Source organism: Artemia franciscana, chromosome 6, assembly GCF_032884065.1.
Source record: "Artemia franciscana chromosome 6, ASM3288406v1, whole genome shotgun sequence".
NCBI lineage: Eukaryota > Metazoa > Arthropoda > Branchiopoda > Anostraca > Artemiidae > Artemia > Artemia franciscana.
In genome coordinates this window covers 10395457-10639726 of record NC_088868.1, presented here as the reverse complement: position 1 = coordinate 10639726, position 244270 = coordinate 10395457, and the positions used below count along the sequence as shown (strand labels likewise).

Here is a 244270-nt window from a genome sequence, read left to right as displayed (position 1 = left end):
TCTGGGCATTTTGAGTGTTAGCCTCCTTAACAACATATGTTACACATTAACGTGATGCATTACACATTTCATTTATTTATGATTTTAACAAAAGCTGGCACAAGCTCTTTCTGAACCACTCAATTGATTAATAGGATTTAAAACTTAGATTGTTTTTGTGCTTTGGATCAGGATAAACGGGGCTGGGAGTATACATTGAAAGCTTGCTTTACAACGCAGATTATTTCCGAAATTGGTACAAAGAGTAACACGTCGGGCTGCCAAGGTAGGGAGGCGGAATTCTTGATGAGGAGAATGTAAGGCACTTTGCCCTGACCGTGAATAATTCTCAGAGCTCTCTTCTGGCTAATTTCTAGTTTATCAGACTGATCCACTGTAAGACCAAAATACCACACGGGGCAAACATACTGAAGCTGTGGATGGATAAAATAATAGAGCAAATGTAAGCCTCCCATTTCAAATCGCTAGTCAGTGTGACCCCTAAGAGTTTAGTTTTGTTACAATTATCTCATTAGGTATTGAAGTTATAAATGATGGCTTTAATTTAAGAAAACTAAATGTCTTTCTGTGAGATTCTTGGGAGTTCACTTTCAAGTTTGATTGGGCTGCTTCACTTGCAAGCAATTCACTTGCTCTTAATATTTCTTCTGCACTTTTCGAGCAATGACATGTCATCCACAGACTCCCATCGATTGGCTGATTCATTAGCAAGATTGTGTGTATTTGGGGGAGAAGGGGGTAGTTGCCCTCCGATCACTTTGACTCTTAAAAAGGGCACTAGAGCTCTTGATCACGAATCCTGTGAGCCCCTTCCGATGTTTGTATGTACACGCTTTCTATAAAAAATCTTATATGCCCCAGGGCATAAATTATAATCCTTGTCCTGGGCTGTGTGTGTATGTAGGGGGGGGGGGGTGTCATCTTTGAAGATATAATTTCCAGACTTTTCTACTAAGTTGAACAAAATGGCTATATAAAAATTTTGTCCCGCGGTTTTGTCCATTCTGTATGATTTTTTTCAGAAAATTCACTATTTTTGTAAATGCGATGCACCTATTTTTTAAACTTGTGATGCGTTTTGATTCAAAAGGGAATAGAAGTCAGCCAGTCATGGTTTGGAACTATATTTTTCGTAGATCACTAAAGCTATACCCCAGCCGGTGGTGTAATTCCGTCAAAATCCTGGGGGAAGGGGGTTAAGCCAATTTTCCCAAACCAAGTGAAAATGACGGAGAAAACTGAAAACTGGTTTGCGATTGCTGAGGATCTGGAAGATGCGGCTAGACGGCATAATAGTAAAATATTATACTGGCATGTTAATAAATTGAAAGGGAGAAGCCAATCCGGACTAGTCCCAGTTAAAGATTGGAATGAGGCCACAATTAGTGATAAGGAAAAAGTTAAAGAAAGATGGGTGGAACATTTTGAGAATGTGCTAAACTGAGATACAGTTGCAGGAAAAGATATAGATGAAAATGAAAAAGTTTGTGATACCTTGGATGTGAAGGAAGATTTGTTTAGTGAGGAAGAATTAGCGACAGTACTAAAAGGATTAAAAATTAATAAGGCCCCAGGTGCTGATAGAATGATTAATGAGTTTCTTAAATATGGTGGCTCTGAGGTTAGGAATAAGCTACTGAAGATTATGAACATGATTTTTGAAAAAGGGGAAGTACCCAATGATTTTAGGAAAACCTTACTTAAACCACTCTATAAGAAAGGTGACAAGAGTGAGTGTCGTAATTATCGAGATAATAGTCTGGTCTCTGTAGGTAGCAAATTACTGAGTAATATGATACTTTTTAGACTGAGACATGCTGTAGACAAAGTTTTAAGGGAAGAACAATGCGGTTTTAGAAAAGGTAGAGGATGTGTCGACCATGTTTTCACTCTTAGGTTAATAATTGAGAAGTCCCTTCGTTGTCAAACACCTTTGGTCCTCAGTTTTATCGATTATGAGCAAGCTTTCGATTCTGTTGATAGAAGAGCGTTAACAAAGGTCTTATCGTTATATGGTATACCAGAAAAATACATTAAAGTGATTTGTGCTATGTACGAGAATAATACTGCTGCGGTTAAAGTAGGAAATGAGGTTAGCAACTGGTTTTGTATTAAATCAGGAGTTAAGCAGAGTTGTGTTCTATCCACCTTTATATGGATCATTTTGATGGACTTTAATTAGGAGCAAGGAGCACAGGAAAGGTAATTGGAGACCATGGAATCAAATGGGGAGGAAGAACGCTCCTGGACTTAGATTATGCTGATTGATCAGGACTTAGATTGATCAGGTTAGGAGCTTCAGTTACCTTGGTAGTATTATTAGTAAAGATGGTGAGAGCAGTGAAGATGTTAAAAGTAGAATAGCTAAGGCTCAGGGTGTTTTTTCATAGTTAAAAAAAAGTTCGGAAGAATAGAAAGATAAGTCTACAAACCAAGATTAGAATATTGGAAGCTACAGTGATGACAGTGGTCAAATATGGCTCCGAAACATGGGCTCTCCGAAAAGCAGATGAAAATTTACTAAATGTTTTCCAGAGAAATTGCCTACGGATTGTTCTGGGTACCCGGCTGACTGACCGTATTTCAAACAGTAGGTTGTAGGAAAAGTGTGGTTCAATCCCGCTTTCTGGGGCTATAATGAAAGAAAGGTTGAGATGGCTAGGCCACGTTCTACGGATAAAGGATGACAGATTACCGAAGGTTGTCCTTTTTGCCAACCGTCTGGGGCTACACGGAAAGCGGGTCGTCCTTGTCTGGGTTGGGAAGATGTAATAAATAAAGATTTAAAGGAAATGGGAACTTCCTGGGAGGGTGTAAAGAGGGAGGCTTTAAATAAATTAGGTTGGAGGAGGAGCGTGCGTAGCTGTGTTGGCCTCAGGCGGCTTGGTGCTGCAGTGAGTTATTAGTAGTAGTACTAATCATTAATCCTAATGAAATATACCAAAGAAAAAAGAAAATATTCCAAATATAATGAAAAAATAATACTTTATTAACAAAATTAAGGAAACTACGACAAAGAATTTTGGAAAATGGGCCGCTTAGAAGGCACTATATTAAATACGTAATCTAAACTAAAAAAAAAAACTAACCAAAATATCAACTAAACACTTACTTAAAAGATACCTATATCTTAGTTGTTTACTAAGCCAGAGCTAAGACAGCAAACCGGTTCTTCGCAAATTCAACTTATCTTACAGAGCGTAATTCTTGAGTGTATTTCGTTTAATTATCAAGCACCAAATTAAGTAATATTTCGCTGGTGGAATGTTTACAAACTATAAAATTAAGACCATAGCCAAGAATGGTTCCCTTCCAAATACACCTTTCGTGTAAGTGATTCTAAAGATCTAGTGACGCCTTCATTGTCCCCATAATGAGCCAAACTTATCCTAGATGATAAAATTGAATGGTTACAACGTTACTTTCTACTCCTGACCAAGCTCAGTAAGATACAATTTTTAGCAAAAGTCTCAAGGGCTATTAATTATTTACCCTTTATCCCCTACCCTCAAAGGCCAGACGGATCATGGCTCCCTGAAACAATAAACTAGAACTGTTATACCTCTAATCAGATTCTTTCTAGAGTTGAAGAAATTTTACTAGTGAGTGTCACGACGACAATAATTTACAGGGCCTCTTCCCTTCAGTAATCGTATTGTAACTACAAGAACAGCACATGCTTTTTCCACCGCATTCTGTTGAAACCCAAACTTTTTTTTTATAGAAGATCTGATCACAAGGACAAATCAACCCCTTTCTTCTCTTATCCCTGTTCCAGAGGGGTGCAATCGATTTTGAATCCCTAACAGACACAAATAGGGTACTAGCTTTTCCAGCTCCTAAGGGTTTATTTATATCCGGAAATCCAAACTGACGCTATTTTGGTGATAAGAAAAAGTAGCACAAACATTGGGAAATATGCCAACTCTAGAATGTAACACTAAGATGGTTAGCCAACTGAATATATGGCTGTTTTGCTAAAATTGTCATCAAACCTAGCACAGGTCTCTATTTGCTGGCTTGCCAACAACATTTTTAGCTCATAACATATTAAAAATTGTTGTTAATTTATTCAGACTGAAAATAGCACCTTAAAAAACAAATTTGATTGCATTAAAAAGCTATGAAAAAAAAGAAAATGTTTTTTTTCGTTCGATCCCCCTTATAATGGCTCCCTGAAACATGGCGGTTCTCTGATATGACTATGGTGGAAGATTCCACCAACATTTTAGGTTTCAGTGTGCACCTTACTACTGAAGTTGTCAACCCCTTGAAACTTTCAAACTGGTATATCTCATGAAGGAATTTTTCTACAAAAAAATGGACGTCATACTTGATCAGCTCATCAAGAGCTATGGACTGCCGCCGAAAAAAAAATCTATCTGTCTTAGTTCAAAAGTTGCCTTTTTTGTCGTAGGATTTTCTACCGCAATCCCAAGTGCCAAAAACCGAATGATAAACTCAGCTGAAATCATGAACAGAAATGGGTAGAAATAATAGATTTTTGGCCCCAGACAAGAGTTCTACGATGCTTTCCAAAATGCACATATTCATCAATCCAGCCTAAGGTCCAAATTTTCCGTAAAAGCCGCAGTTTAGACCCTTGCCACTTTCTAGGAATAAGCTGAAAGGGGTGCTATAAAAAAACAAAAAAAAAAGAATTGCTCTCGCAATACAATTACAGAAAAACTAACTGGAATGTTCTTAGTAAGGTTATTTTAAATGAAATAGATAGTTTATATTCCCCCCCTACTACGGATGCTGAAGCAATAGATAAAGGTGTAGATGTTTTAACAGCCTTAACACAACAAGAGCTAAGAGCTCATATGGCACTTGTGACGAGGCAAGAAGAGCTAAGAGCCAAGAGATCATATGGTATGAGCTCTAACAAAATTCTATGAATCAATAGATTGATTTAAAAGGAAAATAAGAGGCTTAATGCCGGTCAGGATTTAAAATAAGAGCTCTGAGTCACGATATCCTTCTAAATATCAAAATTCATTAAGATCCCATCATCCACTCGTAAGTTATAAATACCTAATTTTTCTTCTCCCCTTCGCACCCCAGAGGTTCAAATCTGAGAAAACAACATTATCGTCAATTTGTGCAGGTCCCTGACACACCTACCGATTTTTATCGTCCTAGCACGTCCAGAAGCACCTGACTCGCCAAATCACTGAACCCCTGCCCCCAACTCCCCCAAAGAAAGCGAATCCAGTACGGTTCCGTCAATCGCGTATCAAGGACATTTGCCTATTCTATCCACCAAGCTTCATCCAGTTTCCTCCAGTCCAAGTGTTTTCCAAGATTTCCCCCTCCAACTCCCCCCAATGTCAAAGATCTGGTCGGGATTTGAAATAAGAGCTCTGAGACATGAATTCCTTCTAAATATCAAATTTCATTAAGATCTGATGACCTATTCGCAAGATAAAAATACCCCAATTTTCCCGTTTTCCAAGAATTCCGGTTCCCACTCCAACCCCCCCCCCCCCAATGTCACATATCCTATTTGGATTTCTGCATTGAAAAAAAAAAACAAAAAAAAAAACAAAAAAAAACATTCAGCAAATGCTACAGTCGGCATAAATATCTTCTATGATCATAATTTCCAGACCCTTTAACACAGCTCAAACACATATGGTACCGCTCTCAGAGGAGTGCTTCCAATGGATTTCAGAGCATTGGAATTTGAAGTATATTAAGATACGGAAAAAAGTCGACCTCAAAATTGGCCGAGGGTTTTGAGTCCTACATTGAATTTAATGAGCTATTCGGCACGTCATAGTTATTATACCGACCAAATTATTGCAAATTTGTTGGGTCCTTCTTTTTATGACGTTAGTGCATCTCAGCCCTTTCATATAGACCGTAAATTTTTAAATGAGTTTTTGCGTGCTAAATGGTTTGATGAATTTAAAAATTCTTCAAGCACATGACCTTATCTCTGCATCAACATTCCACCCAAATCGCAGATTAACACAGCTTATTACAGGGCATAGCAGATTGCTTCATTTTTTAAATAGGATTGGGAAAGCTGACTCTCCATTGTGCTTGTGCAGTCTAATGGAAACAGTTAGTCATCTTCTATTTGATTGCCCTGTTTATTGTAGAGCACGTATAGTAATGGAGTTCGGATTAAGTGAATATGAAATAAGTTTATCAGTCATCCTCCCTTTCTATAAGAAAGGAGACAAAACCGAATACAAAAATTACCGCGGAATAAGTCTCATAGACATTGCCGTCAAAATATTCGGGATCATACTCTTGAACCGCTTCAAAGGGGCAAGGGAGGAAAGAACTCGAGGAAATCAAGCCGGCTTTCGACCAGGTAGAGGCTGTACTGATAATATTTTCGCATTTCGCCTCATTATCCAGCAGTTAAAAGGTACAACCTACCCCTGATCTTGATGTTCCTGGACTTCATTGCCGCCTTCGACTCTGTCACTCGCCAGAAACTTTGGAAGATCCTAGAGAATGACGGAATGCCGCTGAACTATGAAGGCATACTATGACGCTTCAGTGAGCCAAGTTAGAATCTATGGCGAAGAAACCGAAGAATTTCTGGTTGAGTTCGGAGTAAAAAAGGATGTGTCCTCTCTGCGACTCTGTTCAATTATTGCATCGATTGGGTGCTTGAAAATGCTCTTTCGTCTTATCCAGGAGCGCAGGTTGGACAGAATATCTCACTGACTGACCTCGATTGTGCGGATGATGTTGGCCTCCTGTCAGACCTTGTAGAAGCCCAAAACATGCTTGACAGCGTTGTGGCCTGGGCAGACCTGATCGGCTTGAAAGTCAGCAAAGAGAAAACGAGACCATTCCCACTAACTGTCAACCAAGTTCAGCTGGAAAAAGTCAAATGTTTCACATACCTAGAATCCCAGCTTTGTACTGACGGATCTTCCGACGCTGATATCCAACAGAGAATACAGAAAGCGCAGACAATATTTGCCTCCCTTCGGGAACCCTTATGGAATCGCCGTGAAATCAGTGTCCAAACGAAAGTATGAATTTACATGGCACTAGTCCGCACCGTTCTCCTTTACGGGTGCAAAACATGGTCGGCAATACTACAACAAGAGAATACACTTAAGGTGTTTGAGCATACTTGTCTACGAAGAATTCTCAGAGTACAGCTACGTGACCGTATCTCCAAAGTGAATATACGTCGAATGTGCAATATTCAGAGAGATGTTGTGTTCACTATTAAAGAACGCCGTTTGAAATGGTTGGCCATGTATTACGGAAACCGCCAGAGTACCTGCCTCGCCAAATACTTCTAGTTGAGCCTATTAGCTACTGGAAGAAACGCCAAGGAGGACAGAGGAAGAACTGGTGGAACCTGGCCAAGTCAGACCTTGAACCAATCGGGGGTTTCAGAAAATTCGGTCACATATGGTCAACACAGTCGCTCACCTTTGCAGAGCAGCTGGCACAAGATCGATCAACATGGTCCAAGAAGGTCTCTAAGATCATCGATGCCGGGCGAGGTGGAAACGCCTGATTCCCACCACAAGTACTGAAACCTAAAATTTATCCAATTCTGGGCATTTTGAGTGTTAGCCTCCTTAACAACATATGTTACACATTAACGTGATGCATTACACATTTCATTTATTTATGATTTTAACAAAAGCTGGCACAAGCTCTTTCTGAACCGCTCAATTGATTAATAGGATTTAAACTTAGATTGTTTTTGTGCTTTGGATCGGGATAAACGGGGCTGGGAGTATACATTGAAAGCTTGCTTTGCAACGCAGATTATTTCCGAAATTGGTACAAAGAGTAACACGTCGGGCTGCCAAGGTAGGGAGGCGGAATTCTTGATGAGGAGAATGTAAGGCACTTTGCCCTGACCGTGAATAATTCTCAGGGCTCTCTTCCGGCTAATTTCTAGTTTATCAGACTGATCCACTGTAAGACCAAAATACCACACGGGGCAAACATACTGAAGCTGTGGATGGATAAAATAATAGAGCAAATGTAAGCATCCCATTTCAAATCGCTAGTCAGTGAGACCCCTAAGAGTTTAGTTTTGTTACAATTATCTCATTAGGTATTGAAGTTATAAATGATGGCTTTAATTTAAGAAAACTAAATGTCTTTCCGTGAGATTCTTGGGAGTTCACTTTCAAGTTTGATTGGGCTGCTTCACTTGCAAGCAATTTACTTGCTCTTAATATTTCTTCTGCACTTTTCGAGCAATGACATGTCATCCACAGACTCCCATCGATTGGCTGATTCATTAGCAAGATTGTGTGTATTTGGGGGAGAAGGGGGTAGTTGCCCTCCGATCACTTTGACTCTTAAAAAGGGCACTAGAGCTCTTGATCACGAATCCTGTGAGCCCCTTCCGATGTTTGTATGTACACGCTTTCTATAAAAAATCTTATATGCCCCAGGGCATAAATTATAATCCTTGTCCTGGGCTGTGTGTGTATGTAGGGGGGGGGGGGTGTCATCTTTGAAGATATAATTTCCAGACTTTTCTACTAAATTGAACAAAATGGCTATATAAAAATTTTGTCCCGCGGTTTTGTCCCTTCTGTATGATTTTTTTTCAGAAAATTCACTATTTTTGTAAATGCGATGCACCTATTCTTTAAACTTGTGATGCGTTTTGATTCAAAAGGGAATAGAAGTCAGCCAGTCATGGTTTGGAACTATATTTTTCGTAGATCACTAAAGCTATACCCCAGCCGGTGGTGTAATTCCGTCAAAATCCTGGGGGAAGGGGGGTAAGCCAATTTTCTCAAACCAAGTGAAAATGACGGAGAAAACTGAAAACTGGTTTGCGATTGCTGAGGATCTGGAAGATGTGGCTAGATGGCATAATAGTAAAATATTATACTGGCATGTTAATAAATTGAAAGGGAGAAGCCAATCCGGACTAGTCCCAGTTAAAGATTGGAATGAGGCCACAATTAGTGATAAGGAAAAAGTTAAAGAAAGATGGGTGGAACATTTTGAGAATGTGCTAAACTGAGATACAGTTGCAGGAAAAGATATAGATGAAAATGAAAAAGTTTGTGATACCTTGGATGTGAAGGAAGATTTGTTTAGTGAGGAAGAATTAGCGACAGTACTAAAAGGATTAAAAATTAATAAGGCCCCAGGTGCTGATAGAATGATTAATGAGTTTCTTAAATATGGTGGCTCTGAGGTTAGGAATAAGCTACTGAAGATTATGAACATGATTTTTGAAAAAGGGGAAGTACCCAATGATTTTAGGAAAACCTTACTTAAACCACTCTATAAGAAAGGTGACAAGAGTGAGTGTCGTAATTATCGAGATAATAGTCTGGTCTCTGTAGGTAGCAAATTACTGAGTAATATGATACTTTTTAGACTGAGACATGCTGTAGACAAAGTTTTAAGGGAAGAACAATGCGGTTTTAGAAAAGGTAGAGGATGTGTCGACCATGTTTTCACTCTTAGGTTGATAATTGAGAAGTCCCTTCGTTGTCAAACACCTTTGGTCCTCAGTTTTATCGATTATGAGCAAGCTTTCGATTCTGCTGATAGAAGAGCGTTAACAAAGGTCTTATCGTTATATGGTATACCAGAAAAATACATTAAAGTGATTTGTGCTATGTACGAGAATAATACTGCTGCGGTTAAGGTAGGAAATGAGGTTAGCAACTGGTTTTGTATTAAATCAGGAGTTAAGCAGAGTTGTGTTCTATCCCCCTTTATATGGATCATTTTGATGGACTTTAATTAGGAGCAAGGAGCACAGGAAAGGCAATTGGAGACCATGGAATCAAATGGGGAGGAAGAACGCTCCTGGACTTAGATTATGCTGATTGATCAGGACTTAGATTGATCAGGTTAGGAGCTTTAGTTACCTTGGTAGTATTATTAGTAAAGATGGTGAGAGCAGTGAAGATGTTAAAAGTAGAATAGCTAAGGCTCAGGGTGTTTTTTCATAGTTAAAAAAAAGTTCGGAAGAATAGAAAGATAAGTCTACAAACCAAGATTAGAATATTGGAAGCTACAGAGATGACAGTGGTCAAATATGGCTCCGAAACATGGGCTCTCCGAAAAGCAGATGAAAATTTACTAAATGTTTTCCAGAGAAATTGCCTACGGATTGTTCTGGGTACCCGGCTGACTGACCGTATTTCAAACAGTAGGTTGTAGGAAAAGTGTGGTTCAATCCCGCTTTCTTGGGCTATAATGAAAGAAAGGTTGAGATGGCTAGGCCACGTTCTACGGATAAAGGATGACAGATTACCGAAGGTTGTCCTTTTTGACCAACCGTCTGGGGCTACACGGAAAGCAGCTCGTCCTTGTCTGGGTTAGGAAGATGTAATAAACAAAGATTTAAAGGAAATGGGAACTTCCTGGGAGGGTGTAAAGAGGGAGGCTTTAAATAAATTAGGTTGGAGGAGGAGCGTGCGTAGCTGTGTTGGCCTCAGGCGGCTTGGTGCTGCAGTGAGTTATTAGTAGTAGTAGTAATCATTAATCCTAATGAAATATACCAAAGAAAAAAGAAAATATTCCAAATATAATGAAAAAATAATACTTTATTAACAAAATTAAGGAAACTACGACAAAGAATTTTGGAAAATGGGCCGCTTAGAAGGCACTATATTAAATACGTAATCTAAACTAAAAAAAAAACTAACCAAAATATCAACTAAACACTTACTTAAAAGATACCTATATCTTAGTTGTTTACTAAGCCAGAGCTAAGACAGCAAACCGGTTCTTCGCAAATTCAACTTATCTTACAGAGCGTAATTCTTGAGTGTATTTCGTTTAATTATCAAGTACCAAATTAAGTAATATTTCGCTGGTGGAATGTTTACAAACTATAAAATTAAGACCATAGCCAAGAATGGTTCCCTTCCAAATACACCTTTCGTGTAAGTGATTCTAAAGATCTAGTGACGCCTTCATTGTCCCCATAATGAGCCAAACCTATCCTAGATGATAAAATTGAATGGTTACAACGTTACTTTCTACTCCTGACCAAGCTCAGTAAGATACAATTTTTAGTAAAAGTCTCAAGGGCTATTAATTATTTACCCTTTATCCCCTACCCTCAAAGGCCAGACGGATCATGGCTCCCTGAAACAATAAACTAGAACTGTTATACCTCTAATCAGATTCTTTCTAGAGTTGAAGAAATTTTACTAGTGAGTGTCACGACGACAATAATTTACAGGGCCTCTTCCCTTCAGTAATCGTATTGTAACTACAAGAACAGCACATGCTTTTTTCACCGCATTCTGTTGAAACCCAAACTTTTTTTTTTTTTTATAGAAGATCTGATCACAAGGACAAATCAACCCCTTTCTTCTCTTATCCCTGTTCCAGAGGGGTGCAATCGATTTTGAATCCCTAACAGACACAAATAGGGTACTAGCTTTTCCAGCCCCTAAGGGTTTATTTATATCCGGAAATCCAAACTGACGCTATTTTGGTGATAAGAAAAAATAGCACAAACATTGGGAAATATGCCAACTCTAGAATGGTAACACTAAGATGGTTAGCCAACTGAATATATGGCTGTTTTGCTAAAATTGTCATCAAACCTAACACAGGTCTCTATTTGCTGGCTTGCCAACAACATTTTTAGCTCATAACATATTAAAAATTGTTGTTAATTTATTCAGACTGAAAATAGCACCTTAAAAACAAATTTGATTGCATTAAAAAGCTATGAAAAAAAAGAAAATGTTTTTTTTTCGTTCGATCCCCCTTATAATGGCTCCCTGAAACATGGTGGTTCTCTGATATGACTATGGTGGAAGATTCCACCAACATTTTAGGTTTCAGTGTGCACCTTACTACTGAAGTTGTCAACCCCTTGAAACTTTCAAACTGGTATATTTCATGAAGGAATTTTTCTACAAAAAAATGGACGTCATACTTGATCAGCTCATCAAGAGCTATGGACTGCCGCCGAAAAAAAAAATCTATCTGTCTTAGTTCAAAAGTTGCCTTTTTTGTCGTAGGATTTTCTACCGCAATCCCAAGTGCCAAAAACCGAATGATAAACTCAGCTGAAATCATGAACAGAAATGGGTAGAAATAATAGATTTTTGGCCCCAGACAAGAGTTCTACGATGCTTTCCAAAATGCACATATTCATCAATCCAGCCTAAGGTCCAAATTTTCCGTAAAAGCCGCAGTTTAGACCCTTACCACTTTCTAGGAATAAGCTGAAAGGGGTGCTATAAAAAAAAAAAAGAATTGCTCTCGCAATACAATTACAGAAAAACTAACTGGAATGTTTTTAGTAAGGTTATTTTAAATGAAATAGATAGTTTATATTCCTCCCCTACTACGGATGCTGAAGAAATAGATAAAGGTGTAGATGTTTTAACAGCCTTAACACAACAAGAGCTAAGAGCTCATATGGCACTTGTGACGAGGCAAGAAGAGCTAAGAGCCAAGAGATCATATGGTATGAGCTCTAACAAAATTCTATGAATCAATAGATTGATTTAAAAGGAAAATAAGAGGCTTAATGCCGGTCAGGATTTAAAATAAGACCTCTGAGTCACGATATCCTTCTAAATATCAAAATTCATTAAGATCCCATCATCCACTCGTAAGTGATAAATACCTAATTTTTCTTCTCCCCTTCGCACCCCAGAGGTTCAAATCTGAGAAAACAACATTATCTTCAATTTGTGCAGGTCCCTGACACACCTACCGATTTTTATCGTCCTAGCACGTCCAGAAGCACCTGACTCGCCAAATCACTGAACCCCTGCCCCCAACTCCCCCAAAGAAAGCGAATCCAGTACGGTTCCTTCAATCGCGTATCAAGGACATTTGCCTATTCTGTCCACCAAGCTTCATCCAGTTTCCTCCAGTCTAAGTGTTTTCCAAGATTTCCCCCTCCAACTCCCCCCAATGTCAAAGATCTGGTCGGGATTTGAAATAAGAGCTCTGAGACATGAATTCCTTCTAAATATCAAATTTCATTAAGATATGATGACCTATTCGCAAGATAAAAATACCCCAATTTTCCCGTTTTCCAAGAATTCCGGTTCCCACTCCAACCCCCCCCCCCCCCAATGTCACATATCCTATTTGGATTTCTGCATTGAAAAAAAACAAAAAAACATTCAGCAAATGCTACAGTCGGCATAAATATCTTCTATGATCATAATTTCTAGACCCTTTAACACAGCCCAAACACATATGGTACCACTCTCAGAGGGGTGCTTCCAATGGATTTCAGAGCATTGGAATTTGAAGTATATTAAGATGCGGAAAAAAAGTCGACCTCAAAATTGGCCGAGGGTTTTGAGTCCTACATTGAATTTAATGAGCTATTCGGCACGTCATAGTTATTATACCGACCAAATTATTGCAAATTTGTTGGGTCCTTCTTTTTATGACGTTAGTGCATCTCAGCCCTTTCATATAGACCGTAAATTTTTAAATGAGTTTTTGCGTGTTAAATGGTTTGATGAATTTAAAAATTCTTCAAGCACATGACCTTATCTCTGCATCAACATTCCACCCAAATCGCAGATTAACACAGCTTATTACAGGGCATAGCAGATTGCTTCATTTTTTAAATAGGATTGGGAAAGCTGACTCTCCATTGTGCTTGTGCAGTCTAATGGAAACAGTTAGTCATCTTCTATTTGATTGCCCTGTTTATTGTAGAGCACGTATAGTAATGGAGTTCGGATTAAGTGAATATGAAATAAGTTTGCTATTTTCTTTATTGTTGATAATTAGAAATTATAGAATTCGGACTATCATAAACAGAATTTTATCCCGAACGAAGATACTTGACTTTTAGTTAGTGTTTATGTTTTGTTTTCGATAGTGTATTCTTTTTTCTCTTTTTTTTGTAGTGAGTACTTGTTTTTTTTTTTCTGTGAAATACCTATTTTTGGTTTAATCTCGAAATAAACTATCTCTCTATATATAGATCCAGATTTCAATATAGGTTTTTTCATATATTCATATGCTCTCCAGTGGGAATTCTTTGCTGTATAGATAAGAAAATGCTGTTTGAACAATCTCATACATGTATCACCCTTGGAAAGGTTTAACCTCTGTAGGCTATAAATTCTTTTGAGTTTAGATAAATTTGGACTAGAAGCAAAGCTTATTTCACATACTTGCCAATCAAAATATTCCTTCACATCCAAGCTAACATTTCACCCAAACAATATCATTGTTTTTTTTCCTCAATGTGAGTTCTTTGGTGAACAGTTAAAGAAGACCTTTGGCTGAACTTTTTCATACATATATCACATTTGTAAGGTTTTTCCCCTGAATGGGTTCTTTGATGCTTAGATAATTCAGGGCTGGAAATGAAGCACTTTTCACATATTTGACACTTGAAAGGTTTCTCCCCAGTGTGAATCCTTCGATGTATTGTTAAGTTAGAATTTATGCTAAACAATTTCATACATATGTCACACTTGAAAGGTTTCTCTCCGGTGTGAATTCTTTGGTGTGTAGTTAAGGAGGAAATTCGACTGAACTTTTTCATACAAATATCACACTGGTAAGGTTTTTCCCCTGAATGGATTCTTTGATGCTTAGATAATTCAGGGCTAGAAATGAAGCACTTTTCACATACTTGACACTTGAAAGGTTTCTCCCCGGTGTGAATCCGTCGATGAATTGTTAAATAAGAACTTTGACCGAACTGTTTCAAACATATATCACACTTGAAAGGTTTCCCCTTGGAATGACTTCTTTGGTGTTGTGTCAAATTATCACTAGAAGCAAAGCTCTTTTCGCATATTCCACACTTGTAAGGTTTTTCCCCAGTGTGAATTATTCTGTGTCTAGACAGACAAGAACTACTACTGAACTTTTTCCTACAAATATCACACATGTAAGGTTTTTCACCTGAATGGATTCTTTGATGCTTAGATAATTCAGGGCTAGAAATGAAGCACTTTTCACATACTTGACATTTGAAAGGTTTCTCCCCGGTGTGAATCCGTCGATGTTTTGTTAAGTTAGAATTTGTGCTAAACAATTTCATACATATGTCACACTTGAAAGGTTTTTCTCCAGTGTGAATTCTTTGGTGTGTAGTTAAGGAGGAAATTCGACTGAACTTTTTCATACAAATATCACACTCAAAAGGCTTTTCTCCAGAATGACTTCCTTTATAATCAGATATATCATGTAGCACTTGATTGAAATCTGATGCCTCATGTTGAAAATCTGAATCTATTTCTTGTTTTAGATATATAGTGATTAAGCCAGGCATACTAGATATTCCATTTACATGGTCGGGTAGATCATTCTCAACCAAAGATGTGACAGAGATGTCTAAAAAAAGTCAAACTAAATTATTGCTTTTGAGATTTGTTTATCAACAATATATTGAAACTTGATTTGCAACAGCAAATTAAAAATCAGCGACCAGAAATTTTCATGACTCTGCCTCAAGTAATTAACACATAACGTAGGTAACTTCGAAGACCACACTGGCTTTCCATGGCGAAAGTAAAACAGTTCAAAACAGGGATGAAACCTTTTAATTCGCAGAGAACACATATTAATTTTTTAACTGGATATTTCGAACACATATAGGTGTTCGAAATATCCAGTTAAAAAATTTTATATCTCTTCACTGTCAATTAAAAGGTTTCATCCCTATTTGAACTGTTTTACTAAAACATAACGTATAATCTGACAATATTCTTTTTATAGTTTTCCCTTACTGATATCAGTTTTTTAGAGCCTAGAACAATTTTTAAAACTTGAGGTATTTCAAGATTCGTTTTAATGAGATTACACGCAAAAATATACTGTTTTTAAACGAGCAATATTTGTGGATGTAAGTATGTATGTACATATGTGTTTTTTTTCGAAAACGACGCCATATTTTTGCAGGAAAATTAGAATCCTGGTATATTCTGGCCTAAACAAACAATTTAGATGGGTCAGAAGTTTGCAAAAGTTCGTTCAGAGTCTTAATTTTAGAAAAAAATATTTATGCGAGAGACGTCATTTTTATATACATCAGTGTTGCAATGACGTCACACTTGGAAAAATTGAAGATTTTCAGGTAAGGAGAAGTTTATATAGACTTCAGTATGAAAAGACATTAAGGCGCGTAAAGAGCAAAAACTGGTAATTGCAAAAATATTTGTATATATCAAACAGTTCGTGGTAACTAACTGTAGTAAGGAGCGACCAATAGTAACCAAAACTCTAAAAAATGGAATTTTGATACCAATAGCTACATCAAAAGAATCGTATTTTAATGGAAAATTTTAAATATATAAGTTTCATCAAGTTTAGTTTTACCCATCAAAAGTTACGAGCCTGAGAAAATTTGCGTTATTACAGAAAATAGGGGAAACAAACCTTAAAAGTCATAGAATCTAAACGAAAGTCACACCATCAGATTTAGCATATCAGAGAACCCTACTTTAGAAGCTCCTATCTACAAAAATGTGGAATTTTGTATTTTTTGCTAGACGGCAGATCATGGACGCGTGTTTATTTGTTTGTCTGTTTTTGTTTTTTTCCCAGGGGTGATCGTATCGACCCAGTTGTCCTAGAATGTTGCGAGAGGGCTCATTCTAACGGAAATGAAAATTTCTAGTGCCCTTTTTAAGTGACCAAAAAACTGGAGGGCACCTAGGCCCCCTCACACGCTAATTATTTTTCCAAAGTCAACGGATCAAAATTCCGAGATAGCCATTTAATTCAGCGTAGACGAAAAACCTCATAACTATGTCTTTGGGGACGACTTACTCCCCCACAGTCCCCATGGGAGGGGCTACAAGTTATAAACTTTGACCAGTGCTTACATATAGTAATGGTTATTGGGAAGTGTACAGGCGTTTTCAGGAGGATTTTTTGGTTGGGGGAAGGGGTTGAGAAGAGGGGGATATGTTGGTAGAACTTTCCATCGAAGAATTTTTCATGGGGGAAGAAAATTTTCATGAAGGGAGCGCAGTATTTACTAGCATTACTTAAAAAAAAACAATAAAAAAATTACGAACAGAAATTATTACCCATATGAGGGGCTCACCTCCTCCTAATACCTCGATCTTTATGCTAAAGTATTTTTAGTAATTTCAACTATTTATTCTACGACTTTTGTGATTCAGGTGTCATTCTTAATGAATTGGGACAAAACTTGAGCTTTAGTGTAAAGAGAGAGGTACTGACGAGGGGGCGAACCCCCTCATATATGTAATAAAAACATGAGATTACAAAAGTTCTTTACGTAAGCTAATTTATAAGTTACGTATATCTTTTACTAATAAAAAGATTAGTAAAAGATTAAAAGTTCTAGTTGCCTTTTTAATTAACCGAAAATCAGAGGGCAACTAGGCTTCCTCTCTCGCTCTTTTTTCTCAAAATCATTCGATCGAAATTATGAGAAACCCATTTAGCCAAAAAAAAAATAAGTAAATTTCGTTTTAATTATTCTTCTGCGGAGAGCCAAAATTAAAACATGCATTGATTCAAAAACTTTCAGAAATTAAATTAAAAAAAAAACAAGTTTTTTAACTAAAAGTAAGGAGCGACATTAAAATTAAAACGGACAGTAATTACTTCGTATATGAAAGGGGCTGCTTCCTCATCAACGCCTTGCACTTTAGACTAAAGTTTTTAATGTCTTAAAAAGAAGAGTTGAGAGAAAGAGTCAAACCTTAGCGTAAAGAGCGGGGCGTTGATGAGGAAGCAGCCCCTTTCATATACGGAGTAATTTCTGTTCGTTTTAAGTTTTAATGTGGCTCCTTACTTTCAGTTGAAAAAACTTGTTTTTTTATTTAATTTTAACAATGGATTGCAACAATTCAAGAACCTTAAAAAAGAAAACTAAACTTGAAGCTTAGTTTAAATTGTTGTTACAAAAACATCGCTACCAAATTTCTTTTCTTATAAGTATAAGAAATGTAAGACACGAAAAAGCTTGAAATTTTTTTTCAAGTTCGTTCACAATCACTAAAGTTATTATGTAAACTATAAAAAAAGTTATTATGTAAACTATAAAAAGCTATAAAAATATTTAGTGCCAGTGCAATAATTTTAACTGCGTAGTTTTTCGAACTATGTTTTATTTTAAACTTCCATAGAGATTTTAGAGGTAGACCTTTAGAGGTAGACCGACATTTTACGATGGTCTTGTGATAACAAAAGTATTAAAATCCAAATGGATGTATTAGCTTTAAGACGATGGTCTTGTGATAACAAAAGTATTAAAATCCACATGGATGTATTAGCTTTAAGACGATTTTAAGCAGCTCCCTAAGATGTTCTAGTGCTCTTTAAGCAGTGGAGAAAGAAAATAGACAGAATATGAAGTTATGAGCGCCTTCAACACTTTCTAAGATTTTCCAATTTGTTTCCACAATTAAATTTTACTATCAACAAGAATTTGAATAATATCCGCCATTCCTGAATCAGCATTAACGGTTAAATTTTCTTAAACATATATTTAAATTTGTGGCAAGTATGAGTCCTGATTTTCTTTGTCTTAGATTTTAACTACTTATGAGATTCAAGTGTGTTCCGGCCCTGGACATGATGATTTTCGCTAGCTTTAAATAAGTAAGACACAAGGATAGTTGTTGTTAGAGGAGAGAAAAGAAATAAAGTTTGGCATTTAAATAGCACAAAAAAAAACATTTACACAAGAATAAACCAATGAATAACATCACCCACTCGTAAGTTAAAAATACCTCAATTTTTCTAATTATTCCTCTCCCTTCAGCCCCCCAGATGATCGAATCGGGGAAAACGACTTTATCAAATCAATTTGTGCAGCTCCCTGATACGCCTACATTTTCATTGTCCTAGCACGTCCAGAAGCACCAAACTCGCCAAAGCACTGAACCCCATCCCCTAACTCCCCCAAAGAGAGCGGATCCAGTTCGGTTTCGTCAATCACGTATCTACGACGTTTTGTAAGCGTTTTCCAAGATTTCCGGTTCCCCCCTCCGGGAGAAATAAGGGCTCTGAGGCATGAGTTCCTCCTAAATATCAAATTTCATTCAGATCCGGTCACCCGTTCTAAACTTAAAATACCTCAATTTTTTTCAAATTAACAACCCCAGCTCCCCTAAAGAGAAGGGATCCGCTCAATTGTCAATCATGTATCTATAACTTGTGCTTATTCTTCCCAGCAAGTTTCATCCCGATCTCTCCACTCTAAGCGTTTTCCAAGATTTCCGGTTCCCCCTCCAGCTCCCCCCAAGGTCACCGGATCTGGTCAGGATTTAAAATTAGAGTTTTAAAGCACAAGATCCTTCTAAAGATTAAATTTCATTAAAATCTGATCTCCCGTTCGTAAGTTAAAAATCGAATTACTCCCCCCAACTCCACCAAAGAGAGCGGACCCGGTCCGGTCATTTCCGTCAAATATCTTGGACTTGTGCTTATTCTTCCCACTAAGTTTCATCCTGATCTCTCCGCTTTAAGCGTTTTCCAAGATTTCCGGTCCTCGCCCCAATGACACTGGATCCAGTCGGGATTTAAAATAAGAGATCTGAGTTACGAGGTCCTTCTAAATATGAGGTTTCATTAAGATCCGATCACTCCTTCGCAAGTTTAAAATATCTCATTTTTTTCTAATTTTTCAGAAGTAACACCCCCCCCCCAACTCCCCCAAAAAGAGCGGATCCGTTCTGGTTATGTCAATCACGTATCTAGAACTTGTGATTATTTTTCCTACCAAGTTTCTTTTTTTTGCATGAGGATGAGTTAAATGAGGGTTGCATATCATGGGGGTTGAATTAGTTAGAAGTTGAATTGCACAGCAGGGTTCAGTGAAAAGGGGATTCAGTAAAACAGAGAGTACAAAACGAGGTCAGTTAAATGGATCCAGATGCGTGGAAGTTAATTAAAATGACTGTTGAGTTGTATAGGATTGAGGTGAATGGGGGTTCAGTTAAATAGGGATTGAATTACAAGAGGGTTCAGTTATACAAGTTCAATTTCAGGGAACCTTTTCTCCTATGTGTTTAGATCCATCAGTAAAAGCAATAAAGCTTTATTTTGTATTACTTCGTATTACTTTATTTCGTATTCGTATTTTATTCGTATTATTTTATTTCGTATTCGCATTTTATTCGTATTACTCTATTTCGTATTCGTATTACTTTATTTCGTATTCGTATTTTATTCGTATTACCTTACTTCGTATTACTTACTATTGAAAAATTTGTCCCTAGGATGAATTGAGTGGCGTCTAGTCAAAAAAGAAGCAAAAGTCAAAACTTTTCCCATATCTTGGAATCAAATAGTTTTTCCTAGCTTGATTTCTAAGGTGTTTAGAATTCCAGATCAACAAGTAATTTTTTTTGCATACTCTACGCTATAATAGTTTGTCTCCCTTATGAAACTTCCAGTCTACTGATAAATTTGAACTATGATTGGACATTTCATTAAGAAATCAAACTCGAGAAGTCTTGTTCTAGTTTGAAGTCTTTTTCTAGTCTTTTTCTAGTTTGAAGTCTTGGCTGTTTGGGTAAACGTTAACAGTGGAAATTCATTTTCAATACTCAAAACATTTTTCGAACATAGACATAAAGTGGGAGACTATCAACAATGACAGTCTCCAGACTAAAAAAAAAGTCGAAATAAATATTACCTTTAAAGTTATCTTTACCTTCATATTATATTACCAGCAATATAATATTTTATATAATATTATTATTATTACTATATAGTATGTAAATATCACCTTTTACCAGCAATATATTTTGACATTTAATTCCACTTCCATCGTATATAACAAATTTACAAGAAAAGAAATTGTGATTCTCTAACTTGGAATGTGAAGCTTTTAGCGCTAATTAATTTCTTGGACCTTATGAGCAAGGCTCTTTTAAAAAGCTAAACAAAAACTGGCTTATTAATAGTTTCTTTCAGTTTTTGCTAGAAATATTAAAGTCAATAGATATATTTTAACAATAATTTAGCATGTTGAGACTTATTTTCACAAGATCTCAGACAAAATTACCTAGATTTATTTCATACGGAAGATATCTATTAATAGATTCTAAATTTTAGCTTTCTGATAGGAAAGGGCAGTAGACTGAAGATACCTGAGCTTCAAACATTAAACTCATCCAGTTGGGAGAAAAACTAAGGGCGAAAAAGTAAACGTTCCATTCAAAACATGTCCGTGACAACAAGCTTACTGATTTCTCATAAGATTCAATATTTCTGATTTCTTCAAGACCAATTGCGTAAAAAAAAATTTCTAAAGCGGTATAAAACTGTCAATAAATACTAAAAAGATCTTTACTGACAAGTGAAAACTATCAAAAATTAAATAAACTAACTCAAATTATCGCTTATTCAATCATAATAGCACTAGCCGACAATAAAACGTACATAATATTATTGCAAAACATATAAAATCTTAAATTCTTAAAATATTAAATATATAAATATCAAAAATTGGGCTCCTTCTGTTGTTTTTCTTTCATTTTCCTATTCTTAGTCAAAAAGAGTAGAATTGTTTGGAAAATGGTTGTTTTACTAAATATCCCATTTCCTGAATAGATTATTGGGAAAAACAGGCACTTGAAAAAAAAAAATCCAAAACATATCTACAAACCAAGAGTAAAACTATCCAGGAGACGGCTGCAACCTGAAAATCCTCCGAAATTCTTTCCTTTGAAAGAATTTCGAAATTTCACAGGTCTCATTAACACAAAAAAAAAAAAAAAAAAAAAAAATCATGCACAATATTCAGAAGAAATTTTAAATTCTAGTTTTACACAACATCAAAAAAAAAGTCAAGACTTAACAACAGTCAATGTTCTCTATTATTTCAAATTCGCAGCAGAGGCGAAATTCAAACCGTTTAAAGTTGCAAAATCTGCAATCAAAACATAAATCTTAAAATAAGTTTTAATAAATAAATCTTTAGATTTTTAAATAAATGATTTAAATCTTTTAAATCATTTAATTTATCAAACAGTTCGTGGTAACGAACTGTAGTAAGGAGCGACCTGGCTCAATAGTAACCAAAACTCTAAAAAATTGAATTTTGATATCAATAGCTACATCAAAAGAATTGCATTTTAATGCTGATTTTAAATATATAAGTTTCATCAAGTTTAGTCTTACCCATCAAAAGTTACGAGCCTGAGAAAATTTGCCTTATTTAAGAAAATAGGGAGAAACACCCCCTAAAAGTCGTAGGATCTTAACGAAAATGACACCATCAGATTCAGCGTATCAGAGAACCCTACTATAGAAGTTTCAAGCTCCTATCTACAAAAATGTGGAATTTTGTATTTTTTGCCAGAAGACAAATCACGGGTGCGTGTTTATTTGTTTGTTTTGTTTTTTTTTCTTTTCCCCAGGGGTCATCGTATCGACCAAGTGGTCCTAGAATGTCGCAAGAGGGCTCATTCTAACGGAAATGAAAAGTTCTAGTGCCCTTTTTAAGTGCCAAAAAAATTGGAGGGCATCTAGGCCCCCTCCCACGCTCATTTTTTTTCCCAAAGTCAACGGATCAAAATTTTGAGATAGCCATTTTGTTCAGCATAGTCGAAAACCATAGTAACTATGTCCTTGGGGATGACTTACTCCCCCACCAATCCCTGGGGGAGGGGCTGCAAGTTACAAACTTTGACCAGTGTTTACATATAGTAATGGTTATTGGGAAGTGTACAGACGTTTTCAGGGGGGTTTTATTTTGTTTGGGGGTGGGGCTGAGGAGAGGGGGCTATGTTGGAGGATCTTTTCTTGGAGGAATCTGTCATGGGGGAAGAAAAATTCACTGAAAAGGGCGCAGGGTTCTCTAGCATTACTATAAGAAAACAATGAAAAATAAACATGAAAACGTTTTTTCAAATGAAAGGAAGAAGTAGCATTGAAACTTAAAACGAACAGAGATAATTACGCATATGAGGGGTTCTAAAAATACTTTAGCATAAAGAGCGAGGTATTTAGGAGGAGATAAATACCTTGCTCTTTATGCTAAAGTATTTTTAGTAATTTCAACTATTTATTCTACGGCCTTTCTGATTCAGGGGTCATTCTTAAAGAATTGGGACAAAACTTACGATTTAGTGTAAAGAGCGAGGTATTAACGAGGGTACAAACCCCCCTCGTATACATAATAAAAATATAAGGTTATGAAAGTTTGTTACGTAAGTTAATTCTTAAGTTACGTGTATTTTTTTTACTAATAAAAACGTTCATTAAAAATTAAGGAGCGACATTAAAACTTAAAACGAACAGAAATTACTCCGTATATGAAATGGGTTGTCCCCTCCGCAATCCCTCGCTCTTTACGCTGAAGTTTGACTCTTTGCCACAATTCTACTTTTTAAAACAATTAAAAGCTTTAGCGTAAAGAGCGAGGGATTGCGGAGGGGACAACCCATTACATATACGGAGTAATTTCTCTTCGTTTTAAGTTTTAATGTCGCTCCTTACTTTCAGCTAAAAAAATTAGTTTTTTTTTATTTAATTTAAATATAAGATAAATCTTATATCTTTAATATAAATTGTAATATTTGTAAATTTATTATTAAAAAATTAATATTTGTAATATAATTTAATCTTTAATATAAGATTTATTTAAATCTTTTAAATAAAAGATTTTTAAATAAATCTTAAAAGTTTTTATGACTTTTGTGTCTTCAAAAATATTGAATTGGCTCAACCATACCGACTAGAATGATATTTTTTTATTGCTGATCTCCATTTTATTGCAAAAAATATATTGCATAGTTACATTTTATTTAGCTATGGGTATTTCCAACTTCTTATGCAGTGAATACATTTCTATTAATATAAGCAATAGAGAAAATACCAAAGAAAAATTTATTTACCCAATTCAGCTGTTGTAAGAGAGAGAAGGCAAGAGCATGAGGTTAATAGCTATAGTGATTTTTTGTTAAAAGACACAATTAGAAGACAACATTTTATGTCCTATCCTCCTGATTCCGAATTTTACAGTAAATATTTCTTTCTAAATAAGAGAGGGACATGAAAGTAAACATGAAAGAAAGTTCAAGGAATCTTTCATTTCTTTCGAAATGCCTAGGGATAATTATCCCAGTTTGGATACGCAAATGGACACAGTAAAGCTTGATATGTTTGAAAACATACCTTTAACAATGCTTGTATCTAACTCAGGTTTGACAGGATCAGATTCAGGCTCGATTTTTGCAGTAATATCTTGAGAAACATAAAAAGTATGGTCTACCTGATCAGTCACTAAAATAGAAGGCTTCCATCCGAGAGTATTCATGCTATCACCTGATCTGTCTTCAGGTTCTGGAAATATTACAAGTAAAATCACATAAGAATCCTCACAAGAAACCAAGGGGGCTCCTTTTACAATAGTTTAGCATCTAACACAACTTTTATATTGCACTTTGAGATGAAGAAAGAAGCTAAAATCAAAAGATACTTAAAAGAAACAAATATATTTAAAAGAAATTAAATAAAAATCAAATCTTCAACTATTAAAAAAAAATCAAATGATCTAAAAAATTTTTTAAATATCTTTAAAAAAACTAAATTACCTTAGAAACATTAAAAAATTAATAACAATCAAAAGTTTGCCATAATAACAAGCGTAAAAGAACTGTCCTTCCAGATAATTTCAACAATCTTGTACTTTTTACACAGTAACAATGAATAGAGTTACATCAGTTACTATACTTTCAGGCGAAATTATCTGATTTTTATTTAGACAAAAGGGCCTTTAGTTTCTTCAATTATGTATTAATAGACAAATCTGACTCATTTACTAACAGGTCAACTTCTATTATTAATTTTCAAATGTCATAAAATATAATGATCCATTCTCTTCAAGAGGGTTTTCTCTCCCCAAAAAAGAAAGAAAAAAGATCAAAAAGAATAGAGCTAAAGACATTCCCACCATAGGTCTTGCCATAGATTCTAACCATATACTTGGGAAGAGAATATTCATAATAACGACTATCAGTAAAAGACAAAAATTCCCCACCAGGCAAGCATACGCAAGCTGTGGATGAATAAAAGATAAATAAAGGCGAAGTATATATTATACTATTTATAATCATGAAACGGAAATTAAACTACAGCGGACAGTTTTCCCTATCCCCTCTTTAAACACACCAAAGGAAAAAAATAACTTGTACAGAAACAATAATAGTAACACTAATACCAACTGCTAAAAAACGTCCTCTAGCTTCCTTGAGTATTTTTCAATCAAGAATAAGATATATGGATAAGTATTATCTTTTTATAATTGTAACGAATCAATTACCTTCCTTAACAACTGTATGATAAGAGAGGTTAGTTTGGTCCATTATTCATCAATCAAGTCAAATTCACAACTGGCTTTCTTGATTGAATTTACTCTTCCTGGTCATCCAATTCTTCAGACACTTAGAGACATTCGGGCCACCTACCTTTAAAAGCAAGAAATCTTTACTTGTTGGCAAAACTTTAAAAATCATTTACAACATTTCAAATGAAAAAAAAAAGATTGTAATTGAAAATACTTTGAATATCATTCATTACCAAGAACTGCAATACCTCTGGATTCAAGAAAACTACATGTTATTGTCAGATTTTAGGCCTAATTTGCAGAAATATTCAGTTTTATTTATATTATAATAGCAAACCTAAATAAATTACAAAACATCTTCAATAAAAAGTGTATATGTTGATGTGTACCGAAATCTACAAAACAAAAGATGAAGTTCATTAAAAAATATGCTCATCCAAGAACAAAATGAATTGGAAAGGTGTAGAAGGAACAATTTTTGAAACCAAGACACAATGAAGAATGGATGTAAGGAAAACCGGTGACGAAAAAACTTGGATCATTGTAGATTTATTTTGCAATGACAAATTTCGCCTGATGCCAAGGAAAAAACATGCTTATATATCTGATTGATAGTGGGTCTTGACGTTGGGAGGGCTGGGTCAGAGCCCATTCACATACTATGTCAAAAACTCTGGTACCACTTAAAAAAAAACAATATACAACACGCCTAATTTACGTTAAAAAGAGGGCAAGGAGGACTAGGCTAAATTCTCCATCAAACTACAACATAGCTCATTGCTGCGCCAGGTTCAGATTTTGCTTGACCTTTACCAAGTTCCCGTTTAAAAAATAGCATATTTGGTATACGCTCCAGCTGAATTTTTTTTTAAATAAGGTAGCTAGTGGGGGGGAGGGATATGATTGAGGGGAAATGAATTAAATTCTTATCTTAATATTACTCCGTAAAAAACAATCAGGTAATGGCATAGTAGTATTTTTCATCTCCATCTTTACAGCTATAGTGTATCTGTGAGAAAAACACAGTTGCAATTTCTGAAACCTTTTTCTAGAGACTTGATTGTCCTATTCTCCTTTGGGATATATTTTTCTGACCTTTTGATTATTCAGAGTGAAAGGGCTATTCTAAGAAAATAATTAAAGACTACAAGAGGTTAATGGAGTAACCAGCACATAACAGCAACATGAAAAGGGAGCTGAATACCCTCCATTTACATTTAAGCACTTAATTAGAGCACACAAGCTTTTAGCTTTCTGATCAAAGGACTTCCATCCCCATTTTGGCCACCACCCATCTATACTGAGTACAAAAGGGAAATATGACTAATTGTTGAGTCAATGAGAGAGTTAGAGCTCCTCTACTTCCTCAGATTTAAGAGTCTTGATATTTTTCCTCAGTGAATAAACCCATACTGATTTTATGCATTTCTGACTGTCTTTTCAGCTATACTAACAACCCCAACCAAGTCTTTGGGGAAGTCTGGCTGTATATAACTATTCAGATCATATCTAAGTGACAATTCTGAAATCTTTAACTATTGTATGGTGTAAAAAACAGAAAGCACGGGACTTTTCCCTCCCCTGATCCCACAGTGTAGGCAGAGCTTCAACTTGTGAACTGTTTAAATAGCAGAAATGCCAGTGTCACTGAAGACATTAGTGTTACCTCTAGCAAAAAAACTATCATCAAAAATTAGTGAAAAGTCACTGAAAAGCAAAGAAACCACAACACCATCAACTCAAAACCACCAACAATCACTTTATATGAGACAAATGAAGAAACAGGTCAGCAAACAGGTCCAATGACCAGAGTGAGCAGCATCAAATGAGCAATTCCAGATATTTCTGCTATGATTCGAGACTTCTGAGCTTTCCCATGAATAAAATTAGTTAAAATATTTGATTTATTTTAAGAATTAAATAAAAAAAACAAGTTTTTTTAACTGAAAGTAAGGAGCAACATCAAAACTTAAAACAAACAGAAATTACTTTGTATATGAAAGGGGCTGCTCCCTCCTCAACGCCCCGCTCTTTACGCTAAAGTTTGACACTTTCTCTCAACTCTGCTTTTTAAAACAGTAAAACTTTTTAAGACAGTAGCAACAATGTTACATAAAACAGCTATGAATTACACAAGGAACTACTAAAAATTGGTGTCACCAGCTTCTTGAACACCATATGGAAAGAGAGATATACTTATATACCTGTACTATTAAAAATAAGGAGAAGCACAAATCAACTCACAGTGTTTTCACAGTCTGGATCTGTGGCAGACTGTCAATCAACCAACTAGATACAAAATTTTTCCAAAGACTCTGAAGGATTTAGTCTTACTATAGGATAAAGATCAGCTTCTGAATATAAATTATTTACCCCCAGGGTTGTTACAAGCCAATATGCAATTAATTTGCTCCACAATGCAAAGTACCAGTAACAAGGTAAGTGTTTTGGGGGAGAGGGGACAAAAGATTTTACCGACTGGCTGGTCATTTTACTGATTGTTTTTTGTCAATAATTAACATAATGTCTGTTTCAAATACAATACATAATATCACTACAGGAGTTGATAAAACCACTGCATTTACTGATCAAGATTAAGATTTTGGTATATGTCACATGTTACTATTTTAATGCTCTTTGTTTAGCCAAATAGAAAATTGTGGCACAGTCTGTAAACTCATGGCAGGAGTCAGTAAAACTGTGTCATTTACCAACCAAGTTTGAACTTTATGTAGATGACATGTCAGTATTTTTGTGGTCTTTATATATCCAAACAAAGAGTTTTAGGGGCATCAGAGAAGTCATGATGCTTCATTTCAAGATTTTACCAACTTAATATTTTTACAGAGTGACAAAAACATTGGGGGAGGGGCGTCCCTTCCCCCTTTTTTCTCAATACATGACAGCCCTGCTTACCCCAGTGGGAAAGAGCAATTAATTGATCCTTGAAGTGAATTTTTTATACTAAAAAATGATCACATAAAGAGAACTTCTGGGAATTACAGTACAATCAGTTAAGAGCAGGAATGCATAGCTTGCTCACTTCTAGTTCAAGATTGCTCATTGGGCTAACCTAAATAGCAAACTAAACCACAATGAGATGACCTAAATGTGAGCTACTTACACTTTAGAAAAATTGAATGTCATTCAAACTCAAGTTAAAGCCCTAAACCTTCCCTTTCATAGCCCAAAGATGCAAGGAAAGAAATAAACAAGCACTTGAAAAAATGCAATAAAGGAAGGAAAAGGCAGAGGCTCAAAACAAACTAAGAAACTTAACTAAGTGCCTTTATGAAAGTTAAAGAGTACAAGATAGAGATACGGCAGTTTAAGCTAGCTTATGACAGTAAGAAAAACCAAAAGAAGCTCTGGAAATATAGAGCCAGTATCAGTCATAGTCAAGAGATAAGTTTTATAATATAATGTGAAATGAAGAAAAATCCTTCCTTGTGATTTGAAAAAAAAATGTTCTTTCGTAATTAAATCATACAAAACGACAGGTGAAATTTTTCAACATGTACTGTTTTCAATTGATTCATATCAAATAAAGACACATGTATTCTTGAAAAAAAAACTATGCAAAGAGCAATGATGCAAAATATTATGCATTTGACAAGCTGAACAACTCAAAAACATCACAAATAATACTACAAGATAACTATTTTATTGAACACCATGAACACTTGGTATTTTACCTAATTTAAGTAATTTACCTATTTTATAGAATGTAGCCTAAATATTTTACTGGTATCTTACCATATCTTACTGATATATTTTATGATGCCTTGCAATTTTTACAACACCAAAGTGCAAAGAGGCTGGCAGAAACAAGTTTGGACAAGATTTTGTTTTGTGCATAGCTGTATCCCTTGGTCTGACTTACCCAAACAATAAAGTATATTATAGTACAGATAATTATAGTTTTAAAATAGTGAAATATGAGCTGAATTAACATTATATTAGTTCTGTAAGCTGTTAAAGACAATAAAAGGCTACAATCATTATTGAAATATAACAAACAAAGAAAATAATAAGAATTTTATTGAAAAATGAAAGAATATTCACCTATTAGATTGAGCAAGAATTCCCAGCTTATCAATTGACTTAGGTTGTCTAATGGCCTAATTTTCATTAAAAGTGTGGTCAGATCTGGCACATACGCAGGGGGGGGGGGCTCCGGGCCCGGGCCCCACCAAAATTTTGTGAAATGCTTAATTCCCCTTGTTTTCTTGGGATTTCTGGCAAAAGTAGGACATTCATTAAGAATCTAGATACATGTGTGAAGCTTTTTTGGGGGGATTTTACAGCATGCAATTATCCGGTCAAGTCACTGCCCAATTATTAACCCATTTTCTGTCTAACTTTTTACCCTCTTTGAAGTAATTAGCAATTGTACTGTTATTTTTTTTTTTTTTTGTAAAGAAAGCTTGCTTTCCACAGCAAAATAGAGTTATCCTTGATATTAGGGCATTTATCCCCCCTTTTTGGGATAAAGTACAGCTTTTAATGGATCAATAATAGAAACTATCATTTTTCATTAAAATCCATGTTTTTGCAACAAAAGAACCACCCCCACAGCACCCATATAGCACTGTTATCCCTAAAATTTCCCTTTCAGTGGGATATGATAGATTCATCACTGGTTCTAAATCAGTGGTTCTAAACTGAAAACAAATGTTATTTGAATCCTTTAATTTGAAATTGTTGTAGATTGGGTTGATAGGAATATCTCTAGTATTTATATTTAGAAAAGGGTCTGTGTTATTAGATGTGTTTAATTTCAGTTCCTTTCCACAAAGAATATGGGAAGCCATTTGCTTCAGATATAAAATTTGTCTCAGCAAAAGTACTAAAAGATCTAAGTGTTGAACAATGTAGCAGACCAAAGCAGAATCAATATCTTCAGTTTTACTTTAAAAATTTCACATCATAGAGAAACCTGCGTTTATGCTGTTTCCCTAGGACCCAGCATCCACCCTTGATTTCCTCCTTGATAATTCCAGATCTTCATTAAAAGGAAAACTGAAATTCACACTCTCCTGTTTAAGTCATAAGCAAACATACAGCATTCCCTAGAGTGAAGACGCAAAAGGATTCAATGCATAAATGTTTACTCATTTTTTTTCTAGAGGCACTTCATGTGGAAGGGGTGATCAAATAAACTTCGGAGGGAACTCAGTCAATTATAAATTGAAAGTTCCACTGCTGTTTTCAAAGATTTAGTCTGCTTTTAAACCAATTGCTGCTGAAAGAGTTGTTGTGACAAAAGCCTCTATAAGGAATTCTTATTTTAGTTTAATGACCCTTGTGTTTCAGCACTTTCTTTTAAAAGAATCTGCAGATAAATATAGAATTGGTTCTGAGGAAGAAACAAGCAGAGGACTTATTCAGGACTTTTGTTCAGGGTGGGTGGCTTTAGAACAGGCACCATCACCTAAATGAGAGTCTGAAGAAAAGGAGCTAGATTTGCCTGCAGATCCTGTTGAAGATGGTCTTAATGACAGTGAATGTGGCTGAATGATCTACTATTATGATCCAGTTCTTAGTTAATCAAAGTGTTACAGACCAATTTTTAATTTGTATTTGGTTGCTTTTATAAATAAATGAAAAATAACATATAGATGATATTACTGAACATAGCTATTTAATTTAAAAGGATGATAGGTTTTTTAAGTAAAATGGTTAATTTTTTAGTTTTAAACGTAGAAAAAAATCTGCTAATATGATTTTACCCAAAATAATGGTAAATTTTTTACTTTTTTTTTCTTTTTACAAAATAGATGCCAAAAATCAGGCACTGTCCAAGTGCTAAGGTATTTCCCTAAGTACAAGATTACCAAAAGGATAAACAAGACTGTTAATTAAATTGATGAAACTCTAGATGAAGGATCATTCCTTTTTTAGCCCAGGAAAATGAGAATCACTAAAGATTTCAATAAAAACTCAGAGATATTTTATTTGACATGTTCAATCCTACAACATCACTACACATTTTTATAGCTTTTACCAGATAGTGTTCTTGCAAGTGGCCTCCTCTAATAAATAACAAGACATATTTTACCTTTTCACTTCACCCTTCCAGTCATCCAAAAATGACCTAAAGCACAAGAGTTCAACAAGTCTGTTAGTATTGAGAAATTATATTCAAGACTGCTAAATGAGATTACCTAAAAATTACACTTCCACTATGTAAGACATTTAAACTGTTGCTTCAGCTGAGAAAAATAGCCTTATACTAGACAAGCTGACCCCATGTTACACCAATATTTCAGAAAGGGGACAATACCAAAAAGGTGCCTACAGACCCACTAGTTTTACCTCAGTGGGGTGACTACAGCCCTTGAGCAGGATATGAGTTCTGAAATTCTGACAGAATCTGTCACTAATGATACAGGCTACATCAATAATATGGTAAATAGAATAGCATAGGAAACAAAATGTACTTTCAATGATGACAACTACAAGCTATTTGGACCCATAAACCACCAAGGCCTACACTGTGACCTTCTTAAATTCAAACACAAGCACATGATTAGAAACCTGAGTTCCACATAAAGAAATACAGTGTCCTTTACTTTGGTGGTACTATCCTCTGTCCCCATTACAACATATTTGATTCCAATTCACTGCCAAAAACAGTGCTTAAGACAAGTCCCAAAGAAAGGGATTTAGAGTGCTGATAGACAAAAAACCAAAGTTCTAAAGCCAATGGCATCAAGTAGTATCAAAAGAAAATAGTCTTTGAGTACACAAACCCCTGGTGATCAAATATATCCCTCTTTACTCAACATTCTATGCAGCAATGTACAAGGGGCAGTTCAAATAAACTGTCAAAATATCCTGTAGATAGGCCTACTCAAACACAAAATATTCTAAGAACTCATTACATTTGTAAAAGTACTTCATTTTTCTTTACCCCCTCGCCCTAACATTCAAAAATATAGCCCAAATTACAACTCTCTATCAGTTTTCTGAACAAGGCTAATAAAATTTGCCTTCTTAGACTTCCTGTTTACAAACCAAGTAGAGAAATTTACATTTCATATATAACCTAGCCTATATGAATTCAGAAAAATTAATTAAAAAATTCTACAACAACTGCTTATATTATTCTTAAAAGCATTTCTATTTACTTTTCTCTAACCCCTTCCCATTTCAAGCACAAATATGTGGCAAACATTACAAATTCTCCTTGAACTTTCTTTAGCATACAAAAGAAAAAAATGTAGCTATACTAGTAGCATATCCTTAAATCTGTATTTTATGCTATGTCTCCTCCTTTTTGATAACACTTCAAATAATTACTAGATCCACACTTCTATTGTCCTCACTCATGCAGCTAAAATTTTGTGTGGCTAGTCTGCCCCTCAAATCTGCAAAAGGAACAATGATAGCTATATCACAAGATTTAGGACAAAATAGAAGAAAAGCGCCCAGTACTCTGACACTTTGCCATTTTTTGACATTCAATCTACTATAATTACTCTATTATACTAACTAAAAACATTAATTATTCACATATTTTCTAGTTGTTGTTGTTGTTATGCTCTCCTCTGTGCTTTATGCACCTTGAGAGCCTTATCTCTTGGTTGTCATCCATGATTAAATAGCAGAAGCATTAAACATCTAATGCTCTACCAATGTCACTGAAGAACTGTACTAAGATGCGGGCGATCTCTACATTTTCAGGAACTGATTTAAATCCTACAAGTACTAACTGCATTGAAGGGGCTACATTCTTTTTTATAAAGAAGCCAAATATATTTGAGCAATAACCATTGTAACTCAGGCATTTAAAAATAATATGCTCTAAGTCTTCTTCCACATCAACACAATTGGCACACAATGGGGATTCACCATATATTTTGGCTTTGTAAGTTCCAAAGCCAGCATGGTTTGATCTTAATCTAAATAGTATTCTCCCTTGTTTTCTAGTTAAAGAGCTGTATACATTAATTCCACCCTCTTGATCCACATAAGGTCTAAAATGCTGTTTGTTCAGAGTCTTTGCACCATCTGCAACCTTTTTCATGATTTTATCTATTTTCCTTTGGTTTTCTGAATGGTCCCATTCATCAAGTTGGATTCCTTGTGATGTTGCCTCCTTTGCTAACTTATCTACTAATTCATTGCCAGATATACCAGAGTGTGATGGCACCCATTGAAGATGTATATCATTACTTTTACTTGCTTGTATATAAGCAAGATGACACTCCATTACTTCCCTTTTGTTTGAAAATGGATCATAATTTGCAACAGCCTGGATTGAGCTTTTAGAATCGATACATGTGACTATTTTGTAATTTCTAAGATTATTTGCTACATATTGAAGAGTCTTATGTAGGGCTATAACCTCTGCTTGAAATATTGAGAAATATTCTGGTAGTTTAAATAATTGTGAGACACTCAATGAAGGTATGACAAACGCTGCTCCTACCCCCCTACCATTTTCAAACTTAGAGCCATCTGTATAGATAAATAGGCCTACTCAAACACAAAATATTCTAAGAACTCATTACAGTTGTAAAAGTACTTCATTTTTCTTTACCCCCTTGCTCTAGTATTCAAAAATAAAGCCTAAATTACAACTGTCTATCAGTTTTCTGGACAAGGCTAATAAAATTTGATTTCTTAGACTTCCTGTTTACAAACCAAGTAGAGAAATTTACATTTCATATATAACCTAGCCTAAATGAATTCAGAAAAATTAATTAAAAAATTCTACAACAACTGCTTATATTATTCTTAAAAGCATTTCTATTTACTTTTCTCTAACCCCTTCCCAGTTCAAGCACAAATATGTGGCTAACATTACAAATTCTCCTTGAACTTTCTTTAGCATACGAAAGAAAAAAATGTAGCTATACTAGTAGCCTATCATTAAATCTGTATTTTATGCTATTTTACCTCCTTTTTGGACAACACTTCAAATAATTACTAAATCCAAACTTCTATTGTCCTCACTCATGCAGAATTAAATTTTGTGTGGCTAGTCTGCCCCTCAAATCTGCAAAAGGAACAATGATATATCACAAGATCTAGGACAAAATAGAAGAAAAGCGCTCGGTACTCGGACACTTTAACCACTTGGCCATTTTTTTACATTCAATCTAAATTACTCTATTATACTACCTAAAAACATTAGTTATTCACATATTTTCTGGACAAGTAGCCCTAAATTAATTTAAATAATTTCGCCGTAGGCTATGCGGCACTACCGCTTTCAAATTTACCGATAGCTAGCAGTTTAGCTAAAACTCTGACATAGAATTTTTTCAGTGACATGGTTATTTCGCAATAAAACAAATACCCGAACACCAATGTTCTATGCTCGGACATCACTAACTTTCGGAATGCGAATACCCAGAAACTAACACTCTATTCTAGGAGGCCACTAATTTTCGGATTTATTATCTGGTCGATGAAACATATTCATTTTTAAAAGTTTAATATTTTGGGATAAAGTTCGCTAAGTTTGTAGGAGCCACAATCACCCTATCAAAGAAGGCTTACCCCAGGGAGCCATCCTTAGTCCTCTACTGTTTAATCTATATATATCTGAGTTTCAATTAAAACATGCATCATTTGGGCTCTATGCAGATGACCTAGTAATCTGGAAATCGGGTAGAAACGTCACTGATTTGGTCAAAGATATTCAACAAGATATCCCCTTAATCTCTTGCTTCTCAGAAGCTTTAGGTTTGTCTATCTCCACTTCCAAAACCAAATCAATCCTATTTACCAGACAAAGACATTCAATAACTTTACTATAGACTATGAATCTTCAGTGAAGTTATTGGGAATTGTTTTTTATTCCAAACTAAGATGGCATGATCACATCAAATCACTCAAGAAGAATATAATCCAGAAGCTGGACCTACTGAAACGACTTGCTAATTCTAAATGGGGTTCATCACCAAAAACAATGATAGATTTTTATAAAGTTTATATAAGAGCAAAAATGGAATATGGTATTCAATTTTTTGTTAATAACTCGCCACAGATTTTTAACATGCTGGAGTCATTGCAAAATTTTGCAGTCCGTATTGCTATAGGATTTCATAAGAATACTCCAATAATTAAAATGAGAAACCTGTCAGGGATTACCTCTTTGTAAGAAAGAACTTTGCTTCAGAGAAAAAGATATTTCACGAGAATACAGGCATATGGTAATCAACATTATGTACACCAGAAAATCTTCCATAACCCACCCTCTATGATTTTGGTATCATCTTCCTGGAATCTTTTTGTAAAGGAGTTTCCAGAGTGGTCTTCTCAGTGGATGGATACTTTTCCCTTTGTGGATTCCCCACCATGGGAGATGGCCCATATTGAGTGTCACATGAGTATACTAAAAAAGAATAAATCCTGCTATTCAACCAAGGAAGTCGAGATAATTTTTAAAATTATGCGAATACCCATTTTCTCAATTATATGCATGTTTACACTGATCGTTCTCTTAAAGATTCTAAAGCTGGGGCAGCTGGCTGTATCCCTGATCTAAAATTAAATATTTTTTCCTCCCTTCCAATTAATTCATCAGTACTTTCGACTGAATTATTTGCAGTCCGATTTGCATTAGATGCTTTAAGTGAGCTTGGGACTTCTTCAAGAAATGTCTTGTTCCTGTCAGATTCCCTTTCATCAATTCATCTTCTCAACAAGATAAATTATCAAGCTAATGATTATGACCGGAAAAATATACGCCAAAAGATTGGATATCTGTTTTTCAATGGGGTGTGGTATGGCATTCCTTCACATTCCTAGTCATAAAGAAATCAAATATAATGAAATGGCAGATAATTTGGCAAATAAGGCTGCTGAGATCCCTCCGGCAAGAAATTTGAGAACAAAGAATTACAGAGAAGTTATTAGAGCCAGAACAAATATTACTTACCAACGATTTTTGTACCCTCCTTTCAAGTCTAAGGATTTTAATATTATCTACTTTAAGTTAAAAACTGGAACGATTTTACTTAACGCTGACCTTTTTAAATGGGGAATCCACCACACCCCACTACGTAGAAAATGCTGTCAGAAAGTGGAAAACGCTCAACATGTGCTATTTGATTGCATACCAGGAGATAATGATTCCAGGAGACTGAGGAATTACTGCAATCAATTAAAGATCCCTTTAACTTTTGATGCTCTCATCAATTGCTCCCTGTCACATGAATTTGAAGCTATTATTTATAGGTTGATGATATCAATCCTGAAAAGACGCCATTATTACTAGCAGCACATTGCTTGTTGTCAACCCGCAGATTTTTTTCTAGGAATATTGCCAGAAGCTTTCAATAATCAGTGAAGGTATACCTGTAATGCCTAAGAGGTGAATGAACATCATACTGATCCACAGACCTCATAAACATAAGAAGAAGAAATTTAAGAAATACGCTATTTTGAATTTTATTTTCGAAACGACGATCATTGTTCAGATTCGAAAATCTAGATGTCATTTGAAGAATAGGCTGCTTTGTGGTGGAGGTGCTTGTACGAATGAATTTCAGACGCTTAAAAACTGGAAACTTTAGCAGCTCTGTCACATCATTATTAGTTATTTTGTAATTTTGTACAAGTGAAATGCCACCAAAACGCATCATCTAACGTCTAAAACAGATAGTGTTGTTGTTTTTTTCTTGACACTAAAATCAATTTCTTGTGAGTAATCCTTTCTCTTTGGTAAGAACTCGGACTGGAATCGAAGGAAAAAATTACGAATTGTAATCTTAAAAATACAAATCTGCATGCCTTCCTATAAAATACTACAAAATTTTCAGCCCTGCTTTATTTCCAGGTGTGTTGGTCCATATTTGTATCCCATGAGGAAAAGGGTATTTCAAGCAATAAAAGATTTGTGTAGTGTTTAAATATTTATTACAAAGTTGATATCTGTTTTACGACAATACTAGATAAGAAAACCGGGCACATTTAGTCCTGTATTATTTTTAAATTATTCTTGCCACCCCTTCAGACAAGTTTTTTTACTGCTTGGGGTGGCTGTTGATGCTAATGCTGCAAAACCTTACAAAAAGTGCGGGGTGTTGAGGCAGCGATAGCCCCTTTTATATACCGAATAATTTAGGTTTGTTTTAAATTTTACTGTCGCTACTTACATTCAGTTAATTCCGCTACTTAATTTCAGCCTTTCAACTATGCTGAACAAAACACTACTACTACTACTACCAACTCATTACAACACAAAGCCGCCTGAGGCCGACACGGCTACTCAAACTCCTCCTTCATCCCAATCTATTCAAAGCCTCTCTGTTTACACCCTCTCAGGAAGTTCCCATTTCCTTGAAAACTTTCTGCATGACATCTTCCTACCCCAACCACAGACAACCTGCTTTCTGTTTAGCCCTAGACTGTTGGCAATCTTCGGTAAAATCTTTGGCAATCCGTCATCCTTCTTCCGCAAAGCCCTAGCCATCTCAACCTTTCTCTTATTACAGCCCTAGAAAGTGGGGTGCTGTCTAAAAATTTGGATTAGACAATTTTGAAAAAAATTCTAGTTGTGAACTTCCTCAAGATTTTTTTCTTGCATATGCTACGATTCCATCTCAAAAATAGCCTACTACTTAGCATAATTTCATTTGAAGGAAATTGTTTTTTAGCTTAAGTGCAGATCCTTTTTAACATTAAATAAAAAAAAAATCAAGTTTTTTTAACTGAAAGTAAGGAGCGACATTAAAAGGAACAGAAATATTTCCGTATATGAAAGGGGCTGTCTCCTCCTCAGCAACCCGCTCTTTGCGCCAAAGTTTGACTCTTTCTCAATCCACTATCAAAAATTAGGGACACGCCAAACTCAGTAACAAAGAGAATCAAAATCACCCAAAGATTTCGCTAGGTATTTTAAGATAATTCTTTCGATATATATTTAAAAGTTCATTATAATGAAAATCAAATTTTTTAAATTGCCAAATTAATTTATTTGCAGAAAAACCTCTTAAAATAACTTATACGTAACTTACAAATTAACTTTCGCAATAAACACCTATATTTGTAAATTTTTATTACGCATATGAGGGGGTTTGCCCCTTCGTCAATAATGAATTACAAAGGCCGTTTAATTAGAATAAATAGCTTTTTTGAAATTACTAAAAATACTTTAGCTTAAAGAGCAAGTTATTGAGGTGGGGACGAATCCCCTCATATACATGATAATTTCTCTTTGTTTTAAGTTTTAATGTTATTCCTTACTTTCAGTTGAAAAAACTGTTTTTTTTAATTTAATTTCTCATTTTTTTTCAGGTTAATGCTGGAGAATCTAGCGTCCCTTCATGGGAATTCTCTTCCCCCATGGAAAGATCCTCTCATGTAACCTCCTCCCCACCACCAGAAAAAATACTCCCTGAAAGCGTCTGTATACTTTCCAATAACCAATATTATATGTAAATAATGGGCAAAGTTCATAACTTGCAGCTTTTTTTTTTATTAAGTCATCCTCAAAGACATAGATATTAGATTTTTTGACTAAGCTGAACAAAATGGCTGTCTTGAAATTTTGATCCGATGACTTTGGGAAAAAACGACCGTGGCAGGGGGCCTTGTTGCCCGCCAATTTTCTTGGTCCCTTAAAAAGAGCAATATAAATTTTAATTTTCGTTAGAATGAGCCCTCTCACGACATTGTAGGACCATTGGAATGATACGATCATCCTTGAAAAAAAACATAAGCAAATAAACAAGTATCTGTGATCATTCATCCCGCAAAAATTACAAAATTCCACATGCTTGCAGATAGAAGCTTGAAACTTTAACAGTAGGGTTCTCTGATATGCTGAATCTGATAATGTGATTATCATTAAGGTTCTATGACATTTAGGGGGTGTTTACCACTTTTTTAGAAAATAATGTAAATTTTCTCAGGCTCGTAACTTTCGATGGGTAAGACCAAATTTGATAAAACTTACACATATAAAATCAGCGTAGAAATCTGATTCATTTGATGTATATTTGTATAAAAATTCAGTTTTTTAGAGTTTCGGTTACTATTGAGCCGGCTCACTCCTTACATTTCCTTGGAATACCCCCAATGAAAAATTTCTCCCACAAAAAATTTCACCATTGAGTCGAGATTCTTTTTCAAGTCGGCACATACAAATTTTTTTTTATATAGCTAAGGCACAAACTTCTTTATTTGTTTCCCACTTAAGAAAAAATAAGTTTTTCGCAGAAAGTTGTAGTTCTTTTGTCGAAAGTGATAGGAGACGAATTGATTGTTTAAACACTTTTAAAAAAGCTTAGTAATATTAGTTAATTCATAATAAGGGAGCAATATGGAGCAGCCCCCCTCACTCATTAGGCTAATTTATGTTCGCTTTAATTTTAGTGTTTTTCTTTACTTTCTATTGAATTTTTTTTTGTCCGCCCTCCAATTCAAATTTTAAGTTTAAATTTCCCAGGCTAAAAATTTAATTAATTAATTAGACAACACTAAAATTGAACAAACTTACTTTCAGTTGCTAGCCAGCAAAACAAATGAATTTAGAATGAGATCCGTAAGCCAAAATGATTACGGGAAACGACAACAAGAGATTATTATTTTGTTTCATTTCAAAAACTATACTCCGTCTAGGCTACTGGATCACGAATGAATTTATAATGAACCCGTTGATAAAATATTCTGAAAACAGAAGATTTTTTAAATTTATTCTTTAAAACAGTCTCATAGGAATTGTTTTCCTTATATTGAGCAACTAGCTATGTAAGCTATTGAATGTTACATTGTTGTAAATAAGTAATTTAGGGTAGGCTGCTGCTCCAAGACGCACAAAAAAAAACCTGAAGAGGTGCAGGATAGGCTAGTCAGGGTTGAATCACTTGCCTCCACCCAAAAAGCAACAACGCAAATTAGAGAAAAAAAAATATTATCCGTCCCCCTGACTCTATGGATGTAGACCCTTCTTACCACCCGCCCTAATGAAAAGCTAGAGCTAAGCCCCAGTTAGGCTTACCCAGACCAACCACGCTGGCCAGGATTACAATAAACTCAATCAGCAAAACATTAATTTTCAAGAGGTTTAATCGGCTGGAATAACATTAGGTTACTGCAAGTTTAACTCAACCCCCCCCCCCTGAAAAAAGACCCAGGAGAAAGGTATTTAAGTTATAAAATGTAATCCATTACTAACATAAAGTAATTGTTATTTGGGAGTATGTCTTAATTTTTCACGTGAGTGGAAAATTTTGGGTATTAGGCTAATTTGAAAATCAATCAGCCATAGGGCTGTATCCAGGATTTTTTATGGGGAGGGGTTTAAAAAAGGAATTTTTCAGGGAGGTTATAGAAAACAAATAACTATTTTTTATCTATTCATTTTCGTTACGTCCTAAAACATTTCAGTTGGAAATACATTTTTTCACCTCTGTGATGGGATGGAAAGTTGCCCCATGGAGAATTTCTACCTTTAATAACTCTCTCCCTTACAGAAAATTCCCCAAAGAAGACATTATAAGAGATTAACTTGAAGAAAAGCATGGTAAGTTAAGTTTTAATCTATAGAATAAGACTGGTTGTATAGGCTATTCTCTAAATTGTATACATTCGTCACCAATAAAAGTTATGTGGATCTCCGAGTTATCGTCAACCTTATTGGTCATTTTGGGATTAACATAAAAATTATAGGCTATCAATAATAACAGGACCGAATCCAGGGAGTAGAATGAGGGGATTGCCCCCCCCCCCTCCCCGCCACCCCCAAAAAAATGTTTTCCCAACACAAAAATATGTATTATAAATGCATAAACACAGTTTTGATATATTTCTTTAGTTTTTTTTTGCATCCCCTCCCCCAAACAAGCCTTAAATGCTAGCAAAATTAAACTAAATAAACCCAAGTTTTTGTATGTACTCAGAGACCAATGTTTGTACACGTTAAGCCAATTAACATATGTAAAGCGCTTACACTGAAAATTGAAATAACGAGTTGAAAATAGAATTTTAAGTTTTAATTTGACAACCGATGTCATGGTTATGGTGATAAATTGATAAGTTTAATGGACCGGAAAGATAAGAACCAAATTTCGCTTCTTATCTATCCACTGTGTGTTAACGGATTAAAATTGAATATGTATTTTAATGGGTTTTTCTTTTTGTTTCATGAATTAATTATACCTATTGTGATTTGAGAGCCCAAGGGATTGGTTACGCCTTATTACTGATGATCATATCCAGATATTTTTTGTGGGGGGGGGGAGGGGACAAAAGGATTTAGTAATTTCAGTCGTTTCGTCTAAGTGATTTGAAATTTTGATCTTTCTTCAATTCTTGCAATAAAAAAAAAGTACTAGATCTTCCAAATTCCGTTCAAATGAGCCCTTTCATGATATTCTAGGATTATTTGTTCAATACGATAACCCATGGAAAAAAAAAAAAAACAAACAAACGCGCATCTGTGATCTTTCTCTTTCAAAAACTACGAAATTGCCCATTTTTACAGATGAGAGGATGATACTTCTTCAACAGGGTTCTCAGATACGTTGAAACTGATAGTATGATTTTCATTAAGATCCCTTGACCTTTAGAGTATGTTTCTCCCTTTTTTTTCGAAAATCAGGCAAATTTTCTCAGGCACGTAAGATTTGGCGGGTAACATTGAACTTGATGAATTTTAAATATCTGGAATCCGCATAACAAGTCGATTCTTTTGACAGTTCGTTACCAAGAACTGTTTGATCAGCAGAGTCTAATGTCGGACATAGATTTTTAAGATTTATATAGTTAGGATATTATGCAATAATTTCAATACCCGGTCGCTATGGCTTTCATCTCGGACACTTGGCTACTAATTTTTGGAATTATCAATGTCGTCCAATTATTTACAAAACTTGGCCACAACATATACAATTGAACTTGAGGGATTACCTATAACAGACAGCAACTACGGAGATTAGTCTTGTTAACCTCCAGGGCCGTCGTTTGGAGTGGCGCGTAGGAGGGGGGGGGGTACCTGCCCCCCAATAATTTGCAAAAATATATTATATGGCCCCAGGGCTGTATGGATATTTGTTTGGGGGGAGTATAAAACGTTTTTAGGGGGCACAAAAAAATTAAACATCAAAAATTGTATATTATTCATTTTTGCTACGTTTTTTACGAGTCGGACAAATATTCGGGAGGGAGCTTAAAATCCCCAACCCACTTTTTACTTATTTTGTCTAAATTGTCTTCCGAATATTCCCATCAACCCATATTCGGATTAGCTGACATGAATAGAATAGAAATACTATATTATCAGGCAAACTCTCACAACATGAAACTGTCGAACTTGTTGCCTTTAACCAGCTAGCCTACATTGTATACACACACAAAAATTAAGCGCATAAGTGAAATATTAAAACATTGCCTACTGCGATATAATGAGTACAATGAATAAAATGAAAAAAATAATGGGACATAAGTAAAAACATAAGAACATTATAAAAAACATACACTGATGAATCCAACTGGCCTGTCAGATAAAAATGAAACGACAATACTTAACGGATGGTTGCCAAAATCACCACGATCTTTTTGCCCACGAAAAATCGCAACAGCTCAAAATGCACCCACCCGGCACACGCTGTACATGGGTTTGGGATGTGAGCAACCTCTCGTCTCATCCCCAATAAAGTACTGAAACCTAAAATTTATCCAATCGTGGGCGTTTTGAGTTATTGGCATTTTGAGTGTTAGCCTACTTAAGAATATATATTACACATTAACGTGATGCATTACACATTTCATTTATTTATGATTTTAACAAAAGTTGGCACAAAGCTCTTTCTGTACCGCTCAATTAATTAATAGGAATTAAAACTTAGATTTTTTGTGCTTTTTATCGGGGTAAACGGGGCTTTGGAGGGCAAAAAGGGGCTGGGAGTATACATTGAAAGCTTGGTTTACAACGCAGATTATTTCCGAAATTGGTACAAAGAGTAACACGTCGGGCTGCCAAGGTAGGGAGGCGGAATTCCTTGAGGAGGAGAATGTAAGGCACTTTGCCCTGACCGTAAATAATTCTCAGGGCTCTCTTCTGGATAATTTCTAGTTTATCAGACTGATCCACCGTAAGACCAAAATGCCACACTGTGCAAACATACTGAAGCTGTGGGTGGATAAAATAATAGAGCAAATGTAAGCCTTCCATTTTAAATCGCTAGTCAGTGTGACCCCTAAGAGTTTAGTTTTTGTTACAATTATCTGATTAGGTTTTGGAGTTATAAATGATGGCTTTAATTTAAGAAAACTAAATGTCTTTCTATGAGGTTTTTGGGAATTCACTTTCAAGTTTGATTGGGCTGCTTCACTTGCAACGTCTTTGAGAGTTTCCATTGCACTGCTCTTAATATTTCTTCTGCAGTTTTCGAGCAATGACATGTCACCCATAGACTCCCATCGATTGGTTGATTCATTAGCAAGATTATGTGTGTATGTAGAGGAGAGGGCGGTAGTTGCCCTCCGATAACTTTGACTCTTAAAAAGGGCACTAGAGCTCTTGATCACCAATCCAATGAGGCCCTTCCGATGTTTGTATGAACACGCTTTCTATGAAAAATCTTATATGTCCCAGGGCATAAATTACAACCCTTGTCCTGGGTTATGTGTGTATGTAGGGGGGTGTCATCTTTGAAGATATAATTTCCAGACTTTTCAACTAAGTTGAACAAAATGGCTATATAAAAATTTTGATCACAAGTGTTTGGAGAAATAATGGGCGTGGGACGGGAACGGACATTCGTCCTCCGATTACGTTTGACTATAAAATAGGAAAATAGTAATTTCAATTTCCAATCGAATGAGCCCTTTTTGAATTTTCTACGACAACGCTTTCTATTAAAAGCTTATATGACCACAGGGCATAACTTACAACCTCCACCCCGAGGGCTATGGGGAGTCGTCATCCTCAAAGACCTAATTTCCAGACCTTTCAATTATATTGAAGAAAATGACCATCTAAAAATGTTGATTGAATGTGTTGGGGGGGGGGAAGTGTGGGCGCGGGAGGAGGGTTAGTTGCCCTTCAATCACTTTCGACTATTAAAAGACATTAGCATTCATTCAATGCAGTCGCATTTCGCTAGCTCTGATAATTAGTGACGTGTGATTATTGGCACGAGTATTTTGGATGCTGGGATATTCGGATATTTTTTAAGAATACGGTGAAGAAATCAATTATCAGGCCCTGTGTTTCACTGGGCCTCCTGTCAAACGGTGTTTGCCACTGCTGAGGTGGGCCTACCCCACTAACACGTACGAGTTTTTTGGCAACTGTTGTAAATTACTTTTGATAAATTTGAGCTACAGATAATTGCTAAATTTAGTATTCGTGACCTGGCTCTAGCGAAGTTTCGAGGATTCCCCGATTGGCCAGTTCGTATTATTGAGGTTTTGGATCCAAAGACTGCGAACCCAAAGTCAAAAATTTTAAGTTTCTGTTTTTTTGCTATGGGTAACATGACACCCAGTTTGTTCTCGAGTCACAGCTTATGCAGTTTGAGGCAAATAAGGGTGAAGCTAGGAAATCTATTAGCAAGGGTGTAAAGGGAGCATTTTAGGATTTTATTCATCAACCGAACATTTATATAGAACTTTACAAAGAGAAGCTAAAAACTCAAATTCCAATTCCTGGGCAACAAACTATAGCGGGATCGTCGGCTATTATTACTCGCATTTCCGCGACAGAACAGGAAATCCAAAGTGTGATGGAAAATCTTGCTAAAACAAATAGTTACGAGCCTGAGAAAATTTGCCTTATTTGGGAAAATAGGCGGAAACAGCCCCTAAAAGTCATAGAGTAGTTATAGAAAATAACACCATCGCATTCGGCGTATCAGAGAACCCTATAGCAAAAATTTCAAGCTCCTATGTACAAAAACGGGGAATTTCGTAGTTTTTGCCAGAAGACAAATCACAGGTGCGTGTTTGTTTGTTTTTTTCCCCAGGGGTCATCGTATCGACCAAGTGGTCCTAGAATGTCGCAAGAGGGCTCATTCTAACGGAAATGAAAAGTTCTAGTGCCCTTTTTAAGTGACCAAAAAATTGGAGGGCACCTCGGCCCCATCCCACGCTCATTTCTTTCCCAAAGTCCACGGATCAAAATTTTGAGATAGCCATTTTGTTCCGCATAGTCGAAAACCATAATAACTATGTCTTTAGGAATGACTTACTCCCCCATAATCCCTGAGGGAGGGGCTGCAAGTTACAAACTTTGACCAGTGTTTACATACAGTAATGGTTATTGGGAAGTGTACAGACGTTTTCAGAGGTTTTCTTTTGGTTTGGGGGGTGGGGTTGAGGGGAAGCGGCTACGTGGGAGGATCTTTCCTTCGAGGAATCTGTCATGGGGGAAGAAAAATTCAATGAAAAGGGAGCAGGATTTTCTAAAATTACTATAAAAAAACAATGAAAAATAAACATGAAAACGTTTTTTCAATTGAAAGTAAGGAGTAGCATTGAAACTTAAAACGAACAGAGATTATTACGCATATGAGGAGTTCTAAAAATACTTTAGCATATAGAGCGAGGTATTTAGGAGGAGATATATACCTCGCTCTTTATGCTAAATTATTTTTAGTAATTTCAACTATTTATTCTACGGTCTTTCTAATTCAGGGATCATTCTTAAAGAATTGGGACAAATTTATGATTCAGTGTAAAGAGGGAGGTATTAACGAGGGTACAAACATCCTCGTATACATAATAAAAATATAAAAGTGTGTTACGTAAGTTGATTCTTAAGTTATGTATATTTTTTACTAATAAAAACTTTCGTTAAAAATTAAAAGTTCTAGTTGTCTTTCTAAGTAACCAAAAAATAGGAGGGGAACTAGGCCTCCTTCCCCACCCCTTATTTCTCAAAATCGTCTGATCAAAACTAAGAGAAAGCCATTTAGCCAAAAAACGAATTAATATACAAATTTCATTTTAATAATTTATGTGCGGAGAGCCAAAATCAAACATGCATTAATTCAAAAACGTTCAGAAGTCAAATAAAAAAAACTATTTTTTTTAACTGAAAGTAAGGAGCGACATTAAAACTTAAAACGAACAGAAATTACTCCGTATATAAAATGGGTTGTCCCCTCCGCAATCCCTCGCTCTTTACCCGAAAGTTTGACTCTTTGCCACAATTCTACTTTTTAAAACAATTAAAAGCTTTAGCGTAATTACCTTATCTCTGCATCAAAATTCCACCCAATAGCAGATTAACACAGCTTATTACAGGGCATAGCAGATTGCTTCATTTTTTAAATAGGATTTTAAAATAGGTTTTAAATTTAATTTATAGCTACTTTTCAGATAGAGTTGTTACATATAAGGGTGAATACTCATGCATTTTAGAGCGATCATGTCCTCAAGGTGGAATATCATCCCCCTTGTTATGGTCGGTTAATATAAATGATCTTCTAGAACTAAATATTTCTAATGTAAAAATTCAGGCATATGCTGATGATGTTTGTGCGATTATCACATCAAGTAAAATAGCAACTTTAGAATGTTATCAAGAGTACTTTCAAATTTGGTCAGTACATAATAAGCTTGTGTAGGACAAATCCAAGACAGAAGCAATTTTATTCTCAAGAAAGCATCAGCTTCCGACTGTAAAGCTAATGTATGATGGAATTGAGATACCTGTTAAAAATAAGGTTAAATATTTGGGTGTTATTCTTGATAGAAAATTATTATGGACTAGCCATGTTAGACATCAAATTAACTCTGCAAAACAATATTCTGCTTGTCTTTTAACGGTTGCCAAGAGTAATTGGAGCCTGAATATACATACATTGATGATGCTATATAGATCAGTAATCGAAAGCCATATTTTATACGCGTGTCCTATTTGGATGTCTGCATTGAGAAAAAAAACATTCAGCAAATGCTACAGTCGGCACAAATATCTTCTATGATCATAATTTATAAACCCTTTAACACAGCTCAAACGCATATGGTACCGCTCTCAGAGGAGTGCTTCCAAAGGATTTCAGAGCATTGGAATTTGAAGTATATTAAGATACGGAAAAAAAAAGTCGACCTTAAAATTGGCCGAGGGTTTTGAGTCCTACTTTGAATTGAATGAGCTATTCGGCACATCATAGTCGTTATACCGACCAAATTATTGCAAATTTTTTTGGTCCTTCCTTTTATGACTAGTGTATTTCATATAGATCGTAAATCTTTAAATGAGTTTTTTTGTGCTAAATAGTTTGATGAGTTTAAAAATTCTGTTAGCACATGGCCGGCTAACTTTTTTTGAAAATAAAGATGACCTTATCTCTGCATCAAAATTCCAACCAATAGCAGATTAACACAGCTTATTACAGGGCATAGCAGATTGCTTCATTTTTAAAATAGGATTGGCGAAGCTGAATCTCCATTGTGCTTGTGCAGTCTATGGAAACAGGTTGTCATCTTCTGTTTGATTGCCCTGTTTATTGTAGAGCACGTATACTAATGGAGTTCGAATTAAGTGAATATGAAATGAGTGTGCTATTTCCTTTATCGCTGATAATTAGAAATAATAGAATTCGGACTATCATAAACAGATTTTTATCCCGAACGAAGAAATTTGACTTTTAGTTAGTGTTTATGTTTTGTTTTCGATAGTGTGTATTCTTTTTTCTCTTTTTTTGTAGTGTGTACATGTTTTTTTTTTTCGTGAAATACCTATTTTTGTTTAATCATGAAATAAACTATCTCTCTATATATAGATACAGATTTCAATATAGATTTTTTCATATATTCATGTGCTCTCCAACGGGAATTCTTTGCTGTATAGATAAGAAAATACTGTTTGAACAATCTCATACATATATCACCCTTGGAAAGGTTTAACCTCTGTAGGCTATAAATTCTTTTGAGTTTAGATAAATTTGGACTAGAAGCAAAGCTTATTTCAGATATATGCCAATCAAAATATTTCCTCACATCCAAGCTAACATTTCACCCAAACAATATCATTGGTTTTTTCCTCAATGTGAGTTCTTTGGTGAACAGCTAAAGAAGACCTTTGACTGAACTTTTTCATACATATATCACATTGGTAAGGTTTTTCCCCTGAATGGCTTCTTTGATGCTTAGATAATTCAGGGCTAGAAATGAAGCACTAGCCCTAACTAGCCCTAGTAATGGAGTTCGAATTAAGTAAATATGAAATAAGTGCACCGTTTCCTTTATCCCTGATAATTAGACATAATAAAGTTTGGACTATTGTAAACAGATTTTTATCCCGCACCAAGAGACTTGACATTTAGTTAGTGTTTATGTTTTGTTTTCGATATTGTGTTCTTTTTATCGTTTTTTTTTGTACTGTGTACGTATATTTCAGTTTTTTGTTAATTTTCCTGTGAATTGCCTATTTTTGGTTTAATCACGAAATAAACTATCTATCTATATATAGATACAGATTTCATTATAGATTTTTTCATACATTCATATGCTCTACAGTGTGAATTCTTTGCTGTATAGATAAGAAAATGTTGTTTGAACTTTCTCATACGTATGAAAGGTTTAATCTCTGTATAAATTCTTTTGAGTTCGGATCTTAATTAATTTTAATATTTAGAAGGACCTTGTGACTCAGAGCTCTTATTTTAAATCCCGACCGGCATTAAGCCCCTGATTTTCCTTTTAAAGCAATCTATTGATTCTTAGAATTTTGCAAGAGCTCATACCAAATGAGCTCTTGGACATGGCTCTTCCGACCTCATCACAAGTGCCATATGAGCTCTTAGCTCTTGTTATTCATTGTACTCATTTCATTTGACAGGCCAGCTGGGTTCAATGTTTTAGGCTCTGTTTTCCCTGTTTTCTGTTCTCCCTGTTTTCTCTGTTTTCCTCTGTTCTCCCCGGTGTGAATCCGTCGATGTTTTGTTAAGTTAGAACTATCACTGAACTTTTTCATGCATATACCACACTTGAAAGGTTTCTCCCCAGTATGAATTATTTGGTGTCTCGATAGATGAGAACTACGGCTGAACTTTTTCATACAAATATCACACTGGTAAGGTTCTTCTCCTGAATGGATTCTTTGATGCTTAGATAATTCAGGGCTAGAAATGAAGCACTTTTCACATACTTGACATTTGAAAGGTTTCTCCTCGGTGTGAATCCGTCGATGAATTGTTAAATAAGAACTTTGCCGGAACTGTTTCAAACATATATCACACTTGAAAGGTTTCCCCTTGGAATGACTTCTTTGGTGTTGTGTCAAATTATCACTAGAAGCAAAGCTCTTTTCGCATATTTCACACTTGTAAGGTTTTTCCCCAGTGTGAATTATTCTGTGTCTAGACCGACAAGAACTACTAATGAACTTTTTCCTACAAATATCACACATGTAAGGTTTTTCACCTGAATGAATTCTTTTATGTCTAGATAACTCAGAGCTAGAGCCAAAGCTTTTTTCACATACTTGGCACTTGAAAGGTTTCTCCCAAGTGTGAATTCTTTGGTGTGTAGTTAAGCAAGAACTATTACTGAACTTTTTCATGCATATATCACACTTGAAAGGTTTCTCCCCAGTATGAATTATTCGGTGTCTCGATAGATGAGAATTACGGCTGAACTTTTTCCTACATATATCACACTCAAAAGGTTTTTCTCCAGAGTGACTTCCTTTATAATCCGATATATCATGTATCACTTGATTGAAATCTGAAGCCCCATGTTGAAAATCTGAATCTATTTCTTGTTTTAGATATATAGTGATTAAGCCAGGCATACTAGATATCCCATTTACATGGTCGGGTAGATCATTCTCAACCAAAGATGTGACAGAGATGTCTAAAAAAAAGTCAAACTAAATTATTGCTTTTGAGATTTGTTTATCAACAATATATTTGAAACTTGATTTGCAACAGTAAATTAAAAATGAGCGAACAGAAATTTTCATGACTCTACCTCAAGTAATTAACACATAGCGTAGATAACTTCGAAGACCACACTGGCTTTCCATAGTGAAAGTAAAACAGTTCAAAACAGGGATGAAACCTTTTAATTCACAGAAAACACATATTAATCTTTCAACTGGATATTTCGAACACATATATGTGTTCGAAATATCCAGTCAAAAATTGTTATATCTCTTCACTGTCAATTAAAAGGTTTCATCCCTATTTTGAACTGTTTTACTAAAACATAACGTATAATCTGACAATATTCTTTTTATAGTTTTCCCTTACTGATATCAGTTTTTTAGAGCCTAGAACAATTTTTAAAACTTGAGGTATTTCAAGACTCGTTTTAATGAGATTACACGCAAAAATATACTGTTTTTAAACGAGCAATATTTGTGGATGTAAGTATGTATGTATATATGTGTTTTTTTTTTCGAAAACGACCCCATATTTTTACAGGAAAATTAGCATCCTGGTATCTAAACAAACAATTTAGATGGATCAGAAGTTTGCAAAAGTTGGTTCAGAGTCTTAATTTTAGAAAAAAATATTTATGCGAGAGACGTCATTTTTATATACATCAGTGTTGCAATGACGTCACACTTGGACAAATTGAAGATTTTCAGGTAAGGAGAAGTTTATATAGACTTCAGTATGAAAAGACATTAAGGCGCGTAAAGAGCAAAAACTGGTAATTGTAAAAATAGTTGTATATATCAAACAGTTCGTGGTAACCAACTGTAGTAAGGAGCGACCAATAGTAACCAAAACTCTAAAAAATGGAATTTTGATACCAATAGCTTCATCAAAAGATTCGTATTTTAATGAAAATTTTAAATACATAAGTTTCATCAAGTTTAGTTTTACCCATCAAAAGTTACGAGCCTGAGAAAATTTATGTTATTACAGAAAAAAGGGGAAACAAACACTAAAAGTCATAGAATCTTAACGAAAATCACACCATCAGATTCAGCATATCAGAGAACCCTACTTTAGAAGCTCCTATCTACAAAATGTGGAATTTTGTATTTTTTGCCAGACGGCAGATCACGGATGCGTGTTTGTTTGTTTTTGTTTTTTTCCCAGGGGTGATCGTATCGACCCAGTCGTTCTAGAATGTTGCGAGAGGGCTCATTCTAACGGAAATAAAAAGTTCTAGTGCCCAATTTAATTGACCAAAAAACTGGAGGGCACCTAGGCCCCCTCCCACGCTAATTATTTTCCCAAAGTCAACGGATCAAAATTCTGAGAGCCATTTTATTCAGCGTAGACGAAAAACCTCATAACCATGTCTTTGGGGACGACTTACTCCCCCACAGTCCCCGTGGGAGGGGCTACAAGTTACAAACTTTGACCAGTGCTTGTACAGGCGTTTTCAGGAGGATTTTTCGGTTGGGGGAAGGGGTTGAGAAGAGGGGGATATGTTGGGAGAACTTTCCATCGAGGAATTTTTCATGGGGGAAGAAAATTTCCATGAAGGGAGCGCAGTATTTACTAGCATTACTTAAAAAAAAAACAATAAAAAATTACGAACAGAAATTATTACCCATATATTATCACCTCCTCCTAATACCACGCTCTTTATGCTAAAGTATTTTTAGTAATTTCAACTATTTATTCTACGGCTTTTGTGATTCAGGGGTCATTCTTAATGAATTGGGACAAAACTTGAGCTTTAGTGTAAAGAGAGGTACTGACGAGGGGGCGAACCCCCTCATATATGTAATAAAAACATGAGAATACAAAAGTTCTTTACGTAAGCTAATTTATAAGTTACGTATATCTTTTACTAATAAAAAGATTAAAAGTTCTAGTTGCCTTTTTAATTAACCGAAAATCAGAGGGCAACTAGGCTTCTTCCCCCGCTCTTTTTTCTCAAAATCATTCGATCGAAATTATGAGAAAGCCATTTAGCCAAAAAAAAAAATGTAGATTTCGTTTTAATTATTCTTCTGCGGAGAGCCAAAATTAAAACATGCATTGATTCAAAAACTTTCAGAAATTAAATATAAAAAAAAACAAGTTTTTTAACTGAAAGTAAGGAGCGACACTAAAATTAAAACGAACAGTAATTACTTCGTATATGAAAGGGGCTGCTTCCTCATCAACGCCCCGTTCTTTAGACTAAAGTTTTTAATGTCTTAAAAAGAAGAGTTGAGAGAAAGAGTCAAACCTTAGCGTAAAGAGCGGGGCGTTGATGAGGAAGCAGCCGCTTTCATATACGGAGTAATTTCTGTTCGTTTTAAGTTTTAATGTGGCTCCTTACTTTCAGTTAAAAAAACTTGTTTTTTTATTTAATTTTAACAATGGATTGCAACAATTCAAGAACCTTAAAAAAGAAAACTAAACTTGAAGCTTAGTTTAAATTGTTGTTACAAAAACATCGCTACCAAATTTCTTTTCTTATAAGTATAAGAAATGTAAGACACGAAAAAGCTTGAAAATTTTTTTCAAGTTCCGTTCACAATCACTAAAGTTATTATTTATGCTATAAAAATATTTACAGTGCCTGTGCAATAATTTTAACTGCGTAGTTTTTCGAAACTATGTTTTATTTTAAACTTGTAAACGGGACTTGGATGGGGAGTATTCACGAGTAAAATTTTGAACACCAGTTTAAGGGTTTTCTTCCATAGAGATTTTAGAGGTAGACCTTATATCTTTTCAAGGCTTACACTCCAGAAATGACACTAAAATCACACTTTGGTACCATAAGACATTTTACGATGGTCTTGTGATAACAAAAGTATTAAAATCCACATGGATGTATTAGCTTTAAGACGATTTTAAGCAGCTCCCTAAGATGTTCTAGTGCTCTTTAAGCAGTGGAGAAAGAAAATAGACAGAATATGAAGTTATGAGCGCCTTCAACACTTTCTAAGATTTTCCAATTTGTTTCCACAATTAACTTTTACTATCAACAAGAATTTGAATAATATCCGCCCTTCCTGAATCAGCATTAACGGTTAAATTTTCTTAAACATATATTTAAATTTGTGGCAAGTATGGGTTCTGATTTTCTTTGTCTTAGATTTTAACTAGTTATGAGATTCAAGTGTGTTCCGGCCCTGGACATGATGATTTTCGCTAGCTTTAAATAAGTAAGACACAAGGATAGTTGTTTTTAGAGGAGGGAAAAGAAATAAAGTTTGGCATTTAAATAGCACTAAAAAAACATTTACACAAGAATAAACCAATGAATAACATCACCCATTCGTAAGTTAAAAATACCTCAATTTTTCTAATTTTTCCTCTCCCTTCAGTACTAAACCCCATCCCCTAAGTCCCCCAAAGAGAGCGGATCCAGTTCGGTTACGTCAATCACGTATCTACGACATTTTGCAAGCGTTTTCCAAGATTTCCGGTTTCCCCCTCCGGGGGAGATAAGAGCTCTGAGGCATGAGTTCCTCCTAAATATCAAATTTCATTCAGATCCAGTCACCCGTTCTTAAGTTAAAATACCTCAATTTTTCTAATTTTTTTCAAATTAACAACCCCAAGCTCCCCTAAAGAGAACGGATCCGCTCAATTGTCAATCACGTATCTATAACTTGTGCTTATTCTTCCCAGCAAGTTTCATCCCGATCTCTCCACTCTAAGCGTTTTCCAAGATTTCTGGTTCCCCCTCCAGCTCCCCCCAAGGTCACCGGATCTGGTAAGGATTTAAAATTAGAGTTTTAAAGCACAAGATCCTTCTAAAGATTAAATTTCATTAAAATCTGATCTCCCGTTCGTAAGTTAAAAATCGAATTACTCCCCCCAACTCCACCAAAGAGAGCGGATCCGGTCCGGTCATTTCCGTCAAATATCTTGGACTTGTGCTTATTCTTTCCACCAAGTTTCATCCTGATCTCTCCGCTTTAAGCGTTTTCCAAGATTTCCGGTCCTCGCCCCAATGACACTGGATCCAGTCGGGATTTAAAATAAGAGATCTGAGTTACGAGGTCCTTCTAAATATGAGATTTCATTAAGATCCGATCACTCCTTCGCAAGTTCGAAAAAAAACCTTATTTTTTCTAATTTTTTAGAGTTAACCCCCCCCCCCAACTCCTCCAAAGAGAACGGATACGTTCCGGTTATGCCAATCACATATTTAGGACTTGTGCTTATTTTCCCAACAAGTTTCATCCCAATTCCTCCACTCTAAGTGTTTTCTAAGATTTTAGGTCCCTCCCAACTTCCCCCAATGTCACCGGATTCGGTCAGGATTTAAAATAAGACCTCTTAGACACGATATCTATCCAGAAATCAAATTTCATTTAGATCCGATAACTCCTTCGCAAGTTTAAAATATCTCATTTTTTTCTAATTTTTCAGAATTAACACCACCCCAACTCCCCCAAAAAGAGCGGATCCGTTCTGGTTATGTCAATCACGTATCTAGAACTTGTGATTATTTTTCCCACCAATTGTTTTATTTTTTTTTTTTTTTGCATGAGGATTGAGTTAAATGAGGGTTGCATATCATGGGGGTTGAATTAGTTAGAAGTTGAGTTGCACAGCAGGGTTCAGTGAAAAGGGGATTCAGTAAAACAGAGAGAACAAAGCGAGGTCAGTTAAATGGATCCAGATACGTGGAAGTTAATTAAATTGACTGTTGAGTTGTATAGGGTTGAGGTGAATGGGGGTTCAGTTAAATAGGGATTGAATTACAAGAGGGTTCAGTTATACAAGTTCAATTTCAGGGAACCTTTTCTCCTATGTGTTTAGATCCATCAGTACAAGCAATCAAGCTTTATTTCGTATTACTTCGTATAACTTTATTTCGTATTCGTATTTTATTCGTATTACTTTATTTCGTATTCGTATTTTATTCGTATTACTTTACTTCGTATTACTGACTATTGAAAAATTTGTCCCTAGGATGAATTGAGTGGCGTCTAGTCAAAAAAGAAGCAAAAGTCAAAACTTTTCCCATATCTTGGAATCAAATAGTTTTTCCCAGCTTGATTTCTAAGGTGTTTAGAATTCCAGATCAACAAGTAAATTTTTTTGCATACTTTACGCTATAATAGTTTGTCTCCCTTATGAAACTTCCAGTGTACTGATAAATTTGAACTATGATTGGACTTTTCATTAAGATATCAAACTCGAGAAGTCTTTTTCTAGTTTGGAGTCTTTTTCTAGTTTTTTTCTAGTCTTTTCCTAGTTTGAAGTCTTTTTTTAGTTTTTTTCTAGTCTTTTTCTAGTTTGAAGTCTTTTTCTAGTTTTTTTCTAGTTTGAAGTCTTGGCTGTTTGGGTAAACGTTAACAGTGGAAATTCATTTTCAATACTCAAAACATTTTTCAAACATAGACATAAAGTGGGAGACTATCAACAATGACACTCTCCAGACTAAAAAAAAGGTCGAAATAAAGATTACCTTTAAAGTTATCGTTACCTTCATATTATATTACCAGCAATATAATATATTATATAATATTATTATATTTACTATATAGTATTTTATATAAATATCACCTTTTACCAGCAATATATTTTGACATTTAATTCCACTTCCATCGTATATAACAAATTTACAAGAAAAGAAATCGTGATTCTCTAACTTGGAATGTCAAGCTTTTAGCGCTAATTAATTTCTTGGACCTTATGAGCAAGGCTCTTTTAAAAAGCTAAACAAAAACTGGCTTATTAATAGTTTCTTTCAGTTTTTGCTAGAAATATTAAAGTCAATACATATTTTAACAATAATTTAGGATGTTGAGATTTATTTTCACAAGATCTCAGACAAAATTACCTAGATTTATTTCATACGGAAGATATCTATTAATAGATTCTAAATTTTAGCTTTCTGATAGGAAAAGGCAGTAGACTGAAGATACCTGAGCTTCAAACATTAAACTCATCCAGTTTGGAGAAAAACTAAGGGCGAAAAAGTAAAGGTGCCATTCCAAACATGTCCGTGACAACAAGCTTACTGATTTCTCATAAGATTCAAGATTTCTGATTTCTTTAAGACCAATTTCGTAAAAAAAATTTCTAAAGCGGTATAAAACTGTCAATAAATACTAAAAAGATCTTAAGTGACAAGTGAAAACTATCAACAATTAAATAAACTAACTCAAATTATCGCTTATTCAATCATAATAGCAATAGCCGACAATAAAACGTACATAATATTATTGCAAAACATAAAAAATCTTAAATTCTTAAAATATTAAATATATAAATATCAAAAATTGGGCTCCTTCTGTTCTTTTTCTTTCATTTTCCTATTCTTTGTCAAAAAGAATAGAATTGTTTGGAAAATGGTTGTTTTACTAAATATCCCTTTCCTGAATAGTTTATTGGGAAAAACAGGCACTTGCTACAAACCAAGAGTAAAACTATCCAGGAGACAGCTGCAACCTGAAAATCCTCCGAAATTCTTTCCTTTGAAAGAATTTCGAAATTTCACAGGTCTTCTTTAACAAAAAAAAAAAAAAAAAAAAAAAAAAATTATGCACAATATTCAGAAGAAATTTGAAATTCTAGTTTTACACAACATCAAATGCTAAAAGATGACTGGTTTTAGGGAAGTTTACTGGTGATAACTTTGACCAATGCAATTAGACATTGTTTTAAATAATGTTCAAGCTAGACTCCTGATGACACAAGGTCACAACTGGTGAGGCAAAAGTCAAGACTTAACAAAAGTCAATGTTCTCTATTATTTCAAATTCGCAGCAGAGGCGAAATTCAAACCGTTTAAAGTTGCAAAATCTGCAATCAAAGCATAAATCTTAAAATAAATTTTAATAAATAAATCTTTAGATTTTTAAATAAATGATTTAAATCTTTTAAATCATTTAATTTATTTAAATATAAGATAAATCTTATATCTTTAATATAGATTGTAATATTTGTAAATTTATTATTAATAAATTAATATTTATAATATAATTTAATCTTTAATATAAGATTTATTTAAATCTTTTAAATAAAAGATTTTTAAATAAATCTTAAAAGTTTTTATGACTTTTGTGTCTTCAAAATTATTGAATTGGCTCAACCATACCGACTAGAATGATATTTTTTGATTGCTGATCTCCATTTTATTGCAAAAAATATATTGCATAGTTACATTTTATTTAGCTATGGGTATTTCAAACTTCTTATGCAGTGAATACATTTCTATTAATATAAGCAATAGAGAAAATACCATAGAAAAATTCATTTACCCAATTCAGCTGTTGTAAGAGAGAGAAGGCAAGAGCATGAGGTTAATAGCTATAGTGATTTTTTGTTCAAAGACACAATTAGATGACAATATTTTATGTCCTATCCTCCTGATTCCGAATTTTACAGTAAAAATTTCTTTCTAAATAAGAGAGGGACACAAAAGTAAACATGAAAGAAAGTTCAAGGAATCTTTCATTTCTTTCGAAATGCCTAGGGATAATTATCCCAGATTGGATATGCAAATGGATACAGTAAAGCTTGATATGTTTGAAAACATACCTTTAACAATGCTTGTATCTAACTCACGTTTGACAGGATCAGATTCAGGCTCGATTTTTGCAGTAATATCTTGAGAATTATAAAAAGTATGGTCTACCTGATCAGTCACTAAAATAGAAGGCTTCCATCCGAGAGTATTCATGCTATCACCTGATCTGTCTTCAGGTTCTGGAAATATTACAAGTAAAATCACATAAGAATCCTCACAAGAAACCAAGGGGGCTCCTTTTACAATAGTTTAGCATCTAACACAACTTTTATATTGCACTTTGAGATGAAGAAAGAAGCTAAAATCAAAAGATACTTAAAAGAAACAAATATATTTAAAAGAAATTAAATAACAATCAAATCTTCAACTATTAAAAAAAAAATCAAATGATCTTAAAATTTTTTTAAATATCTTAAAAAAAACTAAATTACCTTAGAAACATTCAAAAATTAATAACAATCAATAGTTTGCCATAATAACAAGTGTAAAAGAACTGTCCTTCCAGATAATTTCAACAATCTTGTACTTTTTACACAGTAACAATGAATAGAGTTACATCAGTTACTATACTTTCAGGCGAAATTATCTGATTTTTTTTAGACAAAAGGGCCTTTAGTTTCTTCAATTATGTATTAATAGACAAATCTGACTCATTTACTAACAGGTCAACTTCTATTATTAATTTTCAAATGTTATAAAATATAATGATCCATTCTCTTCAAGAGGGTTTTCTCTCCCCAAAAAAGAAAGAAAAAATATCAAAAAGAAGAGAGCTAAAGACATTCCCACCATAGGTCTTGCCATAGATTCTAACCATATACTTGGGAAGAGAATATTCATAATAACGACTATCAGTAAAAGACCAAAATTCCCCACCAGGCAAGCATACGCAAGCTGTGGATGAATAAAAGATAAATAAAGGCGAAGTATATATTATACTATTTATAATCATGAAACGGAAATTAAACTACAGCGGACAGTTTCCCTATCCCCTCTTTAAACACACCAAAGGAAAAAAATAACTTGTACAGAAACAATAATAGTAACACTAATACCATCTGCTAAAAAACGTCCTCTAGCTTCCTTGAGTATTTTTCAATCAAGAATAAGATATATGGATAGGTATTATCTTTTTACAATTGTAACGAATCAATTACCTTCCTTAACAACTGTACGATAAGAGAGGTTAGTTTGGTCCATTATTCATCAATCAAGTCAAATTCACAACTGGCTTTCTTGATTGAATTTACTCTTCCTGGTCATCCAATTCTTCAGACACTTAGAGACATTCGGGCCAAGTACCTTTAAAAGCAAGAAATCTTTACTTGTTGGCAAAGCTTTAAAAATCATTTACAACATTTCAAATGAAAAAAAAAAGATTGTAATTGAAAATACTTTGAATATCATTCATTACCAAGAACTACAATACCTCTGGATTCAAGAAAACTACATGTTATTGTCAGATTTTAGGCCTAATTTGCAGAAATATTCAGTTTTATTTATATTATAATAGCAAACCTAAATAAATTACAAAAGATCTTCAATAAAAAGTGTATATGTTGATGTGTACCAAAATCTACAAAACAAAAGATGAAATTCATTAAAAAAGAGGCTCATCCAAGAACAAAATGAATTGGAAAGGTGTAGAAGGAACAATTTTTGAAAACTTAGACACAATTAAGAATGGATGTAAGGAAAACCGGTGACGAAAAAACTTGGATCATTGTGGATTTATTTTGCAATGACAAATTTCGCCTGATGCCAAGGAAAAAACATGCTTATATATATGATTGATAGTGGGTCTTGACGTAGGGAGGGCTGGATCAGAGCCCATTCACATACTATGTCAAAACTCTGGTACCACTTAAAAAAAAACAATATACAACACGCCTAATTTACGTTAAAAAGAGGGCAAGGAGGTATAGGCTAGATTCTCCATCAAACTACAACATAGCTCATTGCTGCGCCAGGTTCAGATTTTGCTTGACCTTTACCAAGTTCCCGTTAAAAAAATAGCATATTTGGTATACGTTCCAGCTGAATTTTTTTTTTAAATAAGGTAGCTAGTGGGGGGGAGGGATATGGTTGAGGGGATATGAATTAAATTCTTATCTTAATATTACTCCATAAAAAAAATCAGGTAATGGCATAGTAGTATTTTTCATCTCCATCTTTACAGCTATGTTGTATCTGTGAGGAAAAACCAGTTGCAATTTCTGAAACCTTTTTCCTAGAGACTTGATTGTCCTATTCTCCTTTGGGATATATTTTTCGGACCTTTTGATTATTCACAGTGAAAGGGCTATTCTAAGAAAATAATTAAAGAACTGCAAGAGGTTAATGGAGTAACCAGCACATAACAGCAGCATGAAAAGGGAGCTGAATACCCTCCATTTACTTTTAAGCACTTAATAAGGACTCACAAGCTTTTAGCTTTCTGATCAAAGGACTTCCATCCCCATTTTTGGCCACCACCCATCTATACTGAGTAAAAAAGGGAAATATGACTAATTGTTGAGTCAATGAGAGAGTTAGAGCTCCTCTACTTCCTCAGATTTAAGAGTCTTGATATTTTTCCTCAGTGAATAAACCCATACTGATTTTATGCATTTCTGACTGTCTTTTCAGCTATACTAACAACCCCAACCAAGTCTTTGGGGAAGTATGGCTGTATAGAACTATTCAGATCATATCTAATTGACAATTCTGAAATCTTTAACTATTGTATGGTGTAAAAAAAGAAAGCGCAGGACTTTCCCTCCCCTGATCCCACAGCGTAGGCAGAGCTTCAACTTGTGAACTGTTTAAATAGCAGAAATGCCAGAGTCACTGAAGACATTAGTGTTACCTCTAGCAAAAAACTATCATAAAAAATTAGTGAAAAGTCACTGAAAAGCACAGAAACTACGAGCGATTCCAGATATTTCTGCTCTGATTCGAGACTTATGAGATTTCCCATGAATAAAAGTAGTTAAAATCTTTGATTTATTTTAAGAATTAAATAAAAAAAACAAGTTTTTTTAACTGAAAGTAAGGAGCAACATTAAAACTTAAAACAAACAGAAATTACTTTGTATATGAAAGGCGCTGCTCCCTCCTCAACGCCCCGCTCTTTACGCTAAAGTTTGACACTTTCTCTCAAATCTGCTTTTTAAAACAGTAAAACTTTTTAAGACAGTAGCAACAATGTTACATAAAACAGCTATGAATTACACAGGGAACTACTAAAAATTGGTGTCACCAACTTCTTGAACATCATATGGAAAGAGAGATATACTTATATACCTGTACTATTAAAAATAAGTAGAAGCACAAATCAACTCACAGTGTTTTCACAGTCTGGATCTGTGGCAGACTGTCAATCAACCAACTAGATACAAAATTTTTCCAAAGACTCTGAAGGATTTAGTCTTACTACAGGATAAAGATCAGCTTCTGAATATAAATTATTTACCCCCAGGGTTGTTACAAGCCAATATGAAACTAATTTGCTCCACAGTGCAAAGTACCGGTAATCAAGGTAAGTGTTTGGGGGGAGAGGGGACAAAAGATTTTACCGACTGGCTGGTCATTTTACTGATTGTTTTTTGTCAATAATTACAATAATGTCTGTTTCAAATACAATACATAAAATCACAACAGGAGTTGATAAAACCACTGCATTTACTGATCAAGATTCAGATTTTGGTACCAAGGAACAATTTTTGGCCACGGAACAATTCACCAAGGAACAATTTTGGCCACCAGCCATCTATACTGAGTACAAAAGGGAAATATGACTAATTGTTGAGTCAATGAGAGAGTTAGAGCTCCTCTACTTCCTCAGATTTAAGAGTCTTGATATTTTTCCTCAGTGAATAAACCCATACTGATTTTATGCATTTCCGACTGTCTTTTCAGCTATACTAACAACCCCAACAAAGTCTTTGGGCAATTCTGGCTGTATAAAAACTATTCAGATCATATCTAAGTGACAATTCTGAAATCTTTAACTATTGTATGGTGTAAAAAACAGAAAGCACGGGACTTTTCCCTCCCCTGATCCCACAGTGTAGGCAGAGCTTCAACTTGTGAACTGTTTAAATAGCAGAAATGCCAGTGTCACTGAAGACATTAGTGTTACCTCTAGCAAAAAACTATCATCAAAAATTAGTGAAAAGTCACTGAAAAGCAAAGAAACTACAACACCATCAACTCAAAACCACCAACAGTCACTTTATATGAGACAAATGAAGAAACAGGTCAGCAAACACGTCCAATGACCAGAGTGAGCAGCATCAAATAAGCAATTCCAGATATTTCTGCTATGATTCGAGACTTATGAGCTTTCCCATGAATAAAATTAGTTAAAATATTTGATTTATTTTAAGAATTAAATAAAAAAAACAAGTTTTTTTAACTGAAAGTAAGGAGCAATATTAAAACTTAAAACAAACAGAAATTACTTTGTATATGAAAGGGGCTGCTCTCTCCTCAACGCCCCACTCTTTACGCTAAAGTTTGACACTTTCTCTCAACTCTGCTTTTTAAAACAGTAAAACTTTTTAAGACAGTAGCAACAATATTACATAAAACAGCTATGAATTACACAGGAAACTACTAAAAATTGGTGTCACCAGCTTCTTGAACATCATATGGAAAGAGAGATATACTTATATACCTGTACTATTAAAAACAAGTAGAAGCACAAATCAACTCACAGTGTTTTCACAGTCTGGATCTGTGGCAGACTGTCAATCAACCAACTAGATATAAAATTTTTCCAAAGACTCTGAAGGATTTAGTCTTACTACAGGATAACGATCAGCTTCTGAATATAAATTATTTACCCCCAGGGTTGTTACAAGCCAATATGCAACTAATTTGCTCCACAGTGCAAAGTACCGATAACAAGGTAAGTGTTTGGGGGGAGAGGGGACAAAAGATTTTACCGACTGGCTGGTCATTTTACTGATTGTTTTTTGTCAATAATTAACATAATGTCTGTTTCAAATACAATACATAAAATCACAACAGGAGTTGATAAAACCACTGCATTTACTGATCAAGATTCAGATTTTGGTATATGTCACATGTTACTATTTTAATGCTCTTTGTTTAGCCAAATAGAAAATTGTGGCACAGTCTGTAAACTCATGGCAGGAGTCAGTAAAACTGTGTCATTTACCAACCAAGTTTGAACTTTATGTAGATGACATGTCAGTATTTTTGTGGTCTTTATATATCCAAACAAAGGATTTTAGCGGCATCAGAGAAGTCATGGTGCTTCATTTCAAGATTTTACCAACTAAATATTTTTACAGTGACAAAAAAATTGGGGGAGGGGCGTCCCTTCACCCCCTTCCCTCAATACACGACAGCCCTGCTTACCCCGGTGGGAAAGAGCAATTAATTGATCCTTGAAGTGAATTTTTTATACTAAAAAATGATCACATAAAGAGAACTTCTGAGAATTACAGTACAATCAGTTAAGAGCAGGAATGCATAGCCTGCTCACTTCTAGTTCAAGATTGCTCATTTGGGCTAACCTAAATAGCAAACTAAACCACCATGAGATGACCTAAATGTGAGCTACTTACACTTTAGAAAAATTGAATGTCATTCAAACTCAAGTTAAAGCCCTAAACCTTCCCTTTCATAGCCCAAAGATGCAAGGAAAGAAATAAACAAGCACTTGAAAAAATGCAATAAAGGAAGGAAAAGGCAGAGGCTCAAAACAAACTAAGAAACTTAACTAAGTGCCTTTATGAAAGTTAAAGAGTACAAGATAGAGATACGGCAGTTTAAGCTAGCTTATGACAGTAAGAAAAACCAAAAGAAGCTCTGGAAATATAGATCCAGTATCAGTCATAGTCAAGAGATAAGTTTTATAATATAATGTGAAATGAAGAAAAATCCTTCCTTGTGATTTCAAAAAAAAAATGTTCTTTCGTAATTAAATCATACAAAACGACAAGTGAAATTTTTCAAGATGTACTGTTTTCGATTGATTCATATCAAATAAAGACACATGTATTCTTGAAAAAAAAACTATGCAAAGAGCAATGATGCAAAATATTATGCATTTGACAAGCTGAACAACTCAAAAACATCACAAATGATACTACAAGATAACTATTTTAATGAACACCATGAACACTTGGTATTTTACCTAATTTAAATAATTACCTATTTGATAGAATGTAGCCTAAATATTTTACTGGTATCTTACCATATCTTACTGATATATTTTATGATGCCTTGCAATTTTTACAACACCAAAGTGCAAAGAGGCTGGCAAAAACAAGTTTGGACAAGATTCTGTTTTGTGCATAGCTGTATCCCTTGGTCTGACTTACCCAAACAATAAAGTATATTATAGTACAGATAATTATAGTTTTAAAATAGTGAAATATTAGCTGAATTAACATTATATTAGTTCTGTAAGCTGTTAAAGACAATAAAAGGCTACAATCATTATTGAAATATAACAAACAAAGAAAATAATAAGAATATTATTGAAAAATGAAAGAATATTCACCTATTAGATTGAGCAAGAATTCCCAGCTTATGAATTGACTTAGGTTGTCTAATGGCCTAATTTTCATTAAAAGTGTGGTCAGATCTGGCACGTACGCAGGGGGGGGGGCCTTCGGGTCGGGGCCCCACCAAAATTTTGTGAAATGCTTAATTTCCTTTGTTTTCTTGGGATTTCTGGCAAAAGTAGGACATTCATTAAGAATCTAGATGCATGTGTGAAGCCTTTTTTGGGGGATTTTACAGCATGCAATTATCCGGTCAAGTCACTGCCCAATTATTAACCCATTTTCTGTCTAACTTTTTACCCTCTTTGAAGTAATTAGCAATTGTACTGTTATTTTTTTTTGTAAAAAAAAGCTTGCTTTCCACAGCAAAATAGAATTATCCTTGATATTAGGGCGTTTATCTCCCCCTTTTTGGGATAAAGTACAGCTTTTAATGGATCAATTATAGAAACTATCATTTTTCATTAAAATCTATGTTTTTGCAACAAAAGAACTACCCCCCACAGCACCCATATAGCACTGTTAACCCTAAAATTTTCCTTTAAGTGGGATATAATAGATTCATCACTGGTTCTAAACTGAAAACAAATGTTATTTGAATCCTTTAATTTGAAATTATTGTAGATTGGGTTGATAGGAATATCTCTAGTATTTCTATTTAGAAAAGGGTCTGTGTTATTAGATGTGTTTAATTTCGTTCCTTTCCAAAAAGAATATGGGAAGCCATTTGCTTCAGATATAAAAGTTGTCTCAGCAAAAGTACTAAAAGATCTAAGTGTTGAACAATGTAGCAGACCAAAGCAGAATCAATATCTTCAGTTTTACTTCAAAATTTTCACATCATAGAGAAACCTGCGTTTATGCTGTTTCCCTAAGACCCAGCATCCACCCTTGATTTCCTCCTTGATAATTCCAGATCTTCATTAAAAGGAAAACTGAAATTCACACTCTCCTGTTTAAGTCATAAGCAAACATACAGGATTCCCTAGAGTGAAGACGCAAAAGGATTCAATGCATAAATGTTTACTCATTTTTTTTCTAGAGGCACATCATGTGGATGGGGTGATCAAATAAACTTTGGAGGGGACTCAGTCAATTATAAATTGAAAGTTCCACTGCTGTTTTCAAAGATTTAGTCTGCTTTTAAACCAATTGCTGCTGAAAGAGTTGTTGTGACAAAAGCCTCTATAATAAATTCTTATTTTAGTTTAATGACCCTTGTGTTTCAGCACTTTCTTTTAAAAGAATCTGCAGATAAATACAGAATTGGTTCTGAGGAAGAGAAAAGCAGAGGACAGATGTAGAAATTGTTATGTAATTTTCAGGGCTTATTCAGGACTTTTGTTCAGGGTGGGTGGCTTTAGAACAGGCACCACCACCTAAATTAGAGTCTGAAGAAAAGGAGCTAGATTTGCCTGCAGAATCTGTTGAAGATGGTCTTAATGACAGTGAATGTAGCTGAATGATCTACTATTGTGATCCAGTTCTTAGTTAATCAAAGTGTTACAGACCAATTTTTTATTTGTATTTGGTTGCTTTTATAAATAAATGAAAAATAACATATAGATGATATGACTGAACATAGCTATTTAATTTAAAAGGATGATAGGTTTCTTAAGTAAAATGGTTAATTTTTTAGTTTTAAATGTAGAAAAAAATCTGCTAATATGATTTTACCCAAAATAATGGTAAATTTTTTACTTTTTACAAAATAGATGCCAAAAATCAGGCACTGTCCAAGTGCTAAGGTATTTCCCTAAGTACAAGATTACCAAAGGGATAAACAAGACTGTTAATTAAATTGATGAAACTCTAGATGAAGGATCATTCCTTTTTTAGCCCAGGAAAATGAGAATCACTAAAGATTTCAATAAAAACTCAGAGATATTTTATTTGACATGTTCAATCCTACAACATCACTACACATTTTTATAGCTTTTACCAGATAGTGTTCTTGCAAGTGGCCTCCTCTAATAAATAACAAGACATATTTTACCTTTTCACTTCTCCCTTCCAGTCATCCAAAAATGACCTAAAGCACAAGATTTCAACAAGTCTGTTAGTATTGAGAAATTATATTCAAGACTGCTAAATGAGATTACCTAAAAATTACACTTCCACTATGTAAGACATTTAAACTGTTGCTTCAGCTGAGAAAAATAACCTTATACTAGACAAGCTGACCCCGTGTTACACCAATATTTCAGAAAGGGGAAAATACCAAAAAGGTGCCTACAGACCCACTAGTTTTACCTCAGTGGGGTGACTACAGCCCTTGAGCAGGATATGAGTTCTGAAATTCTGACAGAATCTGTCACTAATGATACAGGCTACATCAATAATATGGTAAATAGAATAGCATAGGAAACAAAATGTACTTTCAATGATGACAACTACAAGCTATTTGGACCCATAAACCACCAAGGCCTACACTGTGACCTTCTGAAATTCAAACACAAGCACATGATTAGAAACCTGAGTTCCACATAAAGAAATACAGTGTCCTTTACTTTGGCGGTACTATCCTCTGTCCCCATTACAACATATTTGATTCCAATTCACTGCCAAAAACAGTGCTTAAGACAAGTCCCAAAGAAAGGGATTTAGAGTGCTGATAGACAAAAAACCGAAGTTCTAAAGCCAATGGCATCAAGTAGTATCAAAAGAAAATAGTCTTTGAGTACACAAACCCCTGGTGATCAAATATATCCCTCTTTACTCAACATTCTATGCAGCAATATACAAGGGGCAGTTCAAATAAGCTGTCCAAATATCCTGTAGATAGGCCTACTCAAACACAAAATATTCTAAGAACTCATTACATTTGTAAAAGTACTTCATTTTTCTTTACCCCCTTGCCATAACATTCAAAAATATAGCCTAAATTACAACTCTCTATCAGTTTTCTGAACAAGGCTAATAAAATTTGCCTTCTCAGACTTCCTGTTTACAAACCAAGTAGAGAAATTTACATTTCATATATAACCTAGCCTATATGAATTCAGAAAAATTAATTAAAAAATTCTACAACAACTGCTTACATTATTCTTAAAAGCATTTCTATTTACTTTTCTCTAACCCCTTCCCATTTCAAGCACAAATATGTGGCAAACATTACAAATTCTCCTTGAACTTTCTTTAGCATACAAAAGAAAAAAATATAGCTATACTAGTAGCATATCCTTAAATCTGTATTTTATGCTATGTCTCCTCCTTTTTGATAACACTTCAAATAATTACTAAATCCACACTTCTATTGTCCTCACTCATGCAGCTAAAATTTTATGTGGCTAGTCTGCCCCTCAAATCTGCAAAAGGAACAATGATAGCTATATCACAAGATCTAGGACAAAATAGAAGAAAAGCGCCCGGTACTCTGACACTTTGCCATTTTTTGACATTCAATCTACTATAATTACTCTATTATACTACCTAAAAACATTAATTATTCACATATTTTCTAGTTGTTGTTGTCGTTATGCTCTCCTCTGTGCTTTATGCACCTTGAGAGCCTTATCTCTTGGTTGTCATCCATGATTAAATAGCAGAAGCATTAAACATCTAATGCTCTACCAATGTCACTGAAGAACTGTACTAAGATGCGGGGCGATCTCTACATTTTTAGGAACTGATTTAAATCCTCCAAATACTAACTGCATTGAAGGGGCTATATTCTTTTTTATAAAGAAGCCAAATATATTTGAGTGATAACCATTGTAACTCAGGCATTTAAAAATAATATGCTCTAAGTCTTCTTCCACATCAACACAATTGGCACACAATGGGGATTCACCATATATTTTGGCTTTGTAAGTTCCAAAGCCAGCATGGTTTGATCTTAATCTAAATAGTATTCTCCCTTGTTTTCTAGTTAAAGAGCTGTATACATTAATTCCACCCTCTTGATCCACATAAGGTCTAAAATGCTGTTTGTTCAGAGTCTTTGCACTATCTGCAACCTTTTTCATGATTTTATCTATTTTCCTTTGGTTTTCTGAATGGTCCCATTCATCAAGTTGGATTCCTCGTGATGTTGCCTCCTTTGCTAACTTATCTGCTAATTCATTGCCAGATATACCAGAGTGTGATGGCACCCATTGAAGATGTATATCATTACTTTTACTTGCTTGTATATAAGCAAGATGACACTCCATTACTTCCCTTTTGTTTGAAAATGGATCATAATTTGCAACAGCCTGGATTGAGCTTTTAGAATCAATACATATGACTATTTTGTAATTTCTAAGATTATTTGCTACATATTGAAGAGTCTTATGTAGGGCTATAACCTCTGCTTGAAATATTGAGAAATATTCTGGTAGTTTAAATAATTGTGAGACACTCAATGAAGGTATGACAAACGCTGCTCCTACCCCCCTACCATTTTCAAACTTAGAGCCATCTGTATAGATAAATAGGCCTACTCAAACACAAAATATTCTAAGAACTCATTACAGTTGTAAAAGTACTTAATTTTTCTTTATCCCCTTGCTCTAGTATTCAAAAATAAAGCCTAAATTACAACTCTCTATCAGTTTTCTGGACAAGGCTAATAAAATTTGCCTTCTTAGACTTCCTGTTTACAAACCAAGTAGAGAAATTTACATTTCATATATAACCTAGCCTAAATGAATTCAGAAAAATTAATTAAAAAATTCTACAACAACTGCTTATATTATTCTTAAAAGCATTTCTATTTACTTTTCTCTAACCCCTTCCCAGTTCAAGCACAAATATGTGGCTAACATTACAAATTCTCCTTGAACTTTCTTTAGCATACGAAAGAAAAAAATGTAGCTATACTAGTAGCCTATCATTAAATCTGTATTTTATGCTATTTTACCTCCTTTTTTGATACCACTTCAAATAATTACTAAATCCACACTTCTATTGTCCTCACTCATGCAGAATTAAATTTTGTGTGGCTAGTCTGCCCCTCAAATCTGCAAAAGGAACAATGATATATCACAAGATCTAGGACAAAATAGAAGAAAAGCGCTCAGTACTCGGACACTTTAACCACTTGGCCATTTTTTTACATTCAATCTAAATTACTCTATTATACTACCTAAAAACATTAGTTATTCACATATTTTCTGGACAAGTAGCCCTAAATTAATTTAAATAACTTCGCCGTAGGCTATGCGGCACTACCGCTTTCAAATTTACCGATAGCTAGCAGTTTAGCTAAAACTCTGACATAGAATTTTTTCAGTGACATGGTTATTTCGCAATGAGCGTGTCCGAAAGCTCAAGTATGCAGAATTAATTTCGCATCCGTCTGGGATTCTTCAAAGAATTCTCAGTCCGGACTAGAATTTCATCTGTAATTATCGCAGGGTTATGACGTCAAAAACCCCACGAAAAAATTCTACGAAATTGCAGCATTTATCTGAGGTTTTTCAGAAGAAACCAAAGAAAGATAGTGGCGATCCATATCTAAAGCATAAGGAAGACCAGAGCATAAGGAAGAAAGGTCTGTTTCCAGAGAGATTTCAAATTCCAGAAATGTGTGATAAAAAAAAACTTCCAATGTAAGTGGCTAAGAATATTTAAGTTTAAAAAAAATCATTTTTGATCAGCAGCTTTTAGATGATTATCATTAAGGATGTAGATCTTCACCTTGCTCAGTGATCATAGAGCTTTAATTGTATGATAACTGTTAAATACAATGACCATTGACTTCTTGTTCTGTTATTCTTGAAGCAAAAAAATTAAGCTGGGTAAAATTCTAATCCATTGACTTTTTGCTATCTTGGAAAGTTGTTGGGCTAGAGAATTGAAACTTTCAGGGATGTGTCTACAGGCTAAAGTATATCCCGGGAAGTTATTTTGAGATCCCTAACTATACCCCTTCCCCCTCCTCTATATAACGCAGTTTTTTTGTGCATTACAGCTTATATTTTGGTCAAATTTGATCCTATTTTACTACTAAAAGTGTAAATCCTTGCTTACCTTAGAAAAATTCAACTTTTCACTGTTTTTTAAGCTACTATATTCCATAATTACTCATAATTACTTCACCTGCATTGAAAAAACAATTATCACCTTTTATGGTATAGTTCAGTCTGGAATGCGGTCTTTAAACCGGTAAACAAGTATCTTTAAAAGGCCTTTGACAGGAGTAACACTGATAAGACTTTGAACTTGTAAGGGGCTTCTCACTCAAAATTATGATTCGTTTCTACAATTGGGTAAGGTTATGTATATTGGGTGTATATGGATGTATATTCTGGATGTATATTGGGTAAGGATGTATTTGTAACTTACAAATGGGTGATCAGATCTTAATGAATATTGTGTCTCAAAGCTCTTATTTTAAATCCCGACTGGATCTGGTGACATTGGGGGGACCTAAAATGATGGAAAACGCTTAGATTGGAGGGGTTGGGATGAAAGTTGGTGGGACAAATAAGCAGAAGTCTTACCGATCTCTCTCTCTCTCTCTCTCTCGCTCTCTCTCTCTCTCTCTCTCTCTCTCTCTCTCTCTCTCTCTCTCTCTCTCTCTCTCTCTCTCTCTCTCTCTCTCTCTCTCTCTCTCTCTCTCTCTCTCTCTCTCTCCTCTCTCTCTCTCTCTCTCTCTCTCTCTCTCTCTCTCTCTCTCTCTCTCTCTCTCTCTCTCTCTCTCTTGTAGCGAACTTCAATATTCGTATGTTTTTATTGCGTATATGAGGGGGCTCACCCATCGTCGATACCTCGATCTTGATATTAAAGCTTAAATTTTTCCCAATTCCTTAAGAATGACCCCTGAATCACAAAGGCCGTAGAATAAATAGTTGAAATTACTAAAAATGCTTTAGCGTAAAGAGCGAGGTATTACGAGGAGGTAGACCCCTCAGATGCGTAATGATTTCTGTTCGTTTTAAGTTTTAATGCTGCTTCTTACTTTCAGTAGAAAAAAACTTTTCATGTTTATTTTTTCATTGTTTTTTTTAAACAACGCTAGAAAATCCTGCGCCCCCTCCATTGAAAGTCTCTTCCCCCATGAGAAGTTCGTCCATGGAAAAATCCTCTCCGGTAACCCTCCCCCTCAAATATACCCATCCCCCCCAAACCAAAAAAAATCCCCCTGAAAACGTCTGTACACTTCTTAGTAACCATTACTATATGTGCACACAGAAAAAATATACCGAACTTACGAATTAAATTACGTAGCGAACTTCAATATTCATATGTTTTTATTGCGTATATGAGGGGGCTCACCCATCGTCGATACCTCGCTCTTGATATTAAAGCTTAACTTTTTCCCAATTCCTTAAGAATGACCCCTGAATCACAAAGGCCGTAGAATAAATAGTTGAAATTACTAAAAATGCTTTAGCGTAAAGAGCAAGGTATTACGAGGAGGTAGACCCCTCAGATGCGTAATAATTTCTGTTCGTTTTAAGTTTTAATGCTGCTTCTTACTTTCAGTAGAAAAAAAAACTTTTCATGTTCATTTTTTCATTGTTTTTTTTTAAACAACGCTGGAAAATCCTGCGCCCCCTCCATTGAAAGTCTCTTCCCCCATGAGAAGTTCGTCCATGGAAAAACCCTCCCCGGTAACCCTCCCCCTCAAATATCCCCCCCCCCAAACCAAAAAAATCCCCCTGAAAACGTCTGGTCAAAGATTGTAACTTGCAGCTCCTCCCACGGGGGCTGCGGGGGAATAAGTCGTCCTCAAAGACATAGTTATTGGGGTTTTCGACTGTGGTGAATAAAATGGCTATCTCAGAATTTTGATCCGGTGAATTTGGGGGAAAATGTCCGTGGGAGGGGGCCTAGGTGCCCTCGAATTTTTGGTCACTTAAACAGGGTATTAGAAATTATAATTTCCGTTAGAATGAGCCCTTTCGCGACATTATGGGACCACTGAGTCAATACGATCACCCCTGGAAAAAAAAACAAATAAACACGAATCTGTGATTTGTCTTCTGGCAAAAAATGCGAAATTCCATGTTTTTATAGATTGGGGATTGAAACTTCCACAACAAGGTTCTCTGATACGCTGAATCTGATGTGTGATTTTTGTTAAGATGTTTCCCCAGTTTTTCTAAAATGAGGCAAGTTTTTTCAGGCTTGTAACTTTTGATGGGTAAAACTAATCTTGATAAAACTTATATATTTAAAATCAGCATTAAAATGCCATTCTTTTGGTATAACTTTTGGTATCAAAATTCCATTTTTTTAGAGTTTTGGTTACTATTGAGCCTGGTCGCTCCTTACTACAGCTCGTTACCACGAACTGTTTAAAAATGTGGAATTTTGTGTTTTTTGTCAGAAGGCAGATCACGGATTCGTGTTTATTTGTTTTTTTTTGTTTTGTTTTTTCAGGGGTGATCGTATCGACCCAGTGGTCCTATAAGAGGGGTTCACCTCCTCCTTATACCTCGCTCTTTACGAAACGCATATTTTTACTAATATCATTTACTAATTACTGAAAACATTCGTAAGAAATTAAAAGTGCTAGTTGCATTTTTAAGTAACCAAAACATTGAAGGGCAACTAGGCCTGCTCCCCCGTTCGTTTTTTCTCAAAATCATTGGATCAAAGCTACGAGAAAGCCATTTAGCCAAAGAAATAAATATACAAATTTCGTTTTAATTATTCATTCACTGAGAGCCAAAATCAAAACATGCATTGATTCAAAAACTTTCAGAAATTCAATAAAAAAAGTTTTTTTTTAACTGAAAGTAAGGAGCGACATTGAAACTTAAAACGAACAGAAATTAATTTGTACATGAAAGGGGCTGCTCCCTCCTCAACGCCCCACTCTTTACGCTAAAGTTTGACTCTTTCTCTCAACTCTTATTAGTTTTTTTGTCTCTTCAGAAATAAGAAGAATAAAAAGCTTGTTGTAAAGAATAGACAAAAAATATCAGTTTAATTGAAGCACTTTTAGACGAAAATATAACTTTCTTCTGAGATTTTGAACATATCTCCTACTCAAGGAAACAAACCAAAATTTTGTTTTCAGAATATTAATTCATTTTTCTATCAAACAGTTTGTGGTAACGAACTATAGTAAGGAGCGACCCGGCTCAATAGTAACCAAAACTCTAAAAAAATGAATTTTGATATCAATAGCTACATCAAAAGAATCGCATTTTAATGCTGATTTTAAATATATAAGTTTCATCAAGTTTAGTCTTACTCATCAAAAGTTACGAGCCTGAGAAAATTTGCCTTATTTAGGAAAATAGGGGGAAACACCCCCTAAAAGTCGTAGGATCTTAGCAAAAATGACACCATCAGATTCAGCGTATCAAAGGACCTTACAGTAGAAGTTTCAAGCTCCTATCAACAAAAATGTAGAATTTTGCATTTTTTGCCACAAGACAGATCACTGATGCGTGTTTATTTGTTGTTTTTTTTTGTTTGTTTGTTTTTTCCCCAAGGGTGATCGTATCGACCCAGTGCTCCTAAAATGTCGTGAGAGGGCTCATCCTAACGGAAATTGAAAGTTTTAGTGCCCTTTTTAAGTGATCAAAAAATTGGACCCCTCCCTCGCTCATTTTTCTCCCAGTTCAAATCCGGATCAAAATTCTGAGATAGCCATTTTATTCAGCATAGTCGAAAAATCTAATAACTATGTCTTTGGGGACGACTTACTCCCCGACAGTCCCCGTGGGAGTGGCTGCAAGTTAAAAACCTTGATCAGTGTTTACATATAGTAATGGTTATTGGGAAGTGTATAGACACTTTCAGGGGGATGTTTTTGGCTGGGGGAGGGGTTGAGGGGATGAGGTTGTTATGCGGGGGGAGGTTTCCATGGAGGAATCTCTCTCTCTCTCTCTGTAGAGAGAGAGAGAGAGAGAGAGAGAGAGAGAGAGAGATCGGTAAGACTTCTGCTTATTTGTCCCACCAACTTTCATCCCAACCCCTCCAATCTAAGCGTTTTCCATGATTTTAGGTCCGCCCAATGTCACCAGATCCAGTCGGGATTTAAAATAAGAGCTTTGAGACACAATATCCTTCTAAATATCAAACTTCATTAAGATCTGATCACCCATTTGTAAGTTACAAATACATCCTTACCCAATATACATCCAGAATATACATCCATATACACCCAATATACATAACCTTACCCAATTGTAGAAACGAATCATAATTTTGAGTGAGAAGCCCCTTACAAGTTCAAAGTCTTATCAGTGTTACTCCTGTCAAAGGACTTTTAAAGATACTTGTTTACCGGTTTAAAGACCGCATTCCAGTCTGAACTATACCATAAAAGGTGATGATTGTTTTTTCAATGCAGGTGAAGTAATTATGAGTAATTATGGAATATAGTAGCTTAAAAAACAGTGAAAAGTTGAATTTTTCTAAGGTAAGCAAGGATTTACACTTTTAGTAGTAATATAGGATCAAATTTGACCAAAATATAAGCTGTAATGCACAAAAAAACTGCGTTATATAGAGGAGGGGGAAGGGGTATAGTTAGGGATCTCAAAATAACTTCCCGGGATATACTTTAGCCTGTAGACACATCCCTGAAAGTTTCAATTCTCTAGCCCAACAACTTTCCAAGATAGCAAAAAGTCAATGGATTAGAATTTTACCATTAAGCTGTGTTAAACAAAGAGAAAACACAAAATTTGTCATGCCCTACTAAAAGATTATCTCTAAGCAGAGTGATAGCTGATCAGTAGTTTTTTGATAGTTGTTTAATAGAGTGATTGTTAATATTCTAGTTGACTGACTTCTTGTTATCTCAGAAAGGGGTAAGGTTACAAAAATGAAATTTTCAGGGGTGGATCTACAGTTTAAAGTATATCCTGGGAAGGAATTCTAGAGTACCCACCTCAACTCCTTCTCCCTCTAGAGAGCCCCAAAATTTGCCTACACGATACCTTTGACAAGTTTAATAGGTTTGTCAAAATTGAAAATTTGACAAAACAACATTTTATCTTAAGTTTTAGTTATCAGCTGCTTTTTCTCTGCCTTTAGTTCTGAAAATGCAATTCCTGTTATGAGTAGAATTCTGATCCATATCAATGTTTTTTTTTCAAAATTTAGGAAATGTATTGGCATATCTTTAAAACCCTATAAATTTTGATTGAGCAAAGTTGTGAAGCTGAAAACGATTTTGTTGTTCTTCATTCAACAGAAGATCTATTTTGCAAAATTTCACTTTTATAACACATATTTTGAAAGTCATCAAAGGTCAGGGGCCTCTAGAGGGAGAAGGAGTAGAGGTAGGTACCTCAAAGTACCTTCCCAGGACATACTTTAGCCTGTAGATGCATCCCTGAAAGTTTCATTTTCCTAACATAACCCCTTTCTGAGATAGCAAGAAGTCAATCAACTAGAATTTTACCAAATGATTTTCTTTCAAATAAAATTGATCTACCCGAAATAGGGTGATAATCCTGTCTTCAAGCCATCATCACATTAAAGTTGCAAACCCATTGTTAACATCACAATGCAAATAAGCTGAAATAGCAGTATAATTGACTAAGTATCAGTGCAGGATTAGCATTTTAACCATGGTCTGGCTCCTTTAGAATTATGTTTGAGTAACCTGATGTGAGCTACCTCTTCTAATCAGTATAGGGCTTTAAAATAATTTCCCAGGGATCAAAAATATGGTAGCTTTTCCTTTAACTACATATCTTTAACTATATTGTGTATCAGACACACATTTATTTTTAAGCTTTTTGATCTAAAGGATTGTTTTTTTTAAACTTGGTCAACTATCAGAGACAGCACCTTACTTATTCTTGAAATTATACTAAACAAATCTGATAAATTCTAGTAGGATCCAATTTGGTGATATTTTGCTATGTACATTTATTCTATCTTTCATTTAAATTTGATACTCCTTTCACTAACTTCAGCAAATCAACAAAAAATTCTACTTTTTGTGTATAGAACCTCCTCTTCTTCCCTGTTTGACCCAAGGTCAATGAAAAAAAAACTTTAAAAGCCTTAGCCTTTTTGACATAGGGTCATAGTCTCAGAATCTCAATCAAACAGATGGATGGACAAATAGATATTGCAATGTCTGTGTTATCTATAGTTAACACATTTGATCCCAGAAAAGATTCAACAAATTTTATCATTGTCATATCAAATTTAGCATGCTGATGAACCTGATATTTGCTTTGTAGTGTACTTTTTCAAACACTGTTTATCAAAAATAAAAAGTCTTTTATTTTTGCTGTTTATGATTTTACAGAATGTTATATTTGAGTGTGGGTGTGTGCTAGGATTAACAATGCTTATGACAGCAAAGGTCCTTCCATTTGTGGCTCCACAGAGTATTGAATCTCCGAACCTGAACTCCTGAGTCAACTGTCATATTTGAGATATGTGAAAAAATGTATTTAATTTTTTTTGGCTCCTAAAGGTGTGGTTGAAAATAGTCAGAGCTTTGGGGTGTGAATCCCCTTATTTATCCTGTTGGAAGGAGGCTAGTACTGTACTTGTAATTTTCATAGTTTCTTGTTAATCTTATAATCTGAATTTTCTGGTTTCTTTACCACTTCAATGGTATTCTATGAACCTGTTCTTGTTCTTTGTAATATGCCTTTACCATATTTGGGATATACCTGTAGGCTTCTCTTTTATACTCTACAACAGCATCCTTATTTGGATCAGGTTGCATCTAGCTTTTTCTAAATGTTGTCAAGTCTCTTAAGTCACTTATACCTGATGCTTTCCCTACTTTTTTTAGTTGGTCAAAAAAGTCCAAAGAAAGTTCCCATTGATAAGAGCCCAAAAGTGAGATTGAATTTGGCAAAGCTTGGAGGTTTGCCCCTTCAGTCTGTTGAAAGAAAACAGATTCTTAATTGAAGCTTTGTTCATTTCAATCTTAAGAGTGACCTACATTTGTGACAATTCATTAAAGGGTTGTAAAGTGATACTTTTATTTATTCATTTGTCTTGTTTGAATTCTAAATGATTGTTTTTTAATCTTCAAATTGATATACATTCCTTACAAATTAATTAGTTGCACCACAGTTCCATTTGCAAGTTTTGAACTACTTTGTAACCCTTGGTCTCAAAATCGCATATAAATTTATTGAAGCTAGGGAACATAGAACTTCTGTCTGTTTGAAGAAAATGGATGGATGTAAGTTGGTTTAATTACACTTAAGTCCTAGGGCCATTGCAATTAAAACAAAACAACAAAGGTTAACTATAACAACAAAGGTTTAGGATCTACCACCTTATATCACTGGCAAATGCGATTTAAGGTAATTTTAAGGTAAAAAAATACTTGACATTACATAAGTATAGCAGTCACAAAGAAAAACCATTCACAAAATTTTACTTTTGTGCTCAGTTGCCAACCTGAACAATTGCCCTAAATTTTTAAAACCTGCAAAACATTCACCAGCCATCTCTCATGACCCACACTCTTGTCTATAAATCAACAATTCATTGAAAAGGAACAACTACCCTACTGGTATTTCTTCATTTGTACTTATGTTTGATATGTTTAAAAGAAAGCTTGTATGGCAAAGTCAGTAGGCCAGTAAAGGACCAGGTGGTCCTTTAGCCAGGAAGTACAATAGGAAGCTAGGGGCCAGCCATCCTATGCTTTTGGATGCCCTTTCTGCTCCAAATTTCTTTAGGTAACCTTTTAAAGTTGGGCCAATTCTAGCTGAGCTAACAGAGTCACATCACTGATCCCTGTCACAAAACCAAATAAACTGGTAATGCCAATAATTAAACCTGTGCCCTTTGGACAAAGGATTCTCAAGCTAGAGAGCAAGCCACATAGGAAGGAACACAAATGTGACCACAGAAAATTGTTTGAAAAAAGAAAATATTGAAAAAAAAACTCAAGTCATAGTTGCTGCCCATAAACAATATGCATTTTATTTAGACAAATTAAATTTAAGACAGGTATCAACAAAACTCCATCAGGAATTGTATTTACTTAAGATACAATAAGCAATATGAAAGCTTAGTTTTGTGATAATCTAGTCTTGAAATAATACAATATAAGAAAAATTATATTTTCTATTTTTTTTTCACAAGCTCATTTGAGACTGCAATATGCCCATGGTGCACTTATAATCTCTAAAATGCTTTAAACAGAAGGAATTGTAAAGATGATTGTTCTGATCAGTAAGAAAAATATTAACATAGCTCTCTAAACTTAGCACATTTTAAGCATTCTATTTGTTTTCCACAAGCTCATTTGAGACTGCAATATGCCCATGGTGCACTTATAATCTTTCTAAAATGCTTTAAACAGAAGGAATTGTAAAGACAATTGTTCTGATCTGCAAGAAAAATATTAACATAACTCTCTAAACTTGGCACTTTTTAGCAAAGCAAATGTAAAACAAAAGAATTCAGCTAAAAGGTGGTAAAATATATGACAAAGCTAATTGGTCTAAATAATCAAGGCTTATGAACACAACTGCCTTCTAATCTCAATTATTTGTGTTTCTGATTCTTAGCAGGAGCTTGGTAATGGAAAATATCAGTTCTATTAGCCTACTAGATATGGTCTAGATGGTTCTGGAGAAATTTACATTTTATTTTCACTAGAGATATATTTAATGCATAAGTGGATATGCACTATGTTACAAATCTAATGATCACCCAATTTGTATGACCACTAGATTTCAAGGGCCAGAGAAAATTCAATCCTTGAATCTAGTGATGACCTTTGATCTTGATTGCCATCATAAGAAAGTCATGGGCCTTACTTATTATTAGGCATAGGCCTACCAAAGACTATGGTGAATGCTAGATATACCCAGTGTCTGACCTAAGCTATCCAAAATCAAAGTCTTGACAATTGTGCATGCATTATCTGTAAGAGAAAAAATTGCTCCTCCATCAGACAGAGCAAAAGAATGTACAGTACTTTAATTTGCAGTAGTAGCAAAGTGATCAGGAGCTACATGGAAGCTGTTTTCAATCTGATGGTTGATTTCTGTTTCTTCCCCTACTACTGAAGTTGCTGTTGAGTAGGGATTTGACTTCAAAGAACAAATGACGAAAACAGCTTTCGGACTGAGTATTTAGAATTAACCCTGCATCTGGATGCAGCATTCTTTGTGAAATAAGCTTTCGGACACGGTCAATAAAACCAATACCCGAACACCAATGTTCTATGCTCGGACATCACTAACTTTCGGAATGCGAATACCCAGAAACTAATACTCTATTCTTGGAGGCCACTAATTTTCGGATTTATTATCTGGTCGATGAAACATATTGATTTTTAAAAGTTTAATATTTTGGGATAAAGTTCGCTAAGTTTGTAGGAGCCACAATCACCCTATTAAAGAAGGCTTACCCCAGGGAGCCATCCTTATTCCTCTACTGTTTAATCTATATATATCTGAGTTTCAATTAAAACATGCATCATTTGGGCTCTATGCAGATGACCTAGTGATCTGGAAATCAGGCAGAAACGTCACTGATTTAGTCAAAGATCTTACAGAATATCCACATAATCTCTTGCTTCTCAGAAGCCTTAGGTTTGTCTATCTCCACTTCCAAAACCAAATCAATCCTATTTACCACACAAAGACATTCAACCATACCAAATATAGTTGTTAATAACTCTACTATAGACTATGAATCTTCAGTGACGTTATTGGGAATTGTTTTTGATTCCAAACTAAGATGGCATGATCACGTCAAATCACTCAAGAAGAATATAATCCGGAAACTGGCCCTACTTAAACGACTTGCTAATTCTAAATGGGGTTCATCACCTAAAACAATGATAGATTTTTATAAAGTTTATATAAGAACAAAAATGGAATATGGTATTCAATTTTTTGTTAATAGCTCGCCACAGATTTTTAACATGCTGGAGTCATTGCAAAATTTTGCAGTCCATATTGCTATGGGATTTCATAAGAATACTCCAATAATTAAAATGAGAAACCTGTCAGGGATTACCTCTTTGTAAGAAAGAGCTTTGCTTCAGAGAAAAAGATATTTCACGAGAATACAAGCATATGGTAATCAACATTATGTATACCAGAAAATCTTCCATAACCCACCCTCTATGATTTTGGTATCATCTTCCTGGAATCTTTTTGTAAAGGAGTTTCCAGAGTGGTCTTCTCAGTAGATTGGATACTTTTCCCTTTGTGGATTCCCCACCATGGGAGGTGGCCCATATTGAGTGTCACATGAGTATACTAAAAAAGAATAAATCCTGCTATTCAACCAAGGAAGTCGAGATAATTTTTAAAATTATGCGAATACCCATTTTCCCAATTATATGCATGTTTACACTGATCGTTCTGTTAAAGATTCTAAAGCTGGGGCAGCTGCCTGTATCCCTGATCTAAAACTAAATATTTTTGCCTCCCTTCCAATAAATTCATCAGTACTTTCGACTGAATTATTTGCAGTCCGACTTGCATTAGATGCTTTAAGTGAGCTTGGGGCTTCTTCAAGAAACGTCTTGTTCCTGTCAGATTCCCTTTCATCAATTCATCTTCTCAACAAGATAAATTATCAAGCTGATGATTATGACCGGAAAAATATACGCCAAAAGATTGGATATCTGTTCTCAATGGGGTGTGGTACGGCATTCCTTCACATTCCTAGTTATAAAGAAATCAAATATAATGAAATGGCAGATAATTTGGCAAATAAGGCTGCTGAGATCCCTCCGGCAAGAAATTGACAACAAAGAATTACAGAGAAGTTGTTAGAGCCAGAACAAATATTACTTACCAACGATTTTTGTACCCTCCTTTCAAGTCTAAGGATTTTAATATGATCTACTTTCAGTTAAAAACTGGAACGATTTTACTTAACGCTGACCTTTTTAAATGGGGAATCCACCACACCCCACTACGTAGAAAATGCTGTCAGAAGGTGGAAAACGCTCAACATGTGCTATTTGACTGCATACCAGGAGATAATGATTCCAGGAGACTGAGGAATTACTGTAATCAATTAAAGATCCCCTTAAGTTTTGATGCTCTTAACAATTGCTCCCTGTCACACGAATTTGAAGCTATTATAGATGATATCAATCCTGAAAAGACACCATTATTACTACCAGCACGTTGCTTGTTGTCAACCCGCAGATTTTTTTCTATGAATATTGCCAGAAGCTTTCAATAATCAGTGAAGGTATTCCTGTAATGCTTAAGAGGTGAATGGACATCATACTGATCCACAGACCTCATAAACATAAGAAGAAGAAATTTAAGAAATACGCTATTTTGAATTTTATTTTCGAAACGACGATCATTATTCAGATTCGAAGATCTAGATGTCATTTGAAGAATAGGCTGCTTTGTGGTGGAGGTGCTTGTACGAATGAATCTCAGACGCTTAAAAACTGGAAACTTTAGCAGCTCTGTCACATCATTATTAGTTATTTTGTAATTTTGTACAAGTGAAATGCCACCAAAACGCATCATCTAACGTCTAAAACAGAGAGTGTTGTTGTTTTTTTCTTGACACTAAAACCAATTTCTTGTGAGTAATCCTTTCCCTTTGGTAAGAATTCGGACTGGAATCGAAGAAAAAAATCACGAATTGTAAGCTTAAAAATACAAATCTGCATGCCTTCCTATAAAATACTACAAAATTTTCAGCCCCGCTTTATTTTCAGGTGTGTTTTTCCGTATTTGTATCCCATGAGGAAAAGGGTATTTCAAGCAATAAAAGATTTGTGTAGTGTTTAAATATTTATTACAAAGTTGATATCTGTTATACGACAATAGTAGATAAGAAAACCGGGCACATTTAGTCCTGTATTGTTTTTAAATTATTCTTGCCACCCCTTCAGACAAGTTTTTTACTGCTTGGGGTGGCTGTTGATGCTAATGCTGCAAAACCTTACACAAAAGTGCAGGGTGTTGAGGCGGCGATAGCCTCTTTTATATACCGAATAATTTAGGTTTGTTTTAAATTTTGCTGTCGCTACTTACTTTCAGTTAATTCCGCTACTTAATTTCAGCCTTTCAACTATGCTGAACAAAATACTACTACTACTACAAACAACTCATTACAGCACAAAGCTGCATGAGGCCGACACGGCTACTCACACTCCTCCTTCATACCAATCTACTCAAAGCCTGTCTGTTTACACCCTCTCAGGAGGTTCCCATTTCCTTGAAAACTTTCTGCATGACATCTTCCTACCCCAACCACAGACAACCTGCTTTCTGTTTAGCCCTAGACTGTTGGCAATCTTCGGTAAAATCTTTGGCAATCCGTCATCCTTCTTCCGCAAAGCCCTAGCCATCTCAACCTTTCTCTTATTACAGCCCTAGAAAGTGGGATGCTGTCTAAAAATTTGGATTAGACAATTTTGAAAAAAATTCTAGTTGTGAATTCCCTCAAGATTTTTTTCTTGCATATGCTACGATTCCATCTCAAAAATAGCCTACTCCTTAGCATAATTTCATTTGAAGGAAATTGTTTTTTAGCTTAAGTGCAGATCCTTTTTAAAAATTAAATAAAAAAAATCAAGTGTTTTTAACTGAAAGTAAGGAGCGACATTAAAAGGAACAGAAATATTTCCGTATATGAAAGGGACTGTCTCCTTCTCAGCGACCCGCTCTTTGCGCCAAAGTTTGACTCTTTCTCAATCCACTGTCGAAAATTAGGGACACGCCAAACTCAGTAACAAAGAGAATCAAAATCAACCAAAGATTTCGCTATGTATTTTAAAATAATTCTTTCGATATTTATTTAAAAGTTCATTATAATGAAAACCAAATTTTTGAAATTGCCAAGTTAATTTATTTGCAGAAAAACCTCTTAAAATAACTTATACGTAACTTACAAATTAACTTTCGCAATAAACACCTATATTTGTAAATTTTAATTACGCATATGAGGGAGTTTGCCCCTTCGTCAATAATGAATTACAAAGGCCGTTTAATTAGAATAAATAGCTCTTTTGAAACTACTAAAAATACTTTAGATTAAAGAGCAAGTTATTGAGGTGGGGACGAATCCCCTCATATACATGATAATTTCTCTTTGTTTTAAGTTTTAATGTTATTCCTTACTTTCAGTTGAAAAAATTGGTTTTTTTAATTTAATTTCTCATTTTTTTCAGATTAATGCTGGAGAATCTAGCGCCCCTTCATGGGAATTCTCTTCCCCCATGGAAAGATCCTCTCATGTAACCTCCTCCCCACCACCAGAAAAAATACTCCCTGAAGGCGTCTGTATACTTTCCAATACCCAATATTATATGTAAATAATGGGCAAAGTTCATAACTTGCAGCTTTTTTTCTTAAATTAAGTCATCCTCAAAGACATAGATATTAGATTTTTTGACTAAGCTGAACAAAATGGCTATCTTGAAATTTTGATCCGATGACTTTGGGAAAAAACGACCGTGGCAGGGGGCCTCGTTGCCCGCCAATTTCCTTGGTCCCTTAAAAAGAGCAATATAAATTTTAATTTTCGTTAGAATGAGCCCTCTCACAACATTGTAGGACCATTGGAATGATACGATCATCCTTGGAAAAGAAACATAAGCAAATAAACAAGTATCTGTGATCATTCATCCGGCAAAAATTACAAAATTCCCCTTGTTTGCAGATAGAAGCTTGAAACTTTAACAGTAGGGTTCTCTGATATGCTGAATCTGATAATGTGATTATCATTAAGGTTGTATGACATTTAGGGGGGGTTTACCACTTTTTTAGAAAATAATGTAAATTTTCTCAGGCTCGTAACTTTCGATGGGTAAGACCAAATTTGATAAAACGTACACATTTAAAATCAGCGTAGAAATCTGATTCATTTGATGTATATTTGTATAAAAATTCAGTTTTTTAGAGTTTCGGTTACTATTGAGCCGGCTCACTCCTTACATTTCCTGGGAATACCCCCAATGAAAAATTTCTCCCACAGAAAATTTCTCCATTGAGTTGAGATTCTTTTTCAAGTTGGCACATACAACTTTTTTTTTATATAGCTAACGCACAAACTTCTTTATTTGTTTCCCACTTATGAAAAAATAAGTTTTTCGCAGAAAGTCGTAGTCCTTTTGTCGAAAGTGATAGGAGACGAATTGATTGTTTAAACACTTTAAAAAAAGCTTAGTCCTATTAGTTAATTAAATAAAAAAAACTAATTTTTTTAGCTGAAAGTAAGGAGCGACATTAAAACTTAAAACGAACAGAAATTACTCCGTATATAAAATGGGTTGTCTCCTCCGCAATCCCTCGCTCTTTACGCTAAATGCTTTTAATTGTTTTAAAAAGAAGAATTGTGGCAAAGAGTCAAACTTTAGCGTAAAGAGCGAGGGATTGCGGAGGAGACAGCCCATTTTATATACGGAGTAATTTCTGTTCGTTTTAAGTTTTAATGTCGCTCCTTACTTTCAGCTAAAAAAAATTAGCTTTTTTTTAATTAATTTCTGAACGTTTTTGAATTAATGCATGTTTGGTTTTGGCTCTCCCCACATAAATTATTAAAATGAAATTTGTATATTAATTCTTTTTTTGGATAAATGGCTTTCTCTTAGTTTTGATCAGACGATTTTGAGAAATAAGGGGTGGAGAAGGAGGCCTAGTTGCCCTCCAAATTTTCGGTTGCTTAAAAAGGCAACTAGAACTTTTAATTTTTAACGAACGTTTTTATTAGTAAAAAATATACGTAACTTATAAATTAGCAACTTACGTAACAAACTCTCATAATCTTATATGTTTATTATGTATAAAAAGGGGTTTGTATCCTCGTTAATACCTCGCTCTTTACACTCAATCTTAAGTTTTGTCCCAGTTCTTTAAAAATGACCCCTTAATCGGAAAGGCCGTAGAATAAATAGTTGAAATTACTAAAAATACTTTAGCATAAAGGGCGAGGTATTTATCTCCTCCTAAATACCTCGCTCTTTATGCTAAAGTATTTTTAGAGCCCCTCATATGCGTAATAATCTCTGTTCGTTTTAAGTTTCAATGCTACTCCTACCTTTCATTTGAAAAAACGTTTTCATGTTTATTTTTCATTATTTTCTTATAGTAATGCTAGAAAATCATGCGCCCTTTTCCTTGAATTTTTCTTCCCCCATGACAGATTCCTCCACGGAAAGATCCTCCAACATAGCCCCCTCCCCTCAGCCCCACCCCCCAGACAAAATAAAATCCCCCTGAAAACGTCTGTACACTTCCCAATAACCATTACTATATCATGTAAACACTGGTCAAAGTTTTTAACTTGCAGCCCCTCCCCCAGGGATTGTAGGGGAGTAAATCATCCCCAAATACATAGTTATTATGGTTTTCGACTATGCTGAACAAAATGGCTATCTCAAAATTTTGATCCGTTGACTTTGGGAAAAAAATGAGCGTGGGAGGGGGCCTAGATGCCCTCCAATTTTTTGGTCACTTAAAAAGGGCACTAGAACTTTTCATTTCCGTTATAATGAGCCCTCTTGCGACATTCTAGGACCACTTGGTCGATACGATGACCCCTGAGAAAAAAACACAAACAAACAAACAAATAAACACGCACCCGTGATTTGTCTTCTGGCAAAAAATACAAAATTCCACATTTTTGTAGATAGGAGCTTGAAACTTCTACAGTAGGGTTCTCTGATACGCTGAATCTGATGGTGTGACTTTTGTTAAGATTCTATCACTTTTAGGGGGTGTTTCCCCCTATTTTCTAAAATAAGGCAAATTTTCTCAGGCTCGTAACTTTTGATGGGTAAGACTAAACTTGATGAAACTTATATATCTAAAATCAGCATTAAAATGCAATTCTTTTGATGTAGCTATTGATATCAAAGTTCAATTTTTTAGAGTTTTGGTTACTATTGAGCCGGGTCGCTCCTTACTACAGTTCGTTACCACGAACTGTTTGATTCATAATAAGGGAGCAATATGGAGCAGCCCCCCTCACTCATTAGGCTAATTTATGTTCGCTTTAATTTTAGTGTTTTTCTTTACTTTCTATTGAAATTTTTTTTTGTCTGCCCTCCAATTCAAATTTTAAGTTTAAATTTCCCAGGCTAAAAATTTAATTAATTAATTAGACAACACTAAAATTGAACAAACTTATTTTCAGTTGCTAGCCAGCAAAACCAATGGATTTATAATGAGATCTGTAAGCCAAAATGATTACAGGAAACGACAACAAGAGATTATTATTTTGTTTTATTTCAAAAACTATACTCCGTCTAGGCTACTGGATCACGAATGAATTTATAATGAACCCATGGATAAAATATTCTGAAAACAGAAGATTTGTTTAAATTTATTCTTTAAAACAGTCTAATAGGAATTGTTTTCCTTATATTGAGCAACTAGCTATGTAAGCTATTGAATGTTACATTGTTGTAAATAAGATATTTAGGGTAGGCTGCTGCTCCAAGACGCGCAAAAAAAAAACCTGAAGAGGTGCAGGATAGGCTAGTCAGGGTTGAATCACTTGCCTCCACCCAAAAAGCAACAACGCATATTAGAGAAAAAAAAAATATTATCCGTCCCCCTGACTCTATGGATGTAGACCCTTCTTACCACCCGCCCTAATGAAAAGCTAGAGCTAAGCCCCAGTTAGGCTTCCCCAGACCAACCACGCTGGCCAGGATTATAATAAACTCAATCAGCAAAACATTAATTTTCAAGAGGTTTAATCGGCTGGAATAACATTAGGTTACTGCAAGTTTGACTCAATCCCCCCCCCCTAAAAAGACCCATGAGAAAGGTATTTAAGTTATAAAATGTAATCCATTACTAACATAAAGTAATTGTTATTTGGGAGTATGCCTGAATTTTTCACGTGAGTGGAAAATTTAGGGTATTAGGCTAATTTGAAAATCAATCAGCCATAGGGCTGTATCCAGGATTTTTTATGGGGAGGGGTTTAAAAAAGGAATTTTTCAGGGAGGTTATAGAAAACAAATAACTATTTTTTATCTATTCATTTTCGTTACGTCCGAAAAACATTTCAATGGGAAATACATTTTATCACCTCTGTGATGGGATGGAAAGTTGCCCCATGGAGAATTTCTACCTTTGAAAACTCTTCCCCTTACAGAAAATTCCCCAAAGAAGACATTATAAGAGATTAACTTGAAGAAAAGCATGATCAGTTAAGTTTTAATCTATAGAATAAGACTGGTTGTATAGACTATTCTTTAAATTGTATACATTCGTCACTAATAAAAGTTGTGTGGATCTCCGAATTTTCTTCAACCTTATTGGTCATTTTGGGATTAACATAAAAATTACAGGCTATCAATAATAACAAGACCGAATCAAGGGAGTAGAATGAGGGGATTGCCCCCCCCCCCGCCACCCCCCAAAAAATGTCTTCCCAACACAAAAATATGTATTAAAAATGCATAAACACAATTTTGATATATTTCTTTAGTTTTTTCTTTTGCATCCCCTCCCCCAAACAAGCCTTAAATGCTAGTAAAATTGAACTAAATAAACCCAAGTTTTTGTATGTACTCAGAGACAAATGTTTGTACACCTTAAGCCAATTAACATATGTAAAGCGCATACACTGGAAATTGAAATAACCAGTTAAAAATAGAATTTTAAGTTTTAATTTGACAACCGATGTCATGGTTATGGTGATAAATTGATAAGTTTAATGGACCGGAAAGATAAGAACCAAATTTCGCTTATTATCTATGCACTACCTATTGTGATTTGAGAGCTCAAGGCATTGGTTACGCCTTATTACTGATGATCATATCCAGATTTTTTTTGGGGGGGGACAAAAGGATTAGTAATTTCAGTCGTTTCGTCCAATTGATTTGAAATTTTGATCTTTCTTCAATTCTTGCAATAAAAAAAGTACTAGATCTTCCAAATTCCGTTCAAATGAGCCCTTTCATGATATTCTAGGATTATTTGTTCAATACGATAACCCTTGGAAAAAAAAAAAAACAAACGCGCATCTGTGATCTTTCTCTTTCAAAAACTACGAAATTGCCCATTTTTACAGATGAGAGCGTGATACTTCTTCAACAGGGTTCTCAGATACGTTGAAACTGATAGTATGATTTTCATTAAGATCCCTTGACTTTTAGATTTTCTCAGGCACGTAAGTTTTGGTGGGTAACATTGAACTTGATGAATTTTAAATATCTGGAATCAGCATAACAAGTCGATTCTTTTGACAGTTCGTTACCAAGAACTGTTTGATCAGCAGAGTCTAAAGTCGGACATAGATTTTTAAAATTTATATAGTTAGGATATTATGCAATAATTTCAATACCCGGTCGCTATGGCTTTCATCTCGGACACTAGGCTACTAATTTTTGGAATTATCAATGTCGTCCAATTATTAACAAAACTTGGCCACAACATATACAATTGAACTTGAGGCATTACCTATAACAGACAGCAACTACGGAGATTAGTATTGTTAACCTCCAGGGCCGTCGTTTGGATAGGCGCGTAGGGGGGGGGGGGTACCTGCCCCCCAATAATTTGCAAACATATATTATATGGCCCCAGGGCTGTATGGATATTTGTTTGGGGGGAGTATAAAACGTTTTTAGGGGGCACAAAAAAAATTAAACATCAAAAATTGTATATTATTCATTTTGCTACTTTTTTTACGAGTCGGACAAATATTCGGGAGGGAGCTTAAAATCCTCAACCCACTTTTTACTTATTTTGTCTAAATTGTCTTCCGAATATTCCCATCAACCCATATTCGGATTAGCTGACATGAATAGAATAGAAATACTATATTATCAGGCAAACTCTCACAACATAAAACTGTCGAACTTGTTGCCTTTAACCAGCTAGCCTACATTGTATATACACACAAAAATTAAGCGCATAAGTGAATTATTAAAACATTACCTACTGCGATATAATGAGTACAATGAATAAAATGAAAAAAATAATGGGGCATAAGTAAAAACATAAGAACATCATAAAAAACATACACTGATGAATCCAACTGGCCTGTCAGATAAAAATGAAACGACAATACTTAACGGATGGTTGCCAAAATCACCACGATCTTTTTGCCCACGAAAAGTCGCAACAGCTCAAAATGCATCCACCCGGCACCGGCACACGCTGTACATGGGTTTGGGATATGAGCAACCCCTCGTCTCTTCCCCAATAAAGTACTGAAACCTAAAATTTATCCAATCGTGGGCGTTTTGAGTTATTGGCATTTTGAGTGTTAGCCTACTTAAGAATATATATTACATATTAACGGGATGCATTACACATTTCATTTATTTATGTTTTTAACAAAAGTTGGCACAAAGCTCTTTCTGTACCGCTCAATTAATTAATAGGATTTAAAACTTAGATTTTTTGTGCTTTTGATCGGGGTAAACGGGGCTTTGGAGGGCAAAAAGGGGCTGGGAGTATACATTGAAAGCTTGGTTTACAACGCAGATTATTTTCGAAATTGGTACAAAGAGTGACACGTCGGGCTGCCAAGGTAGGGAGGCGGAATTCCTTGAGGAGGAGAATGTAAGGCACTTTGCCCTGACCGTAAATAATTCTCAGGGCTCTCTTCTGGATAATTTCTAGTTTATCAGACTGATCCACCGTAAGACCAAAATGCCACACTGTGCAAACATACTGAAGCTGTGGGTGGATAAAATAATAGAGCAAATGTAAGCCTTCCATTTTAAATCGCTAGTCAGTGTGACCCCTAAGAGTTTAGTTTTTGTTACAATTATCTGATTAGGTTTTGGAGTTATAAATGATGGCTTTAATTTAAGAAAACTAAATGTCTTTCTATGAGGTTTTTGGGAATTCACTTTCAAGTTTGATTGGGCTGCTTCACTTGCAACGTCTTTGAGAGTTTCCATTGCACTGCTCTTAATATTTCTTCTGCAGTTTTCGAGCAATGACATGTCACCCATAGACTCCCATCGATTGGTTGATTCATTAGCAAGATTATGTGTGTATGTAGAGGAGAGGGCGGTAGTTGCCCTCCGATAACTTTGACTCTTAAAAAGGGCACTAGAGCTCTTGATCACCAATCCAATGAGGCCCTTCCGATGTTTGTATGAACACGCTTTCTATGAAAAATCTTATATGTCCCAGGGCATAAATTACAACCCTTGTCCTGGGTTATGTGTGTATGTAGGGGGGTGTCATCTTTGAAGATATAATTTCCAGACTTTTCAACTAAGTTGAACAAAATGGCTATATAAAAATTTTGATCACAAGTGTTTGGAGAAATAATGGGCGTGGGACGGGAACGGACATTCGTCCTCCGATTACGTTTGACTATAAAATAGGAAAATAGTAATTTCAATTTCCAATCGAATGAGCCCTTTTTGAATTTTCTACGACAACGCTTTCTATTAAAAGCTTATATGACCACAGGGCATAACTTACAACCTCCACCCCGAGGGCTATGGGGAGTCGTCATCCTCAAAGACCTAATTTCCAGACCTTTCAATTATATTGAAGAAAATGACCATCTAAAAATGTTGATTGAATGTGTTGGGGGGGGGGGGAAGTGTGGGCGCGGGAGGAGGGTTAGTTGCCCTTCAATCACTTTCGACTATTAAAAGACATTAGCATTCATTCAATGCAGTCGCATTTCGCTAGCTCTGATAATTAGTGACGTGTGATTATTGGCACGAGTATTTTGGATGCTGGGATATTCGGATATTTTTTAAGAATACGGTGAAGAAATCAATTATCAGGCCCTGTGTTTCACTGGGCCTCCTGTCAAACGGTGTTTGCCACTGCTGAGGTGGGCCTACCCCACTAACACGTACGAGTTTTTTGGCAACTGTTGTAAATTACTTTTGATAAATTTGAGCTACAGATAATTGCTAAATTTAGTATTCGTAACCTGGCTCTAGCGAAGTTTCGAGGATTCCCCGATTGGCCAGTTCGTATTATTGAGGTTTTGGATCCAAAGACTGCGAACCCAAAGTCAAAAATTTTAAGTTTCTGTTTTTTTGCTATGGGTAACATGACACCCAGTTTGTTCTCGAGTCACAGCTTATGCAGTTTGAGGCAAATAAGGGTGAAGCTAGGAAATCTATTAGCAAGGGTGTAAAGGGAGCATTTTAGGATTTTATTCATCAACCGAACATTTATATAGAACTTTACAAAGAGAAGCTAAAAACTCAAATTCCAATTCCTGGGCAACAAACTATAGCGGGATCGTCGGCTATTATTACTCGCATTTCCGCGACAGAACAGGAAATCCAAAGTGTGATGGAAAATCTTGCTAAAACAAATAGTTACGAGCCTGAGAAAATTTGCCTTATTTGGGAAAATAGGCGGAAACAGCCCCTAAAAGTCATAGAGTAGTTATAGAAAATAACACCATCGCATTCGGCGTATCAGAGAACCCTATAGCAAAAATTTCAAGCTCCTATGTACAAAAACGGGGAATTTCGTAGTTTTTGCCAGAAGACAAATCACAGGTGCGTGTTTGTTTGTTTTTTTCCCCAGGGGTCATCGTATCGACCAAGTGGTCCTAGAATGTCGCAAGAGGGCTCATTCTAACGGAAATGAAAAGTTCTAGTGCCCTTTTTAAGTGACCAAAAAATTGGAGGGCACCTCGGCCCCATCCCACGCTCATTTCTTTCCCAAAGTCCACGGATCAAAATTTTGAGATAGCCATTTTGTTCCGCATAGTCGAAAACCATAATAACTATGTCTTTAGGAATGACTTACTCCCCCATAATCCCTGAGGGAGGGGCTGCAAGTTACAAACTTTGACCAGTGTTTACATACAGTAATGGTTATTGGGAAGTGTACAGACGTTTTCAGAGGTTTTCTTTTGGTTTGGGGGGTGGGGTTGAGGGGAAGCGGCTACGTGGGAGGATCTTTCCTTCGAGGAATATGTCATGGGGGAAGAAAAATTCAATGAAAAGGGAGCAGGATTTTCTAAAATTACTATAAAAAACAATGAAAAATAAACATGAAAACGTTTTTTCAATTGAAAGTAAGGAGTAGCATTGAAACTTAAAACGAACAGAGATTATTACGCATATGAGGGGTTCTAAAAATACTTTAGCATATAGAGCGAGGTATTTAGGAGGAGATATATACCTCGCTCTTTATGCTAAATTATTTTTAGTAATTTCAACTATTTATTCTACGGTCTTTCTAATTCAGGGATCATTCTTAAAGAATTGGGACAAATTTACGATTCAGTGTAAAGAGGGAGGTATTAACGAGGGTACAAACATCCTCGTATACATAATAAAAATATAAAAGTGTGTTACGTAAGTTGATTCTTAAGTTATGTATATTTTTTACTAATAAAAACTTTCGTTAAAAATTAAAAGTTCTAGTTGTCTTTCTAAGTAACCAAAAAATAGGAGGGGAACTAGGCCTCCTTCCCCACCCCTTATTTCTCAAAATCGTCTGATCAAAACTAAGAGAAAGCCATTTAGCCAAAAAAAGAATTAATATACAAATTTCATTTTAATAATTTATGTGCGGAGAGCCAAAATCAAACATGCATTAATTCAAAAACGTTCAGAAGTCAAATAAAAAAAACTATTTTTTTTAACTGAAAGTAAGGAGCGACATTAAAACTTAAAACGAACAGAAATTACTCCGTATATAAAATGGGTTGTCCCCTCCGCAATCCCTCGCTCTTTACCCGAAAGTTTGACTCTTTGCCACAATTCTACTTTTTAAAACAATTAAAAGCTTTAGCGTAATTACCTTATCTCTGCATCAAAATTCCACCCAATAGCAGATTAACACAGCTTATTACAGGGCATAGCAGATTGCTTCATTTTTTAAATAGGATTTTAAAATAGGTTTTAAATTTAATTTATAGCTACTTTTCAGATAGAGTTGTTACATATAAGGGTGAATACTCATGCATTTTAGAGCGATCATGTCCTCAAGGTGGAATATCATCCCCCTTGTAAGGGTCGGTTAATATAAATGATCTTCGAGAACTAAATATTCCTAATATAAAAATTCAGGCATATGCTGATGATGTTTGTGCGATTATCACATCAAGTAAAATAGCAACTTTAGAATGTTATCAAGAGTACTTTCAAATTTGGTCAGTACATAATAAGCTTGTGTAGGACAAATCCAAGACAGAAGCAATTTTATTCTCAAGAAAGCATCAGCTTCCGACTGTAAAGCTAATGTATGATGGAATTGAGATACCTGTTAAAAATAAGGTTAAATATTTGGGTGTTATTCTTGATAGAAAATTATTATGAACTAGCCATGTTAGACATCAAATTAACTCTGCAAAACAATATTCTGCTTGTCTTTTAACGGTTGCCAAGAGTAATTGGAGCCTGAATATACATACATTGATGATGCTATATAGATCAGTAATCGAAAGCCATATTTTATACGCGTGTCCTATTTGGATGTCTGCATTGAGAAAAAAAACATTCAGCAAATGCTACAGTCGGCACAAATATCTTCTATGATCATAATTTATAAACCCTTTAACACAGCTCAAACGCATATGGTACCGCTCTCAGAGGAGTGCTTCCAAAGGATTTCAGAGCATTGGAATTTGAAGTATATTAAGATACGGAAAAAAAAAGTCGACCTTAAAATTGGCCGAGGGTTTTGAGTCCTACTTTGAATTGAATGAGCTATTCGGCACATCATAGTCGTTATACCGACCAAATTATTGCAAATTTTTTTGGTCCTTCCTTTTATGACTAGTGTATTTCATATAGATCGTAAATCTTTAAATGAGTTTTTTTGTGCTAAATAGTTTGATGAGTTTAAAAATTCTGTTAGCACATGGCCGGCTAACTTTTTTTGAAAATAAAGATGACCTTATCTCTGCATCAAAATTCCAACCAATAGCAGATTAACACAGCTTATTACAGGGCATAGCAGATTGCTTCATTTTTAAAATAGGATTGGCGAAGCTGAATCTCCATTGTGCTTGTGCAGTCTATGGAAACAGGTTGTCATCTTCTGTTTGATTGCCCTGTTTATTGTAGAGCACGTATACTAATGGAGTTCGAATTAAGTGAATATGAAATGAGTGTGCTATTTCCTTTATCGCTGATAATTAGAAATAATAGAATTCGGACTATCATAAACAGATATTTATCCCTAACGAAGAAATTTGACTTTTAGTTAGTGTTTATGTTTTGTTTTCGATAGTGTGTATTCTTTTTTCTCTTTTTTTTTGTAGTGTGTACATGTTTTTTTTTCTTTTGTGAAATACTTATTTTTGGTTTAATCATGAAATAAACTATCTCTCTATATATAGATACAGATTTCAATATAGATTTTTTCATTTATTCATGTGCTCTCCAATGTGAATTCTTTGCTGTATAGATAAGAAAATACTGTTTGAACAATCTCATACATATATCACCCTTGGAAAGGTTTAACCTCTGTAGGCTATAAATTCTTTTGAGTTTAGATAAATTTGGACTAGAAGCAAAGCTTATTTCAGATATATGCCAGTCAAAATATTTCCTCACATCCAAGCTAACATTTCACCCAAACAATATCATTGGTTTTTTCCTCAATGTGAGTTCTTTGGTGAACAGCTAAAGAAGACCTTTGACTGAACTTTTTCATACATATATCACATTGGTAAGGTTTTTCCCCTGAATGGCTTCTTTGATGCTTAGATAATTCAGGGCTAGAAATGAAGCACTAGCCCTAACTAGCCCTAGTAATGGAGTTCGAATTAAGTAAATATGAAATAAGTGCACCGTTTCCTTTATCCCTGATAATTAGACATAATAAAGTTTGGACTATTGTAAACAGATTTTTATCCCGCACCAAGAGACTTGACATTTAGTTAGTGTTTATGTTTTGTTTTCGATATTGTGTTCTTTTTATCGTTTTTTTTTGTACTGTGTACGTATATTTCAGTTTTTTGTTAATTTTCCTGTGAATTGCCTATTTTTTGTTTAATCACGAAATAAACTATCTTTCTATATATAGATACAGATTTCATTATAGATTTTTTCATACATTCATATGCTCTACAGTGTGAATTCTTTGCTGTATAGATAAGAAAATGTTGTTTGAACTTTCTCATACGTATGAAAGGTTTAATCTCTGTATAAATTCTTTTGAGTTCGGATCTTAATTAATTTTAATATTTAGAAGGACCTTGTGACTCAGAGCTCTTATTTTAAATCCCGACCGGCATTAAGCCCCTGATTTTCCTTTTAAAGCAATCTATTGATTCTTAGAATTTTGCAAGAGCTCATACCATATGAGCTCTTGGACATGGCTCTTCCGACCTCATCACAAGTGCCATATGAGCTCTTAGCTCTTGTTATTCATTGTACTCATTTCATTTGACAGGCCAGCTGGGTTCAATGTTTTAGGCTCTGTTTTCCCTGTTTTCTGTTTTCCCTGTTTTCTCTGTTTTCCTCTGTTCTCCCCGGTGTGAATCCGTCGATGTTTTGTTAAGTTAGAACTATCACTGAACTTTTTCATGCATATACCACACTTGAAAGGTTTCTCCCCAGTATGAATTATTTGGTGTCTCGATAGATGAGAACTACGGCTGAACTTTTTCATACAAATATCACACTGGTAAGGTTCTTCTCCTGAATGGATTCTTTGATGCTTAGATAATTCAGGGCTAGAAATGAAGCACTTTTCACATACTTGACACTTGAAAGGTTTCTCCTCGGTGTGAATCCGTCGATGAATTGTTAAATATGAACTTTGACGGAACTGTTTCAAACATATATCACACTTGAAAGGTTTCCCCTTGGAATGACTTCTTTGGTGTTGTGTCAAATTATCACTAGAAGCAAAGCTCTTTTCGCATATTTCACACTTGTAAGGTTTTTCCCCAGTGTGAATTATTCTGTGTCTAGACCGACAAGAACTACTAATGAACTTTTTCCTACAAATATCACACATGTAAGGTTTTTCACCTGAATGAATTCTTTTATGTCTAGATAACTCAGAGCTAGAGCCAAAGCTTTTTTCACATACTTGGCACTTGAAAGGTTTCTCCCAAGTGTGAATTCTTTGGTGTGTAGTTAAGCAAGAACTATTACTGAACTTTTTCATACAAATATCACACTTGAAAGGTTTCACCCCAGTATGAATTATTCGGTGTCTCGATAGATGAGAATTACGGCTGAACTTTTTCCTACATATATCACACTCAAAAGGCTTTTCTCCAGAATGACTTCCTTTATAATCCGATATATCATGTATCACTTGATTGAAATCTGAAGCCCCATGTTGAAAATCTGAATCTATTTCTTGTTTTAGATATATAGTGATTAAGCCAGGCATACTAGATATCCCATTTACATGGTCGGGTAGATCATTCTCAACCAAAGATGTGACAGAGATGTCTAAAAAAAAGTCAAACTAAATTATTGCTTTTGAGATTTGTTTATCAACAATATATTTGAAACTTGATTTGCAACAGTAAATTAAAAATGAGCGAACAGAAATTTTCATGACTCTACCTCAAGTAATTAACACATAGCGTAGATAACTTCGAAGACCACACTGGCTTTCCATAGTGAAAGTAAAACAGTTCAAAACAGGGATGAAACCTTTTAATTCACAGAAAACACATATTAATCTTTCAACTGGATATTTCGAACACATATATGTGTTCGAAATATCCAGTTAAAAAATTTTATATTTCTTCACTGTCAATTAAAAGGTTTCATCCCTATTTTGAACTGTTTTACTAAAACATAACGTATAATCTGACAATATTCTTTTTATAGTTTTCCCTTACTGATATCAGTTTTTTAGAGCCTAGAACAATTTTTAAAACTTGAGGTATTTCAAGACTCGTTTTAATGAGATTACACGCAAAAATATACTGTTTTTAAACGAGCAATATTTGTGGATGTAAGTATGTATGTATATATGTGTTTTTTTTTTCGAAAACGACCCCATATTTTTACAGGAAAATTAGCATCCTGGTATCTAAACAAACAATTTAGATGGATCAGAAGTTTGCAAAAGTTGGTTCAGAGTCTTAATTTTAGAAAAAAATATTTATGCGAGAGACGTCATTTTTACATACATCAGTGTTGCAATGACGTCACACTTGGACAAATTGAAGATTTTCAGGTAAGGAGAAGTTTATATAGACTTCAGTATGAAAAGACATTAAGGCGCGTAAAGAGCAAAAACTGGTAATTGTAAAAATAGTTGTATATATCAAACAGTTCGTGGTAACCAACTGTAGTAAGGAGCGACCAATAGTAACCAAAACTCTAAAAAATGGAATTTTGATACCAATAGCTTCATCAAAAGATTCGTATTTTAATGAAAATTTTAAATACATAAGTTTCATCAAGTTTAGTTTTACCCATCAAAAGTTACGAGCCTGAGAAAATTTATGTTATTACAGAAAAAAGGGGAAACAAACACTAAAAGTCATAGAATCTTAACGAAAATCACACCATCAGATTCAGCATATCAGAGAACCCTACTTTAGAAGCTCCTATCTACAAAATGTGGAATTTTGTATTTTTTGCCGGACGGCAGATCACGGATGCGTGTTTGTTTGTTTTTGTTTTTTTCCCAGGGGTGATCGTATCGACCCAGTCGTTCTAGAATGTTGCGAGAGGGCTCATTCTAACGGAAATAAAAAGTTCTAGTGCCCAATTTAATTGACCAAAAAACTGGAGGGCACCTAGGCCCCCTCCCACGCTAATTATTTTCCCAAAGTCAACGGATCAAAATTCTGAGAGCCATTTTATTCAGCGTAGACGAAAAACCTCATAACCATGTCTTTGGGGACGACTTACTCCCCCACAGTCCCCGTGGGAGGGGCTACAAGTTACAAACTTTGACCAGTGCTTGTACAGGCGTTTTCAGGAGGATTTTTCGGTTGGGGGAAGGGGTTGAGAAGAGGGGGATATGTTGGGAGAACTTTCCATCGAGGAATTTTTCATGGGGGAAGAAAATTTCCATGAAGGGAGCGCAGTATTTACTAGCATTACTTAAAAAAAAAAACAATAAAAAATTACGAACAGAAATTATTACCCATATGAGGGACTCACCTCCTCCTAATACCACGCTCTTTATGCTAAAGTATTTTTAGTAATTTCAACTATTTATTCTACGGCTTTTGTGATTCAGGGGTCATTCTTAATGAATTGGGACAAAACTTGAGCTTTAGTGTAAAGAGAGGTACTGACGAGGGGGCGAACCCCCTCATATATGTAATAAAAACATGAGAATACAAAAGTTCTTTACGTAAGCTAATTTATAAGTTACGTATATCTTTTACTAATAAAAAGATTAAAAGTTCTAGTTGCCTTTTTAATTAACCGAAAATCAGAGGGCAACTAGGCTTCTTCCCCCGCTCTTTTTTCTCAAAATCATTCGATCGAAATTATGAGAAAGCCATTTAGCAAAAAAAAAAATGTAGATTTCGTTTTAATTATTCTTCTGCGGAGAGCCAAAATTAAAACATGCATTGATTCAAAAACTTTCAGAAATTAAATATAAAAAAAAACAAGTTTTTTAACTGAAAGTAAGGAGCGACACTAAAATTAAAACGAACAGTAATTACTTCGTATATGAAAGGGGCTGCTTCCTCATCAACGCCCCGCTCTTTAGACTAAAGTTTTTAATGTCTTAAAAAGAAGAGTTGAGAGAAAGAGTCAAACCTTAGCGTAAAGAGCGGGGCGTTGATGAGGAAGCAGCCCCTTGCATATACGGAGTAATTTCTGTTCGTTTTAAGTTTTAATGTGGCTCCTTACTTTCAGTTAAAAAAACTTGTTTTTTTATTTAATTTTAACAATGGATTGCAACAATTCAAGAACCTTAAAAAAGAAAACTAAACTTGAAGCTTAGTTTAAATTGTTGTTACAAAAACATCGCTACCAAATTTCTTTTCTTATAAGTATAAGAAATGTAAGACACGAAAAAGCTTGAAAATTTTTTTCAAGTTCCGTTCACAATCACTAAAGTTATTATTTATGCTATAAAAATATTTATAGTGCCTGTGCAATAATTTTAACTGCGTAGTTTTTCGAAACTATGTTTTATTTTAAACTTGTAAACGGGACTTGGATGGGGAGTATTCACGAGGAAAATTTTGAACACCAGTTTAAGGGTTTTCTTCCATAGAGATTTTAGAGGTAGACCTTATATCTTTTCAAGGCTTACACTCCAGAAATGACACTAAAATCACACTTTGGTACCATAAGACATTTTACGATGGTCTTGTGATAACAAAAGTATTAAAATCCACATGGATGTATTAGCTTTAAGACGATTTTAAGCAGCTCCCTAAGATGTTCTAGTGCTCTTTAAGCAGTGGAGAAAGAAAATAGACAGAATATGAAGTTATGAGCGCCTTCAACACTTTCTAAGATTTTCCAATTTGTTTCCACAATTAACTTTTACTATCAACAAGAATTTGAATAATATCCGCCCTTCCCGAATCAGCATTAACGGTTAAATTTTCTTAAACATATATTTAAATTTGTGGCAAGTATGGGTTCTGATTTTCTTTGTCTTAGATTTTAACTAGTTATGAGATTCAAGTGTGTTCCGGCCCTGGACATGATGATTTTCGCTAGCTTTAAATAAGTAAGACACAAGGATAGTTGTTTTTAGAGGAGGGAAAAGAAATAAAATTTGGCATTTAAATAGCACAAAAAAAAAACATTTACACAAGAATAAACCAATGAATAACATCACCCATTCGTAAGTTAAAAATACCTCAATTTTTCTAATTTTTCCTCTCCCTTCAGTACTAAACCCCATCCCCTAAGTCCCCCAAAGAGAGCGGATCCAGTTCGGTTACGTCAATCACGTATCTACGACATTTTGTAAGCGTTTTCCAAGATTTCCGGTTTCCCCCTCCGGGGGAAATAAGAGCTCTGAGGCATGAGTTCCTCCTAAATATCAAATTTCATTCAGATCCAGTCACCCGTTCTTAAGTTAAAATACCTCAATTTTTCTATTATTTTTTTCAAATTAACAACCCCAAGCTCCCATAAAGAGAACGGATCCGCTCAATTGTCAATCACGTATCTATAACTTGTGCTTATTCTTCCCAGCAAGTTTCATCCCGATCTCTCCACTCTAAGCGTTTTCCAAGATTTCTGGTTCCCCTTCCAGCTCCCCCCAAGGTCACCGGATCTGGTAGGGATTTAAAATTAGAGTTTTAAAGCACAAGATCCTTCTAAAGATTAAATTTCATTAAAATCTGATCTCCCGTTCGTAAGTTAAAAATCGAATTACTCCCCCCAACTCCACCAAAGAGAGCGGATCCGGTCTGGTTATTTCCGTAATATATCTTGGACTTGTGCTTATTCTTTCCACCAAGTTTCATCCTGATCTCTCCGCTTTAAGCATTTTCCAAGATTTCCGGTCCTCGCCCCAATGACACTGGATCCAGTCGGGATTTAAAATAAGAGATCTGAGTTACGAGGTCCTTCTAAATATGAGATTTCATTAAGATCCGATCACTCCTTCGCAAGTTCGGAAAAAAACCTTATTTTTTCTAATTTTTTAGAGTTAACCCCCCCCCCCCCCCAACTCCTCCGAAGAGAACGGATACGTTCCGGTTATGCCAATCACATATTCAGGACTTGTGCTTATTTTCCCACCAAGTTTCATCCCAATCCCTCCACTCTAAGTGTTTTCTAAGATTTTAGGTCCCTCCCAACTTCCCCCAATGTCACCGGATTCGGTCAGGATTTAAAATAAGACCTCTTAGACACGATATCTATCCAGAAATCAAACTTCATTTAGATCCGATAACTCCTTCGCAAGTTTAAAATATCTCATTTTTTTCTAATTTTTCAGAATTAACACCACCCCAACTCCCCCAAAAAGAGCGGATCTGTTCTGGTTATGTCAATCACGTATCTAGAACTTGTGATTATTTTTCCCACCAAGTTTTTTTTTTGCATGAGGATTGAGTTAAATGAGGGTTGCATATCATGGGGGGTTGAATTAGTTAGAAGTTGAGTTGCACAGCAGGGTTCAGTGAAAAGGGGATTCAGTAAAACAGAGAGTACAAAGCGAGGTCAGTTAAATGGATCCAGATACGTGGAAGTTAATTAAATTGACTGTTGAGTTGTATAGGGTTGAGGTGAATGGAGGTTCAGTTAAATAGGGATTGAATTACAAGAGGGTTCAGTTATACAAGTTCAATTTCAGGGAACCTTTTCTCCTATGTGTTTAGATCCATCAGTACAAGCAATCAAGCTTTATTTCGTATTACTTCGTATAACTTTATTTCGTATTCGTATTTTATTCGTATTACTTTATTTCGTATTCGTATTTTATTCGTATTACTTTACTTCGTATTACTGACTATTGAAAAATTTGTCCCTAGGATGAATTGAGTGGCGTCTAGTCAAAAAAGAAGCAAAAGTCAAAACTTTTCCCATATCTTGGAATCAAATAGTTTTTCCCAGCTTGATTTCTAAGGTGTTTAGAATTCCAGATCAACAAATAAATTTTTTTGCATACTTTACGCTATAATAGTTTGTCTCCCTTATGAAACTTCCAGTGTACTGATAAATTTGAACTATGATTGGACTTTTCATTAAGAAATCAAACTCGAGAAGTCTTTTTCTAGTTTGGAGTCTTTTTCTAGTTTTTTTCTAGTCTTTTCCTAGTTTGAAGTCTTTTTTTAGTTTTTTTCTAGTCTTTTTCTAGTTTGAAGTCTTTTTCTAGTTTTTTTCTAGTTTGAAGTCTTGGCTGTTTGGGTAAACGTTAACAGTGGAAATTCATTTTCAATACTCAAAACATTTTTCAAACATAGACATAAAGTGGGAGACTATCAACAATGACACTCTCCAGACTAAAAAAAAAGTCGAAATAAATATTACCTTTAAAGTTATCTTTACCTTCATATTATATTATCAGCAATATAATATTTTATATAATATTATTATATTTACTATATAGTATTTTATATAAATATCACCTTTTACCAGCAATATATTTTGACATTTAATTCCACTTCCATCGTATATAACAAATTTACAAGAAAAGAAATCGTGATTCTCTAACTTGGAATGTCAAGCTTTTAGCGCTAATTAATTTCTTGGACCTTATGAGCAAGGCTCTTTTAAAAAGCTAAACAAAAACTGGCTTATTAATAGTTTCTTTCAGTTTTTGCTAGAAATATTAAAGTCAATACATATTTTAACAATAATTTAGGATGTTGAGATTTATTTTCACAAGATCTCAGACAAAATTACCTAGATTTATTTCATACGGAAGATATCTATTAATAGATTCTAAATTTTAGCTTTCTGATAGGAAAAGGCAGTAGACTGAAGATACCTGAGCTTCAAACATTAAACTCATCCAGTTTGGAGAAAAACTAAGGGCGAAAAAGTAAAGGTGCCATTCCAAACATGTCCAAAAAAAAAAAAAAAAAAAAAAAAAAATTATGCAAAATATTCAGAAGAAATTTGAAATTCTAGTTTTACACAACATCAAATGCTAAAAGAGGACTGATTTTAGGGACGTTTACTGGTGATAACTTTGACCTATGCAATTAGATATTGTTTTAAATAATGTTCAAGCTAGACTCCTGATGACACAAGGTCACAACTGGTGAGGCAAAAGTCAAGACTTAACAACAGTCAATGTTCTCTATTATTTCAAATTCGCAGTAGAGGCGAAATTCAAACCGTTTAAAGTTGCAAAATCTGCAATCAAAGCATAAATCTTAAAATAAATTTTAATAAATAAATCTTTAGATTTTTAAATAAATGATTTAAATCTTTTAAATCATTTAATTTATTTAAATATAAGATAAATCTTATATCTTTAATATAGATTGTAATATTTGTAAATTTATTATTAATAAATTAATATTTATAATATAATTTAATCTTTAACATAAGATTTATTTAAATCTTTTAAATAAAAGATTTTTAAATGAATCTTAAAAGTTTTTATGACTTTTGTGTCTTCAAAAATATTGAATTGGCTCAACCATACCGACTAGAATGATATTTTTTGATTGCTGATCTCCATTTTATTGCAAAAAATATATTGCATAGTTACATTTTACTTAGCTATGGGTATTTCAAACTTCTTATGCAGTGAATACATTTCTATTAATATAAGCAATAGAGAAAATACCATAGAAAAATTCATTTACCCAATTCAGCTGTTGTAAGAGAGAGAAGGCAAGAGCATGAGGTTAATAGCTATAGTGATTTTTTGTTCAAAGACACAATTAGAAGACAACATTTTATGTCCTATCCTCCTGATTCCGAATTTTACAGTAAATATTTCTTTCTAAATAAGAGAGGGACACAAAAGTAAACATGAAAGAAAGTTCAAGGAATCTTTCATTTCTTTCGAAATGCCTAGGGATAATTATCCCAGATTGGATACGCAAATGGATACAGTAAAGCTTGATATGTTTGAAAACATACCTTTAACAATGCTTGTATCTAACTCACGTTTGACAGGATCAGATTCAGGCTCGATTTTTGCAGTAATATCTTGAGAAATATAAAAAGTATGGTCTACCTGATCAGTCACTAAAATAGAAGGCTTCCATCCGAGAGTATTCATGCTATCACCTGATCTGTCTTCAGGTTCTGGAAATATTACAAGTAAAATCACATAAGAATCCTCACAAGAAACCAAGGGGGCTCCTTTTACAATAGTTTAGCATCTAACACAACTTTTATATTGCACTTTGAGATGAAGAAAGAAGCTAAAATCAAAAGATACTTAAAAGAAACAAATATATTTAAAAGAAATTAAATAACAATCAAATCTTCAACTATTAAAAAAAAAATCAAATGATCTTAAAATTTTTTTAAATATCTTAAAAAAAACTAAATTACCTTAGAAACATTCAAAAATTAATAACAATCAATAGTTTGCCATAATAACAAGTGTAAAAGAACTGTCCTTCCAGATAATTTCAACAATCTTGTACTTTTTACACAGTAACAATGAATAGAGTTACATCAGTTACTATACTTTCAGGCGAAATTATCTGATTTTTATTTAGACAAAAGGGCCTTTAGTTTCTTCAATTATGTATTAATAGACAAATCTGACTCATTTACTAACAGGTCAACTTCTATTATTAATTTTCAAATGTCATAAAATATAATGATCCATTCTCTTCAAGAGGGTTTTCTCTCCCCAAAAAAGAAAGAAAAAATATCAAAAAGAAGAGAGCTAAAGACATTCCCACCATAGGTCTTGCCATAGATTCTAAGCATATACTTGGGAAGAGAATATTCATAATAACGACTATCAGTAAAAGACCAAAATTCCCCACCAGGCAAGCATACGCAAGCTGTGGATGAATAAAAGATAAATAAAGGCGAAGTATATATTATACTATTTATAATCATGAAACGGAAATTAAACTACAGCGGACAGTTTCCCTATCCCCTCTTTAAGCACACCAAAGGAAAAAAATAACTTGTACAGAAACAATAATAGTAACACTAATACCAACTGCTAAAAAACGTCCTCTAGCTTCCTTGAGTATTTTTCAATCAAGAATAAGATATATGGATAGGTATTATCTTTTTATAATTGTAACGAATCAATTACCTTCCTTAACAACTGTACGATAAGAGAGGTTAGTTTGGTCCATTATTCATCAATCAAGTCAAAGTCACAGCTGGCTTTCTTGATTGAATTTACTCTTCCTGGTCATCCAATTCTTCAGACACTTAGAGACATTCGGGCCATCTACCTTTAAAAGCAAGAAATCTTTACTTGTTGGCAAAGCTTTAAAAATTTACAACATTTCAAATGAAAAAAAAAAGATTGTAATTGAAAATACTTTGAATATCATTCATTACCAAGAACTACAATACCTCTGGATTCAAGAAAACTACATGCTATTGTCAGATTTTAGGCCTCATTTGCAGAAATATTCATTTTTATTTTTATTATAATAGCAAACCTAAATAAATTACAAAACATCTTCAATAAAAAGTGTATATGTTGATGTATACCGAAATCTACAAAACAAAAGATGAAGTTCATTAAAAAATAGGCTTATCCAAGAACAAAATGAATTGGAAAGGTGTAGAAGGAACAATTTTTGAAACCTTAGACACAATTAAGAATGGATACAAGGAAAACCGTTGACGAAAAAACTTGGATCATTGTAGATTTATTTTGCAATGACAAATTTCGCCTGATGCCAAGGAAAAAACATGCTTATATATCAGATTCATAGTGGGTCTTGACGTTGGGAGGGCTGGGTCAGAGCCCATTCACATACTATGTCAAAACTCTGGTACCACTTAAAAAAAAACAATATACAACACGCCTAATTTACGTTAAAAAGAGGGCAAGGAGGACTAGGCTAAATTCTCCATCAAACTACAACATAGCTCATTGCTGCGCCAGGTTCAGATTTTGCTTGACCTTTACCAAGTTCCCGTTTAAAAAATAGCATATTTGGTATAAGCTCCAGCTGAATTTTTTTTAAATAAGGTAGCTAGTGGGGGGGGGAGGGATATGATTGAGGGGAAATGAATTAAATTCTTATCTTAATATTACTCCGTAAAAAAAATCAGGTAATGGCATAGTAGTATTTTTCATCTCCATCTTTACAGCTATAGTGTATCTGTGAGAAAAAACCAGTTGCAATTTCTGAAACCTTTTTCCTAGAGACTTGATTGTCCTATTCTCCTTTGGGATATATTTTTCTGACCTTTTGATTATTCACAGTGAAAGGGCTATTCTAACAAAGTAATTAAAGAACTGCAAGAGGTTAATGGAGTAACCAGCACATAACAGCAACATGAAAAGGGAGCTGAATACCCTCCATTTACTTTTAAGTACTTAATAAGAGCACACAAGCTTTTATCTTTCTGATCAAAGGACTTCCATCCCCATTTTTGGCCATCACCCATCTATACTGAGTAAAAAAGGGAAATATGACTAATTATTGAGTCAATGAGAGAGTTAGAGCTCCTCCACTTCCTCAGATTTAAGAGTCTTGATATTTTTCATCAGTGAATAAACCCATACTGATTTTATGCATTTCTGACTGTCTTTTCAGCTATACTAACAACCCCAACCAAGTCTTTGGGGAAGTCTGGCTGTATAGAACTATTCAGATCATATCTAAGTGACAATTCTGAAATCTTTAACTATTGTATGGTGTAAAAAACAGAAAGCACAGGACTTTTCCCTCCCCTGATCCCACAGTGTAGGCAGAGCTTCAACTTGTGAACTGTTTAAATGGCAGTGTCACTGAAGACATTAGTGCTACCTCTAGCAAAAAACTATCATCAAAAATTAGTGAAAAGTCACTGAAAAGCAAAGAAACTACAACACCATCAACTCAAAACCACCAACAATCACTTTATATGAGACAAATGAAGAAACAGGTAAGCAAACAGGACCAATGACCAGAGTGAGCAGCATCAAATGAGCAATTCCAGATATTTCTGCTATGATTCGAGACTTATGAGCTTTCCCATGAATAAAATTAGTTAAAATATTTGATTTATTTTAAGAATTAAATAAAAAAAACAAGTTTTTTTTAACTGAAAGTAAGGAGCAACATTAAAACTTAAAACAAACAGAAATTACTTTGTATATAAAAGGGGCTGTTCCCTCCTCAACACCCCGCTCTTTACGCTAAAGTTTGACACTTTCTATCAACTCTGCTTTTTAAAACAGTAAAACTTTTTAAGACAGTAGCAATAATGTCTGTTTCAAATACAATACATAAAATCACTAAAGGAGTTGATAAAACTACTGCATTTACTGATCAAGATTCAAAATTTGGTATAGGTCACATGTTACTATTTTAATGCTCTTTGTTTAGCCAAATAGAAAATTGTGGCACAGTCTGTAAACTCATGGAAGGAGTCAGTAAAACTGTGTCATTTACCAACCAAGTTTGAACTTTATGTAGATGACATGTCAGTATTTTTGTGGTCTTTATATATCCAAACAAAGAATTTTAGGGACATCAGAGAAGTCAAGGTGCTTCATTTCAAGATTTTACCAGCTTAATATTTTTACAGTGACAAAAACATTGGGGGAGGGGCGTCCCTTCACCCCCTCCCAGCCCTGCTTACCCCAGTGGGAAAGAGCAATTAATTGATCCTTAAAGTGAATTTTTTATACTAAAAAATGATCACATAAAGAGAACTTCTGGGAATTACAGTACAATCAGTTAAGAGCAGGAATGCATAGGTTGCTCACTTCTAGTTCAAGATTGCTCATTTGGGCTAACCTAAATAGCAAACTAAACCACCATGAGATGACCTAAATGTGAGCTACTTACACTTTAGAAAAATTGAATGTCATTCAAACCCAAGTTAAAGCCCTAAACCTTCCCTTTCATAGCCCAAAGATGCAAGGAAAGAAATAAAAAAGCACTTGAAAAAATGCAATAAAGGAAGGAAAAGGCAGAGGCTCAAAACAAACTAAGAAACTTAACTAAGCGCCTTTATGAAAGTTAAAGAGTACAAGATAGAGATACTGCAGTTTAAGCTAGCTTATGACAGTAAGAAAAACCAAAAGAAGCTCTGGAAATATAGATCCAGTATCAGTCATAGTCAAGAGATAAGTTTTATAATATAATGTGAAATGAAGAAAAATCCTTCCTTGTGATTTGAACAAAAAAAAATGTTCTTTCGTAATTAAATCATACAAAACGACAGGTGAAATTTTTCAACATGAACTGTTTTCAATTGATTCATATCAAATAAAGACACATGTATTCTTGAAACAAACTATGCAAAGAGCAATGATGCAACTTATTATGCATTTGACAAGCTGAACAACTCAAAAACATCACAAATAATACTACAAGATAACTATTTTATTGAACACCATGAACACTTGGTATTTTACCTAATTTAAATAATTTACCTATTTTATAGAATGTAGCCTAAATATTTTACTGGTATCTTACCATATCTTACTGATATATTTTATGATGCCTTGCAATTTTTACAACACCAAAGTGCAAAGAGGCTGGCAGAAACAAGTTTGGACAAGATTTTGTTTTGTGCATAGCTGTATCCCTTGGTCTGACTTACCCAAACAATAAAGTATATTATAGTACAGATAATTATAGTTTTAAAATAGTGAAATATTAGCTGAATTAACATTATATTAGTTCTGTAAGCTGTTAAAGACAATAAAAGGCTACAATCATTATTGAAATATAACAAACAAAGAAAATAATAAGAATATTATTGAAAAATGAAAGAATATTCACCTATTAGATTGAGCAAGAAATCCCAGCTTATCAATTGACTTGGGTTGTCTAATGGCCTAATTTTCATTAAAAGTGTGGTCAGATCTGGCACTTACGCAGGGGGGGAGGCTTCGGGCCCGGGCCCCACCAAAATTTTGTGAAATGCTTAATTCCCCTTGTTTTCTTGGGATTTCTGGCAAAAGTAGGACATTCATTAAGAATCTAGATACATGTGTGAAGCCTTTTTGGGGGGATTTTACAGCATGCAATTATCTGGTCAAGTCACTGCCCAATTATTAACCCATTTTCTGTCTAACTTTTTACCGTTTTTGAAGTAATTAGCAATTGTACTGTTATTTTTTTTTTTTTTTTTTTTTTTTGTAAAGAAAGCTTGCTTTCCACAGCAAAATAGAATATTCCTTGATATTAGGGCGTTTATCCCCCCTTTTTGGGATAAAGTACAGCTTTTAATGGATCAATTATAGAAACTATCATTTTTCATTAAAATCCATGTTTTTGCAACAAAAGAACCACCCCCCACAGCACCCATATAGCACTGTTAACCCTAAAATTTTCCTTTCAGTGGGATATAATAGATTCATCACTGGTTCTAAATCGGTGGTTCTAAACTGAAAACAAATGTTATTTGAATCCTTTAATTTGAAATTATTGTAGATTGGGTTGATAGGAATATCTCTAGTATTTCTATTTAGAAAAGGGTCTGTGTTATTAGATGTGTTTAATTTCAGTTCCTTTCCAAAAAGAATATGGGAAGCCATTTGCTTCAGATATAAAAGTTGTCTCAGCAAAAGTACTAAAAGATCTAACTGTTGAACAATGTAGCAGACCAAAGCAGAATCAATATCTTCAGTTTTACTTAAAAAATTTCACATGATAGAGAAACCTGCGTTTATGCTGTTTCCCTAGGACCCAGCTTCCACCCTTGATTTCCTCCTTGATAATTCCAGATCTTCATTAAAAGGAAAACTGAAATTCACACTCTCCTGTTTAAGTCATAAGCAAACATACAGCATTCCCTAGAGTGAAGACGCAAAAGGATTCAATGCATAAATGTTTACTCTTTTTTTTTTTTAGAGGCACTTCATGTGGAAGGGGTGATCAAATAAACTTTGGAGGGGACTCAGTCAATTATAAATTGAAATTTCCACTGCTGTTTTCAAAGATTTAGTCTGCTTTTAAACCATTTGCTGCTGAAAGAGTTGTTGTGACAAAAGCCTCTATAAGAAATTCTTATTTTAGTTTAATGACCCTTGTGTTTCAGCACTTTCTTTTAAAAAAATCTGCAGATAAATACAGAATTGGTTCTGAGGAAGAGACAAGCAGAGGACAGATGTAGAAATTGTTATGTAATTTTCAGGGCTTATTCAGGACTTTTGTTCAGGGTTGGGTGGCTTTAGAACAGGCACCATCACCTAAATGAGAGTCTGAAGAAAAGGAGCTAGATTTGCCTGCAGATCCTGTCGAAGATGGTCTTAATGACAGTGAATTTGGCTGAATGAGCTACTATTATGATCCAGTTCTTAGTTAATCAAAGTGTTACAGACCAATTTTTTACTTGTATTTGGTTGCTTTTATAAATAAATGAAAAATAACATATAGATGATATTACTGAACATAGCTATTTAATTTAAAAGGATGATAGGTTTTTTAAGTAAAATGGTTAATTTTTTAGTTTTAAACGTAGAAAAAAATCTGCTAATATGATTTTACCACAAATAATGGTAAATTTTTTACTTCTTTTTTCATTTTACAAAATAGATGCCAAAAATCAGGCACTGTCTAAGTGCTAAGGTATTTCCCTAAGTACAAGATTACCAAAGGAATAAACAAGACTGTTAATTAAATCGATGAAACTCTAGATGAAGGATCATTCCTTTTTTAGCCCAGGAAAATGAGAATCACTCAAGATTTCATTAAAAACTCAGAGATATTTTATTTGACATGTTAAATCCTACAACATCACTACACATTTCTATAGCTTTTACCAGATAGTGTTCTTCCAAGTGGCCTCCTCTAATAAATAACAAAGCATATTCTACCTTTTCACTTCTCCCTTCCAGTCATCCAAAAATGACCTGAAGCACAAGATTTCAACAAGTCTGCTAGTATTGAGAAATTATATTCAAGACTGCTAAATGAGATTACCTAAAAATTACACTTCCACTATGTAAGACATTTAAACTGTTGCTTCAGTTGAGAAAAATAACCTTATACTAGACAAGCTGACCCCATGTTACACCAATATTTCAGAAACGGGACAATACCAAAAAAGGTGCCTACAGACCCACTAGTTTTACCTCAGTGGGGTGACTACAACCCTTGAGCAGGTTATGAGTCCTGAAATTCTGACAGAATCTGTCACTAATGATATAGGCTACATCAATAATATGGTAAATAGAATAGCATAGGAAACAAAATGTACTTTCAATGATGACAACTACAAGCTATTTGGACCCATAAACCACCAAGGCCTACACTGTGACCTTCTTAAATTCAAACACTAGCACATGATTAGAAACCTGAGTTCCACATAAAGAAATACAGTTACCTTTACTTTGGTGGTACTATCCTCTGTCCCAATTACAACATATTTGATCCCAATTCACTGCCAAAAACAGTGCTTAAGACAAGTCCCAAAGAAAGGGATTTAGAGTGCTGATAGACAAAAAAACGAAGTTCTAAAGCCAATGGCAGCAAGTAGTATCAAAAGAAAATAGTCTTTGAGTAGGCTACACAAACCCCTGGTGATCAAATAAACCCCTCTTTACCCAACATTCAATGCAGCAATATACAAGGGGCAGTTCAGATAAGCTGTCAAAATATCCTGTAAATAGGCCTACTCAAACATAAAATATTCTAAGAACTCATTACATTTGTAAAAGTACTTCATTTTTCTTTACCCCCTTGCTCTAACATTCAAAAATATAGCCTAAATTACAACTCTCTATCAGTTTTCTGAACAAGGCTAATAAAATTTGCCTTCTTAGACTTCCTGTTTACAAACCAAGTAGAGAAATTTACATTTCATATAAAACCTAGCCTAAATGAGTTCAGAAAAATTAATTAAAAAATTCTACAACAACTGCTTATATTATTCTTAAAAGCATTTCAATTTACTTTTCTCTAACCCCTTCCCACTTCAAGCACAAATATGTGGCAAAAATTACAAATTCTCCTTGAACTTTCTTTAGCATACAAAAGAAAAAAAAATGTAGCTATACTAGTAGCCTATCATTAAATCTGTATTTTATGCTATGTTTCCTCCTTTTTTGATAACACTTCAAATAATTACTAAATCCACACTTCTATTGTCCTCACTCATGCAGAATTAAATTTTGTGTGGCTAGTCTGCCCCTCAAATCTGCAAAAGGAACAATGATAGCTATATCACAAGATCTAGGACAAAATAGAAGAAAAGCACCCGGTACTCGGACACTTTAACCACTTTGCCATTTTTTGACATTCAATCTACTATAATTACTCTATTATACTACCTAAAAACATTAATTATTCACATATTTTCTGGTCTGATCCGAGAGATTTGAGTCTCCTCTTGACAGCAATGCCAGTTGAGACTTCTTTCAATATGACTAATTTCCTTTCTTTTTGGCACTTCACCATTAGCTACAGCTACTTTCAATATAGCAATTATTATTTCATCTCAGCTTCAAACTAAAAAGAACAAATAATCTTCCTTTATAGCAGGTTTTTTTTTGTTTTGTTTTTTTTAATCACTCATCAAGTGCCTAGATCAATATTAAACACTCAGTCAAATAGAGTCCACATACAAATCAATCCCTATTACATCACTGTCAATATAGCATTTACAATATTATCAAAATCAGATTAAATTCTTTTCTCTACCACTTTCACAAATAAACTTAATAAACAAGTCTATAATCCTATACTTCAAAGATTCGTCATCAATCACAATTCCTAGTGCAAGCCCCACTGAAAGCTCTCCTAGATTTTCCTCTTTACACAACATTCTCATTTCTTTTCTTAAATTTTCATATTTTTTACAATCAACAACATAATGGAAAATACTCTCTATCTCACTACAATTATCACACTGAGGACTATCAGCTTTGCCTATGATAAACAGCCTATGCTTAATGCCTACATGGGTTGACCGAAAACGGAACATTAAGCAACCGTATTTTCTTTTCAATCTACCGTAATTTTTCAAATCAAAACCAGGTTTCTTTTTCTGGGTTAGAGCTATGTTACTACTATCATCCCTCATTTCCTCAAAATTTTTTTGGTAAATACTTTTAACCATCTCTCTAACCTGTTTATATGGTTCTGTAGGAGGTGTATGAAGCAACTTTTGTGCTGCCTTTTTGGCATATTTATCTGCTCTTTCATTACCCACCACCCCCACATGGGCTGGACACCACAAAAATTGTATTGTTACTCCTTTCTCACAAATCTTCAGAATAGAGCTATAACACTTATGGACCTCATCCTTTGGTTTATTTGGAAAATTCTTAAGGGATTGGAGGGCTGATTTTGAGTCGCTGCATATGAGGAACTTATTTTGGTTTTGATCACTTTCACTAATTTTTTCAATTACCCATTCTAGTGCACTTTCAATTGCTTTTATTTCTGCCTCAAAAACAGTTGATTCTTTGCTAAGTGGCTTTGTTATCTCTGTATTGAATTCGGGAACCACTGTTGAGCAGCCCACTCCTAAGCCATTTGTTTTTGAACCATCTGTATATATTTTCACATATTCTTCATACTTGCTATTCAATACTGAGAGGAATTTTTGTTTCATTAATAGGGGGTTGTTTTCTGTTTTTTCCATGTAGTCAATCTCACACTCAATCTCAACCCAATCCCAAGGGGGAATTTTTGGTGGTTTTTCATAACGTAGCATTTGGGTAATAGGTACTTCTATACCTTCCTGAGTAAGTAGTTCTTCAAATTTTTCAAAAGGATTCAGATGCCTCCTTTTCCTAAGGTGATTTCTAGTGTGGGTCAGTCCAGGTTTAATTATCAGTTTCTTAACTGGGTGATTGAGATCTGTTTTCCATAGATGGTTCATGTACATTATAAGCATTTTTTCCCTTCTTGTGTTGAGTTTCTCCACACCAGACTCACTCAGGAGAAAAGAAATTGGGGTACTCTGGTGAGCTCCAAATGCTAATCTTAGAGCAGTATTCTGTATTGAATCAAGTTTTCTGAGAGTGGAATCTGGGGCAATGCTGTATATCAAACTCCCATAGTCAATTTTAGGTCTAATGTATTTGATATAGAATTGTCTTGCTGTAACTATGTTGACACCATGCTTCCCACACGAAAGCATCTTCATCAAGTTCAGTCGCTTTGACAGGATTCTTTTAGATATTTGATATGTTGGCTGAATTGAAGTTTATCATCAATGTATATTCCAAGGACTTTATGACAATTGGTTACTAGCAGTTCCTCTCCAAATAGAGTAAGTTGGGGAGGCCTAATATTCCTCTTGGGTGTGAACAACATAACTTTAGCTTTGGATGGTTCAAAATCAAGATCTATTCCTAGGGACCATAACTCTATTTGAGCCAATGTTTCTTGGACTGCTTTTTCTGCTTCTTCTACTGTGTTTTGGAGTGTCCAAATATTATTATCATCTGCAAAGATTCCTCCTTTGCAGTTATTGTCTTCTAGGGGGATATCAAATTCTCCAACATTATAATAGTCTGGCCCAAGAACACTACCTTGTGGAACACCTCTTTCCACCCCTATTTCTTCTGATCTTTCCTGTCCTACGGTCACAACAATTTTCCTATCTGACAGGTAGCTCAGTGTAAATTTCATCAGATTTCCACTAATTTTTGCTTTAGACAGACCTTCTAGTATCTGTCTGTGAACCAGATTATCAAAAGCTCCTTTAACATCCAAGAACACTGCAATCATCACTTTACCATTATTGAGTGCATGAATGATGTCTCTCTGCATTCTGATCAGGTTATCCACTGTATTTCTTTCCCTGCGAAAACCTGTCTGTATATCCTGCAGCAGGTTAGCTTCCTCTGTGGCAAATCTCACTAGTCTTTCATATATCTTACCTCCAACTGGAAGGAGAGTTATAAAACGATGGTTTTCTACTTTGTTTGGTTTATTTGGTTTTGGGATCATGATAGCTGTGCCATTCTTCCAAATTGTAGGGAAATTGCCCTCCTGCCACAACTTGTTGCTAAGTTGTAGTAAAATAACCTTCCATTTATCAGTCAACCTTTTAAAGAAAACTGGGTGTATGTTGTCACAGCCGGGTGAAGTTTCTGGTAGTTTCTTTAGGACAAATTCAAACTCTGCTTTTGAGAAAGGTTTATTGTAATTTGATTGTTCTATAGAAAGTTTTCTTGCTTTAATGAAAGTTGTTGAGGATAGACTGGTTCCTTCAAATGGATCTTTCTTACCTATTGTCTGGTGGAGATGACTTGCTCCTGCTTCAGCTTTTGTTTTGCTATCAGCAATCACTTGTCCTTGGAAGGTTGTTGGCCCCTGTGGATGATGGTAAAATTCTCTCCTATTCATCTTTCTAATGAAGCTGTACACTTTTCCAAATGGATCTCTGAAGCTGAGATTCTCAACAAATTGCTTCCAAGATTCTTCTTTAGCTTCTTTTATTGTTTTTCTAAATTCTGCCTGGGCCAATATTTTATTTCTATAATTTTCGATTGTCAGAATCTTGTTGTATTTGTTAGAAGCTTGGTTGAGTTTCTTTTTACTTAGGCTGCACACTTCATTCCACCATACTGGTTCATTTCTAGTCTTGTTGCCCAGTGTCTTGAAAGGGATAGGGGTTCAGAAGTTAAGCTAATATTTAGTTGATTGATTATTGCTACTGCTGAGAATGCCAGATCGATGGTAGAGTATACTCCTGTAATTGGATTTCTTCTTGTTTGGAGTCCAAGTGGGGTCACTAGGCCAATATCATCATTTTTATCCAGAGCATTTAGGATACCTATACCACTACGATTATTAGATCCACATAAACACCAGGCATCTGAATGGGCATTAAAGTCACCAGCAATTATAAAAGGCTCTTTGTCTTTAATCTCTTTTTTCACTTTATTAAATATGTCCTCTGTTTGTGGTTCATTTCCATCAGGGTTATATACCTTAACAATAACTACTGTATCCTTCTTGCCCAGGAATACTCGGCAAGCTACCATCTCAATTTTAGAACTTGCAGTTTCTTCAATATATAGTTTTTGAAACATTAAAGGCTTTTTAATACAAATCAATATTCCTCCTCTTGACTTTCCTGCTCTATCTTTTCTTATTACTTCATAATTTCTAACTCTACATGAATGCTGGGGCTGTAGCCATGTTTCTTGAAAGCACCCAACATCAATTTTTTCTTTTTCTAAATAGCAATCTAGTAAATCCTTTTTCCCTTTCAGAATAGATTGGATGTTAAAAGACAGCACTTTCATTCTGATTTATTTGCTAGATTCCAAACTTCTTCAACATTGATATCAACTTTGAACAGTGAGTGCATAAGATGACATAACTTCACAATCCTATCTTTCATTTCTAATTCCTTGATTTCTATCACTTCTGGCACTTTGGATACAAATAACACTAGCTGTTGAAGGGTCTTTTTAGGTTCGAGGAGGGCTTGCTCTTTCACAGTCTTCTTATTCAGTGCATCTGCATAACTTTGGTAGGCCTTGGCTGCTCTGTTCATTGGTAAATTTTGGGCAACTGAAATTTTTATGATTTCACGGTTTTGTTGGCGGGCTGGGCAGCTACCAGATGTTGTTGAATGGTTTTTCCCACAGTTAGCACAGACATACTTTTTGTATTTTCCAGACTCTTTTGTTTCTAATTTTAAGGGACATTCTTTAGAAGCATGTTTGTTTGCACATCTCAAGCGCAATTTTTAACTGACATTTTTATGATTTCACAGTTTTGTTGGCGGGCTGGGCAGCTACCAGATGTTGTTGAATGGTTTTTCGCACAGTTAGCACAGACATACTTTTTGTATTTTCCAGACTCTTTTGTTTCTAATTTTAAGGGACATTCTTTTGAAGCATGTTTGTTTGCACATCTCAAGCGCACCGCATGTGGTGACCTACATTTTTCATGAGTATGGCCATACTTTTGACACTTAAAGCACTGTATTATTGGTCGGTTGTACCTCTCAATATTCCTTCTTCTTCCATAAAGCCAAATGCTCTGAGGTAGAGAGTTGCTCTCAAATGCAACACAAATACTCAGGCTATCCTCTAATTTTTTGGTCTCTCGATTGTATCTTTTCAACCTCTTTAGTTCCTTAATCTCAATATTAGTTTCTGCCCTGAGGTCTGTTATCAGTTCTTCCTTTGTGTAATCTAGTGCTATTTGCTTGATTACACCATAGCTGACCTGTCTTTTCTCTTCAGGTGCTACTTCAACATTGTCAAACTTCTTTATTTTCATTAAAGTATCCAATGCAGTTTGTGATTGGACATATACATTTAGCCTATTCCTATCATAGTTTGAGTAAAAGTCAAACTTTTCTGTTTGAAGAATTTTCTTTAGCTCTAGAGTGATTGCTCTGTCTGATGGAAGTTTTACCTGTGAGGTGAAAACCACTGTGAGATTAGCCACTGATTCACTGCTTACAAAATCAGTAGTTGACTCTATTCTATTATTCCTTGTATTGGATTTCTGTAAAAATCTTTCCACTATAGGAGGTTTAACAGTTTTAGAGGTTTCTTGCTCAAGAGGTGATCCACTTCTCTTACCATTTCTTTTTAGTACTTCACTAATCCCTTCAGCCTCCATGGGATTTATGACATTTGTGATGTCCTCCTCTTCTTCTTGGGGGAGGGGAGGATAATCAACTGATAACCCTGAAAATCTATTATGGACACTCACTGAAGGTACAAATTGTAAATTCTGGGTTTGGGGGGTATGATATAAATGACCTTGATGGCTTGTATATGGCAGGGGTGCATAGTAAACTGTGTGTGGCCCTTGTGTTTCCTGATATGTTGACTGAGGGTATTGTAAGTGAAAATTTTTAGGTGGGTGATGGGGCTGTCCAGAGTATACTGGAAATGTCTGGGTGTGAGGTGGTGAGTATGCTATGTGTGGAGGTGAGAATGATGTTTGTGGAGATGAGAATCCTATTTGTGCTGGTGTTGACCCTGTTTCGGTTATATGGTTTGTCTGTTGTGGATGGCTAGTACCCAATGTGCTACTTCCCCCAGGGGGAACCCCCATTAAAGGGTGGGAATTCATTAATAGCCTCTAATCCAATTATTCTAAATGCTCTTACCCAGATTAAAGTTTTTACTACCAATAAATCTGAAAATAATCCTGGGCAAAATTTTATTTTTCAATTTTACCACGTTGGTCCGTTTTCGTCCCATATTTTCTGGATAAGTAGCCCTAAATTAATTTAAATAATTTCGCCGTAGGCTATGCGGCACTACCGCTTTCAAATTTACCGATAGCTAGCAGTTTAGCTAACACTCTGACATAGAATTTTTTCAGTGACATGGTTATTTCGCAATAAAACGAATACCCGAACACCAATGTTCTATGCTCGGACATCACTAACTTTCGGAATGCGAATACCCAGAAACTAATACTCTATTCTTGGAGGCCACTAATTTTCAGATTTATTATCTGGTCGATGAAACATATTGATTTTTAAAAGTTTAAAATTTTGGGATAAAGTTTGCTAGGTATGTAGGAGCCACAATCACCCTATTAAAGAAGGCTTACCCCAGGGAGCAATCCTTAGTCCTCTACTGTTTAATCTATATATATCTGAGTTTCAATTAAAATATGCATCATTTGAGCTCTAAGCAGATGACCTAGTGATCTGGAAATCAGGCAGAAACGTCACTGATTTAGTCAAAGATCTTCAACAAGATATCCACATAATCTCTTGCTTCTCAGAAGCCTTAGGTTTGTCTATCTCCACTTCCGAAACCAAATCAATCCTACTTACCACACAAAGACACTCAACCATACTAAATATAGTTGTGAATAACTCTACTATAGACTATGAATCTTCAGTGAAGTTATTGGGAATTGTTTTTGATTCCAAACTAAGATGGCATGATCACATCAAATCACTCAAGAAGAATATAATCCAGAAACTGGCCCTACTTAAACAACTTGCTAATTCTAAATGGGTTTCATCACCTAAAACAATGATAGATTTTTATAAAGTTTATATAAGAGCAAAAATGGAATATAGTATTCAATTTTTTGTTAATAGCTCGCCACAGATTTTTAACATGCTGGAGTCATTGCAAAATTTTGCAGTCCGTATTGCTATAAGATTTCATAAGAATACTCCAATAATTAAAATGAGAAACCTGTCAGGGATTACCTCTTTGTAAGAAAGAGCTTTGCTTCAGAGAAAAAGATATTTCACGAGAATACAGGCATATGGTAATCAACATTATGTATACCAGAAAATCTTCCATAACCTACCCTCTATGATTTTGGTATCATCTTCCTGGAATCTTTTTGTAAAGGAGTTTCCAGAGATGTCTTCTCAGTGGATGGATACTTTTCCCTTTGTGGATTCCCCACCATGGGAGATGGCCCATATTGAGTGTCACATGAGTATACTAAAAAAGAATAAATCCTGCTATTCAACCAAGGAAGTCGAGATAATTTTTAAAATTATGCGAATACCCATTTTTTCAATTATATGCATGTTTACACTGATCGTTCTGTTAAAGATTCTAAAGCTGGGGCAGCTGCCTGTATCCCTGATCTAAAACTAAATATTTTTGCCTCCCTTCCAATTAATTCATCAGTACTTTCGGCTGAATTATTTGCAGTCCGACTTGCATTAGATGCTTTAAGTGAGCTTGGGACTTCTTCAAGAAATGTCTTGTTCCTGTCAGATTCCCTTTCATCAATTCATCTTCTCAACAAGATAAATTATCAAGCTGATGATTATGACCGGAAAAATATTCGCCAAAAGATTGGATATCTGTTCTCAATGGGGTGTGGTATGGCATTCCTTCACATTCCTAATCATAAAGAAATCAAATATAATGAAATGGCAGATAATTTGGCAAATAAGGCTGCTGAGATCCCTCCGGCAAGAAATTTGAGAACAAAGAATTACAGAGAAGTTGTTAGAGCCAGAACAAATATTACTTACCAACGATTTTTGTACCCTCCTTTCAAGTCTAAGGATTTTAATATGATCTACTTTAAGTTAAAAACTGGAACGATTTTACTTAACGCTGACCTTTTTAAATGGGGAATCCACCACACCCCACTACGTAGAAAATGCTGTCAGAAGGTGGAAAACGCTCAACATGTGCTATTTGATTGCATACCAGGAGATAATGATTCCAGGAGACTGAGGAATTACTGCAATCAATTAAAGATCCCCTTTACTTTTGATGCTATCATCAATTACTCCCTGTCACATGAATTTGAAGCTATTATTTATAGGTTGATGATATCAATCCTGAAAAGACGCCATTATTACTAGCAGCACGTTGCTTGTTGTCAACCGGCAGATTTTTTTCTAGGAATATTGCCAGAAGCTTTCAATAATCAGTGAAGGTATTCCTGTAATGCCTAAGAGGTGAATGGACATCATACTGATCCACAGACCTCATAAACATAAGAAGAAGAAATTTAAGAAATACACTATTTTGAATTTTATTTTCGAAACGACGATCATTATTCAGATTCGAAGATCTAGATGTCATTTGAAGAATAGGCTGCTTTGTGGTGGAGGTGCTTGTAAGAATGAATCTCAGACGCTTAAAAACTGGAAACTTTAGCAGCTCTGTCACATCATTATTAGTTATTTTGTCATTTTGTACAAGTGAAATGCCTTAAAAACGCATCATCTAACGTCTAAAACAGATAGTGTTGTTGTTTTTTTCTTGACACTAAAACCAATTTCTTGTGAGTAATCCTTTCTCTTTGGTAAGAACTCGGACTGAAATCGAAGGAAAAAATTACGAATTGTAAGCTTAAAAATACAAATCTGCATGCCTTCCTATAAAATACTACAAAATTTTCAGCCCTGCTTTATTTTCAGGTGTGTTTTTCCGTAATTGTATCCCATGAGGAAAAGGGTATTTCAAGCAATAAAAGATTTGTGTAGTGTTTAAATATTTATTACAAAGTTGATATCTGTTTTACGACAATACTAGATAAGAAAACCGGGCACATTTAGTCCTGTATTATTTTTAAATTATTCTTGCCACCCCTTCAGACAAGTTTTTTTACTGCTTGGGGTGGCTGTTGATGCTAATGCTGCAAAACCTTACAAAAAAGTGCAGGGTGTTGAGGCGGCGATAGCCCCTTTTATATACCGAATAATTTAGGTTTGTTTTAAATTTTACTGTCGCTACTTACTTTCAGTTAATTCCGCTACTTAATTTCAGCCTTTCAACTATGGTGAACAAAATACTACTACTACTACTAACAACTCATTACAACACAAAGCCGCATGAGGCCGACACGGCTACTCACACTCCTCCTTCATCCCAATCTATTCAAAGCCTCTCTGTTTACACCCTCTCAGGAAGTTCCCATTTCCTTGAAAACTTTCTGCATGACATCTTCCTACCCCAACCACAGACAACCTGCTTTCTGTTTAGCCCTAGACTGTTGGCAATCTTCGGTAAAATCTTTGGCAATCCGTCATCCTTCTTCCGCAAAGCCCTAGCCATCTCAACCTTTCTCTTATTACAGCCCTAGAAAGTGGGATGCTGTCTAAAAATTTGGATTAGACGCTTTTGAAAAAAATTCTAGTTCTGAATTTCCTCAAGATTTTTTTCTTGCATATGCTACGATTCCATCTCAAAAATAGCCTACTCCTTAGCATAATTTCATTTGAAGGAAATTTATTTTTTAGCTTAAGTGCAGATCCTTTTTAAGATTAAATAAAAAAAAATCAAGTTTTTTTAAACTGAAAGTAAGGAGTGACATTAAAAGGAACAGAAATATATCCGTATATGAAAGGGGCTGTCTCCTCCTCAGCAACCCGCTATTTGCGCCAAAGTTTGACTCTTTCTCAATCCACTGTCAAAAATTAGGGACACGCCAAACTCAGTAGCAAAGAGAATCAAAATCAGCCAAAGATTTCGCTAGGTATTTTAAGATAATTCTTTCGATATTTATTTAAAAGTTCATTATAATGAAAACCAAATTTTTTAAATTGCCAAGTTAATTTATTTGCAGAAAAACCTCTTAAAATAACTTATACGTAACTTACAAATTAACTTTCGCAATAAACACCTATATTTGTAAATTTTTATTACGCATATGAGGGGGTTTGCCCCTTCGTCAATAATGAATTATAAAGGTTGTTTAATTAGAATAAATAGCTCTAAATACTTTAGCTTAAAGAGCAAGTTATTGAGGTGGGGACGAATCCCCTCATATACATGACAATTTGTCTTTGTTTTAAGTTTTAATGTTATTCCTTACTTTCAGTTGAAAAAACTGGTTTTTTTAATTTAATTTCTCATTTTTTTCAGATTAATGCTGGAGAATCTAGCGCCCCTTCATGGGAATTCTCTTCCCCCATGGAAAGATCCTCTCATGTAACCTCCTCCCCACCACCAGAAAAAATACTCCCTGAAAGCGTCTGTATACTTTCCAATAACCAATATTATATGTAAATAATGGGCAAAGTTCATTACTTGCAGCTTTTTTTTTAAATTAAGTCATCCTCAAAGACATGGATATTCGATTTTTTGACTAAGCTGAACAAAATGGCTATCTTGAAATTTTGATCCGATGACTTTGGGAAAAAACGACCATGGCAGGGGGCCTCGTTGCCCGCCAATTTTCTTTGTCCCTTAAAAAGAGCAATATAAATTTTAATTTTCGTTAGAATGAGCCCTCTCACGACATTGTAGGACCATTGGAATGATACGATCATCCTTGAAAAAAAACATGAGCAAAAAACCAGTATCTGTGATCATTCATCCGGCAAAAATTACAAAATTCCACATGCTTGCAGATAGAAGCTTGAAACTTTAACAGTAGGGTTCTCTGATATGCTGAATCTGATAATGTGATTATCATTAAGGTTCTATGACATTTAGAACCTTAAAAACGACCCCCTGCCATGGTCGTTTTTTCCCAAAGTCATCGGGGTGTTTACCACTTTTTTAGAAAATAATTTAAATTTTCTCAGGCTAGTAACTTTCGATGGGTAAGACCAAATTTGATAAAACTTACACATTTAAAATCAGCGTAGAAATCTGATTCATTTGATGTATATTTGGATAAAAATTCAGTTTTTTAGAGTTTCGGTTACTATTGAGCCGGCTCACTCCTTACATTTCCTGGGAATACCCCCAATGAAAAATTTCTCCCACAGAAAATTTCTCCATTGAGTCGAGATTCTTTTTCAAGTCGGCACATACAACTTTTTTTTTATATAGCTAACGCACAAACTTCTTTATTTGTTTCCCACTTAAGAAAAAATAAGTTTTTCGCAGAAAGTTGTAGTCCTTTTCTCGAAAGTGATAGGAGACGAATTGATTGTTTAAACACTTTTAAAAAAGCTTAGTCCTATTAGTTAATTCAAAATAAGGGAGCAATATGGAGCAGCCCCCCTCACTCATTAGGCTAATTTATGTTCGCTTTAATTTTAGTGTTTTTCTTTACTTTCTATTGAATTTTTTTTGTCCGCCCTCCAATTCAAATTTTAAGTTTAAATTTCCCAGGCCAAAAATTTAATTAATTAATTAGACAACACTAAAATTGAACAAACTTATTTTCAGTTGCTAGCCAGCAAAACAAATGAATTTATAATGAGATCCGTAAGCCAAAATGATTACAGGACACGACAACAAGAGATTATTATTTTGTTTCATTTCAAAAACTATACTCCGTCTAGGCTACTGGATCACGAATGAATTTATAGTGAACCCATGGATAAAATATTCTGAAAACAGAAGATTTGTTTAAATTTATTCTTTAAAACAGTCTTATAGGAATTGTTTTCCTTATATTGAACAACTAGCTATGTAAGCTATTGAATGTTACATTGTTGTAAATAAGTAATTTAGGGTAGGCTGCTGCTCCAAGACGCGCAAAAAAAACCTGAAGAGGTGCAGGATAGGCTAGGACACCCTAATGAAAAGCTAGAGGTAAGCCCCAGTTAGGCTTACCCAGACCAACCACGCTGGCCAGGATTACAATAAACTCAATCAGCAAAACATTAATTTTCAAGAGGTTTAATCGGCTGGAATAACATTAGGACTGCAAGTTTAACTCAATCCCCCCCCTAAAAAAGACCCAGGAGAAAGGTATTTAAGTTATGAAATGTAATCCATTACTAATATAAAGTAATTGTTATTTGGGAGTATGCCTGAATTTTTCACGTGAGTGGAAAATTTTGGGTATTAGGCTAATTTGAAAATCAATCAGCCATAGGGCTGTATCCAGGATTTTTTATGGGGAGGGGTTTAAAAAAGGAATTTTTCAGGGAGGTTATAGAAAACAAATAACTATTTTTTATCTATTCATTTTCGTTACGTCCGAAAAACATTTCAGTGGGAAATACATTTTTTTCACCTCTGTGATGGGATGGAAAGTTGCCCCGTGGAGAATTTCTACCTTTGAAAACTCTCCCCCTTACAGAAAATTCCCCAAAGAAGACATTATAAGAGATTAACTTGAAGAAAAGCATGGTAAGTTAAGTTTTAATCTATAGAATAAGACTGGTTGTATAGGCTATTCTCTAAATTGTATACATTCGTCACCAATAAAAGTTATGTGGATCTCCGAGTTTTCTTCAACCTTATTGGTCATTTTGGGATTAACATAAAAATTACAGGCTATCTTTAATAACAAGACCGAATCCAGGGAGTAGAATGAGGGGATTGCCAAAAAAATGTTTTCCCAACACAAAAATATGTATTAAAAATGTATAAACACAGTTTTGATATATTTCTTTAGTTTTTTTTTGCATCCCCTCCCCCAAACAAGCCTTAAATGCTAGTAAAATTAAACTAAATAAACCCAAGTTTTTGTATGTACTCAGAGACCAATGTTTGTACACCTTAAGCCAATTAACATATGTAAAGCGCTTACACTGAAAATTGAAATAACGAGTTGAAAATAGAATTTTAAGTTTTAATTTGACAACCGATGTCATGGTTATGGTGATAAATTGATAAGTTTAATGGACCGGAAAGATAAGAACAAAATTTCGCTTCTTATCTATCCACTGTGTGTTAACGGATTAAAATTGAATATGCATTTTAATGGGTTTTTCTTTTTGTTTCATGAATTAATTATACCTATTGTGATTTGAGAGCTCAAGGCATTGGTTACGCCTTATTACTGATGATCATATCCAGATTTTTTTTTTGGGGGGGGGGGACAAAAGGATTTAGTAATTTCAGTCGTTTCGTCCAAGTGATTTGAAATTTTGATCTTTCTTCAATTCTTGCAATAAAAAAAAGTACTAGATCTTCCAAATTCCGTTCAAATGAGCCCTTTCATGATATTCTAGGATTATTTGTTCAATACGATAACCCATGGAAAAAAAACCAACAAACAAACGCGCATCTGTGATCTTTCTCTTTCAAAAACTACGAAATTGCCCATTTTTACAGATGAGAGGGTGATACTTCTTCAACAGGGTTCTCAGATACGTTGAAACTGATAGTATGATTTTCATTAAGATCCCTTGACTTTTAGAGTATGTTTCTCCCTTTTTTTCGAAAATCAGGCAAATTTTCTCAGGCACGTAAGTTTTGGTGGGTAACATTGAACTTGATGAATTTTAAATATCTGGAATCAGCATAACAAGTCGATTCTTTTGAGAGTTCGTTACCAAGAACTGTTTGATCGATCGGACATAGATTTTTAAGATTTATATAGTTAGGATATTATGCAATAATTTCAATACCCGGTCGCTATGGCTTTCATCTCGGACACTATGCTACTAATTTTTGGAATTATCAATGTCGTCCAATTATTTACAAAACTTGGCCACAACATATACAATTGAACTTGAGGCATTACCTATAACAGACAGCAACTACGGAGATTAGTCTTGTTAACCTCCAGGGCCGTCGTTTGGAGTGGCGCCTAGGGGAGGGGGGTACCTGCCCCCCCAATAATTTGCAAAAATATATTATATGGCCCCAGGGCTGTATGGATATTTGTTTGGGGGGAGTATAAAACGTTTTTAGGGGGCACAAAAAAATTAAACATCAAAAATTGTATATTATTCATTTTTGCTACGTTTTTTACGAGTCGGACAAATATTCGGGAGGGAGCTTAAAATCCCCAACCCACTTTTTACTTATTTTGTCTAAATTGTCTTCCGAATATTCCCATCAACCCATATTCGCATTAGCTGACATGAATAGAATAGAAATACTATATTATCAGGCAAACTCTCACAACATAAAACTGTCGAACTTGTTGCCTTTAACCAGCTAGCCTACATTGTATACACACACAAAAATTAAGCGCATAAGTGAAATATTAAAACATTGCCTACTGCGATATAATGAGTACAATGAATAAAATGAAAAAAATAATGGGACATAAGTAAAAACATAAGAACATTATAAAAAACATACACTGATGAATCCAACTGGCCTGTCAGATAAAAATGAAACGACAATACTTAACGGATGGTTGCCAAAATCACCACGATCTTTTTGCCCACGAAAAATCGCAACAGCTCAAAATGCACCCACCCGGCACCGGCACACGCTGTACATGGGTTTGGGATGTGAGCAACCTCTCGTCTCATCCCCAATAAAGTACTGAAACCTAAAATTTATCCAATCGTGGGCGTTTTGAGTTATTGGCATTTTGAGTGTTAGCCTACTTAAGAATATATATTACACATTAACGGGATGCATTACACATTTCATTTATTTATGTTTTTAACAAAAGTTGGCACAAAGCTCTTTCTGTACCGCTCAATTAATTAATAGGATTTAAAACTTAGATTTTTTGTGCTTTTGATCGGGGTAAACGGGGCTTTGGAGGGCAAAAAGGGGCTGGGAGTATACATTGAAAGCTTGGTTTACAACGCAGATTATTTCCGAAATTGGTACAAAGAGTAACACGTCGGGCTGCCAAGGTAGGGAGGCGGAATTCCTTGAGGAGGAGAATGTAAGGCACTTTGCCCTGACCGTAAATAATTCTCAGGGCTCTCTTCTGGATAATTTCTAGTTTATCAGACTGATCCACCGTAAGACCAAAATGCCACACTGTGCAAACATACTGAAGCTGTGGATGGATAAAATAATAGAGCAAATGTAAGCCTCCCATTTTAAATCGCTAGTCAGTGTGACCCCCTAAGAGTTTAGTTTTTGTTACAATTATCTCATTAGGTATTGGAGTTATAAATGATGGCTTTAATTTAAGAAAACTAAATGTCTTTCTATGAGATTTTTGGGAGTTCACTTTCAAGTTTGATTGGGCTGCTTCACTTGCAACGTCTTTGAGAGTTTCCATTGCACTGCTCTTAATATTTCTTCTGCAGTTTTCGAGCAATGAGATGTCATCCATGGACTCCCATCGATTGGCTGATTCATTAGCAAGATTGTGTGTGTATGTAGAGGAGAGGGGGGTAGTTGCCCTCCGATCACTTTGACTCTTAAAAAGGGCACTAGAGCTCTTGATCAAGAATCCAGTGAGCCCCTTCCGTTGTTTATATGTACACGCTTTCTATAAAAAATCTTATATGCCCCAGGGCATAAATTACAATCCTTGTCCTGGGCTGTCTGTGTATGTAGGGGGGGGGGGGTGTCATCTTTGAAGATATAATTTCCAGACTTTTCTACTAAGTTGAACAAAATGGTTATATAAAAATTTTGTCCCGCGGTTTTGTCTCTTCTGTATGATTTTTTTTCAGAAAATTCACTATTTTTGTAAATGCGATGCACCTATTTTTTAAACTTGTGAAGCGTTTTGATTCAAAAGGGAATAGAAGTCAGCCAGTCATGGTTTGGAACTATATTCTTTGTAGATCACTAAAGCTATACCCCAGCCGGTGGTGTAATTCCGTCAAAATCCTGGGGGAAGGGGGGTAAGCCAATTTTCCCAAACCAAGTGAAAATGACGGAGAAAACTGAAAACTGGTTTGCGATTGCTGAGGATGTGGGAGATGCGGCTAGACGGCATAATAGTAAAATATTATACTGGCATGTTAATAAATTGAAAGGGAGAAGCCAATCCGGACTAGTCCCAGTTAAAGATTGGAATGGGGCCACAATTAGTGATAAGGAAAAAGTTAAAGAAAGATGGGTGGAACATTCTGAGAATGTGCTAAACTGAGATACAGTTGCAGGAAAAGATATAGATGAAAATGAAAAAGTTTGTGATACCTTGGATGTGAAGGAAGATTTGTTCAGTGAGGAAAAAATTGTGACAGTACTAAAAGGATTGAAAAATAATAAGGCCCCAGGTGCTGATAGTATGATTAATGAGTTTCTTAAATATGGTGGCTCTGAGGTTAGGAATAAGCTACTGAAGATTATGAACATGATTTTTGAAAAAGGGGAAGTACCCAATGATTTTAGGAAAACCTTAATTAAACCACTCTATGAGAAAGGTGACAAGAGTGAGTGTCGTAATTATCGAGGTATTAGTCTGGTCTCTGTAGGTAGCAAATTACTGAGTAATATGATACTTTTTAGACTGAGACATGCTGTAGACAAAGTTTTAAGGGAAGAACAATGCGGTTTTAGAAAAGGTAGAGGATGTGTCGACCATGTTTTCACTCTTAGGTTAATAATTGAGAAGTCCCTTCGTTGTCAAACACCTTTGGTCCTCAGTTCTATCGATTATGAGCAAGCTTTCGATTCTGTTGATAGAAGAGCGTTAACAAAGGTCTTATCGTTATATGGTATACCAGAAAAATACATTAAAGTGATTAGCGCTATGTACGAGAATAATACTGCTGCGGTTAAGGTAGGAAATGAGGTTAGCAACTGGTTTTGTATTAAATCAGGAGTTAAGCAGAGTTGTGTTCTATCCCCCTTTATATGGATCATTTTGATGGACTTCGTCAAAGGAGCACAGGAAAGGCAATTGGAGACCATGGAATCAAATGGGGAGGAAGAACGCTCCTGGACTTAGATTATGCTGATGATTTAAGCATATTAGATGAGATTGTGAGCAAAATGAATGAATTTTTAGAGGTTTTACGAGTTCAGGGTGCTAAAATAGGCTTGAAAATCAATGTTAAGAAGACTAAGTCACTAAGGCTAGTAATAAGTGAAGATGAACAGGTGACATTAGGTAACGAAAAGATTGATCAGGTTAGGAGCTTCAGTTACCTTGGTAGTATTATTAGTAAAGATGGTGGGAGCAGTGAAGATGTTAAAAGTAGAATAGCTAAGGCTCAGGTTGTTTTTTCACAGTTAAAATAAGTTTGGAATAATAGAAAGATAAGTCTACAAACCAAGATTAGAATATTGGAAGCTGCAGTGATGACAGTGGTCAAATATGGCTCTGAAACATGGGCACTCCGAAAAGCAGATGAAAATTTACTAAATGTTTTCCAGAGAAATTGCCTATGGATTGTTCTGGGTACCCAGTTGACTGACCGTATTTCAAACAGTAGGTTGTACGAAAAGTGTGGTTCAATCCCGCTTTCTGGGGCTATAATGAAAGAAAGGTTGAGATGGCTAGGCCACGTTCTACGGATGAAGGATGACAGATTACCGAAGGTTGTCCTTTTTGACCAACCGACTGGGGCTACACGGAAAGTAGGTCGTCCTTGTCTGGGTTAGGAGGATGTAATAAATAAAGATTTAAAGGAAATGGGAACTTCCTGGGAGGGTGTAAAGAGGGATACTTTAAATAGATTAGGTTGGAGGAGGAGCGTGCGTCGCTGTGTTGGCCTCAGGCGGCTTGGTGCTGCAGCGAGTTATTAGTAGTAGTAGTAGTAGTAATCATTAATCCTAATGAAATATACCCAAGAGAAAAGAAAATATTCCAAATATAATGAAAAAAAAAATACTTTATTAACAAAATTAAGGAAACTACGACAAAGAATTTTGGAAAATGGGCCGCCCAGAACGCACTATATTAAATACGTAATCTAAACTAAAAAAAGAACTAAACAAAATACCAACTAAATACTTACTTAAAAGATTCCTACATCTTAGTTGTTTACTAAGCCAAAGCTAAGACAGCAAACCGGTTCTTCGCAAATTCAATTTATCTTACAGAGCGTAATTCTTGAGTGTATTTCGTTTAATTATCAAGCACCAAATTAAGTAATATTTCGCTGGTGGAATGTTTAAAAACTATAAAATTAAGACCATAGCCAAGAATGAGTCCCTTCCAAAAACACCCTTTGTGTAAATGATTCCAAAGATCTAGTGACGCCTTCATTGTCCCCATAATGAGCCAAACCTATCCTAGATGATAAAATTGAATGGTTACACCGTCACTTTCTACTCCTGACCAAGCTCAGTAAGATACAATTTTTAGTAAAAGTCTGAAGGGCTATTCATTATTTACCCTTTATCCCCTACCCTCAAAGGCCAGACGGATCATGGCTCCCTGAAACAATAAACTAGAACATAAGTTGTTACCTCTAATCAGATTCTTTCTGGAGTTGAAGAAATTTTACTAGTGAGTGTTACGACGACAACAATTTACAGGGCCTCTTCCTTACAGTAATCGTATTGTAACTACAAGAACAGCACATCCTTTTATCACCGCACTCTGATGAAACCCAAAGTTCCTTTTTGATTGAAGATCTGATCAGAAGGACAAATCCACCCCTTTCTTCTCTTATCCCTGTTCCAGAGGAGTACAATCGATTTTGAACCCCAAACACGCACAAATAAGGTACTAGCTTTTCCAGCCCCTAAAGGTTTATTTATATCCGGAAATCCACACGGAAGCTGTTTTGGTGATTAAAATGGATAGTAAAAATATTGGAAAATGTGTGCTCTAGAATGGGAACACTGAGATGGTTAGCCTACTGAATACATGGCTGTTTTGCTAAAATAGTCATCAAACCTAATACAGGCCCTATTTGCTGGCTTGCCAACAAGATTTTTAGCTCACAAAAGATTAAAAATTATTGTTAATTTATTCAGACTGAAAATAGCACCTTAAAAAAACAAATTTGGTTGCATTAAAAAGCTATAAAAAAAATCACTTTCTTTTCTCATGCTGGTTTTAACCTTAATGAGACCAATTAACCATAAATTGGATCTCAACAAATATAACATTTTATAATGAAATTTGCATTCATTAAAGACATCCGACATTTTTTGGACCCAACAATATAGAACTCTTTTGAAAATAGGAAGAACATTACTCTTTACTCAGTCAATGATAATGAGTATGATTAACTTGATAGATACTTACTGATGGAATGACTTGGCTCGGTCATCTAGTAGATATTTAAGTCCTATAAAATAAACTTTCTTGAACTCTGGGCGCTCGAATAACTATTCACCCAAGCCATATTTCAGTATACAGATAAATGAATACTTTCCCCAGAAGATTTACATACATGTTCGTATATCGCGTTTGTATGACCTTGTAAGCCACTACACGCAACAAAAGATGGCGGCAGCAAGACTAGCTCTGTGACGGAAGCCCGGGAGGTATTACTAAATAGTATTGTATTGTATCAGATTAACGACGCTTCTTGACTATTAAGGTCCCTGCGTCGGCCCTGCAGTGCATTGCTGCAGCATGATTCGATCTCTGGGTCCCGTATTACCAAGCTAAGGTCAAACCCACTGCGCCACCACAGGACGAATTACTAAATAGTAGTTATTAAAGGATGAACATTCAATTCATAGTAATTAGGTGAAGTCATAGCAGTACCTGTCCTTGCTCCTAGTCTGGTAAAGTCAGTGAGTAGCCGCTTAAAAATTTCCTATTTCCCGAAAAGTTGGAAAAATGCAAAAATAATGTTTAAAAAAAATGGTAAAAAGAATGATGGCAATCCAGCTTCTTACCGTCCGATTAGCCTACTCTCAAATCTTGGTAAAATATACAAGCGTGCCATTGCAAATAGAATGATTGCGATTAGCAGTGAAAATAGTTGGCTGTCCCTGCAGTTTGGCTTCCGCAGTGGGAAAAGTACTATTGATGCAATTGATAGGAAAACATTGGTGGAGGAAAACATGCAGAAAAACATCTTTACTTTATGAATATGTTTTGATATAAAAGGCGCATTTGACGCCGCTTGGCATCCTAGAATACTGAAAAAGTTAAAGGCTAAATTGTGCCCTGATGGGGTTTTAAATTTAATTTATAGCTAACTTTCAGATAGAGTTGTTATATGGGTGAATATTCTTGCATTTTAGAGCGATCATGTCCTCAAGGTTAGCCATGTTAGACATCAAATTAACTCGGCAAAACAATATTCTGCTCGTCTTTTAACGGTTGCAAAGAGTAATTGTAACCTGAATCTACATACATTGATGATGCTGTATAAATCAATAATTGAAAGCCATATTTTATACGCGTGTCCTATTTAGATCTCTGCATTGAAAAAAAAAATCAGTAAATGCTACGGTTGGCACAAATATCTTCTATGATCATAATTTCTAAATCCTTTAACACAGCTCAAACACATGTGGTACCGCTCTCAGAGGAGTGCTTCTAATGGATTTCAGAGGATTGGAATTTGAAGTATATTAAGATACGGATATAGATAAAAAATGCTGTTTGAACAATCTCATACATATATCACCCTTGGAAAGGTTTAACCTCTGTAGGCTATAAATTCTTTTGAGTTTATATAAATTTGGACTAGAAGCAAAGCTTATTTCACATACTTGCCAATCAAAATATTCCTTCACATCCAAGCTAACATTTCACCCAAACAATATCATTGGTTTTTTTCCTCAATGTGAGTTCTTTGGTGAACAGTTAAAGAAGACCTTTGACTGAACTTTTTCATACAAACATCACACTTGAAAAGTTTCTCCCCAGTATGAATTATTTGGTGTCTTGATAGATGGGAATTACGGCTGAACTTTTTCATACAATATCACACTGGTAAGGTTCTTCCCCTGAATGGATTCTTTGATGCCTAGATAACTCAGACCTAGAGCCAAAGCTTTTTTCACATACTTGGCACTTGAAAGGTTTCTCCCCAGTATGAATCCTTCGATGTTTTGTTAAATTAGAATTTATGCTGAAGCATTTCATACATATATCACACATGTAAGGTTTTTCCCCTGAATGGATTCTTTGATGCTTAGATAATTCAGGGCTAGAAACGAAGCACTTTTCACATACTTGACATTTGAAAGGTTTCTCCTCGGTGTGAATCCGTCGATGAATTGTTAAATAAGAACTTTGCCGGAACTGTTTCAAACATATATCACACTTGAAAGGTTTCCCCTTGGAATGACTTCTTTGGTGTTGTGTCAAATTATCACTAGAAGCAAAGCTCTTTTCGCATATTCCACACTTGTAAGGTTTTTCCCCAGTGTGAATTATTCTGTGTCTAGACAGACAAGAACTACTACTGAACTTTTTCCTACAAATATCACACATGTAAGGTTTTTCACCTGAATGGATTCTTTGATGCTTAGATAATTCAGGGCTAGAAATGAAGCACTTTTCACATACTTGACATTTGAAAGGTTTTTCCCCGGTGTGAATCCGTCGATGTTTTGTTAAGTTAAAATTTGTGCTAAGCAGTTTCATACATATGTCACACTTGAAAGGTTTCTCTCCAGTGTGAATTCTTTGGTGTGTAGTTAAGGAGGAAATTCGACTGAATTTTTTCATACAAATATCACACTGGTATGGTTTTTCCCCTGAATGGATTCTTTCATGCTTAGATAAGTCAGGGCTAGAAATGAAGCACTTTTCACATACTTGACATTTGAAAGGTTTCTCCCCGGTGTGAATCCGTCGATGAATTGTTAAGCTAGAATTTGTGCTGAACAATTTCATACATATGTCACACTTGAAAGGTTTCTCCCCGGTGTGAATTCTTTGGTGTGTAGTTAAGGAAGAAATTCGACTGAACTTTTTCATACAAATATCACACGTGTAAGGTTTCTCCCCAGTATGAATTCTTTGATGCCTAGATAGATGAGAATTACGGCTGAACTTTTTCCTACATATATCACACTCAAAAGGCTTTTCTCCACAATGACTTCCTTTATAATCAGATATATCATGTATCACTTGATTGAAATCTGATGCCTCATGTTGAAAATCTGAATCTATTTCTTGTTTTAGATATATAGTGATTAAGCCAGGCATACTAGATATTCCATTTACATGGTCGGGTAGATCATTCTCAACCAAAGATGTGACAGAGATGTCTAAAAAAAGTCAAACTAAATTATTTTTTGTGAGATTTGTTTATCAACAATATATTTAAAATTTGATCTGCAACAGTAAATTAAAAATCAGCGAACAGAAATTTGCATGACTCTGCCTCAAGTAATTAAAACATAACGTATAATCTGACACTTTTCTTTTTATAGTTTTCCCTTACTGATATCAGTTTTTAGAGCCTAAAACTATTTTTAAAACTTGAGGTATTTCAAGACTCGTTTTAATGAGATTACACGCTAAAATATACTATGTTTTTAAACGAGCAATATTTGTGGATGTAATTATGTATGTATGTATGTGATTTTTTTCGAAAATGGATCCATACTTTTGCAGGAAAATTGGCATCCTGGTATATTCTGGCATAAACAAACAATTTAGATAGGTCAGAAGTTTGAAAAAGTTCGTTCAGAGTCTTAATTTTAGAAAACGTATTTATGCGAGGGACGTCATTTTTATATACATCAGTATTGCAATGACGTCACACTTGAAAAAATTGAAAAATTTTTAGGTAAGGAGAAGTTTATATAGTATGAAAAGACATTAAGGCGCGTAAAGAGGAAAAACTGATAATTGCAAAAATATTTGTATATATTTTAACAAAGGATTGCAACAATTCAAGAACCTTAAAAAAGAAAACTAAAATTTGAAGCTTAATTTAAATTGTTGTTACAAAAACATCGCTACCAAATTTTTTTTCTTATAAGTATAAGAAATGTAAGACAACAAAAAACTTGGAAATTTTTTTCAAGTTCCGTTCACAATCACTAAAGTTATTATGTATGCTATAAAAATATTTACAGTGCCTGTGTAATAATTTTAACTGCGTAGTTTTTATCAGATTAACGACGCTTCTTGACTACTAAGGTCCCTGCGTCGGCCCTGCAGTGCATTCCTACAGCATGATTCGATCTCTGGGTCGCGTATTACCAAGCTAAGGTCAAATCCACTGCGCTACCACAGGACTTTAACTGGGTAGTTTTTCGAACAATGTTTTATTTTAAACTTGTAAACGGGACTTGGGTGGGGAGCATTCATGAGTAAAATTTTGAATACCAGTTTAAGGGTTTTCTTCCATAGAGATTTTTGAGGTAGACCTTATACCGTTTCAAGGCTTAAACTCCAGAAATGACACTAAAATCACACTTTGGTACCATAAGACATTTTACGATGGTCTTGTGATGCCAAAAGTATTAAAATCCACGTGGATGTATTAGCTTTAAGACAATTTTAAGCAGCTCCCTAAGATGTTCTAGTGCTCTTTGAGGAGTGGAGAAAGAAAATAGACAGAAGATGAAGTTATGATCGCCTTCAACACTTTCTAAGATTTTCCAATTTGTTTCCACAATTAACTTTTACAATCAACACGAATCTGAATAATATCCGCCATTCCTGAATCAGCATTAACGGTTAAATTTTCTTAAACATATATTTAAACCTGTGGCAAGTATGGGTTCTGATTTTCTATGTCTTAGATTTCAACTAATTATGAGATTCAAGTGTGTTCCGGCCCTGGACATGATGATTTTTGCTAGCTTAAAATAAGGTAATGAGAAGTTTATATAGACTTCAATATCAAAAGACTTTAAGGCGCGTAAAGTGCAAAAACTGGTAATTGCAAAAATATTTGTATATATTTTAGCAAAGGATTGCAACAATTCAAGAACCTATAAAGAGAAAACTAAAATTTGAAGCTTAGTTTAAAAACATCGTTTGTTTTTAAACTAAATTTTTATCGTTTAATAGTTTTTAATCGTTTGTTTTTTAAAACTTGTTACAAAAACATCGCTACCAAATTTCTTTTCTTATAAGCATAAAAGTGTAAGACAAGAAAAAGGTTGAAATTTTTTTTTAAGTTCTGTTCACAATCACTAAAGGATAGTTGTTTTTAGAGGAGAGAAAAGAAATAAAGTTTGGCATTTAAGTAGCATAAGAAAAAAATATTTACACAAGAATAAACCAATGATTAAAAACTGTTTCATTCGCGTCAGCTTTTATCACTTTCAATATAACGGGCCGAACGGTATATTTGTCGATTTCAGGAGAGCTGAACTGACTGGGGAATGATTCAAACAGGTTGGGTCAAAATGATATTTTTTTGCATGAGGATTGAGTTAAATGAGGGTTGAATTACATGGGAGTTGAGTTAATTAGAAGTTGAGTTGCACAGCAGGGTTGAGTGAAAAAGGGATTCAGTAAAACGGGGAGTTGCAAGCGAGTTCACTTAAATGGATCCAGATACGTGGAGGTTAATTAAAATACCTGTTGAGTTGCATAGGGTTGAGGTGAATCGGGGCTCAGTTAAATAGGGATTGAGTTAACTAGGGATTAAATTACAAGAGGGTTCAGTTATATAAGTTCAGTTGCAGGAAACCTTTTTTCCTATGTAGAGTTCCTTGGTGTTTAGATCCATCAGTAATAGCAATCAAGCTTTATTTCGTATTACTGACTACTGAAAAATTTGTCCCTAGGATGAATTGAATGGAGTCTATTAGAAAAAGAAGTAAAAGTCAAAACTTTTCCCATATATTGGACTCAAATGGTTTTTCCCAGCATGATTTCTAAGGTGTTTCGATACTCCAGATGAAGAAGCAAATTTTTTTGCATACTTTACGCTATAATAGTTTGTCTCCCTTATGAAACCTCAAGTGTACTGATAAATTTGAACTATGGTTGGACTCTTCATTAATAAATTAAACTCAAGAAGTCTTTTTCTAGTTTGATGTCTTGTCTGTTTAGATAAACACTAACAGTGGAAATTCATTTTCATACTCAACACTCAAAAAAATTTTCCCCAACACAGACATGTTTGTCCGCATAGACGTCATTATAAGTATATACGGCTTTGTATATGACGTCATTATGAGTATATAAGGAGGCGATTCAAAAAGAAATTTCAGTATAAATCCTACAATGGCAGAAGAAACAGCCGAGGAAGCTGCTCAAAGAGTTAATTCAAAGAGAAATTTTAGTATAAATCCTACAATGGCAGAAGAAACAGCCGAGGAAGCTGCTCAAAGAGTTAATGCCAAAAGGCTTGCGGCTAATAGATAAAGTAAGAAAAGAAGCGTGCCGAAGAATCACATGAACAGCGTGAAAACAGGCCTGCGTCTCAAAGAGAAAATGACGACCGGGACACAGGGAATATAAATGACGACTGGGACACAGGGACATAACTACAACGGGGACGCCGGGGGGAGGGAAAAGGGGGAATATATAAATGACGACGGGGACACAGGGAATATTCGATTAGCAATCACCATCAACAAAGCACAAGGGCAATCATTAGAAAAATGCGGTACAGATCTGAATACGGATTGTTTTTCCCATGGACAATTATATGTTGCATGTTCAAGTGTCGGTAAACCTGACAATCTATTCATATGCACAGACCATGGGACAGCGAAGAATGTTTTATATTTGTAAGTTTTACGTAGTTAAAAACATTTATATATATCTACCTATATTCACAGCTGGGACACAGGGACACAACTACAATGGCGCGTAACTAATATGGCACGTAACGACTTACGCGCGCGGGGGGGCTTGGGGGGAGCACAAAGTGCCCCCACCAACTAGGTGTTGGTGTGGCGCGAAGCGCTACACCAACAGCTAGTATTTTATATAGATTACTAGCTGTTGGTACGGCGCTTCGCGCCACACCAACACCTAGTTGGTGTGGCGCTTTCGCGCCCAGTTCCCCCCCGCGCGTAAGTCGTTACGCGCCATTGTAGTTGTGTCCCTGTGTCCCACCTGTGAATATAAATAGATATATATATTTTTAACTACGTAAAACTGGTGATAAACTTTTACTGGTGATAAACTTGACCTATGCAATCAGATTTTTTTTTTAAATAATGTTCAAGCTAGACTCCTGATGACACAAGGTCACAACTGATGAGACAAAAGTCAAGATTTAACAATAGTCAATGTTCTCTATTATTTCAAATTCTCAGCAGAGGCGAAATTCAAACCATTTAAAGTTGCAAAATCTGCAATCAAAACACAATTCTTAAAAGTTTTTGTGACTTTTGTGCCTTCAAAAATATTGAATTGGCTCAACCATACCGACTAGAATGACCCTATGCAATTTATTGCATAGGGTCTATAAGGTAAATATAAGGTATAAAATAAGGTAATGAGAAGTTTATATAGACTTCAATATCAAAAGACTTTAAGGCGCGTAAAGAGCAAAAACTGGTAATTGCAAAAATATTTGTATATATTTTATCAAAGGATTGCAACAATTCAAGAACCTATAAAGAGAAAACTAAAATTTGAAGCTTAGTTTAAATTTTTGTTACAAAAACATCGCTACCAAATTTCTTTTCTTATAAGCATAAAAATGTAAGACAAGAAAAAGGTTGAAATTTTTTTTTAAGTTCTGTTCACAATCACTAAAGGATAGTTGTTTTTAGAGGAGAGAAAAGAAATAAAGTTTGGCATTTAAGTAGCATAAGAAAAGAATATTTACACAAGAATAAACCAATGATTAAAAACTGTTTCATTCGCGTCAGTTTTTATCACTTTCAATATAACGGGCCGAACGGTATATTTGTCGATTTCAGGAGAGCTGAACTGACTGGGGAATGATTCAAACAGGTTTAGTCAAAATGATAGTTTTTTGCATGAGGATTGAGTTAAATGAGGGTTGAATTACATGGGAGTTGAGTTAATTAGAAGTTGAGTTGCACAGCAGGGTTGAGTGAAAAAGGGATTCAGTAAAACGGGGAGTTGCAAGCGAGTTCACTTAAATGGATCCAGATACGTGGGGGTTAATTAAAATACCTGTTGAGTTGCATAGGGTTGAGGAAATATATTTGTTGAGTTGCATTTTATTGCAAAAAAAAAAACATATTGCATAGTTACATTTTATTTAGCTATGGGTATTTCAAACTTCTTATGCAGTGAATATATTTCTACTAATATGAGCAGTAAAGAAAATACCATAAGGAAATTAATTTCCCAAATTCAATTGTTGTAAAAGAGCGAAAGCAAGAGCATGAGGTTAATAGCTATAGTGATTTTTTGTTCAAAGACACAATTAGAACACAAGATTTTATGTCCTATCCTCCTGATCCTGAATTTTACAGTAAATATTTCTTTCTAAATAAGAGAGGAGCGTAAAAGTAAACATGAAAGAAAGTTCAAGGAATCTTTCATTTCTTTCGAAATGCCTAGGGATAATTATCCCAGTTTGGATACGCAAATGGATACAGTAAAGCTTGTGATATATTTAAAAACATACCTTTAACAATGCTTGTATCTAACTCAGGTTTGACAGGATCAGATTCAGGCTCGAGTTTTGCAGTAATATCTTGAGAAACATAAAAAGTATGGTCTACCTGATCAGTCACCAAAATAGAAGGCTTCCATCCGAGAGTATTCATGCTATCACCTGATCTGTCTTCAGGTTCTGGAAATATTACAAGTAAAATCACATAAGAATCCTCACAAGAAACCAAGGGGGCACCTTTTACAATAGTTTAGCATCTAACACAACTTTTATATTGCACTTCGAGAGGTGAAGGAAAAAGCTAATACTTAAAAGAAATAAAGATGTTTTGACGAAAAATTAAATAATATTCAAACCTTCAGCTATTTAAAAAAAAATAGCTTATCTTAAAAACTTATAATATCTTAAAAACGAATAAATTATCTTAAAAATATTAAAAAAATAACAATCAAAACTAAACTATCCAACGTTTCTCGCAATAATAAGCATAAAATACTTGTCCATCCAGACAATTTCAAGAAATATTCTAATTTTTACACAGTACAAATACAAGAGAAGTTTTGACTCATGCAACGTTCAAACGTGGTGAAGCCTATCCGGCTGTACGACTTGCTTGAAGGTCATCCAAGGGCTCAACGCCGGGTTCACTAAGTCCCACTGGGTCTAGAACAGAGTCTGTGACTTTGACCTAGCGAAAATCATGCGAAAAAGTACTTACACAAGACCATTTGTGCTAAGGTGCATTTACATTTCAACTATTTTTTCTTATTTTCACTAGTCTTCGTAGTTTGTTAATTTCTGAGCAGTTTGTAACAAATTCATTTGTAATTTATGATTCGACAGCTCTTGTGCTCTCTGTCATGACCAAAGTTATTTGTGCGAAACTGGGGCATCGACGACGAATATGAAAATGAAATTAGTAAAATAAGAATATTGAATCGCTAGAATCTGTACAGTACTATGTTGTGTCTAATAATTTAAAAGGTAGCTATTTTTTTCAAGGTGGATCTCTATTACAAATATAATGTTCAATGCCCTATCCAGGGGGCGTTACGGGGTTTGCTCCCCCCCCCTCCCTGAAATGTTTTTCTGACTCATAAAACTTCATATTCATATAAAGAAATTTTGGTAATTGTATGATATACGCCCTACCTAGTGTTTTTTCTAATATACTTCTCTGACGCTCAATCCTAATAAATATGCCAAAGTAACATAAGAATAACATTACAAATTTATTTGGGCTATATATTTGCACATTAGGGGTGTAAAGTATTGCGGGTCTCCATGCCTAATGTGTTAGGTACAATTATTCTGCATTTTATGTAGTAAGAATTGTTTTCTAACTTAACACTGTCGAAATACTTCAAATACACTGTCCAAATACGGGTAACGAATCAATTACCTTCCTTAACAACTGTTTGATAAGAGAGGTTAGTTTGGTCCATTATTCATCAATCAAGTCAAATTCACAACTGGCTTTCTTGATTGAATTTACTCTTCCTGGTCAACCAATTCTTCAGACACTTAGAGACATTCGGGACAACTACCTTTAAAAGCAAGAAATCTTTACTTGTTGGCAAAGCTTTAAAAATCATTTACAACATTTCAAATGAAAAAAAAAAACATTGTAATTGAAAATACTTAAATATCATTCATCAACAAGAACTAAAATACCTCAGGACGAGATCTTACTGTCAAGAGATTTTAGGCCTAATTTACAGATATATTCAGTTTTAATTATACTATAGTAACAAACATAAACAAATTACAAAACATGTTTAATAGATCGAGTGTATTTCTTGATGTGCGCCTAAATCTACAAAACAAAAGGTGAAGTTCATTCAAAAAAAAAGATTCATCCAAAACAAAAATGAATTGAAAAGGTGTAAATGGAACAATTCTTGAAACCTCAGACATATTTAAGAACGGATGTAAGGAAAACCACTGATGGACAAACTTGGATCATCATAGATTTATTGTACAATGACAAATTTCGCCTAATGCCAAGGAAAAAACATGCTTATCTACTTGATTGATAGTGGGTCATGACGTTGGGAAGGCTGGATCAGAGCCCATTCGCATACTATGACACAACTCTGGTACCACTTCAAACGAAACAACATACAACACGCCTAATTTACGTTAAAAAGAGGGCAAAGAGCACTAGGCTAGATTTTCCATCAAACTACAACACAGCTCAATTTTGCGCCAGGTTCAGGTTTTGCTTGACCTTTGCCAAGTTCCTGTTTAAAAATAATATATTTGGTCTTCCCTCGGGCTGAAATTTTTTTTTTTATCATAATCTTACTCCATAAAAGAAAATCTAGTCTTAGTAGTATTTTTCATCTCCATCTTTACAGCTATAAGGTATCTGTGAAAAAAAAAATCAGATGCAATTTTTCAAACCTTTTTCCTAGAGACTTGATTGTCCTATTCTCCTTTGGGAAATATTTTTCTGACCTTTTGATTATTCACAGTGAAAGGGCTATTCTAAGAAAATAATTAAAGAACAGCAAGAGGTTAATGGAGTAACCAACACATAACAGCAACATGAAAAGGGAGCTGAATACCTTCCATTTACTTTTAAGCGCTTAATAAGGGCACAAAAGCTTTTAACTTTCTGATGAAAGGATTTTCATCCCCATTTTTGGCCCCCACCCATCTATACTGAGTTAAAAAGGGAAATATGAGTAATTTTTGAGTCAATGAGAGAGGTAGAGCTCCTCTAATTCCTCAGATTTAAGATTCTCAATATTTTTCCTGAGTGAATAAACCCATACTGATTTTATGCATTTCCTACTGTCTTTTCAGCCATGCTAACAACCCCAACCAAGTCCTCAGGCAAGTCTGGCTGTATAGAACTATTCAGATCATATCTAAGTGACAATTCTGAAATCCTTAATTATTGTATGGCGTAAAAAACAGAAAGCACAGGTTTTCCCTCCCCTAATCCCACAGTGTAGGCAGAGCTTCAACTTGTGAACTGTATAAACAGCATAAATGCCAGTGTCACTGAAGACATTAGTGCTATCTCTAGCAAAAAACTATCATCAACAACTAGTGACAAGTCACTGGAAAGCAAAACAACCTACTACACTGTCAACTCAAAAGCACCAGCAACCACTTTAAATGGGACAGATGGAGACACAGGTCAGCAACCAGGACCAGTGACAAGAGTCAGCAGCATCAAATGAGCAAGTCTAGATTTTTCTGCAATAATTCGAAATTTATGATTTTTCCCATGAATTAAATAAGTAATAATGAATAATGATTATTCATTATAATGATTTTTCCCATGAATTAAATGAGTAATAAATGAATAATATAACTGGTGACTTTAACTTACTGGACCTCATATGGGAAGAGATATATCCTAATTTATGTGATCCCACAAACAGAAGTACAAACGCAATTTTATTTACAGAGTTTTTTTCACAATCTAAAGCTCTACCCGATTTTCAATCAACCAAATAGATACAGTTTTCCAGAGACTGAATCTACTGCATTTGTTGTTCCTACAAGATAAAGATCAGTTGAGCAAACTTGAGCTAACTTATATGGTGAGCTCACCCACCATGAGCTGGCCCAAATGGTGAACTACTTACCCTGCAGAAAAATCAAATGTCAGTCAAACTCATGCCAAAGGCATGATGTGCCATGAATGAAGTAGGAGAGCACTAAAGTACAATAAAGGCGGGAAAGAGCAGAAGCTCAAAACAAACTAAGAAACTTAACTAGACACCTTCATGGAAGCTTAAGAATCAAAGATAGAGATAGAGTCCAAGCTAGCTGATGACAGTAAGACAAACCCTAAGAATTTCTGGAAGTATGAATTCAGTAACAACCAAAGCAGACAGTCAATAAAAACACTCTGTACAGATGAAGGTAGGGAGGTGAATAGCTTGAAGAATATTTCCAAATTTCTCAAAAATCCGTTTTCTGTAATATAATATGAAATTAAGAAAAATTCTTGACTTCCTTGTGATTTAAAAGAAAATTTTTTTTATAAAAAATTAAATCATATAAAGCAAAAGTTGATATTATGTTTTCCAACAAGAGCTGCAAAACGAGTCTTGCAAAAGCAGTCCCCACAAACAATCTTCTCAGAAATTTAGAAAGTACTTAAGATCAAAATAATACAAATAAACAATATGTACTCTTTAAATAAACTATGCAAAGAGCATTGTTGCAACTTACTTTGCAACTTGAGAAGCTAAGTAGCTCAGCATCATAATTGAATATTACAAGATAACTATCTCATTGAACATCATGAACACTAAAAAAAAAAACTCATAAATATGCCTGCCTTCTTATACCAACTAAAACTTTCCGATTCGGTAAAATGAAACTTTTATGATACAAATAAATATATCAAAACGTGCTAACTGTCTTTTGAATAAAAGTAAAGGCAATTTTGATGCTCCTTTTCACCTACAAAAGCTTATTATTTTAAGAATGGGCATGACAAGACAACTGCTATCCTGTAGAAATTATCAAAAAACCTTATTTGTAAAATGCAAACCTTTAAAAGTATATATGACAAAGTATAAGCCCAGGACCACTATTCATAGGAAAGTGCAAATACAAAAGGTGCAACTGATTTTGCAGCAGTCTATAATTAGATTTCCAATGAAGTACAGTGTTCATCTGATATTGTATTTCAATATTGAATCTGGCTACTCATGCAAGCAATCAATAGAAATATTCTCCTTGCACTTGACATTGTTTGTATTTATGTACTGTCACAAGTAATAGACAGCAGCTCCCAGAGTAACAACAAAACAATACATTGTATGGACAGTAAGATTACCTTACATTGTTAAGGTTTCTTACAGTGAATCTAGATGCAAGCTAGATTTACAGCTAGTAAACAGACAACCCTGTCTGTAATAGAGATCCTTAGCTTAATCTAAAGGCAAACATTATGACAAAGAAGTAAACAAAACTTCATCAGTTACTCTTTCTAAATAAGCAAACAAGACAACTGAATACTTTTTTTTGACATGTTCAACCCTATAATATAGTATCACATTTCAATGGTGAGCATGAATAGTAGTACTTTGTTAAGAAGCAAAGTCTCACAACATAAAAAACTGCCGAACTTGTTGCTTTCTGTCAGCTAGCCTCCATTGTATATAAAAAAAAATATAAGCACAAAAGTACAATATATACACATAGTCCACAGCAATGAGCCCAACTGGCTTGCCAAATAAAAATGAGCAGTGAGCAAGATGATCCTCTTCCTATTAGCCTCCCCTAGAACATCCCTAAACCAATTCTACCTTTTCAAATCTCCCCTCCAGTCATCCAAAAATGACCTGAAGCACAGATAACAACAAGTCTGCTGGTACTGAGAACTGAAAATCAAGACTGCTGAAGCAGATCACATAAAAAATTACCCGTCTACTCTGAAATATATCAAAACTGTTTCTTGACTTAAGAAAAGTAACTATATACTGAGAGGTTATGCATTCTACTCCAATATCTGAGAAAGGTGACCATACCAAAAAAAGAAACTTACAGACCCTCAAGTCTTATTTCAATGGTGACTAAAACCCCTTAGCAATTGTGAATGCTGAAATTCTGACAGAACCCCTCTCCAATAATATACTTTTCCCCACAAGCATAGCTTTCAGCCAAAGAAACTTGCTGAGACTAATGGCCTTAAGACATGCAGCCTTGTAGCTGTTCACTTGGAATAAGCAATATTGGCGGACTTGATTTAATTAGACATGGGTATAGCATTCAACAAGGTGCTGTACAACTACCTCAGATTGAAGCTTACAGCAGCGGCTACCCACACTGACATGGGTAAGTGGATCATGGACTTTTCTTACTGGTCAGAATTAGCAGGTTTAAATTTTCACCACAAACAGCTGCAAGTTTTTCTCCAAACAATGTGATGTGTAAGTGCCATCAGTCAAGACATTTTTTGGGAGTCCTACCAGGGTGAGCAACATGCTAGTCTAAAAGTATGATACTCCTCACAATTCAATAAACCCCTCTGTACCCGAAATTCAAGAGGTAAATCAAATAAAGTGTCAAAACATTGTGCAAATATACAAATATGTCATTATTTCTTCTCTAAGCAAGCTGTCAAGATATAGAGCAGTCTTCAAGCTGAACATTGATTGTGCTTTCACTTGCATTGTTGAAGTCCAGACTTGATAAGGATTTGCAGCTTTGAAATGATAAGTTGTTGTTTTTGTAGAGAAAACACGCTCAGTTTTCACTCTCTGCATCACCAAACAAATATAAAACAATTATCAAAGATTCGCATAATATAAATCAAAGAAATTAAAATATAAAAAGAATAAAAATATAATATAAATCAAATTATCTTCTCTTCTCACCACCATCTTGTGACTGGTAAAAAGCAAGCAACCTAACAATACTAATAAAGCTACAACCAGTTGAAAACAATTGTTGAAGAGACGAAAACTCCCAATACCTCTAATATTTCTATCTCTTTATCCTTATTAACATGGGCAAAGCCTAAAACGAGAGAAGTAGACATCTTTAGGCCCAAAAATTCAATTTTTTTTTATTAGAATATATCTCTCAATTGTGAAACGAGGACATTCTGAGAGAATGTGATCAATTGTTTAACCGATATTTACACACAGGGCACGACTTGCTATCTGTAAGATGATATAATGCTTGACAAGATCTGGTCATTGCATGCGCAGTTCTCAAACAAAAGATACAGTTTAGAATTTTCTATTTGGGTGGATAAAGTGATGTGAAGACAATGTCCTGCAAAAGACAAAACATATATATCAGTAGCTGCAACATGGGTTTAATTAATTCTAAGAGAATTTGCAGCAGAAGTTATTAACTTTGAGGTTTCATTTACAGTGAGAGCAACCTTCCAAGTAATTGGGTGGTGAATAGTCTGTTTTGCAATACTGTCAGCATTTTCATTTCCCTTAATCATTATGTGAGAAGGAACCCAGATCCTTTTCAGTTGAAGAGCCTGAGAAAACATTATTTTCTGAATCTTTTCCTGTAGATGAACAATGATTGGGATAACTTTTCCTTGCCTCTTTTTCAGATTAGAAAGAACACTTTTAGAATCAGAGAAGATAACAAAAGAACCTGATCCAGCTTCCAGCATAGCTGTCCAGAGCTTTTTGGGGAGCAATGCATTCAACATGGGAAATAGAAGTTCCATCTGAGACTCTAATGACAAAAAAAATTGCCTATATCACTCCAGATCAGAGATATTTATATCTATGGCATTATCTATGCTATTAGAAGGATTTTAGGAAATCTCAGTCTGGCAAAAAAAATATTAGATTTTCAGGAACACCAATACCATTCAACAAGGAAGTCAACTTGACAATGGCTAGACTACTATATGGCTTCCAGTTTTCATAGGAAAATGTGTGATTTGAGAGACACTCCTTGAAAGCATGGAGGTTTTGATTAGTATTAACTTTCATAAAGTAGTTAGAGGAAATTTTCAAGAGCCTTTCTTATAAAGAAGGGATATTAGCCTCATTGAACAGTGCTGCAATGGATGTAATTTTTAGTGCACCTGTGATTAGTCTCAGGTGTGCTATTGATGCTATTTTAGAAATTAAATTTTCTGAAGCTGAGTGATACTCAGGGAGACAATATCCAATCTTTCCATATATCATGGATACGAATAGTTTTTGAAGTCCATCTTGGCGAGCACCCCACTTTTGCCGAGCAACAGCATGCATAAAATTCATCGGTTTTTCAATTGCATCTGTCAGATAAGCAATTTAAACATTCCAATTTAACTAATTATCAAGCCAAGGACCAAGAAACTTTATATTCCTGTCAAAATGAATGTACTGGTTATAGCGAGTCAGATTGATTGAGAGACATTATGCCTACAATCAATTTTCCTAGAAAAGACCCTGCCAGTGGTTTTTGAGAAAAAAAAAATTTAAGCCATATTGACATTTCATCAATTGCTACCTAGAGCTTGGGTTTACAAGTTACAGGAGAAGGGCCTTCAGTCCAAAAAGCCAATTCATCAGCATATAAGGGAAATCTTATTGAGGGTACATCAACCAAAATAATATCATTAATCACTATGTTGAAAAGAAGAGGGCTCTAAAATACTCCTTGAGGAACACCTAATGAAACCAATTTAGTAGTGGAACTTTCTGATCCAACTCTAGTTTTAATAGATCCATTAAAAAGAAATGCCCTGCACCTATTCCTAAAGCTTTCTCCAAAAATAAATTTACAAACCTGCCTAAAGATTGCAAAGGGGTCCAAACTATCATAGGCTTTCTTTATGTCAAAGAAACCTGCATATACAACTTGCTTTCTTGTAAAAGCTTTCTTAATATAACACTTGAGTTGAATTAGGTCATCAAGAGTGGATCTACCTTTCCAACAAGAGCTAAGAGCTCATATGCCACTTTTGACGAGGTTGGAAGAGCTGAGAGCTCATATGGTATAAGCTCTGGCAAAATTCTAAGAATCATTAGATTGCTTTAAAAGGAAAATCAAAAGCTTAATGCCGGTAGGGATTTAAAATAAGAGCTCTGAGTCATGGTCCTTCTAAATATCAAAATTCATTAAGATCCAATCACCCACTCGTAAGTTCAAAATACCTCAATTTTTCTAATTTTTCCTCTCCCTTCAGCCCCTCAGATTGTCGAATCGGGGAAAACGACTTTATCAAGTCAATTTGTGCAGCTCCCTGACAAACCTACCAATTTTCATCTTCTAGCACGTCCAGAAGCACCAAACTCGCCAAAGCACAGAACCTCACCCCCTAACTCCCCCAAAGAAAGTGGATCCAGTCCAGTTACGTCAATCACGTATCTACGACATTTATAGACGTTTTCCAAGATTTCCGGTTTCCCCCTCCAACTCCCTCCAATCTCGACAGATCTGGTCGGGATTTGAAATAAGAGCTCTGAGACATGAGGTTCTTCAAAATATTAATCTTGTTCTTAAATTAATACCTCAATTTTTCTAATTTTTCCAAATTAACAACCCCCAGCTCCCTTAAAGAGAACGAATCGGTTCCGGTTAAGTCAATCACGTATCTAGGACTTGTGTTTATTTTTCTCACCAAGTTTCATCCCAATCCCTCCACTCTAAGCGTTTTCCAAGATTTTAGGCCCCCCCCCAACTACCTACAATGTCACCAGATCCAGTCGGGATTTAAAACAAGAGCTCTGAAACACGATATTCTTCCAAACATAAAATTTCATTAAGATCCAATCACTCCTTCATAAGCTAAAAATACCTGATTTTTTCTAATTCTTTAGAATTAACCCTCCGCCCCCAACTCCCCCAAAGAGAGCGAATCCGTTCCGGGTATGTCAATCACGTATCTAGGAAATGTGATTTTTTTTCCACCAAGTTTCATCCCAATCCCTCCACTCTAAGCGTTTTCCAAGATTTTAGGTTCCCACCCCCAACTCCCCCCAGTGTCGCCAGATCCAGTCGGAACTAAAAATAAGAGCTCTGAGACACGATATCCTTCCAAATATCAAATTTCATTAAAATCTGATCACTCCTTCATAAGTTAAAAATACCCCATTTTTTCTAATTTTTCAGAATTAACCCTCCCCACCCCCAGCTCCCCCAAAGAGAGCAGATCCATTCCGGTTATGTCAATCACGTATCTAGAGATTGTTATTATTTTTCCCACCAAGTTTCATCCAGATTCCTCCACTCTGAGCGTTTTTCACTATTTTAGCCCCCCCCAACTCCCCCCAATGTCACCAGATCCAGTCGGGACTCAAAACAAGAGCTCTGAGACACAATATACTTCCAAATATCAAATTTCATTAAGATCTGATCACTCCTTCATAAGTTAAAAATACCTCATTTTTCTAATTTTTCAGAATTAACCCTCCCCCAAAGAGAGCGGATCCGTTCCGGTTATGTCAATCACGTATCTAGAGCTTGTTATTATTTTTCCCACCAAGTTTCATCCCGATTCCTCCACTGTCAGCGTTTTCCAAGATTTTAGCCCCCCCCCCAACTCCCCATAATGTCACCGGATACAGTCGGGATTTAAAATTAGAGCTCTGTAACACGATATCCTTCCAAACATCAACTTTCATTAAGATCCGATCACTCCTTCATAAGTTAAAAATACCTGATTTTCTCTAATTTTTCAGAATTACCCCCCCCCAACTCCCCCAAAGAGAGCGGATCCGTTCCGGGTATTTCAATCACGTATCTAGGACTTGTGATTTTTTTCCCACGAAGTTTCATCCCAATCTCTCCACTCTAAGTGTTTTCCAAGATTTTGGGTTCCCCGCCCCCAACTCCCCCCAATGTCACCAGATCCAGTCGGGATTCAAAATAAGAACTCTCAGACACAATATCCTTCCAAATATCAAATTTCATTAAGATCCGGTCACTCCTTCATAAGTCAAAAATAGCTCATTTTTCTCTATTTTTTCAAAATTCCAAACATCAAATTTAACGAAGATCCGATCACTCCTTTGTAAGTAAAAATACCTCATTTTTTCTAATTTTTCTGAATTGACCCTCCCCCCAACTCCCCCAAAGAGAGCGGATACATTCCACTTATGTCAATCATGTATCTAGGAAATGTGATTTTTCCCACCAAGTTTCATCCCAATCCCTCCACTCTAAGCGTTTTCCAAGATTTTAGGCCTCCCCCCAATGTCACCAGATCCGGTCGGGATTTAAAATAAGAGCTCTGAGACACAATATCCTTCCAAACATCAAATTTCATTAAGATCCGATCACCTGTTTGTAAGTTAAAAATACCTCATCTTTCCAATTTAACCATCCCCCCTCCCCTCCCCCCAGATGGTCAAATCGGGGAAACGACAATTTCTAATTTAATCTGGTCTGGTTCCTGATACGCCTGCCAAATTTCATTGTCCTAGCTTACCTGGAAGTGTCTAAAGTAGCAAAACCAGGACAGACAGACCAACAGAATTCGCAATTGCTACATGTCACAAGGTAGATATCAAGTGCCATAAAAACCTGCTTGTTCAGCAATAAGTAGATTATCAATAAGGGATTCAAACCTGAGTTTAATCAGTTTCTCAAAGAGTTTAGCTATGCATGAAGTTAAGGCAATTGGACAGTATGATGAAGGATCAGAACAAACTCCTTTACCTTTATATATTGGGACTAAAATTGAAGACTTCCAAGCTATTGGAACAGAACCAGAATCCCAACATCTATTAAACAAGTAAAGAGGAGGGACCAAGAAAGTTAATAGAAGAGCTCTAACCATTTTGTTGCAGACCAATCCTTACCCACTGCTGAGTCATGTAGAAGTTAACTCATCCATATCAATAGCTTTATCAAGATTTGAGACAGACCCTGGGGGAAACTGAGCTTCCATAAATAAAGAGTTATTGTTTATGCAATTATTTGAAGATTGACTTGTAAAATGACTATTCAAAGTCACTGAAACCTCAGATGGCTTGAACTTAAGTGTTCTATCATTAGACTTTAACCCTCGAATAGACTGCCTTCAATGCTGATATACTGCAATTTTTTTTTCTGAAAGGTTTTAGTAGTTGACTGATTAAATCGATTTTCAAAAATATCTTTCAAGCTACTTTTCTTTCAGCATAGACATGTTTCATAAAGACAAGATTCAGCCTTTCTCTTCAATTTTTTCATAAATTTTCCTTTAATCTGAAAGCCAGATTTTTCTGGTATTACATGAATTTTGTTTTAGTGATTCTAATTTATTGTTCCAAAAATGTATATTTTTACTAATTGTGCTTGGAGTTTGAAAACAATATTTGAAGCATCCATGATGCTTTTAGTGATATTGTCAGTTAAATCAACAATATCATTTTTGATGTCAGAGACAATACTTTGTAATTTAACTGCCCATGGCTTCCAATTATCCTCATTGAAAATCCATCTAGGTGCAATATTGAATTTAGAGAGAAATGGTCTTTTAGACAATTCTGCATTAATTGAATAGAGCTGACTGCCAAGATTATCAGGGAACCTGGACACCTTACTATAATTAGAAATTCTACTACCAACAGAACAAATGTCAATGGTAGGATTTTTACGATTGAAGGAATGTACATTAGTTCCTAAATTCTTACGTGTAATTAGCATGTGGAGATTCTGACTGATAGAGAAGTAATCCAATAACAACAATGATTAAGGGTCTTCAGGGTGGGTTAAATTCCACAGAGGATGGGGAAGATTGAAATCACCAAGTATTAGTTGGTTTGAGGAAAGGTCTAACAGTTTCTTGAAGGTAGGATTATTGAAAGAAGAGGGTTTATTTACATAAATGTTAACAACTGATACTAAAGTCTGATTATCCATCTCAACCTTTGTAACTAATACTTCCATAGATAATACTTTCCATAGATCAAAGAATTTCTCACAAGTGTTAAAAGGTCTCTAGCTATTTGAGAAGAGAGATTAAGCACCCTATCTTTTTTTTATGTATTGTGCAATTTTAAATATTAAATTTTCTACCAGAGGACAAATGAGATTCTTGGATGTAAACTATTTCTGGGGATTCAACATCCAAAATACTTTTCAACTCAATCAGACAATCAAGGGGCAAACCTGTTGTGTTAAATTGAACTATTTTCATTCTAAACTGTTTACTGTCTTTAATACTAAGGGTTGTTTCTGTTTGCTTTAAGTTTTGAAATATCTGAAAGTGCACTTGCATTTCTTTCAAGGAATTGATTTTTTGTTGAGGAAGTTTTTTTTGTGATTTCTGACATTGAATTTGAAGGTGAAATTGAGATTAGAACAGAGCCAATAGATTCCAATCATCCTTAGAAATACAATGAGTTGGGGTGGAATTTATAAATGTTTTATTAGATGATGCATGTGAGGTGCTAAGATTCTGAATTTTTTTTTTCAAATGAACAGAGATTGAATCTTCAATTTGTTTAAATTTTGAGCATGGAAATGAATTGGTCATTTCAGAAATTCTAACTGTTAAGATTTCATCAATTACTTTTTTAGTTAGGGGTTCTAAGACTCTCTGTTGTGTTGACATGATAGGGCTTAGAGTAGAGTTTTCAGGGGTTAGAAATGGAGGGAATTCTTCATTAGAAAGAACTGGAGCCAGGTCTTCCAGTTGTATGCTTGATTTCAGTATATCTGCATACTTTTTTGCAGAACCAATGGTGATTTTTTCTTGTACTGCCTTAACAATAACCTTTTCAACATTCTTTGTTACAGGACATGCTTTGTCTTTAGCAGGATGGTTGCCAAGACAATTGGGGCACTTGAATAGTGCATAATTATCTCTTTTAATAGTACAAGAAGATGTTAGGTGGCTGTTTATAATGAATGAGAATAATATAATGACTGATCACTGATATCTGTTTTTTTTTTTTTAATAAAACAAAGTAGTTAGTGGAAAACCTTAAATTTATATAAGAAAAACATGAGGTCTACAGAGATGTTTTGAGCATCACAGTTCATTATATTATTAAAGTCTTAAAGACCTTTCCAAAGTTTACCCATGATTGCCCCATGATGAAAACGTACGTTTTAACGACGTTCAGTGACAGTTATCAGGGAAGCAATGCTTATTTATGTGCAACTGATACCACTGGCTATGTATATACACATTTACTGTTTTTGTATATTTTTAATTTGAATTAATAAATATTGATTGATTATGTTATGTGACATGCTTTGTCTTTAGCATGATGGTTGCCAAGACAATTAGGGCACTTGAATAGCACATTTTTTTTCTCTATTAATATTACAAAATAAGGTAAAGCTTTAGTTTCATCACAAGCTGTCTAAATTGGAAACTCTGCTGCAAAGCAGCATAGTTTCCATACTGAAGCACTTAGAAATACTAATTCTAGAAATGCATCCATTTTTAGCTTTCTTAATCCCCCTTCAACAGACTAAAAATGCATTAAGTGGGTAGGGTTTTGAAGCCAAGGGAAATGTAGGGGTTGTACAATATTTATTAATACCAAATACGGTAAGCTTTCAAGCTTGTCGCAATAAATATAATAAATAGAAGTTATGACAACATAATACATAATACAACTGACAACATAGTACACACATATAAATCAATGAAAATAACGACTACAACAAACACTGACAAATAATACTATAAATTATTTAAAAATGATTTACTTTGAAAATTTGTTTCTGCTAGTCTTGTTTTGAATTTATTTATGTCATCTGTTAGAAATGTTTTAGGTGGAAGGTCATTCCATGACTTCCACACCCTGCTGTAAAATGAATGTTGGCCTATTTTCCTTTTTGAAAGTGAGGGGTACAATTTATGTGGGTGATAACGGGTCCTGTTAGTGTAATTAAATGTGAAGAACTGTGATGTACTTATATTATCAACGCCTTTGATTATACAGAATGTGTTAATAATGTCTGCCCTATTCCTTCGGAATTGAAGACTTGACAATCCTAGCCTGTGCAGTCTATTTTCATACGGCAAATGTTTCAAATTAGGTACAATCTCAGTTGCTCTTTGCTGTATTTTTTCAACCCTTGCTCTGTCATTTTTATTCAATGGATACCATACTGACGAATTGTATTGGAGTATAGGTCGAACTATTAATTTATAAATGCCAATGAATGAATGGAGATTAAACTTATGGAAATTCTGTCTAAGACATAATAGCTGATAGTTTGCCTTACGAGTTACTTCTGAGACATGCTTGTCAAACCTAAGTCTAGAATCAAAATGAACACCAAGGTCACGGACATTTTCAACAGGTAAGATTGAATGTCCAGCAAGATGGTACTGGTAACTTTGTTCTACTTTGCCGAAGTAATGGACAACCCTATACTTATTTTAGTTGACAAACATGGAGTTAGCATTACACCAATTGTGCACTGCATCCAAGTCTTTTTGAAGCAACAAAGCTTCATCTGAATTTGTCAAGGAGCAGTAGAGCTTTACATCATATGCGAAAATTTTAAATGTGGAATGGTGGACAACAAGAGGCAAGTCATTGATGAAAAGGCAGAAAAGTACTGGACCAAGGCAACTACCTTGTGGAACGCCACTTAAAACTATCTGAGCAGAGGACAAAGCATCACCTACAATCACTTTCTGCGTCCTACCTGTTAGATAATCACCAATCCAATTCAACGTTTTGGCACCAAGGTGATATACCTCACACTTTTTGAAGTAAAAGTGGAATAGAAATTTTATCAAACGCCTTAGAAAAATCTATATAGATGCAATCAACCCTGAGACCTTCATCTACCATCCTAAGGAAGTCAGTAATTACTTCCAAAAGCTGTGTATTACATTTTTTACAGAATCCGTGTTGAGATGGATGCCAAAGAAGATTCGATTCGAAATAATTTTGTATTCTCTTGACAATTAGTTTTTCCATAACTCTGAAAAAAATTTAAGTGTTTGATATTGGTCTATAGTTTTTAAATTGCGTTTTTGTGCCACTTTTATACAGGGGTTTAATTATTGCTTTTTTCCATGCCAAAGGGCAAGTACCAGACGCCAGACACAGATTATACAAATGTGTCAGTGGTTCAGCGAGTACTGTTACAAGCTCTCGGATCATATGGTTTGAAAATTCATGAATATCTGGTGATTTATTTGTGTCAAGATGCTTCAAGACCTCAAAAACTTGTTGATCATCAAAGTCAGAATCATCAAAATCTATTGTGAAATTGGAGGAAAAATTAGGATCAATAGGAGTTTCATTGTGATGTTGTGTAAAAACAGATGAAAAAAGTTTATTAAAATGTTCAGCTTTTTCATTATCATTGTCTATATTTGTCTGTGTTTCAGGGTCAGTGAATGAAGTTGAGGATGGGGACTGTGATGTCTGTTTTTTTCTTAGATATTTCCAAAGCCTTTTAGGGCAACTTTGAGCTGATGCAATGACAGAAGATTCAAGTGCCTCACAATTTGACCAAAGAAGCCTAGTTGCTCTATTTCTTGCTCTTTTATATCTTATCCATGACTCAGTGCTTCTTATTTTAATATACTCACGCCACCGAAAAATTTTTTCGCTAATAGCTTGTAGAATTTCTCGAGGAAGAGTTTGCCTATTTTTATTGAGCCGACTATAAGCTATAGTTGGAATAAATTTGTTTTGACCCACTACCAAAGCCTCATGAATCAGCTCAAATACTTCATTAACATTGTATTTATTTTCCCTCAACTGTTCCATGATACATAGTGATAAAATAAAATTTCGAACTCATAATTGCCTTTAGCGTAATTATATTTAAGAGTCTGTTTTTGAGGAGTAGGATCATCAACTGAAGATTTTAATGACAGTCTAAGAACAGTGTGATCACTTTTTCCTAATGGAGGTAGAATTTCAATATTTCAAACATCATCAGGAGATTTTGCTATTACCAAGTCAAGAACAGAAGGATTCGAATCATCCCGAAATCGTGCAGGCTCCTGAATGTGTTGGCATAGGTACGTGTCCTGCAATTTTTGAAGGAAATGATGCTCAAATGACTGATTAGAAAGCGAGGTTATTTGATTTTTCCAATCAATGGAGGGTAGGTTAAAATCACCCACAACTAATACCCTTGAACTAACTGTTGACACATTGTGAAGATACTGTAATAAATTTGCATTGTTATTTGGAGATAGCTCATTAACACTAGGACTTCTATACACTGCAACAATTCTAATACTATTTGTAGACCTAGGAAATTTTACATCAATCACCAAACATTCACTAATACTCAGTGCTAAAGGATCATTTACTTCTGTGTACTTAAGCAACAAATGGACATAAACAAAAATTCCACGTTTATAGTTAGTATTCACTAATAAAGTATAACCTTCAACCTGTTGAAAATATGCTTCTGGTTGTGCACAATTCTTAGGCAAAGATTCAGTAATAACAACAACATGAGGCTTATGCACTGGCATCAATGACTGTAGTTCTTCAACTTTATTTGATAAAGTATCTGCATTGGTGTAGAGGACAAGGAAATCATTGTTCCATAACTGCTTCCCTAGGGATTTGCAAGCTATTTTCACCTTGAAAAGAGCTTATCTTTACAAGTTCTAGACCACCTTTTCCATCTTTAATTTTCCAACCTGATTCTCCTGCTGTCACTTTTTGGTTAAGTTCCTCTTTCAGAGCATTATACCTTTTCTTTTGAGCAAGTTCCAGTTTTGTGCAATCATGAGAAAAGTTAAAAGTTGGGTATGAGGATTTTATGGTGTTCAGGTTACCACTCAAGAAGAAAGAAGCAGCATCACGTTCTATGGGGCTACAGAAAAACAGTTTGATCAGACAACATTTTCCATTATTAAGTCTTCCCAAATGAACTGTAAATGAACATTTGACAGGGCAATTCTGCAAAATTACTTGATTCAGGAGCTTTAAATCAACCTCATTTTGACTTTTCTTAGTACTACAGTTTGGATCCTCTTGAAGTCCAAATACAACTAAATTTTTTTGGTTGCAGGCTCGGCTTCTGTGTCAAGGATTTCTCTATTCTTGAATAATAGTGGTTGTGTTTGAAAGTGATTATAGATGATAGTCTTAAATCTGGAAATAGCTAGGTTAGAAAGGTAGACAGTGCAATGCCTGGTTTTACTTACAGGTAACATTACCTATAGAGCAGAGCAAATTGGTCCATAAGCCCTGCTGGCAGCAGGGTGAGGTCTGTATCCTATATATATTGAATAATTATTTGGCCTGAAGCCTGGGAGAGTAAACAAAAAGTAAACATCAGCTAACAATTCAAACAATCTGAATACAGACCTTGCCCTGCTGCCCACAGGGCTCATAGACTAAGTTGCTTTGCTCTATAGGTACTATAATGCATAAGCAAAATTGGGCATTTGTTTTGTTTGGTAAAATTCTAGTTTATTGACTTTTGGCTATCTCAGAAAGGGATTAGGTTAGGAAAATGAAACTTTCAGGGATGGGTCTAAAGGCTAAAGTTGTCCTGGGAAGGTATTTTGAAGTAGCCACCTCCACTCCTTCTCCCTCTAGAGGGCCCTGAAATTTTCCTACATGACAGGTTACACCTATTGTAGCCTGTCATGAAATACACCTATTGAAATTTTGACAAAACAACATTTTACCTTAATTTTCAGTTACCAGTTGCTTTCTCTACCTTTAGCTCTGAAAATGCAATTCCTGCTATTTGAGCAGAATTCTGAGCCATATCAATGTTTGTTTTTTTTCAAAATTTAGAAAATGTATTTGAATATTTTTAAAACCTTATAAATTGGGATTGAGCAAAGTTGTGAGGCTGAAAACAATTTTGTTGTACTTTATTCAAGCAGAAGATCTATTTTGCAAGGTTTCACTTTTATAACACACATATTTTTAAAGATCATTAAAGATCAGGTCCCTCTAGAGGGAGAAGGAGTGGAGGTGGGTACTTCAAAATACCTTCCCAGGGCATACTTTAGCCTTTAGACTCATCCCTGAAAGTTTCATTTTCCTAGCCTAACCCCTTTCTGAGATAGCCAAAAGTCAATCAACTAGAATGTTACCATTTTGTTTAAACAACTGGCTAGTCTAAGCTTGAAAGTGAAAATGAATGATCTTTAATATTAGCATCAATGGATGCATAAGTTTTGTCTACTATAAAGAAATTACCAGTGATGACTGGAAATAGAATTTAAAATATAATTTCATTCATATTGTACAACCCCAACTTTTCCCTTAGCTTCAAAGCCCTGCCAACATTACAAATTTTTAGTTTGCCCTATGGAGGAGGAGGGTCAACCAGAAATGAATGCACTTCTAAAATTAGCATTTCTAAGTGCTATAATATGGAAACTATGCTGCTTTGCAGCATAGATTCAAGTTTAGAAAGCTTGTGATGAAACTAAAGCTTTACCCAAAACGATGTTAGGCCTAGGTAGTTGTTGGTGCATCTTGAACATCTAGGTTTACCACAATATAGCCTACAGTAAAATTCTAGTTAATTGACTTCTTGCTATCTTAGAAAAGGTTTAGGTTAGGAAAATGAAACTTTCAGGGATGGGTTTACAGGCTAAAGTATGTCCCGGGAAGGTATTTTAAAGTACCCACCTCTACTCCTTCTCCCTCTAGAGGGCCCTGAAATTTGCCAACAACATTTTACCTTAATTTTCAGTTACTAGTTGCTTTTTCTCTGCCTTTAGTTCTGAAAATGCAATTCCTGTTATTTGAGCAGAATTTTGAGCCATATCAATGTTTTTTTTTCGAATTTAGGAAATGTATTTGCATATCTTTAAAACCTTATAAAAATGGAATTGAGCAAAGTTATGAAGCTGAAAACAATTTTATTGTACTTCAATAAGCAGAAGATCTATTTTGCAGGGTTTCACTTTTATAACAAACATATTTTTAAAGGTCAGGGCCCTCTAGAGGGAGAAGGAGTGGAGGTAGTTGCTTCAAAATACCTTTCTGGGACATACTTTAGTCTGTAGATTCATCTCTGAAAATTTCATTTTCCTAACCTAAACCCTTTCTGAGATAGCAAGAAGTCAATTAACTAGAATTTTAACTAGCCTACTTTGGCAGCAGTTGCAGATCATGACATTGGAAATATATGTCTTTACCTTTTTTCTAAACAAGAATAGAAATAAATCCAGGGAGGTCAAGTGAGAGAGTAATGATAAAACCATCAATATTGATCAGTAAAATTATACCTTAAATTTAAGCACTTTTTAACCTAGTCTAACCTAACCTTGTTATAAACAATTTTAGCACTGAGAAAATGAAGTATTATTTTGCAGAAAATGAGCAATAAGTCATACTCTAATTGAAAATTTGTCATTTTTAAGGGCTAAAAAAGTGCTTAAATCTCAATTGAAGGTAGCCTAGAAGCAACTATTATATTTATAAAGAGCATAAAAAAGGCATTGAGTGGTATACTAACTTTATATGAAAGCCAGTTATACAATTTGCTATAATTTTACCCATTCATCTTGACTAAAGAGTAGAGATGGCCTATTCTTATGAAAATCTTGGTCCTTCAGTTCCTCTAGTAAAGTCTTTATTTTAGAAATGCCTTCTTATCAAAAAATACCAACCCCTCAGGCACATTGCCCTTGAGGGGGAGGGATGAATGTAATCCCTTTAAACTGTGGACATAGAAATCCCTTCCACACAAAAATGTTTACATTAGATCATCAGTCAAATCTAGCTTCCCTAGGCTATCTCTGTAACCTTGTTCAGTGCTGCTTGATTATTGATCTTAAGGCAGCTAGCACCATTAAATGATCCTACCAATATTGAGTCTTTTTGGTAGTCTTTAATTTGCTTTCTAAACAGCATAATTCCTTTCATAATCACATTTAGTGGAGGATTAAAGGGACATGGATGCCTCTTTTTTTGTCAACCAGACTCTTGTGATACTGTCCTCACCTGTAAAACAGCAGATAAAACTATCCCTCCTCAGTCAGAGGGTCAGACATTTTAATTGCTATCCAAGCACTGCAGAAAAAATTCCACACTGCCGGTTACAAAGATTAAAAAGAAAGCTTAAATACCTTAGTATTAAACTTTAAATCAATAAACAAAAGAATATCTAAAATTAGCAAAGTGCCTTATTAATTCAATCTTTTCTTCCAAAAAATACTGCTTTTTGAATTTTGACGTTGACGTTAACTCCCCTCTTGCTGTTCAGCCTAGAGGACGTTCTATGGCAAGTCGATTCTCAATTCTTAATAAATAGTAGGAGGAAATCGTATTTCCTGAAACTTTAATTCAAATGTCCTTTAATCTTGCAATTCTTGTCAGAAACTGTATGACAAGACTAACTATCATACAATTTTCTTCTTCACTATCAAATCCTCCTAATAACATATATAGGCTCGACTGCACTTTCTTCTGTCTGAAAAATTCGGTTATTTCACGTCTTTCTTGTTCGCTTTCACGGCAAATTATCATCAAGTGTTCTATAGTTTCTGATGCACCACACTTAGGACATTCCTCACTCTGTCCCAAAAATTTTGCTTTGTAACAACCAACTCCAGCATGGTGTGATCGGAGTCGAAACAGTTTCTTTGCTTCATATCTAGTGAGTCCTTTATACACCTTCGTTTCTATATTTCTCTGTTTTTTCATAGTCACAAAAAGATTCCCAGTCAAATCTCTATTCGCTTTAAAACCCTGACGATCAATCTCTTTAATCACTTTATCAAATATCATAACTTCGTAAGGAGTGTCCATGTCGGTTACAAGTGTTCCTGACTCAACTGCGGATTTGGCCTTCAAATCTGCTATTTCATTTCCAGAGATCCCAATATGGGCGGGAATCCACTGAATAACTACTTTCTTCTTTTTTAATATGTCTTGTAGTTTAATGTAACATATAAGGACATCTCTATTTGGTTTTGCCATAGTATTAGCATTTACAACTGCTTGAATAGCACTTTTTGAATCAGAGCAAATGATAACCTTGTCCTCTTCAACAGATTCCTCAATGAACTCCAGCACCTTCTTAATGGCGTAAACTTCTGCCAGGAATACACTGCTCTCTGGAGGTAATTTAAATTTTTTGGACACATTTTTGAAAGGGCACCAAAACGCTGCTCCTACATGCTTCATTTCATCTACTTTTGATCCGTCAGTGAATAATGGAAGGTATCCCTTGTACTCTTTTTCCATCATCATGCAGAATGCCAAGTCCGCTGGAGTATCTTGGTCCATATTGAATTCTAATCTTGAACTGATCCTGTTTTCCTCCCATGGTGGAGGGACACCTATTTCACCAACTCTTAACATTTTGGAAAGTACTATATCAATTCCATAACTTTTACAAATTTCTAATGCTGCTTCAAGACAATTGGATTGATTTCTTGCTTTAGATGTGTTGGCAGTTGCTTGGCGACCAGGTTTGATGATTTTTGACTTAACTGGGTGGTTATTTTCTAAAGACCAAATCCTCTGTACATATTTTAAAAATCTGATCTTTCTTCGTGTTTCCAGGTCTGCTAGACCACTTTCTGATAGAAGGAAACTAACAGGTGTTGTTTTTCTTGCTCCAAATGCAATTCTTATGGCTGAGTTTTGGATTATATCTAATCTTGCAATGGTTGAGTGACAAGCTGTGCCATAAATTGTTGAGCAATACTCCATTTTAGGCAATACATATTTGATATAATACTGGATCAAAAGTTCTGCTGGTAATCCTCTAGCCATATCAATCAATCAATTAATTCAATCAATTTATTCAAAAAGAAAAGAAAACACATAACAACAATAATAATAAAGATCCTAGAAGCGAACTTGTTAAGGACCAAAACAACAAAAAATTGTAAATGAAAAAGAGAGAGAAGAAAAAAAAAAGAAAAAAAAAAGAGAAAACAAGGGTAATTAAAGCAAATTGAACAAACATTTAGAGAAATATAATATCAAGATTTTAGTACATTATTATATAGCGTCCGAAAACTTGTGGATAGCTCGACACTGGAGGGTATTACATTCCATTGAATTATAGATTTATAAATTGGGGATCGCTGTGCGGAACTAGAGATACACCTGGGGACAATGAAGGAACGGTTGGATGAAACGGAGACAGTGGCCTTCAGAATTATTACTATTAAAATAAGTTAATAAGTGGGGAGGAAGATTTTTATGGTAAGCGGAATATGCAAGGGATAGATTTAACTTTTTGATGATTTGTTCAAAAGGGATAATACCAAAATCGGAGTACAAGTCCTTGGTGGGATATAGTCGTGGCAACCGAAAAACTGCTTTGACGGCACGGTTTTGAGCAGATTTTAATTTATTGGTAACTGAAGGATAAGTATTGCCCCATACAGATCCGCAGTATGAGATATATGGGTAAATAAAAGAATAATAAAGGGTGACAAGGATATCGAGAGGAAGAAAATAATTCACACGATTAATTATACTTACCTGTCGCAAAATTATGGCTCTAACATAGGACACATGTGTTGCAAATGATAGGCAGGAGTCTATGTGGACACCAAGAAACTTGGCAACTTCGACCTGCGGGAGGAGATTGGTAGAATATTTTAGGCCAAGTGCTGGCTGAACTTCATTTTTTTTGTAAGGGGTTTGAAATAATACCACCTGACTTTTCTTGCTGTTAATGGTCATGCAGTTAACGAGACACCACTCCTGTACTCTATTCAGAAGGGTTTGAGTAGAGGTGACGACGGATGGTAAATTAGGACTGGTGATGAAAAAGTTGCTATCGTCAGCAAAAAGAACTGGGTGCACTGATGGGCCCAGGTCCGTTTTCAAATCATTAATATAAAGGAGAAAAAGTATTGGACCAAGAACAGAGCCCTGTGGGACGCCCCTCCGGACAGGTAGGGGATGTGAAGTCACCCCGCCCAGTCTCACACTCTGTACTCTACCAGAGAGATAAGAGCCGAACCATGAGAAAGGAACTCCGCGAATCCCTAGGTTATTGAGTTTACTTAATAAAACACTGTGATCAACCATGTCAAAGGCCTTTGAAAAATCCAGAAATAAGCCCAATACAGTATTTTTAAGGTCAAGTTGGGAGCGTATAAACTGTGTGGCGTCTATTAGTGCATGAGCAGTTGAAAATTTGGCACGGAAGCCATATTGATGAGGAGAAATCAACGAATCTGATGACTGATTCCCAAATACAAAGGGAGAAAGACGTCGGAATATAATTCTCTCGAGCACCTTAGATATAACTGGGAGAAGTGAGATTGGACGATAATTGCTTATCTCAGACGGATCGCCTTTTTTATGAATCGGGATAACAATTGCTGATTTAAATATTTCTGGGAAGACTCCATTGGTCATAGACAGGTTTGCTATATTGCACAATGGGTTCACAAATATAGGAAGATACGGTCCTAAGAAGCTTATTACTTATGCCAAAGAAGTCAGGTGTACTACTATTAGAGAGAGATACGATAACTTGAAGCACCTCTTTGCGATCAGTTGGAGAGAAAAACATGGATCTGGGATTCTTGCTAGGGTGTACCGACTGTGAGAAGGAACAGGAGTTAGCATTTGGAATATTAGTGAAATAATTATTAAAAGCATCCGGTACTAAAATTGGGTCAATTAATCTGCCACTGATGTCCCTAAGATTAATAGGAACAGACCTTGAATTCCTTTTTTTTGAAAGGATTTCATTTATTGTAGACCAAATTTTTTGCAAGTTCCCTTTGCAGTGAGAGATTTTTGAATAATAATAATTTTTCTTTGCTTCCCGGATGAGTTTGGTATATATGTTTTTGTATTTTTTATAATTAGTCAGGTCAATAACGCTACTGGTTTTGCAAGCTAACTTATATAGGTCATTTTTTCGGTATGAAGAGATTATCAGGCTATTTGACATCCAGGGGCGTATATGGGTAGTTTTTCGGTTTGATTTACGAACTGGAAAGGTTGAACTAATAAGATCACTCAATCCCTGTGTGAAACTACTTGTGGCTGAATTAACATCCTGACAATCCAAAGTCTTGGACCAGTCGAAGGATTTCAAACAATCCGTGAACCGGTTCATATTCACAGTATTATATATTCTATTAGACGTAGGGGTATTAGTTCTACGGGGTTGAGTAGCTGATAGGGAGGGTAAGGAAAGATAGATTGGAAAGTGATCTGACAGGTCAGAAAATATTATTTTGGAGGACAGGTGGTTTCCCAGGGAAGTGGATACAAAAATGTTATCAATTAAAGTAGCGGTAGACCTCATGGGATCAACTCTAGTAGGAAAAAGGATCGTGGGAAGAAGACCACTTGAGGTAAATGTTTCAAAGAAGGTATCACTATCATTGTTATTGCTAACATTTAATAAATTACAATTGAAGTCCCCAAAAACTATTGCCTTCTTTTGTGGTAAATTAATAAAACTAGAAAAATCATCAAACTGATTACAAAAGAAAGGTGTCGGAAATGAGGGTGGTTTATAAAATAACGAAAAAATAAAAGAATTCTCGTCTACACTTATGTCGACGATTATTGAATAAATGCATCTATTATTTATAGGTTGCGAGAACAAGAATTCACAATCGAATAGTCTGGTGAATTTTACACTTGATCGGATGTAAAGAGAAATGCCGCCAGAGGACTTGGTTAATTTTCTTTCAATATGAATAGCTTGAAAGCCAGTGAGGGAAAATTCATTAGTATCATCAATTTCTGAAAGCCACGTCTCCGTTATTCCAATTACGTCGAAAGGGCAGTAACCATTTGTTAAAATTAAATCTTTAAAATTAGCCCACTTATCCCGTATGCTTCTGATATTAAAGCAAATTACATTAAGTTTGGTCTCTTCCATTAGCTTAGGTTTCACATTTTTCACAAAATCAAAAGTGTCGAGATATTTACAGTTAATTTGGTTTAAAGGGCTATCGGGGCTAGCTAAGGTGTTGGTGGACAGATTAGTTTGGTCATCGTAATAATTAAAAACAACATTATTGCACAGTGACAAATTATTAAGAAACGTAAAATCTTGTAAAGTACTTGTATTTGTGTTTGTTTGACTGTTCATTTCTTAAGCAGTAGTTTCTGTGCTTCTGGACATTTATACGAATAACAGGGGTGGTCGGAGGAGCCACAGAGAGCACATTTCATGACAAGTTGACACGGGTTTTCTTTAGAGTTCTGGTGGTCACCAGCACATTTTGAGCATCTCGGGGAAGCTTTACAGTTATTCGCAGTATGGCCGTAGCACTGGCATTTGTAGCACTGGGTAGGCAAAAACTTGTACTCAGTTATAGGTAGACGCTCGTAACCAATAACAAGGGGATTCTCAGTGGCATAGTTTAGGTGGTCACGTGACTCAAACTTTAATCGAAAAGACCTCGTACTTCCTAACTGAACAACTTCTGTACAGTTATTAGCGAGATCACATAGGTCACTGTTAGATGTTCCGTCAGGCACTCGGCGTACTATACCGAAAAAGGCAGGACTCTTCACTTTAGCATTCATGGATTGGTCTACTTTGCTTAATGCATCTGCCAAAGTATTGGCGGCACCCTTGTCCGACAGAACTACTTGCCATGCATCCCTCCTAGGCCTCAAAACAACTATGCTTGAACTGACACCCCCACAAGCTTTATCCAGGAAATCTTTTCGAGCGTCAGGATTATTCAAGTTTTTTGGTGGATTTTTCACAATAACTGAATAGGACGGTTTTGCGGGTGGGGGAGGTTTCATATCAGGAATAGTTTGCACGACTGACCTTGCTTTATGGTGCTCAGCGAAGCTTTTAAATTCCATGCAGAGTTCATTAACCTTTTGAGTTAACGTAGCTGTTGTCTCCCCTGGCACACATGGGACCTGATCTGGCTCGAAAATCAGATACTGAGGTAGGCTGATCTTTTTCTCATCACAAAGATCAAAGGCTCGAACCATATCACTTACATTATCAGTCACTTTGGGGCGCTCAGTTACCCTAGTAATAGAGGCGTCAGCCCACAAAATCTTCTTTGCTTCAATTAACATATCTCCTTTGAAAAAATCGCAAGCAATTTTTACAATATTATCAGCTGAACAACCTGCATTTCTAGCCCGTGAAATGAAATTCAACACGGGATTCAAGACAAGTCTTTCACCTGGCATCATCCGGTGAAATGATCAAATTTCATCAAAATTCGTGGGCGGGGCCACAATAGTTGTCAGTAAAAGCAATAGCAAATCAGGTAGTAATACTCACAAGATATATATTCAGAAGTTGCGTACACAATTTTAATTATCCAAAATCCAATTATTCAAAGCAAATTGTTAACAGCACGTTACACAACTTAAATAGTTGCGTACACGATTTTAATTATCCAATTATCAAAAGCAAATTGTTCACAGCACTATATAGCATTGTACACAATTTCAATAGTTGCGCAATGAAATAAATATCCAAACAATAATCCTCTGTAAGTTAACCAACCAATATAAACTGGTTTTCATCCATATAGTTCAAAGACTGAATGAAGACTGATATAGGCCAAACTCTTCATAACATTGAGTCTTTTCAAACATGTATATTTAAGATACATCACATGGGGTTTCCAGGTAAGTTTATTGTCAACCACTACACCTAGTATTTTTGCTTCACTAACATATTCAACTGGGTGGCCACTTAAGTACAGATCCGGAAGGGTTCCAATTCTTTTCCTAGTGATAACAATTGCCTTCGTCTTTGTTGCAGAAAACTTTAAGTCAGCTTCTTTGGACCATTTTTCTAATTTTGCAATGACCTGGGTTATTAGGGTCTTTATATGGTAGGTGTCACGCGCCATGACCCACGCAGTATTGTCATCTGCAAAAATAGCTCCTCCATCATCCTTCATGTTGATAGGAATATCATATGATCCTATGTTGTACATGTCAGGCCCCAATGCTGATCCTTGAGGGATTCCTCTTTCAGGAAACACTGTTATATTTGAAATTGTTCTACCAACTCGCACTTTAACTTTTCTTCCTATTAAATAATCATTTAAAAATGCTAACATTTGGCCTTTTATGCCAGCTGTTACTAGGCCTCCAACCATTTTTCTATGAAGCATATTATCAAAAGCGCCTTCAATGTCAATTAAAATCGCTGCTAAAATCCACCCATTTTGCAAAGCATATAATGCCTCCTGTTTGAGGCACATAAGACTGTCTTCTGCACTTCTATTTTTTCTGAAACCACACTGAATGTCTTTCAAAATTTTCTTCTGTTGTGTCACAGCTTCCAGTCTCTTCTTCACCATCCTTTCCATAACTTTCCCCAAAACAGGGAGAAGGGTAATGTATCTATAGTTTTCAATCTTTGATAAGTCTTTGCCAGGCTTTGGTAGCATTACTGCTTCACCATACTTCCAAACATCAGGAAATTTTCCCTCCCTCCATATACCATTGATTAATTCTAGCAGTACATTGATCCACAATTTGGGGAGCGACTTCACGAACTGTGGCAAAATTTCGTCTGGTCCAGGAGATGTATCAGGAAGCTTATTAATTACATTCATTAATTCCTGTTCAATGAATGGTCTATTGTATGGTTCGTTTTGTCCTTGTGTTCCAAGGTCACTTACTTTTGTGTCCATATTGGTCTTCTTCTGTATATCCGGATCTCCCCGGCCAACGGTAGAGCTCATGAATTTGGCAGCTGCATCAGCTTTTTCATCATCAGTCACAAGAAGCTTATTATCTTATTAATAGGTGGGTTGCTCCGGCCTGAAGTTGCTCTGTTATTCATCTTTTTCATAAACTCATATACTTTGGATGTTGGTTTTCGAAAGTCAAGTTTGTTTATAAAGTTATTCCATGATTTTTTCTTGGCTTCAAGTACTGTTTTTCGAAATATAGCATAAGCTCTGTTCTTTTCAATAAGGCTATGAAGATTTCTCACCAGATTATATATTCTCTTTTTTGCAATGAATTCTCTTTTGGCTTTCGAACAATCTTCATTCCACCAGATACACCCTTGGTGACGGCTGATTTCTCTATATGGTACAACAGTTTTGGCTATTTCTATCAATTTCTCTTGAAATATTTCAACTTTCCTAGATAATTCTACTTCTTCCTCTGTTAGTGATTTCACATCAAACTCGTCCAGTGCTTCTCTGAGTATAAACCAGTTAAAATTTTTAGTTTTAAATCCCTTTCTCTTATTACCTTTTAGAAGGACTTCTTCATTAATAGTGCACAATATGGGGTTGTGATCACTGGCCAGTTCACTTTCAGCATCACATTCTATGTTCAATTTGATATAGAGTCTAGGATTGCATAATAGCAAATCAATTGTTGTTATCTCTCCTGTCTGGGGATTAACTCTAGTTGGCATCCCAACCGGTGTTGCTAAGCATATTGGGCTATTTATTAAACAGTTTTCTAAACTTGTTCCAGAACTATTTACATTTCTACACTTGCACCAAGATTTACTATGTGCATTCATATCACCCAATATTATCAGGTCCTCTGCAACTGGTATCATTTTAATAATTTCATCTATCCTTTCTCCCAACAGTCCATTATTTCCAGATGGGTTATATACACATATAACATTCATTTTCTTTTCATTTTTTAAAAACAGTTTAGTTCCAACTACTTCCACTTCATTATCAATTGATTGCTGGCTTGCTAAGTCCAATTCTTCATAATGAATATGACTTCTTATTCCAATCATAACTCCACCTTTTCTTCCTGTTATTCTATCATTTCTCAAGATGTTGAAACCTTTGCAGGGGCTCATGATATTTGGTTTTAGCCAAGTTTCTTGAATACAAAAAATATCAATGTCTTTTCTGTCACAATATTGAAGCAATAATTCCCTTTTTTCTCTCATGATTGAACATGCATTCCAGGATAATATTTTGAGCTGCATTAAGGACATGTTCTGTTTTCCAAGGTGCTACTTGTTTCACAAACCAATTTTACATCATTGCGGTCAAGTTTTCCAAACTTCATTTGCTCAACCAATTCACACAGTTTATCTACCTTTTCATTCAATGGCAAGTTTTCAATACTCAGTATTCCTGGGGTTATAAGCATCCCAATCACTAACTTCTTTGCCGTCATTTGTTGCAATTCTGCTGCAGTGTTACTTATTATTCTTTTCTCAGGATTCAGGTTATTCTGGACTACATGAGCATAACTTCTAAATGTTGTCCTTGCTCTTTTAAATCCCATGCCATACTTTTCTGCCACTTCTAGCACTTGTTGGTTCTCCCTTCTTACTGGGCATACTGATGAAGTGGATGAATGGTTTTGTTTACAATTGGCGCACCTGTATCTGCTGGTACGCTCATCTACACTCTCCTGTTTCAGAGGGCAATCACGGCTTTGATGATTCTTGGCACATCTGAGGCAGATCTCCTTTGATTTACAGTCTTTCTGAAGATGCCCATATTTCTGGCATTTGTAGCACTGCATCACCTTCCTATGGTAGGGTAAGAAATCTCTGTTTCTACCGCAGCACCACACACTTGCTGGGGTTATAATTGATTCAAAAACCACCATTACTGACAGGCTGTCTTCAAGCTTTTTTAGATCCCGGTTATACCTCTGCATTCTAATCACTTCTTTTACAGGCACAGCAGATTTGATACTTTCCTCAATTTGTACAATTGATAAATATAAAGGAATTCCTTTCATCACACCTCTTGATACATGTTCTTTCCTTAAAACTGTTACTTCTATGTTATTCACAGTTTTGATTTCCAATGCTGATTTCATCCCGCTCTCATCTTTTAAATGCAAGTAAATAGTGTTCCCTTCACGATTTGTTTCAAACTCAAATCTGCCACTAATTTTTTCCTTGAAAAACATACAAAGTTCGTATTCATTTAAGAACTTGGCATTTATATCAACTGCTTTGATTACAACACTTCCATGTATCATTTCCTTTTCAGGTATTTCCAATAATGGGATCTGGAAATTTGAAATATTTCTCTTATCTTTTGTAAGTGACAGGCCTTTGGCCTTCTGGTCTGGTCTTTGGTGAACAAATTGTCTCTTTGGTGCTCCCCTTTCAATCTGAACACTTTCATTACTAATAGGTGAGGTCACTCTCCTTTTCAAGTTATTCTCTTTTCCTCTTGAGCATAGTCCTTCCACTACTCTTGGGTTTACCATAGTCATATCATCAGATTCAAAGTTTGTGTCAGGTGGAGAATGGTCAATACCTTCTAACTCACATTCTTCCACTTCAAGTCCATTATATCTGTTACTCACTGTACAAGCATACTGTGCCTGGTTCAGCACTGGTGCTCGATTACTGTACACTTGCTGTCCATATAGTTGTGTCATAACTTGGCCTGATTCAAGTCCATCATTTGTGTTATTCACTGTATACATATACTGCTGTGATGGGTTGGAAGTTGGGGTATATACTTGTCCATAAACATTTGGTACGACTGCCGGAAACATGACTTTTTGCATACCACTAGGCATATTCCACTGCATTTGCATCATCTGTGGTCCTGGGGCCCCATTTACAGGCCCCTGCATGGGACTATGAACCACTGAATACTGTCCAACACTAGTAGGAGCTACTGTACCCCCAGCTGGGGGGCCAGTTTGACTGTTCATGATACCACTAGTCTCCAGTCCACAAAATCATTTATTCCAGAATTTTCTCAAACAGACTTCATGCACCACAAACAAGTTTTTAGTTAAAAACCTTTTTCACAAGAAGCACGTGCTGTGAATTCCGAAATTCAGTGTCAATTGCTTTTTGAATTTTGTTGCTTTTGATATTTCTTAAATATAAAAATATAAGCGTGAATTTAAAATTCAGATTAGAAATTATATACTTCATAGAATTGAATAGATGAACTTGATTTTTGTTGTCAGGATCTTTCAAATGTTGCATGACTATTCCAGCAAAAAATTTGACTAGTAGGCAGTATTTCCACTTCGCAGGCTTTGGAATTCGGTGTGGCGTGCCTAAAATTCGGCGGTAGATAGCGTCACATATCGGTAGGGAATTTCTAGACATGCCCAAACCCTCTAAGTGCATGTTAAGTTTCCAAAAATGCTCAATTTTCTGCTGAAGTACCAGATCAATTTACAATTAGACCATTCTACAACGGTCTATCGACTTTCGATTGATCATACAACAATTTAAAGCAATGTTTTCTTTAAAACTGCAAAAGAGTAATGAGTTGTTGTTTGATCTCGTGGTAATAATGACGGTTACGAAATATTGCAGTCGTTGCAAATGCAGTATTTGCAAAGGTTCTTGTAAATCGCTAGTATACCAATATGGTATACTCTTGAGCTAGCGGCGATTCTAAAATATTGCAAACGCGGCATTTGCAGTAGATGCTGCAAATCTGCAGCACCTGTGAATCCGAATGCTCACATAAGGAAAGAACTATTTTCATGTATTAATTAAATTGACATTTGGTTTTTATGCCTACGTTGGACAAGATATGTTTAGACACGAATATATTGCCTGACACGCGCGTAAAAACACATACTGAGCTAGACACGCATGAAAACAGGGCTTAAGAAATGCACTTTCAATATCCTCAATTATTATTGATGGAATCCTATTCTACTTAATCAGGTACTGCTCATCATAGTAAAGCACTTAAAATTGGACTTCAAACAACAAATTAAATATTTGGTTAAAATGATTAAAGCAACCGATACGCATCTGCAAACGAAGGAATCAAGCCTAGGATCACATCAGTAGAATACTACTACTACTACTAATAACTCACTGCAGCACCAAGCCGCCTGAGGCCAACACAGCTACGCACGCTCCTCCTCCAACCTAATCTATTTAAAGCCTCCCTCTTTACACCCTCCCAGGAAGTTCCCATTTCCTTTAAATCCTTATTTATGACATCCTCCCAACCCAGACAAGGACGACCTGCTTTCCGTGTAGCCCCAGACGGTTGGCCAAAAAGGACAATCTTCGGTAATCTGTCATCCTTCATCCGTAGAACGTGGCCTAGCCATCTCAACCTTTCTTTCATTATAGCCCCAGAAAGCGGGATTGAACCACACTTTTCGTACAACCTACTGTTTGAAATACGGTCAGTCAGCCGGGTACCCAGAACAATCCGTAGGCAATTTCTCTGGAAAACATCTAGTAAATTTTCATCTGCTTTTCGGAGTGTCCATGCTTCAGAGCCATATTTGACCACTGTCATCACTGTAGCTTCCAATATTCTAATCTTGGTTTGTAGGCTTATCTTTCTATTCTTCCAAACTTTTTTTTAACTGTGAAAAAACACCCTGAGCTTTAGCTATTCTACTTTTAACATCTTCACTGCTCCCACCATCTTTACTAATAATACTACCAAGGTAACTGAAGCTCCCAACCTGATCAATCTTTTCGTTACCTAAGGTCACCTGTTCATCTTCACTTATTCCTAACCTTAGTGACTTAGTCTTCTTAACATTAATTTTCAAGCCTATTTTAGCACCCTGAACTCGTAAAACCTCTAAAAATTCATTCATTTTGCTCACACTTTCATCTAATATGCTTAAATCATCAGCATAATCTAAGTCCAGGAGCGTTCTTCCTCCCCATTTGATTCCATGGTCTCCAATTGCCTTTCCTACGTTGATTTAATTCTAATCTACTGAATTAAGTATTTTTCATCACAATAAATCAATAAAGCATACGTTGGTCTTCAAACAACAATTCAGGAACAGCGGCAGTTTCAAATATCCAATGCAACTCAAAACAGAAACTTTTGATCTTCCACCGTAGACATACATCACTAACATTTTGAAGCCTTAGTCTAGGATAGTATCGATACATACGTTGATTGAATTCTGATCTACTTAATTAGGTACTTTTCATCGCAATAAATCAATAAAGTACACTTTGGTCTTCAAACAACAATTCAGGAACAGTGGAAGTTTTAAATATCTAATGCAACACAAAACAGAAACTTTTGCTGTTATAGACTAAATTTGATCACTCATATACACTCTTCAACTGTCGCAGATGCTCGTACTTCCTTTAGCCGTTTCTCTAGTTCATGATCAACTATCAGTAATGAAGAATGCATAATCAACCTCTTCGTCCCGCATTTGGTACGCAAGATGGCAGATAAGGTCAGCGTCGACAATCTATTTTGTTTATCAGTCTTCACTTCTTTTAAAGTACTGAAAAGATATTCTGCAATATCATTCGAGAAAGGCAACGAAAAGAAAAAGTAAATAACGTGCCTTGGATTTGTGAACCTTGGTCGGTCACTTGGGGTAACAATGGACAAAATGAATCTCCAATATTCTACTGGCGACTGACACAGATCCTTCAGAACATCAACAGAGCTTTGTTCACACCATTCCGAGTCAATGGCAGCTCTAAGACATGTAGGAGGAAAATACTTAACTAGAAGTGGTGCAAGACTAGAAGAAATGAGCTTAGCAGCATTTGAAGGCTCTATAAGACAGGACATCTCTTTCAAATCATCATCAAATACGAGCTTGATTTTGATCTATGGAACTGTTCCCTTGTAAAATTCTCTTACTGTGAGGTATACTTTCATCACTTCATTATGGTCCACTTTAGGGTCACGCTCTACAAGCTCTGAAATAGCGAGTATAAGCGATGTAACTTACTATAAACATTTTAATAATTAATGTAATTAGTTACTTAATTAACTACTCCCTTTTCATTTGATGTGAGATGGTTGAAAACGAAAAAAAATTCGATAAACTCCACCGTTTTTAAGTGAAATGAGGAAAGACAATGCTGGTTCTTCTGTTTCTCATTCATGATGTTTTATTTAAAGAGCAAAAGCCACATAATGGAATGAAGGAACCAGGTCTAAGTTGAGGCTCCAGGACTTCGCTGAGTGGTGCTGTTCGCAGTCACACCTATTATGTCCAATTAAAAAGAAAAAAAATTGGGCAATCGCTAAAAGTCGGTATTTCGGTAGGCTTGAAATTCATTCGGTATAAAAGTCCGAAAATCGGTAGATCTACCGATAAATCGGTAGAAGTGGAAACACTGCTACTAGGCCTATTGAGGTAGCGGTGACCCAATTTACTTTCTTTATTTTTCAATCAAAAGATATCAATCAACGCATTATTTGAAAGCTATCCTTCTTCTAAACTGTTTCTACTATTTTTGCAGAATGGATTGATTCAGCAAAAATAACCACGTACCATCAATACCAAATTACCCCACAAATTTCTTGTTCCAGTAAAGATGTACTGACGCACAATGCCAAAACTACTAGTTTGTTTGAGCCCCATACCTGTGTAGATTGCCTCTAAAAGGAATAAGCAACAAGAGTAGATACTAAGAAACTACTAAAAGCCATATCTAATGTTGAAAGATATTTGAGGTAGTTTCCAAAGTGTTAGCAGAAGAGGCACAATCAGAGCGATGTAGATTAGGAGGATTGAAGGGTGATTAAAGATACATCATCCTGCCGCCCCTGACTTGGAATAGCTCACTACTTGCTGTAAAAGTAAATTTTGGCATCAACTTCACTAGTGTTAATTGCTAAACCAAAAATAAACGCATTTCTTATATTAGTCATGCCAGTGAAGCTGTTACTAAAAAGATTTTTGAAAGTTGCTGCCAAAAAGGCAAAAATATAATTGAACGGCTGTTCTTAATAACTTTTGTTCACCTGCATGAGTTGCCTCGCTTTGTTCACTTTTTTCTATCACCCTTGGTTGAACTTCATTGGAGTGATGACTTAAAGACTATTTAATATTTTAAAGATCATATCTTACTGTAAGTTTTTCTCATATTCATATATTGTTTTGCGGAAGACGGCTTTTGGATACAGCGTCAATATTCACTTGAAATTTTAGCAAGTGCCACTGTTTTTAGAAACTTTCCTTTTTGTTTTGCCTGTTGTTTATGATGGAAAGGCAGAGTGGTGTTTGACGTTATGCAAATTAGTAAATTGATTAAGTAAACCTTAATATCTACTGTAGATACCAGAAGTGGGTATGCAAAGCTGTGATTGATGCTCCATGTAAACTTACTATTTTTAATTTGTGTTTAAGATACAAAATGCAAGGGAAGGGTTCATCCTACCTAGAAATATATTTATGTATTCATATATATATATATATATATATATATATATATATATATATATATATATATATATATATATATATATGTGTGTGTGTGTGTGTGTTTGTATATAGGAGAGCTACAAAATTTGGAAGTTGAAATTGCCAAATTGAACTGAAATTCAATTGAAATTACGACTAAATTTGCTTGCTAAGATTGAATTGAAATTCAATTTCAATTGAAATTGCGACGAAATTGGCTTGCTTTTATGGAGGAGAGCTATGAAATTTGGAAATTGAAGTAGCCAAATTGAAATTCAATTTCGATTGAAATTGCGACGAAATTTGTTCACTTTTATGGAGGAGAGCTGTGGAATATTAAGTCAAATTAAATGTACAAGACATTCTATTTTTCCTTATTTTTACCATAAGCAACTTCTGTATAGAAATCTTACGAGAAGGGTTGAAACGCTCTTGAATGTCCAACTGATAAAAATACCCTATTACATATAAACGAAACTTCTGTGGAAAAGACTAAATCCTGTTCATATGAATAATTGTCCGCATTTTTGAGGATTTTTCTTACCAAAAATCCGTGGTAAAATACTATTAAGGACTTCTCCGATGTAACTATAGTCTATCTAAAATTTAAACAACATAATCAAATTTTCCAAAATTTTTAATTACGACACACTATTTTAATCGTGACCCAGAAAAAACTGAAAATGCAGAAAACGACCATTCATTACAATTGTTGATATATACAATCTATCAGCTAGAAGTCGGGAGAGAAAAGTATAAGAAACATAATACTAGATTTCTAATCATAAATGAAAAGCATTAAAAAAACAGTAAAAAGCCTTCGGTTTTTTGTTGGAGGGAAAAACCCGCAGGGTTTTTATTTTTCTATAGCTTCCATGGACAGTACTTTTTATGGTTTTTTTTTTATTCTCAGTTTTAAAATCATGAGAAAATAGTGAAAAATTTTAAGGCGAAATAAAGGTGCAGAAACATTTCATTGTTCCCTATTTCCGAACTTATATACTTAAAAATAATACGAGAAGAATTTAAAATGACGTTGAATGTCCTTAACGGATAAAAACTTTTCGTCACTAATGTTATAAGTAGATAGTTTAACCTTTTCATTAATGTTCACGTTCCCATTACTTTTGATCTGAGTTGTCACGATTTTTCGAGTTTAACAAGATTTTTTTTTTGTCACAAGCACAAGACTTAATATGAAGATAAAATTTTCTAAAACAATCGTACGTCTTACCGCAGAGCTTGCACTTAAACAAATTCTGGGTGGGATACATAAACGGCTCATGGATTAACAAGTTTTTATTATAGTTGCTAGTCTTGCCGCAAACTCACAACTGAAAGAGTTAGGATTTGGGTGCAAAGCAAAATGTTTGTTTGTTGAAATAAGAAGACATAGTAAATGTTCGAATAATATATGACAAAAATAAATAAAAAATGAAAACATGTAGCAAAGTTAATTTAAAAATTTGTGAAACGGTGGATCAAAGCATGAACCCAATTACAAGCAATCAACTAAACCTACACAAGTAGTTATATTAGTTTTGAATAAAATATCAAAATGCACAGTAAATGAAATAAAAAATTCTACTTCTGGACAAGAAATACAAACAGACTTTCTAAAACAAATTTTTCGTATAACAAAAAGAGTGAGTAAACCAAAAATTGTAAAGAAACCAAGTTAAATTCTAGGACTTGTACATAAGACACAATCAATCAAGTCCTTACATTTCATGTCCTAGAACAACAAGAGGATTTACCCAGGACAATAGAATAAAATAGACGCACTATATTTATTTTAAAACAATATACTGATCTGTAACTTTTCACTTAAGGTGTAATTATTGTTCATTCTATTTTATCAGTTTCAGATAATTTAATGTGAAAACGTGGTATCACTTTTTGGCCAAATATAAAGAACAAAATAAGTCTTTTTTCATTCATTTTATTAAAACTAATACCATGATCGATTTCTACTAAGAAGGCTTATGGGAAGCGTTAAAATGGTCTTGAATTTCCTCAGCCGACATAAAATCCCCATTACAAACATTACATATAAATAGATTCTCAGCATTCGTGTTTCCAGCCACCTCAGTGGATTTACCTTGATTTTTCGACTTCTTGTGGGATTTGTTAATTTTTACACAAGCACGAGAGTTTATATGTACATCAATTTTCCTAATGGTGTCATAAGTCTTACTACACAGCTTACATCTAAATGGATTGCAACTGGGATGACATCGCTGCACATGCGCTACCATGTTTTTCTTATAGTTGAAACTTTTACTGCAGAACTCACAGCTGAAAGGGCTAGGATTTTCATGTAAAGCCACATGCTTGTCACGATAAGCAGACACGGCGAATACTTCGCTGCATATGTTACAACTGAACTTCTTCTCTCTGAATTTCTTTTCTTCTGGATTCCTCGTATGCACCCTCTTATGTTTTTTAAGAACCTTTCTTGAACCAAAACACATATCACATTGCTTGCATTTATGAGGTCTATTACCAGTGTGAGTATTTACATGATCATTCTTTGTACTTTTTTTCTTGAATGTTTTGGTACAGAGTTCACAGCTGTAAGGTCTTTTGTCACTGTGAGTTTTCATATGGGAATTTAAACCCTGTTTTTGAGCAAAACTATTGCTGCATATCTTGCATTCATACGGTTTTTCGCCCGTATGAGTCCTCTTATGTTCAGTTAACCTGTAGCTTGTGTAAAACTTTCTTTGACAAAATCCACATTCATGTGTGGCACCCTCATTGTGCTTCTTCATATGCAGTGAGTAACCTATCTTTGTTTCAAATTTTGTGTTGCAGATTTCACAACCAAATATCTTTTCTGGTCTCTGTCCACTCTCTTCTATAGCATGCTTTTTCAAATGCTGATTCAAAAGAGACATGCTGTATAAACTCTTTCCACATTTGTCACACGTGAAATTTTTATCGCCTGTATGTCTTTGTATATGCATTCTAAGGTCAATGTCTCTAAAAAAGCCTAAGCCACATATGTAACACAAGTATTTTCTACCCTCAACATGCCTTCGCAGGTGACGTAAGAGTGATCTACGGTTGACGTAAGTCTTTTTGCATATACCACACTCATTAAAATTACTTTCTCCGACGATGTTATTAGTTATTAGTTCTGAATTACTTGTAGGTTCATCATCTGAATTTTCTGAAGGTTGGACAGAACAAGCCATTTCTGTTTTCTTGTGCATTTCCATGTGGGTCACTAACTCAAAAGGCCAGGAAAAAGATTCAGAGCACTTGTTACATCTTAGTTCACCTCCATTTTTGTGAGTCATCAAATGACGACACAGATGATACTTCTTTTCGAAATTCGTTTGACAAAAGGGACACTGATGCACTTCATCTTCATTGCCATTCTCAGTTTGCTTGTGTTGTGTTCGTAAGTGTCGTAAAAAATACTTACGGTCTTTGAACCTTTTTCCACATGAAGCACATTCGTAAGGATGACTTATTTCTTTTAGTTTAGATGGCTTATCTTTGACCGATAATCTTTTGCGAAGTTCGGAATGCTTCCGCAAGTGTCCTAAGAGTGATTTACGTTTGATGTAAGTCTTTTTGCAAATACCGCATTCATTAAAATTGCTTTCTCTAACGATGTTATTAGCCACTGGTTCTGAATTACTAGGAGGTTTAGCATCCGAATTTTCTGAAGGTTGCACAGCAACCAGAAGATTTGCACAGAAGGTTGCAGATGCAATTTCCGTCTTCTCGGTTGCTTTAGTCTTTTCGTGCATTTTTAAATGATTCAGTAATTCAGAAGGCAAAGAAAAAGAACTAGTGCACATGTTACATCTAATGCACAAATTACATGTTTTGTCCCTGTGGGCCACCAAGTGACTGCAAAGATGACGTTCTTCCTTGAATCTGGTTTGACAAAAGGGACACTGAAACATTTCATTTTCATTGTTCGATTTATAAGTTTCCGTCTGAGGCTGAAATAACAGATCAGGGGAAAAAGTTTTATCATGAATATTACAAAAATGAGTTTCTCTATGTTCTGGGTTGCATCTCAAGTGCCGTAAAAGACCTCCGCGATATTTGTAAGTTGACCCACATGTAGCACATTTATTTAAATTATCATAGGTCAAACCTCTATGATCTGTAGACACTGGATCACTTGCAGATTCATCATTTAGTGCCATCGCACGCAGTAACTTCCTGTGCCATCGCATATGATTTGTGAATGATCTACGAATGATGAATGTCCTTTTACAGATTGTGCACTCATAAAAACTATCTCTTGTCCCATTTTGAGTTTCGAAACGATAATCAATATTATGCTTTTTCTTGAATTTTGAACGGTAAAACTGACATTGCTGAATTTCAATTTCATCATGACCTCTCATATGAATTGAAAGTGAAATGAGGAGGGAAAAGGATTCATTGCAAAGTTTGCAAATGTGAGTGTTTTCCGAAGACTCTATATCCAGCTTTTCTTTAAACGAAAGTGACATTTTGTTCCACCTTGAACCGAAGGATTTCAAAGCAACTTCCTCTGGCTGTGATAGTCTTTTACCACTAGAGCGGTTCTTGGTATGACTGATGGAGCTCTTCGGAGGCATCATTCCTAGAATTTTTTCGGGGTCAGATTCGTCAGAGGACATCACTTCATAAGCTTCTTCACTGAATATGTCCATTTCTAAAAAAATAAGAAACTAAAGACATAAATATTATGAGAAATAATATGGGTGCTCTAAGTCAACTTCACTGAAAAAAGTCGTCTACCTAAAGTCAGTACCAACAAATATTCAGCTTCGGGACTAGGAGTTTGACGATTAATCTGACTCCCGGAACTCCCAAAGCTGCCAAATTACCAAAATAATACTTCCTAGTAGAGGCTCTTGCATGCGCCAATAGTTAAAAGACTAACGATAGGCAAGTTCAAAATAAGAAAAAAACAATAATATTTTATTAATTGTTAAGCAAAGGACTGTCTTTTGATGATGAATTTGACGAACTGATGAATGGATTATTGTTTTGAGTTTGGTTTGTTTTGGGGTTTTTTTTTCGGGGGACTGAAAAATATTTTCATAGCTAAGTTATCCTAGAAGTAGCATAATGTTTGTAGACATGAGTATATGATGAGTCGGAGATTACAGGCATGAGATTGTTTGGGAGGGATTGCAACTCTTATTGATAGAAGAGAATTATCATGTATGGGAAACCATGTTGTGACCAAGACAGGCAAAGGATTGCACAAAGCCTCTATTCACCTGAAGATCCAAGGGACTTCAGGTTCCAAGCCTGCTTAAGCACTTCGAGTAGACTTGATAAAGTGCGTTATCCTGTCCTGCACTGGTTCTGGGACCATTACTTTTTCGGAGGCAAAAATAACTTCAATAATTATAAAAATATGAAAATTTTAACTTTAAAAGCCACAATGTAAAAAATCAATTGTGGTATCATCATTTTGACTGACGAACACAGACGATTCAAACGGGAATTATTAGGAGTTTCGGAAACTTATATCCCAGGGGTAGGAAACACTAAGCTAGATTGTATATAATATATTTACTCAGGCGGGAGGGATGGGATGCGTAAGCAGGGAGTAGGGCTCATGATGAATAAGAAGGTTGCCAAGTCTTGTTTAAGTGGATAAAGCATAAATAATAGAATACTACTAGCTGATTTTGTAACTAAAATGTGAAGGGTATTAATCATAGTTGTATATAGCCCTATAGAATCAACTGATGGAAATAGTAATAACTAGGGTATACTAGGGTATACGAGATTCAAGGGTATATAAGAGGCCTGTTATTGATGTTAAAAGTAAGGATTGCCTTCTAGTAATGTTAAAGGTTAATTTAAAGCTGAAATTTAGGAAGAGTAATCTTCCGGGATCCACCATTTTTTCCTGTATTTGAAATGAATGACTAAGCACAAACTTATAAAGTAATTTTGTTAAGACTACTGGTTTGTTTCATTCCCTATTTTTTTTGTCATTCCCTGCATATTTTATTTTAGAGTTGTTTGATTTGTATTTTATTTGTTTATATTTTCATGTCTGGATTTAGGTGACAGGTTTTATTAGATGACTGGATTTAGTTTTTGTATTATTTATTAAAATTGTTTAGTCTATGAATTATAAGTGCGGTTTGAAAAAACCAAAATTGGATTGTTTTTATTCCTGTTTGTAAATGCAGGCCCTTGTTGCTGGTAAATTACCCCTATAAATAGCAAATTAAGTGGTATATGGCCCCCATACTATTTTAATATTGGAGGCCTAGATGTCCCCTGCCATATTACTTTATTTCAGAGTTATCCTATTTGTTATTTTATTCGCTTTTATTATGCTTACATATTTATCTTATTTTATCTGCTTACATTTTTACATAAGAACGCACATGACCTATTGTTCAAAGGCGTCTAACCCCAAACAACAACAACAAATCTTCAGGGAGGTTACGACGTTGGTAGACCTTAGGATGAAAATTCGAGGCAAATTTCGAGGATTAGTTGGATACTGAACTGAAAAGTTTAAATTTGACAATGTAGAAGGATGCAATAATTTTAGAAGAATAGTTTCTGCAGTCACAGATGGTGTCTTCGAAAAGAAAATTAGAAAGGCAGCCAGGATTACTAGCGGAAATGCTTTATGTTTAGTAGAGAGGAGGAAGGGTTTGTACATGAACTTGTTGAGTGATATATGATGTAGCATTAAAATGTGAATTAAAGAGATGCAAATGGACCTTAAAATGTGAATTAAGAGAAATGTAAAGGAAGTGGAGAAAGCACTAAAACGTGAATTAAAGAGGTGCCAATGGACCTTGAAATGTGAATTAAGAGAAACGTAAATTAAGTTGAGAAAGCATTAAAGTGTGAATTAAAGAGGTGCAAATGGACCTTAAAATGTGAATTAAGAGAAATGTAAAGGAAGTGGAGAAAGCATGAAAGTGTGAATTAAAGAGGTGCAAATGGACCTTAAAATGTGAATTAAGAGAAATGTAAAAGAAGTGGAGAAAGCATTAAAGTGTGAATTAAAGAGGTGCAAATGGACCTTAAAATGTGAATTAAGAGAAATGTAAAGGAAGTGGAGAAAGCATTAAAGGTTGAATTAAAGAGGTGCGATGTGGACTTCAAAATGTGAATCAATAGAAATGTAAAGGAAGCGGAGAAAGCATCAAAACATGAATTAAAGAGGTGGAAATGGACCTTAAAATGTGAATTAAGAGAAATGTAAAGGAAGTGGAGAAAGCATTAAAGTGTGAATTAACGAGGTGCGAAGTGGACCTTAAAATATGCAGAGCTACAGGAAAAGATATTGAAAAGATTGAAAAAGTTTGTGACACTTCGGATATGAGGTAAGATTTGGTTTATGTGGAGGAGTTAGTGACAGTACTAAAAGGGTTAAAAAATAATAAGGCACCAGAAGCTTATAATAGCGTAAATGAGTTTTTATAAATATAGTTATTGTAAGGTTAGAGATAAGTTACTGAATATTATGGATGCGATTTTTGAAAAAGGGGAGGTACCAAGCGATTTTAACAACTTTAGGAAAACTAATTAAACCCCTCCACAAGAAAGGTGATAAGAATGAACGTGGTAATTATAGAGGCATTAGCCTGGTTTCCATGGAAAACGAATTACTTAGAATAGTGATTCTTTTTAGTCTTAAAGATGATGTAGATAAAGTTTTAAATGAAGAACAGTGTGGTTTTATGACGGGTTCAGGATGCCTCGACCAAATTTTTATGTTTAGATTAATAATTGAGAAGTGCCTGAGTCATCAAATGCCTTTAGTCCCCAGACTGGTAGATCATGAGTAAGCACGATTCAGCGGATAGAGGAGCTTTAGGGAAGGTCCTATCCTTGCATAGTATACAGGATATATATTTTAGCGTGAATAGTTTTATATACGAGAATAACATTGCTCCCATTAAGGTAACAATGACGTTGGTACCTGGTTTCGTTTTAGTTTGTGACATTTTGGATGTGAAGAGATTTTTTTCGTGAGGAAGAGTTAGTGACAGTGCTAGAAGTGTTAAAGAATAATAAAGCACCAGATAGGTCCTTGAGACAACTAGGATGTCAATTTTTCAAATATTTAAAAATCCCCTTCAATATTCCCAGGTTCGAACAAAATACTCTACACAGTTCCTGAGATACTGCAGATAGTCTTTTTGATAAACTGGATGCACATTTTGTCATTTGATCAAGTTAAACATTTACAGAAACGTTCGCTGATAATTCCAGCGCAAAGCCCTTAAATGTTTTTGAGATAATGCATATAAACCTTCTTCAAACTTATGATAAACATCCCCCATAACTTGCCCTTTAGCCGTTCCTGATATTTTCCAGATGCGCCCTTTCGACTATCTTGATGTACATAGTTTCTTCGGATTTTACTTAATATTTCCTTAAACTTTCCTTGAAACATTAATCTTAATAAAATTTACCCCTTTAAGATCAAACATGCCCCCTTCTTAATAATACAGTCTATTCTTAAAATAATGCGCAATTTGCGCGCTTTAAACCCTTGTCCCAGAGCCTAAGAAGAACATTTATGTGACCTTTCAATAATTGTGAACCAAGTTATTATTTCAAAATTTGGATCGATTGTCTTTGGCATCGATGGTGACAGAAATCCAAAAAGAATATGCGAAGGGAGGAATACCCTCCAATGACCAAAAACTCTTAAAAAGAACAATAAAGCATACAAGTTTTAATCAAATAAGGCATCTCTTTCCGTACAAACTGAACTGAGAAAAAATATAGTGCCTTGAAGCATAATAGAACTGCGTGTGGCTCTTTCGGCCATGTTGAGTACAAGAAAAACAAATTCGACCGCAACACTCATAAAGACACTTGACTGCCAACATCCCCCCCCCGATTTTTTTTTGAACCAAGAATTGAACCAAGCCAACTATTCGCCCACCTTAAGATATTTTTGTTACTTAATTTTTTTTTTTTTAATGAAGTTTATTTTTCGTTTAAAAAAACTACTGCCAAAATTATTTTAAGACAGGGTTCCTTGGAAACAGTCTCATGAAGAGGCAGGGGGAATTTCATCTATTTAAACAGCATTCACCTTCCTGTGATCCCCTATGAAAACAAAGATATTTTTAATTAAATGACATACCTTCATCACTGATAACATCTATATCAGAATCGGAAGATTCAACGTAAATGGTATTTTCCTTCCTTTGCCTCAGATTTGGTTTTTCTTGAACATCTGGTATTGATTGAACTACTGATAAATACTCCTTTTTTACTTTCTTTTCACTCTTTCTTGATAGAAAACCAACTTTGAAATCTAGAAATGAAAGAGGGGATTTCTAGTAAAAGTTTTATAGCCTTGCTTAAAGCAGTCTGTAAACTGACTTTGTACAGTATTTGTATAGTGTCATTCGTTTCGCACCTTCGTAACAAATTGAATTCAAGATTGGAGTCGTTACTTTTTTCACAATTGACTTATTTTTATTGTTTGACATCTTACCTTAGACCCTCCTGTGCCTCCAGAGGCATACCTTACCAGCCTTGTCATATCTGTCAATAAGAAAAAACAAAGTTTAATAATAATATAAGGTTTTCTGAACTTTGAGGTCATAATTCTATTTCGAAAATGGAAAATTAAAATGATAGAAAATCAACTTTAAAAGCCTGAATCACAACAAATTTGTTCCAAGCTATTCTCTACTAATACTCTTCTATTTCTCTTCTGTTCTCTTCTATTCTTTATCAGATTCTCTAATTCTCTAATTCTAGATTCACTGATTCTCTTCTATTCTTTTATCAGATTCCTGTTACAGATAGAAAACGACTGTTTCAAGCTTCCATCTTTTAGAGTTATAAATAATGATGCACTAACTCGTGACTCTGATTGGTCAATCAAGAATTCTATTATTGAAAGTTAAACAGTGTTCAATTCGAGAAAATTCTGAACAGCGTATACAATTGGCACTGCATTCTTGCGTAATTTTGCCACCAACTGTGATAATATATTAGCCCAAGCATAAATTTTTTTTACAATCAATTTTGTATAAAAACCATCTATAGATAATGAGTTCGCACTCGCCATTAACATACCCAGTTAAATTCAACTTACAACCCTTAGCAGTCCCTGAGATATCACAGATATGCCCTTTTAACAATTTTTGATGCACACTGTTTTCTCGTTTAGTTAAACACACACACAAAACGTGCCCTGACAGTTTCAACGTAATATGCTCAGTTGTTCTAGGGATACTGCACAGACAAAGTTTTGATTATTTTGATGCACATAGTGCGTTTTGAGATATCACAGATATGCCCTTTTCACTATTTTTGATGCACACTGCTTTCTCGTTTAGTTAAACACACACAAAACGTGCCCTGACAGTTTCAACGTAATCTGCTCAGTTGTTCTAGGGATACTGCACAGACAAAGTTTTGATTATTTTGATGCACATAGTGCGTTTTGAGATATCACAGATATGCCCTTTTAACAATTTTTGATGCACACTGTTTTCTCATTTAGTTAAACACAAACACAAAACGTGCCCTGACAGTTTCAACGTAATATGCTCAGTTGTTCTAGGGATACTGCACAGACGAAGTTTTGATTATTTTGATACACATAGTACGTTTTGACTTAGTTTTACTTCACCATCAACTTGCTTTAAAGTTTCAACTTATTACCCTGGTCTGTTTTTGGGGTATCGCATCAACGTCATTTTGACGACCCGGGTGCACTGTAATTGTAGATTTAGTTGCATATTAGCAGTAGTAGTAGCAGCCCTGAAAGCATCAACATTATACCCTCAGCCACTCTTGAGATATTGCTGTAATGACACTTTGACAATCTACATGCACATATTGCCTTTCGATTTCGTCTTCAACCTCAGCCAAATCTTAGTGAAAGTTTCAACTTAATTCTCTATTATGTTGCTGCAATTACTACATCTGTCATTTTGAAAACAACAACGCACTCATGCTTTTGATTTAACTCAATAGTAGAAGTAGTAGTAACGGGGCTACGGCCAGAACAAGGAAAAAAAAACCCAGCCAGTAGCCTGGTTTCAGTGAAAAGAGGAGTTGGTAATTGGTTTGGGACAGGGGTCTATGGTGTGACTCTGTAAGCCAAGCCAGAGTCGACATAGCTAGAAATGGGTACCTAGAGTTATGTGGTGAAGATAAGCAGGATGGGTTCGCGGAAGCAGAAGATTGCTGCTCCCCCGCCCTATTGAACTTCCTGGCTGATGGGCCACGAAATGGAGATCAGGACCGTCAGTTTGGACCTTGAGAATCTAGTGCCGTCATACTTTACTTAAAGAGCTTTTAGAAGCTGTTCTCCCGAATATCTTGGTTCATTTAAAAGCTATCTTGTTTTTTAACAGTTAGACTATCCTATTAAATTCGTAAATGAATGAATAGAAAATAGACAGAGTAAACATAACAATAAAATAAACGAAATGCCACAGTCTTCCGAATCGAAAATTACTAATATTTATATCTCTTTACCATATGTACCTGGTATAGGTGGAAAAACTTAAAACAAAATTATGCAAATAAAACATTGATGTTTGCTTTGAATCAATTAGACCATTTAGTAACTTTCTGAATTCTTGGAAGGATCGGACTCGTGGGAATTTAGGGAGTGGTGTCCGTAGCATTCCTTGCTCGTGTGGAAAATTTTATATTGGCTAAACCCACCAACATTTTGTGAAACAGTTTATGAGCATCGTAATTCAATCAATAAGACTCTAAAATTGATACTTTTGTTTTGGATTTGGCGGAACACACTTGAGAAGGCCATAGCCATTTCTAACGATAGAGGCTTAAAAAAATGGGCTAGAAAAACCATTGAAACAAAACATATGCTTGCTAATCTTTCCCTAAAAGAGATATGGATAACTCAAATATTGATTGAATTTATTCCGTTATTTTTAAAAATAATAATGTTAATCATAATGCAAATACGATCTCGCAAAATGACCAGGGGACTAAAGTAAACACTAGACCAAGAAGAAATACTGTAGCATTGAATACCAACAAAAATATTAATTAACAACAAAATCATGAATTTAATATTCACTTTTATTTTTGAATGCAGTTGCTTCTGTGTGTTCACTGAACTACATGTAATTGTTTACAGAAATACTCTTCGGTGTTGAATCACAATAGCATTAATTGTAAATACACAGATATTGGTTTGTTTCTTTTTGTATTGTTTTAAGATTTTAGATTTTAATTAATTGTATAGATTATTTTAGATTTTATCCTTAGCTCTTTAATTTAATTTCTTTTATATTTAGCAGTGAAGACGCATTGTTTTATACAGGCGGAATATCCGCCGTTTAGTTTATTTTTCCGTCTAAGGGTCGTAGTCCCGTTCTTCATCGTAAGATTTTTTTGTCTTAGTTGCGGAAGGAGCAAGATTAAAACTTCAACGAACAAAAAACTATTCAGAAAATGAAAGGGGCTGTACCAGTGTCCATCCCTTGCTTATGTTACACTAATTTTTGTGTGTGCTTTAAATGATTCTTATTCCAATGCAACGGCCCTTGTGCTTTCGTTAAAATTCAGAATTTCGGAAGTAGTCCAGACCCACTGCCCTCCTACCTGTGTCTCTTTTGTTTAATTTGGTGCTTCGTATTTGGGTGCTTCTTTGAGTTAGTTGTTATGTTCGGTACGTTCTTGTTCTAAAACTGAAACCTTCCTAACTTTTTCATTTGTTTTCTTTTGCTTGCACTGGAACAAAACTTTGTCACGCACCAGACTTCTGGTAACAATTATTCTTACTAATATCAAATTTTGAAAACGAAAAATTCTTTTTCAGCTGAAACTAAGAAGCAATATTGAAACTTAAAACAACAAAATTTATTCTGTAAATTAGGGAAACTCCCCTCTCCTCTTCTATCCCCACCAACATGCTCATACCCTACCTTTGAAGATCAAAACGGTATACTAAAGTAATAAAGTTTTCATTATCATGGCGAGGCTCAATTATACTTTCAATATGTGCAGAGCCAATTTTCAGTGAATATATAAGCATATTAAAGCAAGTGTAAGCCATTCCAAGACTTGGGTTGACCTGGAATCAGTTTGAAAAAGGGTTGACCTGAAATTAATTTGAATCATAGTGAACATTACAACAGTAATAAATAAATACCTTGGCAGTATCCATCAATGGTAGAATTGTAAAAAACTTCTTGCTTAGCCTTTTCACTGCTTTTCTTGCATTCATTACCAGTAAATATGAATCCATTAATATCCCCAGACAAATGATTCTCCACAATTACATGTTCCTTCATATTATTAACGTTCGGACATAAACAAATGGGGCATTTCTTTTTTTTATCAGCTTCATGTTCTATATAGTGAATGGCAAAATCTGAGTAGTTATCTATTTTTTTACGACAAACTTCACAGTTAAATGACGACCCTGTTTCACAGTTTGTAGACTTATGAAGTTGTAAGAAATAGAAAGAATTTTCAATCTTTCCGCAAGCACTACACCGCCATCTACCACAGCAGTTTTCTTCAATGGTGCGTTTTGTTAGCTGTTCTATCTCAACAGTTGTTTTTAAATAGATTTTTTCACCTTGTTTCGACTGGTTGGATACACTTGGCAACCAAATAGTTTCTCCAGTATTTGACAAATCTTTCACAAGTCTACTACGTTTCTTCTGAGAACGACCATTACGGAAAGAGCCTAAAAGATTAGAGGAAAATGTAAGCTAAACGAATTATCAGCCGATAGTCAATATTAATATAATAATTTATTTCTCAAGCCTCTCAATACAAAATTTCCACATAACTGACACCTTATCAAAAAAAATGTTATGGAAGGGCATAGAGCGGATCGACTATGGCACGATTGCCATTTAACGTCGTCCTACGTTGAAAGTCTCGAAATATGGTATGTTTATGTTTAGGCTATTGGAGAAGGCTTCCAGTGATTTAATCTTTTCGACCAAACAGTCAGATTCCATGTGAAAAAGGTAGAGTGTAAAAAGAACACTGTTACGGATAGATACAGTAAACTAGAACTTAAGGAATGTTGGAACTTCAGAGCTTTCTGTCTTGTGTATTATACTCCTCCTCCCCCTGGTCAAATAGCCATACCAATTCTCAAATTTTGACAACTTCAAATTTGTTTCTTTTTTGAGGGAGGGGATTTCTCAGACTCTCAAAAAGGATTAGATGCAACTGTTTTTTAAAGCCAGGTCTAAAGGCTTCGCTACCCTGTGCTCAAGTTAGCTATATAATACTGTTTAACCTCCACTAAAACCTAATGCAGGGTTTTAAAAGCTATTTATAGGAAAAGATGTCATTTTAGTTATCCTGTCAGCAGGGGAAGAAGAGCAATCAATTGTCCTGCGAGGGGAAAGATTACGAAACAAAACTTGTTTTGTGACTGACATATTACTTCCCCCCCTTACTGTTCAATAAATTTACTGGAATAAAAGTGCCGTCTTATATATGTGCCTTATATGCGTCTTATATAGTGCCGTCTATATATGTCATATGTTATATACTATGGCTGATGCTCTGTTCTTTTTTTCGTAAAATGAGTAACAAGTTAGTAAACAACAATTAGCAGCTTTCTCATTAATCATGAGCCCTACTATTCCCAATACCCATTTGTAGATATTCATCTACATATATTGTCTACCCATTGTAGATATTCCCAATACCGAACATTTTTTCAGTCGGCAATATTGACATCGCTTTCGGTTGACTCTGTTGCCCACACATTTCTTTTCTCGGGGGCATTCATAGTTTACAACACTGCTTTTGTATTCTTCTAAAAAATCACTTACAAGCTCCACAGGTTATGATTCAATAATGGACAGCACTTGACTTATTCCCATATACCTTGTAGAGGAATATGGGAAGAGGAAAAAACCGAAAAGAAATTTTAAGCGGAAAAAACCGAAAAGAAATTTCAAAACTAATTAGGGTTGAAAAAATTAGTAAATAAAAACTGTTGAAAATATTAGCAAAAACAAAGGCCCATCAGCGTAAAAGGTTTGAGACAGACGGTACATTTAAAAAATTTCATTAAGCCCCCTCGCACTTGAGGCCACGTTTATGACAATTCTGCTCAATTTTTTCGCGTTCGAGAATTCACTGACTTTCAAATATTTGAAGCATATGAGATACTGCACCAAAAATATTATCATTTAAAAATTAAGAGCCTACAAAAGCTGGGCAGTGCTTGGAGATGGTATAATCCACCGAAACAAATATCCCATGGTTCAAAGCATTTCCTAGAGAAGCTTCAAGAACTGAGCACTTCCTTGAACAAGGTAAAAAATGGGTGCATATCGCTGAAAACCGTCAGTCTCAACAGCCTAAAGTACCTGTCTTATAGCTTCAAAATCAGTTTGGAAAAAAAAATCTGCCTTCCTTTCTTCTTAGAAGTTGGCATTGGGGGATGGTTTTACATTGCATGTTTTACATTACATTCCTAGTTTAAAGAAAATGTTATCTGACTATCTTTCATTTAAAAAGCTGGCAAGGAATAAGGACTATAAAGAATTTGTTAGGAACATAGGCATTTTTTGTATATAGTTACCACTTACTATTTTCAGCAAAATCAGATAACATCTTTTGTGTGACAAACAATAGACTGTTTTATCTTCACAATAAATAACTTAACTTTTTTGGACAAAAGAGGGTCTGAAGTCTATAAAAGAGAAAAGAGGGTATACCATCAGGGGTAATGAGCTCTGTGGAAAATGCATACCGAATAAACAAAAGCCTACATAAATATGTAAAACCCCTCCCCTCTTTTTCTCTTAGTCTATAACAGACTAGTGAATAATATGCAACCGGAATTTTATCCTTGTTATTTTATGACGATTTTATGCATTAATTCCTTCAGTAGGTTAGTTAATTTACTGATTTTTCGTTTACTAATTAACATTATTCTTTTAAACCTTCTGGAAACATACAGAAATTCCAAGAATTTTCTTCCTTCACACATTATCCTTCACTATTCTTAACACATTATATTATCCTTCATACATTACAAAACTACCCTTCAAACATTATAAAATTATCCTTCACACATTATAAAATCATCCTTCACACATTACAAAATTATCTTTCACACATTACGGAAATTAGAATTCCATGAAAGAAAGAATAATGTCATGTTTCATACATACTGAGACCAAGTGCGTTAAAATCCCAGCTTATGCTTTATTCGATAAAAATTAGCCTAATGTAAAATAAACACAAGAATGGAAAGGCTTTGTATTCTTTCTACTTTAAAGCATACCTTCTTCCTTTAGTGTGAAAGTGCCAACCAGAGCCTGAGATGATTTGCAAGGACTGCTCTTAGGAGCGTTGAAGCCCTAGGATGAAGGAGAAAATTTGAAAGACTTTTGTGTTCTTTCTATTTGGAAGCATACCTTCTTCCTTTATTGTGAAAGAGCCAACCAGAGCCTGAGATGAGTTGCAAGGACTGCTCTTAGGAGTGTCGAAGCCAAAGGATGCAGGAGAAAAATTTGAAAATTGGAAAGGCTTTTGTATTCTTTCTATTTGAAAGCATATCTCCTTCCTTTAATGTGAAAGAGCCAACCAGAGCCTGAGATGAGTTGCAAGGACTGCTCTTAGGAGCGTCGAAGCCATAGGATGAAGGAGAAAAACTTGAAAATTGGAAAGGCTTTTGTATTCTTTCTATTTGAAAGCATATCTTCTTCCTTTAATGTGAAAGAGCCAACCAGAGCCTGAGATGAGTTGCAAGGACTGCTCTTAGGAGCGTTGAAGCCATAGGATGAAGAAGAAAAATTTGAAAATTGGAAAGGCTTTTGTATTCTTTCTATTTGAAAGCACACCTTCATTCCTTTAGTGTGAAAGAGCCAACCACAGCCCGAGATGAGTTGCAAGGACTGCTCTTAGGAGCGTTGAAGCCATAGGATGAAGAAGAAAAATTTGAAAATTGGAAAGGCTTTTGTATTCTTCTATTTGAAAGCATATCTTCTTCCTTTAATGTGAAAGAGCCAACCAGAGCCTGAGATGAGTTGCAAGGACTGCTCTTAGGAGCGTTGAAGCCATAGGATGAAGAAGAAAAATTTGAAAATTGGAAAGGCTTTTGTATTCTTTCTATTTGAAAGCATATCTTCTTCCTTTAATGTGAAAGAGCCAACCAGAGCCTGAGATGAGTTGCAAGGACTGCTCTTAGGAGCGTTGAAGCCATAGGATGAAGAAGAAAAATTTGAAAATTGGAAAGGCTTTTGTATTCTTTCTATATGAAAGCATATCTTCTTCCTTTAATATGAAAGAGCCAACCAGAGCCAGAGATGAGTTGCAAGGACTGCTCTTAGGAGCTTCGAAGCCATAGGACAAAGGAGAAAATCTAAAAATTGGAAAGGCTTTTGTATTCTTTCTATTTGAAAGCACACCTTCATTCCTTTAGTGTGAAAGAGCCAACCACAGCCCGAGATGAGTTGCAAGGACTGCTCTAGGGAGCGTTGAAGCCATAGGATGAAGAAGAAAAATTTGAAAATTGGAAAGGCTTTTGTATTCTTTCTATTTGAAAGCATATCTCCTTCCTTTAATGTGAAAGAGCCAACCAGAGCCTGAGATGAGTTGCAAGGACTGCTCTTAGGAGCGTTGAAGCCCTAGGATGAAGGAGAAAAGTTTGAAAAAAATTGAAAATTTGAAAGACTTTTGTGTTCTTTCTATTTGGAAGCATACCTTCTTCCTTTATTGTGAAAGAGCCAACCAGAGCCTGAGATGAGTTGCAAGGACTGCTCTTAGGAGTGTCGAAGCCAAAGGATGAAGGAGAAAAATTTGAAAATTGGAAAGGCTTTTGTATTCTTTCTATTTGAAAGCATATCTCCTTCCTTTAATGTGAAAGTGCCAACCAGAGCCTGAGATGATTTGCAAGGACTGCTCTTAGGAGCGTTGAAGCCCTAGGATGAAGGAGAAAAGTTTGAAAAAAATTGAAAATTTGAAAGACTTTTGTGTTCTTTCTATTTGGAAGCATACCTTCTTCCTTTATTGTGGAAGAGCCAACCAGAGCCTGAGATGAGTTGCAAGGACTGCTCTAAGGAGTGTCGAAGCCATATGATGAAGGAGAAAAATTTGAAAATTGGAAAGGCTTTTGTATTCTTTCTATTTGAAAGCATATCTCCTTCCTTTAATGTGAAAGAGCCAACCAGAGCCTGAGATGAGTTGCAAGGACTGCTCTTAGGAGCGTCGAAGCCATAGGACAAAGGAGAAAATCTAAAAATTGGAAAGGCTTTTGTATTCTTTCTATTTGAAAGCATACCATCTTCCTTTAGTGTGAAAGAGCCAACCAGAGCCCGAGATGAGTTGCAAGGACTGCTCTAGAGAGCGTCAAAGCCATAGGATGAAGGAAAAAAATTTGAAAATTGGAACGGCTTTTGTATTCTTTCTATTTGAAAGCATACCTTCTTCCTTTAATGTGAAAGAGCCAACACGAGCCTGAGATGAGTTGCAAGAACTGCTATTAAGAGTGTCAAAGCCAATGGATGAATGAGAAAGATTTGAAACTTTCATGGGCTCATCATTCTTAATTTGTGAAGGATCCATATTTCCTGAAAGATAAAGTGACTAAATGACACAAAAAGTATAACAGAACACATTGTAAAATAAAACGTGCAGTAAACTGTGTAATGAACCCTTTACAGTATTTATTAATGTTCATTATTAAATTATTATATTTATTATATTATTTATTTTATTACATTATTTTATTACAATACATTATTTAATAATGTATTGTATTTTATAATTTTATAATTATTTTACAATTATAATATACATTATTATAATTTTATTACATTATTTATATTTATGTTCATTCTCTCAAAGGAGAAGCCTTGGCTTGAAAATCGCCTTGTACACATCGCTTGGGCTATTATTCATATTAAATTAAAAAAAAAGTTTTCCTTTAACTGAAAGTAAGGAGCGACATCAAAACTTAGAAGGAACAGAAATTACATGAAAGGGGCTGTCCCCTCCTCAACACTCCGCTCTTTAAGCTAAAGTTTTTTATTGTTTTAAAAAGTAAAGTCGTGAGAAAGAGTAAAACTTTAGCGTAAAGATTGGGGCGTTGAGGAGGAGACAGCCTCTTTCATATACGGAATAATTTCTGTTAGTTTTAAGTTTTGATGTTGCTCCTTGCTTTCAGTTAAAGAAGCTTGTTTTTTAATTTAATTTTGAACGTTTTTGAATTAATGCAGGTTTTGAATTTAGCTTACATTTAGCTTTTTTCCACATTTACATTTTGAATAATGCAGGTTTTAAATAATTAAAACGAAATTCGCTTATTAATTTTACTTTTTTAACTAACAATAACCTTATAGTAACCAAAGTTTAATTTTTGTTCCAGTTATTTAAGAATGACTCCTGAACCAGAAAGGCTGTTTAATTGGAATAATAGCCTCTTTAAAGGTTAAAAAAGAAACTTTAGCGTCAGAGCGAGCTATTGAGGAGAGACAAACCCTCTCGTATACGTAATATTTTCTGTTCGTTATTATGCTGCTTCTTAGTTTCAGTTGAAAAAACCTGTTTTTTATTTAATTGCTGATCTTTTTTGAATAATATGGGAAATCCAGCTCCCCCTCCATAGAAAAATCTCTTTCCCCACGAGAGATTTCTCCATGGAAAGATTTTCCCAAGAAACAAATTAGCGATATTTGCGGAACTAATTTCGTAAGGCATAGTAACAGAACAGACAAAGAGGTCGAAACTATTTTCATGAAAATGAAAGTCACAAGTTGAGCAATTCTCAAATGACTGAAATGAATGAATGAATGAAAAGATCTTTGACACCCTCATATACGTAATAATTTATGTTCGTTTTAAGTTGTAATGTTGTTGCTTCCTTTCAGTTTGAAAAAAAACTTCTTTTCTTTTTTTTATTAACAATTACAAGCCGAAGACATACCTTATCTTTGGTTTATTATCACATAAAAATCATAGTTATGAGGCTGCTAGAAATAAAATTAAATGCTAAAATTGGCCAAAAAAAAAAAATAACACAAATAAATTATTGTTTTTATCGGCCATTATTTAACAAAATTCGAACTTTAGCGTAAAGAACAAGATATTGGGAGAACTCCCTCATATACGTTATACGAGAATCACAAAGGCCGTTTAATTAAAATAAATAGCTCTTTTTTAATTACTAAAAATACTTTGGAGTAGCGAGCAAGGTATTGACGAGGGGACAAACCCCCTCATATAGGTCATAATTTCTGTTCTTTTTAATGTTGCTGCTTACTTTTAGTTGAAAAAACTTGTTTTTTTCGTTCAATTTCTGATTGTTCTTTAAATAATTCTGGGAAATACAGCACCCCCTTCATGGAAATTCTCTTCCCCCATGGAAAGATCCTCCCGCGTAACCCTCTCTCCCTGAGCCTAGTTCCCCTCCAATTTTTTTGGTCACTTAAAAAGGGCACTTTCAATTTTGTTCGAATGAACCCTCTCGCGACATTCTAGAAGCACTGGGTCGATACAATCACCATGAAAAAAAAACAACAAATAAACACGTATCTGTGATTTTTCCTCTAGCCCAATAATACGAAATTCCAAATTTGAAACCTCGACAACAGGATTCTCTTATACACTGAATCTGATTGTGTGACTTTCATTAAGATTCTATGACTTTTAGGTGTTTTCTCCCCTTTTTCGAAAATGCGGCAAATTTTCTTAGGCTCGTAACTTTTGATAGGTAGGATTAAACTTGATAGAACTTATATGTTTAAAATCAGCATAAAAATTTGATCCTTTTGATGTATCTATTGGTATCAAAATTTAGTTTTTCGGAGTTTCGGTTACCATTGAGCCGGGTCACTCCTTACAGTTCGTTACAACGAATTGTTAGATATCAAAATTTTGAAGAAAATAAAAGTATTGAAAAAAAAAATAAATTGCTGGCAAGCTAAGTTCCAACTTTACCACGTGAAATTTTGGTTTTAACATATTACAAGCTCATATTTTGACAGGTTTTTGTTTACGTACTTTACTTATACTGAAATTATACAACATTACAACAACTCATGCATTTGTTTTTACTCTATAACAGCTGAAAGTTGTTTGATTTCATAGTTTTGGTTTTGTTCAACATTCTGAATACTCCGTTTTGACTGAAAAAAAAAGTTGTAGAGGAGATTGTTGTGAACTGCTTTGTCTCTGAGAGGTTTGTTTAATGGTTCATGATCAATTGAAGTTTTAACTTAAAACTACCAGAAGTTATTTGGCTTGAAGCATTCCTTACCAAATCTGCTGACGAACTATGTCAGCTTCAAGCATTAAAATGAACAAGAGCTGGGAAAAATGAACAAGAGCTAAGAGCTCATATGGCAGTTGTGATGAGATCGGAAGAGCCAAGAGCTCATATGATATGAGCTCTAGCAAAATTCTAAGAATCAATAGATTGCTTTAAAAGGAATATCAGAGGCTTAATGCCGGTCAGAATTTAAAATAAGAGCTCTGAGTCACGAGGTCCTTCTAAATATCAAAATTCATTAAGATCTGATCACCCACTCGTAAGTTAAAAATGCCTCAATTTTTTCTCTCCCTTCAGCCCAACAGATGGTCGAATCGGGAAAAACGACTTTATCAAGTCAATTTGTGCAGCTCCTTGACACGCCTACCAATTTTCATCGTCCTAGCACGTCCAGAAGCACCAAACTCGCCAGAGCAATGAACCCCACCCACTAACTCTCCCAAAGAGAGCGAATCCAGTCCGGTTATGTCTATCACATATCTATGACATTTATAAGCGCTTCCCAAGATTTTCGGTTTCCCCCTCTGACTTCCCCCAATGCCAACAGATCTGGTCAGGATTTGTAAATAAGAGCTCTGAGACATGAGTTCCTTCTAAATATCAAATTTCATTAAGATCTGGTCACCCGTTCTTAAGTTAAAAATACCTCAATTTTTGTAAGCTTTCCAATTTAACAACCCCCAGCTCCCCCAAAGAAAGCGGATCCACTCCAATTATGTCAATCTCGTATCTATAACTTGTGCTTATTCTTCCCATCAAGTTTCATCCCGATCTCTCCATTCTAAGCGTTTTCCAAGATTTCCGGTTTCAAAGATTTCTGTCTCCTCCCTCCAACCCTCTATGTCCATGGATCTAATTCGAATTGACAATGGAGCATCTCAGACATAAGATTCTTCTATGTATCAAGATTCAATAAGATCAGATCACTCATTCGTAAGATACCTCGATTTTCACGTTTTCGATTCCCCTCCAATTCCGGTTATCCCCTCCAACTCCCCCCAATGTCACCGGATCTGGTCGACATTTAAAATGAGAGTCCTAAAGCACAAGATCCTACTAAATATTAAGTTTCAATAAGATCGGATCGCCCGTTCGTAAGTTACAAATACCTAATTTTTTCTATTTTTCTGAATTATCCCCCCCCCCCAACTCCACCAAAGAGAACGGATCCGATTCGGTTACATCAGTCACGTATCTTGGACTTGTGCCTATTCTTCCAACCAAGTTTCATCCTGATCTCTCCGCTTTAAGCGTTTTCCAAGATTTCCAGTTCGCCCCCCCCCCCCTCAAACGACAATGGATCCAGTCGGGATTTAAAATAAGAGATCTGAGTTAAGAGGTCCTTCTAAATATGAAATTTCATTAAGATCCAATCACTCCTTCGTAAGTTAAAATACCTCATTTTTTCTAATTTTTCAGAATTACCTTTCTACTACCTTTGTATCTACCTTTCTACTAAGAGCTTTTTTTGAGAGGAAGGAGTACCAAAGTCCAAAATTATGCCCTAAGTTATAGATTAAGGTCATTTGAATATATAAAAATAAACAAGGAGCAGCTAATGTTTGTTGAGCCACTAATATTGCTAAAAAAAAAAAAAAAAAAAATCTGGCCCAAGAGCGCTTACCTTCAGACCTCTTACGGCTTAGGTGCAAAAAAAATCTGGCCCAAGAGCGCTTACCTTCAGACCTCTTACGGCTTAGGTGCAATCAGGGCTCAATTCTTTCGAGTTGGGGAATTTACTGACTTTAACAAGTTTGAGGCACACGAGATAATCGAACAAAATTATCATCATTTATGAAATAAGAGCGAGGAAAAGGTGGGTAGTGTTTGGGGGTGATGTAAGCCTGTGAAAAAAATATCCCTTGGTTCAAAGTATTTCCCACATAAGTTTCAGGTCGATTTGAGCTCTTTCTTGAAAAAGGTTATAAATTCATAAATTAATTTATCATTTATGAATTATATATTTCATATAATATCCCTTGGTTCAAAGTATTTCCCACATAAGTTTCAGGTCGATTTGAGCTCTTTCTTGAAAAAGATTATAAATTCATGAATAGTTTATCATTTATGAATTATATATATCATATAATATCCCTTGGTTCCAAGTATTTCCCACATAAGCTTCAAGTCGAACTGAGCTCTTTCTTGAAAAAGGTTATGAATTCATGAATAAATTTATCATTTATGAATTATATATATCGTATAATATCCATTGGTTCCAAGTATTTCCCACAATAAGCTTCAAGCAGAACTGAGCACTTTCTTAAAAAAAGCAAAGAATGGATGTGAATGCTGAAAGCCTTTAGTCTCACCAGACTAAAGTGCTTGTAATATAGTTTCCAAACCAACTAGTGAACAATATACTATCTCGCTATCTTTCTTTTAAAAAATTGGCAAGGGGTAAGGAAAAAATAAAATTTGATAGGAAAATGTACATATTTTGCTATATCTCGTAAGCACTTACTATTTTTAGCACAAAATCAGAGAAAATCTTTTTTGTCACTGAGTCAGTCGGTGCTTGATTTGCACTTGATCTGGATGCTATATTTAGACCTCATTCAAGATTTGCTTTTCAATTTACATTCAAAAGAACCATTTCATAAGTTTCAGAATCTTTCTCTTTTGTATAATTAGGCTAAGGAAAGAGTTTTTAGGAAGATGAGTTGAAATAAAGTAAATCAATGCTAACTTACAGACTATGATAGGCAATGGTCATTAAAAACACATTTTAAACGAGCAATAGGCAGATGGCAGAATTATAGGCAAAATTATAGGCAACAGGCAGAATTGTGTTCACAAGAAATAACATAACTTCGTTTTGGACAGAAAAGGAGCCTAAGTCTTTGATTAGAGATATGAGGAAATATCATCAGGGGACATGGGCTCAGGAGCAAATATACACCACAAACACGTTTTTCAAATTTAAATAATTTCTTTACCTCCAAATGTCTGAACATTGCCGAAGACGACAATTTATCCTTTTTTCCTCTCAGTAATGTATTCTGAAAGTCTGAGCTTTCAAATAAGATCCAGGAACATTTTTCAATTATTTTTATCGGGTTTCTAGGCAGAACAGGAAAAAGAAAAGCCTAAATGAATTTGAAATCCCCTCCCCTCCCAACTTTATTTTTTTTTAGTATAGAACACTCTTGTGAAAAATTTGCAACCAGGGTTGATTTTTCTTGTTTTTTTTGTGACAAATTTTTGAATAAATTTTAGTTCAGCCTTTTCGGTAATCTAAAGACTCTGAGCATTTTCCCTATATTTTTTGCACATTCCAAAAATTAAAATCGCGTCAGGATTCATAAAGATGAGACCAAGTGCGTCAAAATGCCACTTTATGCTTTATTTGATAAAAAAATTTAGGCTAATGTTAAATAAACAAAGCGATGGAAAGACTTTCGCATTCTTTCTATTTGAAAGCATACCTTCTTCCTTCAATGTCAAAGAGCCAACCAGAACATGAGAAGAATTACAAGAGCTGCTTAGAGTGTCCGAACCACAGGATAAATGTGGAATATTTGAGACTTTCATGGGCTCGTCATTCTCAATTTGCAAAGGATCCACGATTTCTGAAAAATAAAGTGATTGAATAACATAGCAAGATAAAACGTGAAGTAAGCTATGCAATGATCCTTATGTTCATTCTATCAAAGGAGAAGCATTGGCTTGAAAATTGCCTCATACACATTGTTTGGGATTTTATTTTAAATATCAAAATTTAAATAACACAGTAGCATTGAAAATTAATCAGCAGAATAGAAATAACTGTTATAAATTTTGACGGTAAATCTAGGTAAAAGAAAAACGAGAAAATAGTACAAAATACGTGAGACCTCTCCTGCCATCCCCAGTTAATTTCCTCTAAATTTAAAATAAACTCTAGAAAACAATTTACCCACAAACATGTTTTTCCTCCCTTTTCTAACAACAAATCTTGTAAAAATTGCAATTTATTGGTACCTGCATTACACATACTATTGTAAACATGCGAAAAAGCTTAAAGTCAGCATGCGAAAATGTAGGTTGGTTCAAATGCTAAGTAAATTAAGTTAGGATAAAAAAGCGTCTTTTTTTTAGTTTAGAATCTATTTGATTCTTAATACTAAAAGAAAAATCAGACGGAGAAAAAAACAATAATTTTGGTACAGAAAAAGTCTACTTGCCTAAACATGTATGTTGTATCAAAATCCTGAAACGGAGGAATTTTCGAAAGGGCTCAAATTTTTTCGTATTTACATTAACATTGCAACTTTCAGACAAGGAAACTTGCAATATTCAGCTGTATATTTTCTTATTATAAACTTTAATAAATCAAAGATTATTAAGACTTTAAGAAATAAATATCAGTATATGTACATATTCAACTTTTTTTTAGTAAAGTGCAAATTACGTTCTTGTTTTAAATTTTATTTATTTATTGATGGCGATTTGTGATAGTTTTACGGTTGGAAGATTATTTGAAATTATTTTTTTCTGATTTTTATTTAACTGAGCTTTTCACTTTTCTTTGAAAGACTTATTTTGTGGAAAAATTTTAAATTTAATTTATGTTCGTTTTTTTTGCCGATTCGGTCTTTTTCATGGAAAAAGAAAAAATATTTTATATCTTTTCAGTTTTTTACTACAGTTATTTGTACGTAGGAGAAAAAATTTTCAACTCTTTTAACAGCATACACTCTTTTGTAAATCTGGATACAAATAGCATTGTTTAATTTAGTTTATAACTCCTCATTTCGACCTGAAAAATAAACTTAAAACCATTTCTGAAAAATTCTATCTATGCTCGCTGACAACCTGGATACACTTACACCCTTTTAGTTAAATTGCAAGAGCAGATGTAGTAATAGTAGTAGCATAAAAGATCCAAGTTTATACCCTTAGTCGTTCTTGGAATGTTACTGGGATTTTATTGGCATAGTGGGCTCGGGATGGGGGCTGGTTGCCCACCAATGACTTTTGACTCTTAAAAAGAGCACTATAACCTTTATATTTCAATCGAGTAAGCTCCTTTAAAAATTGTAACAATATTGCTAACTATGATAGAGTGACGCTCCATATGATATTGCTTATACGCCCTGTTGGAAAGGGCGTATAAGCCCTTTTAAGCCCTTTTTCGTATAAGCCCTTTTTCGTTTAATTGAAACTCTCCCTAAAAGTTACACCTTAGTACCTTTAGCATCAATAGTTTACAGTAATCGTAGTAGTACTATTAAAAGTACACATGGAACCTTCTGGGTAATTCAAGATCTGCCACAGCTTACCTTAATGATGTGAACCGTTCTTGAGATATAGCTGTGCCACCCTTTTGACGATGTACATATCCATCATTTGTTTTGATTTAGTTTAAAATATGACAAAATATTCCCTGAAAGCTTCACCTTAATACCCTTAGTTTGAATAGTAACAATAGTTGTAGTAGCAGTATACACATTGCACCTTTGGTTTTCTTCAACATCCCCTTCAACACACGATGAAATTTTCCACTTAATACCATAAACCTAACCTGATGTATTGCTGATGCACTCTTTGACAACCTATGTGGACATAATGTTATTCGATTTAGTTCAATACGAATTCAATATTAAAATTTCTTTTGCTTTGATATCCCTAACTTTAGTAGCAGTTGTAGTACCAGCATTAGCAGTACTTGTAGGAGTAGCAGTAGAATTAAGATAATAGCCTTAGTTTTTTTTGCAGCAGTAGTAGCATAAAAAGTGAAATCCTGGAAGTTTCAACTTAATACAAATAACTGTTGCCAAATCTGAGACAAAGGAAGGAAAATACCATTTACGTTGAATCTTCTGATTCTGACATAGATGATATCAGTGACGAAGGTATGTTATTTAATTAAAAATATCTTTGTTTTCATAGGGGTTCAGAGAAACTTGAATGTTGTTTAAATAGGTGAAATTCCCCCTACCTCTTCGTGACTGTTTCCAAGGAACCCTGTCCTAAAATAATTTTGGCAGTAGTTTTTTTTTTAAAGAAAAATAAACTTTTCGTTGAAAAAAAAATAGTGGTTAACACAGTGGTTACAGCACTATTATTTATTTTTTTAGATAGGTCCGACGAAAGTAAAACAGTTCAAAATAGGGATGAAACATTTTTATTGACAGTAAACAGATATAAAATTTAACTGGATATTTCGAACACATATACAGTGTTCACATATACAGTTTTATATACAGTTAATTAAAATATACATTAAACATATGCATATACAGTTAGACATATACAGTTTAAACACATAAGCAGTTAAAACATATACAGTTTTACTGCTGATGATGAACACTGTATATGTGTTCGAAATATCCAGTTAAATTTTATATCTGTTCACTGTCAATAAAAAAGTTTCATCCCTATTTTGAACTGTTTTACTTTTGTCATGGAAAGGCAGTGTGGTCTTCGAAGTTATCTAGATAGGTCCGAATTTGAAGTTGCCAATGTAGCCTTTTCACAACCTGTATTTTCATCTACTTCCTGAAATTTTCATCTTAATAGTCTTAGCCCTACAAGACATTGCAATAGAAGCAGCAGTAGTAGTATAAGCAGCAACAGTAGTAGCTTACACGTATATTCTTTTGGTAAATTGATCTTCCCCTTTAAAAATTCTCTGAAAGTTCCAACTTAATGCCCAAATCCATTCTTAAGATAAGCCCTTTTGACGATCTCCATGCATAAAGTGTGTTTTGATTTAGTTCAACTTCCTCTTCAAAATTCAGTCAAATTTTCACTTTCATACATGTAGCCTTAATAGTACTAGCATGATGGTATGCATAATAGTAGCATGATGGTACCTCTCAAAAGAGGTAGTAACAGTAACAGTAGTAGCAGTAATATTAGTAGTATTAGTGGCAGGTACATATTGCATTTCGGTCAGTTGAAGATCCCCATCACGATACACCAGAAATTCCACCTGGATACCATAAGCCCTTCCAGAAATATTGCTGATACACGTGCATCAGCAATTTGTGTGCACATAGTATGCTTTGAATTAGTTCAGCTCTATTCTCAATATTTCCTCAAATGTTCATTTCTAATTCCTTAGTCTTGGTAAGAGCAGCAGTTTTGGCGGTAGTAGTAGTAGTAGTAGTAGTAGTAGAGTAGTTGTAGTAGCGTGGAAATATTGCCTTGTTGGTCAATGATCATCTCCCTTATCATTTCTCGAAGGTTCAAAATTAATATACTCAGTCATTCTTGAGTGACACCCTTTTGACAACCCGTATGCAAATGATTTGCAGTGATTTAATTCAGCATTCCCCTCAACATCATCTGAAAGCTTACCTGAATGCCCTTCGTCTCTTCGAAAAGTAAAAATCAAACATGCGAACACTTCACAATATCATATTCTAAATGAAAACAATGAACGAGTTACCCAAGATACGGCCCTTGCACCGAGGGCCGCGAGAGGGATGACATACCCAAAGACATAATTGCAATAAGATTTTAAATCTCTACAGATGTGAAGCTTTGACGCAGTTCACTTTTTAATTTTTAAACTGATATTTTCCGACATTAAAATTCCGGTTGGCATAAATAAGATTTTTAATGATCGAGGTATCATTATATCATCTTTGGACTATCTTGAACAAAATGCTTCTCTCAAAATTTCAACCAGAAGAGTATAAGGCAAAGAAGGTATCAGGGAGGGACTGGTTGCCCACCAGTGGCTTGGACTCAAAAAAGCAAAATAGAAATTACAATTTCACATCAAAATACGCCTCCTCTAAAGTTTATACGGCCGCGATATACATAAAACCTTATATGCCCTCGGGGAATAGCTTACAACTCTCGCCCCCAGGCTCTAGGGGGTTGTGTCAACCTCAAAAGTTATTTGATCTTTGGACTAGTTTGAACAAAATGCTTATTATCGAAATTCGTATCGGATGCTTTTGCCGAAAAGAGAACGTGGCAGAAGGGGAGGGGCTAGTTGCCCTCTGATCACTTTTTACATTTAAAGGCAAAATAACTCCTGACCTCAAATCGAAAGAGCCTCTTACAGACCTGTTACAACCACCCCTTCTTTAAAAGCCTTGTTAATAATGGACAACTAGTATGATTTTTAGACCTTGACCTCAGGGTTGTGGGGTGTTGATATTCCCAAAGACATAAATACTGAACCTTTCACCTGAATGAAATCGTCATCTCAAAATCTTAAAAAGATGCGTCTTGGAAAATAAAAGGTATGAGGAGGGGAGCTAGTCAACCTCCAATCACTCTTGACTTATAAAAAGGTACTAAAAGTTAAATTTTTTATTCGAATGAGCTTCTTTTGAAGTTTCTATGATGACTCCTTCAATAAGAAGGACTCTGGTCAGAGAAAAAAATAAAAAAACTATTGCTGATGTTCCCTTTTAACCTCCTTTTCACCTTAATACTGTTGACCTTACAAGTAGTTACAATTGGGTAGAAGTTAGAGTAGTTTTCATAGCAGTAATAGTAGCAGTGGTAGTTGTGATAGCAGTAGCATAAATATATTACCTTTTGGTCAATTAATTTTCCTCTTTAAGCATTCTCTGAAAGCTACAACTTAATACCCAAATCCATTCTTAGGATCCAACCTTTTAACAACCTGCAAGCACATAATAAGTTTTGGTCTAGTTCAAATTTCACCTCAATATTCTTTAAAATTTTCACCTTCATACGCGTAGCCTTAATAGTAGCAGTTTCATAGTAACGGTGATGGTTGGAGGAGCAGTATTAGCAGTGATATCGTCGCATTAGTAGTAGTAGCAGGAACAGTAATAGCAGCAGCAATAATAGCATTAGTAATAGATAAATGTTGCCTTTTGGTCAGTTGAACGTCCATCTCAATGTTTCCTCAGATGTTCATTTTAACGTCTTCAGCCTTGGTAGCACTGGTTACAGAAGCACCCTAGCTCCTAGACTCTATAGCGATTTGTCAACCCCGAAGGCGTTGTTATATAATTTTTGAACTATTTCAAACTAATGGCCATCTCGTAATTTCTATCAGATGCATTTGGGGAAAAGATGACGTGGAGGAGATGGTCTAGTTGCCCTTCAATCACTTTTGAGTCTTAAAAAGCGCAATAGAACTTCTGATTTACAAACGAATGAGCCCCTCCGAAGTTTTTATGACAATTCCTTCCTTAAAAACCATATTTGTCAGTAATGGGCAACTAGTGTAACTTATAGCCCTTGTCCTATGGACTCTGGTGATTGATTTAGTTTTTTTAATATAAAAAAAATAAAACGATATAATTTTTTATATATATATAATTTTTTGATATAAATATAAAAAACGATAATTTTGGCAAAGAAAATCATGAAAGGGCTCAATTCTGTTGCATTTACATTCAACATTATAATTTTTAGACAAGGAATCTCGCAATCATCAGCTGTCTAATTACTGAATTTAAATGAACCAATCAACATAATTGTGTTTAACCTTCTCTAGGGACTGTATTGATTTATTCAATTTTTTCTACACTAAAAAGAAAAAAATCCAAATTTTCATTCAGAATAATCAGAAATTAAAAAAGACTATTTTGTATGTAAAAAAAAAGCAGGTGCCCCTCCCCCCAGCGAAAGGAATAATCCCATCAAGCTTCATATGGACTGAGACAAAGTGTCTCAAAATGCCAGTTTATGCTTCATTTTATAACAAATAACCCAAGTGTAAAATAAACAAAAAGAGGCTTTGGCCTCTTTCTTTTTAAAAGTATACCTTCTTCCTTTAACGTAAAAGAACCAACCAGAAGCTGGATCGAGCTGCGGGAACTGCTCTTAGGAGCGTCCAAATCATAGGATGAATGATCAAAATTTTGAACTACCAAGGATTCATCAGTCTCAACTTCTAAAGGATCCATCATTTCTAAAAGATAGAGTGATTGAATAATGCATGAAAAGGTAAACTATACTAGTACAGAGCAGAGGCAACATCAAGTGAATAATCGCTGACAACTCAAACAGAATGGTAGACGATTCAAGCAAGATAACATTAAAAAGACACTTAAACATTAAAAACATCTAAAAGAAAATAAAGGAGACCAAAGGGCATCCAAAAAAGATTCAACTCTCTGTGGCTCTTACCAGGATTGCCGACACGTAGAACAAGAATCACTAAACCCTTGGAAAATTCTTTTTTTAATGTGACTACTTTATTATCGAAAAATGTAGAAAAAAGAGGACTTTGTTTTGAATCTCTGTCACTTCAGAAAAAAGTTAGGGTTAAAAAAGTTAAAAAAAAAAGTTAAAAAATAAAAGGTTTGAAAAATGTACACACATACCACATTGCTGGGTCTTTTTAACAGGGACATATAAAAAGCTTGTCAGCCAACATGTTGGTAGGGGGGTGATTTAACCCTGGGCTCTGTGTTTCCCAGCTGAGACTCCTGTTTTTACCATGTCTTGGTAGAGACCCATGTGTAAAAGAAGAACCAAACAAAACACACTTTCTGATTTAGCGAATCCATTCACTGTGGGTACGTTAAAAAAAAAAACTATCACAAGGTGAAATTATAAAAAAAGGCAAACTATATGGGCAATAAACATTTTGTTTTGTAACATTTTTTAAATATTATAATAACAACTTTCGTATTTCCACTGCCGAAGTATCTTGGCAATGTGGTTTCTCTTTAGGAAATACGAGGTTCAGGCATGCTATTTTAGTGATGCTAAAGTGGGCATAGAGCAGAGTTATCCGAAAGTGGAGCAAGAGAAGCTTCAGAAATTATCACCGCAGTAGGCAATATGTTGGTTAAATGTCGGTGTCAGGCAGTGTCTCTAGCCAAAATATTTGGGTTGAAGGTTGTAAATTTACGAACTTTTCGGCATTTTTACGGACAGGTTTGATTTAGTCAACAATTCACTAAATACCCATGCCTTTAGTACCTTACAACGTAGAAAAGAATTGCTTCTTGCATTGCTTTATAGTCGGAAGATTCAGTAGAATTAATTAGATACTTAATACAAGGCTTTGGACAGTGTCGGATAGTTTCAACTCTGTACCATTGGACAAGAAATATTCTGATTTTGAAAAATAGAAAATTCTGAGTCTTACTAAGTTTGCTGTTTGTTAACTTTTAGTGTATCTGGCGCTAAGATAATCAGGGATGTTTACAGTTTTGATACAGATATCTGATTCCAAGGTCACATTCAGGAGGGGAAGGTACTTGACCCCCCCCCCCCAATGATTGTTTGACTAGTAAAAAACGTCACAGACATGGATTTGAACACACTTTTTATGCACTTTTTGTGTAAAAAACCTGAAAAATCCTTTTGAACCCCCCCCCCCGAAAAAAACCATTTGTACTCCCCCCAGAAAAATCCTGGATACCGCCCAGTCTGATTCATAAGGGATTAAGGCATTTTCCCGTGAGATAGCTTATATTTTGCATAAGACCTTAGCCAATAGTATGCTGGTTCCAGAAAAAATTTGACATTGCGGATATATAACACAGGCCATTTACTTATATACTTCTAAAGCCATTGTTGAATAAAATAACACAGAAAAATTCGAATCCTTAAATGACTTGCCTTTGATACATGGAATCGTCATTGAAAATATTTGTTCAGTTTTTCTCGGTTTCAACCATTCAACTCTCTTAAAATTTGGATTCAGAAAGAAACAACATAAATGTTGAATGTACCAGAACGACCTTATGAGCATATCAACTTATTTCGGGTAGAAGAAAAATCCGGAAAATTTTAAATCCGAAAATTTAAAAAATCCGTTAAATTTTAGGTAAATTATCAAGCAACTTACAATTTTCCAAATCATTTTGCAGCACTTAGTCATTATCGATTGGTCAGCAAAATCAGACATTTATATTTTGTGTAGTTACTTCGTTGTTTTACAGTTAAAGCAATAATCAAACCACTATAGTTGCTGAGTTTTATGTAGACCATGGTAGACACTTTGTCAGTATTTAATCCCATAGTTTTATTTCTCAGGTTCTTCTTTTTCACTAATATAGAAATTGAGTAGGTGAAATTGACCATGGATAAGATTTATGCTATTTGAAGTTTAGGTGGTTCTGGTGTCAGTATTTTCATCTTGCAATCGTATTAGTTCACATATTTTCAAATAGTCAATTTATATAGTGAACCAGCAAAACTATAGTCTTTGGAGTCATGATTTTACTGACTAGCTACAAATATTGCAAGGGAGTATCCTCCCCCCAATATATATGAAGTCTCTTGTTTAATGGTTTGGATTAATTTCGCTCTGATACACCATCGTAAAAAAAAATAAGACATAGTAGGCATTGAATGAATGGTTCAGGTAATTGAGAACAGAAAAACATCGTACTTTTTGTGGTAATACGTGCGTTCTTGCTTTCAGAATGTCTCCGCAAAACTAGAATATTGTGACTAATTTTATACTGAATTAAGGGTTTATACACTTTTTCCATTGATGTTTGTGGTATTCTTTTGATCTTAAAAAATCACCAATAGAAGCGAAAAATCACTACAAAAATGGCAAGAAAAAAACCCGGGCAAATAGTTATGCAAAACTAGAGTTGTTAACCCTGGCTTTTACACAAAGGATTCAAAGACATCTCATAAACAATGAGATGCAAATTCAGGAGCCTGGTTTGTTACCTATGAAGATTGATTTTTGGTGGTCTTGTTACCACGAACTAGTTGATTCTATTGATTTCAAAAGGAACCTTTTTTTTCCCAATGGAAGTAAAAAGCAAAATTGAAACTAAAACGAATAAAAATCATTGATTTACAGTTTAGAAAACCAGCTCAAATAAATTGGCTTATGATAATTCCCTATATTCCAAGCATTCTGAAAAACTACCAGTTTACACAAAAATGAGCTTACTTAAGTTTTTTGGGGAACTAAACTATACAACAAAATACTATTAAGAGCCTTATAAAGTAGTCTTTTATTTTCTGCAGTCTTTACACCAAACATTGTTTTTCCTCCTTTTTTTACAAAGATCTTGCAATAATTTCAATTTGCAATTGATTGGTACCAACACTACGCTTACCATTGATCAGCATGGGAAAAGTTTAAGTTTGAACCTTGTAGGCTGAATGATAAGTTTGTTCTGATGTTAAGTTTAGTAAGAAAAAAAAATGACAGTTTTTTCTTTAGTTTTTAATCTATTTCATTCTCAATTCGTGTCAAAAAACATCTACGTGTTTCAACAGCAATGTTGTATCAAAATCCCAAAATAGAGGAATTTTTTAAAGGGCTCAAATTGTTTCGTATTTACATTAACGTTGTAATTTTTAGACAAGGAACCTCGCAATAATGAGGAGTCATTTTCATTTTTAACTTTAATAAATCAAAAATTATTAAGACTTTAAGGAATTATAATTATTAAATAATATTATTATAAAGTAATATATAAAAATAATTATTCTATTAGACAGTCGATACATATTCACTTAATTTTTTTTCAGGTCTTAAGGCATGGGCTTTCCAGCCCTACTCACATTAATTTTGCTCGTTAATTTAACAGGGCTATTTATTGATGGTGAATTTTGGAAATTTTATGACCACTGATCCAATAGAAACTTTATATACTCTAGAGGGCTTGTCAACCCTAAAGGCGTTTATTTTGAACAAAATAGCTATCAAAAAACTTTTATCATATGAGTTTGGCAAAAATAGAACATTGAAGGGAGGGGGAAGGGTAGTTGCCGTCCTATCACTTTTGAGTCTGAAAAAGTGAACTGGAAGTTCTGATTTTCAATCAAATGAACTCCTTTCGAAGTTTATATGACCATTCCTTCTTTAAAAACCTTATATGTTGTTAAAAAACAGACTACAATAGAAATGCAAGACCTCAGCTCGTTTTCTTCAAGTCTAAAATAGATTCTAATGAACTTAAACCCAAAATTGTCTTTTCCTCCTTTTTTTAACAATAGATCTTGTAATAAATAGATCTTGTGTACCATTTGTAGGCATATCAAAAAGTCCAAGTTAAAATTACCAAAAATGCAGGTATGAATGACAAGTTCGTGCAAATGCTACGCGAGATAGGATTACAAGAAGCGTTTTTTCTTCAGTTTTAGACCTAATCAAGCCTCAATAGGTTTAAAAAAATCCTACTGACAAAGAAAAACTCTACATAATTTTGATGCTGCATCAAAATGCTGAAATGGAGGAATCTTCGAAAGGGCCCAAATTTTTACATCTGACATTATAATTTTTATACAAGGAGTCTCCCAATAATCATCTTGTGTTTACTGAGTTTAAATTAATCAATCAACAAAATTGTGTTTAACCTTCTCTATTGAGTGTAATCATTTATTTATATTCTTCTTTTATTATAAAAATACAACAAAATTTTCATTCAGCATAATCTACAAATAAAGAAACATAAACTACTTTATATCCAAAAGTTTAGGCAGCTAATGCTACCAATGATTAGAATAATCTAACAAGTATCATATGGACAGAGCAGAGACAAAGTGTCAAAACCTACGTTTATGCTTCAATTTATAAAAAAAACCTAAGTATAAAATAGACAAAACGAGGCTTTGCACTCTTTCTTTTTAAAAACATACCTTCTTCCTTTAATGTTAAAGAACCACCCAGAACCTGAGACGTACTGCAAGAATTGCTCTTAGGAGAGTCCAAATCATAGGATGAATGAACAATGTTTGGAACTTCCAAGGGTTCATCAGTATCAATTTCCAAAGGATCCATTATTTCTGAAATATAGAGGAATTGAATGATGCATAAAACGTTCCAAAAGACATGATAGGATAAACTATATTGGCAAAAAGTAGAGGCAACATGAAGTCAATAATGCCTGACACCTCAAGAACAATTAAAAAAGAAGAAGCTTTCAACCTAAATGACGAAAGGGCGTTAGTGATTTCTTATCATATGCCACATCCCTAGATGACATCAAAGAGGACCCAAGGACATCCAAAAAGGATTCAAATCTATGTGGGTCTTATAAGGGTTGTCACCAAGTCAAAATAAGGACTGCTAAACCCTTGAAAAAAATTAACAAATTTAAAATGTGACTGCTATATTCTTGAAAAGGTAAAAAAAAAGACTTAGTTTTGAATCTCTGTCTCTTCACAAAAATTCAAGGCAATTCTCTTTAGGAATTAGGAGGTTCAGACATAATATTAATCGTGATGTCATTGTGGGCAAAGAGCACTTTCATCCTAATGTGGAGCAAAAGAGGATTCACAATTGGTCACCACAGTAGATAATACGCAGGCGAAATCCCATCTTTAGACAGAGCATCACAAACCAAAAGATTTTGGGCGAGGATAGTAAATTTTACTAACTTTTCAGCTTTTTTACGAACTGGTTTTATTTAATCAATAATTCATGCAATATCCATATCCTTAAAACATAAAAAAAGCATTACTTCTTGCATTGTCTTACAGTAAGAAGAATTTGTAGAATCAGATCTTTAAAATGATTGTTTTGATTTTGTTAAAAAAAAAGTCTGAGTTCAAATAACTTTGTTGTTTGTTAACTTCCACATGATCTGAGTCTAAGATAATTTGGGATTATTACAGTTTGATCAAGATATCCAATTCCTAAGAAATTAAGGCCTTTTCCTGGAAATACCTTCAATTTTCTGGAAAAGTTTCTCCTATATACCTAATATTTTGCATAATAGACCTTATCCAATAGTATACTGGCACTAGGAAAGAGGAAAAATTATGGACTAGATCAAGCACGCCATTTACTAATATGGTTCATAAGCCATTTTAGATTACAATAACATGAATAAACTCCAATCCTTCAATGACTTGCCGTCAGAGTATGGAATCGTATTTGAAAATGCTTGTTTGGTTCTCCTTGGTTTTCAACCATTCAGCTCACCTGGCATTCTGATACAGGAATGTACAATACAAATACTAAATGTACCAGAACAACCTAACAACCATGAATTTATCTTGGGTTGCGGAAAATCTGGAAAAACCCAAGAATAGGAAGATAAGTCTGCAAACCAAGATCAAAATATTGGAAGCTACAGTGAAGGCAGTTCAGAGAAATTGCCTACAGATTGTTCGGGGTACCTGGCAGACTAACTGTATTTCAAACAGTAGGTTGTATGAAAAATATGATTCACACCTACTTTCTTGGGCTATAATGAAAGAAAGGTTGAGATGGCTAGGCCACATTCTGCAGATGAAGGATGACAGATTGCCAAATATTGTCCTTTTTGGCAAACCATCTGGGGCTATATGGAAAGCAGGTCATCCTTGTCAGGGGTTGGAGGGTGTCATAAATAAAGATTTAAAGGAAATGGGAACAAACTTCCTGGGAGGGTGTAAAGAGGAAGGCCTTGAATAGATTGGGTTGGAGGAGGAGCATGCATAACTGTGTTGGCCTTAGGTGGCTTGGTGCTGCAGTGAGTTATTAGTAATAGTAGTATTCTATCTAGGATAGTATTTGTCTTAGATAATTTTACTGTTAGATTTTGTCTATTGTTTTTGCATGCAATATACTTTCTAAAGCTTTTTTAACATCAACTTGTATTGACAGGATGCTATGGCCCTCTTCTAGGGTTCATGTCTAGTTATTGAATGTTCCCAATAATTGTGTTGTACAGCTGTTGTTTGGTAAGAACCATTATTAGTTGGGATCTATAATATTGCTTTGCAATATGTGGTTAATTATCCTCTCTCTTATGCGTCCTTGAAAAAGTTTATTGACTAGTGATGTCAGTCAAACAGGTTGGATAGTTTTCTGCTTTTGATTGTTTTTCACAGTTTGTTATTTTGTGTGTTTATTTAATTTTTTGTATTAATGTAAAAAATTTCTATTGTCATTACTTTTCATTTTTTGTATGTTTTGCTTTTTTTTTGTGTGTATTTAATTGTTTGCACTCCACATTTTAATACTTTTATAGTGTTGTCGTGGGTGAGAAATAAATTATTATTATTATAGAGAAAGAATTTCATTGCTTTACTGTTAGATTTGATATATCCTAGGACAATTATTTGGGACCATCAGAGAGGCAGGGTGAACAGTCAGAAAAGCAAAGAATCTAATGGTAGACCAGCCACTTTTATCTAATTATCATGATTTCTTTAAATATAAACAACCAAAACAAATTCACCCTCAGTTTCATTAGTAAATTTTCCGATTAACATAATACTGAAATAGCTAAGAAATAGAAATTATTTTAGAACAAGAGTTTCATCCTCAATCCAAAATCAACTAACATTCATTTGAATCAGAAATGAACTTTACAACTTTTCTCCCTAGTGTGGAAAAATACTCCCTGTATATGAGATATCAATATAAATTTGAGGCTGTTCAAAAGGAGACATTAATAAATCATGAAAAAATTAAAAAATCTGAGGTATATGCTTAAATCATTCCTAAAAATACTTCCCTTTAATTTTATTGGTATTTTACATATTTTATGGTGTCTTGTAGTTTCCATTGTGCAAAACTACCCAAAGGCTTTAAGAAACAGATTTGGATATGCTACTGTTATTTTAATATTTACCAGATACACAGCAGGGCAATGGAAAACAATATAATTGTTAATTGTGCTGATTAATTTTGTTGAAAGGTTCTTATGATTGAATGACAAATTGATGTTTGTCTAGCTCTTTTTCTGAAGTATATCCCTTTATTTATATACACTTATTCTCTTTTAATGAAAAGTTTACATGATCTTTCCACTAAAAAAATTTTAAAAAGCAAGATCATGTGGTCTATTGGTCTATAGCACTGTTATATGGTCTAAGGACAAAGACACACTTAGCCTTTTATATCAAGCATATTTTTGTTGTTAAATTGTAAGAATTAATTACATGTACACCCATTATGAGGGAGGGGGAACAGTCAAACTACAGGCTTTTCTGGAAACCAATTGGTAAAAATTCTCAAAGCTCTACACACAAAGAAGCAATACCCTCAAGTTAGTCTGAAGCAATTTTGTCATTATCCACAAGAAAGGTGAACAATCAAAAGCAGAAAACTCTCCAACCTGTGTGACTGACATCACTAGTCAATAAACTTTTTCAAGGACACATAAGAGAGAGGATAATTAACCACGTATTGCAAAGCAATATGATAGATCCCAACTAATAAGGGTTCTTACCAAACAACAGCTGTACAACACAATTATTGGGAACATTCAATAACTAGACATGAACCCTAGAAGAGGGCCATAGCATCCTGTCAATACAAGTTGATGTGCTGCAGTGAGTTATTAGTAATAGTAGTATTCTATCTAGGATAGTATTTGTCTTAGAAAATTGTACTGTTAGATTTTGTCTATTGTTTTTGCATGCAATATACTTTTTAAAGTTTTTTTAACATCAACTTGTATTGACAGGATGCTATGGCCCTCTTCTGGGGTTGACATGAACCCTAGAAGAGGGCCATACCATCCTGTCAATACAAGCTGATGTTAAAAAAGCTTTAGAAAGTATATTGCATGCAAAAACAATAGACAAAATCTAACAGTACAATTTTCTAAGACAAATGCTATCCTAGATAGAATACTACTATTACTAATAACTTACTGCAGCACCAAGCCACCTAAGGCCAACACAGTTATGCATGCTCCTCCTCCAACCCAATCTATTCAAGGCCTCCCTCTTTACACCCTCCCAGGAAGTTTGTTCCCATTTCCTTTAAATCTTTATTTATGACACCCTCCAACCCCTGACAAGTATGACCTGCTTTCCATGTAGCCCCAGATGGTTGGCCAAAAAGGACAATATTTGACAATCTGTCATCCTTCATCTGCAGAATGTGGCCTAGCCATACTTTCATTGTAGCCCAAGAAAGTAGGAGTGAACCATATTTTTCATACAACCTACTGTTTGAAATACAGTCAGTCAGCCAGGTACCCAGAACAATCTGTAGACAATTTCTCTGAACTGCCTTCACTGTAGCTTCCAATATTTTGATCTTGGTTTGCAGACTTATCTTCCTATTCTTCCAAACTTTTTTTAACTGTGAAAAAACACCCTCAGTCTTAGCTATTCTACTTTTGAGATCTTCACTGCTTCTACCATCTTTACTCATAATACTAGTAAGATAAAAGAAGCTGCCAACCTAATCAATCATTTTGTTACCCAATACCACCTTTTCATCTTCAATTATTCCTAGCCTTAGTGATTTGGTCTTCTTAACATTAATTTTCAAACATATTCTAGCACCATGAACTCAAATAACCTTTAATAATTCATTAATTTTGCTCAAACTTTCATCTAATATGCTTAAAGCATCAGCATAATCTAAGTCCAGCAGAGTTTTTCCTCCCCATTTGATTCTGTAGTCTCTAAGTGTCTTTCCTGTGTTTCTTAAGATGAAGTCCACAAAATGATTCACATAAAAGGGGATAGAACACAACCCTGCTTGACTCCTGATTTAATACAAAATCAGTTGCTAACCTAATTTCCTACCTTAACTGCAACAGTATTAGTCTTCTACATAGCATAAATCACTTTAATATATGTCTGATAATACCATATAAGAATAAGACCTCTGCTAAAGCTTTTCTATCAACAGAATCAAGCACTTGCTTATAATACATAATAAGGAGGATCAAAGGTGTTTGACAGCAAGGAGACTTCTCAATTATTAACCTATGAGTGAAAACCTGGTGAAGACATGGTTTAACTGGGACTCATCTGGATTGACTACTCCCTCTCAATTTATTAACATGCCAGTATAATATTTTACTATTATGCAGTCTAGCTGCATCTTCCAGATCCTCAGCAATTTTCTCCATGGCTTTCACTCCACATCTTCTTAGTTCATATTTTGCTTTCTCCACTTTCTTTACATTCCTTTTGTTTTCATAAGATCTATCACTCAGATAAATTCTTGTACATACCTCTTTGACTCTCTATTAAAAATTAAGCCTTTTCACTAATATTCCTAGCTACAGTCTTCCCTAAGACACCATCAGCAACTTCACAAATTATTTTTCTAAAATTATTTCATCCATATTCCACATTGTCAAATTTTAAACTTGGAAGTTTAGCATTCAACTGTTCCTGGAAAGTTTCTCACAAATTTTCATCCTGGAGTAAACCAACATCATAACTTTCTGGGAGGTAGTTACTCTTCTGAAATTTTGGTAAAATTATAGCAGTTCATATAACTGGCTTACCAATAAAGTGAACATATCACTTGATGCCTTTTTTTATGCTCTTTACAAATATAATAATTGCTTCTACCTTAAATTCAAATTTAAGAACTTTTTAACCTAATCTAAGCTGATTATAAATAATTTTAGCACTGAGAAAATGTAGTATTATTTTGGTGAAAACAGGACAGAGAAAATGCAGTATTATTTTGTCAGAAACATCAGATAACTTGTACTTTAATTGAAAATTTGTCATTTTTAAGAGCTTAAAAAGTGCTTAAATTTGAATTTGTAGTAGAAGCAATTATTATATTCATACAGAACATAAAAAAGGCATCAAGTACTGTTTGCTTTATTGGTAAGTCAGTTATATGAACTGTCATAATTTTTTGAAAATTTGTCATTTTTAAGAGCAAAAAGTGCATAAATCTCAACTTAAGGTAGAAGCAATTATTATATTGGTAAAGAGCATAAAAAAAGGCATCACGTGGTATATTCACTTTATAGGAAAGCCAGTTATATGAACTGCTATAATTTCAGCTTTAAATTAACCTTAGCCACTACTCTATGGTGATCTTTACTTTTAACATCAAGGTAAAATTCTAGTTTAGTGACTTTTAGCTATCTTGGAAAGGGGTTAGTTTAGGAAACTGAAACTTTTGGGGATGGGTCTACAGGCTAAAGTATATCCCAGGAAGGTATTTTAAAATACCCACCTCTACTCTTTCTCCCTCTAGACGGCCCTGAATTCCACCTACATGACAGGTTTATGTCTATTGAAATTTTGACAAAAACAACATTTTACCTTAATTTTCAGTTACCAGTTGCTTTTTCTCTGCCTTTAATTCTGAAAAATCCAATTCCTGTTATTTGAGTAGAATTCTGAGTGATGTCAATGTTTTTTTTTTCAAAATTTAGGAAATATATTTGAATATCTTTAAAACCCTATAAATTGGGATTGAGCAAAGTTGTGAAGCTAAAAACAATTTTGTTGCACTTCTTTCAAGCAGAAGATCTATTTTGCAAGGTTTCACTTTTATAACACACATATTTTTAAAGGTCAGGATCCTCTAGAAGGAGAGGGAGTAGAGTTAGGTACTTTAAAATACCTTCTTGTGGCATACTGTAGCCTTTAGACCCATTCCTGAAAGTTTCATCTTCCTAACCTATCCCCTTTCTGAGATAGCCAAAAGTCACAAAACTAGAATTTTACCAACATCAATAACAGCACTCCTATGTGCCCTAGCATCTTGTATTGATCATGCTAGACTTTGGTTTAAAATAACATAATCAATAAGGTTTGCTGTCTTACTGTCATGTGAATACCATGCCAACTTATGGGCCATTTTATGACCAAACACCTTATTTTTTATATCTAGGTTGTTATACCTAGAAAATTAGAAAAGGCTGTAACCACTACCGTTTTCTTTTCCTAAACAGAATTTACCTCAGTTAAGAAACCATCTACCCCTATTTCTACCAACCTAGACAAAAGAGTCAAAATCCTGCACGGACAGTCCCAAACCTATTACCTCCAACTCATTATCATTTATATTGAGTAGAAGAGAAAACAAATCATCATTAATTTCAAATATCAAAAAACCCATGTGGCTGCATAAATTTGGACCCTGGATAAATAGACTATAGGCTATAACAAACTGTTTTCCCTTATTATTTGCATTATCCCTGATCTTGTGGTACACTGTATGTTAATTTAAGGAACCTACCACAGTGTTGGACTTTATATATTTAGACTTCTAAATCAATAAATGCATTTTCAAATCTCATGGGCCTCATGCATCTTCTTTGTTTTTTTTTTTTTTAATTACACAGTGTTGGCAGTCTGTAGTTGCCAAGCATTTGTCTTTCATTTCATACGTCCGCAGATTAAGTACATCGAGTCGTTTATCTTCTACATTTGGAGAAACCTGTGCAGATGAGAGCAATAGCAAACGCGAACGGCCGCATTGGTACTGGCTGGATATCCATCCTTAAACTGCTAGGGATATGCGATTCAAGTATCTGCACTTCCCACAGGTCCAAAATCAGACCCCCAAGATCTGAAAACCCCATCACAAATTAGCAAGGCTTTTAAACGTCATCGCAAACGAAAATAGTTACACGGCTCGGAAATAATGGTAAGGAAACATCTGAACCATAAATTTTTCGAAACATTTCCACTAGAAAATATTTTCTGAATAATAATACTAATAGAATTGCTTTGTTGGTCCAGATGTCTAAGGCACAGTTACATTGATGGGGGGGGGGTGTTCAACTGAAAACAGTGTTCAATTTTAGATTCATAAGTTCTTGTTCATGGGAAAGGTTGAAAATGTCCTAGGGGTGATGACGGATGCCCGGGAGAAGGGAGGGGGTAGTCAAGAATGCCAAAGTGGTGTGAAGTGTTTTTGAGGCATCACGAAAGGGTTTGCTTACTAAAAAAAATCAATACATTATAAGCATGATTTTTTATCAACAAATGTCTGAAAATGTTTTAGAAATGATAGTGCGTATCATAGAATTATTACGGGGTAGACACATATTGCCATAGTGGTTTGAATCGGCGTATGGGGCCATCACACTGAGGAGGGCGAGTGGACGGTGCCGCTTGCCATCCATATTGTGACACGGGCTGGTAATTGTCGAAAAATAATAGCAAAAAAATGTATCTATTGCGGTATTCAAGTGTCACAAAACGCTCAAATGATGATGACGGGCGCCACAGAGTGTTACCATGCAACTAATTTTTTATAAAACCAGCAGAAATAAGAATAAGCTTTGTTCAAGAAATGTTTTAAATTCAAAGTGGTGTGAACCCCCTTGGACTACCCAACTCCAACAATGAAATATAAGTCCCACAGTTCAAATATAAACAGTGTTCGATTTTAGATTTATAAGCTTATTGTGTTCTGGGATAAGAATGAAAATGACTCAGAGATGATGAGGGATGCCAAAGGGGATAGCCGCGTAATACCGTAGTGATGTGAGGTGCTTTTGGGGTAACACCAAAGGGTTTGCTCACGAAAACACGAATCAATGGACTCTAAGCCTAATCTTTTATCAAGAAATGTCTGGAAATGTCTTATGAATGATAATGCGTATCATAGAGTTGTCACGGAGGCAGCCACATATCGCCACGGTGGCGTGCATTGCTTGGACTGACACTTTCTAGAGCTTAAATTTAAAGCTGAAAAGTAAAAAAATAAAGATCCTCCTGAGCCATTGCTGGCGCATAGGGCGTCGAGTCGACGTTTCAGTTGCTGAGTGTTTTTTACAGGGACAAGTAGCAGGCTTGTCACCCAACCTTGCTGTAGCGGGGATTGAACCCGGGTCCTCTTTATTACCAAGCAGAGCATCAATCCACTGTGCTAAAACAGGTTTAAAGTTAAAGGTGGGAGACGTTAAATGAACATTTTCCACTGAGAGGGAATGAAGTCTAATGCTCAGTCAAAGTAACGAGGTGTTTTCATAAGGACCTCTCAAACTTTCTTATTGACAGCTGAACCGTCGCTCACAAGCATCAACAGTCTCTCAAGTGTGAATCCTTCTTCTTCTAAACACTGGGGGAGCTCCTTGCTAAGATCCTCACTTGTATCTTGTTCCACATAATATGTTCTAAGATGCCGAATAATCACTAGTTTTTACTCCTGCAAAAAGTACCGATGGAGCTCTTTTATCCAAGCATTGTTTATGGTCTCATCACATTCCAGTGCTTAGTTAGACATTCCCTAAAACAAAGATAAATTGCCTCTCTCAAGATGTATGTTACTTTTTTGGCATTTAACGAGAAGCCTTCGGGGACAGCATCCGGAAAGAGTTCGAAAGACGTCGGTAACACCATCGCACGGAGATGCAGAAAAGAACTGGCTATGGTCTTCCAGATCAATACTATTTCCGCCTTTGAAGCCGTATCTCTCTCACAGAACATCTCAAACTTCTTCTCTGGTGCAGCATTTCAATCTTGTGAATTATTTTCGGTTGAAGCTGATCCAGTGAGTCTGAGTTGACGCAGGGTTATTAAAGAAGATGCGCTCATCTTGACTTCCTTTTTGGCAGCTTGCTAAAGAAGAATTTGAAACCCTTTTAGGCAGCTGAGTATCTTTCTGTATATTTTGCATGGAATAAACTGTCACCATCACTATCTTAGCATCATCACTGCACTATGGACAGTCCTTCTAGTGCACTATGGACAGGTCTTCCCGACCACAACCAGTTTTCCGATAATTTCATCTTACCCATCACTCAAAGAGACCTAAAAAAGAACAGGTGTTAGGATGGATTTAGCAAATCTTCTCACCAACTCATATATTTATGTAACAAGTATAAACCAATAAAGCCAATGAAAGACATTCATTTGTTCTTACATTTTGACGTCCCATAAACTTATGGATCTTAATTTGTATCCTCTACAAGCAACAGACGAACACAAAAAAAGAAGGAAACACTGGAAACATAAATTAAGGCCCAAAATGCCCATCTTCTAAGCAGGCAATTTGGGTGGATGCTTAGTGAACGAAGCCCCATAAGCATTTATGAGAAGATTATTTATCAAGATCAAAATTACCTTTGCTAGTAACTTGAACGTTCAACCTTCCATTTGTTCACTCGACTGCTAAAAAAAAAAGCTCAAAGCATGAACAAAAAAGTGACTTTAGTGATAAATTCAGTGAAAAAGTGACATAAAGTGACGCGTCCTAAAAAAAAAGTGACTGCAGCCGACCGCTGCAAAGGACTTCCCTTATCCTTTTTAGATCACTTTAACAGTGGTCAAAATTATCAAATAGCCATTTTGTTCAAATTAGTCAACAGGACTCATAATTATACCTCTGGGAATGTCAAGGCCCCTACAACCTCTCGAGAAAAGGTTGTTGTGCCCATTGTTTTCATACAGGATTCATCATTGGGAGAGAGAGGGACTGATTGTGTAAGAAAAGACTAAGGGTATTAAGATAAAACTTTAGAAATTGCCGAGGGGGATGTTACACTAAATCAAAAGACACTGTGCACCCAGGACTACTTGAGATTATTTTCAAGTGTGAGTACTTGCAACGTCAATTACCTCTCCTTGGGATCGGTACGTCCACTATACGCATCTAGGCTATCAAAAGGGTATATCTGCAATTTCTTAGAAGCGGCTAAGGATAACAAGTTTAAACTTTAAAAATTTCTATTGTTACTACTACTGAGTGTGACTACTTATGACTATGGCTGCAAATATTTGTATTTGATAATGCGACTGCTTACAACTTTGACTGTGTGTAGGACTATCTGCAACTGAAACTGTGACGACTGCTTGCGACTGACATTATTTGTAAGGGTTATAACTTGCGACCCTAATTACTTCCGAATATGACTATTTGCGACTGAAGTTTTTAAGCTTACAAATACTTGCGGCTGAAATTGTTTGAGATCCAGACAACTTACGACTGCGAATACCACTCAACTACTACGGCACCTACTTACGACTGTGACTACTTGCAATTGTAAGTGCGACTGCTAGCAACGAGTGACAACTCGTGACTACAGTTGCTACTGCTTGCGACTATAAATACTACTGGAATTTCTACATTTACAATTAAAAATTATCAACTAAATCAAAAGAGTTTAACTGCATCCTGCTGGTCAAAATGGCATAATGGATCCAGGTTGTCAAAAGGTCTTATCTGCAACATCTCGCGAATGACTGAAGTTATAAAATTGTAAATTTCATTTAATATTGAGGGAGATGTTGCACTAAATCAAAAGAATCCAGATAAATCCAAATTTTCAAAGGGCGTACTTTTATTGATCTTAAACACAGCTACGGGTATTAGCTTGAAACTTAATAGAATGCTAAAGGGGATTTTAAACAAAATCAAAAGACACCGTATGCATTGAAGCATCCAAAACGGCACAGCTTCAGTATTTCAAGAGCAATTATTGAATGATATCAAGTTGGAACATTCAAAGATTGTTGAGAGAGATATTAAACTTAATCGAGATACACACATGTGCATCACCATACAGATAAGGGTATTAAGTTGAGCCATTCAAGCGTTGAGGGGGATGTTGAACATAACCAAAATACAACTATGTACATGATGGTTGTCGAAAGTGCGCAAGGCCAATAACTGAAGGTTGACTGGCTAATGGTATTTAGTTTAAACTTTCAGAAAGATATCGAACTAAATTAAAAGATACTATGTACACGCAACTTTTTAAAATATTGAATGGAATATCTCAGGAACAGTGAAGGGCATTATTTGAAGCCTTCAGATAATGTTGAGCTCAATCAAAAGCTGCTATGTGCATGTCACTCGTCAGAAGGAGGTGTCTGCAATATCCCAGGGACGGTTAATGATACTTGATGCAAATCTTTTAGGATCTGTTTAAGTAAATTAAAAGACACTAATTATAACTAAAAATTTAAAATCAAATATTTCAATTCTTACACTCGAGACGTGAAAAACTAGAGAAATTAGGATTATGTTAAACTCCGGCAATAAAAAAAAACACAAATTAATAAAAAAACTTTTATGATAAAAAAACTTTTCAAAGAAAAGTAAAGAATTTTTTTAAACTTAAGACTAGCAGAAATAAATTCATATGATTATTCAGACTTAGAGCAATCAGAAATTACTATCAACGAATAAATGAAATCCGGAGCGAAGAGAAATTAAATGAACAATTTCACCAAATATTGAGATAACCAGTAATAATATAAATGAATAAATAACTGTTAAAACGGGCGAAAATTAGATTGAATTTTCACGTCAAATTTAAAACAAACAAAAAGTCCTTAAAAGAGGAATTTGGCTACTGCCTCTTCCCTCTCCTAACCGTAAAGTCTAAGGCCCTGTGCATCATTTTCACTTTACTAAAACGAATTATATTAAAAAAAAAGATTTAAATTTACAGAATTGAAAGGTAAAAAAAAAAAAAAAGCTAATTGCTGCGTTTCAAGCTTCCAACAGCTGCTGCGTAATATCGTTTTATATCAAATATTCAATTTATTTTCAGTAGTTCTTTCCAGTCTTCTTGATTATTGTAGTGATTTATTTTTTATTTGTCGTTGATGTTTTGAAAAACAAAAGCACATATATCTTTAAATAATTTAAATACAATAGACTTTTACAGTTAGGAGAGGGGAAAGGGAGCAGTAGTCAAACCCTGTTTATAGTGATATTTGTTCGTTTTAAATTTGAGTTGAATAGTCAATTTAATTTTTACTCGTTTCGGTATTTATTTATTCATTTATGTTATTACCTGATATCTCTTTTTTCTATGATCTTTATTTTAATTTCTGTTCGTTTTAGGTTTCATTTGCTCTTTAATAGTAATTTATGCTTGTTTTGAGTTTTAATTATTGTAGGTTTTTATTTCTGCAGATTTTAATTTTAGTATAGTTTGTTATATTTCTTTAAAAACTTTCTTTTTCGGAAACTTCGTTTTTCAACCAAATCTTAAGACTGTCCAAGATGTTTTTTCAATAAGAAATTATGATGTATTTAATTTTTTTTACCAGAAATATGATTCATTAACAGTCATTATGGTCTCGTTTTCCATGTTGAATGTCAATTGTTCAAGAGGGAACTGAGAAAGGAGACACGGTAGTCCCGTCCTCCCAAAAATTCTGCCTAATTCCACAACAAGGAAAATTTCACAAAGTTCAGGAATAGGAACGTTTCCCTTATACACATATGATTTTTAAGTTTTCTGCCTTCTGCTGCTGCTTATTCAAGAGGCAGTTGGAAGGTACAGGATTATTTCAGGGAAAGGGGAAAAATCTGCTTTAGGACTATTGCTCTGAAATCGTTTTTCAACGCAACAGACATTTCTCAACGGCCTTGACACCGTTTCCTCGGTCAACCTAGAGGTGGCTTAATGAAGTATACAACTTTACTCTGGAGAGCAATCTAATAAAATTAAGAAAAGAGTTTATTGTTTAATTAGACAATTGCACATTTGAATTGCTCTTCTTTTAATAAAACTTACAAGGCTAAGAAGTTTATCCTCAGGGTCTTGTTAATTTAAACTGTATTGTCACGTGTCTCAGCTTATCCAAGAAGGTGGGGTGAAGGGGCAGGATTCACCCAGCTGCTTACAAGGACAACCGAAAAACAGATGGAAAATGAATAGGCTAGCTCTAGAAGCCTAGCCGGTTAAATTTACGAAGTTTGAGCTATCGGCTCAAACTTTGACATCTTTTTTAGACAAAACTATTCTAAATTAAAAACTATAATCCTGCTTAGGATACGACCGATAGACATGGAAACTTCGTTGTTTTTTTTTTGTCTTTGGGAAATACTTACTCAAGATAGGAGGGAGGGGTGAAAAATTTCTCAGTAGGGTAAAAAAATTTTTTGGCCCATTTCTGTAGAAAAAATCTTTCTAACAGAAACAATGACAACTCTAAATTGACAGAGCTGTAAACCTCGCTTGGTTTGATCTGTGTGAACTTCCCAAGTAAGTCACTTGTAAAATAATAGCCTGCTATACAAAGAATGGAATCTTACATAATAAGACTACTACCGTAAATATTGTGAAAACATTCATTTCTTTTTTCTTCTATTTTTTTTTAATCAAAGTTCGTATAAAATAAGTATTCCAGTCTCAGAGTCCGATGGAATATGACCGGCCGTTTGGATTATGCACCGCTACAATAGACGGGCTAGCAACACACCATTCATACCAAACATGTGTCCTCGATATTTTCCGCCAAAAGTGGATTTCAATTACATCACCACTATGAACCTGAATCGGTATTTTGATCGGAAATAAAATTGGAAACCAAGAAAACATTCCTTCTGAATGAGTCGCAGGATTTATACTGAGCATCACATCTTTATAAAGAGTACATTCAAAGTAGCCAGCCAAACCGTGAAGGGTGGCATCACTTTCAACCTGAAACTGGAGAATTTTGTAGCGAGAGTTGTCGATATTCGTTGACAAGTTAGGATGCTCAAATTTAAACAATGGTTGAGCAGAGGCCAGGTCCATTTTGTTATGAAGCTGCACAACAAACGGCATTTCAAAAGGGGTGTGAGGTGGTTTATCAACCTCACGACAGCTTCGGACCTCATTGTACAGCTTGGGGGAGTGTATTGGCGCTAAAAATGATGTATAATCACAAGGAATACTAATGCCATCCGGTTTTAGAAATCTTTGCGCCCCATCTAAGCATTCAGGACTTAGTTCATTATCACCAAAGGATCCTAGTAGCTCCGAAACTAATATATCAGTTAACTCAGTTGGATTCCACTCACGCATATCACATGAAACAACAGTGACTTTATCGCCCCAAATCTCCTCTTCTTGTAGTTGGAGAGTAATGACCGCATTCGGGTTTTTTTCAACTGCGTATACTTTTATATCAACTTCAGCCTCTGCTGCGGCATTCAAGGAAGCACGGACCAAAGGTCCTCTTCCAGCACCAACAACTGTGACAACTAGAGTTTTACCATCATATTTTTCTTCTTTAGATTTATCCTGCAACGCCCGTCGTATAGCATTTTGATACTCCCGATATTTAACCGGGTCTTTTTCAAAAATCTCATAGGTGTTAGATTCTAAATTATCCATCAGTGGTTGCAGTGGATATTGGAGATAATCTTCATACCCTTGACCAAATTTTTTCAACGGATCATGACTAATTGACTGCTTAAATAAAAATTCCATATACTCTTGATAATGTTTCATGCTAGTATGTCTCAAAGATCCTGTAATGATTCCTTGAGCTTTAATTCGGAACAAGTTCTTTACCAACTGCTGATGAGGTTTAGATAAAACAGGGTATCCTTTTTTGTTTGTTAAAAATAAATAAGTTGGAACTAAAAAAGCTTTTATTGGTTCGCCAAGCCATCTAGATATAGCAGCATGGCTTGGTAGATCTTCAGATATCTCAAGGGCAATACCAATTTTTTTGTTGAAATCAGCAACCTGTCGAAAATAATTCCACCAGTGCCACGTTTCATTTTCCCATGCCTTTTCTTCCTCATCTTCATGATTTTCTCCATTTCCCGTATCTCTGAAAATAAATATATTAGATCAGACTGCTTAATGACACTGTAAAGGTTTAAATTATAGACTATCATATAGGGCTGGATAGAGGCACTGTCATCATCATTTTCATCAGTGATACTGAAAATATACCACGAGCTAAGTTTTAAACATGTAAATATGCTACTTCTAAGATGCACGGATGACTGGTTTATTATGATAGAACTATTTTGAATCTATCAGACCGAATCTTATAGTAATGATCATAATTGATCGATCTTACACGAGCTTTATGATTAATTTCGTCAATTCTTTGAAACGGTGCTAGGCGCCCCCGGAAAAGTTTCCCTCAGAAGATCCCCATTCTGCGGGGATTGTAAACCCCATGCATTTCATACTTTAGAGTACTTATTTGATACTTTCCTTGATCATTATCATTAGTAATGTTGAAAAATCTGTATATATATATATATATATATATATATATATATATATATATATATATATATATATATATATATATATATATATATATATATATATATATAATATATATATATATATATATATATATATATATATATATATATATATATATATATATATATATATATATATATATATATATATAAATATATATATATATATATATATATATATATATATATATATATATATATATATGTATATACTAGCTGTTTGGGTGGCACTTCGCGTCACCCCAACACCTAGTTGGTGGGGGGCACTCCGCGCCCCCCCCCCGAGCCCCCCCCCCCCCCCGCGCGTAAGTCGTTACGCGCCATTGTATTTGTGTCCCTGGGTCCCACCTGTGAATATAGAAATATATATATATATATATATATATATATATATATATATATATATATATATATATATATATATATATGTTTTTAACTACGTAAAACTTGCGAATATAGAACATTCTTCGATGTCCCATTGTCTGTGCATATAAATAGATTGTCAGGTTTACCGACTCTTGAACATGCAACATAAAATTGTCCATGGGAAAAACAATCCGTATTCAGATCTATACATGATTATGCTAATGATTGCCCTTGAGCTTTGTTGATGGTGATTGCTAATCGAACATTCCCTGTGTCCCTGTCGTAATTTATATTCCCAGTATCCCGGTCGTCATTTGTGTCCCAGTCTGTAATTTCTCTTCGAGCGTCCCAATCGTCATTTATATTCCCTGTGTCCCGGTCGTCATTTTTGTCCCGGTGTCCCGGTCTGTAATTTATCTTTGAGTGTCCCGGTCGTCATTCATATCTCCCGGTCGTTATTTGTGTCCCAGTGTCCCAGTCTGTAATTTCTCTTTGAGTGTCCCGGTCGTCATTTATATTCCCTGTGTCCCGGTTTTTAGTTTTCTTTTTCTCCTTTATTTTTCAGTTTTTTTCCTTTTTTTAGTTTTTTTTTCTTTTTCAGAAATATAACAGACATTACCGTCACAAATTCCACTTGGCTGCCTTAAAAGGACCCTGGGACTGAATTTCTGTTGCTCTCTCAGAAGAGAAACATTTTCTCTAATCTATCTTTTAATGCGATATGCTGTCTAGTCTAATCTAGGTTCAAATAATCTAGATTCGGAGCAATGATGTTTAAAGCTTCAGGAGTGGGAGTCCGAGTTGAAGTCGGGTATATTGAAAATTTCTGGAGTCAGAGTTGAAGTTAGGTATATTGAAAATATCTGGAGTCGGAGTCAGAGTTGAAGTCGGGTATATTGAAAATGTCAGGAGTGGGAGTCCGAGTTGAAGTCGGGTATATTGAAAATTTCTGGAGTCAGAGTTGAAGTTAGGTATATTGAAAATGTCTGGAGTCGGAGTCAGAGTTGAAGTCAGGTATATTGAAAATGTCTGGAGTCTGAGTCAGTCATAACTTATAACCGACTCCGCAGCCCTGCTTATATCTCCATTTATTCGGAGAGCCAATCTGGTCATTCTAAAGGAAAGGAGAACCCAGACAATTCAAAACAAGATATCGTTTAATAAGGCAGCCCTTAGTCCTTAAGTCCCGGGAAGTCCTTACGCACCAGCAGAAAATACAATACTAATTTACAAGGCTGTCAAAAATCTTCCATTAGCCATAAACTAAATATTTGTTATATAACTTACATTTATATAAATTTTATTATAATTTAACAAGTCTATATACTCAACATTTATATAAATACATGTTTACTATAAAGTTAAAAGATAACCTTCAACATAAACTAAAATTCTTAAGAAAAAAGTAAAAAAGTCATTTTCACAACTTAAAAATGATTAAGCAGCATACGAAAAAGTGATATTATACAGGTCATAGGCTATAAGATTAAGCAAACTTAAGCAATATAGAACATTCCAAAATGCTTCTTTTTTTCTGCTGTGCAAAAATCGTAAAGTGCTTCATGTTTTTACTCTGAAAAAACCATAGGTTGCTTTGTAAATCGCTGGATTGCTAAAATCCTACAAACGTAAGAAAATATCACCAGCCGGTTTATTTTAGCTACTCTATTTGAGCGAAGCAATCATTTTTGCTCTTTTCCTTTTTCAACTTCAACTTACTCCCATCACTTTTTTTTCTTTTTAATTATAGCTTCCAACCTATTAGTAAAAAGAAAACCTGCCCTTTTTAATATAATTCAGTTTTTTTTAATAGTTTTTATTTAATATACATATAAGAGTCATTGTTTTGGATTGTGAGATAAGAATCTTATCAGTTCATGATAAGAATCATTCCCTGAATTATCCTTATCCGAAAAACAGGCCTAACAAATGCTTTTCAGTCCTTGAAATGTCCCCATTCATTTCATTTCATCTATTAAATCTTGATTCATTTCCATTTCATTCATTTTATCTATTCATTTACCCATTTACCAGAAAAGCTTTTGAGATCTAAACCAAAACTGATGGGAGTAAGAATTTGCAGAATCTTTAAGGCAGTGACATTTAGTTCAAAATTTAAAAGGCAAAAGCATTTGCAAAACGCAAAAATTAAGATCATTGGGGAGGATTGACATGCTTTTAAGGACAGAGTGGATTAATTAGTGAACCACAAAGCCCCTAAATTCGGGTACATCCGGTGACCTCCATTGACATCAGTTGAAGTTTATCAGTCAGTATATTATTTAATATGTCTTAGTCGAACCGAGGCAAATGTTAATCCAAAAACTGAACGAAAAAAAAAATAGATATTTCAGAACAATTACACAAGTAAATAGTGTTAACTTAAATTAGGTTCCAAGGGAGTGTACGTATATAATTATTCATATTTACTTCATATTTTGAATTTTTTAAGATGGAAAAGTTTACAAGACCAGAACTATTAAGAAATCTGAAAGTAAAAGCATAGAAGAGAGTAGAACTGCCCACGGCAAGCAGTTAAAGAGGTGACGAGCAACCCAAATATTGATAGAAGTTCGTTGAAAGGTCATTCAAGTATTTCTGGGGTCCCATAAATCCGGAGCAAACGGAACGAAAGTTGTACCAGAACTGGATAGGAAGATGTCATATAATAAGGGCTTTAAAGGGAATTAAGACTTCTCGACAGGGGGGGGGGGGGGGGGTGTAAAGAGGAAAGCTTTAAATAGATTCGGATGGAGGAGCAGTATGCAAAGCTGTTTTGGCATCAGGTAGATTGGTGCTGCCTGATGAGCCCAGTATGGTTCTAAAAAAAAAGTCATTTAATTCAAAAATTCAAACAACTCAATGCAGCCCCAAGCCATCTTAGGTCAACACAGCTACGCACAATCCTCCATCCTAATCTATTCTATAGATCCATCCTAATCTATTCAAATCCTCCATCAAAAGCCTTCCTCTTTACACTCTCCTAGGAAGTTCCCATTTCCCTTAAATCTTTCTGTACAACATCCTCCCATCCCAACCGCGGTCAACCTCCGTCTATGCTTTAGATAGGCCAACTTTTGAATAATTGAACATCAAACAATAAGCTGTGCAAAAACAATGTTTGACCCTATTTTTTATAGCTATGATCAACGATTGTAAGGTGGTTCAGTCACGTTTTACAACTGATATGCTGCCAAGAATGATGCTATAACCACAAAACTAAACTAAATATAAACAAAAAATTACCGATAGCAGTTTGAGATTGCTTTTGGACTCTTCATAGGGACCTGCATCCAAACAGAATACCGAGCTTCAGTACTCTGACTTCCAGTAAGTTTACTATAAATCGTCCGTGCCAAATTTGTCTGTTTTGGTCCTTTCAACGGCAGTAATATGGCTGGGATCCCTAAGTGACTGGCATATGCAAGCTCCTGGAGCAGCTGTTGTTCATAATTTTCTCTAGTGCTAGGACAAATTGAGTCTACATTGATATAGTTTGATAGCTTTCCAACAACAATGGAACTCCAATCTTGAGAACTTAAAATTAAATCAGCTCTAGTAAATGGGCAGCTTCTATGTTTAGCTTTTCCTTCTATAAATTCTTGTCTGTATCTAGAAAAGAATATAAAAGAATATATACTCAATATTCTGCTATTTGCTTTGTGGGACTGAATTCTAAACTAAAAATTGCAGAACATTTGTCCCGAAAAGAGAGGAGACTTCAGGCCTTTTTCAGTTGAACAGATTGATGGTAACTGTCATAACAACAGATTTCTTGATTTTCAAATCAACAATAATTTCCTAAAGAATATACATTTTTTATTATTCTTGGAAAAAATTTCTTGGAAATTAAATTCTCAAATTTAACTGAAAATTACTTTAGTATGTTTTTTTTTATTAGACTAAAGTTATTCTGGTAACTTTCACTTGCATTTTGCAACTGATTTTTTCTTTGGATCGGAAAGGGATTGATACTTACCAAAAGATACTAGCTTTACCTTTCTGTATCCTTTTTTAACTTGAGGACTAAGCTGGTAATAAATATAATTCTATATAATATATGACTAAGCTAACGATCTTCAAAGCAGATTAATTGTTTTTCTCTTTTTTTCTACTTAATTTGAGCAACAAGTTTGACGAACAAAGATTCCAGTAGTTAGTCATTTAAATCCACATTGTTGATCAACCAAAGCCTTTATTGGTTGCTTGAACGCAATTTAACATGTCCCACCAGAATAGACTGTTGATCAGAAACATTACCAGAAGAATTTTTTTTAGTACTTTAAGATTATAATATAATCTTAAGTACAATCTTAAAGTATATAATCTTATATACTTTATCTTAAGTATATAATCTTAAGTATATAATCTTAAAGTATATAATCTTATATACTTTATCTTAAGTATATAATCTTAAAGTACTTAAGTATATAAATATAAAAGCTACTAGCACTGCTGAGAGTACAAATTACTCATTAGAATAATAATAACCAAACACAAGCTTTGTTTTTTTTTTTATTAACCAGGATTTTAATTATTTAGAATAGCAACTCAAAAGAATCTAGAATTCTTTTGCTACCAAGATATTCCGTCTAAATCAGGAGGCTTCTGCTATTAGTTATGGATCTGCTGCTGGTCTGCCATTCTTATTTCCATAATTGTAGATTTCTGCTTTATTTACGTGATCGTGTTTCAATACAAATTATTTTCAAATATAGAACTCAGGACGGTGTACAAGAGAAGGCCTCTGCCCTTCCCCAATCCTTCTTGAGTTTCTGTGTTTATTTTTAAGTCATTCCCCTCCCTCAAAACAGAAAAATCCTACATACGTTCCTGATAGACTTATGGATATTTATGTTCTTTGAATGTTTATTATATAATATGTCTAAAGGTGCTTATTTTTTACCTTGCGTTTTTACCAGAGTTTAATCAGATTCACTGCAGTCATAAATTTTGTTGTTTTGGTTGATTTTATCCCCTTTTTGCCCCCTTTCTACAAATTTGCTTATTTTTCTTCTTTTTTGCTGCTTTGCTGTATATTACAATTTGGTATAGTCAATAAAAGTCAACCATTTTGATTATTAGCCAAAGTTTGTTTCCGTTTAGCAATGCATTTTATAAGAAGAAGCAGATTCTTTCCTCAAAGAATATAGGTTACTTATAGGTTACTATCATTTACGATGTCAATAGCTACTGTTAATAGTATACCGCTATAGAAGGACTTCATGTACAGAAAGTATTCAGACACGCTGGGCAAGGACAGTAGTGCAGTAAGGAGTCTCATCACCCTATTCAGAAGTCAATTTAGTTATCCTGTTCTGAAGCCAAATTGGAGGCCCAGTTCCTTAAACATGACACAGCATTAACAGCTAATTAATAATACTTCTATTTTAAAATTCCGTTCTGCTGCTGTTATGCCTTTACATCTGACATTTTAGTAAGTCTGAGATAATTGCTAAATCAATTTACTAGTCTATTTATTTAGTTTGCTAGAGGCTAATGTATCTAATTTCTTTCATTTAATTTGGAGCCTACAAGAACGAATAAGTGGGTTTTACCAAAAAACACAAAAAATTCTTCTTCTTCTAAAAATGTTGATAGCTTCTTGCAACCTCAGTCTCAAGCTAAGTTAATGAAATGCTTGGAAAGTAGAAACACATATACTACTCTGTGAAAAACTAAGCCTGCAAATTATACCATAAAATTCAAAGGCAAAAATCCTTAAATCATGGAGGACAAGTGATCCCATGAATCCTAACCTGATCACAAGGTTCAACGAGCAATTCGTGTTAATAAAAACCAAAAATCTAATTGATATATTTTGATAACAATAAATACATCAAAGAATAGGCTTTATAGGCTGATTCTAAAAATATAAAACCTAGCAAGTTAATGCTATCCATCAAAAGCGAATAGCCTGAGCAAATGTGCCTGACTTGAAAAAAAGGGGAAACATAAGGCAAGTGATCTTATTGGAAATCACACAAGTAGATTCACTACATCAGAGGACCATATTTCAAAGATTTCAAACTTCTATCTACAAAAATTTTGAAGTTTTATCTGTTTTTTTTTTCCAGAATAAAGAACACAGATGAGTGTTCTTTTGCTTTTTTCCAAGGGTGATTGTTTCAGACTGAGTTCGGAAAGGGCTCATTTGAACAGAAGTCAGAAGTTCTAGTGGTTTTGGTCAACTGACCAAAAAGTCTATGCCACAAGAAAGTGACATTTTAATTTAGTGACACAAAACAACAATGCTGCTCTACAGAGTACCAAGTTGCTATCAATTGCAGCGGAAACAATGCCACGAGGTGGCTTATTCATCTCCGGAAGCGCCAATGCCGCAGCAGGTTTTATACTTTCACAGTGAAAGGAGGCAAAACTCAAACTCATGTTTCTAGTGATTTTCGTTTGTTTCAAGTTTGATTCGCATATTCAATTTAAGCTTCACTTGTCTTAAGAATTATTCATTCATTTATATTGGTACCCATTGTATATTTGTTTCCTATGATTGTATATCTAATTTCTCTTCGTTATGGGTTTCATTTATTGTCTAATAGTAAAACCTTGTAATTTAGTCATTTGTATTAGTACTTGTTGTATGCTGTTTTGCTATTATTATTCACTTAATTTCTTTTCGTTTTCGGCTTCATTTATTCATCAATAGTAATTTTTTGACATCTCTAGTTTGAATTTTAACAGGTATTTGTATATACTGATCTTTAGTTTAATATGCCTTTATTTTCTTTGTAAGACTTCTTTTTCGGAAAGTTTTCTTAAATTAATTTTTGTTCGTTTTTGATTGAAAAAAGTTTCAAGTTCTTAGAAAATGCCTTATTTCAAATCAGTTTTTTTTCAACATCAGCCTTTGATCGAAGTCTCAAAACTAGCATCAAAGTACCAAAGTATCAAACAAAATTGCTATCTCAGAATTTTGATCCGACACATTTTGGGAAAAGTGGTTGGAGGGGGGGGGGTATATGACCGCTAATCACTTTTGATGAATCTTAAGATTGCAAGAAATTTCAATTTCCAATCAAATGAGCCACTTCCTACGTTCATAAGACCACCCCTTCCATAAAATTTTATCTGCCCCTAGGGCAGATAAATTGACTTTATCAAGTCAATTTGTGGAGCTCCCTGACACGCCTACCAATTTTCATTGTCCTAGCACATCCAGAAGCACCAATCTCGCCAAAGCACTGAGCCCCACCCCTTAACTCCCGCAAGGAGAGCGGATTCAGTACGGTTACGTCTATCACGTATCTAAGACATTTGCTTATTCTACCGTCCAAGTTTCATCTCGATTTCTCCACTCTAAGCGTTTTCCAAGATTTTCAGTTTCCCCCTCCAACCTGGTCGGGATTTGAAATAAGAGCTCTGAGACATGGATTCCTTCTAAATATCGAATTTCATTAAGATCCGGTCACCCATTCTTAAGTTAAAAATATCTCAATTTTTCTAATTTTTCCAAATTAACACCCCCAGCTCCCCCAAAGAGAACGGATCCGTTTCAATAATGTCAATCACGTATCTATACTTTGTGCTTATTCTTCCCGTCAAGTTTCATCCCAATCACTCCCCTCTAAGCATTTTCCACGATTTCCGGTTTCCAATATTTCTGTGTTCCCCTCCAACCCCCTACGTCCATGGATCGGATTCGAATTGAAAATGGAGCATCTGAGACATAAGATCCTTCTATGTATCAAGTTCCATTAAGATCCGATCACCCATTAATAAGATAAAGATACCTCAATCTTCACGTTTTACAAGAATTCCGGTTTCCCCCTCCAATTCCCCCCAATGTCACCGGATCTGGTCAGGATTTAAAAAGAGAGTTCTAAAGCACAAGATCTTTTTAAATATCAAATTTCATTAAGATCTGATCACCCCTTTGTAAGTTACAAATGCCTCATTTTTCTTTTTTCCATATTACTCCCCCCACTCCACCAAAGAGAGCGGATCCGGTCTGGTTATGTCAGTCATGTATCTTGGACTTATGCTTATTCTTTCCACCAAGTTTCATCCTGATCTCTCTGCTTTAAGCATTTTCCAATATTCCCCCCCCCCCCCCCCAAAGACACTAGATCTGGTCGGGATTTAAAATAAGAGCTCTAAAACACAATATCCTTCCAAACATCAAATCAAACAGTTCGTGGTAACGAACTGTAGTAAGGAGCGACCCGGCTCAATAGTAAACTAAACTCTAAACAACGGATTTTTGATGCTAAAATATACATCAAAAGAATCGAATTTTTATGCTGATTTTAAATATACAAGTTTCATCAAATTTGGTCTTTGTCATCAAAAGTTACGAGCCTGAGAAAATTTGTCTTATTTTAGAAAATAGGGGAAAATACCCCCTAAAAGTCACAGAATCTTAACGAAAATCACACCATCGCATTCAGCATATCAGAGAACCCAATAGCAGAATTTTCAAGCTCCTATCTACAAAAATGTGGAATTTCGTATTTTTTGCCAGAAGACAAATCACGGGTGCGTGTTTATTTGTTTGTTTTTTTTTCCCAGGGGTTGTCGTATCGACCAAGTGGTCCTAGAATGTTGCAAGAGGGCTCATTCTAACGGAAATGAAAAGTTCTAGTGCCCTTTTTAAGTGACGAAAAAAATTGGAGGGCAACTAGGCCCTCTCCCACGCTCATTTTTTCTCCAAAGTCAACAAATCAAAATTTTGAGATAGCCATTTTGTTCCACATAGTCAAAAACCATAATAACTATGTCTTTGGGAATGACTTACTCCCCCACAGTCCCTGGGGGAGGGGCTGCAAGAAACGGGCGCAGGATTTTCTAAAATTACTATAAAAAAACAATGAAAAAATAAACATGGAAAAGTTTTTTCAATTGAAAGTAAGGAGTAGCATTGAAACTTAAAACGAACAGAGATTATTACGCATATTAGGGGTTCTAAAAATACTTTAGGATAAAGAGCGAGGTATTTAGGAGGAGATAAATACCTCGCTCTACATATACCCCCTCATATACATAATAAAAATTTAAGAATATAAAAGTTTGTTATGTAAGTTAATTCTTAAGTTACGTATATTTTTTACAAGTAAAAAAATTCGTTAAAAATTAAAACTTATAGTTGCCTTTTTGTGTAACCGAAAAATTGCATGGCAACTAGGCCTCCTTCCCCATCACTTATTTCTCAAAATCGTCTGATCAGAACTAAGAGAAAGCCATTTAGCAAAAAAGGAATTAAAATGTAAATTTCATTTTAATAATTTATGTGTGGAGAGCCAAAATCAAACATGCATTAATTCAAAAACGTTCAGAAATTACATAAAAAAAAATAGTTTTTCTAACTGAAAGTAAGGAGTGACATTAAAACTCAAAACGAACAGAAATTACTCCGTATATGAAATGGGTTGTCCTCTCCGCAATCCTTCACTCTTTACGCTGAAGTTTGACTCTTTACCGCAATTCTGCTTTTTAAAACAATTAAAAGCTTTAGCATAAAGAGCGAAGGATTGCGGAGGGGACAACCCATTTCATATACGGAGTAATGTCTGTTCGTTTTAAGTTTTAATGTCGCTCCTTACTTTCAGTTAGAAAAAATAGTTTTTTTTATGTAATTTCATTAAGATTCGATCACCTGTTCGTAAGTTGAAAATATCTCATTTTTTTCTAATTTTTCCAATTTAACTGTCTACCCACTCCCCCATGGAGTGGGGCACTTGGTAGATACCAAGTGCCGTAAAAATCTATGGCTATAATCAGACATTCATGGAGAAATTTATATTGGAAGGGACACACCTTCAATAAAAGATAGGATATATAAAGATACAAGGTATTGAAATAAAAATTGAAGATTATATTAGCATTGATGGGATGACTATATATTTATATATAGTCATGTATATATATATGTATATATATATATATATATATATATATATATATATATATATATATATATATACATATCTGAGTACAGAAATATATATATTTCTAGGTTCACTCATAACAGACAATGACGAATAAACTTGTATGCAAAAGGGGGACTGAATTGATGGGGGACTAGGGAAACTACAAAAGGGGGACTAGCATTGATGGGATGACTTGTCAGAGCAGCCTCTATTTCTTTATATATTCCTCTTTAACTATTAGTCAACAATATGAAAGTTTTTTGCATATCGGTTATTTTTGTGTCTTTCAAAGCCAGATAAATGTTTTGATTTTTTTTTTGTCTGAGCTAGAGTGTTTATAAAACTGCATAATACATGACACTAACAAATTATAATATTTTCTTAATCTAATATGCTTGTTTTTCTTCTTTCTTCATTACGCAATTAACACCAAATGTGGGAAATCCCCTCTGGATTACCAAGAGATTTCCCAAGGAAATTCCCAGGGATTTCTAGGAAGTTCCCAAGAAATTCCAAATTAGTTATAAAGTTTTGATATATTTAGTATTTACAACATTATGTGTTTTTACTGTTTTGTATATATTTTTGGCTGCAACATCAGTTTACCAGGAATGTCCAAAATCTAGTCAATGTCACATTCATCAGTGAATGTCTAAAATTCCCTTTTCTCTGCTTGGATTCAGTTATATTGTGCAAGTCAGCTTTTTCTGTCTTATGCAAGTATGGTGGTAATAGATAAAGTTAGATTAGATAATGTCAGTTCAGGTTAATTAGGTCCAAACCTAATCTGCCAGGATCGAACCTTGCATTAAATTGGAAAAGTTAACTGGCAATGCTGACTAAATCCAAGGAGAATAAATGTATTTCAGACACTCACCAGTGAATGCTTGACATCAACAAATTTTGAACATTTACAGTAACATAAGCATTTCAAGGTTAAAGTGACTATTGATATATATTTTACTGAACTGAAAAGGATATGTTACTCTACTGAGCTACTTAGTAGATCACATAAAATTCATTTAGAAATAAAAATGTGGTAGTACAAAAAACAAAATAAAGGAAAATAACCCTCTGTGAAGCCCTACATACAAGCCCCTATCCAGGAGGGGATTACCAGGTTTGAACCGCCCTCCCAAGAAAAAAAATGCTGACTTTTAAAAAGTAGCAATGCATATAAACCAATCTGTTGTGTGTTTTGTGAAAAAAAAATATCCTGCCCAATGAATTTTGGGAATCAGTTTAAACACAACATGATTGTGATAAGAGATTTAGCTAGCATTCAGAAATGGATCAAGTCAAAACTGAATATCCAATTGATTTAAACTTAGGTAAAGGCAAACCAACGAAATTTCTTTATCAACTTTTTTATTGTCTAGTACTTGAACCTTAACCAGATAGAGAAAAAACTACAAACAAAAATAGAAAAAAGTAAAATCTTAGAAGGAGCTTGTCAGAGCCCAAAGCAAGTTTTGTTTTTATATTATTAACATGGTTCTTATTGGAAAACCAATTTCCAATTCCTTAAACTGAATGAATGGATCTATTTCAGCAAATTAATTTTTTATCACTTTCTATTAGCTTTCTTAGGCAAAAGAACAAGCCAGCAAAAGTATCAAAAGGTAAAAGCATCAATGTAGGGTAGGTAAAGGTACCAATGAGTCAACAGTTTTTGTAAAAAAAAAAAAAAAAAACTTTTCTACTCTATAAGGCTTAGTTTAAAGACTTTTGGTTTGAAAAGGGTTTCAGTATGCAGGAAAAACATCTACAAATCTAACTGTTGGATTAGAAGTTCGAAGTTTTATCAGAAAAGCCCACAAAACTCAAATTTTCTGAAATTGGACTGTTTTCACAAACAAATTTGACAACAAGCCTATTCTTTTTACTTTATTTTTCCAACACTTTTCAACTTTTTTAAATGTGTAAACGTATAATAACACTATTCAGATAGTGTAATCAAAACCTCAAGTTCAGGGATGAAATTAGATAATCATATGTAGTGAAATCCTGTGAGATAGGTCTCTATAACATAAGGTGTGATAAAGGTCACACTATAAATGCTATCTAGGAATGCCCACTTCCACTCAGTTTTAATGGTCCAGCAAAGATTTCTGTGTTGTTAACAGTGAAAGTGTTGTCAACATTTGGCCATTTCAAATATAGTCTATCATTTTAATCCACTTTAAAAAATTTTAATTTTACTATTCTTTGTCTGGAAAGTCCAGAATTCTTGAAATATGCATGCCCTATTTTAGATTATTAGAAGTTTGTGACACCAAGGAGTTTAACAGGTTTTGTTTGCATTTTGGGTGGAATAGGGTCTAAGAAAATGGTAGTGGATTTCAAGAATTTTAAGACGTTTATTCTCATTATATTTGACTAAGTGGACTTTACTTTAATATGTAAATTCTTAGCTTTGTCCAAAACATGAGCTGAAATTTGATGGGGTCATTTTTGATTGTTAAATGACGTACTTTAAGGATCAGCAGGTCATCTGCATATTAACACCTCTGATGGAATCTTACCAATTTCATTAATCAATCCTACATGTAAGAGTGGTCCTAACAAGGTTTCTTGAAGAATTCCATGCTAATTAGAGAGGGGTCCAGAGAGAATATTTTGTATTTTATGGCTTGGGATTAATTTGAAAGAAAACGTACGTAAAATTTACTAAGAGAGGGTCTGCTTAAAATTTATTCAGTGATAAATGAATTAGGGTGTTGTGGTCAACTAAGTCAAATGCTTAAAAAATATGAATACAGTATGAGGCTAAGCAGCAATTCCATAGATGATGGAAAAATCTAGTATCTAGCATTAAATCAATAAACTACAATTGAAAAAAAAGACATGGTTCAATGTTTTTTTCATGTAAAATATTATTACAAATAATAATACCAAAATCTCTTGTTGTTGAGAAAGTACCCATAAATTCAACAACTATGTTACTGTCAGAGGACCCTTGAATTTCAACACCAATTGTTTCTCATCTGTTTTACAGGATCAGTGACGTTTTAACAGTCATCTATATTTTAACATGACCTGTTGCTGTCTGTCAAAAAATTTCAACAAGTTTACTGCAAGATATTCTCAAAAGAAATGAATTTCATAAAAGAAACCAATATCTACATTTGAATTTGGCTGTAGGAACATTCCACTACCTCAGACAAGAATTTTGGACACTTGCAACACAGTTTTGTCAACATAATATTAACTGCCATTTTAACTTAATTTTATCAAGAAAAAGCCAACATAGCTACAATTTAGAGAAGATCAGATGTATTTTGATGCATTGGTGTGGATCTGAGCTTTTTTTTGCAAAAAAAAAGGATAACCAAGAAATGACAGTTTGAACACTACATAGCAACTAAAAAACTGTCAGAAGCTCTTTATATATCAAAAACAAGAAACTGATTGAATCAAATATTCTTTTCTTATCTGGATGTATTGAATATACTGTCCACATTTTGCATTGTCAAAATATAATGATAGCTTCAAGAGGTAGTGTTCCAAGTCGCAACTATGCAGAGTCATCCTGTTTTGAAGGAAAATTTTGACAGTGGTTTCAAAATTACACTGTTGAATCATTGGAGCCTTTACCCAACACTTAGGGGATACAAGCAGATAGGGGATCAGTTTCACCTTCCTGAACTCTTAACCCTTACATATACTTACCAAATTTTAAATAGTGCTGCTCTTTTCTGCTTGTTAATTTAATGAAAAGCTAACAAGTCACCAGAAGAAGAGAGCAGCAGTATTGTAAATTTAGTGAGCACATACAGTTTGGACTACATATTTACAAATTAGGAGGGAGGGGTTAAGATGAAGCAGTCATATAGGGTACTATACCAGATACCAACCCCCAGCAAATAAAGCCACACTCCTAAAAAATTAAGAAAACTACTTATACCTCACTGATTTTCCTCTGGAATGGAAACTTTTCACCATTTAGTTCCTCATGCTTAATGGAAGCCAGCATTTCTAGCTCATTTTGAAGGATCTATTGACACAAAGCAGAGCCTAACTTCTGCCAGTCAAAGAATTTTACAAGGATTTTGGACTTTTTGAAAGGCATATAATTATTGCTTATAATTAAATGACATGTTGGTCAGTTTTGAGGTGTGATGTAATTTTTAAATGGTCAGTTTTCTTAATGACAACAAATATTCCTTTCAATAATTTGACACGGTACATTGTTGCATTGCTGGTCACAGAAAACCTATTTCCAAACATGGTTCTTTTTTAATCTAACCAGTAAACTGGTTAGAAACTGGATGGATGACCATGTTGTAAATTTTTTTGGAGCCTTTTCTCTTGGATTGTGGCCATACATGCTTATAAAACAAATAAAAGGATATATTATTCAATTTAGTTTTATTAAGGACACTGATAATATTAAAGATCTGCTTAAATTTTATCATTTTCTCCTTTCCAATCTTGTTTTTTTAGATTTCAGTAACCTTTCACATTAAAAAATATATTTGCCAAGTTTCTTTGGCATTTTTCTAGGATTGAATCAAATCATGTTAAGATAAATACTATAAATTGGAAAACCCCAATTGAACTTTTCAAATATTTTGTCAAAATAAACTACAAGTAAGGAGCAACTTAGCTCAATAGTAACCAAGACACTAAAAAACAGAATTTTGGTACCAATAGACATGCTTGATTTTCAACATAGGGAGAAACACCTCCTAAAAGTCAAACTATCTTAATTAAAATCATATTATTAGACTAAGCTTTGTAATTTCATCAAGCTTCCTTTTTTCAAGCATTGGATTCAATACTTCATCTAAATTTCTTTAGGCTAAATACTTCAGCTATTTTTCTTTAAGTAGAAATAAACATGCTGTAAGTTATGGTAATGTTGGCAATAATTGGTGTTGTATTTATTGACATGAAGCTTAGAATGGTTACAGGTGCTTTGGGTAACTTATGATGGGTATGAGGGGCATATGCATCAACAATGTATTCCTAAAGATTATGTCAACAAATTATGTTGGATTATTGAAAGAACTATATGAGTTCTTAAAGTAAAAAAAAGCAAAGTTTTACTGTCAGACATGTTTAGAAGAGCAAAAGTTCTATTTTTTTTAGTCAAAACTGTTTCCTTTTTTTATTTTTTATTTTTGACATCCAAATTTTATTTGTTTTCAATACAAGTATCTGAAACTTTAGTTATTTTTACTTTTTGCTATTATTACTTTAATTTGTTTCTAATACAAGTATCTGAAGTTTTAAATGCAGAAGAACTGGTCTGATCCATATTGGAAAACCACTTGTTTCCTGTGTTGGTCTTCCTGTTGACATGTCAGAGTATGGAAAAAAAGTTCATCTCAGAGAACCATTTTGGCATGCTGTGCATATGTTCTTTGTTGCAAGTTCTGGAAGAGTAACTTTATATATTAGCAGTGCTTTAGCTAACATTTCAAGTTTATGAAAGCAGAAGTGACAAGAAGTTGACATGTAATGTATAAATTATATCTGAGTCAGTTGTTTTGTGATTTGTGTTCTTATTAAACCACAGAATATTGTTTTGATGGTTGGCAAACTGGTTTAGTACCCAAGGCAAAAGTAAGTATTTTTGAATGCTTCAAAACAGTTTCCAGAATAAGGAAGTTTTCAAATAGTTAAGAAATGGGTGTTCCTTTTGTGTTCAGTTTTGAATTGTAAGTTTGATTTGTAAGCCAAACAATTATTAAAGTTAGAAAAAGCATAACAAAGCATAGAGTAGTGTATTCACATATCACATCACTGTGCTTCAGTGGGTTGTAGTTGCAATAGAAGGCTAGTTTACATCAACAGTGTTCCAAGTGCAAGCTAAAATAGTGGACAGGCCACAACCCAACTTAGTTAGAGATTTAGAGCTGTTTTATGGTAAAATTTTAGTTGAGTGACTTCTTCCTATCTCAGAAAGGGGTTAGGTTATGAAAATGAAACTTTCAGGGATGGGTCTACAGGCTAAAGTATATCTCAGGAAGGTATTTTAAAGTACCCAACTCTACTCCTTCTCCCTCTAGAGAGCCCTGAAATTCACCTACATGACAGGTTGAAAATACTATTGAACTACTTATTGAAATTTTGACAAAACAACATTTTACCTTTATTTTCAGTTACCAGTTGCTTTTTCTCTGCCTTCAGTTTTGAAAATGTAATTCTTGTTATTTGAGTAGAATTCTGAGCCATATCAATGTCTTTTTTTTTCAAAATTAGGATATGTATTTGCATATCTTTAAAACCTTATAAATCAGGATTGAGCAAAGTTGTGAAGCTGAAAACAATTTTGTTGTACTTCATTAAAGCAGAAGATCTATTTTGCAAGATTTCACTTTTATAACACGCATATTTTTGAAGGTCATCAAAGGTCAGGACCCTCTAGAGGGAGAAGGAGTAGAGTTAGGTACTTCAAAATACCTTCCTGGGACATACTTTAGCCTGTAGACCTATCCCTGAAAGTTTTATTTTCCTAACCTTACTGCTTTCTGAGATACCAAGAAGAAGACATCTATCATTCTGAGAGAGATGTCTCCTTCCCTCTTCAAAGAAAATCCCCCAATCCTTCTTAATACAAGACTTAATGCTTGTAGAGCTCCAAATACCCAACTTGACTTGTGTCCCCAAATGTTGACCATGAGGTACAAAACTCTTTTGTTCCCTATTTTGTTTTGCATTTTAATAATTTATTTAACTTTTTAACTATGTTTATCCCTTAACATTTATTTTATCATTGTAATTGTTCTGATGTGCTTATGCTAGCTTGTGTGCTATTCTAGCCAATAAATCCTATTCTATTAAGAAGTCAATCAACTAAAATTTTACCCTGTTTTATGTAATGGTAACTGTCATGGGTAATCCCAATGTCTCTCCAAATCAATAGGTAAACTCTATTATTCTACTAGACCTAAGGGTAAAATTCTAGTTAATTGACTTCTTGCCAACATTTTACCCAGCTCTAAATGGGTACCTGGAGAAATCTGGGGAAGGTAAACAGGAAGGGTGTGCACAAGCACAGGATGGCTGGCCCCCAACCCCCCATTGCACTTCCTGGCTGAAGGGCCAAGAAACAGAGATCAGCACCACCGGTAGGGACTGTAAAGTCTAATGCTGTATCCTTTACCTTTTTTTACCTATCTCAGAAAGGGTTTAGGTTAGGAAAATGAAAGTTTCAGGAATGAATCTACAGACTAAAGTTTGTCCCAGGAAGCTATTTTAAAGTAACCATCTCTACTCCTTCTCCCTCTAGAGGGCCCTGAAATTTGCCTACATGACAGGTCTATACCTATTGAAATTTTGACAAAACAACATTTTACCTTACTTTTCAGCTACTAGTTGCTTTTTCTCTGCCTTTAGTTCTGGAATTGCAATTCCTTGCAATTTGAGTAGAAATTTGAGCCATAACAATATTTTTTTTTCAAAATTTAGGAAACATATTTGCATATCTTTAAAACCATATAAAATGGAATTGAGCAAAGTTATGAAGCTGAAAACAATTTTGTTGTACTTCAATTAAGCAGAAGATTTATTTTGCAAGTTTTCACTTTTATAACACACATATCTTTAAAGGTCATCAAAGGTGGGAGCCCTCTAGAGGGAGAAGGAGTGGAGGTAGTTGCTTCAAAATACCTTCCCAGGACATACTTTAGTCTGTAGATTCATTCCTGAAAGTTTCAGTTTCCTAATCTAAACACTTTCTGAGATAGCAAGAAGTCAATTAACTAGAATTTTACCGACCTAGGCCACATTGACTGCACAATAGGCTGTCAAAAATTGCCTATGCTAGCATGGGGTAGGCCTATTTACAACAGTCAACCAGTAACATATACCTTGGATGGACAAGATTAGTAACAACAAAATCATAGTTTAGATTTGCAGCATTTAGAAGTGCAGCTTGCAAATCAGGAGCAGCATCTACATCAAGACCAACAGATGCTCTAGCTTTATGCAGGGCCATTATTGATAATTTTTCAAATGTTATTGATGTCCAGTGTTTTCAATATTTTTTCCGCAGCGTTGCTGACTACGAATGCTACCATTATGCGAGAATGATAGCCGAGAAAGTACAATTCTTGTTTTCGCCGTGAGGCAATCCTAAAATCGTGGTATCAATGTCAAAGTGGCTTGAGATATACCATGTATCTGACTAGAATTATATTTTTGAAAGAATGGCACAGCGTTGGAAGGGAGAGTTCGGTAGCAAAAAGTATACTTTTCCATAGCCACCAGAAACTGGCTCAGTTGTGGAAAATGAAACAGTGAAGTATAAAAAACTGGAAATAGTCATCCATCCCTTAAACAATAAATATAATTTTAAGTTTTGCTACTCTCTTTCTCTCTATCTCTCTCAATCCATAGTTTTCTCGTTTTGAAACTTCAAGCATCGAAATTCTA

At 34.9% G+C, this 244270-nt stretch overlaps 8 protein-coding genes and 1 long non-coding RNA gene across 16 annotated transcripts in view; 1 reads left to right on the top strand and 8 right to left on the bottom strand.

Moving 5' to 3' along the window:
• Positions 1-30917, top strand: part of LOC136028030 (uncharacterized) — a 64997-nt gene extending 34080 nt beyond the window's left edge. Inside the window, exon 3 of the long non-coding RNA XR_010617717.1 lies at positions 30352-30917. This is a non-coding gene — a long non-coding RNA (uncharacterized LOC136028030). The remainder of the gene's footprint in view (positions 1-30351) is intronic.
• The window catches only part of LOC136028436 (zinc finger protein 420-like), a 44470-nt gene extending 10037 nt beyond the window's left edge, over positions 1-34433 (bottom strand). The window contains exons 1-5 of the mRNA XM_065706279.1: positions 34355-34433; positions 25199-25343; positions 24052-24219; positions 14166-15276; positions 10238-10296 (exon numbers count right to left, since the gene is read on the bottom strand). Of these exons, the coding sequence (XP_065562351.1) occupies positions 10238-10296; positions 14166-15276; positions 24052-24219; positions 25199-25241 (1381 nt within the window). The 5' untranslated portion in view covers positions 25242-25343; positions 34355-34433. The remainder of the gene's footprint in view (positions 1-10237; positions 10297-14165; positions 15277-24051; positions 24220-25198; positions 25344-34354) is intronic.
• A 13407-nt stretch (positions 34434-47840) lies between these two features.
• On the bottom strand, positions 47841-69198 carry LOC136028023 (zinc finger protein 681-like). 3 transcript variants are annotated; one of them, XM_065705594.1, is made up of 4 exons: positions 69128-69198; positions 58693-58837; positions 57547-57714; positions 47841-49993 (listed from the first exon to the last, which is right to left on the bottom strand). In XM_065705594.1, exons 2-4 carry the CDS (start codon positions 58733-58735, stop codon positions 48939-48941), a joined length of 1266 nt encoding a protein of 421 aa, XP_065561666.1. In that variant the 5' UTR covers positions 58736-58837; positions 69128-69198; the 3' UTR covers positions 47841-48938. The 3 variants fall into 3 exon arrangements, with proteins under 3 accessions (XP_065561666.1, XP_065561667.1, XP_065561668.1); XM_065705595.1 differs by lacking the exon at positions 69128-69198 and adding an exon at positions 67492-67521; XM_065705596.1 differs by having other exon boundaries at positions 47890-49993; positions 57574-57714.
• A 15908-nt stretch (positions 69199-85106) lies between these two features.
• Positions 85107-117411, bottom strand: LOC136028025 (zinc finger protein 681-like). 2 transcript variants are annotated; one of them, XM_065705598.1, is made up of 4 exons: positions 117320-117411; positions 104409-104553; positions 103262-103429; positions 85107-96217 (listed from the first exon to the last, which is right to left on the bottom strand). In XM_065705598.1, the coding sequence occupies exons 2-4, from the start codon at positions 104449-104451 to the stop codon at positions 95163-95165; spliced, it is 1266 nt and encodes a 421-aa protein (XP_065561670.1). In that variant the 5' UTR covers positions 104452-104553; positions 117320-117411; the 3' UTR covers positions 85107-95162. The 2 variants fall into 2 exon arrangements, with proteins under 2 accessions (XP_065561670.1, XP_065561669.1); XM_065705597.1 differs by lacking the exon at positions 117320-117411 and adding an exon at positions 111552-113377.
• LOC136028482 (uncharacterized) lies at positions 111899-113368 on the bottom strand. Its single transcript, XM_065706325.1, has one exon. The coding sequence runs from the start codon at positions 113366-113368 to the stop codon at positions 111899-111901; it is 1470 nt and encodes a 489-aa protein (XP_065562397.1).
• Positions 117412-131605: 14194 nt separating the features above from the next.
• On the bottom strand, positions 131606-169807 carry LOC136028022 (zinc finger protein 271-like). Of its 5 annotated transcripts, none has more exons than XM_065705590.1 (4): positions 169689-169807; positions 139956-140100; positions 138566-138733; positions 131606-133304 (listed from the first exon to the last, which is right to left on the bottom strand). In XM_065705590.1, exons 2-4 carry the CDS (start codon positions 139996-139998, stop codon positions 132001-132003), a joined length of 1515 nt encoding a protein of 504 aa, XP_065561662.1. In that variant the 5' UTR covers positions 139999-140100; positions 169689-169807; the 3' UTR covers positions 131606-132000. The 5 variants fall into 5 exon arrangements, with proteins under 5 accessions (XP_065561662.1, XP_065561661.1, XP_065561663.1 ...); XM_065705589.1 differs by lacking the exon at positions 169689-169807 and adding an exon at positions 158976-159080; XM_065705591.1 differs by lacking the exon at positions 169689-169807 and adding an exon at positions 158851-158989.
• On the bottom strand, positions 166565-167719 carry LOC136028481 (uncharacterized). Its single transcript, XM_065706324.1, has one exon. It carries the CDS (start codon positions 167717-167719, stop codon positions 166565-166567), a length of 1155 nt encoding a protein of 384 aa, XP_065562396.1.
• Positions 169808-175496: 5689 nt separating the features above from the next.
• Positions 175497-217013, bottom strand: LOC136028020 (zinc finger protein 845-like). The gene is made up of 8 exons (XM_065705573.1): positions 216906-217013; positions 209648-209794; positions 204843-204989; positions 198580-198723; positions 192306-192452; positions 187046-187588; positions 183035-183208; positions 175497-178594 (listed from the first exon to the last, which is right to left on the bottom strand). The coding sequence occupies exons 2-8, from the start codon at positions 209787-209789 to the stop codon at positions 175899-175901; spliced, it is 3993 nt and encodes a 1330-aa protein (XP_065561645.1). The 5' UTR covers positions 209790-209794; positions 216906-217013; the 3' UTR covers positions 175497-175898.
• A 6684-nt stretch (positions 217014-223697) lies between these two features.
• Positions 223698-243882, bottom strand: LOC136028019 (protein arginine N-methyltransferase 5-like). Its single transcript, XM_065705572.1, has 3 exons — positions 243706-243882; positions 229248-229613; positions 223698-225184 (listed from the first exon to the last, which is right to left on the bottom strand). The coding sequence occupies exons 1-3, from the start codon at positions 243831-243833 to the stop codon at positions 223771-223773; spliced, it is 1908 nt and encodes a 635-aa protein (XP_065561644.1). The 5' UTR covers positions 243834-243882; the 3' UTR covers positions 223698-223770.
• Between the last annotated feature and the right edge of the window lie 388 nt (positions 243883-244270).

Excerpts from the sequence above, each read along its gene's own strand:
- LOC136028023 (XM_065705594.1), bottom strand. The coding sequence starts at position 58,735 with ATGGACCAAACTAACCTCTCTTATCGTACAGTTGTTAAGGAAG. Across the intron at positions 57,715-58,692 it reads TCGTACAGTTGTTAAGGAAG|AACCTGAAGACAGATCAGGT; the intron begins GTAATTGATTCG and ends TAATATTTCCAG. Across the intron at positions 49,994-57,546 it reads AGATACAAGCATTGTTAAAG|ACATCTCTGTCACATCTTTG; the intron begins GTATGTTTTCAA and ends ACTTTTTTTTAG.
- LOC136028025 (XM_065705598.1), bottom strand. The coding sequence starts at position 104,451 with ATGGACCAAACTAACCTCTCTTATCGTACAGTTGTTAAGGAAG. Across the intron at positions 103,430-104,408 it reads TCGTACAGTTGTTAAGGAAG|AACCTGAAGACAGATCAGGT; the intron begins GTAATTGATTCG and ends TAATATTTCCAG. Across the intron at positions 96,218-103,261 it reads AGATACAAGCATTGTTAAAG|ACATCTCTGTCACATCTTTG; the intron begins GTATGTTTTCAA and ends ACTTTTTTTTAG.
- LOC136028482 (XM_065706325.1), bottom strand. The coding sequence starts at position 113,368 with ATGCTTTCGTGTGGGAAGCATGGTGTCAACATAGTTACAGCAAGACAA.
- LOC136028022 (XM_065705590.1), bottom strand. The coding sequence starts at position 139,998 with ATGGACCAAACTAACCTCTCTTATCAAACAGTTGTTAAGGAAG. Across the intron at positions 138,734-139,955 it reads TCAAACAGTTGTTAAGGAAG|AACCTGAAGACAGATCAGGT; the intron begins GTAATTGATTCG and ends TAATATTTCCAG. Across the intron at positions 133,305-138,565 it reads AGATACAAGCATTGTTAAAG|ACATCTCTGTCACATCTTTG; the intron begins GTATGTTTTTAA and ends GACTTTTTTTAG.
- LOC136028481 (XM_065706324.1), bottom strand. The coding sequence starts at position 167,719 with ATGAGAGAAAAAAGGGAATTATTGCTTCAATATTGTGACAGAAAAGAC.
- LOC136028020 (XM_065705573.1), bottom strand. The coding sequence starts at position 209,789 with ATGGATCCTTTGGAAATTGATACTGATGAACCCTTGGAAGTTCCAAAC. Across the intron at positions 192,453-198,579 it reads TTTGACATTGAAGGAAGAAG|GAAATATGGATCCTTCACAA; the intron begins GTATGCTTTCAA and ends TTTATCTTTCAG. Across the intron at positions 187,589-192,305 it reads TTTCACATTAAAGGAAGAAG|GCTCTTTCCGTAATGGTCGT; the intron begins GTATGCTTTCAA and ends CTAATCTTTTAG.
- LOC136028019 (XM_065705572.1), bottom strand. The coding sequence starts at position 243,833 with ATGGCCCTGCATAAAGCTAGAGCATCTGTTGGTCTTGATGTAGATGCT. Across the intron at positions 229,614-243,705 it reads ACTAATCTTGTCCATCCAAG|ATACAGACAAGAATTTATAG; the intron begins GTATATGTTACT and ends ATTCTTTTCTAG. Across the intron at positions 225,185-229,247 it reads GCAATCTCAAACTGCTATCG|AGATACGGGAAATGGAGAAA; the intron begins GTAATTTTTTGT and ends ATTTATTTTCAG.